The sequence below is a fragment of the Drosophila bipectinata genome, chromosome 2L, assembly GCF_030179905.1.
Source record: "Drosophila bipectinata strain 14024-0381.07 chromosome 2L, DbipHiC1v2, whole genome shotgun sequence".
Lineage (NCBI taxonomy): Eukaryota > Metazoa > Arthropoda > Insecta > Diptera > Drosophilidae > Drosophila > Drosophila bipectinata.
Genome location: NC_091736.1, coordinates 21044636 through 21305946, shown reverse-complemented (window position 1 = coordinate 21305946; position 261311 = coordinate 21044636). Strand labels below are relative to the sequence as shown.

The 261311-nt window shown below is 39.7% G+C and overlaps 26 protein-coding genes, 1 long non-coding RNA gene and 1 pseudogene across 58 annotated transcripts; 14 read left to right on the top strand and 14 right to left on the bottom strand.

The window, feature by feature from the left end:
• Positions 1-25799: 25799 nt before the first annotated feature.
• LOC108121126 (very long chain fatty acid elongase F-like) lies at positions 25800-26727 on the bottom strand. Its single transcript, XM_017235061.3, has 2 exons — positions 26462-26727; positions 25800-26402 (listed from the first exon to the last, which is right to left on the bottom strand). Exons 1-2 carry the CDS (start codon positions 26672-26674, stop codon positions 25815-25817), a joined length of 801 nt encoding a protein of 266 aa, XP_017090550.2. The 5' UTR covers positions 26675-26727; the 3' UTR covers positions 25800-25814.
• A 40282-nt stretch (positions 26728-67009) lies between these two features.
• LOC108121127 (CXXC-type zinc finger protein 1) lies at positions 67010-68978 on the top strand. 2 transcript variants are annotated; one of them, XM_070277519.1, is made up of 4 exons: positions 67010-67149; positions 67218-67303; positions 67375-68011; positions 68085-68978. In XM_070277519.1, exons 1-4 carry the CDS (start codon positions 67117-67119, stop codon positions 68895-68897), a joined length of 1569 nt encoding a protein of 522 aa, XP_070133620.1. In that variant the 5' UTR covers positions 67010-67116; the 3' UTR covers positions 68898-68978. The 2 variants fall into 2 exon arrangements, with proteins under 2 accessions (XP_070133620.1, XP_017090551.2); XM_017235062.3 differs by having other exon boundaries at positions 67011-67149; positions 68082-68977.
• Positions 68979-74768: 5790 nt separating this feature from the next.
• On the bottom strand, positions 74769-80244 carry OtopLb (Otopetrin-like b). Of its 2 annotated transcripts, XM_017235068.3 has the most exons (6): positions 78785-79011; positions 77556-77996; positions 76763-76915; positions 76477-76694; positions 75452-76417; positions 74769-75394 (listed from the first exon to the last, which is right to left on the bottom strand). In XM_017235068.3, exons 1-6 carry the CDS (start codon positions 78892-78894, stop codon positions 74877-74879), a joined length of 2406 nt encoding a protein of 801 aa, XP_017090557.2. In that variant the 5' UTR covers positions 78895-79011; the 3' UTR covers positions 74769-74876. The 2 variants fall into 2 exon arrangements, with proteins under 2 accessions (XP_017090557.2, XP_017090558.1); XM_017235069.3 differs by lacking the exons at positions 77556-77996; positions 78785-79011 and adding an exon at positions 80025-80244.
• A 6946-nt stretch (positions 80245-87190) lies between these two features.
• LOC108121125 (facilitated trehalose transporter Tret1-like) lies at positions 87191-90497 on the bottom strand. Of its 2 annotated transcripts, none has more exons than XM_070277492.1 (6): positions 90405-90497; positions 88570-88814; positions 88380-88510; positions 87991-88322; positions 87525-87937; positions 87191-87467 (listed from the first exon to the last, which is right to left on the bottom strand). In XM_070277492.1, exons 2-6 carry the CDS (start codon positions 88669-88671, stop codon positions 87267-87269), a joined length of 1179 nt encoding a protein of 392 aa, XP_070133593.1. In that variant the 5' UTR covers positions 88672-88814; positions 90405-90497; the 3' UTR covers positions 87191-87266. The 2 variants fall into 2 exon arrangements, with proteins under 2 accessions (XP_070133593.1, XP_017090549.2); XM_017235060.3 differs by lacking the exon at positions 90405-90497 and adding an exon at positions 88860-88951 and having other exon boundaries at positions 88570-88799.
• Positions 90498-98669: 8172 nt separating this feature from the next.
• Positions 98670-99251, bottom strand: LOC108127360 (C-type lectin 37Db-like). The gene has a single exon (XM_017244402.3). The coding sequence runs from the start codon at positions 99209-99211 to the stop codon at positions 98735-98737; it is 477 nt and encodes a 158-aa protein (XP_017099891.2). The 5' UTR covers positions 99212-99251; the 3' UTR covers positions 98670-98734.
• Positions 99252-99799: 548 nt separating this feature from the next.
• On the bottom strand, positions 99800-103508 carry LOC108127358 (ATP-binding cassette subfamily G member 4). Of its 2 annotated transcripts, none has more exons than XM_017244400.3 (7): positions 103400-103508; positions 101864-102486; positions 101595-101784; positions 101158-101542; positions 100978-101094; positions 100654-100787; positions 99800-100598 (listed from the first exon to the last, which is right to left on the bottom strand). In XM_017244400.3, the coding sequence occupies exons 2-7, from the start codon at positions 102088-102090 to the stop codon at positions 99819-99821; spliced, it is 1833 nt and encodes a 610-aa protein (XP_017099889.2). In that variant the 5' UTR covers positions 102091-102486; positions 103400-103508; the 3' UTR covers positions 99800-99818. The 2 variants fall into 2 exon arrangements, with proteins under 2 accessions (XP_017099889.2, XP_017099890.2); XM_017244401.3 differs by having other exon boundaries at positions 100654-100784.
• A 252-nt stretch (positions 103509-103760) lies between these two features.
• Positions 103761-113288, bottom strand: LOC108127383 (ATP-binding cassette subfamily G member 4). 3 transcript variants are annotated; one of them, XM_070277348.1, is made up of 8 exons: positions 113130-113288; positions 111218-111899; positions 106306-106423; positions 105912-106247; positions 105602-105840; positions 105398-105544; positions 104835-105335; positions 103761-104774 (listed from the first exon to the last, which is right to left on the bottom strand). In XM_070277348.1, the coding sequence occupies exons 2-8, from the start codon at positions 111726-111728 to the stop codon at positions 104173-104175; spliced, it is 2454 nt and encodes an 817-aa protein (XP_070133449.1). In that variant the 5' UTR covers positions 111729-111899; positions 113130-113288; the 3' UTR covers positions 103761-104172. The 3 variants fall into 3 exon arrangements, with proteins under 3 accessions (XP_070133449.1, XP_070133450.1, XP_017099925.3); XM_070277349.1 differs by having other exon boundaries at positions 113134-113288; XM_017244436.3 differs by having other exon boundaries at positions 113160-113288.
• A 782-nt stretch (positions 113289-114070) lies between these two features.
• On the top strand, positions 114071-130593 carry LOC108127320 (proto-oncogene tyrosine-protein kinase receptor Ret). Of its 5 annotated transcripts, none has more exons than XM_017244327.3 (15): positions 114071-114765; positions 125574-125884; positions 126425-126527; positions 126605-126841; positions 126904-127087; positions 127275-127507; positions 127568-127608; positions 127667-127821; positions 127901-127940; positions 128008-128173; positions 128236-128390; positions 128455-128677; positions 128734-128860; positions 128920-129025; positions 129801-130593. In XM_017244327.3, exons 2-15 carry the CDS (start codon positions 125615-125617, stop codon positions 130158-130160), a joined length of 2400 nt encoding a protein of 799 aa, XP_017099816.2. In that variant the 5' UTR covers positions 114071-114765; positions 125574-125614; the 3' UTR covers positions 130161-130593. The 5 variants fall into 5 exon arrangements, with proteins under 5 accessions (XP_017099816.2, XP_070133476.1, XP_070133478.1 ...); XM_070277375.1 differs by having other exon boundaries at positions 128005-128173; XM_070277376.1 differs by lacking the exon at positions 114071-114765 and adding an exon at positions 125040-125054 and having other exon boundaries at positions 128005-128173.
• Positions 119234-122397, top strand: LOC108127324 (facilitated trehalose transporter Tret1). Its single transcript, XM_017244335.3, has 5 exons — positions 119234-119557; positions 119808-120040; positions 120105-120235; positions 121325-121677; positions 121733-122397. Exons 1-5 carry the CDS (start codon positions 119485-119487, stop codon positions 122350-122352), a joined length of 1410 nt encoding a protein of 469 aa, XP_017099824.2. The 5' UTR covers positions 119234-119484; the 3' UTR covers positions 122353-122397.
• On the bottom strand, positions 130351-132728 carry Fign (Fidgetin). The gene is made up of 7 exons (XM_017244333.3): positions 132522-132728; positions 132025-132451; positions 131766-131911; positions 131598-131710; positions 131253-131542; positions 130777-131196; positions 130351-130709 (listed from the first exon to the last, which is right to left on the bottom strand). Exons 1-7 carry the CDS (start codon positions 132647-132649, stop codon positions 130590-130592), a joined length of 1644 nt encoding a protein of 547 aa, XP_017099822.2. The 5' UTR covers positions 132650-132728; the 3' UTR covers positions 130351-130589.
• A 390-nt stretch (positions 132729-133118) lies between these two features.
• Positions 133119-134399, top strand: LOC108127323 (uncharacterized). The gene is made up of 4 exons (XM_070277350.1): positions 133119-133573; positions 133784-133884; positions 133946-134011; positions 134075-134399. The coding sequence occupies exons 3-4, from the start codon at positions 134003-134005 to the stop codon at positions 134294-134296; spliced, it is 231 nt and encodes a 76-aa protein (XP_070133451.1). The 5' UTR covers positions 133119-133573; positions 133784-133884; positions 133946-134002; the 3' UTR covers positions 134297-134399.
• A 2751-nt stretch (positions 134400-137150) lies between these two features.
• On the top strand, positions 137151-140134 carry LOC108127325 (facilitated trehalose transporter Tret1-like). Its single transcript, XM_017244336.3, has 6 exons — positions 137151-137312; positions 137368-137600; positions 137662-137792; positions 137847-138202; positions 138268-138749; positions 138849-140134. Exons 1-6 carry the CDS (start codon positions 137264-137266, stop codon positions 138993-138995), a joined length of 1398 nt encoding a protein of 465 aa, XP_017099825.2. The 5' UTR covers positions 137151-137263; the 3' UTR covers positions 138996-140134.
• Positions 140135-147293: 7159 nt separating this feature from the next.
• On the top strand, positions 147294-149289 carry LOC108127259 (facilitated trehalose transporter Tret1). Its single transcript, XM_017244198.3, has 6 exons — positions 147294-147445; positions 147537-147769; positions 147827-147957; positions 148014-148381; positions 148548-149029; positions 149088-149289. Exons 1-6 carry the CDS (start codon positions 147397-147399, stop codon positions 149232-149234), a joined length of 1410 nt encoding a protein of 469 aa, XP_017099687.2. The 5' UTR covers positions 147294-147396; the 3' UTR covers positions 149235-149289.
• Positions 149290-152101: 2812 nt separating this feature from the next.
• LOC108127260 (facilitated trehalose transporter Tret1-like) lies at positions 152102-153777 on the top strand. Its single transcript, XM_017244199.2, has 6 exons — positions 152102-152175; positions 152236-152465; positions 152530-152660; positions 152717-153048; positions 153106-153518; positions 153577-153777. Exons 1-6 carry the CDS (start codon positions 152106-152108, stop codon positions 153775-153777), a joined length of 1377 nt encoding a protein of 458 aa, XP_017099688.2. The 5' UTR covers positions 152102-152105.
• Positions 153778-158528: 4751 nt separating this feature from the next.
• LOC108127272 (uncharacterized) lies at positions 158529-159200 on the bottom strand. Its single transcript, XM_017244212.3, has one exon. The coding sequence runs from the start codon at positions 159198-159200 to the stop codon at positions 158529-158531; it is 672 nt and encodes a 223-aa protein (XP_017099701.2).
• Positions 159201-167365: 8165 nt separating this feature from the next.
• Positions 167366-167894, bottom strand: LOC138925958 (uncharacterized). Its single transcript, XR_011442223.1, has 3 exons — positions 167647-167894; positions 167517-167590; positions 167366-167449 (listed from the first exon to the last, which is right to left on the bottom strand). It is a non-coding gene; the product is annotated as an uncharacterized lncRNA (long non-coding RNA).
• A 9908-nt stretch (positions 167895-177802) lies between these two features.
• LOC138925768 (zinc finger BED domain-containing protein 4-like) lies at positions 177803-178889 on the top strand. The gene is made up of 2 exons (XM_070277080.1): positions 177803-178110; positions 178286-178889. Exons 1-2 carry the CDS (start codon positions 177803-177805, stop codon positions 178887-178889), a joined length of 912 nt encoding a protein of 303 aa, XP_070133181.1.
• Positions 178890-183474: 4585 nt separating this feature from the next.
• On the top strand, positions 183475-185372 carry LOC108127333 (facilitated trehalose transporter Tret1). The gene is made up of 6 exons (XM_017244350.3): positions 183475-183625; positions 183684-183913; positions 183969-184099; positions 184162-184499; positions 184555-184967; positions 185026-185372. Exons 1-6 carry the CDS (start codon positions 183556-183558, stop codon positions 185224-185226), a joined length of 1383 nt encoding a protein of 460 aa, XP_017099839.2. The 5' UTR covers positions 183475-183555; the 3' UTR covers positions 185227-185372.
• A 780-nt stretch (positions 185373-186152) lies between these two features.
• LOC108127332 (facilitated trehalose transporter Tret1) lies at positions 186153-187863 on the top strand. Its single transcript, XM_017244349.3, has 6 exons — positions 186153-186254; positions 186311-186540; positions 186603-186733; positions 186805-187136; positions 187193-187605; positions 187663-187863. Exons 1-6 carry the CDS (start codon positions 186167-186169, stop codon positions 187861-187863), a joined length of 1395 nt encoding a protein of 464 aa, XP_017099838.2. The 5' UTR covers positions 186153-186166.
• Positions 187864-188033: 170 nt separating this feature from the next.
• On the top strand, positions 188034-191688 carry LOC108127331 (facilitated trehalose transporter Tret1). Of its 2 annotated transcripts, none has more exons than XM_017244348.3 (6): positions 188034-188155; positions 189922-190151; positions 190233-190363; positions 190569-190915; positions 190980-191392; positions 191447-191688. In XM_017244348.3, the coding sequence occupies exons 1-6, from the start codon at positions 188077-188079 to the stop codon at positions 191645-191647; spliced, it is 1401 nt and encodes a 466-aa protein (XP_017099837.1). In that variant the 5' UTR covers positions 188034-188076; the 3' UTR covers positions 191648-191688. The 2 variants fall into 2 exon arrangements, with proteins under 2 accessions (XP_017099837.1, XP_070132928.1); XM_070276827.1 differs by lacking the exon at positions 188034-188155 and adding an exon at positions 188474-188501.
• An 87-nt stretch (positions 191689-191775) lies between these two features.
• On the bottom strand, positions 191776-215293 carry E23 (Early gene at 23). 4 transcript variants are annotated; one of them, XM_017244345.3, is made up of 9 exons: positions 214960-215293; positions 212737-213978; positions 195895-196137; positions 195024-195435; positions 194712-194967; positions 193339-194019; positions 193123-193279; positions 192799-193065; positions 191776-192737 (listed from the first exon to the last, which is right to left on the bottom strand). In XM_017244345.3, exons 2-9 carry the CDS (start codon positions 213675-213677, stop codon positions 192542-192544), a joined length of 3153 nt encoding a protein of 1050 aa, XP_017099834.2. In that variant the 5' UTR covers positions 213678-213978; positions 214960-215293; the 3' UTR covers positions 191776-192541. The 4 variants fall into 4 exon arrangements, with proteins under 4 accessions (XP_017099834.2, XP_070132926.1, XP_017099836.2 ...); XM_070276825.1 differs by lacking the exon at positions 214960-215293 and adding an exon at positions 214534-214725; XM_017244347.3 differs by lacking the exons at positions 212737-213978; positions 214960-215293 and having other exon boundaries at positions 195912-196046.
• On the top strand, positions 194187-194688 carry LOC108127334 (cytochrome b-c1 complex subunit 7 pseudogene; annotated as a pseudogene).
• A 4028-nt stretch (positions 215294-219321) lies between the features above and the next one.
• Positions 219322-220350, top strand: LOC108127213 (uncharacterized). The gene has a single exon (XM_017244136.3). The coding sequence runs from the start codon at positions 219412-219414 to the stop codon at positions 220081-220083; it is 672 nt and encodes a 223-aa protein (XP_017099625.2). The 5' UTR covers positions 219322-219411; the 3' UTR covers positions 220084-220350.
• A 35-nt stretch (positions 220351-220385) lies between these two features.
• GramD1B (GRAM domain containing 1B) lies at positions 220386-235987 on the bottom strand. Of its 16 annotated transcripts, none has more exons than XR_001773414.3 (12): positions 235209-235986; positions 230654-230962; positions 229961-230462; positions 227213-227486; positions 225665-226763; positions 225347-225599; positions 225158-225288; positions 224830-225026; positions 224136-224507; positions 222756-223206; positions 221715-222505; positions 220386-221537 (listed from the first exon to the last, which is right to left on the bottom strand). XR_001773414.3 is itself a non-coding variant. In XM_043213682.2 (12 exons), the coding sequence occupies exons 1-12, from the start codon at positions 235508-235510 to the stop codon at positions 221502-221504; spliced, it is 4047 nt and encodes a 1348-aa protein (XP_043069617.1). In that variant the 5' UTR covers positions 235511-235987; the 3' UTR covers positions 220386-221501. The 16 variants fall into 16 exon arrangements, 15 of the variants coding, with proteins under 15 accessions (XP_043069617.1, XP_017099800.2, XP_017099804.2 ...); XM_043213682.2 differs by having other exon boundaries at positions 222385-222505; positions 235209-235987; XM_017244311.3 differs by having other exon boundaries at positions 220386-222505.
• A 146-nt stretch (positions 235988-236133) lies between these two features.
• Positions 236134-238329, bottom strand: LOC108127367 (uncharacterized). 3 transcript variants are annotated; one of them, XM_017244418.3, is made up of 5 exons: positions 237687-238329; positions 236717-237624; positions 236581-236662; positions 236399-236515; positions 236134-236278 (listed from the first exon to the last, which is right to left on the bottom strand). In XM_017244418.3, the coding sequence occupies exons 1-5, from the start codon at positions 238008-238010 to the stop codon at positions 236267-236269; spliced, it is 1443 nt and encodes a 480-aa protein (XP_017099907.2). In that variant the 5' UTR covers positions 238011-238329; the 3' UTR covers positions 236134-236266. The 3 variants fall into 3 exon arrangements, with proteins under 3 accessions (XP_017099907.2, XP_017099906.2, XP_017099905.2); XM_017244417.3 differs by having other exon boundaries at positions 236196-236278; positions 236369-236515; XM_017244416.3 differs by having other exon boundaries at positions 236210-236515.
• A 316-nt stretch (positions 238330-238645) lies between these two features.
• On the bottom strand, positions 238646-239389 carry LOC108127369 (putative oligosaccharyltransferase complex subunit CG9662). Its single transcript, XM_017244421.3, has 2 exons — positions 239142-239389; positions 238646-239087 (listed from the first exon to the last, which is right to left on the bottom strand). The coding sequence occupies exons 1-2, from the start codon at positions 239278-239280 to the stop codon at positions 238777-238779; spliced, it is 450 nt and encodes a 149-aa protein (XP_017099910.1). The 5' UTR covers positions 239281-239389; the 3' UTR covers positions 238646-238776.
• Positions 239390-239821: 432 nt separating this feature from the next.
• On the top strand, positions 239822-241477 carry Ptpa (Phosphotyrosyl phosphatase activator). The gene is made up of 4 exons (XM_017244420.3): positions 239822-240008; positions 240078-240701; positions 240757-240965; positions 241022-241477. The coding sequence occupies exons 1-4, from the start codon at positions 239981-239983 to the stop codon at positions 241388-241390; spliced, it is 1230 nt and encodes a 409-aa protein (XP_017099909.2). The 5' UTR covers positions 239822-239980; the 3' UTR covers positions 241391-241477.
• A 9402-nt stretch (positions 241478-250879) lies between these two features.
• LOC108127214 (UDP-glycosyltransferase UGT5-like) lies at positions 250880-252522 on the bottom strand. Its single transcript, XM_017244137.2, has 2 exons — positions 251852-252522; positions 250880-251804 (listed from the first exon to the last, which is right to left on the bottom strand). Exons 1-2 carry the CDS (start codon positions 252514-252516, stop codon positions 250880-250882), a joined length of 1590 nt encoding a protein of 529 aa, XP_017099626.2. The 5' UTR covers positions 252517-252522.
• Between the last annotated feature and the right edge of the window lie 8789 nt (positions 252523-261311).

Genomic DNA, 261311 nt, shown 5'->3' with positions numbered 1-261311 from the left:
TTCCCAGCCCGCTGGCGAAAAGTCCGCTGACAGCTCTGACACGCATTTCGCGCCTAAGAATGAAGAAGGCAAGTAGACAGGAGCCAGTAGACAGTGGCTGGGCTTTGTACACTCTTAAAATGTATATATGAATAAGTGAAGGCAGGGGAAACGGAAAACTTTCTGTGCAATTTCTCCAGGGCTTTTCTCAGGCGGCTGTCACTGCCGAGTGCCACGCAGACCATGAGGGCCAGAAGGACCAAAGGCCAGGGAGCGCCGAAAAATGGAGCCAATGATGAGGATCTTAAAAGTTTAGAATTCTTGGTGTGGGCAATTGAGTGGCTAAAACTGATTTGAAGTATTATTGTTTGCCGTGAAGGATATATAAATACGAGTTCACTGCACTGGCCGCATTATTGTGGCTGGAGCAAAGTCCGAATCCATAATTACGATTATTCATGACGAGTTCAAGGCACGCTGGCGACTTCTTTGCGCCGATGAAGAAAAAAACACAATGAACGAAACTAGGAAACGGCAAACTTTTCACCAACTTGAAGACTTTTTAATGTCTTCGAGCGAAGCATTTAAAAGAACCATAAAAAAGCGTTTTATTGTCTCGACTTCACCGCCATTTTCCCCCCACCCAAGGATTCGGTTTCCCCAGCAGCTTTTGTTTGGTTTGCCTTTGTGTTTTGGCTGTTCACTTCTTTTTGGGCAAAGCCAGCTAAAGAATAGCGAGAAAAAACAAAGGCGTGTTAATTAAATTAAGGGGAATTCACCTTGGGGCGCGGTGGCACATTACAGCGAAAATCTAATCATCGAAAGGCATCCCGGATCCCGAGATGGTGGGGCTTAGCCCTAAACGATGGCCAATAAATATTGGTGCTCACGCAAACTTAATTGCGGTTCCTTTATCTATTAGACATGACCCTCGAAGGGCTGAGAAATATTTTTATGGAATACTTCTTCTCTTAAGGATCTCCGGTTTTCTGCCAAAAAATCGCAGGGCCTTTTATTAATAATTATTCTCCTTAATATGGTAAACTCAAATAAAAATGTAATCCTCCCTTAATCTTTCAATATACATAGTATATTTTTTTATATTTAAATTTTAAAAGTATGATTTTCAATCCAATAGCCCAGTAGTTGATTTAACTCAACCTAATCTATGCCGAGATGATCAACGGACTATTAATATTATTTTTAACCTACAATTTTGGTTTATTAGTTTTTATTAGTTTTGAATTCAAAAACAGACATTTAAAAATATGTATGTCAGGTGAAGATAAAACCTAAACTTTTTATTCCTGAAATGGATACTTTGGTACTTTGAATGGTACTTGGTAAATGATACTTTGAATGTACTTTCATAGTACATTTTCTATCGTGCTCTTCGCTCTTCTAGGCTCATAGATAATTTTCCATTTTAACAACAAATAACCATTTTTGGGGCAAAGGAAATGAAACCTGGTAAAAGCAAAAATATGTAGTAGTTTTTATCGTGTTTAATACATTATACTCATTTATTATATTAGTAATGAAGGGCAAAATACCAGTACTAGTGTTTATTCAGACACTTTATATACATATTTGCCCATCATAACTAATTTAGCTTTGCCCCATCGCAAAATCTAATCCAGAATCCTAATCATCGCAGACATGCCCATAATGTTGTGATCCTTTCGTAAAATTGAGGTTTAAATAATATATTTTAAGCACATTTAATTTTCTGGCAACACACATTTATGTGTAACCCAGGCCATTTCTCCAGGCCCAAAAGGTTGGCCCATTGCCGGATAAATGTCCCAGCCCAAACCAGCTTGAACGCCATTTGTCCTGCCTAATTCGGAATGTGACCAAAGTCATTAGGCATTGACCTGGCTACGGGTAATGCCGATGGCATTGGGATCAATTCGTCGAGGACTCGAGGACCAGCCTTCCTCAGGGGGCTTAAGAAAGTGCCGAAGCCGGGCCGAGGCCGAGGCAATCTCACACATGTTTACATTTAATCCACTTTTATTGCGGACCCTCAGTTATTATGCTGATTGTGTTGACACACTCGCCGGCCAGTGTTTGCAGGGACATACACAATGAAGTGCGGTGCCCACCCACAACACACAATGTTTTGGGGCCCATGGCAACTTTTATGTTTGTGCTGAGCTTGTCACTAAATATTTTATAAGCGCTTACCTTGATGGGAGAGGGTGACTGGGTGTTCGCTCCCCTTTGGCCCAAAATAAATAAAAATTCAATTTTATTTTTATTCCCAGCCAGCTAAGAACCGGATTCTAAATCTGATTTTGGCTAGAGAACGTGCTGAGTCGAAAAGTCCTTGGTCAGTCGGGCCAGGCGACTTATGACAAATTGATTACCTTGAGAGAAAGTTTTCCGAAAGTTCGACTGACCCGTAACCCCGGACAGCTGTCAAGTGTTGGGTGTGTGGCTGTGATCCTTTAGGCAGTTTTCTTTTAATTTAATCAGTGGCCACACCCCAATGACAGTTTAAATCTTTCCCAACTGTTACGGTGCAGAAAGTACGATCCATTTTCGGGTCAAAAGTGAAAGTCATGCACATTTAACACAATACATTGGCTTTGTTCGAGATAACCCTTCGAACTAATGGCTCAGGGGACTGAAAAACTTTTGAATTTTGTCAAAATCCGAATAAGAGTCACTAAATGACAGAGTTCCTTGTGCGATATTGAATTTTTGTTGGATTTTAGTTCCTCATTCTGCCAAATAAATTGCTTTCTTCCATATCCCAGATATAATAATCTGCATTTCCGCTATCATTGAGTTGAGTGGAAACAAATTCTCTGTTGTCTGTTGTATGTTGTCTGGCAACAAATATGAACAATCAATCTGTCTGTTGCAGGAGCAACAATTCGGCGAGATATATGCGAATATTTCCTCTTTTCGACTGCTTTTGTTTTATTTTTTCCACTTGTTAGCTTCTGTTTCCGTTTGCAAAGCATATTTTCTGGGAGAAAAATGTTTGCACACGTTGCACTTGACTTTCCAATGGCAAGTGACATGCGAACTTGTCTGCCATTTCCTAGGCAAATACTTATTCGGAAAGTTACATTATATTCGTTGAGTTAACAAGTCACGGAAATTACAAAGACCATCATCGCATATTCAAACGCCTTGACTGCACATATGTTTGTATTTAAATTTAAGGCAGAGGAAGTCTTCCATCGGGTATAAACATATTTAATATTACGTATCCTTTTTTAATTCAATGCGCATTACAAACATGTTTATCTTGTTAATCTTAGTGATTTTTAAAACCTAAAGATCATCTTTACAGAATTAGAGAAAATCTTTCTGCTGATACATGTATCATACTAAGTTCACCCATAAGTATCCCACTCATGAATTCTGTAGATATTATTTGGTTTGTGATTTATGAGTTGCAGAAATGTGTCCTCTCTCCATTAATACATACTACTTTTTTTTTTTGTTACACAGCTTAGCAGCCAAAAAATTACGGGGAAATTACCGTAGAATAATTAAAAATCAATCACGCGTTTTTTAATGTACTCTTGTGGTTTACGGATGATGTAGATAGGAAAATAATATGTTCTATAGGAAATAATATTGGTGCCCATAGCATAGAAACCCTAATTAACTTTTTATTTAGTGAAATTCGATGCACAAGCTACAAGCTCCGCAGGCATAATGTTTTAATGGCCCTGATTTATGGCAGGCAGCCACCATACAAAGCTATATATCAAAAGTTTTTGTCAGATGTGAGGAGAAAAAAGCCATTTACTAATTGCAACTTTTAATTAAATATCGACCTTTAATGCAACTGGGGCACCCAAACGCCAGAACACCAGAACGGCAAACCGGCAAGGACAACGCAGAAAAGACGCCGAGTTACCGCATTTTGGGGCAAACCGCATTGAATTTCGACATCGTAGCAGATACAGATACGTTCATAGGGATTCGGAAGCCAAAGCAATGGCTATGGATGGGCTGGCGTTGGCGGTGGCTCTTCCGGTTCGTTTCTGGACGAGGCCAGTAAGCAAACGCTTCCGCTTTTGAAAAATTGCTCCCATTTTTTGGCTGAATGGCCAAGCAGCTCCACGCTCTGACCCAGTGGTAGTCGCAGACAACACGCCTCGGCCAGATGGAAAAAAACAGCTTCCTGCTGTTGTTGTTTGTTATTACACCCACAACCGACCGACTGCAGATAAGCAAACTGGCCAAAAAGACAACCGCACCACCCGACATTTTGTTGAACTATAAATAATAGTTACCATTTGTTTTGGCCTTTTTTCGGTCGTGTTTTTCCGCAAGATCAACAAAGTTAAAGTGAAAATGTTTCCATATGCAAGCGCCAAAAGTGACAAATCCAAAAAAACCCAACTGAGCTCTTACATGAAGGTTCAAGAATAGACGCCAAAAAGGACCCGCTTCTGTCTGAAAATTAATATAGCGGTGTGCTTAATGCTTTAATAGTTTTAATGTTTGGCTCAAATATCTGAATAAACTTCAATCAATCTTTAGGATGCCTTCGGTATTTTTACTTTAGCTCTTTATTGCTTAAATTTGTATCTCATTAACTTACCATACAAATTTATATTGAATTTAATGCAATAAAACGCCTCACCCTGACATTGATGTAATTAAAAAACATTTGCGGCCATTAAAATGCCATTTAGTGAGCTTCATATCATTACGCCGCAGGGCCATTAAACTCATTAAAATTTTGACTTTGGTCAGGACATGGGCGTGATGCGAAAGGAATCGCCGCTGAATTTTGCGGCCATTGTGCCAGCAATCGCGCCCAAAAAGATTTTGTGTTCATGTTCACGTTCAGTTTGGCTTTCAATTTATCCGAGTCGGCTTGGATGGCCGTTGTGATTAACGTTGCTCTTTGCGCTTTTGTCTTCATCTGAGAGCCGAGTCGGGGGCTGAGCTATGCGTTAATCAAATGTCAATTACGCTGCGGATTTCGTAATGGATGGTGTAACTCCAGGATCAGTGCTGACAGGCTCAGCTGCAAAGTTATCCAGCCGAATTGGGGTTCCAGCCGATTTTATGGACTATTTTACCAAGTTTATTAATAAAATTTAGGATATTAGTTATAGATGTTACCCCAAAGCGCTGCAAAGTTTTCCTTTTTTTTAAATGTGCTCGTGCAGAAGATCTTAATCGATATATTCTGATCGGTGGTTCGGGGTGATAATCAAGGTAACGATAAAAATTAACAATGATTAAGTCAATAACAATCAAATCTTTATTTGAGAAATGGTCGCATAAGAATAATTGTCTCTGTGGCTTTAAAACTTGAAAGATATATAAATTTTGTGATTTAAATGATACAAATAGAAGTTTGGTAATCAAACTCGAATTTATATTTTTTGTAATTCGATTCCTTTTAGTTGGTCAGTTTCCGTTTACCTTTCATTCAATTTAGCCATTTTTTCGGCAAATTGAAAATGCAGCAGCACTGAGCAGGACATGAAAGGAGAGACCTCTGAGCCTGGCTGACTGACGACTCCCCAATTGTAAAATGGGTGGCCGCTAAATCTTGGCGCTCGTTGGTTTTCAGCGTTTTTCCCGCTTCTCCTGCCAATTCACACAGATACCAGCCCGCGGACCCACACCCTTGCACTCACGCGCACACAGTCGTTCAAATACACTCACACATTGTGCCAATCATACTCGTGTAGAAAGACAGTCGTCCTTTTCTGCAGTTTGCTCCTGCTCCTTGGCGCCCCTTTCTTCGCCCCCACCACTGCCACTGCTCTTATCCTTTATGCAATTTGTCTTTATGTGCCCCCTTTTTGCTCCACTTTGCTCCGTGCTCTTGCAACTTTGAGTGGTTGGCGGTCATGAGATATGCCCGACTTTACTTACGTAGCCGGCATTTTAAGTTGCCACATCCCGACGCCTTGCTCCTCTTTTTGATGGTCTTTAAATATCCCCGAAACAGACAGCTTCATGCATAATAAACTGAATCGGAGGCATTGCAAAAAATGCGGCAAGGTATTTGGCGCTTAATAAAATAGTTTTACTGCAAAGGAGTTTCAAATTGTACACCATATAAATCACAAACCAGAAAACAAAAATTTAAACCAATCAACCAGCAAATCCACCCAGGCAGACCCAGGCAGTGCACGCCAAGACCTCTTCCGAATATTAAACCAACAGCTCTCAGTAATTTGGTGATTATAAATCGGAACATAACACTTTACTCATATGCGCTTGATTGCCCGGCTCCAGGGCCTGCCATATGAAGTGTAATCCCCACCTCAGCGTATCAAAGGATTACCCACTACTTGCAAGGATATTTCGTGAATGGCCTTAAGATGGGTATTAGTTTGTACGCAGATTGTACAAACTATGTTCACAGAATTAAGGTTGTTTTGACTTAGTCTAATATGGCTAGGAGACTTTTTATTTGTTCCACATAATTCGTTAAATACACAATGATGTACATCGCTCTACTATATTGAATTAACAAGGTTTGGCCAAAATTTCCTAGTCACTCGGTCGGCCTTAGTCATTGCTTATCCAATGGATAAACATTTTTTCGGGAAATCTCTTTCTTATTTCTCATTGGGAAACTTTTGTTTGCCATTTGTATATGAAGACAAATCGAAAATGGCAAAAAAGATGATTTATTACCCGCAAAGTAAATGAAATGCTGAATAGCACAAGGAAAAAATGTGATTTATACAGAGGCACGTACAAACGTGGCAGGAAGACTCAACTTTATTAAATACCGCTTAGTCCGAAAGCTTAAATTTTTATCTAAATATTTGCTCAGAATTTTCTTCCATTTAAGCCAAGTTCCCTTTAAGACCATGCCAGAAAAGTTTATGAAAGTCAACTGCCGAAGGGGCCAAAGAAATAACCCAAAAAAACAGGAAAGATAAATATTTTTTTAATGTAGTACTTGTTGAACTGCCCGCCAGCTATTTCGCAGTTCTGCTTTTATAAGAAGGGAATAAATATCCCAATGAGGAATAAAGAGCTCATTAAATTTATTCCATTAGGCCACTCGTTTTTAAGTACATCTAATTTGCAACAATTTCAGCGCCATCTAATGCTACACATGCATCGTGGGAAAAAGGGGAAACTCATAAAAATGTTTATGCTCTTTTTATGAGCACACAAGCTGCGGCATATCACACAGTTAAACAATTGCCCCGACTAGCCAGGACATTGTTTTGCTGTGTGTTTTGCTTTGTATAGCCTCGCCCTATCCCTTCCATGTCCTGGGACATTTACTTTTATTGTGTGACTGGTTCAAGGTTCGGGCATTTTGATTATGACGTTAGTTTAGCAACCACTATGTATGTACTTCCCCATTGCTGGCTGCAGGGCAGACTCGGGGATTGGCAGCAGGATGAGGGTCCTTGCCGCAGGAACTGTTGTCAGTGCTGCCGTATTAGCTGGTTGATTAGATGTTTGCATTACATATAAAAATATCAGCATACGCAATATACAAATTCATTGTTTATTGCAAAAAATAATAAAAACAGATAATAATGTAGCTTTTTCCTGAAAGAGTCATCTAGGCAGCACTGTTGACCACAGTTATGGCCAGGATTCGGCAACGGCGCTTGCCTCCATACTGGAAATTGCAGCCAAAAAGGAAATGTTAAAAGCGGCCCAAGGATGCACAAACGATACTCGTACACTTAGTCCTTTCCATGTTATCTTTATGCGGAAGTTGCCTGCTCGGAAGTGCCACAAATAACAAGAACTTCATGTAAGAAGTTCCCATCCAGACGACGTATTAATTCTGGGTTTTATTTGAATGCTTTAAACGTTTTATGTGTGAGCCAGTGTCAAGTGGCCAAGACGAAACTACTCGTGTTCCCAAAGTTTAGCAGCTTTTAGTGGCAGGCGGAAAGCGTTTGTTCCTTTGGCCGTCAGCTGTCAACGGTCCCAATCGTGTACGCCACCCCCCCACCGGGCGGAAAAGGCGGAATTCTTCAGTTGTCTCCGGCATTAGCGGACAGGAAGTCGGCTGTTGTTTTGTCCTGATGGCCATGGCATAAACTAAACAAAGGCACTCGCCAGCCCCTCCTCGCCAGGATGATGTCCTTTTTCCAAGCGAATTTCTGGGAAGCCCTAGTCTAACAAGCAAATTGTTTATGTTAAGGAAGTCACGTAAAGTGTCGTGTTCTTAGCGAAAATCCCGCAGGAGCCCGGACCTGGAAATCTGGAAGAAAAGAGGAAAACAAAACCAAAAGGACAGCCAGTCTGGCCCCAATCTTATCATATCTGCCATCTGATGATGAGCTGCTTCCCTTTAAGATGGCGGACCTGGCCAGATTTTCAAATCTCAATTTGAAATTTAAGCCCGGATTGGATCGTAAAACCCGGCCAAGGCCTTCATAGGAATTTCTAATTGTGTTTCCCTAATTAAAGTGCGGGCCTGCCTTCAACTCGCTCCCCGCTCCTCAGCATCCACAGCAACCGCAAAATATGCCGCCGCCACAAGACCAAGACTATTATAAGCACTTTCGGCCGAGAAGCCCGTAGCTCGGCATTGTTTTGGGGCTCCGTAGGTTATTAATCAAATGAGGAAAGTAATTTTTCAGGAGCTGGCATTAATTTGATTGGCGTGCTCAGGCCGCAGGGCAATGAACTGTTAAATAAAATATATCCTAGGCTAAGGTTAAGGCGGACAATAAATTTAAGATGATTTGCGAGGGATCTGAAGCCATAATCGAAGTGGTAAGTGTTGTGGTTTTTGGGATTAACGTGTGTCATCAGGGGAAGATATGAATTTTAAATTGTAAAGGGACAATGATAGTTGGAAAGTTACAAGTTTCTCTTCCTTATTTTGATTAATTAATTACAATTATTCATTTGTTATTATCTTTACCGCTTTATTTGTTTGTCGTAATCTAAAATATTTTTGTAGCACCATAGATATAGCAGTAACCTTTTAATTTTTAAACAAACACTTCGCTTAAAAAAATAAAAGAAAATATTTCTCTTTAAAGTCAAACATGTTCGATACTCTGTTACTTTACAGAGTTGCCGCTTCGAACATGTTACGTACGCATCTTGAAATTTAAATTAACATAGTGGGTCCCAGCAGTTGGGATTCCTGAGAGTAAACACAAATATTAAATATGCATAATGACAAATCTGGTAGTCATTAGGGCAAATGGCTTGGGGCTCGGATTTGTGCTCTTAAAGTCTTGACATTAATTGCGACGAGCTGACTTGCTAGTAGCTAACAAATATGGAGAACCCTTTTCCATGTGTCCCTTTGCCTTTTACGGGCTGTCCTTGGAGGGGAGCGCGTGGGATTGGGGCTGGTGTCCCATTAACGCATCGCCAAGCTGTTGGGGTTTGCATAATTAGAAAGCCCCAACGCCACTACGCACACACGCATAAACAGGAGTCCTTTCACACATAAATGGGCTCTCAAGGTAATACAATTACACACTCAGGGCCGAAAGAATCCGGCTGTCCTCTGGTCCTTTCCACAAACAACACCGCGCCCCGCCGTGACGGTAACTGATAGCCCTGTTTACTCAGACGGCGTCGAGTCCTTTCTGTTATCGGGCCCTCTTCGGAGACTCCACAAACAACTGGCTAAGTGGCAGTGTCCTTGAATCAGGTGTTAAGAGCCATGACTGCCACCGGCAGGCGGGATGCTCGGGTATCAAGTTTCGTAAATACCATCTTGCCCAGTAATTAGTGGGGCTTCAAGTGGTCGAGTAGGCGAGAAAGCTTTGGGATTATTTGAAATCAATTGACCGCGGAGTTCGCTGAACTGTGCTCAACTAACAATTATAGTTTACAACATTTTTTGGTCCTTCAATATTAATCATATATTAAAAAAAACCCTTGTTTAATTCCGTTTTAATACAATACATTGCACGTTTGTAGGCAAATGTTTGTGCATTTGAAATTCCATTAAACAATTCCACTTTTATTCGACTATTTTTTTCTATCGATTACAAATCCGTTTTTTCCCCGTTTTTATCTAAATTTAATGGCTATATCCCGCAGGCACAAAATTAGCGCAATCAATTTGTATATTTCTTTCGTTTTTTCGTTATTTTTCCACTCGTTGCTTGGCCTTGGGCAAGTTGATTTTGTTGCCATTATTACGAGAATTATTGTGGCCATAATTTGTTTGCAATTTGTTTGTCGAATTTATTTGTTCTAATTTGCATTTGCGGGAGTGTTTACATTGAGATGCTTCCATTACGAACAAATCGAATTAAATCGAGGCCCGTCTGGCCTGAAGTTGGTATCAGCCGTTGTTGGCCAGCTGTCTGCCTTCTGGCCGTCTGCGAGTGTGGACCAATATTTATGGAGCCTAAGCATGTGGGTGGTGAGAGGGCGTCTGATTCGATTTTCTTCTATCTGCCATCAGACAAAATCATAATATTTGCCCAGGACCCTTCTGGGCACGGATTTCGTTACAGATTTGCGATTTAATTCAAGCTTATTTTTATTTGCCGCCGCATTGACAAAAAAGCACTCACGAGTACCTTAAGCTTACCGTCATAATTGTAATGAAAACGTGTATTTTATGGAAATAAGTTTGCATTCTGTCCCTAGTTTGGAAAACATTTCCGACCATCCCAACCTAACGTTTGACAAGCAATTTTCAGCAGCGCCAAGATTGTGGCTGGGATTTTAATTAAAATTTATGTTTAATCCTGATTACGTGTCCTCACCCAATGCTCATATTAGAAGCACATGTACCCATAGCCTAACCCCTACCCATTCCCATACCCATGCGGGTGGGTATGCCGTATCCTGCGGTTGGGGCTTGAAAGTGGGTGAGTGTGTGCCAGGAAGTTGACAACTTTTTAGCTGGTCTCATTTCGTGTGACATGCTTGTTCTATTTTGGGTCACAATTTTTTATGCGCGCTTTTTGCGAGTAATTTTTGTAACTATTTGCGGTTGATAATAAGCGAGGTGGGCTGCCCAAATTTGTCCGCGGTGTAGAGAGGTATTCCCATTTCCCTTCTCATTTGAATAGTTTCCTTAGTTGCAACTCGGACTTAAAGTTAAGCGCCATGTTGGTGTTTTGTTGCTTATCTTTGCTAGGTCTTTGACTGGCATGTTTGTGAGTATTTCTCTGGATTTTCCTGGCAATTAAGTTTTGTGTTGCCTTCTAGTCGGACTTTCTTTCAGAGTTCTTTTCGAGTTTTTATCGAGTCAGGACTCAAAGAAGTTATTTGGGATGCAATCCAGTCCATTTCCTTTGCCATGCATAGCTTATAAAATGTTTCTAATGTTTATAATTGAGTTTAAAAGGTATCCCTTGAATCATGCCTTCTTTAATTACAAAAGATAAAAAAATGCGAAGCAGTTTAAATGTATACAAAGCTTACATCCTTGAAGCGAAGATCGATTTTTTCTTTTTTAATTGAGTTAAGGGAACAGATACCTCATGAAATTTAAGGTAGGATGACGCAACTTGAATGCATTCCAAACACGTCCGCCCTTTGCGTAGAAATTTATGCAAAAACGATTTCGCTTTCACTCTTTTTCCACATTAGGGAACAGTACTCTTCCACGAGGGCCTCACAGGGTTTCTTGATTGATTCCATTAGTAAACCTTTAAAGGTGTTTCTGCCAGGGCTGTCCGGCAAAGTGTTTTTTTATTTGGTCGGAAGGTGAAGTGCACCAATAATTTCTCACTTTTATTACAGCACTTATCCGGGCTCGCCTGCCACTCGCCTGGGCGTCATCGTTAGTCACTCTGTGACTTTATTGATGGACAGTCAGTGCGCCTCAATTATGATTTGATGGCTTTTTGCCGGACACTGTCACACGTTGCGTATGCGTTGTACTTGACACATGGGCTGCAATCGGTCATCTATCGCTTCAGGCCCAATCCTTGTCATGGGGTGCACTAAAAGCTTTCCCATATCCTTATACACCTCGGGATGCCCTCGACAGTGTGACTGTGTCTGTAACTTTGGGATGAAATAAGGTGCAAGAGTTGAGAACATTTTAATTTCCTTTATATGGAATGATATCTAACAGAAACCTGACTTATTTCGGGAGATTGTAAACTTGTTTTTTAAAATGTACATATATGTAAAGTAATGAATGGAATTTAAAGTAAAGGTAAAAAATATATCCTTAATTTCTCCGACATATGATCAAGAAACCTAGTATGCGCCACCTCTGATCACCTGCAATTTACTTTTATTGAACGGTTAACAGAAAAGTTTAAGAAACCTGTGTTCCAAGTTGCAATCAAGCGTATGGATGCAGAGTCATCACGTAAATTGAGATCATTGTGGCGCAAGTGCAGCTGTGTTGCAGATGCAGTTGCAGTGGCAGCTGTAGCCGCAGCCAAGAAGCAAACGTGCCTGTTGCGGCCTTATCCAGGCGGCATCTTGGCCACGTAGGAAGTTCCCGCCACACATGACCGACCATTTCAAAGTCATTAAGACAAGGCGGTAAAAGTTTTTATTTTTGGGAAAGAAACTGGGCATCGACAAGGAAGTTTCCTGGGACTGCGCCCGACAGCCGTATCAAAATGGCCACAAAATCATCATTCAATTGGAGGCGACTTTAATGCGATTTTGTCCTATTTCCTCAGGTGGCTGCGAGTAATTGAAATTCGAGTGCAACTGGCGTGCACGTCGTGCGTCATGGCGAAAGTTCAATTGCATTTTAATGAACAATTCGACTGGCGCTGACCGAGCAAAGTTCGAATGCTCAGATCTCAGTTGAGTTTCCGAGTTGCCAGAAGAAATAAATAAAAGCGAGCATGTCACTAACTTTGTCTGACTGCCGCACCGCCATCGTTCATCCCCGGAGGCCCTTCACCTCATTTCGCATGGAACTTGCCGGGTCCCCGACTTTCCCGAGTTTTCCGAATTTTCCGGCTTGTATCGGTATGGCAAACAAATGCACTTCGGGCTAAACAAGTGTTTATGCAAGCCCCAGTTAGGCCGTGTGTCGAAATGCTTGTGTGCCGGCTTTGTCTCGCCCCCCAGCAGCCGCCCTCGATTTCCGATGCTTTTTCCCAACTCTATAACTCTCTGACATTTTCATGGGAAATGGCAGAACAGGGGAAATGTGTGTGCTCCTTAAGCCGGCTGCTCTCGTGTCGGAGTCAAGATTTTCCATTATTTCGAAATGCCATTCAGGCAATCAATTTGTATCAAAGGCAATAAACACAATTTAGGCAAGACAACGTCGGCCGGCTGGAAGTCCTGGGCCCAGAGCCAAAATTAGTTCTTGCACTCTGATCAAACATCTCGGGTCGAGAAATATTCATAAATTTTTCACACCCCTGCAACTTGACAAAAACTATTGGCCACATGAATATTTATTCAGAGGGTATCGCATGGGAATAAATTCCTGTGAATCTCAGCAGCTTTAGTCTTAAGTAGAATTTATTCTTCTTCAAATCTTTCTCAAAAAACCATCTTCTTTTAACATATATGTTAAAGAGTCATCATACTTTAAAAAATATATTTTGTAAAAATAGAAAGTATCACTTGTCGATACATTGCGACTGCTGCCCGTGTTTATCTTTCGGTGGCCTAACTTTATCAATTCCCAAGTTAAAGTGAGAATGTTAGAGTGAAAATTGAATTTTAATTGCTCGTGTGCAGAGCTCCCACAGAAACCACAGCCAATTAAGACACGGATTTCCATAACAATCGGGCCTGTTGTAAACGAACTTGTATTTAATCAGAGTTGGCCCATAAGTCATATAATAATTGTGTGAGTTTTAGTGCAGACAATTCCTGAATTAAAATGCAGACAGTCACTGCGAAATTACTTTAATTTGGTGCTATTTATGGTTGTGAAGTTGAAACTGTTGGCATACAGATACAGATTCCACTGATTCCTGGCCAAATTTGTTCGTGTTTATATATCTATAAATTTCCCCCTCAATGAACCAATTCAGTGAATTGAAAATGTTGTTTGTCAAACAAAGGCTCCTAATTATATTCAGCGCTGCAATAATGCAGTCGAATTATAAAGTTCTGTGTGTTTTTGGATGGAGATGTTATCCGTTTTCCGCGGTGTTGGGGGTATGTGGGCTTCACTCGTCCTCGACAGCTTGACATATTTTGATAAATGATGATATACTCCATACAACAGAGAAACCCAACTGCTAAAGTGAGCTCTCAAACAACAGGGAGGATCATGGTAATCCATTTAATAAAAGTTGCCAGAAATTCCCTTTAATTTTTTATGGAAAACACAATGTTTCACCCTCCACATATCCCATGTGAAATCACTTTCGTTTATGAATACCAAACCCGAGGGTGGTAGGAATTTAAAAATATACCATATTTGTTGTTTGATCTTAGTCGAGACATCCATAATAATCGTAATGAACAAAAAATAATTCCACGACACATTTTTTCGCTTCTTTTTACGGCCGAGTTCTGCGTCGTGCTCCAATTACGAGTGTTATTCCACCATGTTAATCGAGCGTGTGAATTTTTCGCATTGTCAGACGCCACTGGTTTGCGAGCAAAAAATACAACACCCCCACCCTAGAGAAAAAACAATAAGGGGCATACCATAGTATCAATGCGAATGCGAGGACTCTGAATATAAATACGCTTGTGCGGTCCAGCATCTGTGCCTTCATAACCGACTTATTGGTGTAGAACCTCACGTTTGCCCCCAAATATGTACATTTCTGAAATATTCTATCGGTTTCCCTCTCTGCTGAACTCGTTTCGTGATTGCCAGTTTCTTGAGGAAATGTGTCAGCCCAAATTGACGCTCGAAATCACTCCTGCTCGGCATAAGACAAACAGACTTCTCGCCAAGGTACTGATAACTTATTTCATGTTTGTTTTTGATCCCATTAACGGAGATATATTTCCCGTTGAAAGGAATAAACAGATTCTCTCTGCTTATTGAAGCTCCCTGAATATGGCTCTCTCTAATATATATTTCAATTTAAAAATCTTACTGGCTTACTTAAACCACCCCTTTAAAATATTCTAAGGGAAATTTAACTGCCTTTCTGTTTCAGATTTGTTTTTTTTCAATCCATCCAGGTTCTGGAGCTTATCACCCGATGTAGACAGCGGTACCTGTGCTGTCGGGAAGTCAATGGTTCCGCTCAACCTCGACACTTGTCACTTCGGAGGGGGTTGTAGATTTTTCAAGGCACATCTCCGAAACACCTGTGCCAGGCAGACAACTGTGTCTGATACCAGAAAAAAATGATACCAGCCCGACGTGCATTGTCAGTGAAGTCAGCAGTTATGTGCTTAAATTACGCATACGCCCCGTGTGTCGCAGAGCAGGCATTGTATCGCCGCAACTTAATTTAATTCGCAAACAGCGTCACTTGACAATGGCGAGCAGGACCAAATGCATACAAATAACCAAATGTTTGTCCGCAGAAGATTACTCGTCCTCGTGAGAGTGCCTTGGAACTGAGTACATGGGCATACACTGGAGAAGTTGGAAAAGGGCTTCGGAAACCAGTTATATTACTATTATTTGTATAAAACCACAATCTATAGGCAATAAAATGAACAATAATATACCACATGGAAGCCAATAAGTTGAATAGAATTCAAGAAAAGCCGCCAGTTTTGTTCTCAGTGCACATCGCATAACTCGTGGCACGTGGCACGTGGCACGAGGCTCCAGGCTCCAAGCTCCTGCAACCTGTCAAGTGGCACTTATTAAAACGTCAATTACTCATTCGCATTTTGTTGCCCGTCTGGGTGGCGAGTGTGTGTGCTTAGTGTTGTTCGTGCGTGTGCCGGGAGTGTGTGCGTCAAAGGTTGACAATGGGCAGGTGTGCGTGTGTTGGGTAAACAGACGTTAACAGGTTTGTTAATTGCGTGGCCATAAACAGCGCTAATTGGTCCGATGCCCAGGTGCAAGGTGCAAGGACACAGTCCTTAATTGCCATCTAACATTCAAACCGAACTTATCTGCGGAAGTTTTTGACCAACCAGGGGGTAAAAAAACAAAGGATCCTGTGGAAAGTGAAGAGCCCGCCGCAAGAAGCAATTCATGGGCGCATTCAAATTGCATGCGTAGCTGTTGTCACATTGTCCTGGCGACAAATAGCCATGACAGCTGCCCCGCCCCTTTGCTGGCTATGCAAATATACGAAAACATATAGTCAGGACATAGAGGGACATAGAGGGACATCGACGGACACAGAAATCAAACGAACCCAAAGCGGCAGAGTGGCGAAGAGGCGCCGCTGTCGAGTCGGCAGTCCTGTTTTTTCGCTGAGCCACACAATTGCGAAATCGGATTTAGAGAATTTTTTGCACTTGCCGGGTTCTTGCGGGCTCTGCGCTCGACGGTTTTTTGGTTTGGCACTTGACTGGAGGCATCAAACTGGAAGAGAATTTGAAAACGCAAAAAGTTTGAAACTGAACGGTGGTTTCGTTTTAAACAGAGAATGTGTGGGGCGGGGCTTGAAACGCTTGAATTCAACAGCAATAGGGTCAACAATTGGAGTTTTACCTTGAACTCAAAAGAGAATAACTTAAAAAGGAAAAGTTTTAAGCAACCGCAGAAGCTACAATATAGTAATATTTTGCCTTAAAAGACTCGATAAACTGAACCCCAAAGTGACCCCACAGTGGCATAGAAAATTAAGACACCATTCACCAAACTGACGGCTTTGTTTCCCAGCATTAGGTTTAAGCCACACCAATATTGACAAGCAGCTACACTAAAGGTTAATGAAAAGAAACTGGAACGGCCAAAATGTGAGTCAAAATGTTGACAATAAAGGTAGCAGACACGACCCCGACCACTAATGAAACCACTCTGGACCGCAACAGCAACGGGAATGGCAGTGGCAGTGGCGGCGACAGTAAAACCAACAAAAATGATACAGTGGACACAACAAAAGGAGGACGGGCGACCAACTAATTGAGAATGCTGACCGACATGCGAATGAGGTCGGATGGCGAGTGGCCACAAAAAACCCCAATGGTTGAAAATTTCTGTTGGAGGAAATTCACTAAAATCCGGTGTACTATGGAACACATCAGCAAGCTTCCATGCGACCCGGCCCTCGACCTGTAGGCGGGCTGCTGGGGTGCAGGACAAAAGTTGTTTGCTGCGCTTAAAATCGTTTAGTTTTAATTAAAACTCTAAAAATATGCCATGTGATTTGTGGGCTCCTGTGTGCCCAGACAATATGTTTTTGTTTAGCTTTGGACAAATTGTCGTTGTTGGTACTAATTTGCATGATAGTCCGGCCTATTATCCAGCACTTTATGGACCATAATTTGCAACAATTGACTTTGATTTCGACCAGGTCGTGTAATGAAATAGTGTGTGATTGCGATTGCCATGTTTTATTTCCTGAAAAAAAGTATTTGAAAGAACTGAAAATTTAATCTATTAAATTGCATTGAGACCGATTCTTACAATTCTTATCCACGCCACTTTCCTTAAACGAAATACAATTTGTGGAAACATTTCGCTTACAGCCATCAGCAAACTAAGAGCGCACTTTTAACGGAAGACACACACATGACCATAGCAGAACCTTATGGCCCACAAGATGCCAATTTTGATAGGAAGCACCGAAAATATTTATATGAGAATATTCCGCCAATGCTCGCATAAAACACCAAAGTGCACTTAGCCAGCAGCCTGAGGCAATTTCAATTTAGTTACAGAGAAGAAATGATTCTGGCGAGGAGCACATCTCGGCGGGGTGGGATAATTTAAATCTGGGCTAACAATAGATTGCCTTGACGACACAGGGCCGGAACACGCATATTAAATATTATTGATTGGACCATGGAGGGGATATAGTCTTTTTCACTTCAGTTGTCAGATGAGGGCCCAGATTGATTTTTTTTTATTCCGAATTCCTCATTGGAATATCCACATTGGTACCATCGGTCGGGAAAAACTGGGGGAAGCGGCAAAAAACTCAAAAAAGGAAAAACCATAACAACGGCTATCCTTAAAAACAAGGCACTTTGCGGGGAATCAGGCGCCTAACGAACAGCAGGACACATTTCCACAGGAAGCCTTGTAATAATTATGAATTTTTACAGGGAGCTTTATTGAAATTCATTGATTTACCCTCGACATACACGAGTATGTCACTCGTAAAAGCTCACTATTGTGGTTGACAACGAAATTATTCTGTTTTATGTCTGCCATGGCAGGTTTTCATTTAAAACTCTTTGCAATAAGCAGCCAGTAAGCCTCATTATTACAAATTTTAATATTATATTTTTTTATTAATCAGTATCTGCAAGTTGTCAGTTTTCCCAATTTCTTTCCCCATAATTTCAAGAGGTTTCCATTTCTGTTCATTAAGCCCGAGCTGCACTTTCCGTGATTGCAGTCATCATTTTTCGGTTGGCGTCCAATCGAGATTTTCCCCATAATTGGTGTTTTAAAAACCAAATGAAAGGCTCTCTGGCCTCGTCTGCAGTCAAGGGTTCGATTTCCATTTTCTGATATTTGTCCTTGCATTGAAGACTTTCAAGATATCGTAATGAAAGTAAAAGAGAATTGGGAAAAGAAGGGCATATAAATGAAACAAAATACCTAAGGCAGGTTTTAATACAATGACTTTTTAAAATATACCCTTATATAGAGAATATACTCCTGCTCGCAAATGACGTAACGCCTTTTTCTATAAACTTTAAACTCTTTGCACCCAAAGTTACCCCACGAAGATAGCCCATGGTCTGGAGCACAGCAGGTGAATAATATTTTTCCCACAAGTGCACATAAAGTTAGAATAAACTGACCATACTTACAGCCTCATAAATTCTGGCTATCAACACTCGCATTTGGCGCTGCGGGGAGACAAGTGGCCTGGAGTCAGGGGGGCACTTGAACAGGTGAACAGGATAAGCAAACTGGGTCGCGACGATGGGAAAAACATAGAAGCTCACCGCCGTCTGCCTGGCACAAATATTATTGTAGGTCTCTCGTTTTTTGATGTCCGGCCCGAGGCGTAGTTTGTGAAATTGCATCGGGGAATTATGGCAGCGTTGAGTGGGAATGTTCATGGATATTTATGATGTTTCCGAGAGCAATGCATTTTAAAGCCGGCCTGCGTCATCATATAGTAAGACGCTTTGCCATATTAAAGTATTTGCCAAATCCTGGCCGTAAAAAGAAACGCGTCCCAATGCAAAATGGTAAACATTACCATCCGTGTGATCCGTAAATATATCTAAAAAAGAAAAAAATATGGCTGCCAAGCCAGGAGACAGTCGAGGCGATTAAGGCCAGGGCCATTGTCTTACCAAGACCTCCTCGGAGGGTGCACACCAAAATATACACATAGTACTCACAAAATACACCCCACTCACATGGCACACCCGCTGCGAGGCTTCCAGCACTCCGGGACTATTAGCATATTCCCGCTATGCGGCTGCCACTTAATGATGCAAAAATGTAACCCAACTCGGAATCTGGCCAAAATCCCGGCTAGCTGCTTTCAAGTCATTGATTATGCCGGCTCTGGCGTGGGATTTTGTAATGCCAACACTCGAAAAAAAGCTGCGACAGCTGTTTAAACATCTCTGGTATATTTTTAAATAATAGTTTTTAGTGAAACAATTTTAAGCTGAAAGTTTTATTTGCATTAACAATTGACTAGGCCACTCCTTGTTTAAATTCATATTTTCCCCGTGTGTTGCCTTTATTTTCATTTTGGCTTGAAGTATGCAATTTCGTGGGTGCGATTTTCGCTTGACGAATGAGCCCGGGCTTATTGATCCCCGGTTATATTTACCAATTTATTCATGTCAGAAACGTGAACAGAAACTACAAGCCCGACTGTGTAGTAGTTTGGCATTCTGGCTGAGTTGAGCAGAGCGAAATGAAGTTGAGTTGAGGGGCTGATGGGTTGGCTCTGGTTTTGGCTTTGGCTTTGGCTTTAGGTGTGCCGTGTGTTCAGTGTGTGTGCCATTGAACAGACATTCCTCATGTAGAGATTTTCATCTGTTTTGGTTCTGTTTTTGTTATGCTTTCATTACAATATTGCAGAACCCACTCCGCCCGAGATGCCGGAGTGTGCACATCAATTTGCCCATTCACTGCGCTCGCTCAGCCAGAAGGAGCAGGAGCACGAACAGCAGCAGGGAAAAAATATGGAGTTGGAGAAGGCGTCAAATAAACCGAAATTCGATGAGGTATTCCATTCAAACTCTGAAAGTTTCCCTGCCATTTCTGTGTCTGTGGTTTTCCAATTAAAATATAGCTCAGTGCCAGGCATTGAATGTGATTAATCAATCATGGGACCCGACTCCTCGTCTTATTAAGCGCTAATCAAAGTCAGCCTTGCTCTGCTTACGATTTTCTTTTCATTAGTTTTTCTGCATCCATCACCCCCTCTGGGCGAGTCACAAAGGATTAAATTAAATATTCTGCTAATCAGGCGAGAGAATTGTTTGAGCAATCTGCGACTAAACGGATTCCGATTTGGACGCGGATTCGTATTCGGATTCGGATTCCTCCACTGAATGCCCTCGAGATGTCGACAGTCAAATGATTACGAATTAAGTATGCAGATTGTCGCTCTGCCGCAAAGAAGGGGCGAAAATCGGCTATGCTCCAAAAGATGCTCGAGTCCTTGGTCCTGCCATACATTTTTTCCTCCTCCATTTCCATTCCCTCTCTGCCCTTTATCTAATTTCTAATTGAGGACACCACTTTGCACATTGAAATTTAATTAGAGTTGAGATTTTTCCTTGAGGCGGCGCACAGCGGCAGCTGCTCAAATTCACACAAAAGTTTTTCCTTATTAAAATAATAATCCCTTTGTTGCAGAAAATAAAAGTGCAAAAATACACAATCCGAGAGTAATTAAATCCCCTTTAAAGCCGGAGTACCCACGACAGATCCAAGGAGCGTTCGCGGCTACCAGTAGTTCAAGTTCTGGCCACAGAACTTTGGCAAACTTTGGCCGCAAAAAGTGTCGCAGCGTCCCGGGGGCTTGCTATTCCTCGACTACAAGACCCACATTTCGCTCCGGCTCCAATTGAGTTTAAGCGGCGCCCGCAAACAGGAGATGTTCCAGGTGCTTGGTTCTATCGATTCAGCGGCATAACTCTCATTATAATTTAACAAATGAGAAGGGCGGCTAAAAGGCTTAAACCGTTCCGGAAAGAAGCTGTAAATCGCAGCCGATCCGAGTCGGCAAGCTGTGTAATAAATGCCAGCATACGTTGGCCAGGTGAGAGCCCTCCCTGTTGGGCCCTGTAACGGATGCTACATGTGGCACGTGGTAACGGCTATGCTGATTTCTGCGGCTTTAAGCAGGAGCCGTAAAGTTGATAAGTCCAAAGCCGGCGCAGACACTCCGACCCGGGCACACGAGCTGGCTGCCTTGATTTATGCAAACAGCCAGCGTGATGTGAGTGAATTAACGCGTCTGCGAGTAAAACTCTGCTAATGGCAGTGCCAACAGCCCACGGCGCGGCCTTCCGGGAAGGGGGCTGCACACAACTTTGAAAACTTAAATTTTTCACATTAATGACGCTGGCTGGAGTGGCAGCCACAAACGAGTACGGCAGTGCATTAGAACGGGGTCCACATGGCGGATGAGCAATGCAGGGAAGAAATATGTTGAATGCACCAGCGCCCAGAAACCTATCTATGATTCCTGCATTGCTCATAACAGTTGTTTCATTAGGCAAAATTACCACTTACCCGATTGTTCTATCCGAAAAATTCGAGTTTCTGTTTGCCATACCTCTAATTTTCAAGGCTTGAACAGAAAGCGACAGAAATCTTTTTATCCTTGTTTTATATCAAAAATATATTATTACTTGGCGGTTTGCCAAATTAAAATAATTGAATTGTTTCAAAGAACCCTTCAAGAAAGCTTTTTTGGAATGTTTTGCAAATACCTTGCACAATTTTCGCATATAAAAAGTAAATCCTCAATTGATATATATCCTTTTAGACTTTTATGATCTAGAACTCCCGCTGACCATAACAATTTCTTATCCTGCCGTTCGAGCACTTTATGTTTGTTTGCTGGGACCGAAGTGTGTATGGGTCATGGTTAAGATAAATGTGGCGCAGAGAGTCATCAAATCCCCATACATCCCCGTATATGCCTATATGTATATTCGTGTCGAGCCTGCCGTAGTTGGAGTTGGAATGAAAGCTTTATGGCGATTGTAGGTAATTTATGTGCTTTTTTTCTGACTGTGTCGATTGAATATTGATCATGTACCGCATCACGTATACGGATGGGGCGTGAGCAAAATCGATTTCCCTGAAAGATGTGAGCCGTGTATTTCATATTTCATAGATATTAAATTGCCAGATCCAATGGGAAAGAGTTATACTTTAAAATATTTAGTGATGTTGCAGGCTTCAGTTACCTATCTACATTAATTCCGGCCTGCATAGTTAAGTGCATAAATTTTTAAATTGGTTCGGGAGATGAATCTGCCTCGTCTTTTGATTTCATCTTCAGTGCCAGCACTTGGACTATTCTGTTTGAGTTGACAAAGTATCCATCCATTTACATCAAAGTAAAGTAAATTGCCATCCGGCCCGAATCCAATAAAGCAATTTTGTATTGTCAATTTAATAAAGCCTTTTATCGAGTGAGGATAAACGGATTAGGCCTCTGGAACTGGGAGAATATTTATTAGAAAAGTTTTACGCTTCGCCCGGCACGAGAGCAGCTGGATGTGGACAAAGTTAATAATAAGAGTCTTCCAGGCTTTCCCGGAATTCATATTTATGGGATTATGTATCAATTAGCGGGCAAGACTTGTTATTAAGCTGCTTGTCGCCAGGACTCCTTCGAACTCTGCGGGAGTGGAGTGAGTAGTGAGTGGGTGTCACTTGGCAGAAACTCTTTTATTCCGTGACAGCTATGTCGCTCCATAATTTTGCCGTCAGTTGGGACAACAATTTTCGTCACGTCACGCCCAACAAAGGACTGTCTTGCTATTCATCACCGAATGAGAACAGAAGGCAGCCAGCCATAGTATTTGCAGTCAACTTGTCTGCAGTTGCCGTTGCAGTCGCCACGCCAGATGCTGCAATAGAAATGTTGACAATACAAAGGAAGTGACAAAGGACATCAAAGCCCGGCGTGACCGTTCTAGTTTCGAAACTCCTGCCGCCAACTCTTTGCACTCAGGTCGCCGCAATGGGGCCAATAGAAACGTGTGGTTATTTAGGCCACGAAACGCATGCTGCCCGTCAAGGTTAACAGCCAGAAGCAAAGGCCAATCACTTAAAAAAATATGTAGCGAATTTATAAATGTACTTATTTGATAAATCGTCATACATATAAAAATATTGCTAGAATGTTACGACAGCCCCAATTTACAAAAAGTTTGGTGTAGCAAAATATTTTGGGAAAAAGGCGCTGTTACACAGAACCTATTTTCAGAATGACATATATGCGATCTACCATAGATCCACCATATGACTTCCAGTAGTCATATTAAGATTTAAGATAAAATAAGGCAATAAAATATATTACGTTTGTGCTTTAAAGTAAACTCTATTGTTATTGTAAAATTATTATTTTTCGTTAAAATGGTACACCTTATTTCGGGCAAAAAACGCTTACGGGTTGCCTTGGCTTTGGTTAAAAGTTGGCCGGTGGCTGGTGGAGAGGGTCATAAAATGCCTGAATGCGCAATGAGTGAAATTCAAATACAAACCCTGTTTGAATGAATGCGTCGAGAAGTGGAACTTGGGGTGGAAGCTCCCTTCACGCCCCTGCCCAGTCCAAAAGAAATACGCCCCAGCCCTCCGGCAAAGTGAATGCCTGAACAGTTGACTGAGTAAATGAGTGCACAAGGCTGGCGAAAAGGGTTGGGGGATTGGACGAGGGGGGCTGCAGCGGGGTTGCAGTGGGCGTGGCAGGCAGCTGACTGCTGTTAGAGACGTCCTTGGCCTATGAGCAGTGGCAATTGATGGATGCATCGTCAGACGCGCGCCTTACCATGCAGCCCTGTTCGCAGTAATGTGAATGTAGGTCCCCCTCATTTGATTCACTTTGAATGGCAACTTCGGGGAAGACCCATGAAAACTTATAAAGCGTCTATCGACTGCCTCGCACGTGGTGGGACATCAAATTCTATGCTCTCATCGCATCAGACGTCGTCAATGCAATTGAATTACATGGTGGCAGTGGAAAGAAGCGGAAATGTGGTTGCGTCAAATTTTAGTTTTGCCAAAGTTGCAGAAAAGCACATTTGAATCGCAGCACTAAAATTTTAGGATAAAATTTAACAGGAGCTATTTTCTAGCTATCAGTTATCAACATTTTTATTACATTTTATATTCCTCTTACATTTAATCTCTAAAATGCTTGAAAAAAGGTAATGCAATGCTTTAAAATTTAAACTCTTCATGTCCTGGATTGCATTTAGGGCAAAAAATATTATGAGGCAAAAAGTTTAGCTTAGTCATAAATTGTATTAACTTTGGGTAAATAATAAATAACTCATACGCAGCGTGCGCCAGCGGCACTTGAGCATAATACGCGCGGCTAATGCAGCCAAGTGGAGCATAAAACATTTGTCTAAGCCATGACTTTTGGGATAATCCAGCGCACACACTCTTCCAGCGCACAATCTCCCTCAACCCTGTCCCTATTCAAGAGCATACTTACATATATGTATTGTATATGTTGCCTGTTAGCCCGGTTCAGTTGGCACTTCGCTGACACTTTCATTCGCTTCTGGGCTGGTGTTTTGGCTCAGATTCCGCCGTCTGACGGGGCAACCCATGTGACATGCCATTCTTTTGTCGGCGATGGGAAAATTATTCACTTTTACTGCGGAGCTCACCCTCGCGTGAATTTTCTCCAAAAATCGGCACGGCAGTCGCATTTGAATATACGGAATTTCAATGGCTTCAGTGAATTTCAATTTCAGAGACCTTCAGAAAGGGCGAAGATGCCACTCCAACTCCGGCTGCTCTTATACTTCTGCGAAATGATAATTAATATATGCCAGAGAGCTAGTTCTATTGAGAACCATAACTCAATGAATGACCTTTCCAGACAAGCACTGACCAACCAACAGCTGGTCGTTCTTTAAATACAATGTGCGGTTTCTGTTTTCTAAATGGGCAACGAAAACCACAACAAAGATCAATTGAAATTCAATTGAATTGGGGAGACTTTCCATATACAAATAGGCAATCCAGATATTGTTTACTCCGAACGATGCAGTCTTAGGAGCCATAGGTTTAAGCCATAGGTTTTCGCAAAGAAGAATATATGTATAGATTTATATATATGTACGTTATGGGGTCGGAGATATTTCTCTATTTTACATTAATTCACACGAATACAATATTTAAAAAACAAAAATGTCGTATGTTCAATAATATTCAATTTTCACAATTTACTACAAATTCAATTTACCACAAGCAGCTTTTTATTCAAAGAAAACTCGTGGCAATGGGATATATTCAATGGAATTGAAACTTAAGAACTCGCTTATAATAATATTTCAGGATTGTGACACATTAACATAGTTAATGAGCCCTTGGAAATTTAAATATCATTCACTGTGCACGGCAGTGCACATGGTGGCGAACCTTAGCGACGTAGCGTGCGCCTGAAAACACTATATATAGCATAAGACCTAAACAATTACATACCTTCTGTATGCAATCTAAATGAGTCATATATCAAACGAATTTTATTGCTCTTATTAGCTCATTTTTGCCAAAGGTATATCAGTTTGGGAGAAATTTTCGTTAATGTGAAGTGATCTTGATTCACTAAATTGGGAAAAATACAATACCCTCGCAGGGGTATAAAATGGAATGTAAAGAAAAAGTGTTTTGCTTAATATTTATTTTTTATGATACACCTTACCAACTAATTATTTTTTGGAAGAAAAGGGCTATAGGGTATAGTTCTTTTTCTTTAATTTTTGTTTTCGGTATTCTGGGGCTGCTTGGCATGCTTTTTGCCTGGCAGTATGTAGGACTTATAAAAGAAGTTTATGAACAAAATGGTAAATGAAGGTATTATGATCCCGACTAGATAGTTTGTGAAAGGTGGGGTCGAGCAGTTGGGGTCCATCATCATCCTGAGAAAAATCACCATGATGATCATAAACTGAAGCAGCTGGATGATAGTGATGTACTTCTTCCACCAGATACTTTTCTGAAGCGCCTCGTTCAAGGAGGACAGATAGTAGTAGGTGTACATAAAGCCATGGACCACTGCGTTTATCAGGCAAAATGGAAAGAGGATGCCGCCATGTCCGTTAAATGTAATTATGAAGTAGCACATCCCGGCCATGATGACATGGTGAAAGACATGAAGAAAGGATATCTGTTTGTACTTCTTTCGTAGCACAAACACTACCGTTTCGCTCAGGTCGATCATTTTGTTAATTGCATACAAGTTGGTCATCCAACGCTCATAGTCCTTGTGCCTGTGATCCAGGGGCAAGGGCTTTATGCATTTTAAGTCGTAAGTGTCCAAGTAGAACAAAAAATGGGCACCCTAAAATGTGTTTTAAAACAGTGTTATTTTCCGATGTTATATTAACAAGAACTACTTACGTAATAAATTATCGTCGCGTTGTATAAAACCTGACCGATGTTGTAGAATTTGATGAAAGTGCGAAGTTCGAAGGGCTTGCGTCCCTCCATTAGCTTGGGACCCAACTTGAAAACGAATACCAGGTACGAGGACATTATAAGCAAGGTGGGCCAGGGGCTGGCGTAAATGGCCAGCCGTACGGGATCCACCGGGGTAAGCATTTCGGCAAGCATATCGAACGTGACAGTGCAGCGGCCTGCTTCAAGAACAACTAATCGAGTCGCTAAAATTTCTTTAATCATAAGTGCTTTGAAAGAAATACGTCCGACTGGCGCTAATTAATTCATTTACATAAGCCATGGGACTGTCGTCGTGCATATCTAGTCTGGTTCAAAATACATATTTATTAGGCTGCAAATTGCATAGCTTGTGGCGACTGCAGGTAGGAACATTTGTGGAATGAAAATAAAAATTTAAAAAGGGAGGCACTGGCAGAAAAAAGACAAATAGTCTGTTTAATATTGCGAAAGCTAGGAAATGGTTTCTAAAAAGCGAAACAGCTTATTTCAATTTTCTTGCATTTTAAACAGCCATGCGCTGCCTTGCGTAATACGTTGCGTTTTGCAATAAAAAACAAATAGTGTTGACCGCAGCTGTAATACTTTTATAATGAATGGAAAACAGCTTCAGCTACCTGCAATTTCAGTTCTGAATAGGGAAAATGTGTTGATAGTTTTAATTATCTTTTCATATTGGGCCTTGTAGTTATTGCATCGCGTGGTTTCGACAAACCAAACTGATGTTTGAACTGAGTGGGTGGCTTGAATTCCATTCTGACATGGCTATTGTAAAATTGTACAGCGGTGGCCATGGGGCTTGGCCCTCCACTGGGACTCACGTCCTTTTCCCCGTATGGTCTGCCATAAATCTAAACACTGTAAAATATTCCGGCCGTGTCGAGTTCTGCGGAACTCGCACACGCATAAGCTAGAAAGTTTGCCGGATCCACGGTATTCATTAGCATGCAAATTTGAAAATTTATCAGTTTGCCGGTCGAAATCCTTTTTATTTTCTCCTCCCCCACAGCAAAGTGAACAAAGTTTGTCGCAGGGCGCGTAACTAAAGCTTTGGCTACTAACCATTTCATAAAGGTGATTTTTTATTTTTGGGTGTATTCTGTCTATCTTTTACAGAACAGTAAAATACAAAAAAGAAAATCTCTTCAGAGTGCAAAATATTTTTATTTTAGACAAGAAACTCGTGTTTAAAAACACTTTTTTTTATTAAATTTCTCTTTAAGATTAAACAGAAGCTTCAACATTAAAGTCTTTTGAGTGGAGACACTTGCATTTTGATTAATCGCATCATATTATACCGGATATGTCTCGCGGCTTATGAAATCAGGCAGCAAGTTGTTCAAGTTTCAGGATCAGTGCTCCGTACTGGCCGCTCTATTTGCATGCCCCGAGTGAGACATCAAAGGCGATTCAGCCGGCCGGATAGCTGCTGCAATCAACTGCTGTGAAATTGCCTCACCTGCCGGCGGCTCCCGCGCCGCTATGGCAGGTGGGACGGGCCCCGGCAGAAGATAAACTTTACGAGATTCACATATTTACACAGTGTGGCCAAATCCCATCGGCTAGAAGAAGGTAAATAAATGTGGCCACAATTGGGAGTTTCCACTGATGGGGGCGGAAACATGACCACAGGTTGACTCTGCTGCCTGTCGAAATGTAGCCTGTCGGCCACACTGTCACATCCTTCGTGCCACAAGGAGCCCTCCCGTTGGCAGCCCGTGGTGCAGGGCTCCCCAGATCAGCTTTAAAAATATTTCAGGCAAAAACCATTTATCCAGGCTTCAAGCACAGTCCTGGCCCTGTTTTTATTTTATTTCTTGCTTTTCCTTTGCTGACTCTATTGTCCTGGCGAGGGCGGTCCAATGAATTGGTGTAAACACTCGGGGCGGCATTCTGTTGCCATTGCCATGCTTTCTGCCGCTTTCTGCTGTTTCCTGACATTTTTGCCTGCAGTTCTTAGACAATGGTTAAACTGTCGCCCCTTGTCTGGTTGGCCCACACTATCGGAGTATTCATTTTTAATAGTCTGGCGTTTGTGGCGCTCTGGATTTTTTAATTCATCTGAGGGACTGGCACGCACTATTGCCGGGGGCCCACAGGATGCCGAACAGGATGCTGCGACGTTGGAGCAAATATTTCAAGCATTAGGTCCTACAATTACAAGCCCCATTTGTGGAACCTCCTCTTGCTGTACTAAGCCAAATTCAATCGGTTAACCTCCAGAGACCCCGGCCCTGCACCATTGAAATGTCATCTGCACACTTGCAAATTTTTTAAATGTAATTTCCCCAGCCTTTTCGGCTGCATATTTAATTGCTGGAGCTGGATAACAATTGATAGGACATTTAATGAAAATCCAAGGCACAACATGCACGGTGCTGGGAAATCCCATCCGGATGTCTTGCCAATGAAATTTAAATGAAATGCATAAAATTGTCACAAAGTGTCCAAATTTATGGCACTATGCTGGATTCATCTCTGTGTCGGCAAAATTGAATAAATTGCTCACTTAAATGAATAATATTTGCTTCTGGTTTTTTACTTATTGTCTTTAAAAGTATTTTCATGGAAATTTCTCACCTGCAAACCTTGCATTTGTTAGCCTAATACAATAATGGAATATTCTGTTTCAAGATTAAGCCTTGGACCTGAGAGATACCTCGCTAACTAATGGGGACCCTGCTGTTTAGACACAAACTTGTATGACTAATTTAATTATGTAATTCTGGGACAAACTGGCAGAACTTAGACCCATCTTGCCTCCGTCAACGACAACAAGTGGCCCCATGTGCTCGTCGTGAAGTGGTGGCGGCACACTAAATTGCTTTTAATTATGCTAAAAAAAGGCGAAGACAGCAATGAAAAAGAAAAAATAAAAATATGGGAATCGCAGTGGAAAGCTCCCGTTGTGCGCTTTATGGCTCCTGGCACACTTCACAACAATCCGCAGACAGGCGGGCGGTTGGCAGGACGAAGGACCGGGACCAGCTCCGAGGACCCATGGTACGGTGCCCCGAAGGAAATAGTCAAGTTTGGCTCTGGATTTCGGTCTGCAGTGGCAGTCACCGGAGCGGAAATGAATTGTTGAATCCGAAGTCTGGGAAACTTTTCTATGTTGGTTTATGAACAATCTGAGTCAAAGTTGGTTGTTTTATTGCCTTCATTATTTCATTTGTTTCAATTAGCGAAAGCTGTTTAGAAGGCGGGAGAATAGAGACGAGACTGAAGCTCAAATAAAAATCCAAATGGTGTCAAGGTGAACCAAGTGTTTTGATGAAAGCGCGAAGTACAAGTTTTTTTCGATGAGCTTAAGAATTTTTACTACAATTTATTTTATGTCACTAATACGTGCAAATTTCAAAACAATTTTTACGTTCTAGAAAAAAATTGTTTAGCTTTCTCTTTGTTCTTTATGTCAATTCCTTTCCCGAAGTTTATACCAGGTACTTGTGTAGGGTAAACTCGTGATATAACATAATTACCCAATTTTGATTCATTTTGTTTTTGGATATAATTTGGAGGTATTACTAAAATATATTTAGAGGTATTACTAAATTATATCCAAAAAACTAAATAACTCAAAATCGGCAAATAATAAAAGTTAAACACATTTCAAGTATGGTTTCCTAATGGAATGTTTTGCTGGCTGGTTCTGAAGAACCACAAAGTATGCAACAAAATTGTCTTTTACAATAATATTTAAATAAAGGAAGAAAAAGAACAATCGTATAGTCAAAAAAAAACTTAAAAATAAATATAAAATAAAATAAATAATTTAATAATAAATTATAATTTATTGTATACCAAATTCAAAGAAAATATTTCGCCTTATCTTACTATTATTAAATGTTATTAAATTTATTAAACCACCGCTTTTTAATATCTGACATTAAAAGGACAAAAAGGTAAGTCACTTTTTTGGCAAAAAAATCACATTCCGTGGCAATTGATATTTACATCATGCCACACGAATGAAAAGTATAAAGAACGTGGTCAGTCGGCAGCGAATGTAAAAATGCATAAAAACGGTTCCACATTTGTTCCAGCAACTGAAATACTGAAATGCAGATAGGAGCTCCCGGCAAAATTAAAGACATTGCGGAGTGGATTTAACGCAAAATGCAGCGGCTTTCGAGCAAATAATTCCCAACTTGTTTCGAAACAAAACAAACAGAGGCACATGCAGTTGAAGGGCCACAAGCGACTTCATTAACAATACAAACAGTAGTAGCATTTCCCATTTCAACAACAATTTATTTTCCCCAGACCGGACCCTTTCAAGTTGCTAACTTGCAGGTGAGGCGTTTGCAGCCGAGCCGGGCTTGGATTTATTCATGCGCGATCATGGCGCAAATATATTACATACGTATAAGCCTTATACCATGCAAACATAGTAGACTTAGGGCCGTACGTGGCCGAATTGGTCTTGGCCGGCTTTTGCATATTAGCCGGGAACAAGGTTGCCGCCAAGTTCCCAGTCGAGTCACGCGTCCGAGGACTTCTTCTTCCGTCTTGGCTCGCACTGTCAACAATGTGTAATTTTATAAACTCGTATGTGCTAACTAACTTCCGGCAGCATGATTGCGAAGACAGTAGTCTGGGAACTCATTCGAATCAGAAGTGAGTAGCGAAACCAAGCCGGTTCGAGAACAAGAAGCAGAGACTTTATAAATTTCTTTAAATAATAACATCAAACAAAAATTTTTGAAAATAGGGGGTACTCCTCCAACCGACAACAGACATCCTGGGATTCTTTATTTCTTCCAGTGTATTGGTTGCTGTGAAAATATCAATTTCCTTCTCTTTTCAATTCCCGACATGACTCGCCCATGTTTGCTTTAATTTCCCCACTAAAAAACATGACTGAAAATTGACAAACAACAACAGCAAATGCGGTCGGGTCAGAGGTCGTTCTTGGGTGCCGAATCGAAGAGCCAACTCCCACACCCCACCCGTCTGGCTGAGTGACAACCGGGAGTGTGGAATAGACAGACAGGCGGACGTTCTGGCACGTGCCTCCACATAAATACTTACTTCTGTATGTAAAGCAATTGCTGGAAATTAAATTGACTGAAATTTTATGCCCAAACTACGTGAAAGGCAGCCAAATGTTCGCATAATTTGCGAACAATTGACAAGCAAGAGATACACAAAAAGAGGGTTTAAATTCAAGCTTAGGAAGCAGGCGCCAGGGTGGTCTCATTCTTTAAGCTGGGGTTTCGGGGCTTGAATGCGGTGTTCCGATTGCAGCCATAAAACTCACTAACGATCTGCATTTCAGTGGCAGACAAAGGATACGCCGACAGTCAAACGGTTGTCCTGGTTGTCCTGGCTGTAAACTAACTGAAATTATCGTAAACGAATTTGTTATCTCTGGGTAACATGACAACCAGCTAAAATAATAAAATTTCATCTTCCGCTTCTGACTAAGGAGGGCCCACTGCCATTTGCGCGCCTTTGCTGCATTTCCTTTTATGTTCGAATTTCGAAATTCTTTCAGGAGCTGAAAGACTACGTAGGGCCGAGAGGGTCTTTTGGGTGGAAGGCAAACGGCAAAAGCCAAAAGTGTTTGACAGCGCCACCATACATAACCCAACGTACGCATGTACTTACATATGTACTTTTGCATGCGCCCAGTGGGCCGAGCACTTAGTTTTTCGCCGACTGGAATTATGTTCGCATCAGCAGATATTTATGCAGCCTAATGCATTTGGCTCAGTGGGACTTCTAGATTTATGGCTTTGTGGCCGCTCATTTGGGAAAGCCAGTTGGTCATGGATGTGGGTGAACCGCTCCTATCAGTGCGGAGGTAACCGATTCAACAAGAAACCGAAAGGGATGAGCCTTCTTAGCTGTTTGATTAAACAATTAAACGCAAGGGCCTATGGGGGATCAATTCATAGACAATGTTAGCATTATTAAAAATATTTCAAATTACCAAAAATAAAAATATTATTCCTTTATTAAAGTTTCAAGTCTCTAAGGTCTAGACTCTAGACTTTTGAAGGAGTAAGTCTAAGGAGCACTAGCTGGCAACAGGCAATCGTCTTAAATGTACAACAGAGAACCAATGGAGATGGAAAATGGTGCTCTTTATCATGATACTAACGCCCGATAGGAAATCTGTAGCATTATTTGGAGGAACTGAGACGTTGCCACCAAAAGGACCCACACTGACAAGAGTAAGGGGCGGCACAAGTTCCAGATGCGGGCTCTTATTGCAACAGGGATGGCTTGGCTATGTGGTCATAGGCTGGGAATACCCAGAGCTGTTTCCGGCCGGAACACAAGGACAATACAAACAGAGGCACTGCCACTTTCACAGCCTCTTCCATCAAAGCAACAGCACCAGCAAAGCTGCCCACTGACCCCTGACCCCTGTGATTGGTTTGTTATTCGTGTATTTGGCCGGCATTGTTGGCCAGGCACTTGGAGAACGTGAGATTTGTTTTGTTCCCGTCCAGAGGAGCTCCGGGTTAATCAATAGTGGGGGTCTGCTAAAAGGGAAATGCAATGTTTACCGCAGCATTGAGTATCCTCAAAAGTTTATGGGGTCAGGTCAGGTCTGACCGGAATAGGTGGTTCTTTTCTTTGGCCTTACCTGAAGAAAAAACTCGCTTTCCATTTGCGCACACTGAGAGAATTATAATGGGTGATTTCCAATTATTAACCGTATAATAGGGTATCACTGAATGTGAAATCGGTTTCATTGGCTTACATAACTTAATTTCTGATAGTTTATGAAACCAATGCTTGTACGTTACCTTTCTATTTAAAATTTTTTTGATTATCTAGGTTTCAAGTTTGAATACCGGATCACACTAAAACTCTTTTTAAATAAAATGCTGAATAAATGAAAGAATCCCTCAGTACATCACCCGTCAAGTCGTCTGGCTTACCCCGCCGCATCCGTGTGATCCCACTGACCGCGTTGCTTTTCCAGCCACGATGACTGATATTCGGTTCGTCAGAAGTTACATAAGCACATGTCACGTCCTGTATGTCCTGGCTGCCCTGAATGTCCTGGATGTGTGGGCATGTGCCTGGATGAGTGTGTGCGGAAAGGAGGAGTGGTTCCTCCCGGTGACAAGGTGTTGGCTTTCGTAGGTTTTAGTTACCTCGCCAAGCCGCAGCGGGCTCATCACATGTCACCTGGCCTGCCCCCCTCACGTGGCGCTGTGATTAGTCAGGTGGCACGTAGCGGAGGCCCTGGCACCCTGCCAGATGCTACTCCAATCAGATGTCAATTACGCTGAAGATTACTGGGGATTTGAGGCTCTTTTGTTCGGCGTTTTCCTTGAGCCGAGATTATGAGTGCTTTAAGACTATCTATAATCTTCAGGGGAAGCCATACAAAAAAAATGTAGAAAAAAAAAGTATAAGCGCCCGGCCATGTCAACAAGTCAATTGCTTATCATAAATTACTCATACGCCCATTCAGGGGACCGCCTGCTATCATTATTATTGTCCCTCGGGGACCACTTGGAGTCCTACACCCACCAGTGTAAGAATTCAAAGGCTGAGATAAATTAAAATACAGCCTCAGTGACCTTGAACACGGTTAAGGGTCCTTGCATTTTATATCAATAAAGTCTTGGAAAGCGGGATAGAAAAATTGCCAAGAAAAGATAAACTTTTAAAAGCATTTCTGGTTCTTGAATTAAAATAAAAAATCTTAAAGAAGTACTTAATCCCCTTACTAATAGGATTTTTAATCCTTTATTTGTAAAATGGTTTCGGAATAATAATATCAATGAAGGATTTTAATGGAAATCGGCACTAGGATTATTAGACACACAAAAAACAGGATTCCAGTTCCCACTTTAATATGCCGCTTAAAATGAGTCACGGGCTCATTTTCGTAAATGAAAATGGAAAGCCATTTAATATTCTGTTTAAGACACTATCGAAATATTTTATCCCTTAATGGAAATCGACAAAAGCGACAACAGCTTGCTATTTAAAAATCATCATCCGATGAAAATTTAATCGATATGCAAACGCGAATAAATTTCGCAGAATATGGCCAGCAACAGTTGGCTTTAATGGATCCGATCCGCAGGGGAAAGTTGCCTACTTTTTTATCGCTCACTTTTTCCAAGTCTGGCTGAGTCTTGTGCAGATAAAATATGTATGCTATACGGCGGGGATGGCAGGGTCGGGATGGTTATCAGCCTTATCCGCTGTGTAACCTATTTTTCGGAGGAGTGCCACCACCTGCCGGGTGGCAGATACAACCGGCAGCCAACAAATGTAAATAAGCATAAAATCCAATTTTCTGCTGGCTCCTTGCGTGTTTGCATGGCGTCTTTTGGCTTCCCTCCGATTTTTCGCAACTGCTCCTTCTTGGGCTGCTGCTCATGTCATGTCAGTTTTTACTCTTTCGAGTGCTGGTTGGGGGTGTGGGGGCTGTCAGACCCACTTGAAGATTCGCAATCAACGCCCCTAGCAGAAAGCAAGCAGGTGAACATCAATTGCTGCCATTCCCCTTTTGATCTGCTCAACGTTCATTGGCTCTGACAGCCGAAAAAGCTTACTGAAATTTACCCAATTTGGGTCACTTTTTTTTGGGAGTGCGTTGAAGAAGCCTATAACGGAGAGGCGTGTTGTGCAATAATTTATGATTACCTCATGTAGAAAGGAGGCAGCGCAAAAAGGATGCTGCCATCTGACGGCCGACTTTGTGGCTAATCTGAATAACATAATCTGATTTGTCAGGCAAAACAAAAACGTGGCAAAGAACTGGACGAAACTCGAATATGTTTCCACTTTAGCCGAGCCCATTTGGCAATGTCATTTGCATATTAGGCTTGATAAAAAGGGTTCTAAGCTACACGCAGTTGCTTGCTTGCTTTGTTTTTTATCCTTTCTCCAGGCTCTAAGCCTGAGCGAGAAGGCCTTTGAATTGTGATACATTCCACTAAAATTTTTATTGATTTAACAATACAGGCAATTAGCCGGCTTTGTATAATTCTAATGAATAAAGCTTTGAAAATTCCACATAATCTATTCCATGAAAGTTTCAAGGCCGTGATAATATTCACACATACTATGCTCACCGCATACACACATATAGGTGCAAAATCATTATATCAAATTCAAACCATAAACTGGATTACCCTGAACACACTTGCAGTCTTTGGAAAATATTAGTTGGAAATGGATATCCGAACTTTCGGGTATCCCGAACGAAATCTGTTATTTCATCTCATTTGCCTGCCAAACAGAAATAATTTTTTTACTCTAAACTAATTACTGGATTCCTGGTCTGGAATATGGAATTTGTTGACTTTGCCATCGGAGTGCACATACCTAAACATAACATACATATGTTTGAATTTAAATATTGAATGGATTATCTTAGAAATTTCACTTTTCTGATGAAGTTACCCGACTTAAAATTTGCATTGTTTAAAATTGGATAACTTTGACTTTGTATGGTACATATTTTTTGGAAATTTGAAACTTAAACCATTGCGTGAGCTGATGGAAGTGTCTTTTAATCGATTGGCATAAACTGATAATAGGCCAACAGCTTGGGCATAAACTTCGAATGACAAGAATTTCGACTCCGGCAAGTGCTGACAAAGAAAAGATCCGTGAGATACCGACAAGGCCAATACAGCAACAAAGACAGCTTTATTTAAGCACTTTTGACCCAAAAGTTGGCAGCCACCTTTCCGTCCTTTCCTGCCAGCCAGGACACTTTAGCCTGTCAAAGATTATCAGCTCCACTTTAAATTATTATGATGGTTGTGCCGCCGCCCCCGTTGTCAACACCCCAAGAGTCAACCCGGCAAATTAGGGCTCGTCCTTGAGCGGCAAAAGGAAAGCATACTCGAAGGAGGGGAAGCAAGAAAGAGAAAAAACAAAAGGACGCGTATATCAATTTGGTGTTTTCCTTTGCGTTCTCCGCTTATCTTTATTTTCCGGGCTCCGTCGGGTTTATGGTCAATTTTAGATTTTATATTTGAGCTTTTTTCACCGTTTTCTCATTGTTTTTTTGGCAGCCACGGCCTCCCTCATCGCCCCTTGACTCTGTGCAATTGTATTCAATCGCGTATTTGTTTTGAATATTTTTTGTTCTCGCTTCGATTTTATCGGTGTGCAAGCAACTTGTTTGCTTTCACTTTGCCTCACCACTGTTGCAATTTTATTGGCTGGATTTTACATCAATTTGCGATTTTATTATGTTGTAGAATTTGCTTTTGCTCGTATCAATTTGCTATTCGATTCTCGTGGCATTTTATTGTAAAATATAATCGAAAGAAAATGCTTCGTACCGATTTGATGCGCTTCCCAAGAATTTTATACAGTTATATTTGGATGCTTTCAAATAGTCTTTATGATGGTGGAAATTCAGAAGAGTGATAAATGAAATTTTTGGGATTTTAATAGATTCAAAGATAACCAGTCGTCCAAAACTTTATTTTTTCTAGTAATTTTTTCTTAGCTAATTTTACCTAATTTTAGGTAACTTTCATAAAGAACACTATCTAGTTAATTAAAAGAAACGAGCCTTGATTTTTTTGGCTATTGCTACTGTTACCGCTTTTGGCATTTATGACGGTCCGTTATAATTTATGCTCTTTCTTAAACACCTCATAACTAACTACAGATTTGCACAACCTTTCTCCCAAACGAATCAGCAATAATCTGTACTATTCACAATTCATTGAGTTTTACCATTTTCGTATAAAAATATATTTTTATTTTTATTACCCGTATATGTATATATATACAATATACAATGCATATATCTATTTATATATAATTAAACTGTTTCCTCCATTTTCGAAGAGATAAGTTTTAGCAATAATATATAAAACCTTTTGATAGAGGCAAAAACCGGCATAGCATATTCTTTAACATTATTTTGTTATACAATTAAGTATTGTACTATATTATAATATTTATATCCTCCCAAGCGCATTGTGGACCTCGTCACCTAAGTTCGTCACCTGCGAGAACGACTGACCATGACTCAAAACATGACTTAACATCGCACTGTTAGGGAACAGAATTTTATTGAAAAGGGAAATTTTTATTTTATGCGAAAATGTTCAACTAAACTTGGTTCTCAAACTTGGTTCGAGTTTGGAATTTTGGTTTGACGAGCGCCAGTGTTGAGAAATTTCGCGCAGAAATTCAATTTTTTTACGTTTTCCACCAAAAGGCTGCAAAAAAACGTTGCAAAAACGCGCGCGACTTCCTTTTGTTTTTTTTTTTTTTTTTTTTTTTTTTGACGTTGAAAACGTTAAAATTAAAAACATTATTCATTAACAAACCGTTTACTTCTCAAGAGGAAAATCTCGACATGAAGAAATTATGGCTTATGTTGAATATTGAGCCTCGTGAAGAGGTTAACGAAAATTGAAACTTAACTTTTGAGTGGCGTAAAAGTTTCTTTTCCTCGGACGCTACAATTAGCTACTACAATTAGAAATACTTTTTTTGAGGAATTGCCCATTCTTTAACAGGCTTTTGAACACGAATAGGTAATGTTTTTATACCCTTACAGAGGGTATTATAATTTTGTCCAAAAGTGTGCAACTCAGTGAAGGAGACATCTCCGACCCTATAAAGTATATATATTCTTGATCAGGATCACCTTCTGAGTTGATATGAGCATGTCCGTCTGTCCGTCTGTCTGTCTGTTTCTCTCAGTTTTAAAGCTATCGACTTGAAACTTTGCACACACCCTTTTTCCTTATAGTATATATAGTCTACGCAGTACGCAGTATATAAGTCGGAACGGCCCGGATCGGCCGACTATATCCTATAGCTGCCATATAACTGATTTACCTTCAACGAGATTTATCTTTCCCAAGACTTTTATGTTTCCCTTTTTTTTCGAAGCCACAGAAAAAAAAAGCGGAGAAAATTACGTCACCGTGAGCATGATAATCCCATTAATATCACTCTTGGTAGACAAAATGCGGGTCTTAAATGTAGCATCAACTGAAGGCAATTTAACTTAAGAACTTCTTTTCAAAGTATCTAAAGATCGTTTTAAATCATTACAATGCAACAAAATCTGGCCAAGTCATCTTTGTTAGACCCACGGTTCAAAAAACTATACCTCCCGCCTCTCATAGCTAGTGAAGTGGTCAGGGATATCGTTTCAGATAAGTAAAATTATGTTTTAAGCATGACTAATAAATATAAAATAATAAAAATTTATAAATATATATATTAATTATGTATATATCATTGCCTCTAACTAAATTCTAAATAAATTTTTTTTAATACAGGACTCACTGACGGAGGCTGCAAACCCTTTTGATGAAGAACATAAAGCTGAAGGATTTCAAGAAGCACATCAACGGTCCATAGCAATTCGTCGAACAATGAAGGAAGTTCCGGAAAATCAGGTGCTGATTTTATTCTTAAGGATGTGTAAGCAGCTGATCCCAAATCATCTGTTGGGCGATGTGACCATCCGTCTGGCACAGTGACCATCACCAGAAATACCAGGGCGAGACTAGTTACTGATCCAGCGAGTAAAGTTAGTTTTAAGCTAGAGGCGAAGAGAAAAAGTCGCATAAGTTAAGACTCAATCGAATAAATGTAAAACTATATCCAACATATCCACTCAAGAATAAACCTGCGAGACCACTCGAAACAGCCATCACTTTACAGTTCAGAAGTGGGATACTCTTGTGTTGGATATGCGAAAATCGGAGAGATAGTCGGAAAATTTGGAAAAACAAAAAAGCAGAATCGTCGGCGTGGAAAGTTGGTAATGGGAAGCAGTCCCAGAGATTACTCGTTACTTGTGCGTGGCAGACGGATTCAAAGTTAAGAAAAAACCAGACAGTATACATACAAAGGGATCGTGTGTATATGGGCGTCGTGGTGAAATTGGCAGTAACGAATAAAAAGTTTGAGAAGCAACACGGAAAATATGGTCAAGATAGCTGAACTCAAGGTAGACCAGTTGAGGTTTTTGTTGAGAGAACGAAATCTTGCAGCTGCGGGAACCACAGCAGAGTTAGTGCAGCGACTAGTGGAGTTTGAGGATTCGGAAGAGGTGGAGATACCATCCAGTGGAAACATGAGTCAACGAGAGGAATTGATGACGTCACAAGCGGCAGCCATTTCACAACTGCAAAATGAGATGACCGAGCTGAAGAATATGATGGCGCAGTTGGTGAGCATGCAGAGGCAGAATGCAGATGCAGATACTGGAGCTAGTAGCCAACAACGAGCAGAGGAAGTCAGTCGGAATGTCAGAGGTGAAAATATTCCTACTCTTCAAGCAGCAAACAACGTTCGACATGCGTCGGTAAAAGAAATTGCGGACACTTTGCCAGAATTTGATCCAGGAGACGAGAACGCCATATCGGTGCACCAGTTCATCGATCGTGTCGACAAAGTGGTTGGCGCGTATCGATGGGACGAGAAATTTTTATTACTAGCAATTTATACAAGGATCAAGGGACCAGCCAAGTTGTGGTTCGATTCATCGCCGGTAGTACATACAACATGGAGAGACTTCGCGCAAGCTATGAGGGACGAGTTTGGAACAAGTCCGGATGAAGCGGAAGTCCATTTCAACATGGCCAATGCAACCAGACGAGCCAAAGAGACAGTGAAGGAGTACTGTTTCCGAATGTCAGCCCTAGGAGTGCGGTACAATTTGAGCGAAGCAGCGGTTATTAGATATGTTCGCGCAGGTTTGCAGCACCGAGAGTTACAAAACAGCATTGCAGCTATACAATTTTCAACAATGAAGCAACTTAGAGAAGCAGCCGAATCTTATTTTGTAAACAGAGGCCGAGCACTAACAAACAAAAAGGAGTTCGTACCGAAATTCACCAATATAGAGACAGAGCAAGTGTGGCGAGTTGGGACACTTCGCCAATTCGTGCCCGAGTAAGGAGCAGAAGCCTCGCTGTAACAAATGCAATACTTTTCACGCAATCACAGAGAGTTGCCAAGCTGCAAGGGTGATGCGTTTAGGAGCATTAAATCAGGACAAGTTGTTCACCAGAATCGTACAAATCAATTCGAAAAACTATAACGCCTTTATTGATACTGGTAGCCAGGCTAGTATTGTGCGACAGTCAGTTGCCAAAGGATTAAATACAGATCGGCATAACTGCTGTATGAAGATAAGCGGCATATGTGGAGGATCATGTATTCTTACCGAAAAAATGGTTATACAGATGGACGTCGAAGGAAAAACTATTGAAGCGAATCTATACATAGCCGACGACAACCTTTTGCAAGAAGACCTTTTGTTGGGACAGGATGTCATTTTAAGCGCCCAGTTATCCCTTAAGTTTGGGCCAGGCGACGCCGAAGTCAAGCGAGCTGTACTACAACCAGAAACCATCAGAAGCGAAAGTGGTACCCTTAAGCTTTTCGCTAGTATGAGCAATGATCAGGAAAGAAACCAAATGCGTCTGCTGTTAAACAAGTTCGAGGATGTTTTCTCCACAAGACTGCAAGGATTAGGAAAAACAAACATCGTCCAAGCCAATATAGCTGTCGAGAGCAACCAGGTAGTTTCTCAACCACCTTACCGAATTCCCGAGCCGAAGAAGGAAGTTGTCGCCAAGATGTTGGATGAGTTGTTGCAGCAGGATATTATCCAGCCATCTACGTCGGAGTATGCCAGCCCGGTGGTACTCATCAAGAAGCCGAACGGTAGTGATCGACTGTGTGTTGATTACCGACGCCTCAATAAGCTGCTAAAGAAGGAGAATTTTCCTGTTCCTAATATCGAAGAACGCCTTCAGGAGGCAAAGCAATTTAAGTATTTTACCTCACTGGATTTAAATAGCGGCTATTACCAAATTGAAGTAGCCCCCGAGAGCAGAAAATTTACCGCCTTCATCACCACTGATGGACTGTACGAGTTTAAGCGACTCCCGTTTGGGTTGAAGAATGCCCCAGCCATTTTCAATCGTCTCATGGCAGAACTACAAATGCGTGTGCAGAAAGGAGACATGATCCACTACATGGATGACATTCTAATTGGTAGCAATTCTTTCGAGGAAATGTATGAAAAGCTTGAAAGAGTCCTTTCTGTATTGCGAGATTGCGGACTAACTCTAAATCTGGACAAATGTAAATTGTACGAGCAGTCTATTACGTTCTTAGGACATAAAATACACGCCGAAGGAATCAGCCCGGGAGAAGTAAAGATGCAAGCCATTTCCATGTTTCCAACACCAACTAATGTTACCGAAGTACGCCAATTTTTGGGACTCACTGGTTATTTCCGAAAATTTGTCGCCGGATATGCCATAATATCAGAGCCGTTACGTTTTCTATTGCGAAAAGCACAACCATTCCAATGGGAGCAGCGTCAAGAGGATGCATTCATCGAATTGAAGAGAAGTCTGACGTCGAGTCCGGTTATCACAAGCTATCGCCTAGATGCTGAACATGAGTTACACACGGATGCCAGTGCTGTTGGTTTGGCAGCGGTACTAATGCAAAATGAAGCGGGTCAATTAAAGCCAATCGCCTATTTCAGTCGAGCAACATCAAAGGCCGAAAAGAACTATCATAGTTACGAGCTGGAAGCTCTAGCTGTCGTTGAATCCTTGGAGCGGTTCAAGTACTACATTTATGGAAAGAATGTTCGAGTCGTTACCGATTGTACTGCCTTGAAATCATCAATGGATAAAAAGGAACTTATACCCCGAATTGCACGATGGTGGTTAAGAATTCAAGAATATGATATCGAGATTGTACATCGAGCTGGAATACTAATGTGCCACGCAGATGCTTTGAGTCGAGCACCTTATGAGAACGCCCACGACATTGAGACGGCATGTCTGAAGATTGCCAAAACCCTTATAGACGAAGCTGACTGGTTATTCGCAATACAATTACAAGATGAAAAGATTCGAAACATTGTAACTGAGATGAAAAGCGCGAAGAAAACTGAAAACGACGAGTATGTGATTGAGCAAGATCGCCTATTTCGAAAATATAGGCGAATGAAACATGAATGCCACGACAAGTCTGGACATATGAGCACAGAGAAAACAATAAAACGCATTCTAAATTTGTTTTGGTTTCCCCGAATGCGAAATTTCGTCAAGAGCTACATAAAGTCATGCATAGGATGCGTTTATAATAAAATACCAGGTGGATGCCAGGAAGGAGAATATCACTACGATGACATCAAACCCATCCCATTTTCTACAATACACATGGATCACCTAGGACCGTTTCCAAAAAGTTCTAAGAGGAATGAACATATTCTGGTCATCGTTGATGCCTTTACAAAGTTTAAAATCGTACGAGCAACAAAGAGTACTGCAACAAAGCATGTTATAGATATCCTGCAAGACGTCACGAGCTACTTAGGAATGCCGGGACGAATCATCACCGATCGAGGTACCGCCTTCACTTCGAAAGACTTCGAAAAATACTGCAAGGCAAACAATGTAAAGCATATCCTTAACGCTGTAAGGACACCGAGAGCAAACGGCCATGCAGAACGAACAAATAGGATTATTTTGTCCATGCTACTGCCTTCGAACAACAACGAAAAGCGATGGGACGAAATGCTGCGATCAATCCAGTGGAGCATTAATACCATGGTAAATAGCACAACAAAATGTTCCCCATTTCAGCTTCTTTTTGGATACGAGCCCCGAGATATCCTGAAGAATACGTTGACGAGCGTAATCCAGAGTCCAGTGCAGAGCCCGATGACTGATGTCGAAATGGAGAAGCTAAGAGCAGACGCTGCCACTAGGGTCAACAATCAAAGAGCTGCAGCCAAGAGACGTTATGATGCAAAACACGCGAAGCCAACACCCTATAAGCTGGAGATATTGTGTTGGTGGAGAACGAGCCGAGTAGCACGGGAACCTCCAGGAAGTTGGAACCTCGCTATAAAGGACCTTTTATTGTCAACAAGGTTTTGCCCAACGACAGATATCTAGTTGAAGATATCCCCCATGCTCAACGAAAGCAGCGCCACTACAAGTCAGTTTATGCATCCGATAAGATGAAGCGCTGGTGTGAACTTCCAGAGGACGACCAAGATGATGACGAGGACTGGAAGGACGACGCATTCTACGATTCTCGCGAGGACGCTGAGAATTTATCAGGAAAGGCCGAATGTAAGCAGCTGATCCCAAATCATCTGTTGGGCGATGTGACCATCCGTCTGGCACAGTGACCATCACCAGAAATACCAGGGCGAGACTAGTTACTGATCCAGCGAGTAAAGTTAGTTTTAAGCTAGAGGCGAAGAGAAAAAGTCGCATAAGTTAAGACTCAATCGAATAAATGTAAAACTATATCCAACATATCCACTCAAGAATAAACCTGCGAGACCACTCGAAACAGCCATCACTTTACAGATGTTTAGGAAAATCAGGAGCTAATTTTACTCTTAAGCCTCCCATTCCTGGGAGAGTGATCCAATAACATTTTGGACCTCCCAAAAGGACACGTTTCCATTGTTATCAGAGTTGGCAATGGGCTACTTGATAACGCTAGGTAGCTCTGTTGCATAAGAGAGGCTGGCTTCGGAAATTAAATGCGTGGTAGCTGACACGCGAAGCCGCATGACAGACATTTAGTTTTATTTAATAGGTTTTATAGGTTTATTAATTTTAGATTTTTTAGTTTTTATAAGAAACGAATCGGTAATTTTTTTGTTTTTTCTAACAAATATAAAAAGTGTTAAACATATGTATATCTGTATAAAAATTTATGAATTTTTAGTTTTTATAAGAAATTAATCGCTTACATTTTTTATTTTTCATAGTGAATGTTACCTATGAATTAAATAAAACGAAACAAACCTATTTTTGGGAGCTTAAAAAAAATCTATAATAAAAATATCAAAAATACCTATACATCGATATTTTTTCGTGAAAATTAAAAAGATCACAATGATATTTTTCAAAAGTGCAAATATGTATTACTGATACGATATTTTTTAAAAATCATGCAACCCTAAATGAGAAACAGAAAGCATTCAATGAGAATATGAGCGTAAGAAGAACGAACGATGAGCGTAAGAAAGAGAGTAAGATTTCGCTCTGGGGCCTGTCGCAAGAAATTTTTGCGTTCATTTTCGTTGTATGAAATGGATTTTCTATAATCTGTATGGTTAGTAATCGCATTTAGTATTTAAGTCAGTTATTCTTTAGCAGTTCACTTAAATAAACTATTTTGGGAAAAATCAACTACGCATTACATTTCTCATTTTCACGCAATCATACTTGCGACCATACTTCCAGTTCCTAAAGTCGTTCTTGGAAGACCGTAAATTTGCTGTTAGATGTGGCGAGGCCATCTCCGGTATTAGAGAAGCTCACGCTGGTGTACCCCAAGGCAGCGTTCTTGGCCCGTTGATGTACAATGCTTACACGGCCGACCTCCCTGTTCTTCAGAGGCCTGACCTGCTCGCAGCAACCTATGCAGACGACACCGCCTTCCTTACCACCGCCGATAGCGCATTGGGGGCAGCCGATACGATGCAATTGCAGCTTGACTTGCTCAGCGACTGGCAAAAGCGATGGAACATTGCCGTCAATAACGAGAAGTCCACTGCCTCCACATTTTCTCTCTGCAAAGGCAACTGCCCTCCAGTTAACCTTAACGGCTCTCCAATCCCACAGGTAGACAATCCCAGGTACCTGGGATTCACCCTAGATAGGAGGCTCACCTGGAAGCCCCATCTGATTAAGAAGAGGAAACAGGCTATTCAAAGACTTCGATCCTTCAACTGGCTTATGGGTAGGAGATCGAAGCTGAGAACTTCCACTAAACTCCTCATTTACAAGGCAATAATACGCCCTATCTGGACGTACGGCATACAGCTCTGGGGAACTGCGAGCAAGACGAATGTCCGAACTATGCAAGCTTTCGAAAATAGAGTCCTTCGAATCGCCACTGGGGCCCACGTCTATCATGACAATCGCACTATCCACGAGGTTCTCAATTTCCCTTGGGTCAAGGACGAGATACAAAGAAGCAGCGCACGTTACATGCAGAGGCTTCATAATCACCCGAACCGGTTGGCCAGCTCCCTGCTGGACAGCAGCGAGCAACCCAGAAGACTTAAAAGGACACACCCGCTGGACCTCCCCTTACTACTCTAATTTTTTTTTTTCTACCATATTAATATTTAAAAATATCTATACGTGAAGTTTACGTGATAAAATTTAATGGTTGTCCCTAATGGACAGTTTTAAATAAACATTACCCTGCTATTACAAAAAAAAAAAAAAAAAAAAAATTTTCACGCAATCACAGAGAGTTGCCAAGCTGCAAGGGTGATGCGTTTAGGAGCATTAAATCAGGACAAGTTGTTCACCAGAATCGTACAAATCAATTCGAAAAACTATAACGCCTTTATTGATACTGGTAGCCAGGCTAGTATTGTGCGACAGTCAGTTGCCAAAGGATTAAATACAGATCGGCATAACTGCTGTATGAAGATAATCAGCATATGTGGAGGATCATGTATTCTTACCGAAAAAATGGTTATACAGATGGACGTCGAAGGAAAAACTATTGAAGCGAATCTATACATAGCCGACGACAACCTTTTGCAAGAAGACCTTTTGTTGGGACAGGATGTCATTTTAAGCGCCCAGTTATCCTTTAAGTTTGGGCCAGGCGACGCCGAAGTCAAGCGAGCTGTACTACAACCAGAAACCATCAGAAGCGAAAGTGGTACCCTTAAGCTTCTCGCTAGTATGAGCAATGATCAGGAAAGAAACCAAATGCGTCTGCTGTTAAACAAGTTCGAGGATGTTTTCTCCACAGGACTGCAAGGATTAGGAAAAACAAACATCGTCCAAGCCAATATAGCTGTCGAGAGCAACCAGGTAGTTTCTCAACCACCTTACCGAATTCCCGAGCCGAAGAAGGAAGTTGTCGCCAAGATGTTGGATGAGTTGTTGCAGCAGGATATTATCCAGCCATCTACGTCGGAGTATGCCAGCCCGGTGGTACTCATCAAGAAGCCGAACGGTAGTGATCGACTGTGTGTTGATTACCGACGCCTCAATAAGCTGCTAAAGAAGGAGAATTTTCCTGTTCCTAATATCGAAGAACGCCTTCAGGAGGCAAAGCAATTTAAGTATTTTACCTCACTGGATTTAAATAGCGGCTATTACCAAATTGAAGTAGCCCCCGAGAGCAGAAAATTTACCGCCTTCATCACCACTGATGGACTGTACGAGTTTAAGCGACTCCCGTTTGGGTTGAAGAATGCCCCAGCCATTTTCAATCGTCTCATGGCAGAACTACAAATGCGTGTGCAGAAAGGAGACATGATCCACTACATGGATGACATCCTAATTGGTAGCAATTCTTTCGAGGAAATGTATGAAAAGCTTGAAAGAGTCCTTTCTGTATTGCGAGATTGCGGACTAACTCTAAATCTGGACAAATGTAAATTGTACGAGCAGTCTATTACGTTCTTAGGACATAAAATACACGCCGAAGGAATCAGCCCGGGAGAAGTAAAGATGCAAGCCATTTCCATGTTTCCAACACCAACTAATGTTACCGAAGTACGCCAATTTTTGGGACTCACTGGTTATTTCCGAAAATTTGTCGCCGGATATGCCATAATATCAGAGCCGTTACGTTTTCTATTGCGAAAAGCACAACCATTCCAATGGGAGCAGCGTCAAGAGGATGCATTCATCGAATTGAAGAGAAGTCTGACGTCGAGTCCAGTTATCACAAGCTATCGCCTAGATGCTGAACATGAGTTACACACGGATGCCAGTGCTGTTGGTTTGGCAGCGGTACTAATGCAAAATGAAGCGGGTCAATTAAAGCCAATCGCCTATTTCAGTCGAGCAACATCAAAGGCCGAAAAGAACTATCATAGTTACGAGCTGGAAGCTCTAGCTGTCGTTGAATCCTTGGAGCGGTTCAAGTACTACGTTTATGGAAAGAATGTTCGAGTCGTTACCGATTGTACTGCCTTGAAATCATCAATGGATAAAAAGGAACATATACCCCGAATTGCACGATGGTGGTTAAGAATTCAAGAATATGATATCGAGATTGTACATCGAGCTGGAATACTAATGTGCCACGAAGATGCTTTGAGTCGAGCACCTTATGAGAACGCCCACGACATTGAGACGGCATGTCTGAAGATTGCCAAAACCCTTATAGACGAAGCTGACTGGTTATTCGCAATACAATTACAAGATGAAAAGATTCGAAACATTGTAACTGAGATGAAAAGCGCGAAGAAAACTGAAAACGACGAGTATGGGATTGAGCAAGATCGCCTATTTCGAAAATATAGGCGAATGAAACATGAATGCCACGACAAGTCTGGACATATGAGCACAGAGAAAACAATAAAACGCATTCTAAATTTGTTTTGGTTTCCCCGAATGCGAAATTTCGTCAAGAGCTACATAAAGTCATGCATAGGATGCGTTTATAAAAAAATACCAGGTGGATGCCAGGAAGGAGAATATCACTACGATGACATCAAACCCATCCCATTTTCTACAATACACATGGATCACCTAGGACCGTTTCCAAAAAGTTCTAAGAGGAATGAACATATTCTGGTCATCGTTGATGCCTTTACAAAGTTTAAAATCGTACGAGCAACAAAGAGTACTGCAACAAAGCATGTTATAGATATCCTGCAAGACGTCACGAGCTACTTAGGAATGCCGGGACGAATCATCACCGATCGAGGTACCGCCTTCACTTCGAAAGACTTCGAAAAATACTGCAAGGCAAACAATGTAAAGCATATCCTTAACGCTGTAAGGACACCGAGAGCAAACGGCCATGCAGAACGAACAAATAGGATTATTTTGTCCATGCTACTGCCTTCGAACAACAACGAAAAGCGATGGGACGAAATGCTGCGATCAATCCAGTGGAGCATTAATACCATGGTAAATAGCACAACAAAATGTTCCCCATTTCAGCTTCTTTTTGGATACGAGCCCCGAGATATCCTGAAGAATACGTTGACGAGCGTAATCCAGAGTCCAGTGCAGAGCCCGATGACTGATGTCGAAATGGAGAAGCTAAGAGCAGACGCTGCCACTGGGGTCAACAATCAAAGAGCTGCAGCCAAGAGACGTTATGATGCAAAACACGCGAAGCCAACACCCTATAAGCTGGAGATATTGTGTTGGTGGAGAACGAGCCGAGTAGCACGGGAACCTCCAGGAAGTTGGAACCTCGCTATAAAGGACCTTTTATTGTCAACAAGGTTTTGCCCAACGACAGATATCTAGTTGAAGATATCCCCCATGCTCAACGAAAGCAGCGCCACTACAAGTCAGTTTATGCATCCGATAAGATGAAGCGCTGGTGTGAACTTCCAGAGGACGACCAAGATGATGACGAGGACTGGAAGGACGACGCATTCTACGATTCTCGCGAGGACGCTGAGAATTTATCAGGAAAGGCCGAATGTAAGCAGCTGATCCCAAATCATCTGTTGGGCGATGTGACCATCCGTCTGGCACAGTGACCATCACCAGAAATACCAGGGCGAGACTAGTTACTGATCCAGCGAGTAAAGTTAGTTTTAAGCTAGAGGCGAAGAGAAAAAGTCGCATAAGTTAAGACTCAATCGAATAAATGTAAAACTATATCCAACATATCCACTCAAGAATAAACCTGCGAGACCACTCGAAACAGCCATCACTTTACAGATGTTTAGGAAAATCAGGAGCTAATTTTACTCTTAAGCCTCCCATTCCTGGGAGAGTGATCCAATAACATTTTGGACCTCCCAAAAGGACACGTTTCCATTGTTATCAGAGTTGGCAATGGGCTACTTGATAACGCTAGGTAGCTCTGTTGCATAAGAGAGGCTGGCTTCGGAAATTAAATGCGTGGTAGCTGACACGCGAAGCCGCATGACAGACATTTAGTTTTATTTAATAGGTTTTATAGGTTTATTAATTTTAGATTTTTTAGTTTTTATAAGAAACGAATCGGTAATTTTTTTGTTTTTTCTAACAAATATAAAAAGTGTTAAACATATGTATATCTGTATAAAAATTTATGAATTTTTAGTTTTTATAAGAAATTAATCGCTTACATTTTTTATTTTTCATAGTGAATGTTACCTATGAATTAAATAAAACGAAACAAACCTATTTTTGGGAGCTTAAAAAAAATCTATAATAAAAATATCAAAAATACCTATACATCGATATTTTTTCGTGAAAATTAAAAAGATCACAATGATATTTTTCAAAAGTGCAAATATGTATTACTGATACGATATTTTTTAAAAATCATGCAACCCTAAATGAGAAACAGAAAGCATTCAATGAGAATATGAGCGTAAGAAGAACGAACGATGAGCGTAAGAAAGAGAGTAAGATTTCGCTCTGGGGCCTGTCGCAAGAAATTTTTGCGTTCATTTTCGTTGTATGAAATGGATTTTCTATAATCTGTATGGTTAGTAATCGCATTTAGTATTTAAGTCAGTTATTCTTTAGCAGTTCACTTAAATAAACTATTTTGGGAAAAATCAACTACGCATTACATTTCTCATTTTCACGCAATCACAGAGAGTTGCCAAGCTGCAAGGGTGATGCGTTTAGGAGCATTAAATCAGGACAAGTTGTTCACCAGAATCGTACAAATCAATTCGAAAAACTATAACGCCTTTATTGATACTGGTAGCCAGGCTAGTATTGTGCGACAGTCAGTTGCCAAAGGATTAAATACAGATCGGCATAACTGCTGTATGAAGATAAGCAGCATATGTGGAGGATCATGTATTCTTACCGAAAAAATGGTTATACAGATGGACGTCGAAGGAAAAACTATTGAAGCGAATCTATACATAGCCGACGACAACCTTTTGCAAGAAGACCTTTTGTTGGGACAGTATGTCATTTTAAGCGCCCAGTTATCCCTTAAGTTTGGGCCAGGCGACGCCGAAGTCAAGCGAGCTGTACTACAACCAGAAACCATTAGAAGCGAAAGTGGTACCCTTAAGCTTCTCGCTAGTATGAGCAATGATCAGGAAAGAAACCTGCTGTTAAACAAGTTCGAGGATGTTTTCTCCACAGGACTGCAAGGACTACAACCAGAAACCATTAGAAGCGAAAGTGGTACCCTTAAGCTTCTCGCTAGTATGAGCAATGATCAGGAAAGAAACCTGCTGTTAAACAAGTTCGAGGAGGTTTTCTCCACAGGACTGCAAGGATTAGGAAAAACAAACATCGTCCAAGCCAATATAGCTGTCGAGAGCAACCAGGTAGTTTCTCAACCACCTTACCGAATTCCCGAGCCGAAGAAGGAAGTTGTCGCCAAGATGTTGGATGAGTTGTTGCAGCAGGATATTATCCAGCCATCTACGTCGGAGTATGCCAGCCCGGTGGTACTCATCAAGAAGCCGAACGGTAGGGATCGACTGTGTGTTGATTACCGACGCCTCAATAAGCTGCTAAAGAAGGAGAATTTTCCTGTTCCTAATATCGAAGAACGCCTTCAGGAGGCAAAGCAATTTAAGTATTTTACCTCACTGGATTTAAATAGCGGCTATTACCAAATTGAAGTAGCCCCCGAGAGCAGAAAATTTACCGCCTTCATCACCACTGATGGACTGTACGAGTTTAAGCGACTCCCGTTTGGGTTGAAGAATGCCCCAGCCATTTTCAATCGTCTCATGGCAGAACTACAAATGCGTGTGCAGAAAGGAGACATGATCCACTACATGGATGACATCCTAATTGGTAGCAATTCTTTCGAGGAAATGTATGAAAAGCTTGAAAGAGTCCTTTCTGTATTGCGAGATTGCGGACTAACTCTAAATCTGGACAAATGTAAATTGTACGAGCAGTCTATTACGTTCTTAGGACATAAAATACACGCCGAAGGAATCAGCCCGGGAGAAGTAAAGATGCAAGCCATTTCCATGTTTCCAACACCAACTAATGTTACCGAAGTACGCCAATTTTTGGGACTCACTGGTTATTTCCGAAAATTTGTCGCCGGATATGCCATAATATCAGAGCCGTTACGTTTTCTATTGCGAAAAGCACAACCATTCCAATGGGAGCAGCGTCAAGAGGATGCATTCATCGAATTGAAGAGAAGTCTGACGTCGAGTCCAGTTATCACAAGCTATCGCCTAGATGCTGAACATGAGTTACACACGGATGCCAGTGCTGTTGGTTTGGCAGCGGTACTAATGCAAAATGAAGCGGGTCAATTAAAGCCAATCGCCTATTTCAGTCGAGCAACATCAAAGGCCGAAAAGAACTATCATAGTTACGAGCTGGAAGCTCTAGCTGTCGTTGAATCCTTGGAGCGGTTCAAGTACTACGTTTATGGAAAGAATGTTCGAGTCGTTACCGATTGTACTGCCTTGAAATCATCAATGGATAAAAAGGAACTTATACCCCGAATTGCACGATGGTGGTTAAGAATTCAAGAATATGATATCGAGATTGTACATCGAGCTGGAATACTAATGTGCCACGCAGATGCTTTGAGTCGAGCACCTTATGAGAACGCCCACGACATTGAGACGGCATGTCTGAAGATTGCCAAAACCCTTATAGACGAAGCTGACTGGTTATTCGCAATACAATTACAAGATGAAAAGATTCGAAACATTGTAACTGAGATGAAAAGCGCGAAGAAAACTGAAAACGACGAGTATGTGATTGAGCAAGATCGCCTATTTCGAAAATATAGGCGAATGAAACATGAATGCCACGACAAGTCTGGACATATGAGCACAGAGAAAACAATAAAACGCATTCTAAATTTGTTTTGGTTTCCCCGAATGCGAAATTTCGTCAAGAGCTACATAAAGTCATGCATAGGATGCGTTTATAATAAAATACCAGGTGGATGCCAGGAAGGAGAATATCACTACGATGACATCAAACCCATCCCATTTTCTACAATACACATGGATCACCTAGGACCGTTTCCAAAAAGTTCTAAGAGGAATGAACATATTCTGGTCATCGTTGATGCCTTTACAAAGTTTAAAATCGTACGAGCAACAAAGAGTACTGCAACAAAGCATGTTATAGATATCCTGCAAGACGTCACGAGCTACTTAGGAATGCCGGGACGAATCATCACCGATCGAGGTACCGCCTTCACTTCGAAAGACTTCGAAAAATACTGCAAGGCAAACAATGTAAAGCATATCCTTAACGCTGTAAGGACACCGAGAGCAAACGGCCATGCAGAACGAACAAATAGGATTATTTTGTCCATGCTACTGCCTTCGAACAACAACGAAAAGCGATGGGACGAAATGCTGCGATCAATCCAGTGGAGCATTAATACCATGGTAAATAGCACAACAAAATGTTCCCCATTTCAGCTTCTTTTTGGATACGAGCCCCGAGATATCCTGAAGAATACGTTGACGAGCGTAACCCAGAGTCCAGTGCAGAGCCCGATGACTGATGTCGAAATGGAGAAGCTAAGAGCAGACGCTGCCACTAGGGTCAACAATCAAAGAGCTGCAGCCAAGAGACGTTATGATGCAAAACACGCGAAGCCAACACCCTATAAGCTTGGAGATATTGTGTTGGTGGAGAACGAGCCGAGTAGCACGGGAACCTCCAGGAAGTTGGAACCTCGCTATAAAGGACCTTTTATTGTCAACAAGGTTTTGCCCAACGACAGATATCTAGTTGAATATATCCCCCATGCTCAACGAAAGCAGCGCCACTACAAGTCAGTTTATGCATCCGATAAGATGAAGCGCTGGTGTGAACTTCCAGAGGACGACCAAGATGATGACGAGGACTGGAAGGACGACGCATTCTACGATTCTCGCGAGGACGCTGAGAATTTATCAGGAAAGGCCGAATGTAAGCAGCTGATCCCAAATCATCTGTTGGGCGATGTGACCATCCGTCTGGCACAGTGACCATCACCAGAAATACCAGGGCGAGACTAGTTACTGATCCAGCGAGTAAAGTTAGTTTTAAGCTAGAGGCGAAGAGAAAAAGTCGCATAAGTTAAGACTCAATCGAATAAATGTAAAACTATATCCAACATATCCACTCAAGAATAAACCTGCGAGACCACTCGAAACAGCCATCACTTTACAGATGTTTAGGAAAATCAGGAGCTAATTTTACTCTTAAGCCTCCCATTCCTGGGAGAGTGATCCAATAACATTTTGGACCTCCCAAAAGGACACGTTTCCATTGTTATCAGAGTTGGCAATGGGCTACTTGATAACGCTAGGTAGCTCTGTTGCATAAGAGAGGCTGGCTTCGGAAATTAAATGCGTGGTAGCTGACACGCGAAGCCGCATGACAGACATTTAGTTTTATTTAATAGGTTTTATAGGTTTATTAATTTTAGATTTTTTAGTTTTTATAAGAAACGAATCGGTAATTTTTTTGTTTTTTCTAACAAATATAAAAAGTGTTAAACATATGTATATCTGTATAAAAATTTATGAATTTTTAGTTTTTATAAGAAATTAAACGCTTACATTTTTTATTTTTCATAGTGAATGTTACCTATGAATTAAATAAAACGAAACAAACCTATTTTTGGGAGCTTAAAAAAAATCTATAATAAAAATATCAAAAATACCTATACATCGATATTTTTTCGTGAAAATTAAAAAGATCACAATGATATTTTTCAAAAGTGCAAATATGTATTACTGATACGATATTTTTTAAAAATCATGCAACCCTAAATGAGAAACAGAAAGCATTCAATGAGAATATGAGCGTAAGAAGAACGAACGATGAGCGTAAGAAAGAGAGTAAGATTTCGCTCTGGGGCCTGTCGCAAGAAATTTTTGCGTTCATTTTCGTTGTATGAAATGGATTTTCTATAATCTGTATGGTTAGTAATCGCATTTAGTATTTAAGTCAGTTATTCTTTAGCAGTTCACTTAAATAAACTATTTTGGGAAAAATCAACTACGCATTACATTTCTCATCAACAATAATGATAATAAAAACAAAAAACCAACAAAATTAATTAAAGTCTTCATGGGAACATGCTGGGGATAAGGATAGGTGGGGAAGAGGAAGGAAGGGAAGGAGGGACGAGGAATTCGGAGCTCTTCCCACCCCATCCACAAGTTCTTCATTGTGGTGCCCGGGACATACTTCTCTTCAAACACACAATGCATTAAAAAGTTTGGGGTCATTTTGCTATATGGGCACCACGGCAATGGTACACCTTACTTTCTTTGAAGCACCCGGCAAAGTGACTCTCCAGGGCACTGAAGCTTCTGAATTTTTTAAAGCAATCGGGACATTCTCGTCCCGTTGTCGTCCAAATACCTCCTCTCTCATCTCTGTGCCAGGTGGGCACGGCGGCATTCCTTAAATTTAAACTGAGCTCCCGAGCGTAGCTGCTCCACGTCCATCTCCTCCACTCCACCTGAGATCTCTTCCCAGGTGAACGTCTCCTCATCCGCCATCCGCGGCAGCTCCACCACGTCCTCCTCGACCCTAATCAACTCCTCCCAGGTCAACGCCTTGGGCGGCGTATCCAGCGGCGTCTTCGGCGGCGTATCTAGCGGCAGTGGCGTCTCCGGCGTATCCGGCGACAGCGGCGCCTCCTCCTTATTATAAATAGTGACATTCTAGAAAAAAAAACAAATTAAGTGCAATAATTACAAAATAAACATGAAATACTTACACAGTTAATTATTTTAATCATATTTTTTTTTTTTATGATTAATGTAAATGAAGTTTTGAACTGTGCAAATTTTTCGATTTGCACTCGATAGCAAAAAAAAATAAAAATTTATTTATAAAATAAATATATGTATATTTGTATATTTTTAACAGAGTGCTCCTACTCAATTAAAAAACTGGAAGATCTTCCCCATAGCAGCATCGAACTTTAAGGCCCATTTGCAAATTACCTATTTTATTATCTATCTCTAGCAAATTATCTAGTGTTCGTATTACCACTAACCAGACAGCTAACATATGCTAAGTAATATGCTAAGTCCGAGGCTGCCAACTACAGAGGCATCTCTAAGTTGTCGGCAATTCCAAAGTTATTTGAAAAATTAATTACCCCTCATTTGCAACACCTTTGCTCTTCGATCATCACTCCTTGTCAGCATGGCTTTATTAAGCGTCGCTCCACCACCACAAACTTATTGGAGTTGACATCCTTTGTCATAGACGGCTTTTGTAAGGGATATCAAACCGATGTAATTTACACAGACTTCAGCAAAGCATTTGATTCAGTTAATCACTCACTTTTGTTGAGTAAACTGAATATGCTGGGTTTTCCTAAAGACCTCTTAACGTGGATCTCCAGCTACCTAGATGGAAGGACACAAAGAGTCTTATTTAAAAACATACAGTCCCGTCTGGTCCGTGCTACATCCGGCGTCCCTCAAGGAAGTCATCTTGGCCCGTTATTATTTACGCTTTTTATAAACGACTTGCCCCCTGCTTTAACGAACTCTCTAGTTCTTATGTATGCAGATGATGTAAAGCTTTGTCTTCAGTATAAATCCATCTCTGCCCAATGCAGTCTTCAGTCTGACCTTGATAACTTTCAAAAATGGTGTTTGGCTAATGATCTAATACTTAATGGATCAAAATGCAAGCATATGTCTTTTTATCGTTCTTGCCCTCTGCAAGCTACGTATTCCATTAATGGGATTGCCTTAGAAAAATTAACCCAGGTTAATGATCTCGGCATCCTATTAGACATAAAACTTAAATTTGCCGACCATATTTCCTTAATGGTTAATAAGGCTAAAGGAGTCCTTGGTTTTATTAAAAGGTGGTCAAAAGAATTTAATGACCCCTATATAACCAAAACTTTATTCATTTCTTTGGTCCGTCCGATACTAGAGTACGGTTCATGTGTCTGGAGTCCCCAATATGGAGTACATCAGGACCGCATAGAATCCGTACAAAAGAACTTTTTAATATTTGCACTTAGAGGTCTATACTGGGATGCAAATCTTCAGCTTCCATCCTACAGTAGCAGACTTTTACTTATTAACTTACCTAGCTTAACAAATCGTAGGACAATGCTCGGTGTAGTTTTTCTGCAAAACCTTATCAACGGGGATGTAGATAGCCAGCATTTACTAACACGCTTAAATTTCAACATTCCTAATAGAAGGACTCGAAACTTTAGTCCTCTGTTCCTTAGCCGTTGTAGTTCGACATATGCACTGCATGACCCTTTTAGGGTATTATGTTCGAACTACAATGGTCTCTACTCTATTACATCTCTTTCCTGTCCCTCTAATTTAAAATATAGAATTTTAAATTTCCTTACTAACTCCTCTTAGCTTAATAATTAACAAATAACTTAATATACTCTAACAAATCGTTTCTTGAGCGCCCCTCGGTCGTCTGGGCCTCTAAGCTTTATGATGAATACAGGAATGCTAGCTGATGCTCTTATTGATGCACAAGCCATTTCCAAATTCTGAAAGACCGCGAAAAAAAAAAAAAAAAAAAAAAAAAAAAAATATGCTAAGTAATAAACAATATTATTTATTATGTTTATGTAAATGAAATTCATTTGATTTTTATAGGCGTCAAAGGGTATTAAAAAGATGGGTTCTGCTGCTATTTTGCAGGGAATCCAATTGGCCCTAAAAAGCATAAGGAAAAGCCCCGAGCTGACCTCCAAATTAGCCGGAACTGTGGCAGGCAAATGCACCGCCAATATGGAGGCCATTCGATATCTGCAGCATAATGGGGTTCCAGTGCTGTATGACTTGAACCACTGCTGTGGAACAATGTCACGGCTGGACCGTATTGATGAGTTTGCCACCCATCTTTATGCGGTGCACACATTCTCCAAGAGGAGTTCGGCTCAAATCCTCTTGGATTTCAAAAGGCTGGTTGAGGAAAATGTACCCTCAGCCTTACATGACCGCTACAATGAGGAGGTAAGTTTATCAAAATTAATTAGTATAATAATATTATTCATTTGTTTCATTACTTCTAGAGGCTTAGCCTTGAGGCCCTTTTTTGGAATTTGTTTGACAAATTCCCAAATAGGACTTTCAGCATAAGGTGGCTAAACTCTAGCCACTTAGAAACAGTGGGTGCCAGGCTGGCCAACAAAGTCCACATCGGTGCCGTGGATGGATTTCATAAACATGCAGCCCTTGCCGATCCAAATGAGGCACTTGTGTTTATGAAAACGTTGACAACTGTCCTCAGTCAAATTATGCACATGGATTTAAGGGGACCCCCCCCCCCCCCCATTCTCGATTTTAAATTTTGACGATTTTCATAATGAACATAAATTATTTTTTAGGGTTGTAACTGTGCTTACATATATTAAGACACAAAAAGGAAGAAAATCATTTCACAGAATTTTTTTTTGTTTTGTTTTTGTTGTTGTTTTTTGTGATCAAGGAACATCTTTTCGGCGGCGCATGTGATTTCCGCTCACTGGAACATCTGAATCCAAAAATTCCAACGGGATTAGAAAAAGTACATGTTTGGCTCTCGTATGAACTAGGATTATTAACTTCGCTCAAAAAATAAATAAAAAAGGCGGACCTTTGAAATTTTTTTTTTTAAATTTCCATTTTTTTCAGCCACAAATCGAGTTGAAAAGTAAAGAAGATCTTCACCGATTTGATTTATCCTAGTTCATACGAGAGCTATATAAGTATAGAATAACGTGTTAAAATTTGGAACCGATTGGATTAATAGTTTTTGAGTGACCTCATGCGCCAGTCGTAAAAACACTGTTTCGAGAAAAACGCGTTTAAAGTTTTGAGACGTCTCTCGCCGTCGCCTGAGGCTTCCACCATAAATCGGCTATATCTTCAAGAGTTTTTGAAATTTTTACTTGAAATTTTCAGGGAACATTCTTGAATAGTTACAAGTTCGAATTAAATAAAAAAAAAAAATCGATTTTTTAAAACCGAGAATGGGACGAGAAGAGACCCCCCCTTAAGGGGATTGTAAGTTTTTATATATATGTATATTTTATTCCTTTAATATATATTTTACAAAAATGTTGTAAAATGTTTCAGGCGCATTGCATTGTCGGAGAGTCGGCTGCAGGTTCAACAGGACGAAGACAAGGCGCCTATGGACGGAGCATAGATTAATTATTGAATACAGCGACAAAAAACCGCAACATAAAGCGGGAGGATCAGAAGACCACGTTCGATTCCGATTCTCCCGCCCACCTTTCTTTATTTTTTTTTAGTATTCTCCTAGGCGACACACGCTCATCGCCTGTCATTCTCATGTTTTTGTTGCTTTCGTCTGTCAGTTTACGCATTGGGTGGAACTCACAGATTTTCTAAATGTGGAACATGCAACGACAACCTGTGGCTGAGTTAAGAATAATATTCCAATGGATGGATGAATGGAATGGATCGTTTACCAGCTAGCATTTCTTCATTCATCACAAAGCTTAGAGGCTCTGCCGACCGAGGAGCGCTCGGGAAACGAGCTATTAACTAAATAGAAAAGCTAGAAGGACTACGAGGAAGAATTACTTAGAAAATGTAAAATATATGTTTTCTCAATTTGAAGGAGAGGAAAGTGAGATGATAGGGTGGGCACCATTGTAGATTTAACATGGACCAAAGAAATGAATAAGCTCTTAGTAATGTAGGGGTCGTTAAATTTTTTTGACCACCTTATAATAAAACTAAGAAAACCTTTAGCCTTATTAACTGATGAAAAATGTAGTTGATTTTTTTCAAAATAGATTATTTAAGTGGACTGTATAGAAGCTGCGTGTTCTCGGATTCACTGCTAAAGAACAACCGTTCGCGGTCTCGGTCAAAAAGGGACTGACTTCTTTATTCTAAATCTGATCCGAAGAACCTCGGCCATCAGTTGTGTTTAGATTAGAGGCTTAAGATGAAAATGTCGCATATTATTGTGGAACTCGATTAAGCTGATCGATGCAATTTGGTGGGTACTTGAAACGCAAAAGGCATAATTGATTGGGCTTCGGAGGGAAGCTGATGTTTACTTTTGATTTTGATTTTTTTATGGGGAACCGAGATCGGACCTCAGAGCCAAAGACAAAGCCGAAAGCAAATGCAGAGTTTGAAAATATTGTTTATAAAATTCATAAATGGAAAGCCATAATTGGCCTGAATTTATGGGTTGGATAATTGAGCCAAAGACAAAGCCAAAGGCAAATGCGGATATTGAAAATATTTTTTATAAAAGCCATAAGTGGCCTGTATTTACGGGTTGGATAACTTGCGTCCGTTTAGTTGCGTTCATGACGAAGGATTTTTGGAACTCATGCAAGAAGCAGTCCCGCGCTACAAGTTGCGGAGCAGAACGTATTTTCCCGATGTGATGCTTCCAACGGAATATGATCAGCTAAGCCTTAAATTGCGTGCAGCTTTGGAGACCGTTAAGCATGTTGGGTTGACAACCGATCTTTGGACATCTGCAGCTAACGAAGGCTACATCACATTCACTTGTCATTTTATTACAGAAAACTTTAAATTGACGTCTGCACTGCTATCGACAGCACCATAGATGACCCCTACAAATCATAACGCCCAAAACATAGGAGACACAATAAGTTCAATGTTGGCTAAGTGGGGTCTTTTGTCGAAGGTTGTCACCGTTACGACGGACAATGATAGTACGATGAAAAAAGCGTGCGATATATTAACATTCAAGCATTTACCCTGTTTGGCTGGACAACAGCGAGCAGCCCAGAAGACTAAAAAGGACACACCCGCTGGACCTCCCCTTACTACTCTAATTTATTTCTACCATATGTAAAAGGACATATGTTCCGTAAAGGACAGTTTTCAATAAACGTTATCCTGCTATTACAAAAAAAAACCCTTTTCAGGAAGCGACTCTTTCGGTGTCGACTAACACAAAAGTTTCCCTGTCGCTAATCATTCCCGTCATTGCCGAGATTCGTCATAAAATGAATCAATTAAATGCAAAGTTACGAACACAGGAAGGAAAAGACATACATATGTATATGACCTTATTAAGAAACGCTTCGTCGAAATACTGGATTCTTTTGAAACTAGGGTTGTCAAATATTTTAAAAAATATCGTATCGATGATATTTTTTTTATCAAAAAATATGATGATAATATTTAAAATATCACTGGGAAATATCGATATATTAATATTTTGATATATTATCAACAACCCTATTTGAAACGCGCACATTTCCTCGCATCGCTACTCTCGTTGGTCCTCGCTTCAAAAAAGATGGCTTTCTCAGACCTTCAAATGCAGATCAAGCAGCCAAAGCATTGGAATTGCTCTCGTTTAAGTCCATAACTCCACGACGTCCATTACCACCACCAGAACCAACGGCAAACGAGCCAAAATTCACATTTCACGAGCCGATGCCATTATTACCACAAGGCAATTTATGGAAAAGGAAAACACTCCTGACACTTGCGACCCTTAAAAGATTAAACAGTAATGTCCCAAAATAAGTTCCTTAAGGAATTCAAGACGTGGCACGGACCAAGCGGGAATGTACATCTTTAACCTTTACCATGGCAATACCGTCGATTTTCCTGATTTTTTTTTGTTCGGTAGGTAAATGAAAATAAAAAATCAACTTCTTTTTATTTTTTTTTTTTGGATGGTGGTTTTTTTGAATTTTTTTTTACAAAAAGCAAAAAAAGCTATTTTTTTAAACTAAGTGAAATTGTTGATTTATTCGTATTATAATGCAACAAACACAAAAACTCAACAATAAAAAAAAATTGTTTATAAATATAAATTGAATCAATTATGCAATTTTTTTTGTGTTTTTATATTTTGAATGAGAAACTGCACAACCAATTCAGATTACCACATTCACCACATTGGCGGGAAAAGTAATCACCTGTTGAGTATTGGGCAGAATTCTGAGTGACCAACTGAAAAATAATTTAATTTAAACGGTATGATGCAGATACATATGCATCACCACCATGTAAAGGGTTAAATAAGACTCTTTGTGTTCTTCCATCGACGTAGCTGGAGATCCAGAAGATTCAGTTTACTCAACAGGAGTGAGTAATCGACTAAATCAAACTAAATTACTAAAGTCGATGAAGTCTATGTAAATAACATCAGTTTAAATAAAGTTGACCGCACCGCAATCTTGAGAGCTATAGATCTTCGGGCTTAACCAAGTATCTGAAAAGGCTATTATAAGTAAGATAAGTTTTTTGAAATTGTAGACGACGAAGAGGGTTGGTCAGTGGTTCTAGCATGTGGAAGTTTCGATGAAGGAATCAGCTGTAAGGTTTTTGGTGTCGCAGGTGCGATAAAATCTGTTTCGGTGGTCCCGACGGTTGTTTACACTGCTAGGTGACTATAACGGGGGATTCACTTAAAATTGATCGCTTCAAGTGATACTACAGAGAACATATCGGACAATTGATCATTTGCACTGAGAATTTCGGAAGGAAAATTATTCTTAGTTCCAGCCCTTGGGGTAGCCAGAGATATGAGCGAGCTGCGTTATTGTAAGCTGAGCAGGCTGAAGCGGATCACTAACAGCGGATTTCTTACACTTAAGGATTAGACTTTTTAGTCTGTCTCATGAACGACCTCATTTCGTCCTGCACGTCAATTATCGCATCAATAATGGAGACCAGACCTTCGGAAAATGGCATCTGAAAATAATATTGTAATGAGCAGTCATATTGTAACTTTAAATTGTAAATATCTGTTGAAATTCGCATCTTCAAATATGCAACAGTCGCATTATTAATTATGCACATCAAAATGTGTTCGTTGTTGTCTTGACATCTATCCCGCCTATCGTTGATCTCTTGACCTATCGATATTCACCTTCACTTCCTTTCTGGCATCGACAGCGTGTGGTACACTAAAAATCAAATTGGGCGTTATTATTTATTCATTGGTTGTCTGGTTAATACTTAATTGTATTACCTTTTTATTATTAAATTACAATAATATCATTTGGTATTTGGTAAAAATAACAACTTTGGTATTTTTGATGCTTATTTCGAGTGGTCTTGCAGGTTTATTCTATGTATGGTTATGATGGATATAGTGTTACATTATTGTATACATTTTTGTACGGCCTATATCCGATATTTGCGATTTATTTTCGGTCTTACCTGTAAGGGTATATCAACTTCGGCTCCGCCCGAAGTTAGCTTTCTTTTCATGTTATTGTATCATTTTATTGATTTTATATTAAGGAATGAATGGTGGATAATTATCCATTTATTATAAATTATAATTTATTAGCATTTTGGTAAATTTTTGACTCCAAAAATTTCGGAAATTTAATGAGTTGGTTAAGTAGTTCAGAACTACTAGTTCCAGACTCTAAAGGAATTAAAACTTCAAAAAAATGAAAATCATTAAGAAGCTAATTTCTAGAGGAATTCATGCAAAGAAATCTCAGGGATGGTCTCAAAGAGTTTTGGGTAGTTCTGGGTATAAACAGTTAACTATTACACTACATTTGCGCGGCGATACTGTTGGCTTTTATGTTGAGATCAATGCAGAACTACAATATTGTGATTATCTTCCTCTTCATCTTTACCGCAATTAAGTAATACGTGTCTCAAGTTTTTAATTGAAAACATGAAAGGACGACTATTGTCGAGTTTCCCGACTATACATATTATACCCGGTACTCACCTTTAAAGCTTATCAAAGCTTGATGCTTGAACAAAGCATTTTCCAAAAACCTTAATGAACTGGCGCTAACACCAGTTTTCTGTTTTGGGGCGGGAGTGGGCGTGACAAAATTTCGACACAAACTGGATCTCCGAGGATACCATACGAGTATAAGTTCCAAATCGGATAATTCAATCTATTATAGTCTTCGAAATCCTCGCGTTTTGCTAGTTAAATTTTAGCCCGTTTGTTTGGGAAAAGGTATATATGTATGGGTATATCTCCTCCAAAAATCGGCTGATTGCGATAAAATTAGTTTTTCAGATATATATTAACTTTCGAAATAGTTTGGCATCGAAAAAAGTTCCTGTATGGCGCTATAGTAATTCTTTATGTTACATTCAAAGACTACAATATACCCTTGAACTCTACGAGTACCGGGGATAAAGATGACCAAAATACATCAAGGACTAAATGTATAAGTGTGTTGATGGCTAAAATGTGACAAAGTTTATGTGGCTCGCTGACGAAGCGTTGATGAAACCAGCCGCATTTTCTAAGTGAAACTTTTTTATTGCCCTCGGTACTTCGAGGGCAGACGTGAAGACGTACTTCGGAGACAGGCACTGGAATTTATTAGTGCGGAATTTAGTCTGAGTGCGGCTTGAAAATCAAATGATAGTACAGTGGTATGAGGAAACGAGTGCGCCGCGGGGAAAAATATGGGAAATTAAAATTACTCCAACCGTCTTTATTGATACAGATGCCTACTGCATACTATTATTAGCCAAGTCTGAAGAATAAAATGTTTAATTTTCGTCCCTCAGGCATTGTCATATTTTATAATATTCGGCGGACTATATCCTATATAACTTATTGATCGGAAATACTATAACTTCTGTGTTTTAGAGTTAGAGAGTTCGGATTATGTATGAATGCTATTTTTTATTCCAAAATAATACGACGCGTCGTACCAAATTTCATCAGGATCGGCCGACCATATCTTATAGCTGCCACTAAACTATCATTTTTTGGTCAAATAAACCATCCTGTAGCTGCCATATAACTGAAAGATCGGAAATGATATTTGGTAAAAATACCAACTTTTGGTTTTTGATAAAAATACCAACTTTGGTATTTGGTAAAAATATTAACTTTGGTATTTGGTAAAAATACCAACTATTGTTTATTTTAAATCTTTATTTCCGGTTCTTAATTGTGTCGTTATTAAATAAATGTTAATATGCCAAAATTCTAAGAAAATCTTCATAGTAAAAAAACTTTACAGCCCTGAAGCAAAAATATCAGAAATCTTTCAAATTTTATACTAAAAAGTATGTAAGCTAAAAACAAAAATAGCTCTAACCACTTAATCTATTCTACTTATTTGAATTCCTTTATAACCACTTTATGGCAAATAGATTATTCAAAAACCCCTCAGATTTTATTTCCGGCCATTTCCTGTTGGAAACCTCCATTAGAAATTTATCGCTTCGGAAGCATTAATTTGAATTTTTATGATTTAATTTACCAAATGCATGGCAATCACAATAAAATAGCTAAGTTTTATGGCTTCCTGTTTGTGTTTTTATTGAAAAGGTTTGGCCAATCTTTTTATTCAACAAAATTTTACAAGTGAGGATTGTTTCTAATTTTGACCAATGAAGTATTTATATTATTAATATTTACATTAATACTAAAAGAAAACAAACTAAGAACCTAATCGAAGGGTAAAAATAATAAATCCACTTTATTAAAAAGCGATTCCTAAAGCCACATAATTCATTTCATTTCAATTCATTCACTTAAAGCACCGAAACCTATTCTATTCTTTACTGGGAAAAGTAAATTCAAAGTGCAAATTATTTAAAATTACATACTTTATTATTTCCCCATAACATGTAAACAGAAAGGCGCAGGAAGCGTGCTAGGCCCAGAGGTCCGAGGATAGAATCCAAATATTTTATTTAAGTCGGATCATTGAACCAATAAAAAATCACAGAAATTCTATAAAAGTCTAAAAGTAAGCTTGAAATCTCTAAAATCTTATTCAGTGCTTATTGGCCAGTAAATGCAAATTGTGGTAAAGGTACAAATCCTTAATCTGGACTATTCCACATTCACAAGCAGATTGAACACACATGTGAGCTTGCTTTTTTTATCCTTTGCTCGAAATCGATTCGATTTTCATGCGCTCTGTGTGACGCAAGTTATTTTATTACAGCCTTTTGGTTTCCAATAAAGGCAATTCCTTGACTTTCAAAACTCCTGTCGATTGCATTTCCCATTCGCTGGCAAACCGAAACTTTGCTTTTCAGAAACTGTTGGTAAAAATTCAAAAAGAAGGGTTGACGAGGAGAGTCCTTACATTTAAATAATAAAAAACACAAAAACTGTAAATTTTTAATCCAAGTTCCAAAACTTTAATTTAGAGGCCCAAGCCAAGTAAAAGCCAAATAAAAAACAGATGATTGTGTTATGTTTTAAAATTCAGGAGCACACAAACTCGAAGCTAACTATTTTTCAGCGTAAATCTGTTCCAGTTGTGGCTGTGAAAGAGCCATGTTTACACAAAATTGTCCGCTTTTTGTACGTAGACTTTGGTTTTGGGCCACCTGCCTGACTGTCATATGTTTTTGGGTCAGTTGTATGTCGTCCTGCGGTCAAGCTGCAATTGAATTCATCTGCTGGCCGGACTTCAGAGCTCCAAGAGGCGCTTGGCCTCTCGTTTTTTACGCGGCACGCCGTGTGTACACAATTAATCAAACAAGAGGCAGGACTCCGAACAAAAACCAGAAATATTCAATTATTCATACGCAATGTTAACCGGAGTGTGTGGCACATGACCACAAACAGGCGTCGCCGAACATAATGTTAATGTTAATAAGTGTAAACGCCATGTGTAAATGTTGTACATCGTACACGCCACGCCCACACGCGCTTGGTGGCGCCACAAAAAGTGGACCCAGCCAGAGGCGGCAAAAAAAGTGAGTGAGGGGCTGCTGTTTGCGAATTATTCTGGGGACGTGATGTCCGCAACGGCGACTAGGGAAACAACTTTATTGGATTCGCAGGACCCCAATTGAGGCGACAGGTGTCCAAGATTCTTTAAATGATGCGGAAATACCTGCTAAAGTGCCCTGTTTAAAGTAGTAAGTCCCCATAATAAAATTGTAATTCTAGTCATATTAAATTCTATTAAAAAGTGTCTTTCCCAAATGGAACAAGAGTTCGACTCTCTAAATTGCAAAACCTGACCCGGTACGGGAAAAACGTTAATGGCACCATAGGGATGTGGAGATAGATGCAAGCTGGTCGGATGGAGGAAATAGTTGCGAGTGGCACACTGTTGGGCATAAAAACGGCATTAGATGGAGGGCTCTCGGAAATTTGTTGGCCATGTGGGTAAACAAGAAAGTTAATTACTGGCACAAGTACCAAATGTGATAAGAGCAACGAGCTTTGTAAAGTAATTAAATTTAATACGGAAATGTGGAGTTCGCATTTAGTTTATGAAATAAAATATTATATTCTATGAAGTCGCTAAATCTTATTTTAATTTAAGCCACTTTCATACTCAGGTTTACCTTTTTATTAAATAATTTTAGTTGCCTTACAATGGCTAGTAAAATTATTTATTTACGACAAAATACCCAATAGAAATGTCAATTTAAAATGTACCATCTGACACTGATATCCCAATAAAAATCAACCATATACATACATACGTATGAGAAGTCATAAATAAATAATTCATGGCCAGGAGGGAAACAAACCAAAATGGAGTTGCAATGTCTGCAGAGCACTTCAAACTTGACTGAATTTTTACTACTCTGGTTTTTCGGAAAACAATATAACTGCCATAGCAGTTAACTGCTACAGCTATACCAAACTATAGTTTGTTGCACAATTGGTTGAAGTCAAAATGCAATTGGCAATTCGGAATACATTGGCAACTCGGCAGCTGAGCAGAGGCAAAGCAGGCTGGGCGTAACCCTTAGAAATGGAGATCCCTGGAATGGAAAAAATTATTTCCTCAGTAAACCGATGACATTTGGGTAGCCAGAAATGCCAGTAGTGCACAGGCGAATTAATGAGGTTGTGAGTAGAAGTATTCCAGCCCCAGGCTACAATTACTAGTCCGACTAATTGAGACATTTTCTTTTAAGGATATGCCCAAGAAGCAGGATCCTGTGGCAGCCTCTCCGGAGCGGTATTGCATTTGTCGGAGCAGTCGAGCGGATGGCTTTATGATGTAGGTATTCCTTTGGCCAGCTCTCTGGCAGGAATGAGCCTCGATAGTGAAACGTTTTCTTTCCCAACCAGCTGCTGTGACAAATGTAACGTGTGGTTTCACGGCGATTGCATCAGCCTGGAAGAGGACGTTGGTCTTCAGTACGATGTCTACTACTGTGACAAGTGCCGGCTGATGAATCGGCGACTAAAATGCACCTACAAGTCTCAGCCAACCACAAAGACCACGGAACCAGAACCAGCTGCTTCTAAGGCGGCCCAGCCGGATGCCTCTAAACCAAGTTCCTTGTTGACTCGGAGAAAGTCTCTCAGTGCTTTGAGGTGCGTTAGGGAAGGGGCGACCGGTGCGGCTGATCCGGTGAAGTTAAGGGCGGGGTTCCTGGATAATTCGCCAAAAGACCGTAAGAATGACGAAAAGGCAGCGCCCGTTCCCTCAAAGTCCGTCGAATCGAAGGCATCTCAGTGCAATTTGAACCCAAATCCAACGGAAAGAACTGCCGGCAATCCGAGTCTGCCGTCAAGCACTCGAAGCATGAAGCGGCGCATTTGTAGGACGAACCGCTGCGATGATACTGCTCGGCCGGACTCTAGGTACTGCTCAGATGAGTGCGGCAGTATCAACGCATGGTCCAGAATCTTCGCGGCGATGCCATTTATGTTTCCGACCTGGGGACTGAGCAGCGACAGGGCCAGAGCCGATGCCATGATGGTAGGACCTCTGATCCTCTTTTTCTCGCCCTATGTTTAATATATATTTATTTTGACATTTCAATAAAAAGCAGGCACTAGTTAAAGGCCAACCCTGTGGAGTGCTGGAACCCGAATCCGAAAATGAGGCAGAATCAGAAAAAAGTTCACAGCTAGCTGCGTCGGAAAAGAAAATCGTTAATGGAGCAACCAACAAAAATTTTGAAAGGGTGCTCGAAACCGAAGAAAACACTCCCAGTTCTCATAAAATCAACAAAAAATCGTCAGCAAAAGAACGTTACTTTAGATCAAGGTCTAGATCACCCCATTTATCTGAAAAAAGTGACAGGGATAAGGGTCCCTCCAGGCCGCACACACCTAAGAAGGTTTCATCTCTGACAAAGACCCAGACAAGGGATAAGAATTTCAAGACTCCTTGTTCCTCGCCAAAATCCGTGAGTACACCCCGTCGCGAATCGAAAGATCATGCGAATCAATCGGCTAGGATGGAAGTACAAAAGTGTGGAGCTCCTCCCAAAAACACCAGTCAGCAAAAAACTCAAGCTGAACCGAATACACTTGAAACTTCCGACACCAAAGCCGCCTTACCGAGGAAAGTAAATCCATCCAAAATGAAATCAAATTACGACACTCGAAACAAGAGAAACTTCATCGGTCGGTCCAATTTGTGCTTCAACAAAGAACTCATTAAAGATCCGATACTATGTGACCCAAAGGAGAGCAGACAAAACAAACTGAAGGCTTTGAGCCAAATAGTCTCCAAGCTGCTGCCTGAGCAGAAGGACTACCTGGTGAAGAGGAGAAAAGCCATGGAAGCCCAAAGAGTCTCAACAAAGGAGACTGTAAACGAGCAGCGAGCCTGCAAAGCAACGAGTTTGAAGGATTGATGCGCACCAACATTTCCATTGTATATATTTTGTACAAATAAAACTCCCCATTTCAACTAAAACTAAGTTAAAACTAACGACCATTTACCAAATAAATCTCGAAAACTGTCACATTTGTTGACCTGTCAAAGGCTCTGGGGAAACTTTCAATTCTCGCACGTCCACTGGGGAGTATTCGTGATGCGAGCCTTCCATCAAATGTCCATCAGTCAATGGCTTGGAACAATGACCGACAGAGGGGAAAAGCCAGCCCCCAGTCTAAGCGGACACTAAAATGTTTATTTGTGTCACCATTCGGCATTTGTTCGGGGTCTGTGAAATTTTATACATAAATATTTTATTGTTGTCCTCGCACATTCATCTTGCATGAGTCCTCGCGGAGAAAATATAAACATTTACGTAGGAAAATGAATTATTCGGTTGGGCTTTTTCAGGACTCGGTACCTGCGCTGCGATTTGATTTGTTTCCAGAGCTGTCGATTTGTGTGTCCTTTTGGGACCGTAAACTGATTTACGAATGAGCGTATGTGGGCGAGTATCTCTGATATTTTTTCGTCATTTGTTCTTTCTTTTAGTTCTGGAAGTTACCGCATTTGCAGCATTTGATGCCGTTTCATTATTTATATCTAGTCTGCCCGCTCCGCCAATCACTCTTCCGCCATGTGCTACGGCCAGCAGATAGAAAAATAATAAAACAAGGAGTCGTGACAATGATTGACAGTTTTGCGCACTCCACCATCGGCAATTGAATATTTTTTAAGGCTCCCGCTAGATCGAACTGGTTTTTATCAAAAGTGTCGTAAAATATTGATATAAAAATCACGGCAATAACTAGATATTGCCCCTAAAGTTTATACTGCAGTTCAATGTCGGCAAGTGCCAATCGCCACTGCAATTTCTGGGAACAGATTGTACGGGTCTGGGTCAGTTTTATACCCAATTGGGGAAAGGTTTGCTCTCTTTATTAATCCTTAATGATTGCCACTACTTAACGTTTTTTAAATATTCTTTTCTTTCCCCCAACTTTTAAGCCGATTGCTAAAACTTAGTCGTTTGCGAACGCTGAGCCTTGCAATGTATCTATGTATCAAGCTTCTCGTCACCAAGGTTATCTTCTCCTCTACAGTATACAGTCTTTTCCCGTACTTTATTGCTTATAATATATTACTTTTCCCCTAAGTATTTTTGTATCTTTTTTGAGGGGAAAACAGAACCTTGTGCTTGACTTCTGGCTTAAAATGCTGGGAGCCTCCACGCCGCCCTTGAAAACAAATTGAAAATGCCTCGAGCTTTTCCTTCTGTTTTATTAAAATGTTTTCATATCAGAATTATCAGAAAATATGTGGTAGAACAAAAAATTGTGTTTTTCAAAAGGTGAATAATTGAATTAACCTTGTTAAAAATTTTATTTATTAAAGATTAAAAATTCTTGTTTAGCTAAGGGACAGTAGTAGCACTTTGTCTTGCCTCCCTTTAAGCTGAAACCCACAAGCCACCGCAAACTGTTGACGTCCCTCTTTAAAAAGGTTAATTGTGTCGTTCTAATGTCTTTAGCCATCCATGTGCGTGGCTTACGTGTTTGGGCTGCCAAAGCAGACAGGACCCGAGAACCTGATCCTAAGCGAAGGAAGAGGGGGTCTCCGAAAGGATTTGCCACCAGAAACACGTTTTGTTTCAGTTTCTCTCCTCAAGACAAGAAAAATGCTTTCGATCTACGTGATACTCGTCCCTTCTCGGTTTCATCTAATGGGGAGTGAATGGCTTTATTTCTATTTACTCTACGTTGCAGGCTAAAATGCTTTTAGAGCAAAATGTTCGCTGCAGCATTTGTGTCCTTCAGCTCCAATTGTATCCTGCTTGCTATTTTGGTACAATAGTGTTTTTCTTTCAAAACTTTTATCGATGAAAAAATATCTGGCCAAAGCTTTTGACTTCTCATTAAGTTTTAAAAAGCATAACGATTCAAATCTTTAAGAGCATTTGAACATTTTATTCCCAAGGCCACGTTGAGACTTCCGGTAACTGTTATCAATAAAAAAGTCATATATATTGGTTTTATTAAAGGCTGTCGTACATATACTTTATCAACTATTTTAGAATGATAAGACTATGAATTTTTCAAATAACTTTTATGTTTTCATGTTGTTTAACGGACTAAAAGTGCTACCTTCATCCTGAATGAACTAAAGTTCATTAAGAATCAAAGGAATTGTTTCCTGCTCCTAGCTAACCAGTGTACTGTCCTTTGGCCGTTTCCTACCTTGATTAGCATTCATAAGTTGTTGGGCCATTTTCCTCGCCCATTTGCCCGGCCTTTAAATTTCCGTTTCCGTTGCCAGATGCCGCTAGACTGTGGCCTGGGTCCCCTCTCCATGACGATGTCATTTTCTTGGCGGAAAGGCGCCTAGGCCAAAGCAAACATCACTCCATCAGCTCCATTCCGAACCTCAAAACTCGTCATCGTCACCGTCATCGCCGACGTCCGTCATTGTCCTTGGCGCTTCCGCGTCATTTCCATTTGCGAGTACAGCTGCTCCTCGCTTCCCTTTTTCCTTTTTTACTCTTCCTGATTCTGTTTTCCGCCAGGGAGATGCAGGGTGCGGGCCACAGTTGACATCTGGCCCAGTCGGCCCGATGGCATGATGATGGCATCATAAAAAACGCCATCGACTGCACTTTTTTCCCAGCTGATTTATTAATGTAGACAATCGAGGAAGTTTGTTGGCAATTCATTGTAATGGAGCTGCTTCTTTAAGGATCTGCGTCCGGAATTCATTGCAAGGGCGAGGAAATCGAAATGTTAAATGGTTTGATTACATTTATAATTAGTTTCCCCATTAATAAAATGTCCCTTCTGATGTCTCATGATCTAATGGTCGGCTAGCCTTCTGGGCACATTATTAAGCAAAACTCTTGGTCCAATAATTATTGAAGTATTAATCAATTAAACACAGTTGCAGCTATGAATGGTTGACTAACCTTTTATTTATAGTTTATATGAATCTGAAATTCCTCACATAATCGACTCGAATGTTGTGTTAAAAATGCATTTATTTTAAAAACACAACTGTAAGCCACATAATGGATGCAATGAATGAAAGATGGAGTTTATTTTCGCTGAACGTGAGCCGAATTCAATTTGATAATTTCAATTGCAACTCTGGAGTATCATATCAAGCAAGAGCTAAGCTCATTGTGAATTCCCAACACGCACTTATCGGGTGGATATGATAAGCCATACATCAGTCCAATTGTTAACCCCAAATTGGGCGTTTATTAAAGTAAGGTATGCCACCTGCATACCAATGACCTAGTCCTTGGGTCTCCTTCTCCATAAATACATAATTTAAATGCGCCGATTCATCAACTTCATGGTTCAATGCCTTTTTATTCACCTTGATGTTTCTGTTAGGAGGTGCTTCCCTACCAAGACACACATCCCATTTTGGGCATATCAAATGTGTGCCCCCATGAGCCCTTCCTCCCTTCGATAACATCCTTTCGATGTCAATCCGCTCTTAGCCTCCGCACCTTGCCATTTTTCATCGGGACACGCAACAGGAACTGGATACGACGATTTGTCAATTGTTGGCCCCAGCCTCTGCCGGCTCAAGATTTATGTCTGCCACGATAAATTCGATACCCAAATACCTGATTTCGCTTTGGGGCACGCGAGTTTTATGGCCTGTTTACGGATCTAGGCAATTTGTTAGCAAATAAAAACCGTCTTGAAGCCAGTTCTTGAACTGGTTTCATTCACAAAATTCCAACCCAGCCATGTAGCCACGTGGCCAAAAGTTAGGCACTCGCAAATTGCTGGCATTGTCAAGTGTCAAGGTAAATGAGGAAACCAAAATAGTTGCGCAACCCATTGGCACTTCAGCACTTCCATTAGCGCTAACAGCAGAGACAATTAAGAGTAATTTCAAATATATCAGATTTGCTTATCACATTAACGAGATTCACATTTCATTTTATAACATTTGTCTATCTATTTTAATTTTGCCATGTAACGCAGCTTTAAGTTAAAAATTTAAACCTTTATACTATAATCTATGAAATGAAATACTTTATCGGCCAATCCCAATGAAATTTTGTAGGTCCTATTATTTTGCCAAGGAAAATCCCAACGGTCTACCTCTAACAAGAAAGGACGGCTGTAGCCGAGTTCCCCGACTATTTAATACCCGGTACTCATCTCTTCCATCCGCCTCTTTGAGTAACCTTTAAATTTTAATGGTATGAAGCAAAATATGAAGTTATAAGTACTAAAGAAAGTCGAGTTTCTCGACTACACAAAATTTCCTGTATATTACACCCGTCACTCATCTCTTTCAACCACAATTTAACTAACCCCTTAATGTTTAAGCTTTAACGGTATGGATTCTCAGCAACAAATTTTTGTTGCATACTTTTGGCCTGGGCAAAACAACAACAACAAACCTACGGCCATACTACCGATTCAGTAAGGAAGCAGACTAAAAAGTCTATAACTCCTCTAAAAATTATCCCATTTGGCTGCTTTCCAAAAATATAACCGACCTGGCGCTAACACCAGTTTTCTATTTCGGAAGCGGGAGTGGACGTTACAAAGTTTTGACACAAACTTGATCTTTTGACACAAACTTGATCTTGATCACCATACCAGTTTAAGTTCCAAATCGGATAGCTCTATAGTTTATAGTCTTCGAGATCCACACGTTCAATTTTATCACGTTTGTATAGGAAAGGGTATATATATGGGTATATCTTCTAAGAATGGGGATGATATTTGTTTTTAGACATATATTAAGTTAATATTATTAGCTTCTAACTTTTAAGTTTTTCAAAACTTGTGAGGGCGGGAGGGGGTGTTGCAAAATTTTGAAACCAAGTTGAACTGCATGGGTATTGTATAAGTCTTTTATAGTCTCTGAGATCCACGCGTTCTTACGGAAAGACGGACATTTCTATATCGACTCGGGTGTTGATGCTGATCAAGAATACGTTTTTTTTAAAAAAATTCTACCAAAAGCAACTTAAGCAACAGCGCTCTTCAAATGACGAAATTATGTCAAAAATAGTCAAGGGAAACCCCCCTAAAAAAATAATGCCCAAAGAATAAAATTTAGGGGAACACCAGCATAGTGATTGCACGATTTCCAAATTTTTTCAAGTGCGGCTTTTTTTGTGGCGCTGACCTTATATATGGTATACTTCATCGGGTCGAAGATGAATCCTTCTCTAGGTTACATACATTCACACAACTACCACATACCCTTGTACTGTACGAGTACCAGGTACAAAGATCTATGGCATCTCTAAAAACTATCTGATTTGGATGAATTTTGATTTATAGGTGTAGACTAGCCATTGATAAACATTAATGAACTGGCGCTACAAGGTGATTTCCGGCTTGAGAGCGGGATTGGGCGTGAAAAAAAGTTTAAATAAATGCCAAATCCTATCTCCAATAGACTTCAAAGTATACAAGTAATGGGCATAAAAACACCAAAGTTATGGCATTTCCGATCAGTCATCCCGCTCGTTCCGACTTACATATATATATATGTATATACGTATATTATATATACGTATATATACGTATATATGTATATTGTATATACTGCGTGCAAAGGAAAGGTGGGTGTTTGCGATGTTTAAGGTTTATAGCTTTTAAACAGAGAGTCTAGTATGCGCAGAAACAGACAGATAGACATGCTTACATCAACTCAGGAGGTGACCCTGATTAAGAATATATAATATTTGAGGTTAAAGATTTCAACTTCACTGCGTTTCACCAAAAGGGTATAATAACGGCTGCACTTGATATAGTAAATATATAATATATTTTTTTTGTTAGTTTAATAAATTAAATTTTTATTATACATTTAAGGAATTTTACAGTTTTGCGCTTATTCATAAATTAACTATTTTCTTCGAAAGTTTGCGTTAAAGGACAAGAGTTAGAGAAAACTTATCGAGAAGCTCGTTCGGCGGCTAGTGAGCCTTAGCCTTGTAGGTGATCTTCCAGACCTCGAACAGGCAGATCGTGGAATGGAATCGATAGAATATGGCCAAGGGCATGGAAATGTGGGTGATGATCGTCCACCCCCAGACGCCGAAGAACTCAAGGTGGCTCTCCCGGAACACGGCCCGCCCTTTAATGAGGGTGTTCACGAACCAAATGGCGATGTTGGCTACCAGCAGGAAGGTGATGATTTCCCTGCCCGGCTTCCTCCGCACCTGCTTGGCGCCCTTGCACCGGCGGTGGCTCGAGTGGAGGATGAACATCGTCTGCAGGGAGGTCTGCACCACCCCGAATACCTCGGCTATAATGCCTTCCACCCGGTCGGGGACAGTGTCCCACTTGGCGAAGTAGCTGCCCAGGATGCTGAACATGCCATACAGGTACACCCCAGTTTGGGCCACAATCAGGAGAAGGTTATCCAGGTCCATGGAGTGATGCTCGTCGCTGGTGTCCTTGATGTAGCGAAGATCCCGCATCAGGAACATGCCTTGGTTTATATTTTACATATATTATTTGACCCTAATTCAAGTTTAAATTCACTTACCCGTTATCACAGCCGAGGCACACATGAAGTACATAAAGGTCTCCCAGAGGGTGACCTCCTGGGTGGCAATAAGCTCGTAGCCAGGCTGGGTGTAGAGGACAAAGTACATAATCATAGAGATGATGGTCATCACAATGATCAAAATACCGAAGAAGAGGCCCTTGTGCGATTGCGAGCAGTCCACCGAGAAGTGGTGAGCCGGTTTCTGGGTCACCGGTTTAACGGAGTTCTTGCGGGACTTGTCGATGTCCGGAATGGACTTCACCGTCTTCCACATTTCAAAGAGAATAACAGCGCATATCAGCGAGTACTCGATGGTGCAGGGAAAGAGGAAGGGGGAGAGCTGCTGGACCAAGGAGCCCATAATCGTAGTACGGGAACAGCCACTAAACACAGTGGCTGCTGTGGGGGAGGGCGTCACAGTTATGTTTGCAATGATAGAGCTCACATTTGTGGCCAGAACGGTGTTGTTCAGAGGATCCCTGACCGTCAGGTGCGAGTGGCTGTGGTGGTGCAAGTGCAAGGACTCGTTGACCGCCGCCCAGTCGGTTCTATTATGATTGTGGACCACAAGATCGTGGGCCGGATCCACTTCGTGCTGACTGATGTGAAAAATCTCGTGCTTGGTCTCCTCCACCAGGACGTACAGCCACTCGCATAAGTTGGTGGCCACCATGTGCATCAGCCCAAACCGCGAGGTCACCTTGTGCCGGGCCATGTCCATGTAGGTGGTGTTCAGAAAGATGAACTGCACCTGGGCGATGCACAGCACCATGCGGCAAATGGGCGTGATTGCCACGAAGACGTCTCGGCAGCCAGGATGGCCATTGAGTTCAAAGAACTGACCGAACTCTAGGCCAGAGTAGACCATTGTGCCAATGGCAAAGGCTATGGCTCCTACCCTCAAGTAGAAGCTACCAAAGTGGGTCACTTTATGCTTCAAATGCACATTGCTGTTCTTCTCATCTGAAAGTTTGAAATATAAACTTAAAATGTACTTTTTCGATCAAATTAGCGGTTCTTACGGTACTCCTTTAGGGCATTGAAGAGCGATCTATGGCGAAAGGCACTAATGTAAAGAAATACCACAAACAGTATACTGCCGCAGTAGAGGTACACGTAGAATCCCTGGTAAACGTAGGTCGGTATCTGATCCGATATCACTTCAGTGATTGGCAGACACACGCCGAGCAGAACCAAAAGTTTGCAATAGGTGGCCGACAATGCCGAACTTATGGCGTCACTGATTAAATTCAAGACAATTGTCTATTAGCTTTGGAATAAATGCATGGATATTTTGTTTTGACTTACTTTCCGGTCCGCCGGTTCTTTTCCTTTTGTTGCTTAGCCTGAAAGCTCTTGGCTCCATTGTCGAAGAAGGCTGTCGATCCATTTCTGACGCTCGTCATTCCACTTTGTAAGTTTATGGTTGCGGTACTGCCGCTGGCGGTTTCTGGCAAGTTTCTAAGAAAAAAAAAGTAAATTTTGTATTATTTTGTTCATAAAGTTTATACCTTTTAACCCTTTCCTCATTGGATAGAAGGGTGTGTGAGGTTTTTTAAGTCTGTCGGATCTAATCCACTGTTGGCTCACAAACAGGCAGACAGGAGTCCGAATAAAATATTTCATAAATCTCATTAAAAATGACGTACGAATAATATTATACAAATTTAAAGTCATAAGCTTTTTTTTTAAGCTAAGACGTATAGATTTAAGAATAAATAATAAACAATCAAATGATAGCATTATATTATAATTTAACATTAAAAATTCTAATAAATAATAACATTAAATTTAAAAAAGAAAATTTATAAGTTATATTTTGGGTCGAATAAGATTCGCAAATATCGCGTACGCTTTGCCCCAAGTCCCATGCTTCTATCTGCAAGATCACGAATGTAATAAAATACACGATGTAATAGACTTTTACTCAGTCCTTCCTTTTCAAAATGGCAGAAACCTATAGATATTATTAAAAATATCTAAAAAGCCACCTATAGCACGAATTCAGATAGGATGAAAATTCTCCTTCACCCCGTTGCATATTTTTGAACAAAACTAAAATACACGTAAAAAAACTGAACATATTTTTTATGGAAAATACCCATTTCTGGCTATCCGTGGTGTGAGAAAAGCGTCCTTTCGGCCGTAGATCGGCGGTCGCTGTGTGAGAATTTCCTGGAGAAGGAGTGAGGGCCTCCGGGACACCTGAAGAGTGCAGGCAGAGTCCTCGCGATGGACTCCGATCGTCGGCAGGGGGAGCAGGGCCTGGCGCTGGCTGGCGTGCTCCACGAGGTCCAGATTTGTTTGGGACTTGGCCAGCGGGGAGATGGGGTGCGGTGACATGACCGGAATCTGGTGGTGTCCGCAGTGATCGCACGAGGTCCTGGCGTAGCGGACCACTTGGCTGGAGGTAGCAGCACCCAAGTGGGGTGGGGTCCCCGGGATAGACGGGGGCAGCGAGCTCGGGGGGGAGCGCGAAAACGAGGCTTTCTTTGGTACACTTAGGGTTATGTATTCACAGCCATCGGCGGTAGCTTGGTTGCTGTTGAGGGATCGGAACTTGTATTAGACTATCGCGAAGGATACCCGATTTTATGGCAGTGGCACGCATATAGTTCGACGGTTCCAAAGTTTTCCGATCAACTGACTTTACTTTGGGCACCCGATTGTGAAAAAAAGGCGATTTCTTCGGATGACCCTGGAAGAATCGCACACATTTGCAGAATTGTCCAGCTTTGATTGCTTTTTGATCGATTTCTGCCCATCACCCTGATAATATCACTAACATCACAGCGCGTGTTTTGAAGGAAGAACCTTTAATTTGTGTATAAGTGAGTTGATAAGTCAAGCCGTTGTCTCATCAATCAATGGACAGATAACTTGGTGCCCGGTTTCTACTGTTTGCATTCACATTAAGTGATCACGTTTTCTTTTGTGCCCCGCAATCGGTGTCTGGAATTTGAGCTGGGGCTTTGTTATGTTAAAAACTTGAAAAAAAGACAACAATTTACCAACAAAAATCATTTTATTTACTGACATTTTTTTGATTTTAAGGTAGTTGTCCGATTAGAAAGAATTCTTCAGCGAATAAAGGAACTACACTACATTTCGTTAATAAAAAAAGGAAAAATAATTTTAATTTCTTTGATACCTATAAGACATTACATAAATATAATATGTAACACAGTTCGAAAAAAAGAATATTTTTAATTGGGATTTAAACATTATAGAATATCTTTTAAGTTTATTATTTTTATTTTGTTGGTTGCGGAAACTCAATCGGGACTATATGCCGTGCCACTGCTTTGAAAATGTAAGACCGAAACGCACTTTTTTTCTCTGGACACCACATCGTGGTGGTAATGAACCCGCTGTTTGGTTTTCCACAGATTTATGGGTTGATCGTACAGGTCACTAGATTTAAGATTGACTAGGGACATTGTCGGGGCAATGAACAATTTTGTGGAAAGATGATCCGATCGAGAACCGAAGATCCCCGAGTAGACTTAATGCGCAAGTTTCCGGCCCTTACAGACCCGTGTCAGTGGGAAGACTGAGGTGTTTTTGAACCAGTTACTCCAATTGTCGGAGCTATCGGCCAGACGATATTTGACTAACTGATTAGCGTTGTTATTAGCCTGCTATTTTTGCCGTGCGGGTACGAGAGTGTGATCCGTGTGGGTAAATAAATCTATTGCAGCCGTACTGTTGCCTTAATTTATTAGCCTATTTGCACTTCATTATGTATGCTATATGTACTATATATAGCGCCTGCAATTCCCAGTATATAAACTCTATGTATTGAGACCTCCAAGATTCCACGAGTGAGGCGCGTCATCTCCAAACGACTTGTCAATATTGTTGATTATCGTGTACGGAGTGCTGTAAACGCCTCTGATTTCCCAGACGATGTTCCGCCTTATCTCTGCCATTATTCCAGTCTAGATTTCAGTGTTCTTGGCTTGTTTACTGGGTCAACAATGTTTGTCGATCTTAAGACGAGCCAATATTTACCCATACACATGACACATGACATGAGTTATACGATCTCCAAAATAATGTCAAAGACCCACGCTAATTTTAAAAATACCCCCTCGAGATGTGACGTCATCGGAGTATTTACTTTAGTAGATATATTTTTCGGTTTTTGGAAAATAATAGAAAAAGCTGTGAGGTGTCCGCTGATTCAGTATCAGCTGAAGAAACTGTTTACTGCGGTGAAAGTTACGTGGGCAAAGTGTCAATCATTTGCGAAATGATTATGAAACTCAAGTTGTCTGAAATCGATTTTAACAAAAGGCACAAAGGTGTCCTTCAGAATCAAATTATCGAGCCCCATTGACTTGATCAAAGTGTGAAAACACTAATAATTATAGATTTTGGACAAGCTATGATCAATTTTTGTTTGACATGCTCAAACGCTATTGGTTTTTTGGATCAATCACATTATTTCCATTTAGTCTCACTTATTTAAAGGGATATGGATCACCAAGTTTTTATAATCAAGTATCTTAAATATTCGATATGAATTTACGAAGAAAACATTTTATTTTTAAACCAAACACCTTACCTGAAGGTAACCGTCGGCATTCTTTCGTACTGAACTTCACTGTTTCGTTCCACCATGGATTACTGAACTGATTGTAAACCTTTGATTGATTTCACTTTAATTTTCGATTTTTAAAAGTTTTTTAAAGGTTTAAAAGTTTTTATGTTTCCATTTTTTGGAAAGATGTTAAATATATGATTATGTTAAATCATCCGCTATTAATTTTTGTGCATATGGTAGCGCAGTTCTTGGAACACTGAGCCCCAAACCTAAACTCGATTCTTATCTTCCGAGTCATCCTCCAGTTTTAAATGCCAACATACACAGTAGCGATATGGCAAACCTAAAATTGTTATTAGTTAATACCAAGATATTGCGAAGGGTTCCGCTACGCAGAGGACCGCAGTAGCGGACCAAAGGCAAATATATGGAGTGGGGCTATCTTTCGCGGGTCGCAATTCCGACCCTGCTTGTTTGCCACCCAACCAAGGAAAACCTTGTCTCTAAAATGGTATGGACTATAGCACACCATAAATCACTATCAGTTCTTAAAATCTGTTTAAAAATCAGACGCCGCTTTTGTTTACGCTTGTAATCAATTACTTGTGTCAACATTTGTTCATATACATACGCATTCTTGTTTTATCGATCCTAACTAATATTTTCCAGAACGATAAGAAAAACAACAATTTTAATATGAAAAAAAGGTGCTTCGGTCATTTAATGGTGAGTTTCAAATGGGTAACTTTTACTAAAATAGAAATGATTGTCATTAAAGAGTGTTTTTACCTCAATGTTTGGTTTTGGGTATTTTAAATGTATCGGATGAAAGTATTTATAATTCATTGAGTTTTTTTTCTTTGAATTTTCCACACATTTCAGAGCACCAAAAATTTTGGAAACCTTTCTGACCTCAATTCAACTGAGGTCATGTCGATAAATATTCACATGCCGGAGCATATGCTGTACCAACCGACCACGCCGTATATTGTTAACATACGTCAGGAGACTCTACTTTCCACCAGCCTCGACTACTGTCCTCTTCCATGTGTAATTTGTGCTCCAAAGTTTGTCATGCGAGCTGATGCAGTTAGTGGAGCTTCCACCGAACCATTTGCGGTCCTCGCGCCAAAAAAGGGCCAAAAGTGAGACAAAATTCTGCTCTTAGAAGCAGGACTAGGATCAAAAGCAAGACCTAGCCAGGAGCAACACCACAGGCGGTCAAAATACTTTAGGAAAAATTTTTACTTTTCATTAAATATTTGGTGAAAATATATTTTTGTGAGTTTTTTGAACCCAAGCAGCCACAATTCCACTTTCCACTTATTAAACCTCCTTACATTGCCATTTTGGCAATTTTTTTTAAGTGCAAGTACGGACTCCACCAACTGATAAATTTTCAAATTTGCATGCTAATGAATGGTCTGGCGTGGAACTGTTGCTGGAAAGTTTTAACTTATGCTTGTGCTTACTTGGATATGGAGAGTGTGGCGAGAGATTTATCTGGGAGCCCGACCATGAGGTTTTTGCCCACGGGCGAACAGAGGCACTCCACGAACGACATCAGTTGCGTGACAAAGTTTGGATGGCTTTCATCAGTAAACCAAGGGCCAGAGGGTTCAGAGATGGTAATGACGGAGGTGCGGAACTAAATGGATTTGCAAGCAGCTAATTAAGATTTTATTTATCTTCCATTGCTTGGAAAATTAAGCGGTATGAGAAATTCTGTAAAGCGAGGTAAACTTTCCAAACAATCTTCGGTGTCTGGCGGCGTCAAATTCCGGATGAAATTGGTGCAAGCCTGCTAATGAAAGTGTCAGCCATGTGTCAAAACGATGGTGCCAGGGAAATGCTCCCTACATGTCCGCCAACGCTGTGTATGAGTATAAAACGGAGTGCGAAGTGATCACAAAGCTTTTGGCGGGAAGCCCCATTACATAAGAAATTTCGATTAGTTTTCGTTGCCAAACTGACATTAACGTTGGCATAAAGTGTTCCTATTAATTCAAGCTCCGGCCCATTCGTTGAGGGTCTTAGCCACTTATTTAATCAGCCAACTGTTCACGCATTTACCTTTCACTCCAGAGTCGACCATTCAGCTATTTGAATTCTACTCGGAGGGCATTCATGCGTTTTGGTAGGAGGCTTTTAGCTAAAACTGAGCTGAAAATAAAGTGCTAACCTTTAAAGGCACCTGTAAAAAGTATAATTATGGATTAATCCTGCATGCGTTACAAAAGATGAAAAGGTAACATGCCTCAAATTCACAACATTTTTTATTCCTAGTGGGAAGGCCAACACCTGCCTTGCAACAAAAGCCATTGTAGTATAAGCACATTACATTTATCTCTGCTCCGTTAGCTTCTTTTCTTGACATGTTGGCTCAAAGAACATGAAAGTTCTTTGTACCTTTATGGCAAACAAATTTTCCGAAAATTGAATAGCTACTGAATATGTATGCGAAGAAAAGCCTATTTCAGAAGCATAATTAGATTTTCCCAGTAGGTGAGAAAATTGATACTTATATTGCAAATAACCAAAGCTGAATTTCGAATGGGTATTTTTGATTGAGTTTCAGATGCTTATTAGCCCTGGGGGAATTGGAAAAGGGAATTGCAATGTGGGATGTATTGGAGAGATTTTTGTCATGAATTAAATTTTACCTATTCGGTAACAAGGTTGAAATATTCGCTTGGCTCTTGACTGCTTTGAACCGGTTGGCCTGCGAAATACTTAGGCATCGCCCTGCCAAACAATTTAACATCAGACCCGAGGCTTCCTGCTGTTTTCTTTGCGAAGAAGTTTCGCCACTTTGCCGTCCGTCGAAAGTTGAAGCCAAAACTTTTGGCACTCAGCTGCATTCTCGAGCTAAGCCCTTCCTCGTTTGAAAGTCCTGGTAGGACTCTTTGGATTTTGACAGCGGACGAAAACAGAAGTTTTAAGACGAGCAGCGTATGCATTCCGCCACAAGGTGCAAAAACAACTTAGGAAAATTTCAAAAACCAATCTTGAATGTTTTGAGTCAACTGGAGGTACACTTTGGCCTAAAACCACCCTCATTGTTAAATAGAAAGCTCATGAGAGATTTTGAAAGTTCCAGATTCTTCTTTGTAGTTTATGTGTTTTATATATATTATATTGTCTTATTTCTGAGTAAGACAAGGATATAAAACTATTATTATTTTCATAATTATGTATCGCCTTGTACTCGAATGCACATACATATGTTTATGTACATAAAATTATGCGCACTTAAGCCACTCAAATCGAAGACTCCCAACCATGGTCTTGGCTTTTTTCACTGGTGCTCCTTTCTTTGGTGATAGTTTTTTGGCACGGTTATTTCGCAGTTTGGGTTTCTATTCACGTTTGGGAAATAAAATCGCGTACGTCATGCCGAGCCAGTTCGCAGAATAACAAAATCAGTATGCCGCAGCAGAAATGCCAATGACAATCCACAATCCTGGCGGACTGGGGGAGCTGGAGAAATGGGTTGGAAAGCCCTTACATCTTCGGGAGGTTGGCGGGGTCACGCTGTTGTTTTACATTTTTGCATCATTAAGCATCGGGGGAGTGGCTGGAAATATGCTAATAAATGTATGGACGTGTGCGACAGTCAGTGGGTTAGGGGGCCATAAAGCAAACAGCAGGAGAACTTAGAGTCCACATACACCCTGTTGGCCGGGAGTTGCAGGGACCGGCTCTAAGTGGATCAATCGCCTAGGATGCCAAGAGATTCTCTTGCAGGATAAGCGGATAAGACACTTGGCTTTCATGTTTGCTCAATGATAGCATCTTATCCCCTAAGTTTGTTCTGGTTATGTCTCGAACCCGGCCCTAAATTTTTAAGAGCTCATAATTTTGAAAACGAGAAAATATGCACAGCAGGATAGAGCCAGTTTTAAAATTTATTAAAATTTACAACCGCTATGCGGCAAAAAAAAAATTATAATAAATTTTTTATATTTCTTTGTATAGATATACATACATATAAGGTGTGGGGTGTGAGAAACTCCTTATAAAATTACACAAACAGCAAACGAAAAATATTCCTAAAATCATTACCTCGGCATATTTATATTGTATATCAATGAGAAGTATGGTGTACTTTCCGGCATATGAATGTACATGTACATATGTATGATGAGAGCAACGAATTTCTGTAAAACACACTGAAAAGATTCAGAAAATGATCATGAAATATTTGCACTGTTAGGTCGGAGACCACAACACGGGTACAAATATGAGAAAACGTAATCCAAGCCCTAATCACAATCCGATTTAGTGGCGAACGGTAACAGCTTGACCATATAATTTCTAGATTAACGGGTTGAGTCTGGCATACGGGTCGTATGAGCGATGCAATCGGAGTCTGCACGACGGACTAATTCGCGTTTCGGACCCGACTGTGTCAATTAGTTAGTGGATGCCGGTGGTGGTGGCGGGTACTCTTTCAATGTGGTTTCATTAGTGGCCAAGTTAATGGATTTTCCCGCCAGACTCTCTCTGCTTGGCGGTTGCCTTCGTTTTCAGCGGTTTACTTTTCGATGCTGTGTGGAAAAACTTTTTAGCTCCAATTTTCTCCTATAAAACTTTTAGTTTTTTGTGTAAGTTTCCCTGTTTTCTTCTTTCGTTCTTTGGTCCTTTCTACCCACATATATACTGGGACTATTTTCGCACAGTTCCTGTGTCTTTGTTTCGTATAAATTGCCGTCAATTAGTTTAATTGTTTTCCCAATGTGTTTTCTTTGCTCTTCTTCCACCCTGCACATTGCACTCCCTCCGCGGTGGCCATTGATGACCATCATTGATTAGTTGTGCAATTGTTTCGGAGCTGTCATTGCCTTTGTTTCAGTTTCTCTCCAGTTCGCTGCATTTAATGGCCCTCAAATACAAAGGCTGTTGAGTTATTATTGGCGACCATTGTTGGCTAAACTTAAAGACAGCAGAAAAAGCGGCTAAATATCCTCTAAAAAAGTTCAGCACAATAAGCAAAAATGCAACATTTAAAATGACAGAAAAAAATCTTCCGCTCTGGGACAAATTTTCCAGTTCACTCCCAAACTCAAAAGCACACATGCAGCGAAAACAAAGGAAGATTTTATTAAAATTGATGATGCTCCTCGGCGCTTGCTACACGACGCCTTCAAGTATGCCATAAATCTATGTCAACGAGAGCCAACAAAAATAAAATTGGGATTTTTTAAGAATGGCACATTGCAAACGATATTTTTTTTTAAACTAAAACAAAATTAAAGCATTTTATGAGCATGACTATTTGCTGAAAAATAAAAATAATAGAAGCTATAGAAGTGTCTCAGTTATGTTAAAATTGGTACAATATTTTTATTTAAGTATTATGGCAGCCCCATAATAGTTTAACAACAATACACTACTTGTTTGTCTCTCTTACTGATTTTTGGTGGTTAACTCAATGCCGTTTTCATGAAATCTATTTTAAACATAATACATTCATACTTTTTATACCCTTGTATTATAATTTTGTCCAAAAGTGTGCAACGCAGTGAAGGAGACATCTCCGACCCTATAAAGTATATATATTGATCAGGATCACTCTCTGAGTTGATATAAGCATGTCCGTCTGTCCGTCTGTCTATCCGTCTGTCTGTCTGTCCGTTTCTACGCGAACTAGTCTCTCAGTTTTGAAGCTATCGTCTTGAAACTTTGCACACACCCTTCTTTCCTTTGCACGCAGTATATAAGTCGGAACGGATCGGCCGACTATATCCTATAGCTGCCATATAACTGATTGATCGGAAATGGTATAACTTTGGTGTTTTTAGAGTTAGAGAGTTAATTTGACACGAGAGCTATTTTTGGCAAATCATTACTACATGCCAAATTTCATAAGGATCGGCCGACTATATCTTATAGCTGCCATATAAACTGAACGCTCGGAAATGACCCATTTTTTGTGTTTTTGAAGATAGAAAGCTGAAACTTAGTACATATTCTATTTTTGTTTGTCAGTTAATCCAACCTGCCAATCTTCATTAGAATCGGCCGACTATATCCTATAGCTGCCATATAACTGAACGATCGGAAATGACCCAACTTTCGTGTTTTTGAAGATAGAAAGCTGGAATTTAATGCAGATTCTATTTTTGGTCAGTTGACCCAACCTACCAAATTTCATTAGGATCGGCCGACTATATCCCATAGCTGCCATATAACTGAACGATCGGAAATGGTATTTGGTAGAAATATCAACTTTCGTATTTTTGAAGATAGAAGTTTGGGACATTTTTTAGATTTTGTATTGTAATAAATTGGATTATATTTTCCTATTCCCATAAGGATCGGCCAACTATATCCGATGTTTGCGATATATATCCGGTTTTAACTGCAAGGGTATATAAACTTCGGCTCCGCCCGAAGTTAGCTTTCCTTTCTTGTTTTTAGATTTTTTATTGTAGTTTATTGGTTTTATTATGGCCCCCGAAAAGGATATAAGGCTAAGGATAAGCATACGGCTTTAAATGTCAACTCTGGTTAATTTAAACCATTCGAAAATTAACATATATTTGAATATAATTTTCATCAAAGTTATCAGCTTACACTCTTTGCCTCCAGTGAGTTGTTTCTAAGAGAAGTTGTCAAAAGCTGTTTTACACGGCTTAACCATTTTAACAATTACATAAGTATTTACGCCTTTATTACCATTACTCACTGTCTACCTAACTCGAACTATATTTGAATTATTTTTCTACCATTACCTACCGCTACCACATTTTATGACTTCTAGAAGCGTATATTTAACACGGGCTGTCTGGATATGTGTTGATAATATGTCATCTCCATGAATTTCAATATTGCGGCAGACTGAATAAGATAGTAATTATCATGGCGAAAAATGATAATTATCATTTTTAATAGGGTTCTTAAATTACTTTATGTACAATTATAAATTTTTTTTATTTTTTCCGCGACACTAGGCACTAGGAAAGATAGCAGCACTTTTAAAGCTTGTTTAAATATAAAACATCTGGTCTAAGTAGCTATGACGCCCGCAAGCATTTCACAACCGGAGCACTCGATTGAGAATTGTATCATCTAGTCGGCTAATCATAAAAAAGGTTCCTTGCTGTCTAGTCTGCCTAGAAGTCTAGAAGACGAGCTATTATCTGAGTTATAGAAATAAGTGATAAGAATGTAGCAGCTACTGTTGGCGAGAGCACAAACTAGGCCTCAATATTTTATTAAATAAAGTTTCTATTACATTAAAATATATTTTAATTATATTTACTCTTCGATCATAGACTTTCCTTTGGTTTCAGACAGAAAGAATAGGAAATAAAAAAAAGTTACTAAACTAAACATGGCTGAGAACCACATGGTGTAGGGCATTCCCCAGAAGTGAAGTAACAATGGAAATAGCTTCAGCGTTACAAAGACAAGGATGCTCATCCAAGCTACCGAAATAGATGTGGCAACAGATCGAATCTGTAATATTTAGTAGAAAGTTATTTAATGTAATGCGACAATTCGTCAATAAGTTACCTTTGCTGGATGTACTTCTACAATCACAAGAAAGAAGAGTCCAATCAGACCCACATTAGCCACATAAATAATGAAAATCATCAGAACAAATGGAATCCAAGTATAGTCGTGAAGATCGTGGAGTTCTCCAAAATATGTAAAGCATCCAAATGCCATGCATCCAACTCCCACTCCCAAAGTGGAAATCAGCAGCAGCAACCTTCGTCCTACGATGTCCACAAATATGGTTGAGGTGTAAACTCCAATTACTTGGACAAGACCAATTATTATTGTACAGGTGTCGACATCCAGAAACGATCCAGACTTGGCGAATATATCCGACATATAGTTGATGAAGCTAAAGACATTACTGAATTCGAATCCGGTGCAAAGAACAAAAGCTGCTGCAAACCCTTTAAGAGCTGGTTTTGTAACTAAAATACCAAATATTAGTAGATTTCGAGTTAAAAAAATTTAAGAATCTTACTAAAGTCTTTTAATGTGAATCCAGCACGGTTGTTCATCTGCTGAGACAACACTGCTAGTTTTAGCTCTTGAAAAGAATCCATTGAATTCTGCTTCGCCCCTCGTTGATTTTTGTAGTACCGAAAGGACATTTCAGCTGCAGTGAGCTGGTTTTTTTTCAAGAGATAGGGAGCTGATTCTGGCAGCATCAGAGTAGCCAAAAAGTAGACAATTGGCAGGAATATGGCTACCAAGGGAACCACGTGATAGTCGAGGTAGGAGCTAGAAATATACCCAACTAATACTCCAAGATTCACCGATAGCATCAGGATTGAAGTCAGGGATCCTCGAATACTTCGAAGGAATGAATTAGATAGTTTCTTTTATTTTACCTTTAGTACAAGAACTTACCTAGTGTCCGCTATTTCACTGATGAAAATGGGTAAAACTACGTAGGACACTCCTCCAATAAATCCACCTAAAAACCGGGCGGCATACAGAAAGTACACATTGGATGCGCAGTAAATCAGAATCCAAAGGCACTTTAGGGAAAAAGCTATTGTTTTTATTGCTTTTTAATTTATTGAATTCTTCCACTCACCGCGTAGGGTGCAGCTAGCAGATATAGGAAAAACTTTCTACCTGCTCGCTCCAGTAAAAAGCCAATAACCAAATTTCCGCACAAACTTCCTAGTCCCAGCATCGATCCCAGCCAGGATATTTCATCGATATTTACGGCAAAGTCGAGCGGGGAGTCCGTCGTTTGGATTTTAGTCAAGGTCGGAGAAAGCCACCCCAATCCGATTCCATGAGCAAATGTTATGATATTCACTAAATAAAAAGGTCCTGTAATTGTAAGAGTCGAAAGGATCATGATGTATTTGTTCTCACCAATAATTGTTGCCAGAAATTGGTAACGCGTTTCCCGCTTCAGAAACCGGTTGTTTAAAAGATTTGCCATTTTTTGTAGTTAACGGACGGAGATTACAAAAGTTAAAGCTACTTCTCACTACTACCCCCACTTATATATAATGTGAAGAAATCTAAAAAGCTCGTGGGGAAAGCAAGCTCCTACTTTTGCACTGTCAGGGTTCATTCTTTGTGTATTTAAGAAAAAATCTCTATTATCACAGAGAAGGGAAATAATATAGTGAACTACTGAGCTTTTTCAATGTAGCAAAAGGGAACAAAAATAAAGTTATTACTTATTTGGTAATAAATTTATTTTTTGGTTTTATCTGAAAAGCATTAAAACTTTAAATATTAATATATAGTAGTGGCAATATTTTTGAATTTTTATGTCCTAAAATAGCTTAAGGAATTGTGTCTAATTTGTTGTTTTTTAATTAAATTTAAGACATGATTAAGTGCATACAAATTTTTGAGATAGCTCTTTGATCTTTGCTTCAAAAATTAAAAGTTTTTTCAAACTGAAATTATTAATCCTCACATAAAACCACAACTCATATTTTCTAATTCCTATACATATTTTGTAAGCCCATTAATTACATAAAGCATAGAACTTGTCCTATCTATGTAAAATTTGGTCAATATTACTTAAATATGTATGTATTCTGTTTTCTCCTCTACAAATTTAATGACAACACTGCAAGTACTTGTTTGTCCCACATACCGATTTCATATTGTTGTGGGAATTTTTGTGTTGCTTTTCAACCAAACTGCCAGAACACCAAATTGGATGTAATGCAAATTTCCAACGCCACAGGCTGACAGCGGTTTACTATTCTCGTTTCAGCAATTCTAAATTAAAACAGCACATACATATGCTGTGGAGCGGGGATTGCCTTGCATCTGGTTTACATTTATCAAGCTTTATCGATATATTTTTATTTAATTTCGTCTTAAAACAGTGCACTGGCTTAAATGAAAATTAATTTTCAATGTTACGGAAATTTGTCTAAGTGCAAAGAGACAAACGCCGCAATTAAAAAAAATGAATGTTTGACAATTTCCTGGATGGCTGGGAATGGCATCGAAAATACAAAATTAATTGTTGTGGGTCAAGCTAGGAGCTTCCTGTTTCCGCTCCTCTGAAAGGATGCATGATTAGCATCGAGTGTAGCGGACTGAATTCGTAATCACATACTCGTACTCTAAGGTCAAGAGACAATTCGAGCTCGACCCAACCACTTACTTCAATATGCATGAGGCTTCTGAGGGTCGCCTTCTGATAGCTGAATGCATTTAGAAAGCCACTTCAAAGACTTGATTAGCTTGGGAAAAGCTAATTGTGACTCGGACCGGAGACTGGCGAAGTTTTGAGCACTTCCAGGGGAAAGTTTAGCAGCAAGGCCAGTCTGGAGAGTTTATTGAAAGTGATACACAGCTCGGGTTAAGCCCCAATTTATATGCTTGATTAGAGGATGTTTTCGGGCCAATGCCTTCACGGCTTTAATTAGATTTTCTTGCACTCACAGTTTTCTCCACTTGTTCCGACAGCCGGGAGCAGCAGCTAATTATAAAAGTTTACTCGGCCAATGCCAAAACTAACACTTCAGATGGGCAGTCGTTGATTGATGTCGGAGCCGTTGAAATTTTGTAATTTAAATGATGGGTTCTGCGGTGGGAAGTGCACTGAAAGAATCTGCTCCCTGAAATGGAAAATTGCCAGGGTGTTCGCCAGGAAAATTACAAGGAAACAAGAAAATGGAAAATATAAACACTTGAGCATTAATAAATGGCTCAAAAAACTAGCTGGGAGACAATCAGACTGCTTTCAGAGCCGTTGGGAAAACTTTCCCATTTGGAGGATTACCACTCTCTTATGCATCTTTAGTTTTGGCCAAAAGTTCCACAAAGCATTTTCCTTTTGACTGCAGCCATTTGGACAAAACTGTTTTATACGCTCCCCCTGTCTTGCACTGCCCACTGTCCACTGGATACTGCCTCATGGCCAAATCCCTCAAAGACCTTGAACGAGTCGCATAATAAAAGTGAATGCCAAAAAGGCCAACGAGCAGCCTCCAGTGAGTCCAGCTGTGTGATATTTCGCAGCTTGTGCCGGCATAAAACGGGCATAAAGAGTTTTTATGGCCGTTTCGCCCTTTTTAGAAAAAGTAATCGAAACTAAGTACGCAGCACTGAGATGTAGTTATGGCAAATTAGACCTATTTTTGGGCCATAACGGCAGGGCAATCCCAAAGGAATAATAGTAGGAACTCCAGTTTGAACTCAACTAATCCTTTCTTTATTTTTCACCATATATTATATTCTTTGTTTTTGGCTCGACAAATGATTCGTGTCAGACCCAAATCAATTAAACATCCATTATGCAAATAAGTTAGAAGCATCCTCCTGGGGCCGCCGCCTTCATGCATATTTATGTGCCAGCCAACCGAGGAAACCGCACGTCTAACCAAAATAGAATTTTTTGGCAGCCACAATGCTCCAGAGTAAACAAGTGGGGGCAACCAAAATATTTCTGTGTTCTGATTGAGGATTTCCAATTTACTCGAGCACTGGACGAGATGGAGGAGAGATAGGACCGGGAAAGCCGGTAAAGAGCTAAAAATAAACCGGTAAAATTCCGAAATTTAATAAGGTTTAATGGCCAGTTACTGGTAACAACCGGTTGAAGATTGAGCTCACAATTGTGTTCGATTTCAGAGATTTCCATATCAAAGTCAGAAACTGTTGCGCATTTGTCGCGTTAATTATGAATGCGTTTTGGAATGTGAATTCGGTTTTTGGCCGGCGACAGGATGCAGTTTTGGGTCAAAGTCCTGCCACTGAACAAACAATGAAAGCCACACGAAGTCCGACTGAAAAGTGAGCCGGAAATTCATATCCGGAAATGTGATGTTTGGGTGTGTGCGGTGGGGCCGGAGAAACGGAAGTGCTCACTTCCCTAATACGCAGTTGCTTCTCGTAGGGATACTCCATAATGGTTAACACAAAAATTTATACAATAATAAACTAGATATATAAAATTATTTTCACGAAGCCCATTCAATTTAGTTCCCCAGTTATATGAAAACATAATTAATTTCAAAATCCCTCCGGGTCAAAAATATTGTAGTTGTAGAGAGGGGAGTGAGAGGAGCCACGAAATTAATAAATGTTTTGGTAATTCGAGCAAGCACTTTTTTTTAATTACATTTGTCACAGTGCCAATACAATTTTAGTTAAAGGATGGAACTAAATTATATAGTCCAACGAATGTGCATAATCCATTAATAAATCCGTGGTAGTGCTTAATGTTTTCCATTACATATTCCCTCATGCTAATGAACACAAACATAAGTGAGTAAAAAACATTATTAAATAAGTGATTTAAAAAAAAAAAAAAAAAAAAAAAAGAAAGGACTTTAGTAGATTTTCCAGACTATATTATTTAACTAAAATTTTAAGTTTAAACTTTAACGGCATAGATTCTCCGCAACAAATTTTTGCTGCATATTTTTGGGCTTGGGCAGACTAAAAAATCTAAAACTCCTCTAAAAATTACCGATTTTGTTGGTTTTTGATCATTAAAACAGTCGGGCATCAAAACATTTTTCAAAAACATTAACGAACTGGTGGTACAACCAGATTTCTGTTTTGGGGGCGGGGGTGTGCGTGGCAAATTTTTGACACCAACTTCATCTTATTTTTACGATTCCCTTGTAGAAGGCATTTTAATTTTTTCAATCGTATGCAACGTGTGAAGAGAGTCTCTTAATGTAAATAAAGTAGATACATTTTTAATCTTCTCAAAGTAGGACATTTTTATTGATTATGGCTGACTATGACAGCAATACAACTTTCATAAAACTGACAATCGACAAAACCTTGCAAAGGTTCCATTCTTGTTTTCTGAGATTTATTTTTTTTACCATTTTTATGCCAAATTGTTTTGAATAAGAGTCTCACAATCCAGCCTATTGTAACTAACAAGAAAGGAAACTAACTTATGGCGGAGCCATAACATCTAAGTCCGAATTCTTCCAAACTTCTTTCTTTAAAGAAACGAAAGTTAGATCATTTCCGATCAGTTATATGGCAGCTATTGCCGGAGTTAGACGTGGTCGTACCGACACAAACCACGCTAAACGCTCGGGTAGACCTGTGGAAGCCGTTACACCGGAAAGTGTGAGTGAAGTGAAAAAAATTATAATGAAAGACACAGATATCATACGGAAGTGTATTTACTATACTTCATAAAAAATTGAACATGAAAAAGGTTTTTTTCCATGTGAGTGCCGCGATTGCTTTCGATGGAACAAGAACAGCAACAGCAGTTTTCATTGTAAGTCTCGGGACTTATTGATTATGTATATGTATTAATCTTTCCATAACCATCTAAAATTTATTTAAAACAAGATTAACACTATAAGCATACGTAAATAATGTAATTGTTTTTGTTTTTCAGTTTTACTACATTCTCCCCAATTTTAGCATTTATGTCAAGTGCGTTTTTATTTGAAAACTATGAAAAAGTCTAACGCATTATTATTAAGAAACAAATTACTGAAAGTACTAACACGAAGGTGCGCAAGCAAATACTTAATTTAATAGCTCTTGGGCTCGGGGTTTAAGAATAGTGCCGAGTGCAACAAAGTGTTCAATAAATTATACCCTTGCCATTGTTTGTGCCACAAAAGAAGTGGCTGCAACGCCAACAGCCATCGATTTGTCTTAGCCGCTGCACACGTCCCACATGTCGTATGTGTAACAAGTGTAGCCCATAAATTGCCAAGGTTGCAGCGGCAAGGGCGGCAGCGATTGCAGTGGCCAAAGACGTGGCGTGCAACGTCTTGAGGCAGCCACAAAATAAATAACATAAAAGCAAAAGTGTTGCCCGGCAAAGTTTCGTGCACTTTTCTCGGATATGTTTGTTGTATTTGATTTATTCGAAAACATGGCAAGTTTGTGATGCCATTTATAAAGTTTCATAAAGCGATTTGTTTGTCTGCGATAAAGCATTTGTTGTTCCCGATTTACAGGTGCCTAGTCGCAGCCAAGTAATTATAAAAACACATATTTACATGATTTCCATATTACTTCGTGGTGGGGCGATATCAATCGTAGAGCTTTCAAGCTGAACTCTTACCAGCAGACCAGCGGGTCTAGAGCACTTACCGCAATTTCATCTGGCATCTGGCATCAATCCGATATTTCCCATCTGCACCCTCCAAACTTTTAGCTGCAAACAGTATTCTCTGTCTATTTGGGTCATTGGAGATGAAAACAAAGTTAGTGAGGGGCAGTTAAATTTAACCGGATGCTACGAATCTATATTTTTGGTTTCATGTTTCTTTAGTGTTATTCCTAAAGGTAAATACATACCTAATTTTGAATCGAAATTGATTTAACAGTTCTGTCCTGTATCCTGGTATGCAGCCCGCGGCAGATGTCCAGTTACAGGTAGCTTCTCATTATATATAATTATATTGTAGTCCTTTTGGCAACCCAAGAAAGCTAATTGATTCCACCGCACTCTCACACTCCCACTCCCTTACAACGCAAATCTGACGCAAGTTTAAAGCTCATAGGGATATTTTTGTAAACGAATTTTCTATCTATTTACAACACGACTGAGCGTAAAATAATGTAATTTCCTACTTCTCCCCGGCCCCGTGGCGAGTTCTTAGACGGCACGAATAGCTTGGCAAATGCATTTTTGGGCTTTGCGAAATTATCGAAAATGCAGAAAGGCCATGAAGACTCGCGACACAGTGCACTATGGGGCCAACGACCACTTTTTGTGGCCTTTAATAATACCAGTAAATCGAAAGAGATTTTTCACTGATTTTTGGCACTTTAAGACTTCATTCATTGAAAGTGGATAAAACATTCTATAACACAGTATAAAAATTAAGGTGAATCTTTTTTTGTTCCTCCTTTCAAAGTTTTGATTTACCTTAAATATTTATCCTTTAAAGGTGTACACCCAATAACAAAAACAAACCGATCAACGCCTTTAATGGACATACCCAAAAACCCTCTAAAAGTCCCACTGATTTGAGTGTTATAAAATATATCAAATTTAAATATATTTAGTTCAAAATTAAAGATATTAAAAAAGCCAATAATTTACTTGCCAAACCATGTGTTATTCTCTGGTAATATCAGTGACATTTAACAGCTTATATCTTAACAGTGGCTTAGTCTGTTTAATTTTTTTTGGTATGAACCATGGGTCCATGGGGGGGCTTAATGTTATCTTAAGGTAATGAGGTCATTAGATCCTTATTTTCAGGACTTTTTAAAAATTACATTTGGCCACGACCACATTCGTTGGACCCATAGTGCAGCGGCAGTAAGTCAGCCAAAATTCTGCCATGTGTTAGCTGCAATTAATGGCGTTTTAAGTCCTGAAATTCGAAACCCTCGCTATCACCGATCGGTTTACTCGCTCTGAAGCGTTAGCCTGTGGCGAATGCGCAGAGGTGAGTGTATGCCTAACCCCATATTGATGCATTAACTTCTGGAATGTGTGAGACCGAAATTGTGACCCGTTGTCCTATACGACAGTCTCGGGAGTTCTAAATAACACTCCCTCCAAATATGTTATTAGCGCTCTCGTTTTTTTTTTAATTTCGTTGGGTTTATAAACAAAATAAACCACAATTTGCATTTATTGGGTACCACACATTTCAAGATTTTTATAAAATATTATAAAGGTTAGTGCTCCAGGCGTACAATCTATAACGACGAAATTCGTACTTCAACTGTCCATTTGATCCGCACTAGCTTACCCCTTAAAACCATGTTTTGTAACTTTTACTGAATACAAATAAGTCAAAATTAAATATTCTGTTTAAAAACATTTTTTCCAACAAGCGAAAAGGTTTTGTCATAATGAAAAGTTCGCAATTTTGTTTCTGCTTCAAATCTCCTGCGAGTTAAACTTTTCCCGCCTATTTTCAAATCTAAATCAAGTGGCGCCAACGGGGCTTTTTGATTTTTCGATTGCACATACATAGTCAAAGCACAAACCTCACAATTCATTAAAATTTTTTCGAACATCGTTGCCAGAGACTCAAACCTATCTGAAAGATTGAAATTGTTTTAAAAAAAACAACACTCAAGGAAACTCGACAAAATTCGGAAATCATTTCGGATTCAAAAATAAATATGACGAAACAGTATAAAATTTAAACAAGGTGTCAGGTTTAGACGACAGGAAAGATTTTAATGCCAAAGGCTTTTTATGTTTATTTAACATGCCGAAAGCCTTAGATTGCGCATGAAGAAACTATAAAATATTGTGTAGCCGATTAACAAGTTTCTGTGTGCCTTTGATTTGAATCAATAGCAATCGAAAGTTATTGTTTTAATTAAATCAATTTTTGTCAAAACACTTTCCAAGGTAGAAAGTAAAGATATTTTGATTCACTATATTTAGAGTGGACATTCGAGTCTCCAGACAAAATATTTTCATAAAATACTGTATATGTTCTTTAAAAACATTATAATTTTTAATACCCGACTATTGACACCTCAATCAGCCCAATAATCCGTTCAAAAGTTATTAAAGAAATTCGATTTTTCTCATTCTTTTTCTAAAATTCTACCAATTTTCTGCATCCACCTGTGTAAGGCTGTGAAGCTTGGCGCTACCCAGCAGACCACCCAGCGAACGTTGGCGAAGAAATCTTTACACGATTTGCTTGCGGATCCGATCTTTACTACTTCTAGTGAATTCGAAATCGGACCCCAAATGATTCAAAAAGTGAACTTGTGCGATACTACGCTCAGTCTTCACTTGGTATTTGCTTGTAAATGTGGAAGCGAACCACAATACATAAAAAACACAGTGCGACAGTGATTTGGAACTTTTGAAGAGACCTAGTAGTCATTGTTCATTAGGTCGAGTATAGAATAAAACCATGTTTGAAATTTTTCATACACCCTCAAATCTTGATTTATTTCGAGAAAACGGTTTTTCGAAAGTGTTTTGCTCTTAAAAATTCCTGAACCCGTAATTTTAGGCCGATTTTCAATTTTTTTACATTTTTCAATAGTTAAATGTTGTAGCTTTTGAAATTGTTGAAATTATAACGCTTTTCCCAACAAACTCCACCTAATCCAGCCCGAATGGAATTATCGAATTCATTATTTCCGACTTTTTCTATCTGATTAACATTTTTGTCTACTCATTCCCTTCTTGTTGAAAGCTCAATATCAGGAGATTCCAAAAAAGCTATAACATCTCTGGGTAGCCATTTTTGATAATTCAATCTTTGGCGTTCCTTTAGATTTATAGTTGAAAGCAGAGGAATCCCATTCTCTATTGAACACGTCAGCGTTAATTATCGGATTTGTACCAGGATTGTACAGGATTTGTTAACACATTTAAAATTTTGACATCGATTTAAGTCAAATGTGCTTCATATTTCCTTATTATTATTTGCTTTTCGCAAGTGTAGGCTTAAGGCTTTTTATTTGCTCGTTCAAGTTGGTTTTTTTATTTTTTATAAGTTCAGTTGTTTCCCTAATAAATTATATTTTAATTCTTACAATTCTCAATATGACAGATTAAGGAGAAGAATTTATTATTAATCTATTAAATTCAAGGGAATTAATGTAGTTACAAACAGTGACTGATCTAATGCAACAGGCTTCTCCGTGTAAAATAGCTGCTTATATATACTTTTTCCTGTTGAGCCTTCAAATCGGTAGTTGACAATTAATTTGCAACGCGTTGCTTGCAAATGAGCAATCTTGTCATTCTGCATTTCAAATATACGGTCAGCAGAATGATTTTATAAATTCTGCAGCGATACTTCAACATTAGATTCAGAATAAGTCATTTTATCTCGTTCTGGTCTGCATTTCATTTTCATTTATGTAACTTCCGAAAAAGGGGGATAAATACCGCATCCATGGAACTTACTTGGTGCTTATTAATATATGTCGTTTTGTTAAATTGTTTTCAATAAAAAAGGCTAAATCATTTTGAGGACTTATTATTGTCATTTCTTTCTACTTAAATTGGTTCGTCATTTTCTCTAGTCAATTCTTTTGCAGTATAGGAGAAAAGTCGCCCGTTTTCAATTTTTTGGTCAATGTAGAAGTTGCATGCAACAACAGAGGCATGGAATCTTTAGTTTTATCGACAAGATCAGATGCCAATTTTCGCTTTAGCCTTGGTCTCTTAATTAATAACATTTTTGTTTATTTATACATATGTAATTAAACACTTTGAAGGTGTTGCGAAAAGCGATTGCTCTTTAGTAACTCGGTTTAATGTTGCTAAGATATATTTAAGATATATGAAGATATATTTATATTTATTATAAGGTTTTAAGATTAACCATATAAAGAATAAATGCTTAGCTTGATGGCGTCGTAGATCGAGCTTTCGAAGTTCTTCTTCTCTTTTTCTAGCAAAAGAGATATTGTACAACGTGTTTTCTGATTCTTGCGTCAACGCCAGGTGGCTTCTTCAATTGGGGCGCCACAGCTCGGCTACGCAACGCGCTACCAAGGAACCATGTTATACTGCACAGGCATTTCTTACTTCACGCAGTTCACGCAAGTAAGTTTTTGCTCTCGCCCCAGGGAGTCCGGAAATGTGTTCTCCGGTAACTGGGTTCTAGCATACGATACAGTGTGAAATAACTAAGATTTTAGTTAATAACACCTTTGTAGCATTACAAAACGTAATGCTATTTTTAGTTTTTCGCAGTGTAGATAATTTATTCTTTATCGATAAAATATTTAAATATTAGAAGTTTTTGTGAAAAACAAAAATTTTTGGTGTTTAAAGTTTATTTTAAAAAGATTTTAAATACATCCATTTTGTGAGCAATAAATTGCTAAATTCCATCACCTGCCTGGCAAATGAAATAGCGCTTGTCGCTGCAGTCGTCATCGTTCATCAGACCATCCCAAATATCGACGCAGTGCTCCTTGTTGTACAGGTTATTCGGTTCGCCTGCTTTCCACTTCAGATATGGTGAGGGGCTGCTGGTTGTCCAGGACACGAACTGCCCTTCTCTATCCAAGTCATTGACGTCAATCCAGTAGCCCTGGTTGCGTATGCGGAGCTCAGCATCCAAGTCGTAAAGTTCCTTCTCTGATTTCAAGGTCGCCAGATGAGCTCCCATTCGTCGGCAAGAGGATAGGGCTGTATACCAAGACTGCTGTTCTTGTTCCTCAATGTAGTAGAATCGCTCGCCGATCTTGGTGAAAGCCTTGGTGATGGATAGGGCATCAACCGAGTGCTCCACCGAAGAAGCGGCAAGAGTTAGGACGATTAATGGCCAAGAAAAAGTCATTGGGGTTCCTAACATTTTGGAAGAAAAAACCGAACTAACTTACTTCGACGCTGATAGGTACTGTAATATTGTAGATTTCAATTGAGGTTTTCTGTGTGTATGTCTCAAAAGTGTCTTATCAACAATATTGTTCAATACTTTATATTAAATATTATATTAGTAAATATTATCATTACAATGTATTTAAACAATAATTTTTAACTTGTAATATATTACATTAATTAATACATTACTTATGATTTTCAAGAATTATAACTTTCTTTTTTAAAAATGAAAGATATTTATTTTTATTAGCAGAAATAAAGAAACTCTTATCTATAAAGTATAACTCAAGATGAAATCTTTTAGTCAATGCGAATTCAAAGTTTAGTAATGAGTGATAACCACAGCCTCATTTTTAATACGAGTTCTATACCCCTATATATATACATAGGTTGACCTCCATTATATATACATTTGTTTTAAGCAAATAAGTAAAGAGAATGCTTTACCTTATTATGTATAATAACAACGGTTTAATTCAAGCTTATCAGCCGAACATCAAATGATGTAATATAGTATTGATTTACCTTACAAAATAAAACAATAAATAACAAAAATGTATCTAAAAAACAAAAATCTATTACCGTAGGGCTCGTCGAATTACTGCCTTCAGGGTGAAGAAAAAGGAAACTAGCAGGAATACCATAAACATCCCTAGAACCGCGAGGTCCCAACCAAATTCATCGCCCTGCATTTGGAAGTCTTTAAGGAACTGATCGGCTGACCTGTAGTAGCAGTATCCCAACGCGGCGTGGCACTCGAGCTCTCCCCGGCCATATCCGTAAATGGCCCTCAGGAGGCCCTCGAATATGTAGCGGAAGAAGGATACATTGCAGATGGGTCGCAGAAACCAGGAGAGCTCGTTCAGGCGGATAAAGAAGCCAGAAAAGAGTAGGAATGGAATGGTGGCACTCGGCACAAGAAATATAGCAAGAGGCATGGGAAAGAGGGACCCCGCGATCACACCAATAAAATGGGCTATAAAAGCAGTCATCACGCAGATGCCCCAGCACATGGCAAAACGTTGCCACTCGGCTGGTTGGCCACTCATGAAGTATCCTATACTGATGAAGAGCGTGGGACAGGCCAGTTGCAGAGGCAAGTCGGCCAAGACCTTGGAAATGTAGTAGGCTCTCAGGGAGTACCAGCCGTTATAATACTCTCTTATAAATACCGCTGAGTCCTGGATACAAAGCAGGATGGAGGGCATAGCGTTGCCGGCGAAGACGAAAAGGATTATAAAAAATATACAGGACACATTAGACACGATTTTTTCGGCATCGGCACCGATCTGCCAGTAGACCACGCCCAAGAGCAGGGCTATCACAACGTGCATTATCAGTCGCATCTGGACGGCCATCTGAAAATAAATCCAAGCTGAGTAAAGAGTTAGTTTTGCTGGTGATGGTTCATACCAAATCCCGGGACATTGAGCGCAAATGGCGGCAGAGAAGCACGCTTAGCTGGTACCAGAAGCCCACCTGCTCCTTGCCGCGCAGGTGACTCAAATTACAGGTGGACGCCTCGCGGTCAACGTTGATGAGTGCTGCTGAGAAAAAAGTAGTGCGGACAGAAGAAAATGCGACAGATAGAGCAAAGAAGGTTGAAGTGCAGTAAAGTAAAAATGTAAAAAGAAACAGAGTGCAATAGTAAGAAGGTCGATAGTACGAGTGTCAAGTTAACAAAACGTTACGGGTGAGAATCCTCTTTCAGAGAAACACTTCTAGCATGAAACTTACTCTCCTCATCCACCTGAAGTTTAACGATGTTGCTTTGGTTGCTGTGCTTCAATTTGTTCTGTCTTATAAGGGAATCGCATCTTTCTATGGAGGTCGAGTGGCTGCAGACCTCCAAAGCTGGAAAAGCAAGATGCATACTACTAAATCAATATTCGTAGACAGTTAAGATAGGAGTCGTACCAAAATCAGCCGGGTTATAGTACTGCGGGCAAATAAAGCCGGACTCAGCAAAGCTACTCAACATTGCGCGCTGCTCTCCGGCATAAATGACCTCTCCGTGGGCCAGGACAAGAACATCGTCGAACAGCTGGAAAAGTCTCGACCCGGGCTGATGGACCACGCAGACCACAATCCTGCCATCGTGGGCTAACCGCTGCAGATGGCAGATCACCTGGTAACTAGCCACGCAGTCCAAGCCGCTTGTGGGTTCGTCAAAAAACATAATAGGCGGATTCGTCACCAACTCAATGCCGATCGATAGGCGCTTGTGTTCGCCACCGGACAAATTTTTCACCAAAGTGTGTCGGCAGGATTGGAGCTGAAGAATTTCTATGATGTCATCTATCTGCAAATTATTAAATTGTTTAAATATTTTAAAAAGAGATTATCTAACTTACAGTTTTCTGTTTCTCGGCAAGAGTTGTGCCCCTAGGCATTTTTAGGTTAACGGAAACGCGTAACGTCTCTTCGGTAGTCAGAAAATTTAGCATTACAAAGTCTTGGGATATGTAGGCTGACATCTTGCGAAAACTCATCATATCCCTGGTTCGTCCGTTCAAAAGGAACTGCCCAGAAACACCTCTGAGCCTATATAAATTGAAAATAAATATTAGTGAATAATGTTTCTCATTTTCAAAAATAAAAAAATAGGTTCAAATGTACTTACTTGAAACCAGCCAATGCATTAAGCAGGGTGGACTTTCCCGCCCCCGAAGGCCCCAAAATGGCCGTCAGTCGACCGGACTTAAAGACGCCGCATGCCTCGTTAAGGATGGGGCTTGAACTCTTGGAAGATCCTTTTAAGCTGTAATTTGCTTGGCTAAAGTGCAACTCCAGGGCCTGCTGCTTTGGGACCAGTCCGTTTGGCTGCCCTGGTAACGCGTTATCAGTCATTGTTTATGATTGTGATACCCGTGCGGGCTGTTGTTTTTATATGATTTTTGTTTATGCGGACGACTCCTCTGAAAGACGTCGATCGGTCAGCAAACCAGCTCGCTCAACTGCCGACTGCCAAACTCCTCTCAGGCGGCTAACAAGTTTATTGGGCCGACGGAGAGTACATAACTGCTGCTTTCGCGATTTTGCGAAAATTTGGAGTCGAAGCCGTCGCCCGATTAAGGGGGGTTCGTGGGTGGATAATCTAATCAACTTTCGGACCAAGGTCAAGAGTTCCCGACAACGAACTTGTTGCAAGGCAACTTGCATGGGATCGAATGCACCTGAAGCTCCAGTAGCCAAACCAATCGCGTCTTGTCCAAGGTCAGGTGCACTAAACTAAAACGGGTTACCCTGATGGAAAAAGCAAAAACGGTTGGGATGAATATAACAATTAAAATGGATGAGCTAATCTTTTGATTATACTAGTTTCAAGGCTAATAAAACAATAGTGGAATTATATTTTTCGGTCTGAGTGACTATAAATTTTACTGACGGCTGAACAAAATTGTTATCTATTCAGTTCAATAATTTAAAATAAACAAGTAGCATAACTTCTTTTTATAATGTTAACAATAACACAACTTTCCAAACATTTCACTCTTTTAAAAATCGCCTAAAAGTGAGCCACTGTTTTTCATAGCATCGTAGAGAGTGAAATTAATAATTGACGTATGTTTGTATGTGCTTATATTCGGTAATTGATACACAGCCCCGAACAGCAAGAAACAATGACCGCTGATAGCTCTTACACAAAAGTCTTTATGGAAAGTAGCGTATCTACAGCTAACTGCGTTATACGATTGAAGTTGGGCGTTAGACTGGAATTCACAAAACGAGATTTGGCGCAGCTGCTGCTTATCAGCAATTTTCATTTAGAAGGAAAATGTGCACTTGCAGCTGTCAATGAACGTCTTTCAGATTGTTTATATTTTTACATATAATGTGCATATGAAGCACTTTGAAAACGGGTTTCAATAAGTAACTTTTAAACAATGATTTTAATGAGTGCCAGGTACCCGTAATGCAACAATTCATTTGGTGCATTTTTAAATGATTACTGATTTTGGCACGCGTTTATCGATTTTGTAACACAAAAAGTTCATTGAAATTCAGATCGCGATCGCGAATCGGCGGATGGGACGACGAGACAAGATCCACCCATCTTAATGAGAACACTTTCTTTAAATCTGAGTACGGATACCGGGTAAGGTTTGAAGTACGGTCGGTTAAATAGGAAATAACGGGTTCCTGTCCTCCAACTTACAAGACACCGACGGCCACTCTCTAGAATCTAGAGTCTAGATCAGTAACGCATTCACGAGCCTAGTATAGCCGATAATAATAACGTGAACTGGGACCAAACACTAATAATTTCAACTGTCGGTCACTGGTATTAATTGTAATTCAACTGAAACCAAATCAACCAACATGTCTGAGTTGCATTCGAGTATGATCCTCATGAATGAGGATCGTCAAAATTGCAGCATACTTTTAAGCAGCATCTTATTAATGTTATTAATTATTTTATTTTATTTAATTTCCAATAGTTTTAAGCAAGGGTTCCCTATGTTAGCCCAACCGTAATGAATTTTTACTATTTAATATCAAAACCAAATAAAAAAGCATTTTCAGTTTCATGGAAAAATAGTTTAATAATCTTTTCAAGGTCATCTCGCATCCAAGGCCTGAAATCAGACCTGTGATACAACTACTCAATAAATCATTTATTAATACAATACAAAAATACATTTGTTTATGTGCTACTCTAGTAAAAAATGTCCTATTTACAGTTATCGATCTCTATAACCGCTAAGTGTGTATATTTGCATGTATGTGTGTGTGTGTTTGGGTGTCTGGTGGGGGATTCTATTATCCTTTGTTTCAGTTATATATCACGATTTTCTTACGCTCTAAAGGCTCCTATAATCTTTGGCACAAAATTTCCCCTCCGATAAATGCTTAAATAAGAAACCATCGATATAAAACAATCTTCAAACAGTCAGCGGAATGTTGCCTGGCAGAATCCTGGTTCGCGTTTCATCTGAACAGTCTGAGACGGAAGGACATTATGTAGAAGGCAAGAATGCGTAGCAAGATGAAAATGCAGAACAGAAACACAAATGCCATTACGTAACTTCCATTTTCCATGTCCAGATATTTGAGAATGAACTTCGGCCTCGTGAGATGGCAGTACATATCATCGCAGTCCAAACGTTCGCGGTCATAGCCGAAAATCGCCATCATGGATCCCTCCAGACTGTATTTAAGAAACGAAATGTCGAACATCCAGCGCATGTAAACCGGAGCATCCTTTTCCATGAGAAAGAATCCACTAAACTGCAGGAAGGGACAGATGAAGAAGGGGCCCAGAATGGAGCCCAGTTTCAAACTAAGAGCGGCTCCCACTGCCAAACCGATGCTCTGTGAAACCAATGCCGTTATGAACACGATGAGGAAGAACAAGCTGAAGCGCCAAAGTTCTAGGGGCTGCTGGGTCATCAGATATGTGGGCACTATGAACAGGGCGCTGCAAATAATCTGGATCGGCAAGTCCGCCAAAGTGATGGCCACGTAGTAAGCCCTCAGAGAGTACCAGCGATTGAAGTGTTCCCGCGAAACGATCGGAAATTCCAATGGAACTATAGAAAAGGAATTCAATCAAATATCATAGATGTTACTCATGAATCAGCTTGTCTTACACTTTACGAGGATCCCCGAAAAGGCACAGTACATTATGAACATGATCGTGTAGAAGATGTACCGAAAAATGTTCAGTGTCTGGGCGCCATCATTTCCTATTCCAAAGTAGAGAGTTCCAATCAATAGGCCGGTAATGAGGTGAATGGCGAACCGCATTGTGGTCAGCGAACTGTCCCGCCAAATCAGCAGAAAGGTCCTTAACAGCAGGATACCCAACTGGCGATAAAAGGGCGTAGCGTATATGTTCTCCCGCTTACACAGATTAGATGGATCCAAGTCCAGAGCTGGCCTGGGCTTCTTTTTTTTTGGCTTGCAGCAGGATTGTCCACCCACATCGCCGCTTCCGATACCCCCCGCCTGACTGTCCCACAACCGAGAGGATAGCTCATTGATGGGCGTCAAGGGCTTGAATCCCCCGGATTGTAGAAAATGTGCAGGTATCGAGGTGGTCATTACGGGTGCAGTTACGGGTGTAATTAGGCCAGCAGCCATGAGTTGATCTTCAAGTAAAAGAAATGGTTCGATCACTCTGCAAACTTGTTTAAATAATAACTGAGCCTACCTATTTTTTTCATAGCTGCCAATTGTGCTACTCGGGCAGTCTTGTTCTGTCTGTAATCCTCATTGCGACCGTTGTCCATTAAAGCCACTAGTTTCTCCAACTGGTTCTCTTCGGGTGTATCATAATCATGGGTGGCTATCTCCATTACTACAAAAAACCAATCTTGTTATTAACCATTCATTCAAAACTAGGTTGGGGGCTCACAGTAATCCGCTGGATTGTAAGACTCAGGGCAGTGCATATTAAGGGCGGCCAGGAAGGGCAGCAGATTTTGAGAGCCACCCGCGTAAATGCATCGACCTTCTCCTATGGCGTACATGTGGTCGAACATGGCAAAGGTCAAGGCACTCGGCTGGTGAATTGTGCAAATAACTGTGCGGCCCTCTTCGGCGAGCTTCTTGAGAAGATTTATCAACTGGTTGGAAGTTGAACTGTCCAAGCCCCTGCGTTAAAGATATCAACAGTTCAATAAATTCAAGATTATACAAACGAAACCTTACGAAAGACAACTTACGTTGTGGGTTCATCCAAGATAAGCACAGGAGGATTGTTAACCAGTTCCAGGGCAATAGCCAAGCGCTTCTTCTGTCCCCCGCTGAGCTGCCCAGTCATAGTGTGCCGGTTCTCGTACATCCCGATGGCCTCCAGGATGCTTGTCACCCGTTCTCGCTTCTCGGGCAAAGTCATGTAAGTGCCTATCTTTAAATTCGCGGCAAAATGCATAGCCTCCTTAACGGTTAGTAAGGCCTGCAGGCTCGTATCCTGACGGATGAAGGCAACATTGGGCTTGAAGGCCTTTAAATCCCGGCGGTTTCCGTTGACGTGAAAGTCGCCGGTGTAGCCATAGGTCCTAAAAAAGATGTCGGATCAGTCTGGAAGAAAATAAGATTAGGCCTAAAGGTACTCACGTATATCCTGAAAGAATATTTAGCAGGGTGCTTTTTCCAGCACCCGAGGGTCCAACGATAGCGCTTAACTCTCCCGACTTGAAATAGCCAGTAAGGCCCTTGAGCACTTCTTTTGTTTCTATAAAACAGTAAAAATATTATTGAAAATATGAAAATTTGTTGCTTAAAGTACTCTTTTAGGTACTTTGATGAAGGAATTTAAAGACTTAAGACTAAAAATTTATACAAGATATTTAGGGGTGCCACAAAGAAATTAAGCATTATTTTCGAGTAAAATACCCGGTAACCCTTAAACCCTTAGGATCCTTAAAACATTAATACCGTAGACCTAATTAGTAAAATGAAAATTTTTATAAGTCATGCAAGATTGCAAGAAAATGCTATATTTTGCACAGCTCGACACAGCAATCCAGTTTAAAGCTGATTTTGATGTATAGTAATTATGATGATTTTTTTAGTGTATAGTGATTTTTGTGTCCCAATTCGAAGTTCAAGTTTTAAAAGCACTGTATTCGTCGAAGTTTGAAATTATTTTGAACAGATTTTTATACCCCTGCAGGTAAAAATCAAAAGTTCCTAAGTTTAACTGCGTTCAACGCAGTGAAGGACACATCTCCGATTATATAAAGTATATATATTCTTGATCAGGATTATTATATTATTATTTTTATAAGTCATGCAAGATTGCAAGAAAATGCTAGATTTTGCACAGCTCGACACAGCAATCCAGTTTAAAGCTGATTTTGATGTATAGTAATTATGATGATTTTTTTAGTGTATAGTGATTTTTGTGTCCCAATTCGAAGTTCAAGTTTTAAAAGCACTGTATTCGTCGAAGTTTGAAATTATTTTGAACAGATTTTTATACCCCTGCAGGTAAAAATCAAAAGTTCCTAAGTTTAACTGCGTTCAACGCAGTGAAGGACACATCTCCGATTATATAAAGTATATATATTCTTGATCAGGATAACTTCCTAAGTTGATATAAGTATGTCCGTCTGTCTGTTTCTACGCAAACTAGTCTCTCAGTTTTAAAGCTATCGACTTGAAACTTTGCGCACACCTTTCCTTTTCACGCAGATATTCTCTAGCTGCGACTATATCCTATAGCTGCCATATAACTGATTTTGAGAATAAAAAGTTTCAGATTTCGTACAGATTCAATTTTTGGTCAGTTAATCCGACCTACCAAATTTCAAACCGATCGGCCGACTATATCTTATGCCATATAACTAAACAATCGGAAATGGTATTTGTAAAAAATGGTATTTGGTAAAAACAGCAACTTTTGTATTTTTCAAGATAGAAGCTTGAGTCTTTTTTTTAAGATTCTGTGTTGTAATAAATTGGTCATATTATGATTTTCTCATAATGATCGGCCCACTACATCTTTTCATTCTTGTTTTTCTAGAAATCTGTGAAATGCGAAAATTGTTCAGTGGTTTTGACTTGTTACCAAATCACTAGAGCTTCCCTGACATCTCTGATTTATTTGAAAACGAAATTATCATAGGGATCGACTTATTTGTTTATATATCGACATATACATTTAACTTCAAGGGTATATAAGCTACTGATTCGACCGTAGTGAGTTTTCTCTTACGATCGTAGGGGGTTTTAAATAAATCTGATAGAAATAACAAGATAGCAATAAAAATAAAAAGATTTCCTATTAGGAATAAAATATTAAATAACATCCAAGATATCTTTCCAAAAAAAATCTGTGACTGCATGGAAGGAAAAGCCTTTTTGTATAGTTTCCGTCGACGGATTTTCAAGAGGTCACATTAGTTTTATTGACTCCGTGCCAGAGCTGATTAGTGACTTTGTTGATAAAGTTCGTTATTCAATTAAATGCCCGTGCGTTTTTCATACGAAATTCGACTAAACCCTATACTATTTAGCTGAATATTAGGAAGTGTAAATCATTCCTAAAACTGACGCCATTCAAATTCGGAGATTAGTTTATTGATAACGGGTAAACGATTAAAATAAACGCACACTATTGCGAGATGTTTATAAAGGCTTAACAATTTTAAATTTTAGATCAGTTTTTATGTCCGATTCATGAGAACATTAGTTATAAAAACTAAATATTTTCATAATTCCCATGCAAAGAAGATAGCTGGGCAAAAATACAATATGTCCTATATTCTTGGAACCACAAAGATAGGCTGTTTGAGTTCCCAGCGATTAGGGTTTCCAGTTCTTCTTGTTTCAATGTTCAGTTTCCGATAATGTCGTAAAGAGACTTTGGCTCACTGTATGTCGGTGAGGATCGGCTTCAAAAACTATCCATACATTGTAGACGCGCATGCCAAGTATAAAATGGCCATTTAATCTGCCGATTAGCCGTGGCTACCGGCCAATTTAGATTTCAGGGGTCTGTTCGCCCACTTATCAATCAGTCCATTGTTAAATCTTATCGCAACGTGCTTGTATGACTAAAATGTCATTAAAAAGGCGTCAAGGCAGCCATTTAAGTTCCTTGGCCAGATGTTGGAGTAAAGCCAAACGGAGCAACAGGTGTTCCCTGAGCCATTTTATTGCACTCCCATTACTGCGTTGGAGTTGGCCCCTTATCAGTGCTTTTAGCCTTGTACTTGGAGCTGCAATTTCTTCAGCGGGGGGACTATGAGCAAACAACCAGACTATTGAATGAGTATTGAAAGTGAACAGACACCTGCATTGGAAGGCTTATGTTCACCAACACTTCAAGTTCAATACCAATTTGAAGGTCAATTAATCATAGACAATTTTATTGCATACAGAAGGCACCACTCATTGGATCATTCGATATCTGATAACTTTGTCAATCCTCTGCCTGCCTGGCGGACATTCAATCCGGAAGTTCTAGTTGATTTTATCCAAAGCCAACAATTAATGATAGAGCATGCCAGCCACTTAATAGTACGAGTGTAAACAGGAAGCTTTCGCTTTCATATCCCTGACTCATCTCGAAAGCCGGGCTCAAAGTCGGTCTCTTTGTACATATATTTTCTGGTTGGGGGTCTTAAGGAAAAGGGGGGAGAGAGTTCACTTAACCTTACGACAACGAAAACACGCAATGACCAGGGGAAAATCAAATGAAACAAAGAACTGACATGTCACTTAATGGAGCTCAAGTGACATCAATTAAATCGTTTGCGCCTTTCTTCCACAACAAAAGGCTCTGCTTCATTATAACATCGCGTTTAATGTCTGTCTTAATATCTATTCAGAATATCTCATTATGTTTACGTCCTCGATGACCTAATAATATTGTAACAGCGCCAGCATGTACAATGCTATCATATTTGAGCAAAATTTTTGTAATAAGTAAACAACACGTTATATGAAAATCGATTGGATTCCCCGGTTCAAATTTCTATTAATTTAACAAGAAACAAAAAAATTCATGTTATTATCTTTGCCTATTGCGGTTGCGCGATAATGGTAGCTACAGATATGGAATATGGAACCCGAGTAACTGAAGCTAGGTTGAGCTATGCTTTGTTGACAATATTAGGGACCTTGGTTCGAGTTTTTCGTCAGTTTCGAGTTTCCGCAATTCAACAAACACATATGATTTTCTTGGCATGTCGTGACTGGAACACTGGAATTACCCCACAGGGTTCGTCTGTATCGGGTCTGCGATCGGCGTTTGGCACGTGCCATAATTCTAATCAGGATCATAATCAGATACTCAAATGACTCATGCTATGAATCAGCTTGAAAGCGTTACCTGCCACTCTCGCTTATTGCCAATATCCAATTGGTAATGCCCATCTATCAGAAGTGCTGCACTATGAGTCATTACACTCTGTTTCAAACTACCAAAGCACTTAATTATAATTCCTCGGCCCACCACAAGCGGGCACATTCAAAAAACTATCCAGTATCTGAGATTGTTTATTTATGCACGTAGAAAGCCGTATTATCATCTGTTGTAACTAGTAAGCAAACATAAAAGCAGGGACAGCCGACAATATGCAAATAGGTTGGCGTGCTATATTTAGATAACAACAAGTGACCCCTATTTTCTGGCTGTTTCGTGTAACTGTGTGTACTTCTTTCCCATATGCGTGTACATGTGCCCTGTTTGATTGAGTTTAAAAGGCTCTTTGACCCTGTGATTCGCTCAATCAGCTCGTCAATATTACAAATTGAAAAAGTGTCCGATGCTTGCATATATCTCGGTATTTTCTTTGTTTGTTTGCCGGACTTTAGCCAATATTTAAATCAGAAACTCGAGCGGTATCAGGGATCTGATAAGGTACTTATGTATGTATGAAGAGGCAACTAAAAAATATAAATGCCAATGCGGCATGCGGGAAAAGCCACTCTAGTTCTAAATGTCATTATCTGGAGATTGATGAACCGAGACTATACTAGATTTTGATTCATTCACTGACAATGATTCAGATAATTATAGCCCCATTTCAGTTTCGTTTTTTATTCATTAAAAACTCATTTTTATTTTACTTAGTGGAGTCGCTTGAAGCTGGCCGCCTTTAATTGAGTTGACTGGACACTGCCGTGTTCATACAAGTGTGTACTTAAACCGCCACCCTTAATTATAATTGTCGCCAATGCGTGACTGGGACGAAATGGGCAACGACATGACCCTGAGGGAGACACTTTGCCTCCAGTATTAACTTTTTTTTGTTTTAACAGGACAACGAGGCTGGTAAATAATTGGGTCTTTGTACATAAGGTGTTGAAATAAACTCACGTATTTTTTCATACAAAAATTCAAAACTCAAATAGATTCAACTAACAGACCTTACATCTAAATCGTTTACTGTTTTTATAATAAATTGAATATTAAAATAGTGTATTATATGGTAAACACTTCAAACTTATGTATTACAAGTAAATATAATATAAAACTTCAGTAAGAACCTTTAAGCAGTTCCAATCTCTAGCTCACCTCTCTTAAAAACTCCAAACTTGGTGGTGTAGCGTATGTTTTCGAATCCTATGTTGATTTTCTTGATGGTTTTGTACTGTTCGTGCGGGAAGATCGACCCACCACTGGTGGTGCTGTGGGAACTTTGCTGGCTTTTATGGCTACCTTGACTAGCCTGGCTGTTTTGGCTGGCTCTAGCAGGTGAGGTGGTAGCCGTAACAGAGGCTGGTGTAGCGCCCAGGGGAGTTTCGTAAATGGAGGAGCTGGCCGAGAGGACCGTGTTTTCGGTTTCCGCCAAGGGCGCTGTGTTGTATTGGGCTCTGCTGGCTCCGATGTTCAAGGTTAAGTGGGGGGGTCGCTTGGAGGAGAGTTTTCTTCCCGGAACTGGCGTCGTTGGGCGGGGCAATCCCGAGGCGGATCCCCTGGATGGAAGATTGGTTTCCGAGCTGGACTTGAGGGTGCTCAGCCGGATTACATCACTGTTACTTGTCAAGTTTGGCGACACGGCACTAGCCAAACTCCAACTCGACATGGTTGTTTGCGTGGGCTTGTTTTATTGTTTTTTTTTATCACTTTATTTTCTAGCACTTTTGATCTTTCGGGCTTGGGTCGGCTTCAAGCAGATTCGATTTCACTCCTTTAGGTTGTGTAGTGTATCATTTCAGTCCCATTCAATTAGCTTTTCCGCCCGTTCGTCTTAGGCCTGTTTTTGTTTAATTTTTAAGGCGCGTCAACAATTAGAATAAATTATATTTTCTTCGCGTTTGTGTGTCTGCGTGATAGCCGCTCATTTGAATTTGAATTTCGCTCTTTGCGGAGTGCCTGTGAGTGTCTGGTAGGTCATTCGCTTTTGGTTAGAGGGGCAGGGGACTTTAGGGGCGGGGCCCTACCGGCAACCCATTTAATAAAAAGCCGAACGGGGTTGCCTGTTGCTAATCGGACCATGCCACCAAAAACGAGAATAGCACACCAACACATGGTCGCCCATGTAAGACGCGGCTGTGCGAGAGACATAAACAATGTTTTGTTGTTATTTATTTATTTTTTTTTTTTTGTGGCCCCCTCTGAGAGCGAAATGAAACTGAAACTGAGAAGAGGGCAGACTGAGATGCACAGACATAATCTGCTGCTCTCCACCACACAAATGCTTGATGGGGCTGTGAGGGGAGAGCAGTCAAGTGCCCTACATTGAATATGAAAAGTATACTGGCTGGTTGGGTGTTTACTATGAGGACTTAACAAAAAGAAAAAAAAACTTTTTAACATTTTTTTTTATTTCCAAGGTAGATACCTTTTTATCACCCACTAAAAGAAATTATATCAATCTTTCCGTCTTTTATCAAAACTAATATGCCCTGCCAATTGCTTTTGAGTATCGCGTGCCAAATGCACTCAAAGCGTCTTTCCTCTGATGCAAATTCATGAGTATTTGTATACATCCCGCCATACGTTCCTCTCTTCTTTGTTTTGAAAACTTGAGACGCATTTTTAATCGTTCATAGTTCTGATTTTTGTAATGTCTCTTTGTGAGCTTTAATTCGTAGGCTAGCAGGTGTACACTGCTGCCGAGCAGCTGATATTTCTTTGTGAGTGTAAGTGTTGGCCTAGCCGTCTACTTATTGGCTCCTCTGCCATTCCACCAAGTTCGCGATTTTGTACTAGTCTCGCCTACTAAGTGTTTAGTAGGTAGTTCTCACTGAAAAGTATATCAAATTCTATGGCTTTTGCTGTTTTATTGCTATTATTGTTGTGCTGCGGCTTATCACCGCAGTTGAAAGGTAAAATGGGGGAGCAGGGGGACAACCAGGCCATGTAAACCACAAAATATTCTGTTCGAACGCACGAAAATTTGAAAAGTAACTGATTATCGCGGTGTCAAAGAGCCGTCTGATAAGAGGTGCATCACCCACACACACACAACACTCACACACACCCACACTCGTAATTAACTGTTGAGCATTACCGCGCGTAATTATATACATATATGCGTAAACGTATGTATATATATCTGGTTAATAATCGCCCGGGACCGAGAACTGAAGAGCCGCACGATCTGCCGCCTGGCATGGCACGAACCGAAATGAATTCGAAAAATATGAACCAAGCTGATTAGTCCGCCGTTCGGGAGAGACCCATCAGCTGTCTGTTATCACCCCCCCATGCAACGCCCCTGGCCGAGGCGGTTTGTTTATAATGCTTGTGACTTCTCTTGCCGGCAAAAGCGGGGGTGACTATTTCTCGCTGCTCTTTTTTATTTTTCTTAATCCGAGGGGTTGCAGTGTTCTTGGTCCAGACTTCTGTACCTTTGTCCCAGGTCAATGCGAAATTTAAAACAAAACAAAGCTAAACAGAAACAAGTCAAACCAGTTTTGTCCACAGGCTTCTTCTCAGGGTACCTTTTCTAAGCCGAAAAAAGGAGTTAATTATGTTAGTTTTAAAAATAAACATTCAAATTAAAAATATTTAATTTCAGGTCTTTTGATCTAATGTAAATTGAATTATAATATAATTTTACCAAAATGTTTAAGAACAAATAAAATACAAGTTTTTTTCACCATCTGGCAACGCAAAGCTTTGAACATAAGCGTTGCCAACATCATTTTTCAAGGATTTTTCAGGGATTTTTACTTTATTCCATTTTAGATTTTCTATTAAAGTATGAAGTGTTCTATAAGTTCAAAAATAATTATACCTTTTTAATATTTTAGGATAATTTCATGTGTAAAAAGTAAGTTTCATTATGGGAAAGCTTTTAATGTTACATCGAATTCGCCAACCCTAAGATTTCGTATGGTGAAGCTTTTAACAGCTTTCAAACAATATTTGGCAGTTCGCACCTTTAACAACTGTTATCATTCCGGTACAAACGCTTGTTGCTCAAACTTGTCCTGGGTCACCACGTCGGATACGTAATTTCAAGCGGGCTATCATTAAAATTATTTAATCGTCGGCCCTCGATAATGTTAAATTATTTTTATCAACAGAAGCTGCAAGCTTGTCTTGTGTGAATACAATAAATTCGAAAAATACTGCCCAGGCGATTAATTTGAAAAATAATCCTAGTTATTTTCAAAACCGTGTTGCTGTGTTTGTGAAAATAAAATATATTTCAATGAAGATTTAAAGTGCTTTTCAGTTCGATAGATTTCAAAAATAGATCTATAATAAATCAAATAAAAAATAAATCAAAAAATGGAATTGAGAAGAGGCATTCCAAAAGGCTATGCACGGTGAAAATAACACTTAGAATTTATCTGAATGAATGTGTAAACGGACAACGGAAATTTAATTAAATTGCGAGCCGTTCGAATAAGTATTGTGGTGCGGAAACAGATTCCGGCCCCGCATTCAGCCGTTTTTGTGCGTTTATTTTTTCCCATCCAATATAATAAGAGATCGAAGTGCGAATGTTTACAGTGGGAGGGGCGAGAAAACAAATAGGCCAAAAGTGTTGAACGCAAACAATAACTTGAAATGATTGCGGACAAAGTCATCACCTGAAAACAGTTCAACAGTTTTGAGAGCAATCCGACAGGCACTTGCGCCAACTGTGGAGGAATCCACACATGGTAAGTGTAATGGAAAAATATCCATCTTGATCGAGTTTTTGGCTTGAGCCCCGGTAACTAAAGGCGTTGAATTCACCGATAAGATAGCGAAGAAGCCCGCATATTTTGGGCGAAGATACAAGATACAATGAGTAGAATTTCTGAGAATTCCAAAATAATGTTTCTGCTCGAAGCATCATTTTATCGTTTGCTTGTCGCTTGAGTGAATTATGACCTGATCGACGATCATTTCAATTGGGGCACGCACTGCGCAGTTAATTTCCCAGTTGACTCAGGTCAATCAAGTTGGGGGTACGATTTTTCACCCAGGTAATTGGCCCGGAACACGCCCCCTTTTTCGGGTGCAAAGAGTGTATATTGAATTCTATATATAACAGGGTAACTCTTTCGGCGATGGTATTTAAGTTTTTATTAGATTGTGCCACGGCTATTTTTTTTCATTTGAGGCTTCTTTTTTTTTGTTTTTCTGCTCGACAGAGGCCACTTTAAGTGATAAGCAAAGTGTCGCCATTTACCGTTCGCGTGTGATTGTGGGTCCCATATACCGCTATATATTTTGTCAGTTTCGGTTACTCCACTAATTATCGAACTAAAAATTATCACCCTTTCAGGCCGGTCACCCTCTTGCCTCTTCTTCTGTTACAGCTTAAAAGCATATGATGTTGTTTATAATGGAGAGCATGGCCAAGAGGGCCCAATGCTTTCGAGGAATATCGAGCCAGAACAAAAGTATATACCCTGCACATGATTAAGTAGCCACACTTAATCTACTTAAACACTCGCTTAAATTAATAAATAATAGCCGACAATGAACAGAAGTTATAGTGGTTCCCCTCTCCAATCTAGCCCAAAAACAAATTACTCACATTTCGGCACATTTTCGTAGAGACCCAGGAGAAATATTACCCATTGGAACCTACATATGAGTTTTAATAGTTCTTAAATGTTTGGAAAACTTTTTCTTTCTTTTATGTTCATTGCAATATTTATAATCTTTTTTTTACGTAGCCGTACAAATACATAAAATCAACATGGAAGTTTTAAAGAAAAGTATTATTAAAATTTAAAATATTTTTAAAAATAATTAAAATAATAATAATTCATTATATTCAATCCCATTAAGAGTTATGTGGATATGACTGCATAGCTTTTGTAGTCAAGTGTTACATGAACCTCTTTAAGTTAAGATTTTTGATATTATATGTCACATAGGTGTCTAACAAATAAAAAATTTCAAAAATCAGACATATGTTTTCTGACGTCACAATTTTGTTACAGTTTTTCCGACAAGTTGTTTTGTTCCATTGGTTTTTTATTATCTACTCATACACACAAATGGGTATACATATCTAATGGCGGTCGTTGTAGTATCTCATCAATTATTTCGCAAATACTCTGCATTTGCTGGTCGGACACACTCGGAAGCTTTAAAGCGGGACACATTTTGGCTAACAAGCTCAGGGCAATTGCACCCAGATATTTAAAACTCTCAAGCCACAGGCTCGTAACAATTTGAAATTGAATAGCGGAATAGTCAGTAAATTCACTTGTAATTGAAATTGCTGTTGAAATATTCGGAGTTTAGCTGGAATGGCCCGTTTGCGGTTAGTTTGCCGCTCTGATGGTTGTCCAATCTGTGTTCTTAAATGATGGGATTGTAGCTGAAAGTCATGTCATTGGAAAACCAAGCTTCAAACCTCGGATTTATGGAGTCCTTGGACTGTGACACATTAGCTTCCTATTACTAGAATAATAGCATTTGAGCCTCAACTCATCACTGACCGTTGACCTCTAGAAAGATGAAAGTGGTGAAGATTATGGACGAGTTGCCGATAGACTTGGTAGATTGGGGGGATTTCCAGAAAACGGCCAGTTATAGACCAAACCAAATCGATAATTTCAGCACATTCATCGCCAGCGTAAAGTCCACGCGGGCACGAATCTAATGGACTTCTGTTGGCTGTTTCCTTATCGCCACAATAGTAAAGATGAGAAACAGAATTAGTAATCCTTTTTCTGGCAGAAACACTCTGAAGGTGAATACTTTTTGAACAGCCACAAATGCTTAATTTATCACTTTCACATGATTGGAGCATTTGGCCCGACAGCAGTCACAGCGTTCCATGTTGGCCCTCGGCCAGGCTCGTAACCGCCAAAGCTGTGTGTTCTTTTTCCCATCAGCAAACCAAAACAATTTGTTGAAGTTGGCGTGAAATGGAAAACAAATTGAACTTATCAATAAATCGAGTGCGCGATAACGATTAGAAAAGTGCTCGTACTATGACGCGTCCAAAATTCGGCCCAAGCGAACCAAATCGGGTAAGGCTACCGCCATTTCTACACCCAGGCCAGCAGGCCAAGATAAGAGCCAAAGTCGTTGCTCTTTTGGGCTCAACTTTTTAACCCTCTTCGTCTGGGCATATGCGATTATGTAGTCCATACCCTGTAAGCCCAATTTATTTTTATTTATTCTTTTATTAATAGGTTTGTCTCCATGCTCAAGTGCATGTACAGGGAGACACGACGGAAAGTTTTCGCACTTTTCGTAGAACTTCAGTCACCAGCACCTGACAAATTAACCAATTATTTAAAATAAAAGCATTTAATTTATGAGTATAGATTGCCAGGTGGGGCCTTCCCTAGCAGTCAGCCAGAATTGAAAGGCATTCGAACTAAAATCCACAGCTCCCACAGACCACTTAAGCTAACATTAAGCTTTATTAAGAGCGTTTTATGTTTTGAAGTTTAATTTTGGCCATTTTTCTTTTAATGATTGCAATGTTCTTTGAACCTATCACACGATTTCAAACAAAACCTTTCGCGGCCTTCTTTAAGAATTTCTTATCAAACGCGCGAATGCCACCTGGAAATAAACTTGACAAAACGCCCTAATCTAATGGGTATACTAGACAAATGGCTCCCCTAACTGGCCACCAAAGGAGCTTGGTAAGTCACTATAAAAGTGACCTCTATTTGAGTCATATTAAGGTCAAAATAAATTAACCATCTTTATACGTAGTGAGTAATGTTAATAAACCAAAAACTCTGATAAGAATATTATAATTCTACCTAATAAATGCATAAGACGCATGGGGAAACTATCAATCGAACCAGCTATAACCTTGTTTTTAATGAAATTCTTCGAAACCACATCAATACAACCATTACCATTATAACCATAATAGCATACATACATATAACTGAAAACTTAACTTAACTCTCTCAATCTGATATCTCAATCGGTTGTGAAAGAGAATCTTGGATCATTTTCTGGTACTCTACCAGAAATTATCATTATGTGTATACCCTATAACCCCTAAGTAACTTAAAAAATATAAAACGCCATAAAAAGGAGCTCTTTTTTCTGAGAATTAGTTCTGTTTTATAAAACATTGTTGGCTTAAATCAAAAATAATCAGGAGTGCTTGTCAAACCAAAGTCCGCACTGTATCATCACAATATCAGCAAAATAAAACACAACCCAGCCGATTGATTTTTATCTATTCAAACTGCAATCTACGTCTGTGATTATGGTTGTGTTTTTCCAAAGGTTATAAACAAAGCAAGGCTAATAAACATATATTTTAAGAACTAATTTTATAAAGGGATTCCTGAACTTAATATACTTTTCGATTTCTATTTAATTTTCCATCTTTTGCCTTGTTTCTGAAACAATATGCTTGTATGTTATTAATGTAACAAAATCACCGGATTTGTTTGTACCCCCTCGAGTGAATCATGCCGGTGTCGTAAATTAGTTCCCTCAATCAACTGTTTTGATTGCTATCTGTCCAAAGGGCAATCAACTAGGAGCTTATCTAAGTGCTGTCCTGCAAAGTGCCACCATATAGATACGAAATACACCCGCATATGGATGTTCGGGCGCAAGAAGACCTGGAAACCCTATAGTTTCCAAGCCTAAACCCAAGAAAAAGAAAAAAGAGCTGGGAAATATCACCCCATCCATTGGTTTATCAAAAATCTAGATTCAAGATTTTAAGCGGTGACAACAAACAACTTGGTTTGTTTTGGTTTCGCACGAGCCAGAGCTTTTTATTACATATTCAAACTACGCCAAAGGTGTTATGGTCGACCATAAATTCCCCTAGGTCGGGGAACCCGCTGCAGTGCCAGGAAAACAAACTTCAACCGTAAACCGACGTCACCAATGAAGCGAAACTTTTCCCACATCAACGTCCGTGATTTGACAACAAACTGAGACAAAAATAAACCAAAGCCATGCCGTGACGTGATGCCGCTCCAAAGACAGGAAGATTTACGAATTTGTGCTTAGTGTTACGGAGCTCTATCTGCTCCGGGCACCGCCCACTCGGTAGAGTGATGCGTTCGTAATCAGGAGATGCCACAATCTCCGTAATCGGTCGCAGATTCTTAGATGAAATAGGAGATGTTTACCCAAAAGATTTAGATACGGATTCGGGTATAAATACACCGCCAGCTACTATTTCACAAGCCATTTTCGGGACAGCTGTAGCAACCAGAGTATAGTTGGATTCTCCACGCCATAGCATGGAAAAAGGATACCAGACCCTGAAGTTTTCACGCAAGAGCTTTAAAAGAACCTAGGACCTCCTCGAAACCGAGGCCCCACCCCAACTGTGATATCCGAGATTCAAGGATCAACGTAATTTTAAACAATTATCCAAAGTACGCGTAGTTAATCGAAGTGAACAATCCAGCTAAATTAATATCCCGAAAATGCTTCTTAATATATTCAACTCGGGGATTTTCCAAAGGCAGTTTCGACGCCAGCTCCTGGTCTCGCTGAGTGGTATGTTTGCACAGATAATACGGATTTACAGCTCGGAGGGGTAATGGAAAGTTTTCCCGGCCATGGGCCTGGATGGTGTGCGGGCATAAATTAATTTCACGAATCCACCCACCAAGAATTTGACACAAAGTTGACGGATGAAAACTCAATTTCACGCGTGCCTATGCAAATGAGCCACTTGAGCTGTTGATTCTCCGTCCGAAAAGCTGTGGAGAGATGATGTCATGTTGATCTATTTAACCCATTTCAGCCACGCTGATAACCTTCTGTCATGGCATTGCCCTTGGATGGCTGTCCCCCATGCTGCCGAAGCTCCTCCTGCAGGAGTCGTCGCCGCTGCCCTTCCACATCAACGTGGACGAAGCCTCCTGGCTGGGCGCCGTCATCAGCATTGGCGGCATCACCGGGAACTTCTCCTTCTCCTACCTGATGAACCGCTTCGGGAGAAAGGTCTCCATTTACGCATTGGCCGTACCTCACACGGTGTGTTTATCTTGGATTTTTTGGTATCTGAAAGGGGTTTAATGTGTCACATTCCGATCCGCAGTGTATTTGGTTTCTCTTCTACTTCGCCGAGAGCATCGAGTGGCTATACGTGGCGCGGGTGTGCGCGGGACTTACGGGCGGGGGCATGTTTGTGGTGCTGCCCATTTTTATTGGAGAAATAGCCGACAATAGGTGAGTTGTGAAAAAGAACAGAATAAACTAAAGTGCGGTGTGAGGAACTACAGTGAAATCCGGCCATTCGGCTTTGAAAAGTATGCTATACTATTTTTTATACCCTTGCAGAGGGTATTATAATTTTGGTCAAAAGTGTGCAACGCAGTGAAGGAGACATCTCCGACCCTATAAAGTATATATATTCTTGATCAGGATCACCTCCTGAGTTGATATGAGCATGTCCGTCTGTCCGTCTGTCCGTCTGTCTGTCCGTCTGTCTGTTTCTACGCGAACTAGTCTCTCAGTTTTAAAGCTATCGTCTTGAAACTTTGCACACACCCTTCTTTCCTTTGCACGCAGTATATAAGTCGGAACGGCCCGGATCGGCCGACTATATCCTATAGCTGCCATATAACTGATTGATCGGAAATGGTATAACTTTGGTGTTTTTAGAGTTAGAGAGTTCAAATTTGACATGAGAGCTATTTTTGGAAAATTAATACGACATGCCAAATTTCAAAAGGATCGGCCGACTATATCCTATAGCTGCCATATAACTGAACGATCGGAAATGACCCAACTTTCGTGTTTTTGAAGATAGAAAGCTGGAACTTAGTACAGATTTAATTCTTGGTCAGTTGATCCAACCTACCAAATTTCATTAGGATCGGCCGACTATATCCCATAGCTGCCATATAACTGAACGATCGGAAATGGTATTTGGTAGAAATATCAACTTTCGTATTTTTGAAGATAGAAGTTTGGGACTTTTTTTTAGATTTTGTATTGTAATAAATTGGATTATATATTCATATTCCCATAAGGATCGGCCAACTATATCCGATGTTTGCGATATATATCCGGTTTTAAATGCAAGGGTATATAAACTTCGGCTCCGCCCGAAGTTAGCTTTCCTTTCTTGTTTTACCATGAGGTCGTACGCGTGATCACGTATACTGCATTGCAATAGTAGATTCAAGTTTTTGGATTTTTCAAATTTCAAGATTGTAGATTTTGAATTAAAATTTAAATATTAAATTGCAAATTTTATACTTGCTGTGCCCATCAGCCTTTAACCTTTGTGCTGAATTCCCTTCTTCACAATAGCATTCGCGGGCGATTGTGTTCGTTTTTCACACTAACCATGAACACGGGCATTCTGGTGGGATTTATTGTTTCCTCGCACATTGCCTATCACGTGATTCCCTGTGCCGTGGTGGGCCTGCCCATCCTGTACGTTCTGCTGGCCACTCGATACCCGGAACCTCCCCAGCAGTTGATCCGCTGGAACCGCGAAGAAGACGCCCAGCGCTCCCTGAGGTTTTATCGCTGTTGTGATGGCCCGAATGTGTCCAAGGAGGAGGAGCGAGCGTACCAGAAGGAGTTTGATGAGATGCGGGTAGCTATTCTTCAGCAGAACAAAGACTCGGATGACAAAGGCCTCTCGATGGGAGATTTCTGTGAGTGCAGCCGGATAAAGAGACAATCCATTTATTTATGGTCTCGTATTTCCAGGCAACAAGCAGGCCTTGAAGGCTCTGGCCACGGGCCTGGTGCTAATGGTGGCCAACATCTTCACGGGAACTTTCGCCTTCATCAACTACATGTCCAACATTTTTGACGCGGCGCAAACCAAGCTGGATCCCAACACGAATACCATTATAATCGGAGCTGTCCAGATCGTGGGCACGCTGGCTAGCATGTACCTGGTGGATCGCTATGGAAGAAAGGTCCTGCTGATAGTCTCCTGCTTTGGGAGTGGCATTGGTACAGCCGCCTTCGGGTTGTACGGCTTCTTTGTGCAGGAACTGGAAGCGGACATGTCGGCCTACTCCGCGTGGCTGCCCGTTTGCCTGATGTCCTTCATTATATTCATAGCCAACGTGGGAGTCATTTCGGTGACCATGGTGGTCCTGGTGGAGATCCTACCGCAGCGCATCCGATCAGTGGCCACCAGCTTCTGCCTGGGCTGCCTGAGCTTCTTTGCCTTCAGCTCTGTGAAGACCTTCCCGCTGATGATGGTCCACTTGGGTCTGGCCGCCACCATGTGGTTCTGCGCTGCCGTCAGTGCCATCTGCCTGTTCTACGTAGTGGTCTACGTAGAGGAGACCAAGGGTCGCTCAATGTATGACTAATTTCGTTCCTGTCCCCTGCGAATAAAGTTCAGCTACTTCACAGTTCCCACCCACCTTTTTTCTTGTTTTTGTTTTTTATCGCGCGGGGCGTTAAACCAAAACAAAACACATGCCGGAGTTGGAAACAGAAGTCGAGGGAGCCACCACCATAAAAGCGAGGTAGACAGGGCTTGATTTATGGCCTAGCCACTGGCTGCCGGTCCACCTGTCGCCACTGCTACTAATGTCGTGTCAACAATTATAGCTTTATAAGCACAATTCTAATACACATATATTAGCCCTAATCCCCGCCAGCGTCGGATCTGCGCTGGGCAACGCGTCGGGCACGTGCAACTGTTTTGAAATTGCTCGGCCAGCAATTTTTGCAGTCCATAACAGAGGGAGCCCCTCCAAATAATGAATATTTAAAAAAATAATAAGAAAGGAAAGCTAACTTTGTTGATATACTCTTGCAGTTATGATTGGATATAAATAGTTATGAGAATTTTATTAGACAACCAATGTATAATTGCAACACCTCCTGTTCAATCATTGAACACGATTGCAGATACAAATTCCAAAGATAGAGTTTCAAGGGATCGGAGGGATACGATTTTCATGTATCTTTCTTGTAAGATAATTGTACAAAATAAAAACAGTTTCAAAAAGGAACTCATTGGAGTAAAACCTATTTATTTGGGGCTCCTCTTAACACCTACTCAGACCTTTACTCTTGCATGGCTTCATTAAGCGTCACTCCACCACCACTAATTTACTGAAGTATTAAGTTTAGTAAACTTAATCTTCTGGGATTTCCTACAGACCAAAAGACAAAGAGTCTTTTTTTAAAATGAACATTCCCGCGTGGTCCGTGCTACATCTGGGGTCCCTCAAGGAAGTCATCTTGGCCCGGTACGGTTTACCCTTTTTATAAACGACTTGCCTCCCCTCCCCTGCTTTAAAGATCTTTCTAGTTCTCATGTAGGCAGAAGATGTTAAGCTTTGTCTTCAATACAAATCCGCTTCAGCTTCTATCTTCAAAAATACCAAAGTTGGTGTTTTTGCCAATTACTATTTTCGATCGTTCAGTTATATGACAGCTATACGATATAGGATCTTTAGGCAATTTGGTAGGTCGAAATAATTGGAAAAAAATAAAATTTGTAGAAAGTTCCAACCTTTTATTGAAAAACACGAATCTTAGGTCATTTCCGATATTTTAGTTATTGGCATAGAATTTATCTGAAGACTCTATCTCTAAACACACCAAAGTTATGGCATTTTCAATCAATCAGTTGAGTGGAAGCTATAGGATATTGGAAGGTTGATAGCTTTAAAACTGAGAGGATAGTTCGCGTAGAAACAGACAGACGGACATGCTTATATCAATTCAGGATGTGACGCTGTATTTACTTTATGGGGTCGGAGATTTCTTATTCACTGCGTTGCACATTTTTGACGAAATTATAATACCCTCTGCAAGGGTATACAAATTTATACAACTTTCTTATAGTCATGTCTATATTCGTTGAGGATCATTTAATAATACTAATTGAGAAAATAATAATAATAATTGTGGAAATATAGTTTTTAATTGAGTGTAGGAAATGAGTGTGTCTTGAGTGTCTAGCTACAAGTACGATACGATATCCGGTAATCTTTCCTTTCACTTAGGCTCTTTCCTAAAGCTCGAGCTCTTAAAATCTGTGAGATGCATGCGATCATTCGAACAGATGGACAAATTGTTGATGCTGATCAAGAATACATGAACATATAATCTCTATGGGATTGGAAAAGATTCCTTCTGCCTCGTACTAACAATGAACCCCTGAACTCTTCGTGTACCGGGTTTTAAGCAAAACAGCTTTAACAATCAAAAAATTCGGTTTATTTTTTTCCAAGGTCCCAATGCTGCACCAATTCCCCGAAATGATTGTGTGGACAATCAAAATGTGGACAAAAAATTCTTTTATTTCTTATAACTTACCAGCTTGAAAATTTTGAGGTTGTGTCGCGATGGCTTCGATAAAGTCTCAACATAAATTAAATAAGCAAGTTGCTGAATCAGCGCGATAGCGGCTCCAAATCCGATAGGGATTACTGATAGGCGTGGACTTCTACGTTACGTTATTTATGGCCCCAAAGGGGGTGGTGCCACTGACACATTGTTATGCAAGGGTGGGATCCCTAGATGGTGTTATTTCATTATTTATCATTATTTTTGCGAATTTTTTGTTTGCCAACATTTAAGATTAAATCATACAGTTGATAAAAAAATGTATATATGTGTTATCAGGGGGTGGCATCTTTCAAATCAATAGGAGTTTGGCGATTGTTTTTGTTTTTCCAAGGAATTATTCTATTTTTTTACAAACATCTCCCTTGTCTTTCCTTGTCGAGTTCCCTCACAGACAAAACTGACTTAAATTTGAAGGAATTAAGCCAATAAATGGCTCTTTATTTCCTATTTCCCATTGTTAAGAGTCGCTTAGCAAAATTGCCAATGAAATCAGCAAACAGTGTATTGTCTACTCAAAAGTTGATAATGACGGCGGCGATGATGATGTTCGAGTGATAATAAAGATAATGATAAGAGCATGTGTCGCGCAAAACTTGTGCTGGAATACCAGCAGACATTCAAGTATATAATTAATGTGCCATCAGCTGTTAAGTGTGTTTGTTGTCGTCGCTTTGTTTTTAGACCACTCATCCAACAACTGGCTGTAAGTGCAGTCAGCTTTTAAGGTTTTGTTTTTCTATTTCAAGTTTCTTTTTTCGCCAAAGTCTTGACTTTGAAAAGCTACAAAAGGCAGCCCCACGAGCAAATATTTGCGCCTTTAATTTGGCCAGATAGGCGGGGAGGGAGCCAGTGCTCGGGGCGCCTTGAAACCCACATTAATGTGTTTGGCTTCACATACCGGACCAGATCAATGGCCATTCGCAATATAAATTCCTATATTCCCGGGGGTATGCGTAATTTCCGTAATATTCGACACTAGGATGAGCTGTTAAAGCCGGTCAAGCCATCACTAATTAGTTTTATAATTCGAATGTGTGTACTTTTTCAGAGCCACCCGATGGCAAACATATGTGTGTTTACATTCCTATTAAATTTCCTCCGTTGGGGTATGAGCTCATTTTCCTAGAAAGCTTTAAGGATAGAAAAGGAAGCGGCGTATTTCTGCCTATTAATACAACTGAACATTGGATAAATATCTTTTAATAATGTCTTTCTTTTGCAGAAATTTAATCCCATTCATTATGAGGAAATCAATTTACCAGAATGCAGCCATTCGAAGATTTTGGCACTAGGATAGTTGGATTTTTGGCTGTATTCCTGCTGTTTCAGTCGTGCAACTGCCTAGACTCTCAGCTCCAGGGAAACAGCAGCACCACCACAACCACCAGTCCCACAGTGGTTACTCTGGGCCAGACTGCCCACCCAGAGCTAGAGCTTCAAATGCACCACTATGTGACCATGTTACCGAATCCTCCCTTGGCCAGTAATGTCAGTCTGAAAACCTACGAAACGTCTCACAAAATTCGTTCAAATGTGAGTATGTTTTTGAATCGACTTCCTAAAATAAAAAATAAAGAAAAAATTATAATAAAGAAAAAGTAAAATTATTTAATTTTGTAATTTAGAACCTAAGAATATAGTACCATAACTAAACAAAATATTTTCCCAATATTCATATTATAATGGGATAAAATAAATAACTAAACTTAACTTAAATAAACACATAAGTTTTTGAACATAATTTATAATAAGATATTGTTTGAAATATTATATTTTATAATGTAGTACATACCTCGAATCTATTTAAAATAAAACACAATTTGAAGACAATTAAATTTATTGATTTAATCAACAAAACAATTGATAAGATAATTAAATCCTATGATATAGTAGATTTCATCATATTCAGAGCTGGTTCACGATATGAATTGTAAATTATTTATTTTTGAAGCCGAATATTTTTTTTTAGTGTTATACCACTACTACATTAAATTGTACTACTCTCTGCAAGGGTATAAAAACATCACTTATTTCTTTTGAAATTTACTCATTTATTTACGCTATTTTTTTCAGCTCACACCCGATGGCGAAATCACTGACCTGAGTACAAACGTAACGCTTTACATGGAAAAGATTCCGCGACTGCTGGTTCGATGGCAGGATAATTTGCCAGAAGGTAAATTGAGTTTAAAATGCAATTACCTTCACTTTGAGTCGTTTAACTATGAATTAAATGAATCAATTCACACGCAGGAACTTCATACAATGTCCTTGTGAGTGCATTGAATAACAGTCGCTGTCCGGATGCGCCGTGCAGTGAGTACGGCATCAAACAGAAGCCGTCGGACTCCGGATACGTCTACCTGCCCATGAACCCCAACCTGAACGTGGAGTCCGTCGATTGCAACTACATGTTCGGGTGTCAGTACAAGGTTACAGTGGAGACCTCTAATGCACTGGTTCGGCGTTCTGCCAGGGTCTACATTCCACGTATGTTGAATCTGTTCAAAATCAGAACAAAATAGGCACTACAGAACTTTTCGTTTTCACAGAATGTGTGGCTGGCAAGTGCTCCTGCCAACTGACACCGACTCCCCCGAAGGTCCTGGCCGTGGGCAAAATGGTGGGCAATGACACCATCAGCATCAATCTCTCCATCCAGGCTAGTGATCCGTTCCGGAAGGAACAAGACACCCACCTGCACGAGACCCTCAGGACATACAAAATGCAATTAAAGTAAGTTTCGAAAGTTGTAACTATTTCCAAACATAATTTCATGAATAATAATAGAAGTGGAACATTAACAAATGACTAACTCCTTTCAAGTCCCATGTTTCGCTCAGAAAAGTGTGCAGAAAACTACAGCATAAATTAGCCATTGCGGTTTAAAACGAGCATTATTGAAAAATTATATCTCTTTCAGAATAAACGAAGAGACGAACCCCTCCCTGCCATGGGGTGGAGTTTTAAAACATCTCGTGACCAGGGAGTTCAACGTGAGCGAGTTGCACTTCCGACCCACTCCAAAGGGCTTCGATGGCAGCATCAAACTAGGACTGGGGACACAGCTCAAGGAAAAGGCCTCCATCAGTCTCCAGGCCGTCATTATTGATGCCCTAGGTTGCGAGGGGCCTCGCAGTGTTACCAAGGTTCCTGGTAAGAAAGTTATTTAATTAATTATCTGACTTATTTCCAAAAATATTTCCCTTTATTTAGTGCCTGCTAATCCTGTTTTAGTGACGGAGGGCGACAGCGTGGTAAGGCGAAACCAGAGTTATTCGTTCATCCATAATTATTGGTGCTATTTTTCCCCAGAGCAACTCCATAGTAATAATGAGTGGCATGCTCATCGCCATAATCCTGGCAGGCCTTATAATGTTTATCCTGCGACATAAAAGAGCAAAGACCAAGGCCAAGCTGAGGAAGCAAGAGGAGATATATTTTCAAACGTTTGCCACCTCGGCCATTGAGTAAGTTTCTGGAATAAATTATATATATTATATATACATGTATAGATATATATAAAAATATACAAATTAATCCTTTCAGGATGGAGGAGAACCTCAACTACGTGGACAAATACGTGGAGGTAAGCCTTTTCGAGTGTGCTTATGCTATGAATGTTATCCTATAATTGTCGGCATCCGTTTAAGCAGAAGTCCCAGGTCCTTGGTTTGGCAGACATCTTCGAGGTGCCCCACTCATCCATTCACATTGGACGTGTCCTGGGCGAAGGTGCCTTTGGACGCGTTCACGAGGCCACCGCCATAAATTTGCGCCGAATGAGGGGCACCACCATTGTGGCCGTGAAGCAGCTTAAGGGTAAGCGCTGACTGAAAGGATCAAATGGTGGATAACAAGCACAAATTTGTTTATTCTTACAGCCAATCCCACGGCAGATGAGGTGGCCGAATTCCTGGCCGAGATTGAAATGCTCAAAGGCGTAGGAACCCATCACAATGTGGTGTGCTTTCAGGGATGTTGCACTATAAAGCCGCCATATCTGATGATAATGGAATTTGTGGGACGAGGAAACTTGGTAAGCTAAATTCTACTCTATTTTTAGAGATAATTAGTTAACAAGTGTTTCTTTCTCCGAACAGTTGAGCTATTTGCGAACGGTGCGCCAGGAGGCTACTAAGCTGAAAAATCGAAATGCCAACTACACCAGTTGCCGGCCAATCAGCACATCGTCGCAAAAGACCCAGAGTGTAAACTACATCGAATTGAAGGCAGCCACACAGAGCATGGAGCTGGAGAACTCTGACAACCACAGCCTATTGAACGGACATGGTCCAAGGCAGCCGCATCCTTCGGTGGCTGAAAGTAAGTATTCATGCATATAATCGATTTACAGAAAATTAACTTGAACACTGATACAGCCACCTACACGATTGTGGAGGAAGACGAGCCGTTCGAGTACATCCTCGATAACAAGGAGCTGCACAACTTCGCCCTGCAGATTGCTAATGGAATGCGATTCCTAGAAGAGCAGGAAATCACACACAGGTATGATTGGGTCTGTTATTTACGGAAATTTTCTAAAATGTTCTCCATATTTTGTACAGAGACCTGGCGGCTAGGAACGTTTTAATTGACAGCAATAAGACTCTGAAAATATCAGATTTTGGGCTTTCGAGGCATGGAATATATACAAACACGAAAACTCGAAAGGTGAGTTTAACTATTACTTTAATATTTAGTTATCGCGGCAGCATCCACATAGATGTTCAAGCTTAAAATTAACAATTAAATTAGGGTATAACTTTTAAAGTTTGAAAATGTTTACATCAACCACTTTCAAATCCCATGTTCTCCCATAAGTAAGGACTTAGTATAAGATTTAAATAATAATAACAAGATGCGAGTTTCCCGAATATATAATACCCGGTACTATACTACCGTACTACCATACTACCGATTCTGTAGGGGTACAGACTAAAAAGTCTAGAACTCCTCTAAAAATTATCCCATTTCAGGTGTAGACTAGCCAATGGAACAGTTCGGACTCAAGAAATTTTCCAAAAAAATTAACAAGCTGGTGCAACATACAGATCTCTATTTTGGGGGCGGGAGTGGGTGTGACAAAATTTTGACACAAATCTGATTCCAAAATCTGATTATTTTATCTCTTTTTTCTCTATACTCGGTGTCTGCATGAATATACTAAATACATATGCTACTTACTACATAAATTTGAACATGTAGTCCTCTAATTTTCATACAATTTCTTAGAAGCTTCTGCATAAAATTTAATTTTAAATAGAATTAATATTTCTTGTACGAAGGAACACAGTAACAGTAAAAACAGCAGCACAGTAAAAATGTTTTAACATATTACAGCTTCTTGAAAAAAATTCCATGATCGAAACAAATGTTGAACGGAAGATAAATTTAAAGCAGTGGTGATGAATTTATGAAGACGTGTACAAATTTTCTATTCTTTCAGCTACCCCTGCGCTGGCTCTCGATTGAAGCGATTCGCGACAATGTTTACTCCAGCAAGAGCGATGTCTGGGCATACGGCGTGGTGCTTTGGGAGATTGGCACCTTGGGCGCCTCCCCCTACCCGACGATCAGCAACAGTGAGCTAATACCCTTCCTGATGGGAGGCAACCGGCTAGAGAGGCCGGATATCTGCACCCCTCAGGTGTACACCATCATGCTACAGTGCTGGCTGGAGGAGCCGGAAAAGCGACCCACCTTCGACGCCCTGTACAAGGTGCTGCGGCCAAAGACCACCTACGTGGATATCAACAGTCTGAGTGATGATTACGTATTCCCGCCGATTAGTGAGAATAGAGAATAGACTAAGATTAGTAATACTTTTATCTTGAAAGTGTATTTATGAAATATCTTAGTATTAATGTTAAGCTGTAAATAATAGTTATCTTACTATAAATCATCGTTGAAAACTTTATTCAATTGTAATTCGACGTACGCTTAAGGCATTTCCTTCTGTGAGTTCAAATCTTTTAGGAACAAAGTACAGACATAAGTTGAGGTTTATAATTAGTTCATAAGTTTAATTATGCCAGTTTGTTAAAATTGGCAATTAGTAATCGCCTGCCTTATGCACTGGCAGGCTAATTTTATCAGCTGTATACGAACGCAATTTTCATGTTAAAATGAAAATAATTAAATACTGTGAATGTATATTCTTGTAAATTTCCTTCTTTAGTGTTATTAGATGTGCATGCATACTCTGTAAAGTATTAATAAACCTTTCCTGACATGTTTAATGCTTCACGCCGTATATTTCGTTCCACGCCACAAACTGTTGGCAGTCTTCAGCTGACACGCTCTTCGATATGACCTTCAAAGCTTCTTTGAAGTCCCCTATCGTAACGGCAGGTAGCTGTGGGCAGAATGGCAACAATATTAAAGGGTATCAAGATGGTAACTCTGGTATAAGGTAAACTGACCTCATGCGGCTTGACGACTTCCATTTCAGCTGGACTTAAAGAGCGCAACGGGGCCATAGAGGCATAGCGGCACAAGGAGTCCACATCCGCCCCGGAGTAGCCGTCCATAAGCTCCGCCAGCAGCTCTATATCGGACAAATTTAGGCTGTGTTTCACCTGTCTGATGAGTTTCTCAATGATTTTCAGACGTGCCTCTTTATTTGGCAACGGAACGTAAAGGCGCCGCACGAACCGACGACGCACTGCCTCGTCGAGCTCTTGAGGCCGATTAGTGGCTCCAATTACCAGGATTCGCGTCTCTTCGCAGCTGGCTGCTCCATCCAAGTGAATAAGAAACTCATTTTTTAGGCGCAGAGTGCTCTCGTTCTCATTTCCAGATCTCTTAGACAACAGAGAGTCAACTTCATCGATGAAAATTATCTGTAGTTGAAAAAGCATTATAGAAGACCTTTTTAGAGTGAATACTAGGTACTCACCGCTGGCTGATGGGCGGCTGCCACGGCAAACAGTGTCTTTACCAATTTCTCTGCCTCGCCTACCCACTTGGAGGTAAGGGTGGACGGGTTGATGCTGAAGAACTTGGCTCTCGCCTGCGATGCAATGCTTTTGGCAATGAGAGTTTTTCCAGTGCCAGGTGGTCCAAACAGCAGAACTCCGCGAGGCGGGCAGCGCACACCAGTAAACAAATCCGGGCGACGAAGGGGCATAATGATCGCTTCCAGGAACGTAGACTTTGCCGACTCGAGGCCAGCAATATCTTCCCAAGCTGAAGGGCATTGCAAAGGAAGTGACAATTCGACAGAACACAGAATGGAACTTACCTACAGGCTTAAAGTTATGCATACTCTCACCAAGAATTTGCTCCACCATTTTGGCATTCAAATGGGCCAAAGTCGATGGAATGGTTGTTGCATTGTTGCTGCCTTCATTGGCCCTGAATTTAATGAATGTAAGTACAACTGTGGTAATATCTAAAACAAAAAATTTACCTGGAGGCTTCATTATTTTGTACCACGGGGGAGACGAAATTGGAGTTTACGGTCCGTCGCCCACCCAATGTTTTTTTCCGGAAATTCATCATTTCCGAAGGGGCAGTGTTGGCAGCTCTTCCTCCAGCAGCTTGCTGATTATTTTTCTGCGAATACAAATTGTGGATATACATACTTGAAAATTGAATTTAATTTTTTATTTTTTCTCCACTTTTCTGATACGACGGACAAGTACTTAGCCAACTACCCAAGCACCAACCTTTATATCGTCGAGGGCTTTTTGTTCTAAAGCTGTGCGGAATCCTAGCCAATTAGAATCGTCAGTTATTGAATCTCGACATGAGTTAGGGCTCTTCTCCCGACGTGGCTGTGGACTGGGAGCAGCAGGAGCCGATGATGACCTTTTGCCTGGATTAACATAGGTTTTGAAAAGGCTAAACCGTTGCAGGTCGAAGCTCGATACTTCATTCCCTTGGCAACTTTCATAGATGCCCCTACAAGGCGCTTCAAATTCACTGGCATCAGGCATTTTCAGATTCACAGATTTTTGCAAGGGCGTCCTGCGACAGTCATTGACTAATTTCTGGCATCTTTCCAGTCGTTCGAGAATTGCTTTCTCCTCCACCGTCTGCAGCTTGTCCTGGTGTTCCTTGAGCACGGCATAGTGAATATTATCATTCAGTTCTCTGCATTTTTAATGAAGGAGTAAAAGTCAAGTTTAATTTGTAATAAAACTCCTATTATTTATTAACTTACCGAGTTTTCTGGGCGAGCAGAAATTTTTGTGTACGCCAGGCGTTTTCTCTTCTGGTATTTGAAAATTCTGAACTACGAAATATTGCTTCGTTGGCTGAATACGTTTTATTCCACAGTTCTTCGTTCATTTTAATAATTTACAATTTAATAACAAATTCAAGGGACTTGATTAATTTCCCGGCTTAAATCAGCTGTTTGACAGTGTGACCCCTAGTTAAAAATTAGACACGATCGAAACATTTTGTATCGATAGGTTGATAACGATAGATCAGTTTAGTACTATTGGCGCAAACTTTAAAAACATTTTTTTTCATTTTCCATACTAAAACCATTTTTTCATATAAATAAGAAAATTTAGATTTACGTTTTGGATAAAGAAACCTTTAATTTTTTATATGAATACAATATTTTGTAATACAAGCAAAATAAAAAATAATACCAACAACAACAGCTCTCGCACGCGTCATTAAAATTGGTTCTTTCTTCAATTAATCCATAATTGTTTTTAATTGATTCGCTTGAAAGCAATCAAAAACACGGAATTGAACCACCCTGGCATAGTGATTTCACCGAAGATTTCTCCATCATCAGTAGAAGCAGAAGCCTAGGCAGACGTCCCCGGATCTTATCGCCGAATTGGTCTGTATGCTCACGTTGAGCAAATATATACCTGTGTACTGACTACCTCATCCCTCTGGCCAACTGAGCTGCCAACTATATGAATACAAGTCCGGACGCAGTCTCCGGTCGTGAGTGGGCCGTGGAGTTCAATTGGATGTCGCATCGTCCCGGCTCTTATCTCAGCGTAGAGGCAAGATAATAAGTCGGATTCCATGGGCATAAATAGGAAGTCATAGACATTAAGCGATTCTCAGTTCGGTATTAAGTGCAACCAGCTGCAGGCGTTTCCACCCGGAGCTACTCCTCCGACCTTTGGATATACGGGTCTTATTCTCTCCCACCTGGATTTAAGGGAAACTTCTTCGAGTTCAATATGTGCCTGCCAAAGCGAGTGACTGGCTCGGCCATTCAAAGTATTGCTACGGCAATAGGTGAGTTTTGCGTTTTCCCTAGGAAGTGAAATATAAAGTAAGCAATAACAAGAAAGGACGGCTGTAGTCGAGTTTCCCGACTATATTATACCCGGTACTCATCTCTTCCACCACACTTTAAGTAACCTTTAATGTTTAAACTTTAACGGTATGGATTCTCCGCAACAAATTTTTGTTGCATTCTTTTGAACTTGGGCAAAACAACAACAGATTTCTTTGTCTAGGACGGGAGTGGTCGTGGCAAAATTTCGGTTAGTTTCGGTCTGTACCCACTGGCAGCCGTGGTGAGCAGCGAGCTTCTGCCTACAAAGGTGCGTTATGAATGTCAACATAGAAATCTAGAAGCCTAATCCATTAATTTGCTGATTTCAGCTACACGACTTGCTGTACTCACTAGCCTCAAGCTTTGCCTGGCTCCTGCTTTTCGGAATGATAGAGGTAATTTTCACTATAGACCACATTGTCAATGTCTCAACCTAATCGGACTTCATTTCTCTTTAGGCATTCAACGCGATTAAGGCCACAATTGCACCCGGACTGGTTTTGTATCTGTGGGTTTTCGGCGGAGCCTCTATTTTCGTGGGACTGATTTCTCTGCCACTTTTGCCGGAGACGCGAAATCGCCGAGCTTCCGCAGTTCAACGGGAGCTAGGATACGTGGACGACGGAGGGGTTGCCAAGGTGTCTACGGCGACTAATGGTCACATTGCCACCCACATATAGGATAGTCGACTAGATTTATGTTTACCCTACGATATTAGCTGGATTTAGGTTAATTAAGCAGGCTTGTTAAAAATAAAGAAATTAAATATTCATATAAGAACAAGAGACCTCGGCGCTAAAATTCCAAACCCAAACCCTTAGAACTTTTAGATGGCTCTTAAAAGTATGCAAAGAAATCGGCGAATGTGGAATCTACAAAATTATATAGATTAGTCATCCGCCTGGCAACGCGTTGGATCCGGAAATCTTCAAACGTCACTTTAGCGTTGAGTACACTTATGCCTTATCGTTACCCCGAACTCAGCAAAACCTTATCTTAAAGTAAATCTGAAGTTTAATGCTAAAGATGTCGTCATAAAGATAAACCCCAGCCACAAAATAAGAGTTTCGGTAGTGGATTCATTTTAGTGTTTCAGTAAACCCTTTTGAGTGGTCTCATCTCTTAAAATACTTCAAACAGTAGAGAATGGGGAAAACACTCAGTTATCTTTTAATATACGTGCCTTAATTTTCGTCCACGTAGGTGACGAACTTCATTCCGTAAACAGGGAGAAGAGCCTATGCACTATAGGAAATTTGACCATTTTTTCTGGCCAAAAACCATTTTTTGAAAGTTAAAGGATTTAAATAATTTTAACTGCATATCATTCACAATAGATTAATTTTTAATGTTGCATACCAGAAATTTTCATAGATGGCGCCACTGCGAAGAAAACAGCTGTTAAAAACAGCTGTTGATGTTAACATTTACATGAGCTTAGAATTTACGATTTTTTGGTGCGATTTTAAAAACACGAATACTTAAAATTTTATGGACAAAATAAAAAGTTTTGAAATGAATACTTTTTTAAGTGGTTTGTATTGTGTGTTTGTGTATGTGAAGTGTCCAAAAAACTTGTGTTGTCCTTTTAATAAAGTGAAAATGTAAGCAGTCTAGCATAAGAAATTTTTAGAAATAAATCACATTTTTAAAAAGAGATTTAAACCAAGTCTGGCGGAGTCGGACAATGTAATTTAGTCCATGTTGTAGATTGTTTAATTTTCTTCAAATGAGTGAAATATGAATATGCATAAAAATGCACTTTCGAAGAAATTCATAATTTAAGGAGACAACCTCAACACCTTGAATGTGAATCTGTTAGCTGTGAGACTAGTGCAAAACCGAACAGTTAGAATGTTATTTTTAAATAGGGGGTGGTGCCACGCCCACAATTTTTTCATTTATGAGTTCTTTTGACCATATAAACTCAAATCAAAAATCAAAATTTAAATATCTTGCTTAGTTTTTGAGTTAGAATGTGTTTCTTAAAAAGTGGGCGGTGCCACGCCCACATTTTTTAAAAATATTGAATCTATTGACCATGTGAACTCAAATCAAAAATCAGAACTTAAATATCTTGTTTCGTTCTTGAGATATTATTTTTGGCCAGAAAAAGTGGTCATATTTCCTATAGTGCTATGGTACTCACATACATACATAAAGTGGTTGATTTTTAAAGTTATTAACCTAAGCTAAATGGAAAATTTACCTTAAATTGAAGAGGCCCATTAGACTTAAGTCAAAAGAAAAAATACATTTTATAAACCACTTTCTACTTTTGATTAAACGTCGATAGGTATCTGCTCAATAAATTGTTCAAGAAATACAACACCTTTGCCTGCTTTTACACCATTTTTCCTACTGATACAGTTCTCAAATGAAAAGATAGCAAATGTTTGCTTTTATTTCACCCACAAGTTTTGTTTAACAGCTTCATACTTAAATAATCGGTAAAAATCTAAAAATGGGAATACGTAGTAAAATCGAGTGCTTATAACTTTAGAAGCACTGAAGTTATTGAAACATATTTGTGCGTATATTTTATTTTGTTTAAAAGGTTTTTTCTATTAAACTATCCTTCATAGACTAAAATATAAATACAGTAAAGTTCAATAATACTAAGTAAAGTCTAATGGTAGAATATATATCTAAAATCCGGATATGGTTTCGTCCTCTTAACTGTGATGTCGTATAAATTCATGATCAGAAATGTCATAACTTTCGTGGTTCTGCAGATAGAAAATAGGATGGGCCTTTTTCCGAAATTCTTATTATATATTAAAGTTTTGTTATTCGGCACGTGCAAAAAAAGAACGATTGCCGCGTAAGAATAGTTTTTAATTTGACAGAAATAAATATCACATATTTTGGGCGTGGGTTGGGGATTTGTCACCTTTTTTTTTAACTTGTAAAGAGGTTTTTTTATTTGATCTTACAATATGAGGATCCATTAAATTTCGAGTATTTGGAAATTTCATTAAGGATATATTAATAATGTTATTAAAAACGAAAATTTTTAACATATTTAAAAAAAAAAATTAACACAGGTTGAATTTAAAACATTTTCTGAAATTGGTTTAAATGGGTCCATCCTCAACGATGAGTTTTCAAAAATTGCACACTGTCTTCCTTATATACAAGTTATCATAAAGGTAAATATTTGCTACTGTGATATACAAAAATTACAATTACTAAAATAATCTAACGCCTAGACGGATAATAACCACCTAATCTAAAGAGAGAATCCTCTCCTTTTTTAATCCGAGCCTGTGCCACAGAAAAAAGAAAAACCTATAAATAATTATAATCACACAGTAATTGCAAATTTGCATTAACACCCTAGAGCAATGGTTATCTATTTTTTTGTTGTTTTCAACTCTGCTCGTGGATCTACTTTGTTCTCAGAGCATAATGGGGCAGAGATAAGAGGAGTCTGTAATCTACATTCACGGTTGACAATCCAGGGGAGCTTACAGCCTCGAGCAATATATAAATATTATAATCACGCCGGGGTCTGGGTTAGTTAAAAGCGAACATCAACGGGTATTTGACGTACAAAAAACGGATAAAGTTGGTTCAATTTACTTAATGAGCTTTAAGGATTTTAAACACTTCAGTGGATTTGAGGCGTAATTGGTCGAAAAATCATGGACAATCCCAGTGAAACCAAATACCAGTATTTAGCTGCGTTAAGTGGTCAGTTAAAAAGTTAAAAAAAATGCATAGATAATATGGAAAAAATTTTGCACAGTCAATATTATCAGCATATCGTATGGAGCTTACTGCGGGTGGCCCTCGGCCAGTATCCTGGAGCTGGCATCGGATAAGAGCCCCCTTGAAACAGGTCCTTTGACCAAACACGAGCAGGGCTGGGTTGCATCAGCTGTGTGTTTGGGAGGATTGTTTGGAGCCATCTTTTTTGTCCGTCTGGCTGACAAAAGCGGAAGGAAAAAATCACTACTCTGGATGGCAATACCGAATTTGGTAAGGGACAAAAGTCAATAAACATTACCCACATTACCATAAGTGCCAATTTATTGAATAGCTAGGTTGGATTTTAATTCCTTATGCCCGAAATGCCAACCACTTGATCATAGCCAGGCTTATTGGAGGAGCTGCTGGGGGCGGTGTTTTTTCAGTGATTCCAATTTATGTAGTGGAACTGGCCTCTAATAGGTAAGAGCTCTTTTATATTCTTGTGTGAGTAAGTTTTCATTTTCGAAATTCTAGTGTCCGTGGAGTTTTGGGCACGTTTCTAGTTTTGGCCTGCAGTGGTGGCGTCTGTCTTGCTTTTGTTCTGGGCTACTACTTTGACTATGCCACAGTGTCCTGGATCATGGCGACCTTGACCCCAGCCTATTTTTTCTGCTTTTGGTTTATGCCAGAGACCCCTCAGTACTTGGCCAGCCGGAACAAGGTCAAAGAGGCCGAATACTCCTTGCGGTATTACCGGAATATTAGATCTTATTCAATCAAAGAACTCAGCGGTGATTTACAATACGAACTGCAAAAGCTCAAGGATACGGAGAAAACTGACAACGACGACACAAGTGACGATAGCAACGCAGTGACTTGGTCAGATTTTGGTAATTTGTTTTAGTAATCGCTTCTTTATTTAAATAATTAATTAATTTATGTTATTTGTTTTTAGCTGAACCGAAAACCCGAAAGGCTTTCCTTATTGGGTTTGGCCTTATAATATTCAATCAGTTGTGCGGATGCTTTACAATGCTGAATTACACGGCCGTGATTTTTGAACAAGCCGGAGCCAGCCTGCAGCCCACAGTGGCCGCTATAATTGTTGGGGCCATACAAATGCTTGGTAATTACGTATCCACGATGCTGGTGGAGCGTTTGGGCCGTAAGATACTCCTGTTAGTTTCGGCCATCGGAATCGGTATAAGCCAGAGTGTCATGGCATCTTATAGCTACTGCCAGGTGAAGGGCTACCAGGTGGAGTCCTTAAATTGGGTTCCTATTGCAGGATTTTCTTTCATGCTCTTTGTGGCCGCATTAGGGCTATTGTCACTGCCCTTCCTGGTGATATCAGAACTCATGCCTCAAAAAATAAGAAGCACTGCGAACATGATTCTGATGTCGGTTCTTTGGGTGATATCCACGTGCACAATAAAGGTAACGTATAGGTTCCGTTCCTAATTACGCACTTTAAATATAACAAAATACAAATTACAATATACAAATATATATATAACAAATTAAACGCTTTTTCAGCTGATGCCCATTTTTACTGAGTGGCTTGGCATGCACGGAACCGTCTTTATGTTTGCGAGTTTTTCCTTTGGAGCTGCTATTTTTATTTTCATTTTCCTGCCGGAAACAAAGGGCAAGACAGTGGAAGCCCTCTTGGCCAGTTTATAATCTTAGCAAGCTACATATATTTTATGAATCGGGTACTTAATTCTGTTAATTTCACAATAAGATATTTACTAATTATTTTATATAATTTAGTCGTAGAGTACAAATGTATATTTTATTCTTGCGATTATTTGTAACAGGGAAAGGAAATCAACAGTCCGTTGGTCTGTCTGTCGGTATAAAAGCGTAGATCTTAGAGACTATACGAGCTAGTAGTAAAAGGCTTAATATGTACACTCCTATAACACCCAAGTTTTGTTTCAAATGTTTCCCACTACCCAACTCAAAAAAAGGCATCCTTCTGTAGTACCAGCTAGAAATTTTTCTTTAAAAAGATCATTACATTTTTGTCGGGTCATGTAGCAACCAGCAGAATTAGTTTATTTATTATGCTTATATATGGAACTAAGGCCTAGTTAATCGCAAGTCGCGTCTTTCTCAGCCGCTCGACTTCAACGGGCCTATCCTAAGAGAGCTTTAGCTCCACAATGTCCAAGTCGGGCCGCCCTGTCTGTACATACATGGTCATACATGGTCAAAAAATGGTCTATTTTCGGATAATTTTGTTTTATCTAGATGCAGACAAAAATATTCTTATAGCGCGCTATAACGCTATAGCGTTTCAATAACTTAATTTTGGAAACATTAAAATTTTATTGCAAAATCTCAATGACCAAAACGTTATTTTTAACTACTTAAAAATGCATCAAAAAGTAGGTGTCCGGAAAACATACTTATCATACATATAGTACATATGTTGAAATATTCTTTAATTGCTACATAAGATTACATGCAACTTTATTTGCTTATTCTATGGCTGATCATTAAGACCCGGAAATTCCCGCACACGTTCCTCCTAAGAATACAATAGTGACATATTTTGTCCAACTTTATCTAATCTAGTTTATCTTTATTTTTCACAAATCTGTTTTTAAAAAATTTTTTCCGAGAACGATATATTTTTTTCATTTAGACTTTCAGAATCTAAAAAGAAAGGAAAGCTAACTACGGGCAGAGCCGAAGATGATATACCCTTGCAGTTATGATAAATAATCGTACTTAATGGTACCTGTATTTGTGGTCTAATGAGATAAGCAGTCAAATATTAATTATATAATAATAAAGAATATAATAATAAAGAATTATAATATAATAAAGTTGATTAATAAAAGAACCATTATTCTCAAAAAAAAACTCAATGACTCTGGTCACTGCCAAAAACACCCACGAACTGGCGATACAACCGCCATTTTGCGTGGCAAAATTTTGACACAAACTGCATTGCGTCTGAATGGAGTTTCTCCAGAAGCCCGGGAATTTTCCCAACGGTGGATCACAAGGACATTTCCGATGTAGAAGCTAGATCCGAGGAAAGGCCCGACTCGAAACCCCAACGGCGAAACCCCAACCAAAGTGAACGGTTCGAAAGTTTCGTTGGAATCCATGAAGCGTCAATATGAATGCCGCACGGTCTGAGCAATGTGGCTACACCAAATAACAACGAAGTTGCCCCACTGGATTTAGAAAACGTCGTCTCTGAGAATGCAAGATCATCATTTTCTAATAACAACACAGTGCGAAAGTGATTTGGAACTTTTGAAGAGACCTATTAGGAATTGTTCATTAGGTCCAATACAGTATAAAACCATGTTTAAAATTTTTCGAACACCCTCAAAATCTTGATTTATTTGGGAAAAACGGTTTTTCGGGACTTTTTGGGTCTAAAAAATTCCTAAACGCGTAATTTTAAACCGATTTTAAAATTTTTTACGTTTTCAATAGTTAAATGTTATAGCTTTAGAAAAAAAAATAGATCTTTAATTTATTTCAACAAAAAGAGTAACATTTTTACGCAAGAAACTGACATTTTTTAATTTTTGTCGTGTTTTTCGGACTTTGACGCCATTTTTTCGGTACAACTCCAAAAATATGTCCATACAAATTTACAAATGTTACAATAACAAATGTTTCTAATTGCTTAAAAATCTTATGATTTTGCTTATTGTTTGTAAGAGATTAAATAAAAAACAAGAAAGCAAAGCTAACTTCGGGCGGAGCCGAAGTTGACATACCCTTGCAGCTAAAACCGGATATATATCGCAAACATCGGATATAGTTGGCCGATCCTTATGATTACATCATAATAACACCAATTAATTACAATAAGAAATCTAAAAAAAAAGTCCCAAGCTTCTATCATCAAAAATACGAAAGTTGATATTTCTACCAAATACCATTTCCGATCGTTCAGTTATATGTCACCTATAAGATATAGTCAACCGATCGTTATGAAATTTGGTAGATCGGATTAACTGACCAAAAATAGAATGTGTACCAAGTGCCAGCTTTCTATCATCAAAAACACGAAAGTTGGGTCATTTCCGATCGTTCAGTTATACGGCAGCTATAGGATATAGTCGGCCGATCCTTATGAAATTTGGCATGTCGTAATGGTTTGCCAAAAATAGCTCTCGTGTCAAATTTGAACTCTGTAACTCTAAAAACACCAAAGTTATACCATTTCCGATCAATCAGTTATATGGCAGCTATAGGATATAGTCGGCCGATCCGAGCAGTTCCGACTTATATACTGCGTGCAAAGGAAAGAAGGGTGTGTGCAAAGTTTCAAGTCGATAGCTTTAAAACTGAGAGACTAGTTCGCGTAGAAACGGACAGACAGACGGACAGACGGACAGACGGACATGCTCATATCAACTCAGGAGGTGATCCTGATCAAGAATATATATACTTTATAGGGTCGGAGATGTCTCCTTCACTGCGTTGCACACTTTTGGACAAAATTATAATACCCTCTGCAAGGGTATAAAAAGCTTCTCCTGTAAAATTGGATTTTTCAACATACGATACTTTCGCGGAAATGCGTCGATATTCTTAGTGCGTATTTTTTCATTTACTTTCAGCATTTCTCCTTATTTTTTCTAATTTAATTATTTAAAAATAAAAATAAATAAGCAAGTTATTGTATATTTCACATGTTTTTGATATTTACATTTTATTTAGGGACCCATTTATTTCTTAGGGACTTTCTGCAGGATTTTTCCTAAAAATTCTAAAGAACATCCTAACCAATAACTCCCAAAAGAGTTCTTTAAAAAACATACCCAATACCTTCCAATACACAATACCAATACCAATTCTGCCTGTCCTCTGCTGCTAATGAATTTCGATGTCTTCACAGTTTTCTAGGGATTCAACATTTTTTTCGAGCAAAAGTTTTGTCTGTTTTTTGTCTACCTTTTGATCAAAAAAGTCGTTGGTTCAATTTCCAGTAGAAAAAGCTGTTTTATGAGTTAAATTTTGTTAACTTTTAGTAATTTTTAATAAAACTGCTCAATAGCTTAGAGGCATACATGTCCAGAAGCACGAAGGTTCGATTTCCACGGGAAGGTAATTCACTAAATATCTATAAACAAAAAAATGAAAGAAAAAAACTAAGAAGTTCTATTCCGCAAAAAGTGAAATTATCCTTTTATTTTTAAGATTCTGGGCGAAGAATTAGGCCATTTTAGCTCTTTTTTTATTACGAGTTCGGCCGTCTTTTTCAGGACGGTTTCACCTCTGCTTTCGAAAATATTTTTACTCCTGAATCGAATCCGAGCATTCAGAGCTGAGTCAGGCCTGAAAATGATTTTAGGGTAGAGCCCCTTGTTCTAGCAATCAGAGCCGATTCAGGGGCCATCGGGTCTCACCGTTGACCGTAGGGTCTAAAATTTTCAGGCGTGATTCAGGTTAAGTGGTACTGGCGGGGAGCTATTTGTTACCAATATTAATACTGTCTATTTTTTCGCCATTATTTGCTATTAGCCCCCTGGTTGACGCGGTCAAAATAATATTAATGCGAAAGAAAAGTTTGAAATAAATGAAATTTATTCTTATTTTATTTTTATTTTAATATTTATTCTTATTTTTTTCAAGCTTGAAAACAGTAGCATGGCGACTTAGAGAAAATATACACAGTGCAAAAGTTTTTGAGTTTAATAATACTTTAAGATGTTTTCCAACAGTATTTTTACTTTTAAGATTATTATTTATCATTTGGTCCTGGCAATATACATAGTACGTGCTTACAACTGGCCTGCTGAGAGTCAAAATGTGATTTAAAAGGAAGGGAGAACATAAGCCCAATTGCAATGAAAGACAAATATAAGCCAGCATAAAAAATGCGAGCTCCACTTAAGATATGTCTAGCGGGGCATGCAAAATGTCAGTTAATGATGTCTCCTATCGCTTTAAAACAAACTGCAAAATTGATTTAAGCTTGAAAACAGTAGGAAGGCGACTTAGAGAAAATATACACAGTGCAACAGTAATTTGGAACTTTTAAAGTGACATAGTAGAATTGTTTATCAGGTCGAATATGACACAAATCCGTGTTAAAAATATTTGTAACACGCTCAAAATCTTGACTTATTTAAATTAAACGTTTTTCGGGACTTCTTTGCTCTTAAAATTTCTAACCGCGTAGTTTAAATCGATTTTAAAAATTCCGCAATTTTTCAATATTTTAATGTTGTTTTTGGTTTTTAAAAAAAAAAAGGTCTTAAATTTTTTTTTTAACAGAAAGGATAACATTTTTACACAAGAAAGTGACATTTTTTGCATTTTTGTCGTGCGTCAAAGTCCGCCGTATGTTTGGTACTACTTACAAGAAAATTTGTCATTTTTGACACTTATCAACATTTTCTCATTAATTCTGGATAAAACGAGACCAATTTCATTTAGAAACTATGAAAATTGTTGAAGTTATAACGCTTTTCCAAAACAAGTCAGTGCAATCTTGCTAGCGCTCCGGAGTAACAGTGTGTAAAAGAAAGAAATAAGCGCAATGGAAGGTCTACTTGGGAATGACTCTGGACAGTCGTCTAACTTAGAGACCCCATCTGCTGCGCAAGCGGAAACAAATAGACAAAAAGCTGCGGCAGCTTTACTGGCTACTGGGGAAGCGCTCCAGATTAAAGCAGAGGGCTAAGCTGCTTATCTACAAAGCAATCGTCAAGCCAATTTGGACGTCTGGGATCCAGGTGAGAGAAACAGCTCGTCCAACTCGCGCAAAACTGGCCGCTCAGGATGCTGTCCATCCATACCACGAGAGCTCTGTCATCCACACCCATCTGAAAGTACCTTGGGTCAGCAGCGAAGTCCAACAGTTTGCCAACTGGTATGTGGGCAGATTGGGCCAGCATCCGAACCTTTTGGCCACCAACCTGCTGGACAACAGCAACACCACCAGATGATTAGAGCGCACGCACCCACTCAATCTCCGTATAGAGGATGGAGCTGTTTAGGTTCCTGTTTACCTAAATTCAATTTCCTGGCATGCTAAGATTTCATGATCTTATTTAATTACTGTCCACTCTCAACACGGACAGATATTTAATAAGAGTGGAATAAAAGAATAAAAATATAGACACATCGATGTATCGATATTTCTTATAAAGTACACTAAAAACTATTACCTTTTTTTTTAAATTTATTTTGCAAAATTTTTTGAAAATTTGTAACAAAATTTGTTTAACACGTTAAGATAATTGAACATCTATTAATGTTATTCAAAGCGATAAAACTTAAAATATTAGGCACTCAGTCAATTTTAAGCTTCATGTTACATTTTGAGTTTTCTCAAAATATTGTTACCAGTTGAAAGCTGCAAATCCTTTGATTTAAACCAGTGGTCGGCAGGGGCTTAGGAAATTTGTCTGCCCGAGCTCTGCCGCTCACCCACCGCCCATTTTGGTTTTTAATCATTTCTATAACACGCCACTCCTCAGTATGTAATTATCGGTGTACGTATCGCATATGTATTATTCTTCATCAGCATCAACAGCCGAGTGGATATAGCCATCTCCGTCTGTCCGTATGAACACGTGGATCTCGAAGAGTATAAGAGATGGAGCTATCCGATTTTGAACTTGGACTCGTATAGTATCCGTGGAGATCACGTTTGTGTCAAAATTTTCCTACGCCCACTCCCGCCACCAAAACAGAAATCTCATATTAGCGCCAGTTTCATTTCCAATGTCTAATCTACACTTACAAATCAGCCTAATCGGATAATTTTAGAGGAGTTATAGACTTTTTAGTCTGGTTTGTTGAGTCTGGCTTAAAGTTTAAACTTTAAATGTTAGTTAAATTGTGGGTGGAAGTACCGGGTATAATGTAGTCGGGAAACTCGACTATCCCCGTTATCTCTTGTCTCTTGCAGAGGGTATTATGATTATTCGACAATTGTTGACTTAAAATTTTGCGTACACCCTTCTTTCCTTTGAACGCAGAATACAAGTCAAAACAGCCGGGACAATGGTGCTTCTATATGTAGTTGATATATGTAGATCTGCATACAATTGAAAACGTATTGCAAAATCAGACCAACCGGCCTAGGCTATCGTACAGGATTCGCCGTATTGTGGTAACTGATTTTTTTTTTTTAAACAAAGAAAGGAAAACTTACTTTAGTGGGTACGATCGTTCATGTTATTTAAATTTGCTTCAGCACAATTTTTTTTGGCACTTTTTTAAAACAGTAGCTGGCAAGTGGCTATCGGCGGCTGCTCTGCACAAATCAGTCCGTTTTTTCGTAAATTTCCGAGGCAATACCGGTGATCTAGGTGGTCTGTCAAAATCGCCCTTATTTAAGATGAGACGATTCGAAAACATTTGCTTCAATAAGCTATTCCAGCTATCTTGCTGGAACCAATAATACTCCATAACATATTCATCCAGCTCAGGTGCTAATAATTCTCGAATCATTGCTTGATTACTTTGCTTGGTAAACGCGTTAAGCAATAGTAACTGAGGAATTGTTTTTGAAAAAAAATATCACAAATTCGGTTTTTTGTTTTGGCGTTTAATGCTCCATGGTACTGCTTTGTGGTTTTGAAAATGGCCGATCACTTATCAATCGCACATCAGGCAAGTAAGTTCTTCCATAAAAACTTCTGTTAAATATTGTACCCATGCAAATCCACAAAAACTACTTCAATGGTTTTTATTTGTTCTAAGATTTACATTGAGTATCAATTTTAAAGTTTAATTAGTTGTACAATTAAATATTAATAGTTTAAACCCTAACAAGAAAAGTTAAGTAATGTCGGATTTCGTAGGTACACGTACGTTTTTGGGAAAAGTCTATCTAATCTAAATGGCGATCTAAGAAAAACGTTTAGTCATTAAGTGTAACCCCCAAACAAAATAAAAGTAAGGGCAAGATAAAAGTTAAGGTGGGTTATTACCCACATGTTCACTAAACTAAGAAGTTTAAAACAAAGTGCTATGAAATATCTAATCTTTTTCACACACGTGTTATTTTGTGGCACAATGTGGTTTCAGGTATATCTTTATTTAAAATAATATCAAAAAACTATAATATTAATAAAATAACATTTTAATATTACTTCAGTGTTAACCCTACAATGTAAGGGTGTACAGTGTTAACCCTACACCCTACAATTTCACAAAAGCGTTCACGTTTAAAGAACATTAAAAAATTATTTAATTATCTAATTATAAGTACGTAACTTTTTCTTAACATCTTATATACTCTTCCATAAGTTTTGGTAACAGCCATAAGTTGACATGTCTCACCCTATCGTATGGCAAGAGTATTAAAGATGCGACTAAGCCAAAAACTAACTTTAATTTATATATGTACGTATGCACGATATTTTTTTCATTCATATGCGAGTGATAAAGAACTTTATTAACTTATGAATTATTCGTATACCGTGCCACGAGATACGCATCCGTCCTCAGATGTTTAAAATCACTCTTCTAGGCGCCAGCGCATTCTCGCATGGATACGAATCCGTCTAAGGTATTAATTCTAATTTACGCCTTTAGAAGGGGACTTACCTTTATAGTTGCCAAAAATGAAGAAGGCCTGCCTATTGTTTGACTCTCATATCGAAGCAAAGTAAATATTTGTCAACATTAGGCGAAATTTATAGCAGCAGCTCTAATCGCTCTTTTTGTTACCCTAGTTCTCTATGAGACCCTAGAAGATTACGAGAATTCCGTAGAGTGCAGTCCCATTGAGCAGCAATGGCATAGAATAATAGAGAGAAAAAGTTCGCCTATCAAATCAGGAAAAAACAAACAAATGTCGTATGGAGAATTACAACATATATGCAATAATAATCGGGGCAAAAGCTTACTATTTTGTATTTTTTTTGCCGTATTGACTGTGACACTGGATTTGCTCTGCTCTCATTTTGGTTAAGCATAATGGGCGGCGATAACGGTCTATAATCTACGGAGCAATATATAAATATTACCATCCAGCCACTGGTTTCGCTTAGTTGAGCGCGAGCTCTTAACGGTATTAGAGAGTCGGCAGCACGGGAAAACTAGCCAAGGATTCGATGATTTTCTAAAAAGTGGTAACAAAATGAGCAACACTGGAGGAACCAAGTACCAGTATCTGGCAGCCCTAAGCGGTTGGTAACAGAATCAATTAAAATAAATAAAAACTGTATCCTTTCCGACCCAAAACTTGATGCTAATCTAATTTGCACTTAAAATGTTTAGTAAATATTGTAACCATATCATATGGAGCATTTTGCGGTTGGCCCTCGGCCAGTTTTCTGGAATTGGCGTCGGACAAGAGCCCTTTGGAGACAGGTCCTTTGACCAAACAGGACCAAGGATGGGTTGCATCGATTATGTGCTTGGGAGGACTATTTGGTACCATTCTGTTCGCCTGGTTGGCAGATAAAATCGGCAGGAAGAAGTGCCTTTTATGGGTTGCCTTGCCAAACCTGGTAACTAGACACATTTCAACATTAAAAATGAAGTTCATTTTAAATATCCCCAATTAGTTAGGTTGGGTGATTATTCCCTATGCCCGCAATCCAACTCACCTGAACATTGCCAGATTTTTGGGAGGAGCTGCTGGAGGAGGCTGTTTTGCAGTTATCCCCATTTACATAGTGGAACTGGCATCGGAGAGGTGAGGTTATCCTTTTTTCAAGGCGTTTGAACTTCTAACTTATTCTTCTTATCCAGTGTCCGTGGTGTCTTGGGCACTTTTATAGTGCTAACATGCAACGGCGGCATCCTTCTAGCCTTCGTCCTGGGCTATTACTTTAATTATGCTGCCGTCTCCTGGATTATGTCCATTTTGTCCTTTGTGTTTATTGCCTGCTTTTGGTTTATGCCAGAAACACCTCAGTATTTGTTAAAATTGAAGAAGGTTGAGGAGGCTGAGCTCTCTCTGCGCTATTATCGAAATATTCGGAACAATCCTGCGAAAGAGCTCAGTGAGGACCTCCAGCAGGAACTGGAAAGACTAAAGGTCACAGACAAAGCTGATAATAATCCAGACGATGATGAATTAGATGACGATGCTAACGGAGTGACTTGGGCAGATTTCGGTAAGATATATATGACTACCTATGTATATATGTACCATTAAACATACTACTTGCTGAAAAAGTAGTTAGAAATAGTATTACATTCTAAGAAGTCTTTTCAGCTAAACCTATAGTGCGTATACGTAATTTATGCCAAAATGCTCATATATTTCATCCTTTCCATCAGCTGAGCCAAAAACCCGAAAGGCTTTCCTGATTGGCCTCGGCTTGATATCCTTCAACCAGTTGTGCGGATGCTTCGCCATGCTGAACTACACGGCTGTGATTTTCGAGCAGGCTGGAGCCAGCATGCCTCCTACAGTAGCAGCCATTATTGTAGGCGCCATCCAGCTCTTAGGAACATACGCCTCTACCGTGCTAGTCGAGCGATTGGGCCGGAAGCTGTTGCTCTTGGTGTCGGCCATCGGTATTGGTTTGGGCCAAAGCGCCATGGGAACCTACAGCTACTTCCAGATGCTGGGCTACCAGGTTGAGTCCTTCAGCTGGGTGCCCGTCGTAGGATTCTCCTTCATGCTTCTCCTGGCTGCCGTGGGACTATTGTCCTTGCCCTTTCTGGTCATTTCCGAGATATTGCCTCCAAAAATAAGGAGCACAGCGAGTATGATTCTCATGTCGGTACTTTGGCTTATCTCAACCTGTGTCATCAAGGTAAAACATATACATATTTCAATCAAGTCTTGAATTCTCTAAGATAATTCTGTTTCAGATGATGCCAATTCTCACAGTCTCGCTGGGAATGTATGGGACAGTCTATATGTTTGCCAGTTTGTCCTTTTTGGCCGCTCTTTTCATTGCCGTGTTTGTTCCCGAAACCAAAGGCAAGACAGTGGAAGCCCTCTTAGCCAGCCTATAGTATTAAAAATAATGTTAATAATTTGTTGTTGTTTTCAATAAAATCTGAAAAAAGATAGCACTTGAACTAATTTATTTCAAAAGCACAGTTGCCAAGTCTGTTTTAGAAAAAGTACGCCTAACAATCACCTGCTTGTTCTGATCTTTCTGACAATGAGTTCTTTCAGGAGAAAAGATTAATGTTGATAGGAGTGAAGAATATTTTAAATGTAATGATTAAAAACCACTTACCCATTTACACAAGGTGCTTATTGAAGTGACCCTATGTTAAGCGGACGACGCTTATTTATGCTTTTGCAGCATAAAAAATCTAGAATAATTTAATTTTTTTCATATAAAGATCATAAAGTAATATTTTTTTTGTGATTTTTATAATAAAAATCGATAATAACAGCTTTTTTCCAAAGTTTTTAAAACATATAGTTATTATTTGCAGTCCAGGATTTAAACATAAATAAAATAAATAATAGAATTTCATACCTTTTTTTTATGGCTGCAGGGGTTTCTTAATTATCTTGTAGCTTGGTACAAGCTTGATGTAAACTGAGGACACAGCAACTGCGTTGGCTTATAAATAGAAAGAGTAAATTGCCGCTTAGACGCAAAAGAGCGGTATATGCGCATTGTATCCTGCCAATTTGGCTTTATGGAATACAGACTTTGGGAATCGCAGCCAAATGAAATTATAAACGAATCCAGGTGTTGCAGAACCGGATACAAAGGAATATAACAAACTGCCCCTAGTATGTGCGCGGGAACACTCTTCATAAAGATTTGAAGCTACATACTGTAGAAGACCAGATTGCACAGTGGTCCGGCTTGTATGTATGGGGAGAGCGGCCAAAAATACTTCTAGTTGAGGTAGGGACTGGAAACTTGGCACAAAATATTTATATTTTTATTCTAAAATAATATGTTAAAATCAGCCAGATCGGGCACCTATATCATATATCTGTCATATAACTGATTGATCGAAAATGCTATAACTTTGGTGTTTTTACAGTTAGAAAGTTCAGTTTTTGTACGAGTACTATATTTGACAAAATAATACCAAATTTCACAAGGATCAGCCGACTATATCCTATAGCTGCCATATAAATGTTTGATCGGAAATGACCCAACTTTTGTGCTTTTTAAGATAGATAGAAACTTCGTACAGATTCTATTTTTGGTCAGTTGATTCAACCTACCAAATTTCATAGGGATCGGCCGACTATATCTTATAGCTGTCATATAACTGAATGATCGGAAATGGTTTTGGCAGAAATACCAACTTCGGTGTTTTTGAAGATAGAAGTTTAGGACTTTTTTTTATATTTTGTATTGTAATAGATTGGTTCAATAATGATAAGGATATCAATAATTTTCATAAGGATCGGCGAACTATATCTGATTCTTGCGACATATATCCGTTTTTTTCAAATTGAGGTTAGGTTACCTTTTTGTAATTTGTAAGCCGCACGGCACCTTACGGCACTTGAACTAAACTTTCTTATATTCTTAAAATGCTTAAGAATATTATACCAAAAGATTTGTGAATGCCAAAGTGTGCCATCACAACTAAAACTCTAACCAAACACAAAAAAAGACAAACTAAGAACGTTCACAATTATGTACTAAATACAACAATGATTTACACAAAACACAACAAATACTACATATACTTTTTATTGTAAAAAGAAAGTTGATACCTTTCTTTAAAATATTAATAACTTCCATGGCACAAACACTTGTTTTAAAAATGTTTAATAAGCTTTTTGCGGAGAGCTTCACTTGCACGTTGCTTACGCTGCAATACACAATGAATATCATGCTATCACTTTCGATGCTATTCTTGAAGCGGACAGACAGATTAAAACAAAAAGATGAATAAATTCAAATAGCTAGACCAATTATAAATAAGAATTAGTACATTTAAAGTCAAAATTTGGACTTTGGTTTTTTTATTTTTGGCCTACGGGCTGGACCACTGTGGATTGGTAGGCACACAATCCGATATAGTGAAAGACTTCTAAGACACCGTAGCCTACTTGCTAGAAACATACTTCCAGCTAGACCTTTGAGACGCCTTAAACGACAAGGCTTTGCCAAAACAATTAGGAGCCAATAAGGCTACCATACCCATGATGTAATCCTCATATTTGTATTGAGGTTTGATTAATTTTTTCATTTTCTATCCATGTGTTGTTCAGGTACATTTTATGCTGTACCGCTTCTTCACTTAATAAATAAAAAAAAAAAAAATTACCTTACCTTTTTTTTAATTTTTAATTTTGTTCTTGTTATTTCTCTTATTGTATGTACTCATTTTATTTACCGTTATAAGGAGCCCCATTGCTATCGCAAAGCTTAAAGTGGTTGCGGTATAATTTCTGACTCCAATTAGTTAGCCTACTTCTGGGATGAACTTTTAAATAACATATTTCACCATCTCGATATTTAAATAAACAGCACGCTAAACAGAGACTCCTTACTGTATTTTATAGGTTATTATACAAAAAAAAATTATTTTATTTTGAAATTCAAAGTTTAAAAAGCCAAAATACCATTATCTAATACTTTATTACCAACTCCCCTAAAATATAAAAGCAGCTCCTTTTCGTATCCTTTATGAATGAATCCTGTTCAAATATTTCAAATTTTATAAATCACAATCTTTAATAAATTTGTCTGTTGGAAAATCTCAGAATAATCACTACACTAATTCTTCTGTGTTGTGATAAAAGAGATTTGTTGTTAAACACACAAACACTGAACCCTGGCAGGTGTTTGCTTTCCCCGAGTTTTTAAGGTCTTGACTTTATATATAAGGAGGCAGTAGTCGTGAAAAGTAGCTTTAACTTCTGTAATCTCCTTGGGTAAACTACGAAAAATGGCAAGCATTTTGAAGAGTCGCTTTTTGAAGCCGCAAACTCGTTACCAATTTTTGGCCACAATTATTGGTGAGAACCAACCACACTTGATCCTTTATCCTTTAAAAAAATAAAAAACTCTTTATTAAGTGAATATAATAACTTTTGCTCATGGCATTGTGTTGGGATGGCTTTCGCCGACCTTGACTAAAATCCAAACACCGGACACCCCGCTTGACTTTGAAGTTAATATCGACGAAATATCCTGGCTGGGCTCCATGCTGGGGCTAGGAAGTTTGTCTGGCAACTTGGTGATTGTTTTCTTATTGGAAAGAGCTGGTAGGAAATTTTTCCTATACCTGCTAGCTGTACCTTACGCTGTAAGTATAAACATACATTTTTTTTTTAAACCAATAAAAATATGGTTGCTTTTTCCCCTAATAGTGCCTTTGGATTCTGATTTACTGTGCCTCCAATGTGTACTTCCTGTATGCTGCTCGATTTTTAGGTGGATTTACTGGAGGTGTGTCCTACGTAGTATTACCCATATTCATCAGTGAAATAGCCGATACTAGGTAAGTGTTTTCCCTGTTAAAAAATTTATAAAAAATCATTAACCAGTTCATTAAAGCATCCGAGGGGCTCTTACTTCAATACTGATGCTATCGGTGAACCTTGGGATATTAGTTGGCTATATTGCTAGCTCCTACCTCGACTACCACGTTGTTCCCCTAGTGGTCTCCTTCCTGCCTATTGTCTACTTTTTGGCAAATTTAATGCTGCCAGAATCAGCTCCATATCTTTTAAAGACAAACAAGCTCACTGCAGCTGAAAAATCCTTCAGGTACTACAAAAATCAAAGAGGTGACAAGCAGAGTTCAATGGAAACTTTTGAGGAATTGAGACTAGCAGTTCTCTCCCAAAAGATGAATGGTACTTCGGGAATCACATTTAAGGACTTTGGTAAGACTTTACACGAATTTTGGGGTTTGGAAAATTACTAATTAGTTGGTATCTCAGTTACAAAACCAGCTCTTAAAGGGTTCGCAGCCGCTTTTGTTCTTTGCACCGGATTCGAGTTCAGTAATGTCTTCAGCTTCATGAACTATATGTCGGATATATTCGCCAAGTCTGGATCGATTCTGGACGTTGACACCTGTACAATTATTATGGGCGTTGTACAAGTTATTGGAGTTTATACGTCTACCATATTTGTGGATATCGTAGGCCGAAGGTTGCTGTTGCTGATTTCCACTCTGGGAGTGGGAGTTGGTTGCATTGCCTTTGGATGCTTTACATACTTTGGAGAACTCTACGATCTTCACGACTTTAATTGGCTTCCATTCGTGCTGATGATTTTCATTATTTATGTGGGTAACGTCGGTATAATGGGACTTTTTTTTCTGGTCGTTTGTGAAGTCCACCCAGCTAAGGTAATTTTTTTATGAGCTTTTAAAATAAATTTAAATTAATTTCTTATAAAAATTTCAGATTCGATCTGTCGCCACATCCATTTCAATTGCTTTTATGGGTATCCTTGTCTTTGTTACGTTAAAGCTATTTCCTTTATTACTCCACTTTTGGGGCATTTCCGCCACAATGTGGTTCTCTGCCTTTTCTTGTTTGGTGACTTTTGTTTATATTTTATTTTTGCTCCCAGAAACCAAAGGAAAATCCATGGTTGAAGAATAAAAATATATGTAAAGAAAATGAAATAAATGCAATGAAACAAATTGTCTTTTCTTTTTATTGGTATCCTTGCAGAAGGTATTATAATTTTGGTCAAAAGTGAGCAAAGCAGTGAACCAGACATCTCCGATATTTTCCGAATAGTTTTCTTCCTTTTAACTATTTTATTTAACTGTTAACTCCTTAGTTCCATTTAGTGGATTACATAAAAAGATAAAAATGGAGGAATCGGCGCGGAGTCTGCAAAATATATGTATTTATACAATTTTGTTATAAAGATGTGCGGTAACTTGTAGAATTGAAAAACTTAATGCACTTAATTTGAATCCGCTTTTGAGTGACAAATTCAAGTACTGTCAAAACTTTTTAATTGCATTGGATGAGTCTTGCAATAATACGGACAAACATAAGTCAATTAATATTAGCTCCTAGAATGGTTAACCACAAGTTTCAAATTTTTTCAGATATTACAAATCATCTCAACAACTGGAACTACTTGCTGCCAAGTCAAAATAATGACATTTAAACTAATGTGTTCCATCGAGAGATTTAAAAAAAAAATTGATGTATTTTTATTTGACTTATGTACAACACTGAAAAAAGTTGTTGATAAATTTAATATCACTTCCTATGTTTTCACTAAATTTAAGACACATATTACTTTGTTAATGAAGAATTTTGAAAACAGTTACAATGACTTCGACGATATAGAAAAAAAGGAACATATTTTTCAATATGGACATTTTCAATATATTGGCACATATATGGCACATATTTTTAAAATATTTTTAAATGGACCAAGGTCCTGACTTCCAATTAGAGCTGTGTGACCTTTAATACGATTTTGAACCGAAGTCATCCAGTTCTGGAAATGGGAGGTGGCAAAAAAAAAACCAACACTCAGAAAAATATTCCAAGGATGTATTCCATGTTCGGCAGCACTTATACGAGTATTTGCTAGATGGCTTTTCAACGTTAAAGCGCACAAGAAAGGAAAGCTAACTTATGAGAATATTATAAAAAAAACAATATATTAGAATAAAAAATCTAAAAAAAAGCCCCAAGCTTTTATCTTCAAATATACTAAAGTTGGTATTTTAAGCAAATACCATTTCCGATCGTTTAGTTATATGGCAGCTACAAGATACATATAGTCGGCCGGACGGCCGTATATATACATATAGACGGACATACTTATATCAAATCAGGAGTTTGTTTACAAAATAACACTGTTAATAGTTACGACCGTTTATATAATTCGTTTAAATATTTAATTCGGAGTTTTTTCTCTCCGTTTAGCGAAAACTAGCGTGTCACCGTTAAAATTTACATACGTATTATGATAATATAATATGTCTGTAATACATAATATGTACAATATGTCTGTATGTTTGTATATTGGCAAATAAGAAAACTCCAAGGAAAAAAGTTCATACCAAATTTATTTTAAATACTTGAAGTGTTATGAGTTTGTTTTTCTCAGCACTACGCAAATATTATACCAAATAAAAGATTACCGCTTTTCAAACTTAAAAAAATAAAAAAAATTCAGACTAGGAAGCTCTGACGCCCGCAGACATTTCACCAGAGTGACATTCAATTGCGAGTGTTATCAACTCGGTTAATCATAAAAAGGGTTCCCTCTGTCTAGTCGGATTTAAAGAAGAGACAATTAATTACCTGACTAGTGATAAGAAAGAAAATGCTTCTGTCGCCGTCGGCGAACTAAGTCTTACAGGTGTAGAGTATGTCTAATGTTATAAATGTTTAAGCGTGTATAAAACAATTTATGCCATCACCAAATTATAGATTTATATGAATATATTATATAATTATTCTTTTCATTGTTAAAAAAAATAGTGATAAATGTTTGTTTCGAAATTAACGCAGCAAAATTCATATTTTCGGAATCATATTTTATTTGGAACACTGGAAAAATATTTACAGTTACATGAATAAATCTATTAAAACAATTTAATTTGAAAACTTTATAAAACGAAAATTAATAATTGTGAAAAATCAGAATTAGTAAAATATATAAATGAAATTAATAACACAACTTTTTTTGTTTAAGCTGTTGTTAATATTAGTAAGATATAGAATCTCCCTTTCGTTTTGCAACTAATTTTAATCGTCGAGGGATCAAATTTACTAGATTTTTAACCTTACCAATCTTATAAGGTAGTTAATCTTTTAGAAACGAATGTCCCGAAAATCCTCAATTAAAGAAAGGAGATGGTTCTGACTTATAGCTCCAGACTGACTGACCAGCCCAATAATGTAATAGCTTTTGCCCCCAGAAATGATTTTTTATACCTAGTAGCATCATATTATAATGCAACTCCTCTCGTCAAATCTGTTGTAGCAGCTGATTAGCTACTGCCAATTCCAATTGTGCCTTTATAAGCATCTAAAAGCTTTGTTAGTTGCTAGAGCACCAATATGTCGCTTCGTGCGTGCATCGACTCTTGGCGCCGCACCCTACCGATTATTTTGTGCTTATTCTTTAGGGAAATATATTGCGCAATATATAAAAATTTGGGAAATAAAGCATGGAAACACAATAGATTGAATTAAAAAAAAAAAATTTATCAATTCTCTCAAAATCTAAAAAAAGTCCCAAACTTCTATCTTCAAGAACACCAAAGTTGGTATTTTTACTAAACACCAAATACCATTTCCAATAGTTCAGTTATATGGCAGTTATAAAATACAGTCCACCGAATGTTATGAAATTTCGGATCAGGTCGGATCAACTGACTGTACGAACGTTCTGTACGAATCTGTACAAAGTTCCAAGTTTCTATCTTCAAAAATACGAAAGTTGGGTCATTTAAGATTGTTCAGTTATATGACAGCAATAGGATATAGTCGGCCGATCTTTATAAAATTCGGCATGTCGTTTTTTTTTGCTAAAAAATAATATGCAAAATTCAGTCACAAAATTCATGTACAAAATTCGAACACTTTAACTCTAAAAACACCTAACACCAAAGTTACAGCATTTCCGATCAATCAGTTATATGGTAGCTATATGATATAGTCGTCCGACTTATAAGTCGTATAGACTTATATACTGTGTGCAAAGGAAAGAAAGTGTGTGTTAAAAGTTTCAAGTCGATAGCTTTAAATATCTAGTAGAGACTAGTTTGCGTATGTCTGTATTTACGCAAACTAGTTTCTCGGACAGACAGACGGGTAGACGGACATGCTTATATCAACTCAGGAGTTTGTTTACAAAATAACACTGTTAATAGTTACGTTAATTACGTATATGTATATAATTCGCAGGAGTTTTTTAAAAGAATATAAAAACGTACATATGATAACAAACAAGAAAATTTCAAGGGAAAAAGTTCAAACTAAAGTTATATTAAATGCTTGAAGTGTTATGAGTTTGTTTTTCGCAGCACTACGCAAATATTATACCAAATAAAAGATTACCGCTTTCAAACTTAAAAAAATATAAAAAAATTCAGACTAGGTATGTAGCTCTGACGCCCGCAGACATTTCACCAGAGTGACATTCAATTGCGAGTGTTATCAACTCGGTTAATCATAAAAAGGGTTCCCTCTGTCTAGTCGGATGTAAAGATGAGAAAATGAATTTCCTGACTAGTGATAAGAAAGAAAATGCTTCTGTCGCCAACGGTGAATTAAATCTTGTAGATTTAGATCTTGTCTTGATGGTGTAGAGCTCCTGACTGACTGACCAACCCAATAATGTAATATCTTTTGCCTCCTGAAATGACTTTTTAAACCGTGTATAGCACCTTAGCATAATATTTTAAATGCAACTCCTATCGTCAAATCTGTTTATTTGACGAATCCGATTATTCTTGCGCAATACGTATCCGCAATAAGTATCTGGAAATTCTCATTTAAAATTTTTCCCAGGTTGGCACAACTGTCAGCCACTATTCTGTCAATTTGTATTGCTATGTGCCATTCAGTTTGGTCACGGCGTCATTAGGAACAAGTCAACCTTTTGTGTGCGTTGCGAATTAGTTTTGATGTCTTTAATGCTCTCAAAACGGTATCCACGAAGTGGTAATTTGAGTTTTGGAAACAGGAAAAAGTCACACGGAGCCAAATCTGGAGATTACGGTGGTTTTTCGATGATATTTGTTGAATTTTTGTTCAAAAACTCGTTCAGCAAACTTTGTGTGCTGGTGTATTAATGTGGTCGCGCTGCGACTTTCCGCATACCTAAAACATCAACCAAAATATAACGAGCGGTCTCATGAGACATGATCCTTTCTTGGGCTATCTCTCGCAAACTCTAATGACGATTTTCGAGCACCATTTCCTTTATTTTGTCGACTTGTAAACCGAACAGCTTGTAAGTCTACAACCTAGACTTGTAAGAAACCAAATGTTACGTCGCAGCAGAGAAAATTCTAATTTATTATAAAACCGAATAAAGAAAAACTGTGTTTGATTGACCTCTCTAGTTGCCATCTTTCTCCCCCAATTGGAACACTAAACACTAAACTAAATTTTATATTTATTTTGGAAGCAAAAGCAGTTGTAACTAATCGATTTTAAAATACGCTAGTTCTGAAATAAACGTACAATTTAAGAATGCTTAGTCCCACTTGAAAAGGACCCGGGTCAATGCCACGTGAAAGCGTGGGAAATGTTAAACGTAATGAAGTCTGGCCGTCTGGAAGGTATAGGAGCTTATTAGATCAAATCTAATTTTTGCTGCATTCTGGACTGGTTTCTCGTGCAATCCTAATCAACTGAGACTTTTAAATCCTCCAGCGACCGGTGGGGGGTGGTGAAAAAACTTGGACATTTGGGACACTGGATTCAAGAACCTGTTTAAGAGTGTTTTTGGGTGACGACTTTGGAGTCCTTAGAATTTTCCGAGGCGAGCCAGTGCCTTTTGTAGGTCTCTCCGCCTTCCGGGGAGACAACGGCAACCTTTTGGCCCCTTCCGGCATGACATTGCTTTTATTCTTCTTAATCTTGCGCCGGGAGCTGGCTTGCTGCTTCGACTTGGAACTGGTCTTCTTGACCATCCTTGGCGAAATACAAGATTGCGGGCTTCCCTGGGACATCCGCTCCACTAGTTGGGTTATCACCTCTCTCTTGCCCGGCTGCTGCACCTTGACGGACAGCTGCTTCTTGGTCAAATGGGAAGCGGTGATCGTGTTGGGCGGCAGCGTGATCCCCGATCTGGGGGTTTCACAGTAAGGCGACGAGACCTTCATCGGACCCAACTTGCCCTTGTCCACTTTCGGCATCCCTGGGAACTTCTTTGTCTCCGCCACGGCAGCCTTCTCTTCCATCATCTTACGCAACCCAAGAGCTCCGCGGTACATGGCCTTCTTTTGGTTCTCTCGGATCGCGGCCCGCTGGCGGTCCATCATCATGTCGTAGATGGACAATATGGGTGTATTTTTCAAAACTGATTCCATTTTTTGTGTATAAATATCAGAAACTGAGCAAAGCTTTTGAAATATGTGTGCTATCTATTGTGTTACCGAAATGAAAATGAAAACTACTCAGTAAAAATAAAATGTCAACGGTTTTGAATTTTTTTCACGCCTACTTCAATCTTTAACTGCCTGATATTCCTGAGTATTTTTCAACGATACTATGACTCTCTATGTACCATATCTATATCAGTGCACTATGGGGCTTTTGACCACTTTACGTGGCATTTAATCATTTTTTAAAAGTTCTCTGATTTAAATAAAATTTGTGGGATTAACAAATCATCAAACTGTTATGCCTCATAATCAAAATATTAATTATTATTATTATTATTATAAAAGATAGAAAAGTTTACAAAACTAGACTAACTTAATGGTATAGCGCTGGCTACTGTGGCCTTCGGCAATATGAGTTGATAGTGCTTAAGCCTAAGGGATGGTTGAATGTTGAGGGATATGTACATCTGTGTCTTATTAGTAACTGTTATTTATGTATGTATTCTGTACATTATTCTTCTTAAATTAGGGAACTAGCCTTACTAAATATTTATATTCATATTTTGTGGTATAATTGTGTTGTTTTTAGGAAATGTAGTATTTTTTTAATGTTTTCTGGGTTTAGATCATTGAGAAGATGTAGCGGGTTGGAGTTCTGGAAGATAGTTTGTTTTGTTTGCAAGAGAGGTGGACATGTGTTTAGTATGTGGTGTAAGGAGAGGTTGCCTTGACAGAAAGGGCAAGGTGGTGTTGGAATTTGGTTCAGATAGTGTTGGTGGGTCAGGTTGGTGTGTCCTAGACGTAGACGGGTAATTTTAGTTTTAGAATTCAGATTTAAGTTGTCTTTTTATATCTAGGATTTATATTGGATGTAAAGATTAGTGGGCTTTTGTTAGTCGACTTTGCTGCTTGATCTGCTAGTTCGTTTCCGGCAATGCCTGCATGGCCAGGAATCCAAATTAATTTGATTTTTGGGGCCAGCTGGGTTATTAGTGATCTTATTTTATTTGGATAAATATTATTATTGTTTGTATTTCTAATAGAGTCTATTGCTGCGAGGGAATCTGAACAGATTACATATTTGCCTTTTTTGTCTTTTATAATTTTGATAGCTTCAAGAATGGCGATGATTTCGGCTGTTAGAACAGAGGAATATGGTGGCAGGATTCCACATTTTAGGATGTTTGTTTCCGTTGTAATGGCGTATGTTATAATGTCGGTTATTTTTGATCCGTCAGTGAATATAAAGTTGTGTGAATTGAGGTTTGATTTTGTGTCTTCGTATATTTTCTGGTATGTTTCTTTGGGTGTGTTACTTTTTTTATGTAATCTTATGGATGTGTCTATAAGGTTGGGTAGGTCCCAGGGTGGCTTGAGTTTGCTTGGTGTTTGTGGTTCGAAGGGTAGATGAAATTGTTCACAGAGGTTTATTATACGGTCTATAATTGGTGGATATTTCCTTTTAAGTTTACTTTGTTTTACGAATTTGTGTATTGGTGTGTCTTTGGAATAAATAAGGTTTTTACTTAGTTTGGCTGTTTGCAGATCTCGTTTTAATTCTATTGGAGGGATATTGGCTTCTTGTAGGAGGTTATTTGTTGGGGTGGAACGAAAGGCTCCGAGCGCTAGGCGAATGGCAGAGTTTAGAGGCGGTTTTAATTTGTTTAGTGTTGTTTTGGGTGCGTGTCCGTATAGGAATAGGCCGTATTCTATTTTTGCAACAATAGTAGCTTTTACTACGTTGATTAATGTGTATGTACTGCAGTTAAACTTGAGACTGGATAGGCATTTAATTATATTTAGTTTTTTGTGAAGTGCAGGTATAAGTTTATCTGTGTGTGTGTTCCATTTGTATTTGCTGTCTATATTTATTCCTAAGATTTTTAACGAGCTAACTGTGGGGATTTGCATGCTATTGAATGTTACGACACAGGTGCAGTTGTGCTTTTTGCAAATGTGGAGGTGTTGGCATTTTGATAGGGATAGGGATGCCCCGGAGTATGAACCCCAGTTCTCTATGTCATTTAAAAGGTTACCTAGGTTAAAGCTAATATTTTTATTTTTATTAAAGTTAATTATTAGAAAATAGTCATCGGCGTATGCATTAAATTTGATTTCCTTGTGTAAGGATATTATATCGGACAATTTGTTAAAAGCTATAAGGAATAGTATGACGGAGATTGGGGAACCTTGAGGGATTCCATTGGATAAGGGTAGTGTGTTGGATCTGTGTTGACCGACACGGATTATTATTTTTCTGTTAAGCATAAAATTTCGGACGTAGTTTATTATTTTTGGCCCAGTTTTCCATTCCTGAAGTTGATCGATTATAGAATGCACACCTACTCGGTCAAAGGCTTTTGAAAAATCAAGAGTGACGAGTGAGCTGTGCTGGTGTGACTTCGATATGAGATAGTCTACGTAAAGTAGACTGTCCGAAGTCGATTTGCCCTTTTTAAATCCAAATTGGTTTTTATTAAGCAGATTGTTGTAAGTTACAAACCACCAAAGTCTTTTGGCTATGATTTTATCTAGTGTTTTTGCTAGGCAACAATTGAGGGAGATGGGTCTGTAAGAGGTAGTTTGGGTTTTGTCACTGTTTGGCTTCAGGATAGGAATTATAAGGCTGGTTTTGAAGGCTTGTGGTATGTGAGTGTCGAATATTTTGTTAAATAGGTCTGTTATTCTGTTTTTTGTAGTATTGGAGCTATTTTTGATCATTTGGTACGAGATTCTATTGAGTCCTGGGGCAGATCCTTTAACGGTTTGTAGTGCTGACGCTAGTTCGAGGTTTGAAATCTGTTTTTCTATGGTTTGAGCTGATGGGGAGGGGGTGTAGTCTACAGTGTTGTTTCTATATTTGTTGTTTTGAAATTGTTCTGGGAAGTTCATGTCGTCTGATAGATTTGAAAAATGTTTAGCAAAGATATTGGCAATTTCGTTATTAGTTGTAGTTACTTCGTTGTTGTCTGGGTTTGTTATGGCGTGGATTTGCTTGACTGGGTTAAGTCCGCAAAAACGTCTTATATTCGCCCATATTTTGGATGAAGGGGATGACGGATGGATTGATGAAGTGAAGGATCTAGAGGCTTCATTTTTACTATTTTTTAAGGTGTATCTAAATTTTGCATTTTTACGTCTGTAGTCTTTGATGTTTTCTAGTGTTATGTGGCGGTTGAGTGTATTCCACGCTTTTTGTTTTTCTTTTTGTAGCTGGTCGAGTATTTTGTTCCACCATGGAACCCTGTATGGATGGATATTTGGTGAAGTTTGTGGGATGGAAAGATTTGCGCTAGATAGAAGAATTCTGTTAATTTGGGCTGCTTCTTTGTTTACGTTTTGAGAGGTTGGGTATTTTACGTTTGATTGCTGGGTAAGAAGGTTGTATTTTTCCCAGTTGGCCTCTTTTAGCTTAAAGAAGGGTCTGTTGAATTTTTCTGTATTGGTTGATGGAAATAGGGTGATGATAATAGGAAAATGGTCGCTACCATGGAGGTCGTTCAGTATTTCCCACTTAGCGTGGGGGCCAAAATTGGAGAGCAGAATGTAAGGTCGATGTGTGTGTAAGTATTGTGGGTTGAAAAGTGAGTGGGGGATTTGTCGTTCAGTAGAATAAGGTGTGCATTGTCAACGAATCTTTGAGTTATTTTTCCTCGTGTGTTTGTTGTTGGTGAGCCCCAGGAAGGATGCCATCCATTGAAATATTAATTAATATCAGCATATGATAGCATAAAAACTGCAAAGTCAGCAGTTGCATCCAAAAGCACATGCGCTAAATTCATTTGTAAAACATCATTTGAAAAAAAAAATAGTAATGGACACCATGATACAATTATACAAGGTAGTCCATTCCATAATACAATTATACAAGGTCAGCACAATTTTTCATCAGTACGTGTTCGTTTTTTGACGTGAAAGGTTGCCCTTGTGCAAATAACTTTTTTTAATGTGTGCCGAAAACACGTAAATGGTGTAAAATTTGTGAAAGCGCCAAAGTGTTCGGAAAAAAGAAATCTATGGGAGGAATTGTTGGAGTGCAAACTAGGTGATCACTCCAAAATTTGCGAAACGCATTTTAGGGACGCACAGTGGAAGACGGCCACAAAAAGAGGCCACAGTTTTAAAAAAAGGCGGTTGAACGACGATGCTGTTCCACAGAGAGAGCCTGATCTCTGCATTACAAAATTAGGATTCGGTAATTCTAGCACTCAAACGGAGTAAGTTCAACGTGTTAAGTTAAAAAATTCAGATATAATATAATACATGAATGTATTTTTATTAAAGGAACAACATATTAGAGTCAACAATGCTTAAAGAAAATAAGAGCCTTAAGCAAAGGAACCATGAAATGGAGAAAGAAATTTTGTCTTTACGCCAGCAGCTGGAGGAATACAAGCAATTGGATGTGTCTCTTAGCAAAATTTTCACGGAGACCCAATTGAAAATATTAAAGAACGGAGGAAAGCGATCACAATTTAACTCCACAGACATTTCTGCTGCGATTTGTCTGCATACAGCAGGGCCACGTGCGTATAACCATGTATACAAAAAAGGTTATCCCTTGACGAGTCGAGCCACGCTGTATAGGTGGTTAGCAGAAGTCCCAATTAAAATGGGTACCCTGGATATTGTCATTGACCTTATGGAAAATGAAGAAATGCTTGACGTGGATAAGCTATGTGTTTTATCTTTCGACGAGATGAAAATTTGTGCTAATTTTGAGTATGATAGCTCAGCCGATGTGGTGTATAAGCCAAGTAAGTACGTACAAATGGCTATAGTTCGTGGGTTGAAGAAGTCATGGAAACAGCCAGTTTTCTTTGACTTTGAAACTCGGATGGATGCGGATACCTTGAATGACATTGTGAAGAAACTCCACAAAAGAGGTTATCGAGTAGTAGCCATCGTTTCTGATTTGGGACCTGGAAATCAAAAGTTATGGAGACAGCTGGGTATATCGGAAAGTGAGTTTTAAATAGTTTGAAGTACCAAGAGTTTGAAGTTGGTTAGAAACCACTACATCGATAATGGATTGTTTATCAATGGTAAACATTTAACAAAGATGACAGTTCAACAGGCAATAAGACACAGCGCTAAGTCTGATCTGTCCATCTTATTTAAGATCACCGACAATGTTGGCTCGCTTGGTAAACAAAAAGTGAAGCTGGCAACTCAATTGTTTTCGAACACAACAGCGAGTTTCATTAGGCGATGCTACGAGTTGGGCTTTGATATCGAAAACGCATGTGATACCGCAGATTTATTTAAGGACTTGAATGATTGGTTCGATGTTTTTAACTCTAAATTCTCCTCATCAAACTCCATCGAAACGACACAGCCATATGGGACACAGATAAACATCCAAAAGCAGTTTTGACTAGAGTAAGTGAAATGACGCGCAAGGATATTGTTGGCAAAGCACATATGCTGCCATTTCAAAAGGGAATTTTGGTCAACAATGCTTCGCTCGACGGTCTACTTTTATATTTGACAAACAAATACAATTTGGAATACATTCTTACAAGTCGCCTTAATCAAGACATTTTGGAAAATTTTTTTGGAGCCATGCGAGCACGAGGTGGACAGTTTGACCATCCAACTGCTCTTCAATTTAATTATAGGTTAAGAAAATACATAATAGGTATGACACTTAAAAAATAACTAATACTGTCTAATGTTTAGCTTTATGTTTTAGCAATGTGTTTGCCGTGATTGTTTTAGGTTTGTCTTGTCTTTTGTGTTGTCACATGTGTATCATGTTTTTATTTAATTAAGCAGCCATACAAATCGAGAAGAAATTTTGGCCCTTAATATGAGACCAAGCTCCTAAGGTATTTTCAGGATATTGATGAGTCTCTTACCAAGGGCCTAATTTTGTTTCTTTTTGTGTGGTTGTTTTATTATTGTTTATTAATATTTTTATTTCTTGATCAGCCAAGAATACTGAATTGTTGTCAGGAAATGGAAACGTACAGGAAATGGACAATACGGATAACTGGCTAAACATTGATTTTTCTAAGAAAAACGACACTGACAAAGAAAACGAACCTGAAGATTTTCTTAAAGATATTAGCAACAGGGAAGAAGAGTACAGCATGGACGAGCTCACAGAGGATGCGATGGAGTACACAGCGGGCTATATAATTAAAAAATTGAAGATTTCCAATGAGCTGGCGGAAAATGGAACATTCACTTATCTGGATGAAGTTTCTCGGGGAGGGCTCATCAAACCAATTCGACATCAAACTGTCGAATTTACTAAAAAACTAAAAGATCTTGAATATATATTTGTAAGTCACATTAAGAAACAATTTACGTTATCTAAAAATGTCAAGGAGACTTTATTATTAGCCGCAAAAAATTTAATATTAATTTAAATATAAAAGAATTTTATTTTAAGATTAGAATATACTTTAGAGTTAAGAATTTAAGCAAAAGATTATTTGTACAAAAACAAAAACAGCGCCTAATATGTAATTCAAATTAATTTATTAATTTAATTAAATGTAATTTAAATTATTAAAAATTAAATTATAACTCAAATCAAACTCTTTTTTTATAGCTGGAAACTTTAATTCCCTTGTATCGTGTAAGGGTTAATGGACACATTTATAGTCGTCTCGCTCACACTACCATGATTAAAGAGGGTGATATACCCTTTCACTCGCACTCATTGTTTTGATTATAGAGGGACTGATGTTGCTGACGAGACTACCTTGTATAATTGTATCATGAATTGTTTCATGGTCCATTCCACTGACATATAGTCGGGTTTGGTCCCTTTATTTCAAAGTGTCAAACTGAAAGGTGATTTTGTTTTCATAACTTTAACCCTTAAGTGGTCAAGCAAAAAATGACTTTTTGCTATTATTGTCGCAAGCAAGAAAGTTTGTGCATGTTCCAAAGTGTATTGAAAAAAGAGCTTTGTGGGAGCAGTCTTTGGGCTGTACCCTTATTGAGAGCTCTAAAATGGAAGTCGTTATCAGGCGCAGGACAGCCACTGAAAAGAAGACGACTTAATTCGACTGAAATTTCAAATCACTACAAATTTAAAACACATATTGTTAATCGCCGCTGAGCAGGTCGATATCGATATAAGTGTAAACATAAAAAAATTTTGTTTTAAGATACGCATACACATTAGAATTAAAAACTTCAACAAAAGAATTGCTGTCCAAAAACAAAAACAAAGAATAATGTCAAACTCTAAGCTTATTAAAATAAAATTATAAACACTACAACTCTTGTCATAACTAAGAAAAACTTTTAGCCCCATGCTCCGTGTAAGGGTAATCAAAGTACTGTATAGCCGTTTCACTCGCACTATTCAACGCTTACTATGTTAAAATTAAAATAAGGCACTTAAGTCAACGAATGGATTACCTTGTATAATTATATCATGATGGACACTCATTTCACAGGTTTGTACTACATGTTAAGTGTATTAACTGTTTAAATTGTGCGAGTCTATACAAAAATTTTGTCATTTTATAAATGCACCTTATGCTGAATTTTGGGAAACAAATTTTGGAAAACAGCAAAGGCTGTTATTCTTATTGTGCACTTTTCCCCACTATTGGTTCAATTTGAATTTTTCTTAGATAACCTCACTTTCTCCAACGCCGATTAGGTCGCTGCTTGGAACAGCGAAAAGGGACCGGCTGAGCAACAAATGGCTGTACAATGTTTTTTTGAACACCATGCAAATATAAATGTGGATAATGGAATTTTGAAAGAAAAAAGCCACCAATTTGTAATGGAAGTAATGGAAAATACGGGTCTTCCAGTCCGCTATTTTGGAGAAGAAGCGTCTGAGTCTCGAAACAAGCTGTAAAAATAAGACAGGCTTCACCACTGGCACAGCCGATTACATTCCTTCACTGATGTGTTCAACAGAGCTATGGATACATCAGATTCAATTATTTCGTCCCTTAATTTATCTAGACGCGTAAAAAAAAAGAGGGTTTCACTTCCAATTGAAGTAATTGAGATGCTTTCGTGCGAATACGTAAATAATTTTTGTCTCGAAGATTACGAATTTGACGATTCCAGGTTTTATTTTTTAGATAATATTGATATAGAAAACGAAATAAATGAATAATAAGATTAATACTACTTTATGAAGGAATTTTTCTTTTTCAACTTTTATAGGCATTTATATGAAAAACACTGAAATCCGGTATTTTAAAGTGATAGTTCCCAGGAAAAGCGTTATCCGATTTGGTTCAAAATTGCTATATCGTATTAAAAAAGCAACAAATAACAGCTCCTTAAATTTAATTAATTTATCTTCACTTTTACCCGATCGTTCCTATGGGAGCTATAGAATATAGTTTCCTGATCCGAACGATTTCCTGGTCCGATTTCATATGTGCCTGGGATCAAATAATAACGATTGGTAAAGTTTCACGTCAATATCTCAAAAACTGACCGAGTTATTAAATAATGCCACAAAAACACGTCAAAAAACCCATGGTGCAGTGGGGGGCCAACTCTCATTTTCCGTAGCACGCGTGCATAGGGTAGGAAATTCTGCTGCAGCGCTGCCGGCACACTGACAGTGTGAGGCATCTCAATTTTTTTAGAAGCTTTCTCATTTGCTTTATTTAACTAATTTGACAGCCCAAACTTAAAATGTTTCCATTGAGACAAATTTTCTCAAAAATTTGGGTTAGAAAAAGTTTGCTCCATAGAAAATATAGATAGAGAAGCGTAGTTTTTCATTTGTTAAAGAAATCTAAAATCTTATTTTAATATAAAATACGCACATAATAATATTGCCCAGTCCAACTTTTGAATTCACGAAAAACGACATAACAAAGTTTTTCGTTCAGTGAATGCCCTCTCTCTGGTTTTTTGCTGCTTAAATATTAAATATGTGGCCGTTTAGCCATAATTTATGTAAATTTAAAATAAATAAAAATAAAATAAAAAATATAAAATATGTATAATTTATATTATAACTTAGTAATCCAAGTCAAGTTTCGCCGAGGGAACCAAAAACACCGTTATACAACACTAGAGAGCTTTCCGATAGCCAGATTTCTGTTGCCGATAGCGTACAGGGTGGCTCATGTAAAAATCAAGTTTGATGACAGAAAACGAAAACGAGCATTCTCGGTCTTTCTGGTGACGATCGCCGACTGAAATGGACGTTCCTAGGGACAAGTAAAATAATAACTACCAGAATAATCATAGTCACCGGCACACAGACACTTAAAAATAAAACAAACAATATAAGAAATTGGTATAAAACAGAGGTCGGCACGGCCCAATCTCGGGGGCATAGGAAATTTCTCTGCCCGAGCTCTGCCACACACACACAGTATACATGTGTGAAACGTCATGCACACAGCCTACTTTCTGCTATTCGTTACTAACACTAATGCGGTAAAATCATATCAATGTATTGGGGTGCCGATCACTGGTATAAAATAATAAGTTTTATTAACAAAAAATATAAAACAAAAAGATATGATAAAAATAAAAAACTAAAACAGTAATATACTCTAAACAGTAATATAAAAACGAATATAAAATGAAATGATATCAAGATGATTCTGATCAAGAATAAATATACTTTATAGAGTCGTAGTTGTCTCTTTCACTGCACATTTCATTTTTATTCACCTTAGATTGAAACGGAATGTTGTAAAAATTTTTCTGATATTTTATAAAGACGAAAAATTACCCGATTCTTCCGATATCCCGATTAGCCAATAATAAATTGTTTTGTTGTTCCCTTTCAGAGTTAGGTTAAGTTTATTAAGAATTTCGGTGATGTCCATTGTTATCAATTTTTGTATTCAGTCGAAAAAAATAATTTATCTTGAAAATTAAACAGCCGCTTCAATTTATTCATTTTCTTTTTAATTTCTTAATAATTTAAATTGAAAGGTCCATAACATTAACCAAATTTATGTGCTTTGAAAAAACGGCCACGTGGTGTATACCCATAAACCCTTTCTTATTTCCTTTCATAACTTTTACTCCACCAATGCATACAGAATTTAATTTTTTTACAAAAAAAAAAAGAATTTTCATCGATCGCTTAAAATAGAATATCTCCTGTTACACTGTCATGCAATGAGACAACAGTGAAAAGCTCCTTAAAAGTACCAAATCATCATCAACCGTTTTGATGCAAAGAATGAGTTGGCAAATAACATTTATGTCAGTACTTTATTCAAGTGTCAAAGAAAAAAAATTTCAATTAGCCAATCTATTCTTTGCCCCGGAATGTATTATTTCTCTTATACTCAGTCCTGTGTGTTGTTGTAGACTGGGCCAAGGGAACACGTTTACAGTTTATGTACATTACATGTACTTAAAAAATATTTTATTTAAATCTAAACAAGAAAGGAAAGCTAACTTCGGGCGGAGCCGAAGTGTATATACCCTTGCAGTTAAAACCGGATATATATCGCAAACATCGGATATAGTTGGCCGCTCCTTATGGGAATATGAATATATAATCCAATTTATTACAATACAAAATCTAAAAAAAGTCGCAAACTTCTATCTTCAAACATACCAAAGTTGGTATTTCTACCAAATACCATTTCCGATCGTTCAGTTATATGGCAGCTATTAGATATAGTCGTCCGATCGTTATGAAATTTGGTAGGTCGGATAAACTGACTAAAAATATAATCTGTACCAAGTTCCAGCTTTCTATCTTCAAAAACACGAAAGTTGGGTCATTTCCGATCGTTCAGTTATATGGCAGCTATAGGATATAGTCGGCCGATCCTTACAAAATTTGGCATGTTGTATTATTTTGCCCAAAATAGCGCTCGTGTAAAATTTTAACTCTCTAACTCTAAAAACACCGAAGTTATACCATTTCCGATCAATCAGTTATATGGCAGCTATAGGATATAGTCGGCCGATCCGGGCCGTTCCGACTTATATACTGCGTGCAAAGGAAAGAAGGGTGTGTGCAAAGTTTCAAGTCGCTAGCTTTAAAACTGAGAGACTAGTTCGCGTAGAAACAGACAGACAGACGGACAGACGGACAGACGGACATGCTCATATCAACTCAGAAGGTGATCCTGATCAAGAATATATATACTTTATAGGGTCGGAGATGTCTCCTTCACTGCGTTGCACACTTTTGACCAAAATTATAATACCCTCTGCAAGGGTATAAAAACAGAAAATCTAAAAATATAACTCAATGTAATTTTTTGCAGAAAATTAAATTAATTCAAAGGTACTAATTTGTAAAATATATATTTTTTCGCATCTTATAAAATATGAAAGTCATAAGATTATATTTTTTTGTAAAATAAACATGAAAAATAACTTACATTTTTTAAATTAAAAACAAGATTTCTTTATTCTTTTTTACAGTCGCATTTAACATATGTACATAAGAGGGTGGTCCGATAAATACTTAGCCTACAAAAGAAAAACGAAAATTTTGGAAAAGTGCCAATTTATTTTTCAACATAGTCTCCTTTTAGGTTATACATTTAGTCCAGCGATGCTCCAACTTTTTTAACCCTTCTAAAAAATATGATTTTTCAAGGTCTGCAAAATAGGCCTCCGGGGCATTGATGACCTCTTCATTTAATCGAAATTTTTGCCCGGCGAGTGACTTTTTCATGTTAGGGAACAAAAAGTCCACTGTTTCGACTGTTCCTTGGTCTCTGGTGTATACTAGTGGATCCACGTTTCGTCAACGGTCACAAAACGGCGCAAAAACTCCTTCGGATTGCGTTTAAAGAGCGTCAAACCACTAACCATACAGCATATAGACAACCCATTTCATACAACGAAAATGGACGCAAAAATTTCTTGCGACAGGCCCCAGCAGGCCCCAGAGCGGATTTCTTACGCTCTCATACGCTCATGGTTCGTTCATCTTACGCTCATTCTCTCATTAAATGTTTTCTGTTTCTCAGTCTCTAAACGGAGCGCGATGAAGAAGGTTGGCCTGCGCTTGGTTGATCTTCGTATGTATGCGTGTCACACATTCACATACATGGGTGTATGTGTGCGTGCGATTTCGTTTCGAAGCCAGCGCACAAAATTTTGATTTTTCTTACTTTTCAGGCTTGCTACCCTAACAAAATTCGGGTATTCGTTATTTGATGAAATGACGAAAGAAATTATATTATTTTTTATATTCTATTTTTTATTATTTCAGCATACATTTTTAATTTATTTAGGAATAAGATTGAGTGTTAGTAGTAAAATGTTTTCTGTATATATATTTTTACGAATCATTAAAAATCAATATACTGAGAATATGTCAGAGTATATTTCGGTCGGAGTCACTTAAACAAATTCGAGCGGCGACTTTTTAAAGTTCCAAAATATATAAGGAAATTATTAAATTAACGACAATAATTTAATTAAATCTCACAATAACCCAAAATAATAACAAGTGCCTGAAAAATTGTAAACAAAAAAGGTAAACAAGTCCATGAGCTGTTTTCGGTTCTTCACCCTCCCCTAAAAATCATTCCATCGTTAGAGTAGGCATGCACAAGCCTCTTGCAAAACAACAAAAACTTAAAAGCAATCGGCGTTTTAAGTGACTCCGACTGAAATATACTCTGACACTTTCTCAGTATATTGATTTTAATGATTCGTAAAAATATATATACAGAAAATATTTTACTACTAACACTTAATCTTATTCGTAAATAAATTAAAAATGTATGCTGAAATAATAAAAAATATAATATAAAAAATAATATAATTTCTTTCGTCATTTCATCAAATAACGAATACCCGAATTTTGTTAGGGTAGCAAGCCTGAAAAGTAAGAAAAATCAAAATTTTGTGCGCTGGCTTCGAAACGAAATCGCACGAACACATACACCCATGTATGTGAATGTGTGACACGCATACATACGAAGATCAACCAAGCGCAGGCCAACCTTCTTCATCGCGCTCCGTTTAGAGACTGAGAAACAGAAAACATTTAATGAGAGAATGAGCGTAAGATGAACGAACCATGAGCGTATGAGAGCGTAAGAAATCCGCTCTGGGGCCTGCTGGGGCCTGTCGCAAGAAATTTTTGCGTCCATTTTCGTTGTATGAAATGGGTTGTCTATATGCTGTATGGTTAGTGGTCAAACACTGCTCTGAATTGGTCTCTCGGTTACTTTCTCATCCTTTTGAAATGCCTACCGTATCGGCTATCTCGCGCACCTTCAATCGGCGGTCTCCCAATACGAGGTCATGGATTTTGTTTATATTTTTCTCTGTACTAGCCGTTTTTGGGGCATGACTCATCAAATTTTTACAGTAGTCGTCCAAAAAAATATTCTAATCGATAGTAATATCGATAACCGATTTGGAATACCTCAATCGTTGTGGCTAAGTATTTATCGGACCATCCTCGTATGTATGTATGTATAATACACACATAGTGGAATTGGAATGGAATTCGAAATTGCATTCAACATCTTCGGTATGTCTTCGGTTACTCTAACGCATTTCTCTGAAAGTCAGAACATGTAAGTGCGAGTGAATTCACGAATATCATTTTAGAATATTAGTTAGAATATTTTTATTTTCAAGAAACCTTAATCTCAAATCTCGAAGCCTTCAATTGAAAGCAGGTACACATCAGAGAACTGCAACAATCGAGTACAAGCTATGGGCGAAGCAGGCTTCGATCAAATCGTTTGATTCATTTCGTTGAACTGTTGCTAAGTCAAAATTCAAGGCATTTTTACTCGAGTAAATTTGTTTGATTTTAATCATCTGTTGTTTACTCAATGTATTATAAAATTTATTTACATTTTGATTATTTGATTATTAAGTTTTTCTATTTATTATAACTTATACATTTTCCTATTTATTTTTATTTTAAAAAAGGAATATAAAAATATTACACTATCAACAGAGCTAGGTGCAAGTTAGAGGTCTGCATGAATAGCTAAAAAACGACATTCAAATGCACAACGTTGAAAATGAATTGAGTGAGATAGAATGCTGAGACGAAAATTAATGAATGAGTGAGTGCGACTGTGTAGGTCTCACTCGCACAACATTTGGGGGATGAAAACCGAATTGAATGAGTTAGAGTTACAGTTCGCATTCGAATTGTTTCGAATGCATTCTAGAATGTACGATACAACTATGCATATTTGCCTGTTTTTTTAGACGCTGATAATAAAATAATTCAAAAGTGGAAGTAAGTCATTGTTTTGTTTTCAAAAATATTCATTATTAAGCTGTATATTTTATGTTACATATTTTACTTATATAAATGTAAAAATATTTTCAATATTTGTTAATAAATAACTTTCCAGCACAATTTTTCCGTTAAAAAAATGTTGTAAAATAATTTAATTTGGAAAAACTTAAGAAAACTAAACAAAAAACACTAAGAAAATAATAATAACAGTTATAACCATAAGTAAAAAACACTTTCATCATAATTCACCTTTCGGTCATTATTAAAGAAGTATTAAAGAAGCGTTTTGCGCAACAGAAGAAAATAAATGAATGCATAGAGTGTGTTAAAAACCATTCGAGACATTCGGCTGCATTCCTCATTCCAAAAGCACTCTTTTTACTACCCACCCCAACTCACTCTGTTTCAAAGCTAAAGAATGCCCATGAGTTACAATGCTCTCTCACTCTCTCACTCCCTCTCACTCAATTCGTTGTGTCTCTTGCACTCATTCATTCTATTCCATTCGAATGTATTCTATGGCTGAGGCAATAAGAATGTATTCTTGCAGACCTCTAGTGCAAGTCTATCACGCTTCTCTGTTATTACGTTTCCAGCTAATGAAGAATACCTCTCTACTGCTGCACTACTGGCTGGTATGGAGTGTAATTTCATTGCAACCGTACATATATTCATATCACATCCTTGGAAATTTCAAATTGTTTAACATTTCAACAATTTTTCTTCGCTTGGTGTTTCTTCTGCCTTAAATGCTGATTTATTGATTAATTTTGAAAAGAAATAGGCATCGCTTGAGGTTTTTATTGACTGATTCAAAGAATCAATATTGGAACTGTAGGTACTACAGGTTTTGCTGTGTCCAAATCAGCTGTTTGCATTGATATAGCAGGAGAGTACAAAAAAATGAGAGTACAAACAAAGGCTTACCTTTCATACCTTATCAATGTTTTCTAAAATATTTTGTTTAATGATTGCTGTAATATCATTGGGATTTGGGCACAAATTTTCCTTAATTTTTTAAATTGACGGAATAACAAAGTCTGAAGTTTCTTAAGAATAACTTTAACATGTTCGCAAACTTCTACTAATGACTTTACTATGCCTTTATTGATGTTAAATAGGCGTAGGTAGACTTTCCTCATTACATGCCAAAAACGCCCAATTGTCATTAATAGGTTTTAGCATCCTATAATGTGAATTCCATCGAGTTGGGCATTGGTTTTTTAAGGACGTTGGCAAAAAGTGCTGCAAATTTGCCTTTTTAAAATATTTTGTTAGCTTCTTGCAAGCCCCTATTGTCTCCGATAATTCTTTCGTATCTGATATAGATTTTTCTAGCACTGCAGTTGATTCGAATATTATTTTGCAGAGCCTTCATTATATTGGAACCTCAACTGTCTAAGCTTCCAAAAAAATGCTATTAAGTTTTTTTTATAATATTGTCACTAGTTGACCTTTCGAAGTTCATAGACTTCATGCCTATTACAATATTAATTGTTATGTTGTCCATTGCACTACAATGAAACGCCTAAGAAATTTCGCTGGACATAGTTATCAGTCCACATGTCAATTATGGCTGATGGTCCGCCACTGCGTACAATTTCTGATATTTCTCCTCGGAGATATTTTTTTTCCTCGTCTGTTGCTTTTTGCACATTCCTTGATATTGGATCTGGAATGACGTCCTCCAAATCAACATTTGCACCATATAGTGCCCCGAGTTTTACAAAAAACTGCACCATTTTCATAAATCCAGTACCTTTAATATACATATATAAGTAATAATTGTAAAATAAAGAGTTGTCCTACTAATTTAAATCACCTTTCACGGCAGAAAATTTTCAACAATCCAGCCAGCACAAACTTTGGTTGCCTCCAATTTTGCTTCAGCAGATACTTGTTTTAGCACAATTTTTGTAATTATTTCCTTGCAATATTTGTGCCGGTGCAAGTTAGACGTTTGTCCGTTTTTGTAATTTAACACAACCGTTTCGGATATAATGTTCCAGAGAGAACTGCGTCCTTTATGTTGCTCAGAAAGACTATATTCACCGAAATTAATATTTTCCAACACAATTTTATTGTTTTCCTCCATTTTCCTCGAACGAAAACCGTGCTTCTCGACAGAAAACAGTAAAACTTTCTAGAAGTTCTTATGTGACACAATATGAAATAGAGCTGGAAAACCATCGATGGTACCATCGATAGTATCGATGGTATGGAGCCAGCTTGCACTATCGATGGCTTGAAAACTATCATGATAGTATCGCCGTCGCATTCCACCACTACTTTTCTTGTGTGTTCGCTGCTAAGGGGCAGAGGTGAAAAAATGTCTCCATACATCGATGTTTTTCGATGTTTTTTTTTTTTTTTAAATTAAAAAAATATTTTTTAAATAAGTTAAATAGATAAATAGACATATGGTTTTAATAAAATTAAAAAACAAATATTTATTTCTTTTGCCTTAAATTAATAACAACAAATTAGATCATTGGTTATTCAGATATTGGTGATTTTTGTTGATAAACATTAATTTATCAACAATATCTGGGTTAAGGCGGGTCCTGCGGTCGGAAATAATTTGTCCAGCTTTGCTAAAGGCTCTTTCAGACTCGCAGGACGTGGCAGGCACACACATACATGTTTTTACTACCTCTTTGAAGGCCGCCATACTGTTGGAAGACTCCTGAAAGTAGACTCCAAAATCTGCTCATTTACGTACCTCTTCTTTGCTTGTCCTCTTGATAGTGACGGCACAAAAACATCGATGGTCAAAAAAAAACATCAATGTTTTGGAAAATTCAAAAAACATCGATGCATCGATGTTTTTTGCATCTCTACTAAGCGGTAAGAAACAACTTCATAATTGTAATATTAGATTTATAATAAGCCTTTCTTTTTTTTAGAGTCTAAAGTTTAGACAGTAGACAGTGACTGGTGGTTCTACAGTGGTGCCCGTCTGGAACACTTTAAGCAGTAAGTAGGATGTTAAAAGTATATAAAAGCTTTTACTTATTATTATTATTTGTTCTGTTTCGTGTAAATCTCTGTTAAAAATGTTCGTATATGTAAAGTTTTAAGTATTTTCGCCCGGTTGCCCCCAAATGAAATTTATGTGCAATTTATGTGGAATTTATGTACATATCAAATGTTAACTTCAGCTGCACATTTGCCTATAAAAAATGCAACCTAACCTCTTTTTCCATCTCTATCTAGGAGGGAAGCACGTTTTTGTTCTGTGTCTGTTATGTTGTTGAAATATTAATATCGAACATTCTTTGCAACTTACCATTGTTGATGGTAAAGTTTGTAATGAATAAAGTGAAACAACATCCACAAAATTCTTCATAGCCAAGCCAACAGAAATGAACAACCTACAAGTTTTTTTTTTTTTTAATTTATGTTTACATAAAAAAAAACCCAAATATTTAAACTTTGATAAAATGACAAAATACCATGAAATCGGGCAAATTCCCCATATAAGACTGGAAAATTTATGAACTTCTGTTCATAACTGCCACTGTTCTGCGTATAATCGATTTTGTGAATATTTTCTTCACCTATCGTACAAATTGGACGAAAAAGTATGTCGAATTCGATCCTAAGAGGCTAAAGATAAGATTTCATTGAGAAAACAATTTATTCATAATGATTTCAGGGCTAAAATGGGTCTAGTAGTAGATCAACCTAGAACTGGAGGTTTTATCTCCCCCTATCGGTTCATAAAGTTTTACTTCATGCTCCTGATATTATAAAACATTCTTTATTATCGATTGGAGAGCTTTCTGAACAAGCCGCAGTTAATCAATCGGTTAATATACCGCAGTTAGTAGTTAATCAATCATTCCAATATTTTTTTATTTTAGTATTATATTTGTAAATAACTTACAGTAGAAATATTAGCCTGATCTGACCATTAGAAATGATTTTATGACTGCTCTCTCATGAAAGCGCCATCACTGATGCAATCGTCCAATGCAATATCCTATGGGAGCTATAGGATATAGTGGTACGATCTGGTAACTTTTTTTATCATATTTTTATATTTTTCTAGATTTTTGTAGAAAGTTTCATAGCGATAGCACATCCATAAGAATTTATGCGGTTCCATACAAGCTCGACCACTGTGCATTGCCATAGAACATACAAAACCAGTGGCAACACATCAAATCTGAGTGATCACTTCACGCGTGCGCATCCATCTTATCAGTCGTTGGAGAATGGGCCCACAAGCTCAATTTCCAAGTTTTTTAATGTTGACAGTAAGTCCGCTCGTAAGCAAAAATTAGACAAGGCACTGATGAAAATGATAGCCACGGACGTCCAACCACTCTCAATTGTAGAGGACTCGGGGTTTCGCCATTTTGTTAATCTGCTAGATCCTCGATACACCATTCCATGTCGGAATACATTAAAAAATGTCCACATGAAGAATATGTATGCCGATTTGACATCAAAGCTCCAACTCATACTGAGCGAAGTGGACCAATGTGCCATTACCATGGATGGTTGGACGTCGAGGGCCAACGATGGCTACCTCACAGTAACAGTACACTTCATTAATGAATCATTTGAGCTGAACGCCGCTGTTTTGTCAAGAGAAAAATTGATGGACCCATTTAACCACAATGCTGAAAATATAGCAGCATCGGTTCGAAATGTGCTCTCCAAATGGAACTTAGAGTCAAAAGTAATCGCCATAGTGACAGACAATGCCAGCGCAATGATTAAGTCGTGCGAAATTTTACAAAAGCGTCCCCTTCCATGCTTTGCTCACTGCCTCAACCTAGTGGTGCAAGATTGCTTGGAGGAAAATTCGATTAAGCATGTTTTGACCAAATGCAAAAAAAATTGTAAAATCTTTAAACGTAGCACTATAGCCTACGAAAAATTCATACAATGCATACAGTCTGATCCACGAAGTAAGCACCAGATGGAATAGTGCTTTTAAAATGGTGGAACGAATATTAGCCACAAAAGAGTTCCTATCGCCCGTCCTCAGCCTGTCAAGAGCACCTGATCCACTGACCGCAAACGATATTGAACTGTTGGAAGACATTCAAACCATTCTGGCACCATTCGACTACGTCACAACACAGTGCTCGTCCAGCTCAAAGGTGACTTGCTCCTTAAGTGTTCCTCTGACGAATGGCCTGGTTGAGGGCCTAAATGATCAGTTTGGCAGGCTAAAGACGGTGAATGGACAGCAAGCTTGCCGGTTCTTGCAGGATAAAGCACGGATAAGGATTTTTCCTTTTGAAGAAAGGTCCACAGCTAGACTGGCCACCATAATGGATCCACGATATAAAAAAGAAGGCTTTCGATCACCGTTTAATGCTGAACAAGCCGCCGTTTTGCTAGAGCGCTCCTTATCGACAAACATGATTGCTGGTGGTGATGCTGAGGAAGGGGATCCTCAGGAAACCGCTGTAGAACCACCAGTTACACCAAACGCTGCAGAGCCACTTCCTAAGTTTCTGTTCTCAAACATAGAGAAAAAAAAGGACCAATAAAGTGGACGTAATATTAGTTATGAGGCATTATTTCGAAGGAATAAACTCTGATATTTCCAGCAATCCACTAGAGCAGAGGTCGGCACGGCCCTATCTCGAGGGCATAGGAAATTTCTCTGCCCGAGCTCTGCCACACACACACAGTATACATGTGTGAAACGTCATGCTCACAGCCTACTTTCTGCTATTCGTTACTAACACTAATGCGGTAAAATCATATCAATGTATTGGGATGCCGATCACTGCACTAGAGTATTGGAGAGTAAGTAGCGATTTTTCTGCTTAATTTTTCTACTTTTCAAAAATTATGTTATGTTTTACAGAGCAATTAAAGTGACCAGCCAGCTTTGGCGAAGTTGGCCAAAAAAGCTTTGTGTGTCCCAGCAACTTCAACGGAGTCTGAGAGGATGTTTTCAAAAGCAGGCAAAATAATTTTCGAGCGCAGGTCATCACTAAAGTCAAACATAGTTGACCAGCTCCTGTTCATCAATAAAAATTGGTGGATTACGGAATCTAATATATAAGATAGATCTCAAGTCTAGCGGCTGGGCCGCTACTAATGAAGCTACGTTTTTTTGTTTTTGGATATTTTTTTTATTATACCCTTGCAGAGGGTATTATAATTTTGTCCAAAAGTGTGCAACGCAGTGAAGGAGACATCTCCGACCCTATAAAGTATATATATTCTTGATCAGGATCACCTCCTGAGTTGATATGAGCATGTCCGTCTGTCCGTCTGTCCGTCTGTCTGTCCGTTTCTGCGCGAACTAGTCTCTCAGTTTTGAAGCTATCGTCTTGAAACTTTGCACACACCCTTCTTTCCTTCTTTCTTGCACGCAGTATATAAGTCGGAACGGCCGGGATCGGCCGACTATATCCTATAGCTGCCATATAACTGATTGATCGGAAATGGTATAACTTCGGTGTTTTTAGAGTTAGAGAGTCAAATTTGACGCGAGAGCTATTTTTGGCAAAACATTACGACATGCCAAATTTCATAAGGATCGGCCGACTATATCCTTTAGCTGCCATATAACTGGACGATCGGAAATGACCCAACTTTCGTGTTTTTGAAGATAGAAAGCTGAAACTTAATCCACTGATCCAACCTACCAAATTTCATTAGGATCGGCCGACTATATCCTATAGCTGCCATATAACTGAACGATCGGAAATGGTACTTGGTAGAAATATCAACTTTCTTATTTTTGAAGATAGAAGTTTGGGACTTTTTTTAGATTTTTTATTTTAGTTAATTAGTTTTATTATGATGTAATCATAAGGATCGGCCAACTATATCCGATGTTCGCGATATATAACCGGTTTTAACTGCAAGGGTATATAAACTTCGGCTCCGCCCAAAGTTAGCTTTCCTTTCTTGTTTTTATTAAGTTTAAGTTTATATTAAGTTTGACAAATCAAGTGAATTAAATGAAAAAATAAATAACACCCAAAAAACTAAAATTCTAAATTTATTAAAATCGAATTTATAAGGAATACCCCGGCTGTTTTGGGGTTTCCATAAAGAATAAACTCTATATTTCAAAATTTGTTTAATTCGATATTATCGCGATAGTATCGATGGTTCCCGAAAAAACCTCGAAAACATCGATACGGTCCATATCGATGTTTTGCCAGATGTTTTGACTATGGATAAACTTCGGGTATTGGTTGTCATCGTTAAAAAATCACACATGGGCCCATTACTCGTGTTTGGAACTTGTTCCTCGACGAAAAGTTCAATATTTATGCAGATTATATCATGAGCAAAAATTTTGAACGTTCTTTTGCCAGTTAGTGCCAGCGAAAGGTACAACAAACAAATTTGAAAACAACAAAAATCGGACCATTAAAATAGTTGCAATAAAATAATAGTATTTTTTACTGCAATATACAATATTTTGAAATAATACGTTTTCAAATAAAGAACATTTTGTTGTGAACTTTAACCCTTTAAAAAACGGCAATCACTATTAAGGGTTTTATCCATCTAGTATAGTAATTTACACTTCGTGTGCCGTGGCATTTTTTGTATTCGAAAAATAATGAAATAGTATTCATAAATCAAATTATATTAATACTTTATGAATCGTTTTTTTATAGTAGCCGCCAAAATGGGGAAATACCTCGTAGCACAGTGGTCCGGCTTGTATGAAGGGAGCGGCCAAAAATACTTCTAGTTGAGGTAGGGACTGGAAACTTGGCACAAAATATTTATTATTTTTATTCTAAAATAATATATTAAAATCAGCCAGATCGGGCAACTATATCATATAGCTGCCATATAACTGATTGATCGAAAATGCTGTAACTTTGGTGTTTTTACAGTTAGAGAGTTCAGTTTTTGTACGAGTGCTATATTTGACAAAATAATACGACCTACCAAATTTTATAAGGATCAGCCGACTATATCCTATAGCTGCCATATAAATGTTTGATCGGAAATGGTTTTGGTGGAAATGCCAACTTCGGTGTTCTTGAAGATAGAAGTTTGGGACTTTTTTTTAGATTTTTTATTGTAATAGATTGGTTATATTATGATATTTTCATAAGGATCGGCGAACTATATCTGATTCTTGCGATATTAATCCGGTTTTTTCAAATTGAGGTTAGGTTACCTTTTTGTATTTTGCAAGCCGCACGGCACCTTACGGCACTTGAACTAAACTTTCTTATGTTCTTAAAATGCTTACCATGCTGGTAAGAATATTATACAAAAAGATTTGTGAATGCCAAAGAGTGCCATCACAACTAAAACTCTAACCAAACAAATAAAAGACAAACTAAGAACGTTTACAATTATGTACTAAATACAACAATGATTTACACAAAACACAACAAATACTACATATACTTTTTATTGTAAAAAGAAAGTTAATACCTTTCTTTAAAATATTAATAACTTCCATGGGACAAACACTTGTTTTAAAAATGTTTAATACATTTTTTGCGGAGAGCTTCACTTGCACGTTGCTTACGCTGCAATACACAATGAATATCATACTATCACTTTCGATGCTATTCTTGAAGCAGACAGACAGATTAAAACAAAAAGATGAATAAATTCAAATAGCTAGACCAATTATAAATAAGAATCGGTACATTTAAAGTCAAAATTTGGACTTTGGTTTTTTTATTTTTGACCTACGGGCTGGACCACTGCACTATAGGAAATTTGACCACTTTTTCTGGCCAACAACCATTTTTTGAAAGTTAAAAGATTAAAATAATTTTAACTGCATATCATTCAAAATAGATTAATTTTTAAGAAATTTTCAATATAGCATACCAGAAATTTTCAAAGATGGCGCCACTGCGAAGAAATCAGCTGTTAAAAACAGCTGTTGATGTTAACATTTACATGAGCTTAGAATTTACGATTTTTTGGTGCCATTTTAAAAACGCGAATACTGAAAATTTTATGGACAAAATCAAAAGTTTTGAAATGAATACTTTTCAAAGTGGTTTGTATTATGTGTTCGTATATGTGAAGTGTCCAAAAAACTTGTGTTGTCTTTTTAATAAAGTGAAAATAAAAGTAGTCTAGCAAAAGAAATTTTTAGAAAAAAATCACATTTTTAAAAAGAGATTTAAACCAAGTCTGGCCGAGTCGGACAATGTAATTTAGTCCATGTTGTAGATTGTTTAATTTTCTTCAAATGAGTGAAATATGAATATGCCCTTTTATGCACTTTCGAAGAAATTCATAATTTAAGGAGGCAACCTCAACACCTTGAATGTGAATCTGTTAGCTGTGAGACTAGTGCAAAACCGAACAGTTAGCATGTTATTTTTAAATAGGGGGCGGTGCCACGCCCACAATTTTTTCATTTCTGAGTTCTTTTGACCATATAAACTCAAATCAAAAATCAAAATTTAAATATCTTGCATAGTTTTTGAGTTAGAATGTGTTTCTTAAAAAGTGGGCGGTGCCACGCCCACATTTTTTTTAAATTTTAAATCTATTGACCATGTGAACTCAAATCAAAAATCAGAACTTAAATATTTTGTTTCGTTCTTGAGATATTATTTTTGGACAGAAAAAGTGGTCAAATTTCCTATAGTGCACTGTGCTGTGCAAGACTACACATACATAAGTGATGCAACACACATAAGTGAGAGTCTACTTTTGGGCATGAGTAATGTATTTAAAGTTTGAGGTGACAAGAGGCGTATAGCACGTGCATATAAAATTTGTTGAGGGTATCTGTCAAGTTTGGTACGAACCGTCACTAGACAAGCCTCTTTTTTTGTTGTTCACTGAACCCTCAGTACGATCGTTTTATCCCCAGCGTTTAGACGGACTTAATCTATTTTATCTTGCCGGCTGGAGATATATCTTAACTAAATATTTAATTAAATTATCAGATCTTATATTGTTTACCAAGTTTTAGGTGGAAAAGTTGTATGCCCAAATAGAGCTTACAGGTGTGCAAAAATATTTTCTCACAACCCAACAGTGTAATTTTCGACATTACTTCTTGGCAGACAAAGTAATAAACGGCAATTTGAGGGAATAGAACAATCTCTAAGATTGCAGATATAAAGTTTACGATGGAAATCACTCCGGAGCTTTTGCTGTTGGTCGGATTCCATAAATACGGCCTTTGCATTCGTGGCGAAATAACCAAGGTTGGCTGACATAGAGGACCTGTCGAGGTCGAAAATGTCGAGGATACTAAAAAACTCGTTGGTGCAGTCCAAAACGCGTTACCAGCTTTTGGCGACGGTGATCGGTAAGAAGAGTTGTGAAAATTGTGAGATTATACGCTGGATAACAATTTATCCATTCAGTGAACATTATCACCTTCGGCCACGGAGTGGGTGTGGGATGGCTGTCCCCGACCTTGACCAAAATAACACGTTCGGACAGCCCTCTGGATTTCCCCGTGGACATCGATGAAATATCTTGGCTGGGCTCCATGCTTGGTCTGGGCAGTTTGCTTGGCAACTTGACGATAGCTTTGTTGATCGAACGAACTGGGCGGAAGTTCTGCATTTACTTGCTGGCAGGTCCTTACGCTGTATGTATTGTTTACCAATAACAGGTGTAGTAATAGTGAATAATGTATTCTACAGTGCCTTTGGATTTTAATTTACTTCGCCTCAAATGTGTATTTTCTGTATGCTGCCCGATTTCTTTGCGGGTTTACGGGAGGAGCTGCTTATTTGGTAGTGCCCATTTTCATCAGCGAACTGGCCGATAGCAGGTGGACCATGACTCTGAAAAGTTTATAATGAGTAACTTTGACTCTTAACCCTCTCCCAATAGAATTCGGGGTGCCCTAACTTCCATGGTGATGCTATCTGTCGATCTCGGAATTCTAGCTGGCTACATACTGAGCACTTATCTGGCCTTCCACATCGTTCCCTTCTTAGCCATTATCTTACCCGTGGCCTACTTTATAGCCTCTTTAATATTGCCAGAAACAGCGCCTTACCTTCTAAAGCAAAGCAATGTCGTTGCGGCCGAAAAATCATTCAGATATTACAGAAATCACAGAAGCTCCATCTCCGAAGAAGCCTCCAAGGATAAGTTCGAGGAGCTGCGCACAGCTGTGGTGGCCCAGCAAACAAAAAACTCCACACCTCTCAGTTACAAAGATCTCAGTGAGCAGAAGCCGCATTTTATTGTTTAATTGTTTATAAAAAATTGTTTTTCTAGTAACGAAGCCAGCCCTGAAGGCTTTTGCGGCGTCTGTCGTCCTCAGCCTAGGCTACCAGTTCAGTGGAGTCTTTAGTTTCATCAACTACATGTCCGACATATTCAAGGCTTCCGGGTCCATTGTGGATGTCAATACGGGAACCATTATCATAGGCGTAGTGCAAATAATTGGGGTCTATACCTCCACAATCCTGGTAGACATCGTAGGAAGACGCCTCCTCATGTTGATTTCGACGTTGGGAGTGGGAATCGGATGCATTGCCTTTGGATGTTTCACCTTAATTGGCAAAAGCTATGATCTCAGTGACCTGAACTGGGTTCCTTTGGTTTTAATGATTTTTATTTGCTATGTGGCCAATATAGGTCTGATTGGAATCTTCTTCCTCGTGCTGGTGGAACTGTTTCCAGCGAAGGTAAAATTCAGTTACACCCTTTTTTTAAAGATATTTGTTAACTATTGATGTGTTTTAGATTCGTTCTGTTGGCACTTCCATATCGGTTCTGTTCTTGAGTGTTCTAGTTTTCAGCACTTTGAAGATATTTCCTCTGATGTTGCACTATTGGGGAATATCGTATACCATGTGGTTTTCAGGTGCTGCCGGACTGCTAACGTTTCTATATTTCTGGCTATTCCTTCAGGAAACCAAAGGAAAGTCCATGATTGAAGACTAAAAGAAAATTAATATGAATAAGACCAATTTTCCTTTAGAATTAAATATTTGTTTGGTTATATAGTTAACATTAAAAAAAAATGGAAAAATTCATAGTTTAATATTTTTTTGTTTAATACTCTAATAGTTTCATTTCATAGTTTAATACTCTAATTTCATATGACTGCATAATATCTGGTATCTTAATCCATAAAAAGATTCTGGAATGATTTAAATAATCTATTTTTTACAGACCAAATAAATTTATAAAACCCAAATATAGTAAAAAGCTTACTTCGAATCTTAAACAGATAAGCATTTAATTAGAGGTAAGTTCAGGAACTAAACAAATCTCTGATGGTATTCACATTTGACAAAAATAATTATATTGAAGTTACTTACTTTCTTGGAATGGCACAAGCTGGGTATTTGGTAATGTGGTAGGATTTACATATTTAAACACCACAGAATAAACTGGTACAGGATGTGGTACTCTGACATTGGGTGCAAAACAATCCTGAGCTTGTGACAAATTCCATCCAGGTTAATACATTTTTGAAAATTACACCACAAACTTGAAAATATTTTTTGAAGCTCTTCTCTAGAATCTAGTGCCTTGGTTATGGATCCAAAGGCTAGCGTTTACACGATGGGAACCCACTACCCTGAAAGAAGTTTCCTAATTGGACAAATTACTGAGTATTTGAATCGCCTTTGTAGAAAGACTGTCTTTTGATTAATCGAATGGCAATCGAATAAACAAAAAAAGAGAAAAGACCAAGCAAAACAAAAGCATTTTTTATTAAAATCTATAATGGAAAGCGAAAGTTTTTTTTGCGAGTGCATTGCCATATGTTGACAAGAAGCTGGGGGCTAGCTATCTGGTTTAGATAACCGGTATATTTAGGGGGAAGCTCAGGCGCTGGTAGAAATTTAGTTAGTCTGGAGATACCATAGAAGACATGACGGTGAAACTGACTGCGCTCTTCGAGCATCCCAACTGCCTGCTGAGTCGCAGGAACCGACATCAGTTCCTGGTCACTTTGTTAGGTGAGATCTGAACGAAAGATTTGAATTGGATTGGATATAATTTTTCTTCTTCGTAGTGAATATTGCAACATTTTCGCATGGCTTGGGCGTGGGATGGATGTCTCCCGTGATGAGGGATCTCCAAACGGATCAATCACCTTTGGAATTTCCTTTGTTGGTGGAGCAAGTATCCTGGATAGGATCTCTAGTGGGCATTGGCAGTGTGATTGGCAATCTGTTGGCTGGCACTTTAATGGATCGAATTGGCCGGAAGCTGGTCATGTTCGGCATTGCTATTCCCTACATGGTACGTTGAGTGACAGAGCATTCCATTCTACGATTAATTGTTAATTGCGGAACCACTTGCAGACTTTTTGGTCCCTCATCTACTTTGTGCAGAGTGTTGAGTTCCTCTACATAGGTCGCCTAATGGCCGGAATGACCGGAGGGGCCTGTTACGTCGTCCTTCCGACCTTCATCAGCGAAATCGCGGACACTAAGTACGTACAGTGCCGAGAGGGCATGACTGGACAAAAATGTATATACTCACTTAATTGTAAATCACCTCCAGCGTACGCGGCCGACTGGGCTCCATAATCTTGCTGTCAGTTAACACGGGCGTACTCGTCGGATACATCATCTCCACGAGTGTGAATTACTTTACATCACCGCCGTTTATTATCGCACTACCCGTGTGCTACTTTATCTGTAACTTCCTTTTTCCGGAAACCCCCCATCATCTGATTCGCAAGGGAAAGTTTGAGGCTGCCAAGGAATCTTTTCGGTTCTACAAGGGCATTCAGAAGGATGATATCAAGGCGGAAAGCGAGTTTGAGGACCTGATGTTTCATCTGACAAAGGACCAGTCGGCCAACAGCAGGGCTCTTAGCTACAAGGATTTTGGTTAGTCATTACCCGCTTCAGTCTGTCATTATCCCACCCTCTAATCCTCGTTTTAGTTACCAGACCTGCTCTCAAGGCCATTGGCTCGGCAGGTGTCCTGCTGATCTGCAACCAGTTTAGTGCCAGTTTTTGCATCACCACCTACTTGTCGGATGTGTTCGCTGCTTCGCACACCACTCTCAACCTGAGCATGTGCACCATTGTCATTGGAGTTCTGCAGATCGTGGGTAACTACGTTACCACACTGCTGTGCGACAAATACGGACGCCGGATCCTGATGCTGACCTCCACTTCCGGGGCTGCTGTATGCCTCCTGGCGTTCGGCTTCTTCACCTATTATGCCCCGATTTATGACCTTTCAGTCGTTGGCTGGCTGCCGCTGGCCATTTTGTCGATCTACGTCTTCATGTGCAACATTGGCATGGTGGGGTGCCTGTTTGTGGTCCTCGTGGAGGTGTTCCCCGCCAAGGTGAGTGGGTGTCTCCGCCAAACGACTTTATAAGTTATAACCCTTGCTCTGTTTCAGATCCGATCTGTGAGTGTCTCCACATTCGTAGTCATCCTGAGCAGCACCGTCTTCCTCACCCTGAAAATATTCCCCATATGTATGGCCGTCTGGGGCATCTCTACGACCATGTGGTGCTGCAGTGGCATTACGTTCTCCTCCTTTCTATACTTCTGCTTCTTTTTGGAGGAGACCAAAGGCAAATCACTGTTGGAGGCTTAGCATGTTTGCCCAGAAGATAGCGGAGCTGATTAACTTAAGTCGGGTGCTATCTTTACAGTTCTGAGGACTCCAACGAGATACTTAAGCCAATTGCTCGGTAGCACTTCCACTCAGTGATCAGATTTTCACGCCCATTAGAAGACTGAATAAGAGTACACGCTTTTCTGTTTAATAAAAAAAAGTGACGAAGTAGTTGAATTTTGTGGGAGCAGAATGTTAATGAAACTATTTAATCGGCCTAATTGTTTGCTTAACCGCAGGAATCGGTACCAACTTTTAACTACCCTTTTGAGTAAGTTCGATTCTCAAGGAATTTCACAAAAGTGCTGAGTTCCTAAAGTTTTTTGAGGAATTCTAAACCAAAAAATTAATAGAGTAGCGTATATTTTTTATTTTTGCTACTACTCTTTAGGTGATTAGAATTGCTAAGATACCGACAACTTTATGAGGAATGTGTTGAGGAATTTTCTGAAGGTATGACGAAATCCGTGAAAAGTTGAATTAGCTGGATTTATAGATCAGAAACTAAAAAGAAAATAACTATATTGAAAAATTAGCCCTTAGACATTTTTAATCTTCAAGATTTAAAATAAAGTTTACCATTGGAAAGACGGAAAGAAAAGTGGGTTTAGAATCATGTAGGAAATTAAAAGATCTTATATTATTTTACAGCTATTTTTCCTTGGGTACAATGTTTAAACAACTTAAAAATAATAATAAAGCGATAATAATTAAAATAATAATGAAATAATTTACAAGTAACTTTAGTAATGCAATTTTGGATTAATTTTTATACACCTGTGTTATAATTTTTGTCAATAGTGTTCGACGCAGTATCCCGACCATGATACAATTATACAATTATTATAATTGTAATGATAATGCAATTATTATAATTGTATCATGATAATTATTATAATTATTAATTATTATAATTGTATCATGATAATTATTATAATTATTAATTATTATAATTGTATCATGATCCCGACAATTTAAATTTATATTTTCTGGATCAGGATTTATCCATCTGTCCATGTAAAATCGATACTTTTTAAACCCTTGTAGAGGGTATTAAGATTTTGTCCAAAAGTGTGAAACGCAGTGAAGGAGACATCTCCGACCCTATAAAATATATATATATTCTTGATCAGGATCACCTCCTGAGTTGATATGAGCATGTCCGTCTGTCCATCTGTCTGTCTGTTTCTACGCGAACTAGTCTCTCAGTTTTAAAGCTATCGACTTTGAAACTTTGCACGCAGTATGTAAGTCGGAACGGCCGGGATCGGCCGACTATATCCTATAGCTGCCTTATAACTGATTGGTCGGAAATGGTATAACTTCGGTGATCTAGCTACTAGCTACTTTTGGCAAAATAATAGGACATGCCAAGAGCTACTTTTGGCAAAATAATAGAACATGCCAAATTTTATAAGGATCGGCCGACTATATCCTATAGCTGCCATATAACTGAACGATCGGAATTGACCCAACTTTTGTGTTTTTGAAGATAGAAAGCTGGAACTTGGTACAGATTCTATTTTTGGTCAGTTCATCCAACCTACCAAATTTCATAAGGATCGGCCAACTATATCCGATGTTTGCGATATATATCCGGTTTTAACTGCAAGGGTATATAAACTTCGGCTCCGCCCGAAGTTAGCTTTCCTTTCTTGTTTTTAGATATTTTATTGTAATTATTTGGTTTTATTAAGATATTCTCATAAGGATCGGCCAACTATATCCGATGTTTGCAATATGTATCCGGTTTTAACTGCAAGGGTATATCAACTTCGGCTCCGCCCGAAGTTAGCTTTTCTTTCTTGTTTGAGAATAAAATTCAAAATTTTAGACGTGATAGTGATAGGTAAAATCCTCAAATTATTTTATTTATTTTTAAAACCTATCAATATTTGTTTTCATACACTTTTTTAGGCCAGGTGTAGAAAATATATCTGTTCAAGTGTACAACTTTATAAAAAACAAAAAGATAGGAATACAATATTCTTGAACAAATATTGTTATTATATTTTTTTTCTTGATTTAAACCCACAGTCAATGTGATATCAATTTCGCATGGAATTGGAATCGGATGGCTGTCACCCACCTTGCGGAAGCTGCAGCTAGACTCTTCCGTGGGATTCCAGATAACCTCGGAATTTGAGATCTCCTGGGTGGGCTCTATGCTGGGAATGGGGTCGGTGACTGGCAACATCCTGGTGGGGGCTCTGCTGAGCCGTCTTGGCAGCAAAAGGTGTTTGCTATTCATTGCCATCCCGCACTCGGTAATTCAATAAACGACATGGGAACAATGAGTTCACCAGGGTGTAACTAATAATCCAATTGTGCTTTCTTCTCGGTTTAAGTGCCTATGGATCCTGGTCTACTTCGCCCAGAGCGTGGAATACCTGTACGCGGGAAGGCTCTTGGCCGGAATCTGTGGCGGCGGCATGTACATTGTTCATCCGATTTTCCTCAGTGAAATCGCAGATGCCAAGTAAGTGCCAAAGATTTATGATGTGTAAGCACCGCCGACTCTAAGATAGCCGCAAACTGCGACGTCACTAAACCCGGCAGCTGGCGACAATCAAAATACAATTAGTTGCGGTGATTTCGGAGAATCGTCACCGCTGCTTATTTCACAATTTCTAAGAGCTCATTCCAGTAACCTGCTACCCTAATCGACTTAATCCATTTTATAGCATCCGTGGCACCTTCTCGGCCATGGTCATGTTATCGGTCAATGTCGGCATTCTATTGGGCTACATAATGGGCACCCACCTGTCGTACTTCACCATCCCCTGGATAGTGCTGGTCCTGCCCGTCGCCTACTTTGTTTCGGTGTTGCTTTTTATCAAGGAGTCACCCATGCATCTGATACGAACCGGAAAATACACAGAGGCCGAGAGGTCCTTCCGCTACTACAAGAACATCAAGGACACTGACAACATCAACGACCAACATCGGGCCATGGAGGAATTCGATAACATGAAGGTTGTGCTGACCAAAGGCGACCAGCTGAAGGACTCTATTACAATAAAGGACTTTTGTAAGTATTAAATAAATATAATGTTAAATTGTCAAAACAACTGAATTTCGTTTCTTCTTTGTAGGCACCCGACCGGCTTTGAAAGCCTATGGCCCCGCACTGGTACTACTCATCGCCAATCAGTTCAGTGGGCTGTTCTCCATGGTCAACTACATGTCGGACATTTTCGCCCAGTCGCACAGTACGATGGACCCCAACACCTGCACCATCATCATTGGTGCAGTTCAGATTCTGGGCACCTACGTCACCACCCTGCTCTGCGACATCTGCGGCCGGAAGCTCCTCATGCTGGTGTCCACGGCGGGGGTGGCCGTTAGCCTGACCGGCTTTGGATTCTTCACCCAGTATGCCAAGGATCACGACGTTACCGAGTACAGTTGGGTGCCCCTGCTCTTGATGTCGATGGATATCTTCCTGGGAAATATCGGACTAGTCGGCTGCTTCTTCGTCAGCCTGGTCGAAATATTCCCCGTTAAGGTAGGGTCATCATTCCCCAGCAATCAGCTTCCAACTAACTTTGATTATTTGCAGATTCGCGCCAAGGCCGCTTCCATGGCCATTGTGATCTGCAGCTGCTTCGTCTTCGTAATGCTGAACATCCTTCCCATTTGCATGAAGCAGTGGGGCATCTCGGCCACAATGTGGTCCTGTGCCGGCGTAAGCGCGTTCAGCTTTGCCTACTTTTCAGTTTTCCTCAAGGAGACCAAGGGGAAATCCATGTTAGACGATTAGAGCTGAAAACTCAAGTGAATTATACGCTTTTTTGTTGGAGGGAAAAAAAGAAACTCATATTTTTATATTACATTTACATGTATATTTAAATAAGTTTAATTAAATACAATTGATAATATAAACAAATACAATTTATTCCATAATATTTAACATGTTTGTGGAGCTCTTCAAAGCTTCATTTCCTTTACAAATATCCTTTAGACTGCTCCCGACATGCACAATTCACTAATGCAGTCCACTTAAAACTAATTAAAAAACTAGCATACTAAATCACAGTGTTTTTTCCAAGCGAAAAAAATTTGCAATATTCTAGAAAGTTACTACCTCTTCACTACAGACATACAATATTATAGGAGTTACTTGCTTACGAAGGGTGTTGGACACGGGGTTCAGGGCGGACAGCTTTAATATTTTTCCTGGCGGGGCATTAAAACATAAATTAAAACAAAAAGTTTTCTTTCCTCCTGCTCTCTCTCTCTTTCCCTCTCTACCTGTCTCGCTTGCTCTTATGTTTCAGCGGCAAAATAGCCAACAATGGTATGTATAAACGGCTAACAATTAAAAGGCATAAAACAAAACAAAATTTACGCTTACGAATGCAACACAAACAATTTCGCGCACTGCCCTACCGCAAACCTTGATTAACACTTCTAGCTACAATAATAATAATAATAATAGATGTAGTTGGTAGTAATTATAATAGTAATAATATTAGGTAATATAGATGATGTGGCTTGAAAGTAAGTTGAATCACAAAATTGGCGCAAAGTTAGCTGTTTGATCTGTTGCAACGGAGTAGCAATATATTTTAGCATTAACAAATAACGTATCACTGGTTCGATGTCTGCTCAGTTGGATATATGTACATTTCAAGTACTTGTATATCCCGGGATATCACGTCTTTTTGGGGCATCGCAGATAGCGCAGCACCGCGTATCCTAGACAGCGGAACACCAGAAAGAACATCATCAGTATCAGTGTATTCAGCCAGAGAGGTGATGTGGAGTTTTGGGCTTTGAGTATTTCCTCGTATGGAATGAATTCGGTTGACTGTTGTTTACAAATCTCATAGCTGCTGGGTGAGCCGCACCTGCAAGATTAAGCATTGAATGATGAAATGTAAGACAATAAAATGTAAAAGGTTTGCCTACCGTATGGCTGGGCCCTCTCGGAACTCGAGTATCTGCATATTCTGGTAGGCGTAGTGAATCATCGAGGTATAGCGAATCCAGCTGAGGCCCTCCGGAATGCGGGACGACAGGTAGCCCCCGAAGAGCTGCGTAGCCAGGGTGTACAGGGCACTCAGGGTGATGCTCACGTTCATGTCCATGCAGCAGGCTCCAATGAAGAAGCCGACACTTTGGGCCACGATCGTGTTGATCAGCAAGAATATGAGCATCAGGAAAAACAGCTTCATGCTGGAACATTTTAATTTCAGTCATTAAGTCGCCAGTTTTGGAGCGATGAATACTTACCTAGTGCACCCCAGCATGGGATAACTTATCATGAGGTACACCGTGGGCAAGGTAATCACCAGAGGCAGCTCGGCGCACATCTTGGCCAGGTAGTAGGCGGAAAGTCGATAAGCTCCGGAACGACGCTCCTTGCTGATCACCTCGCGCTCCGCGGGGACTGTTAAAAAGGACAATTAATACAGATTCTTCCAGATGTGAGTTATCTCCAAAACATACATGAATTGAGAGCTCCGAATAGGGCGAATAGCATCCAGTAGGTCTGCGAGAAAAACATCCAGCCCTGCAGGTCATGCAGGAACTCTTCTGTGCGGGGCAGCTGAAACCAAATGGCGCCGGCCATCAGGCCCAGGCCGATCGTCTGGAACCAGTTAAGCTTGGAGAGCATTCGCGGCTTGGCCTCCTTGAAGTTGCGGCTGGACAGGACACAGAACTGGGTGTTGAAGCTGGTGGGGTACGAGAGCCAGTCATCATCCGCGGCATGGCCTGATCCGGATCCACTGCCCGCGCTGTAGGAATGGCAGTCGCTGGAGGCGCAGGAGCTGAAGTTGGACTGCGAGTCCGCCGCACACCAGACTAGGTGCTGAGCCGCCTCCTCGTCCTCCTCCACCTGGCAGCCTCCCCCCACCGAGTGGTTCAGGTTCTCGTACTGGTGGTGGTGGTGGTGATGGTGCAGGTTGTGGTGGCGAGTGGGCTTGTGGTGGTGCTGGTTGTAATAGTTGTTGATGATGTCGTCGATCAGGATGGTGTCCGACTCTTTCTTGACCTTCGCCTCTGACCCGGTGCCCTCCTGGTGGGACTTGTGGCTGATGCAGTTGCGGTTCAGATAGTTTCCGTGCGACTCCTTAGCGGCAATGAAGAGCTTCTCCCGGATATCTGGATGGGATTTAAGCTGCTCCACTGCAAAAAATGATTAAGTGGGTTATTGCCCATTGCAAATATAGATGTGACCCTTTCTCATCCCAATAGTATTTTTAACATGGTATTTTTATTTAGAAAATACTGCATAACCCCAAGCCTAACATCAAGCATGCCATGGAACTTTTTTACAAGCTTCTGTCACCTTAACAAAATCATTCTGAACCAAATCGGAGACTGAACGGACCACCTGATTATACAAATTCCCAGCAATCATCATGTCGAAGTATCTTCCCAGAAAGGGCCCTGCTGTTTTCTCAAAACTTGGCAGGTGGGCCTACAATATGTCCGGGTTTAACCAATACGGCCTTCATCGCGACGACTGCCTGTACGAGAACGAGGATGTTCAAGAAGCCATCCGCCGGCTGCCTCGCAAGGTTTACGACGAGCGCAACTACCGCATCATGCGCGCACTCCATCTCTCGATGACCAAGACCATCCTGCCCAAGGAGCAGTGGACCAAGTACGAGGAGGACGTCAAGTACTTGGAGCCCTATCTGAACGAGGTCATCAAGGAGCGGGAGGAGCGCCAAAATTGGGAAAGAAACCAGTAACTTAACAAACGGTTCATAGTTAAAGGCCCCTTCCATTCATAAATGTACTTAATCGATTGTATCATAAATTGAAGCCACACGTAGGCTACCATAAGATGAAAAAATTGTCTTTTCACTTACACACAAAGTCGGCAGGGTTGTAGTGCGGCTTGATGGTGACCCCGATGTCTTCAAAGTGCCGGTAGATGTTGTGCACATCCCCGAAGTAGGCTGTGCGCCCTTGGTGCAAGAGGAGCAGCTTGTCGAACATGTGGAACATCTGTGACGATGGCTGGTGGACACTGATCACAATGGTTTTCTGCTCTAGCTGGGCGTAGCGCTTCAGCACCTTCATCAGCGAGATGGCCGAGTGGCTATCCAAGCCAGAAGTGGGTTCCTGAAAGGACCAAAAATTTAAGAGGATTTACCTAACGGGAAATAAGGAAAACTCACATCCAAAAGCATGAGAAGCGGGTTGGTGAGCAGCTCGCAAGCTATATTGGCCCGCTTCTTCTCTCCACCGGAGAGTCCTCGGTTGAGGTAGTCTCCGAACTTGGTCTGCTGACAGCAGTTCAGTTCCAGAGCCTCCAAGATGTGGTCCACCTGCCGCATCTTCTCCGCCCGCGGCATAGACTCCGGGAGGCGCAACAGTGCCGTGTAAACCACTGTTTCCCGAAGCGTCAGTTGCGGGAAGAATATTTCCTCTTGCAGGACATAGCCGATCCGGCGGCGCCACTTCTTGGAAAGGGGCTCGCGGTTCAGAAAGACACTTCCACTGTCAATATGCCGCTGACCACTCAGACAGTCGAGCAGTGTGGTCTTGCCACTTCCCGAGGGTCCCATGACGGCCAGAACCTCGCAGGGGCTGCAACGCATAAATTTAAAAGAGCTTTAGTTAGGGCTTTATTTCTTTGATTTTTTTCATTTAATTTATTAATATATATTTTTTTATATTTTATTCTATGAAGGGCTAGTTTCCATGTCTGTATATGTCGGTATATGATACCCGGTACTTTTTTCCCCCCTTCCTAAATAACTTTTTATACAGCTTATCTTAAGAAAAACAAGCTATAAATTGTTGCATACTTTTGTGCGTTTTGAAACAAGGACTGAAACATTTTAGTAGGGAATAAAAAAAAGGCTATACCGCCCCTGAAAATATTTCGATATAGCTGAGTCTTTTTTTTCAGATAAAAACTATACATCGAAAATTGTTGGTACATCTTGAAATGGAGCTAACGAAGTATCCCATTGTCTTCAACCAAGTCTTCATGGAGTTTAATATATTTTGATTAATTAATTATGTACTGGCTGATCTTGTTACCTGACGAATCCACTCACATCGGATAGAATTTGACGCTCGTTGTGCGAAACAGTCAGGTTCTGAAAAGACAGTTGCAGCGAGTGCTGCTGCTGATGATGATGCGCTTGTTGTTGTTGCAACTGATTCTGGGGGTGGTGATGGTTGCTCATGTTGATGTTGTTGTGATGCTGTTGTTGAGGATTGTGATGATTCTGCATTGGCGACGCCTTTTCGTAGTGGTAGGATAAAGATGCGGGGCACCCACTAAAAATAAATTAAAAGAGTACAAGTAAGTATCTTTATAACAACTACATTATTATAGGAAGCGTCTGTATAAATATTTCTTAAGCTGCTAGACAATATGCAGTTCTCGCTTAAAATCCAGTAGTTCAATATTCTAGTTAATGTCGTGTATCGCACAAGTCTTTGTTGATTTAAAAGCAAAACAAAACAAAAATAAAAGTCAATGCACTTCGAAGAGCGGGGAAAGGTAACATCAGTGCGACAAACTTTTCACGACTCTCTTAAATCGCCGCGCTCACATTTCTCCAAGAGAAGGGAGCCCTGCTACTGTTATCGCCGCTATCACAAGCATTCAGAGTGCGGCGGTCGCATTATCACTCTTTGCACACAGAGGAATTTGTGTGTGTGTGTTTACATCGAAAAGAGAGCGGGATTTTCGAAGGGAACTGAGAACTGTGGGCTTTCACAGATGATACCAATTAGTTCTTAAATCCAAGGGATACACAGTTTTTTATAGATCTATTCAGACTAATAATAAACTAAAACAACTTAAATATAGATTCTATAATAGATTTTATAATTTGTATGCTATTATTAAAGTCTAAACGTTAATAGAATTACATGGATTTTAAAAATCTATTAATATATAAAATGGATTAAACGATAGTTAATCAGTTGACTGTATTCTACAGGCCTAAAATGATTTATAACTTAGATGTAGATACCGGGTACACGCCAGTCGAAAACCCTATAGACTTTCCTCTCGGGAGTCTCGGTCAATGTTTCGACTTTACTCCTACTACTCCGACACTAATACAAACAAACAACGCATACTCTGGCAGAGACGCGAGCTGTGACGCCGGCTGCGGGCAGAGGGAGTCGGGAGTCAATAGCCTCTTGGATTCAGATTCCCTCGGCGATTCTTTTCTCCGGTGACTGCTTGTGTACCTATCAAAATTATTTAAATATTCCCCCCTAGAGCAGGGGGAAGTGGGCCTTGGACCCTAGAAGATGGACCACAGATAACGCCGTTATGGTTATAGCATCTAGCACCGAATTCTGGACCAGCGCCGCGGCAGACACTAGTCAGCCAGCCTCAAGTTATTCCAAAGCCAAGCAATTTAATTTACAAATTATACAGAAATGTAAATTTCTTTTGATCGACTCCGGTAGGCGCCGAAAGTAAATAGAGAGTCCGAGTCGAGTGCATTGAACCGCAGTGTGCGTGAGTGCGACAAGAACGTTGGACAAGGGGTGGGGGGCGGGTGGCGGGGGTTCGGAGCGAGAAGAGCAGAGACGGGGGCACCAAGTGGGGGTCAATGCAGTCGGCAGCAGAGGCGGCGGCAGCGGTAACGTCAGCGGAGAGCAGACAACGCCGAACAAAGCAGCGCACACAGATACTCGCTCACGCACACACTCACGCACAGTCTGCATGCAAAGTATCTGATGAATAAAATTTATTTTTACATGTTTTTTTTTTTATTTTTCTGCCTGCCGATCAGTAGTCCCCGTTCCCGGTTTATTACAATAGCCAATGTCCGGGTCTGATAGCCAAGGCGAGGAATATTCTGCAACAGCTTTTGTAGTAAAAGATTTCAGGAGGGATTTCTACTGAAGGATTATACATCTTAAAAAACCTTTAACCAAAATTTATAATACCAGGGAGAAATCAATTTGATTTTATTACAAAGTCTTTTCGGGGCTTTTGGCTTTTTATTTCTAGTTACTCCAAAGTCGGATACTTTCGCTCGTGAATGCTCGATTGACGTAGTCGCGGATCGAAAACATCGCATTTCGACGTCCAACTAACTTTCCAAACCAAAATGTGCACCCATCTTGGCCAGAAGAAGCCAGCAAGGAGTGTTCTTTCCCCTTTTCAGGAGGAGAACCGAAGACACTGGGGCTCGAGAATCACTGTCGAAACACTGACCCAATTCTGGACTTGCTTTTCGCATGACACGGTTCCCAATTAAATTCTGCAAACAGCAACGAATTCTGGGGCTCAGCTGGCGAGACACGTGACATCACTCGACGGGGTCACTTCGCACGAACTCTGCGGGTTCAGACTGAGGCTTTGTGGGGGAGAAATTGTTGGCAGCTCAAAAAGTGTCTTGGGAAAAGTATTTTGGTTTCGTTGCCCCCCGCTTTCAGCCACTACTTGGCATTCTTTCAATTCGTAAACTACTTTTGAGCCAAGCCGGGGGACTGGTTGTGTGCCAAAGATCACGTAGGCAAACATTTAAGACTTTACTCTTTGAGTTTGGTTTACTACACCCATATCCCCAAGGATTAAAAGGCAAGTACTGATACAACAAACTTGTAAACTTTGCTCTATTTTAGGACTTAACCCTCCCCGGATTATACTTTGAGTAATTACTTGAAAAGTTTCCTGCAGATTGAATTAATTAGTGAGTGTGTTTGTCTCCCAGGCCATTAGGCGTCAGAGCTTCCCCCGAGCTTGGTACTTTACGTAAGTGACCCACTGTGACCCCTTCTTCTCTGGGCCAAGAAACCCACGTAGCTTACTGACCAAGTAACCAGCTAACAATTCGCCTAACCCACTGATGCCATGCATGATGCCATTTTTCTTTTTGCGGCTCTTGATTAAGGCCATCATCCGATACAACAGCAACGACAACAGCAAGAAAGGCATTCGAGCCAAGCTGAAAAAAACTAAATCTGAATTTGGCTGGTTCGGTGGTGGGGCTTAGTGGTGGTGGCCTGGCTGCGCCGGGTCGCTTTCTTGGGACTCTCCTCGAGGAACTGGAACTGGCTTCTTGAATACGCGAAAAGGTTATTGACTTTTACACACAACAAGCAAAACAGACGCCGAAATAATATAATTCACACACACGCAGGCGGTGGAGAAGGAGGGGGTGTTGCTGGGTGAGTAGAAGGGGGGGAGGGGGAAGCAAAACAACGCAGAAATTACGTGAAAGTTTGGCATTGCATACTGAGACCTAATGTGTGTGTGTGTATGACACGCAATCAAAAATGAAAAAAAATAACACAAAAAATGTTGAAATTCTTATCTCGTTTTTGTATTATAATTTTGTTTTGTTTTTGATTTTGATTCGTTTTCTGCTACTTTTATGCTGGCCATTGTGTTTGTGAATACATTGACCGATATTAAACAAGTTGCCAAATAAAACAGATGATCGTATGGTGTTTCGAACCCATCCACTCGCCCATATCGTACCGTAGCGATATCTTAAGGGCCTGCAGAGTTCGTTGACTGGCTGCTTTTGTTTGTTTTTGACTTTGTTGCTTGTTTTGTGTGTTTTTTTTTCTGAATTCATAATCTCAATATAAATAGATGAATAGAAAACAAAATGATTTAGAAGAATTGGGTCACCGAATTCGCGCAATTTATTTGATGTTTTGCTTTTAATTAAATTCCGCATTTTGGTCTGCTTCTGCGCTTTCATTTGACTTCCTAAAGCATTTGACAAAAAAGTTCCAAACTCAAAAATTGTTTTTTGATTGCCGCGTCATTGCGACGGTTTCCTTTTGTCTTTGAAGCTCCGACCCGCTCAATTGACTTTGTTTTTGCGTGCTTTTGTGCCTATGTGTGTTTTCGCTTCTCTGTCTTTGCGCCTGCTGCTGCTCCCGCCCCTCCCTCCTCCTCCACGACCGAGTTCGACTCGTTTTTTGGCGTGTTACTGACCCAATTCTTGGCTTCTTGGTTCTTGGCTCGGGCGTGTTTGATTCTTTTCGTGGTCATTTCTTTTTGATTTGTTATTTGTTATTTATTGCCGCCTTAATTCGTGGCCTTCTGCCCCCGAGGGGCACTATTCAAATGCGCGGAGCATTTTGGTGGTGTTTCGCCTCGCCTCGACAAATGTGCCAGGGCTTTTTGGCTCGCAAGTTCCCGAACTGGTCGCCGGCTGGTTTTCGTCCCAAGCCGCGCCGAGAATCGCCAAGGAAATGCAGGTCAGGCCAAAGAAAGTGGAGGGGGGCGCGCAGAACAACATGTCGTATACGTAATTTATGCATGCATATCATGCATATTTATATCAAGTGTCGGGAAGACCAGTTCCAGAACTTCTCCACCACTTCTCCCTCTCTGGCCGTCCGCAGTGCTGTGTGGGTGTTGCGCCTTCTTGGTTATTTATTAATTTCTGGCCCGTCTAATTGAATTGGAAAGGTGAGAGGGAGATGCTACTGGGATGCGGGCAGGGGGGGCGAGGATCAGGAAGCAGAGATAGAAAGCAGAACTCCAACCAAGCCAAACTACTTTCAGAGTTGGCCAACTTATTGGGGGCTCTGGCCAACAAGCCGTCCTGAGTCGCTGCACCGACACGTACCACCCACCTCCCAAGGATGGCAGCTGGCTCCCGAAAAGTATGCTTCAGTTACTTCTGATTCTGCTCCATTTGAACTCGATAGGTTATTACAACTCAGAATCCTTTCTCTCAGAATTTAATTTATTTTCAATATATTTATGTATATATATTGTATCATTTGTATTTCAATAAGAATACAAATATATTTTGTTACGAAAATCAGCAAAAACTTGGCATTAAAGTCTCAATTACGATTAGAAGTAAGATACGATACTTTGCGGAAGCGCGTCGAAAGGTTCTTTATAAGGACTCTTAACAATTTGTTATTTATATGTTCTCTATAGGTCTGAAGAAGTCGTAAGAAATCTTAATTATTTTCTCAATTTTATGGGCATATACAAAACTTAAGGAAAAAGCCTTTACTTATAACACCCATCTACTTGAAATTGGTAACTCTAAGCCAGCCACCACCGCGGGCCACCTGCAATGGCCTTCCCAGTGACCCGGGAGCGGCGTTATGCAACTTGGCGAGCAGCGTAATTGAAATGTGGGGTCAAAACCATTCCGAGGCGGCCAACAAGAAAGAAACAATAACAACAAAAAGAGAAAATAAAAGAAAGGCTTGGGGAGGGGTGAGGCGGTGGCTGGGGGAGGTGAGTGAACAACGAAGCCAAGCCGAGTCAAGTGGCACTTGTTGCTTTGCACTCGAGTTGGAGGGTGTGCGAGCGATGTGCGATGGGGTGCGGTGGGGTGGACAGTGTATCTGATGCCACTTTGGGGCAGGAAGCAAATATCGCGCATACGACATGTGTTCGTCTGGTCGTTTGTTCGCAAGTTGCCACTTGCCAGTTGCCAGTTCGAGCGTCGCAGTCAGTTGGTTCAAGTTGCAATAAAGATTTAAAACGCAGATGAAATTGTTGCTGCTCTGCTGTTTGTGTCGTGACTCTTCAAGCGAGATATATTGCAAATGAAACAAGAAAGTGCTTTCTTCTTTCTTTCGGCCTGGGCTTGGGCTTTGGCTTTGGCTTTGGCGTTTGGCGTTGGTCCCGACTATAGCAGCTTCATCTATAGCAGCTCCATCTGTGACTGCGGTTTCACGAACTTTCACGTCATTGTGTGGTAATTAGCTGAGCTGGGAATTATGCTTCCTAGTTAGCAATTGATTGGCATCCATCTGGGGCGTCTCCCCACTCCCCACTCGCCAATCCACAGAGTCCATACCCCCTTTCACCCTCCGACGTCGTGTATAATTTAGCATATTAATTGACACAGTTTCTGGTGTATCTTTCCTGCTCTTCTGCAGCTAATTCGCCGCCCCTCTCGCTCTCCATCACGCACTTTCTCCAGACGCCTCAAGAAACTTTATGAACTATGTAAAAATTATAAAAATGCTGTTAAAATTGCAGTGCGAGAAGAAATGTCACAAGAAAGCAGTCGCAAGTGAAAGAAATACTAAGTGCAATTTGTTAGCTGAAAGTGTCACTGCAATTGGGTCACCGCAATCACCTGAGAATGCCGATCCATGCACCTGCCTCCGAGTCAGAGTCAGGCCAGTGTTTGGCTTCGTATTTCCAGGCTAGTCGTGGCCTGCAAGTTGCATCACCTCGTTCAACCCGGCAGTGGAGGAAACTCGAACTTGGAACCCTTGGTGCGAATTAGTTGCGCAAATATTAAAGCTGAGTTGGTGGGAAGTAAACAATCTACGGTTATAAGGGCTAATGCTATTTTATAAGAAACTAAATATTAAATAAAGTGTGATATTTCGCCCACTCAGAACTCTAACTCGAATGCATATGAGCGGGTATTTCCAGATGCAACCTACACCGCAGGCGCACCAGAGAAGGGGTTTTTTGGGTAAGGAGAAAAGACGACATTGGGAAAGCAAAACAGAGTGAAAACTGAGAAAAAGTCGACACAAAAATGTCTTTGGCTGCGGAAAATGAGGCAGCGAAATGTCGTAAACAATGCAACCGGCGAAAGGCGGAGAAAAGTCTTAAGTATCCGCAACCTAGTACCCACGGGCGTACGTATCTGCATGTACCCCGACGCTTCTTCCCCCAAAACGAATGACGAGTCTTCTGTGCGTTTTCCTGCATGGCCTTGCAGCTGTCAAAAAAGTATCTCTCGGCTAGAAAGATAGAAACGTATTTGCATCTGGCAGATGGGCCAGACATATAATTATGTGAGCATTGAACTCGGCTGTTTGGCATTTGCTCTCGCCCATTTTCTTTTTTGAAAACTTTCATTCACAAAATTTTTTTTTTTGTAGTTTAGTTTTGAGTTTGTATTCCTAATCAAGTATACGCCATGTATGGCCAGCAATCATAGCCATTGGCTAATCAAAGCTTCCCGTTTTAAAATAAAACAAAATTCAAACTAAAAATGCATTTAAATTTCCCTCGAAATTGGCAAGCTTTTTAAAATATTCAGTTTCCTATTAGAAGTTGTGTGGGTGGGCGTGTTTTTTACGTTCCAAATATGATTTTAATTCGTATAATTATAGTCGCCGAGCTCGTTTTGTTCGCCGTTCGAATCGCCCATTTACGGTAAATAGCCTAATTACAGGGTAGTACCCCACTTGGCCCCCCACCATCCCCCTCGTTTTTGGGCGTAGTTGTCAAAATTACATGGTAACAAACGTCTTAATGACTTTACCCAGTAATCTGGGTGAAATATTACTCTTTGACGGAAGTGTGCGGGCAAATTACCGTTGTTGGGATATGGGGAAATAATTTTGGCCATATAAGTAATTTATGATAATTCGGCATGGGTAATGTGTAATATAACCATCGCGATCTAAACATGAACAAGAAAATGATGGGTTTTCTCTACTTTTAAAAGATTCAAAGTTGTTAGGATGGTCAGTCAATACAGAGTGATTCAAAAACTGAATTTTGTTATAAAACTTTCTTAAAGTATGCACTTTTTTATACATAATCTGCAAGTTAAGTCAATTTAAGAGTTATAGTGATCTAATAGGCTTTTATTAAATAATGGTTTAATTAAAGCTCCTATAACTTGTTGACATTATATAGATTTAAAGGAAGCCATTGGTCTGATACTTTTGTATTCCATTCCTCTCCTAATGGAATATTTCAATATTATATATCTTTTGATTCTATTTTTTTTTTTTGTTAATTACCCTCTATTATTAAAAGCTTTAACCTAAAATTAGGAAAATAAAATTCCATTATAAAAACCAATCTTAAATCATACAACAGAATACTGAACCATGACTCTACAGAGCCTCTTTCTTATTCCATTTGCATCCATACTCCATATGAGTGTACCCTCTGGCATTCCGCGTTGCCCCATGCCGATAAAAATACAAGAATAATGGAAAATAACCTGGCCAACTGATCGGCCGAGAAGAGGGCGGCCGATGAACAAGCACCCAAAACAAAGGGGAGCGACAATGAAATAGAATGAAACGATATGGAATAAAAATGCAGCAAAGTAAACACAAAACCACAAATTGCAAGGCAAAGCGAAGGCGAAAAACAAACAAACAAACAAACAAGCAAATACACAAATGACGATGACGAGACGACGCTATGAACGCAAAACAACAACAAAGTCGTGGAAGAAGCGGCTAAAAAACAAAAACGAAAAAACTAAAAAAACGTGCGAATGGCGCTCAACGCCGACGCTGACAGAGGCAGCGATGGAGATGCCGGCCATTGAACCTGCAAGTGGAGCTCAGAATTGGCGAAAGTGAAGACCCACTGCCGCAGGCGGAAGAGAGACAGGCCGTCAGAGGCCGAGAGCGGGTGCGAGTAGAACAGACTACGCACGATCTTCACAGCTTTGGGGCTGGCATTACTGTTGTAGCTGTTGTTGTTATGACGTAGTAGCCAGAAAGACTCGCCAGAAACAATAACAATAAAGAAGACCAACTTTGGATAATGATGGCTAAAACACACTTACCAAAACAAGGCATAAACTTTCATAAAAACAGTCTGTAGAAGTAACTCAGGGGAGTAACTTTCTTGAAGACCTTGGGAATAAGTTGACCAATACTTGAGCTAGAGGTGCAGAAACATCGATTTTTTACTCCATCGATGTTTTCAAAAAAATAATATTATAGTTGTTTTGTCCTTTATTTTTCCATTCTTACCAATTAACGTAGTCATGTAGCTTTGAAATTCTTTTAACCATAAAAAACGTATTGTTCGTCCTGCTTGCAATTTTTTGAATCACAGGGGCTTCAAAATCAAGGAAAACTTCGATTGTTTGAAAACATCGATAAAATCGATGTGTAACTCGATTTTTTTGCACCTTTAACTTGAACTAAGAAATACAATTTCTTATAAAGAATCTTAATAATTCTATTAATTTTTAATTTTATCATGCATAGATAGATACGAATACTTTCAGTATTAAAGGATATTTCCTTCTATAGTACATGTACTTTTAAAAAAAAAGGGTATCTGAAAGAATACACCAACACAATACTGATGATGCTGCAAAAACAAGAAAATGCTATTAGAAAAAGTGGTTGGCAATGGAGTATGGTGGCGCAAGATGACTCTCCAGAAGAATGCGGGCGCAACAAAGACAGAACCACTGGGGAAAAAAAAACACACTGACTGAATGACTGACTAACTGACTTACTGACTGACTGACTGACTGACTGACTGACTGACTGACTGACTCTTGGCTCTTGGATCTCCTGCTTCATCATCATTAAGTTGATTATCATTGCGCGTCTTGGCCGGCTGCTGGCTTTAATGCAATTAATGTTCTTCTTCTCGGAAGAACCGTCTTGGAAGAACCCAGCCACCGAAAATAAAAGAAAGACTTTAACGGCTAAAAAGCGAAAGAACCCGAGAAATTCTTGATCGCATCGCGGACACGCAACGAGCGGGCCCCAGAGACGGTCAATGAGGGGGCAATTTGTTTAAAATGTAGGTCTATGGGTTTCACGAAATTCTCTATGGACGGGGCCCCCATGGCAACAGATCGCAGATGGGAGATGGAAACCCGAAAGAACGGTGGAGGCACAGCAACGGAGTGCGAGAGAGTGCGGGCTTGGAGTGCCTTTTTGCTTTCCTTCCACAATTTGGCCAAATGTTCTTGCCACATTCAATGCCAAGCACGCAATCGCATCGCTGGGGGAAATTGGCCAACACAACTTGGCTGACTATTCGAAAACTTATTTAAAAAAAGATTTTTTAAAAATTCTATTTGAAAAGCTGAAAAAACAAACCCGAACTGCAACTCATAAACTCAAAATAGGGGCTCAGTTTCCTTATGATTTAGCCGCTTTTGTTTGTTTTGGCCTAATGTCATTAGACGAAAAGCCGAATCCAAAGCGAGACTGCGAAAAAGTGAACCGAAGCAATTTGCTTTATGGCCTGGCGGCTGGCTAATGCATTTTCGCGTTTTATTGCTGTGGCGGATTTTTATTTGAGACTTTTTAATGATTTAATGTTGGTCAGCTGGCCCAGAAGGATGGCTGGACGAAATGGTTTATGTGCGTGTTGCGCAACAGTTTGTATTTTTCAAGCCCGGTTAGTGGGGCAATTAGCAAGCGTCGGGAGACATCGAATTGGGTTAATAGGAAGTAAGGTGATGGCATTGCAATATCCGACTAGCTATTGATTTGGTTCTATCAGTGGATAACATCATCCATCAGATCTTGGTGGGTTGAAGAACGTTCGTTCGGCATGAACTTGAAAAGGCCATTCGCAATAGAAGTGAATGCACTCGAGGGGCTTGAAAGCCGGCAGTAACGACAATACATCTGAAAATGGAAAAAAGGGACTTGAGCTGACAGCTGCCTGGCTGCCTGCTGATTCCTACCGCTGCAACCGCAATTTAAACTAATAACTTGCAACAACAAAATCACAACAGCAGCTACAACAGTCGGCAACAATGGCAATGACAATAATTTATTTTTGAATTAATTTTCATTCGTTCGCCAAGCAAAAACAGGAACAGCAACAACAATAGACGCATGCAACTTCCAACCACAGACACTGTCATCCGCACAGTGGGACCAACTATCGAAAATGTGGAATAATATTAAAATATTGTTTCCTGCTAATGCGTTCTAAGCTAACTAGATACTTCTCACAGTTTCGGCCAAAGCCTATAATTTCAGAGCAAGACCCACTCGAGACTTGCAACCAAGGTGCACTGCAGTCGCCGCAGTTGCAGTGACTGTGACTGTGACAGTGACAGTTGTCAAAGAGCGACGCCGACGTTGGCCTCCATTGCAACGGCTGCTGACTCGTCAGCTCTCTCGCCACCCCCCAGGGCTGCTCCTCCGGTTCCGTCCCCTCTCCGTGCCCCAGCCCACTCCCACTCCCACTGCCTATTCCCATTCTCAGTCCGATTCCCAGTGCAATTCCCGCGCCCGGACCAGCTCCCCACAGCTCGTCACTCATCAACGCCCGCGCACACGTGTCTGCGCCCCTGCACCTGGACCTTGTCCCATCTCATCTGGGGCCTATCCCCGTCCCGTTCCCGCGCCGTGTTATTGACACTCCACGCCTAACGGTAGATAAAACCCAAACAGGGCACACAGCTCACAATGTATGCAGCCGAACTGTGGAGAACCCGGCCCGGCCCGGCCGCCAGCTCCGCGACTCTATTTAATTTTCTATTCTAGATTAAATTATAATAAATTGCAATTTTTTGCCTTATTTGCTCTGGATCTCTTTAGTACATTTTTTATTTTTCTTTGCATTGCATTGCGCAATGCGCTTTCCTGTTTCTGGGATGTCTCGTTGGGGATTTTCTAGATCACAGCTCTTCGGACGCCCACGTGGAATAAAGTTCGAGATCCAGATCTAATAAATCTAATCCATGATTTTATTGGGAACTTCCAAAACGTAGAACCCGTTCAAAACTTGCATTTATAGGTTATTATTTTTATTTAAGAGTGTTGCATAACCTAATAAGTAACCTTCGGCTTATTTGGTATTTTTGTTTTGGCCAAAATTAGGCAAAGTTTGGCAATGCATCCCTATTTTGAGACTGTCAACACGAGGGCAAGAAGAAAGCTAGAAGCAGAAGAAAAGTAAATTTTTGTGCTGAATCATCGAGGAAAAATGGGAAGCCTGAGAAATGCCACGTTCGAGAGGTACATTTGCCGAGTGTGCTTTGAGGCCAGTCAGAACGTCATTCTCATCCACGGATCACGAGGGCAACGGGAACAAATCTACCACAAGATGACCAGATGCCGTTTATCAACGCTGACCAGGGGCCACCCCGAGGACGGCCTGCCCCAGACCATCTGTTTGAGCTGTGTCGAGTGGCTCGACGTGGCGTACCATTCAATCGAGTCATTGGAGGAAGATTCAAAGACTACATAGATCCTGCTCTGGTAAATGAGGCTAATAAGGAATTTAAGAAAGCTACTCAGATCCTGCTGCTGGAAGATGATGCAATGAAGGAGGAACGCTTCGGAGATCCTCCTATTGATGATGTATTGATACACTGATGTATTGATAAGATATATTGAAAGACTGGTCTTGCAAAGAGAAAATGCCATTGAACTGCCAATTAAGGATTTATTATTATTAAAAATATTGTAGTCCCAAAACCGTTTTTGGCTTTATAGAAAATAATTTTTATAGTAAATTTAGAACTACATATATTCTAAATACGAAAGAGAAGTGTTTTCTTTCAAACTTTTCAGGTCCTTAGAATTCTCTAAACATTTAATAATAAATGTCTAAAACAAAGGCCTTTCGTATGCAAATTTCTATTAAAAAAATCGAATAATAAGAACTGAAATTTGAGTCTCAAAGAGGGGACACGGGGTTCAGGGACCTCCCGAAAACTCCCCAAGCTTTCGGATAAGCTCCTCGGAAACCTATTTTTTACAGCCAGCTGCGCCTTTTTACCTGACTATTCACATCTATTTCCTGGTCTGTCCCTCAATCCTGCTGGCTACCTAGAGACTAGAGACCTAGAGCTGAAATTCGATTCGCCTTCTAACGTTCTATCAAGCCAAATCAAACCCAACCCAAATTAAGAAATGCGCCATTTCGGGCCGGCTCTGTTTGGCGCACCTTTGGATTTCTCTCTAGATTTTCGTGTGTGTGTGTGTTATCATTTCAAAACTTGACCTACATACAAGTTCAAATACCGGTTATCCGCTGCTCCCAGCTTAGAAGTTGCAATAAATTTTGTCCTGAAAAAATTCGCTATTTACGCACGAAGAGTGTTTTTTCAACAAACATAGTCTCATAAATATGTGTATATATCAAAGGGGACTGAAAGGTATTTGGTCCTTTAAACATTTATTTTTTTTTAATTTTGAATGCCAGGCAGCATAAATTGATTTAAGAGCCATAATGGTATAAAATTGTTTGTTTTTTTTTAAAGACTGCATAACTTTGCTTTTTAAAACACTTAAAAAAAGTTTCCAGATTAAAACAAAAGCAAAATAAATAGTTGGAAGAAAAAAGGAACAAAATCGATTGTTTATGTTTCGATTGCCCCTCGCCTCTTTTAATTTCCCACAAAATGAAAAGTTCAATAAACCCTAATCGGGCATTACCCACTTAAAAATGGGGTCCGCATCACTTGGTTGGGATTCTGTTTTGAAGCTTAATGAAACAGAAAATGTTTACAACTCTTGGAATTTTATTTAACGTTTTGTAAACAATGCATAGTTTTTTAGCCAATCCACAGATGGTTCGTCGGAAAGCCGCAAACACTTCTGTTTAGAACCAAAGACATTTGTTTGGAACAAGCTCTTTTTTAGTGGAATTTAAATGGGAAGACGAAAATGGTCGAATAAGCGTGGAAAACAAGCAGTTTTATGAACCATTTGATGTGTTCTTAAGGGGTTATATACAGTTGTGATATATGAAAAAATCGATTTTTTTTTTATTGCATATTCTTTAAGTATATTCTATTGGGAATACTCTCACAAAAATTCATAACGATCGGAGCATTGGAACAGAAGCTGTAGCTATTTATAGCGCACTATCTGCATATAAAACTTGAACAAACTTGAAACTTTAAACGCGATTATCTCAGAATCTTTTTTTTGGGAAATTGCTTTTGCGGTGGACACGATTACTAAAAAACTACTAATCCGATCAACACCAAATTTTGACCACTTATTTATTATGATATTAGCTAGTCCGTGAACGAGGGATTTTCAATTTTTTTGAAAACTCCTTTTTTAAAGCACAAAAAACGAAAATCTTATACGTTGAAAAAGTACATTTTTTGTTAAAAACGTCGCCATTTTTTTTTTAATCAAAATTTTTAAAAATCCCTCGTTCATGGACTAGACAATACAATATACTAACTAAACTTTTTTGAATTTTGGATTTCGGATGAACCGTTTTCGAGAAATCATGTCCACCGCAAGACACCATCGAAAACAGATGATTCGGGAATTCGGCTATAACATTTTTGTTATGTAATATTTTATTATGAAAAAATTTAATTAAGTACCCAGAAACATGTACTAAACAACGTGGGTAAAACATTTTTCATAAATATTTTCTATGGTGTCAAAAAAAAATCGATAAAAATCCATATTTTTGCGCGGTACAACTGTATATAACCCCTTAAGTGTGCTCTCAAGTTACGTTTAGGTTCTCGGAATACCAGACCATGGAAACCCACAGTCGCCGACAAAAGTATGTTTCCTTTGTTTTCGGTTGGGCGCTGCAATTAACTTTGAATCCGTTGCACAATTGTGAATGTTGCTTGCCCTTTGGAGGGTTCAATTAGAGTTTGGCGATAATGCAAATACGCTGTGAAAAATCAAGAAATAACATAATCATTGCCATTTGTCAGAGCCCTGGGATCTGTTGCAATTCTTGAAGAAAAAATCGAAAAAATCGAAAAATACCATCGAAGCGGGTGGTAGCCTTCCTGGCTCTGACTCAAGTTGGCCAGCGATTTCAATTATTTATTTTAATTCGTTTGTCACTCTGGCTGACAGACCGACTGCTTGGCAGACTTTGGGTTAGTCCCGAGCGGCCGAAGAGTTCGCACAAGCCTCAATTATGTGTTGGCAAATTAAGTAAATTAAATTACAATGAGAACATTGTTGGGTCGGTCGATGGCTGTCGAGTGCAGGCTTCATTATGTACATTTAAGATACATTTTTCAATTATTATGCGATTCAGAGTGCACTCTGAACACTGCCGTCTTGCCTTTTTCCTGGCTCTCACTGGGTGCTGCACTGTGTGGTAGCACTGTGCAAGAATCCAAATCCGAGTTCTGGCTTTATTTTTCCTTTTTTCGCCGCTGCCTTCATTAAGCCGAAGAGCAATTTAAATGCATTTTATTTTCTGCATTTTTATTTCGTTTCTTTTTTTGTGTTTGCCTTTATCTTGGGGCACGTTTTATTTTCGCTGCCGCTCTTGTGATTATTACTGTTTGTTTGCAGTTGCTGTAGCTGTTGCCCCGTTGCCGCTCGTCTGTTGTCGCAATTTTGCCTGAAAATTGGTTCACAGTAGACCCAGTTTTGGTTGCAGCAGCAAAAGTAACAGCAACATCAGCATCGGCATCGGCAACGGTGGAGGTTGGAATTGATGCTCAATTTGGCAGCTGGCAGCCAACGAAAAAAGATCAACAAAAAAGGCAGCAGCCGATACTGCATACTGCATCCAGATTGCATGCAACATGTTGCACGGCCAGAGTTGCTGAAAGGAATATCACTTAGAACAATCTTCCCGGCGAAATTTATTTACCCAAAATGTGAACCGCCAAAGGAGCATAAATACTTTTAATAAATCTTTTCAATAATCAGTAACAACAGCAGAATGAGTTTAATTACCTATTACCATTAATTTAGTTTCAGGTAATATAAACCTAATTGATTTGCTATTCCTGTTATGGAAGAGAAAGTTTCAATGGATAACAATATGTTTTGCAAGAAAATAATTTAGAATACTAATGTCTGTACATCATCTATACATCATTCATATCGCGATACGTAAAATTATCGCATGAAGTTTTTTATCGAAATAGTGATTTTCAATGCAAATGTGTTCTAAAAAAAAATGTTATACCTCAAATAGCTATAGTTTCGCTAAAATTAATGATTCAATTATATTTATGCCATTACATTTGTTCACTACGGTAGGTATGTATGTATATAAATAAAACTACTACCGTGAAGTTACAATATTAAACATACGAACATACATGTCCTTATCGGTACACCCGATATGCAAAATTATCGCATATAGCTTTTTATCGAAATATAAATTTCAATGCCAAATTTTGTAAGCCATGAGTATATCACAATAATACATAATTTTACATTTAAATTTAATGCCTTATTTTTATTTTACCAGCATCTTACCAGCTTGAAATAAAAATACCGCAGTTAATTAATTTGTTCAACAAATGCACTATAGTTTTGCGATATTTAATGTGAAAAAAAGCATAAAAAAAAAGTTTTTATAAAAAAAAGTTGTAAAAGCCCATATACATATGTATGTATGTCCATATATTGTTTCTAAATTAATTTTTATCTTTATTATTAGGCGTATAAAAAAAAAAACAAAAGAATCACAGAAACAAAATCGGGTAAGGACGTTACAAAACCTGCTCTTCGAAAAGTATGTTTTCTTTCTGGGGAGAGAACACTGCTCCACTGCTCATGTTGCAGAATGAAAGTCAGCTTTTGGGGAAACGTTTCAGCTTTGACCCGTTTTTATTCTGATGCAGCCTCCTTCTGGTGCAAGGGATGCTAACTCGAGTATGCGGGATCGAAGGAGCCAGATGTTGGAAATGCATTCCAGGTGATATCCCTTTAAACCCGATTTATAGCCTAGGACAGTTTCAGGGCCAGAATACCTGCCGAACAAGTTTCCATATGGAGGTGCTTTGGTGGAATCTGGACACATCGTCAGGGATATATATTTTTGGTTTAAGTTTTACATTTAATGTTTAAAGGTATTTTATCAGTTTGTAGAGGGGTTTTCCAGTTGATTAAACAAGGCCACCCATCTGAAAACCATCTCTATTAGTGTAGGAGCCATTATTGAGCTCAGCCTGACTTTATTGAGCCTTAACTCACTATCAGTCGAGTGCAACCGGTAACATTAAGACCCCCACGGCAAGAGATAAACTCTACAAAGTTGCAATCTCGTTTGCACAGAGAACCTGGTACTAGCACAGCCCGATCTATCCTTGGACTGCTGCAGCCACTTTCCCCTCCTTTTTTAGCCAAACTCTGTATGCAATCGGCACAACACCAAAAATTACACAAAAAAAGGAAGCAGTTGGGAAAACCACGTTGGATTTATGTTGGATGTACCTACATGCATACATATGTACATATGTGGCCACTCGTGCGAGTAGTCAGAGAAAATTGGGTCACCGCTGATTGAAAACTTACCTTTTGGCATCAACTAAAATGGTTTTGCCCATATTGGCCATCCCATCGGATGACGTTAGATTATCCGTACTTGGTATTGTCGTTTGTGATGTATGCGTAAATTCTGAGGATGTGCAGCTGGAAGTCGACGACGATGACGACGAGGATGAGGATGAGGATGAAGACGGTGGGGCAGAGCAGTCGCTGCCGGCTTCGATTTCTGCGGTAGAGGCTGTTGCAACTCCTGCATCTGTACCGGCCGAAGTGGTTGGCGCTGGTGCTGGTGCAGGTTCTTTTTCGATTTGCAGACGACAATCGGCGGACACTATTTTGGCCAGGTTGCGTCTGCTGGCACTCACCAACGGTACCTGCTCCGTGGATTCCGTGTCGTTCTCATTGTCCGAGGAGGCCATGTCCACCGCCTCAACACTTTCCACTATCATCAAATTCATTGGCATTTTTTCGTAATGAGTAGATGTCGCGGATTCACACTTTGCCTTTTTCTTGGCTTTCAATTCCTCGGGTTCCTTGGGAATTTTTTGAATTTTTGCCAGCTTGCTGGGAAGGGATGAGGCGGAGGTGGAGCTGGTGCTGCTGCTGGTGGGGGAGCTGGAGGAGAGAGGGGCTGCTGCAACTGTTTCCTGTTTGGCTGCCAGTTGTGGTACTACAGTTGCTGTATCTGCTGCTGCTGCTGCTTTTAATGACTCCTCTACAACTTGTTCAGCTGCTCCTGCTGACGAAGCCGTTGACGACGCCGTCGAGTTTATTACCAACGAAGCTGCCGCAGTCGAACCCGATGTTGTTGTTTTATTTATAATTGCCGGCTGTTGTTGCTGCTGCTGCTGTTGTTGTTGTTGTTGTTGTTGTTGTTGTTGCGTTGCTAGCGGTCCGGCTCCACCTTCTGGTATGATTGTTGCAAAAATTTGTTCGCCAAATATGAAAAGATCCTTGGAAATAATCATTATCACCTTTTTGTGAACGTTTTGCTCGTTTCTGGTGTTATTGGTGCCGCCACAGTTTAAATATATGTATGTATGAGAGTGTGTTTACGTATTGGAGTTTTAAATGTAAATCTTTTTTAAATATGGGTATTCGTGTGTAGTGCCTGCACTCGTTTTGAACACGTTTCCTCTGCGCTTACTTTGCTGCATTAAACATATTGTGGGGGCTTTTTTCTGATTTTTTGGGGATTTCTTTAAAGTTTCATAATTCTCTGGCTTTGCTGGGATCCCTTTTATTTTACTTTGCCGGCCTTATAATAGCCTGTAACGTGGACAGAAATGGATATGTAATTAATATGCTTCAGATAACAGATCTCGGATAAAGTTAAATAAGCTACGATCCAGTTTAAATAAACCGGAAATGGAAGTTGCTTAATATTTCGAATAATATTATCCCTTCCATGGCATGACCAAAGATTTTAATTTTTTTTTGAGATTTTTACTTTTATTTTGTAGAAAATATACAATTTTTATTTTTTTTTTTTTGTTATTATTAAATTTTTGAATTTTAAAATTAAATATTGGCAAAAATGTGGTTGACTTTGAGCATTTTAGGGTGAAAAACTCCTTTTATATTATAAAGGGAAGATTTATGAACAGCATTAAAAAAAATGTTGGCAACTTTTGAGATCTATTTAAAAATTAGAAAGTACTGTATCGCGACCATATAAAGGTTTATAGCTTATTTACGCCAAACATAGACTTCATTTGAAAAAGGTTCCAAACTTTTCCAGAAAAATCTTTTTCACTATAAAATCTTAACAAATATAATTTATCGAAAACCTTTCTCAACTTTAGCACAGTAAGTAACTTGCACCTCAAATAACTTAGTTTTTGTAGCCAATAGGCAGTGGCACCAAACTTCAATTTAATATTCCAGAAATTCAGCTTTTAACAACTTCAATTGGGAAATTTCTAGCTTTTAAAAAATATTTGTTTAGTCGTCGCGGCGTCTGCGCACTATGTTTTTGGCTTGTCACTCCTTCGTTGGCGACTTCTTTATTTTAACAGTAACAGTAACAGAAATAAGGGACGCAGAAGCGAAGATGAACAGGTGAAGAGACGCATCTTGTTGCGCCCTCCCTTTGGGGCTAAAATTTGTTGTATTTGCCAATAAGCCCGCGCGAAACAAAGCTCCACAACAAAATGTCAGTTTTTATTCTGTGCATCTCGAGTGTGTGTGAATAAAATATATAAATGTGTACAATGTACTTGCACAATAAAACATAACAAAACAACGCACCCAAAAAACGGCCAGGCAATGACGACGAGAAGACGACTTTGAAAACGTACTAAAATTATTTTTGATATTAAAAATCGTCAGCACATTTTTTCTGTTAACTTTCTTGTTTTTATTCATTGAGCATTTGTAAGTTTTTTGTAAACATTGTTGGAAACACGCGAACTTTTGAAACACACAGGACGAAAGGCGATCGATCGGTCGAAGGAAAACAAGAACCAGCACAAAAACGCGACGAAACAACAACGATTGGGCTGTGAATATACGCATATATATATTCCGCTATTCTTTTCCACGCGACTTCGGCGCGCAAAACACCCAGCGTCGACCGATTTTGAATTCGTTGTGAATTCTTTTTTGTAGTGCCACTGTTGAATGCCCAACAGAGCGATGGCTCTCGCCCCAGCCCGGTTCTCAATTGAGGGAGAGAGAGCGAGCGATCGAAGACCGTTAAGCGCTCCACGATCGCTTCCAGCGCACCATGGGGCCGACAAGATCTATTTTTTTGGACAAAAAACTTATTTTTGTTGTATATATTGTACTTTTCAATAAATCCTGTGATATAGAAACTTTCTTCTCTCATTTTTATTGAATATACTATATTTTATATTTTTGTTAAAGGCCTGTGCTTTTAATTTTGGACGATAAATGGGGTTGTCCGCCCCACAGTGTACCGGCCCCATGACTGACTCTCTAAATTGGCTCTAAATTTCTCTCTTATGCTCTGACGTGCGTGGGGCTCTCTGTCCCCAGCTTCTCTCGAGCGTGTCTCTCTTTTGTCTGTGTAAAGATCACTTGCATTTTATTATTTACAATTGATAAAAGCCTTTGATAAATAAAAAAAAAAATATTCTAACTGAAAGTCGAACTTGTGGAACTAAGTTACTACTTCCAAGGGGGAAAATAATAGTACTTTTAAATAGTAATCTTAGTTTTAAAATTAGTTTTCCAAAATATTAGTATTAATTTTTAAAAAAGTATCAACGTCTTTCCATTACAAGACCTAATCTTACCTTTAAACCTGTTGAGGCCGGGCTTTATAAAAACAATTTTGTTTGATTTTGGCAGAGCAGTCTCGATTTGTGACTTGGCAATAGAAATTTAAGGTCTTGATTGGCAACCAAAGCCGTCACTCAACAAGTTTCGAGACGAAGTCGGTGGTAAACTGCTTTGAAACGAAGTGGTCCGAAACCTTTGCGAATTTCTAATATGTGTCTTCTGTTTTCTATGCAAATTCAATTCTGATTCAAGATGAGTTAAGGTCTTCCGTTAATAAAATTATAAGTCATCCTCCAGAAACATCTCTTAAAACATATAATAATATATAAGTTTATTAAGAAACTTAAATACCTCACTAAATTTTTTACAATATTTGCGAAAAGATCGGCTCTTATATACTCACGTCTTCGCAACTCGATCCCAGTCCTCTAGGCGAATTTGAGCTTTCGAATCTTATCAGTCATTAAACTCACAGTGGGCAACCGCTGCGTATACGCAATTTCACTAACTGTGTGGAATTAGGCACACTGGTGTGGGTGGGCCAGATCAGCAGGAAGAGAAAAACACTTGGAACTATACGATCCGATAGTAAAATGTGTCAGCTGTTGGGTTGACCAAATTATGTGGAAAATAACGCACAGCTGCATATTAGGCCCAAATAATGATGATTTCTCAGTTTTAGGCCGGGCCGTGCCGTTCTCCTTTTGCCCAAGAGCCCAGTGAAATTATTAAGTTTATTATGTTGCCATAAAAAAGTCGCCAGGCGGCCACAGTTCTTTCCCGTTAACTTTGTTGTTGCAGTCTTGGCTCTTTTTTAATTTTCAGTGCGTAGCTCGGCCTCTCCATAAAAAATTATTTTTTTTCTGTTGCTGTCTTGGTGCTTTTGTTGTTTTTATTTATACGCACTATGTGCAAAATGTGCGAGACTCACTCACACATGGGGAAAAAAACCTCACGCACACGCACTTGCTCTTAACCTTGAAAAATAACATAGTGTTGTTTCACGCCAGCTTTCTTTTTGTTTTTGCCTTAACTGAGTTTTAGGTGTTTACTGTACTTTGTTTTTGGTTTTTTTTCTGCTGATAAGATTCTTATTTTCTTTCTTTCTTTCTTTTTGTTGTTCACTCCTCATGTTTTTGGCGGTGCGTGCGCCGAGTGCGTAGTTTTTTTCGGTGTATGCGTGCACAACAAATATTGAGTTTCTAGAAAAATTTTATTAAGCAAATTGCCGAGAATGTGAATAATTTGTTGCGATGCCAATTTTCGTACTTTTTCATTTTTTACGTTTCTGACATTTTATTATATTTAGTTTTATTTTCAAAACGAGCAAGCAGTTTATATATATTTTTAAGCAAATTAAAAGAATTTTATTTCAGAATAGAGGAATAATCTAATTGTGAAATACATACCTTTATCCCAATTTTATTATTTTGACTCCTAAAATCCTCGTTAAAATACGCTTTATATGAGTCCCGTTTCGTTATACTTTTTATCCTCATTCAGGTGACTCTGAATGTAAGTATTCACGAAATTGTTCCTGATTTTTATTAGGTTTAATGAACTTGAACTCTTATCAGGCAGTCAGGTTTGCATTTGTTGATACAGTCCAAGTGGAGGGGACTGTAATGCAACAAAAGAAGCGACACAAAAGTCGGGTCGGGGATCGTAGTCACTTTGACGCGAATTTCTTTTGGGCTTTTGAACTTGGACGAGTTGGGAAATAAAGCAAGGCAATAAGAATTGCTTTTCAGTTTTATTTCGATAAGAATTCAAACAAAAAAAGTAATAATCCAATGTTTATGCCAATAAAATTAAAACCTATTTTTATAAATTTAATATATCTTTTTTATAACTCCAAATAACTATGATAATATTAAAAGTTTTCACTGTAAAATTGATTAGCCGAAAACTTTTTTTGCACCCGCCGGAAAGTATGCCCTACATTTAACGTTATTGGTGTCTCTTTGGTATTTTACATTAAAATTTTATAGAAACACAGTTTAAATTGTGCAAAAGGTACTGTTTTTAGTAATAGGAAATTCAACATAAATCACAATAGAAAAGATTTAAGAAGACTAACTTTAAAGAAGAATAAAGTCAAAGAATAGTAGTCCTGACATAAGAATATTATTGGGAGCCTTAACTTAACAGAGCGAAGGTTCCAGACTTTTTTATATTCGGAATAACTTACAACAAATTCTTCTTGATCGGATTCAAATGCAAATCTTATATTTAGGTTCATATTGCAAAATGTTCTATTATGTGCTTGCTGGTACTAGCTTTTGTCAAAGATATAATTTTTGCCTACCAAATACCATTCTATTCTAGGAGTGGGCAAAGCCGGGGGCCGATATCTTTACTGTGAGAATTCAAAAACAGGCAGAATGATGAAAATATTTTCTTCACAATATGCGAAATTTTTGGCAGATTTTCCAACGCTCAAGGTTTTTGAATAAACAAATACAGTGGGAAGAAAAATGAAGTACCAGTTAAATGCCCTAAAGTTTAGGGCCTAAACCAACAAACGCAAGAGTGAATGGTAACATCCTGATTGTCCAAGATTATGTATTCAATTTGTAACAAAACTGCATAACTGTTTTTAATTCTAAAAGTTGTAACTTATACAATATAATTTGATCACTATCAAAAAACAAAGAGTCAGTTTATAAAATCTTGCAGATCCATCTCAAGAATGTTTAAATAGTGTTATTTACACATTATGTCATTTATATTAATTAATTTTACTACTTTTCACCTGTTACAACACCCCCAAAGCATTCAATATAATTTATTAAGTTTTTACATTTCATTTATAAAGTCTTTCTTCTGGTCTGCGCCATCCCTTACCATTAGTCTTTTCCGTCCGGGTGAATTTGGATTCGAAGAAGCGAATCAAGAGTTTCCGCTCATCTATGCTCGAGTTTTAATTCTCTCGTGCAAACTTGAGTCGAGCCCTAGCATTTTTATTTAAAATGGATCGTTTCTTCTTTATAGAAAAAGAATGGCTTTGTAGCTAATTTTTTAAAGAGCCCTTATAGCTGTTCATCGACTCAAAATTTGTTTCATTTTTTTTTTGTGAAGGGTAGTGTTCAGCAACACACGCGTTGAGAATCCTTGATTAGTCATAGTAACAATTTATCTGCCGATGGTTTTCTTCATTTTCCAGCAAGCCAAAAAGATAATTTTTAATCATGTATGAAAACTTATGAGTCATGACTTATAAAACTTATTATTAAAACAGCGTTTGAGTTTTGAGCATATACATAGAGAGTCATAGTATCGTTGAAAAGTACTGAGGAATATCAGGCAGTTAAAGATTGAAGTAGGCGTGAAAAAAATTCAAAACCGTTGACATTTTATTTTTACTGAGTAGTTTTCATTTTCATTTCGGTAACACAATAGATAGCACATATATTTCAAAAGCTTTGCTAAGTTTCTGATATTTATTCACAAAAAATGGAATCAGTTTTGAAAAATACACCCATATTGTCCATCTACGACATGATGATGGACCGCCAGCGGGCCGCGATCCGAGAGAACCAAAAGAAGGCCATGTACCGCGGAGCTCTTGGGTTGCGTAAGATGATGGAAGAGAAGGCTGCCGTGGCGGAGGCAAAGAAGTTCCCAGGGATGCCGAAAGTGACCAAGGGCAAGTTGGGTCCGATGAAGGTCTCGTCGCCTTACTGTGAAACCCCCAGATCGGGGATCACGCTGCCGCCCAACACGATCACCGCTTCCCATTTGACCAAGAAGCAGCTGTCCGTCAAGGTGCAGCAGCCGGGCAAGAGAGAGGTGATAACCCAACTAGTGGAGCGGATGTCCCAGGGAAGCCCGCAATCTTGTATTTCGCCAAGGATGGTCAAGAAGACCAGTTCCAAGTCGAAGCAGCAGGCCAGCTCCCGGCGCAAGAATAAGAAGAATAAAAGCAATGTCATGCCGGACGGGGCCAAAAGGTTGCCCTTGTCTCCCCGGAAGGCGGAGAGACCTACAAAAGGCACTAGCTCGCCTCGGAAAATTCTAAGGACTCCAAAGTCGTCACCCAAAAACACTCTTAAACAGGTTCTTGAATCCAGTGTCCCAAATGTCCAAGTTTTTTCACCACCCCCCACCGGTCGCTGGAGGATTTAAAAGTCTCAGTTGATTAGGATTGCACGAGAAACCAGTCCAGAATTCAGCAAAAATTAGATTTGATCTAATAAGCTCCTATACCTTCCAGACGGCCAGACTTCATTACGTTTAACATTTCCAACGCTTTCACGTGGCATTGACCCGGGTCCTTTTCAAGTGGGACTAAGCATTCTTAAATTGTACGTTTATTTCAGAACTAGCGTATTTTAAAATCGATTAGTTACAACTGCTTTTGCTTCCAAAATAAATATAAAATACCACCGTTTGTTCCAACTGGGGGAGAAAGATGGCAACTAGAGAGGTCAATTAAACACAGTTTTTCTTTATTCGGTTTTATAATAAATTAGAATTTTCTTTGCTGCGACGTAACATTCGGTTTCTTACAAGTCTAGGTTGTGACACAAATTGCAAGCCCACTCATTGCGGCTCAAATTTGACTGTTTCTGGGTTAGCCAACATGCAGGACCTTAACTACTTGCCTAAATATTCCTTTTAATACGCTTCACATTCGAAACTTGCACGAGTTGCTGCTTTAAATAGCTTTAATTTCGTTTCTTTTATGGGTTTAAAATGCAACTACTACCGACTAACAATACTTGGCTATATATATGGGTATATTGCAACATATATATAGTGTATACAGAGTTTGCAATTATTGGTTTTCATCTGGCCCGGAAGCTTAAATGTTTAAATCGTTTTGTGTCGACTGTATAGGGGCGCCAAGATAGGGTTGGGAGTAGACTTAGAAGGAGGTTCACAAAAGAACAAAAACATTGCTCACAAGTGTTTCGGCTGGTTTACAAAAATATCGTACACAATAAACAGTTTGTATAAACGGCTTTATCAAATTCTCTCTGGCCAAACAGTGGCCACTACAGGTTACATTATAATATTTATTGGGCTTCGGTTGGCCAGCTTTGCGCTCACTCGACTCTCGACGTGTAGATGAATTTTCTAAAACAAAAATTCAGGGCGCTCGCTCCTTGATTCGCTACGATTTTTGGTATGCTGTGAGATATGAAATACTTGAGGAATTCGTAGAAACTTGAGTCTAAATCAAAGTCAAGCAAACGGGTGCTACACGTACATAAATGCCGCGACTAAAAACATACAATTGCTCTAATCTAACTAAAATGCAGCTACCTACGAGCTAAATTACACTTGCTTCTCTTAAACTACAACGTAATCGTAAATGTTTCAAAATGACAGTTGGTTTCTTTCCTTAACTTCTTCTTACACAGTAGGTTGTGACTAAATTTTAGTTGAATTTTAAATTCAATTTCAGATTTTCTTGGTATTTTTGGTGGCTTTGCACGTCGCCAAGGGCTGTGCTCTGCGTATTTCGCGTGCTTGTGTCGAAGACAATTGGATTGGATTAATGCTAGTTGCATAATTTAGAACTCAATTTAATTAGTTGCTTAGCGTACAATCATTTCAGCCAAAGTTCTTTCAGTCTGAAAAAACAAAAGGTGTTTGGGTGAGTCTATGCAACACAGAATCAATTCATAAAACATAGAGTTTAACAGGCAAATCCAATACCTCTTGGTTAGATCGGAAATAAGAGGGGTTAGTCACGTCAAGTGCGATTGGGAAGATATACAGAGTATCTTAGAATATAAAAGTTTACTTACAAAAATTAGGGATTGTGACTGTGAGTTTGTGTGGGGCCTCAAAGTTTTGTTTCTCTTTCCACTATCTGAACTTTTGAATTTAGCTTGAACATCAATACAGTTCTTGTTTTAATTTTTAGTATACATCGAAATGAGTTTTTGCATTGAACTTATGGCTAAAGAAATGATTTCTCCGGTTGGGATAGGTCCTTCTTGGTTTCAAACACGATTCAATTCTGATCAGCGGAGAAATCATTTCTTGAACAGAGGAAGAAGAACATGCAACAGTTTCGGGCTTGTGTATTGCTAACTAAGAGATCAGTAACAAATGTCCGCTAGAACACTGCATTTCCTGGCTTTAGGGCATTTTGAAGTACAGACATTCCTGAAAAGCTTTCCTTTTTAATAAACAAACTATTGTGTCGATTAGCTGCCGCAGAAAACTGCAAGTGTACTTCAAAATGCCTTACATTTTTGAAACGCACTGCAAGTATACATGAGTGTATGGTTATGAGTGTAAAGTTGCAATTAGCTGTCGCTGGCTGATTTCTGTTGCTAGTGTGTGTGTTGCACTGGTGTTATTCACGGCCTAATGAGACGCTTAGAATTCACTGTGCGCCGGCATAGACATCGACTCGATCCGCTGACGCAGCTTGCCGTCGTTGTAGATCTTTTCGCACACATTGCTCACCTTTTTCAGCAACTCAATGGCAGTCTGGAGCACCTGCTGCCACTTATCTAGCTCGGCTTCGTGTGCGATTTCCTGATCGCGCAGCAGCTCCAGCCATTCCTGGTTTGTGTTAGGTAGGTCCCTAAAAAATAATGATCATTAATGAACCAAATTCGATATAAAGCGAAATAAATGAGGAGCACTATCGTCTGCTCTAATCAATCAACTATTGGTTGCGTAGTCAGCCCATATCTACACGACCATGTGGTGCGCCCTAGAACAAAGCACCAATCCTTTATTTGAGGAATAGCGTTTAGGTCTCACCACTCCCAGGGCTCTAAGCAGAGACCTTATTGTTAAGACTAGGGCTAGGAAAACGTTTTTCAACTCACTTTAAGGCCGCCAAGTTGGGCAGTCGCGCCCGCCGACTGAGATCCACGTCAATCCGTTCCTCCAGCTTCCAGAGCTTAAGTAATAATATCACATTTAATGCCAGCATCAAGCACAGCAACAGAATAACCAACAACGACAAGCCCCTGTGTCTGAAACCGAGTCTGTGACCCTGCCCGTGACCCATCGCCAGCGGCTGGCCGTCGTCGCCGCCCGGGTGCAACTGCTGCTGCTGCTTGTGGTGCTGCTGTAGGTGGAGGTGTTGGTGCGACTGCTGCTGGTGGAGATGGGGCTGCTTGCCGCCCTCGAGCAGCAGCGGGTGACCGGGAGCGGCGCCGACTGCAGCCCCGGCGACAAGCGGCTGGGTGTCTAGGGTGTCGCCGGGCAAGCCGGCGATGCCCGGCTGTGCCGTGCCGCCTGCTTCCTCCAGGGGGCGTATTTGTGTGGCGGTTCCTGCGAAAATACGGGGACGAGCGTCGAGGAGGAGAGAGTGGCAATGGCACGGTTAGAAATCAAATTACTCGAACGGAAAAATCAAATCAAACATAAGCGAGAGTCGGAGGTGCTGGCAACATAATCACAACATTAAGAGTACAACAAAAAATCGATAGCTACGAAATAACTTAAACTGCAATAACAAAGCAAACTGTTCATGTTTTATGAGGGTAAGAATTGCCACAAGGGGTCGAACTTGGAAGGAAAATAAACGGAATCTTATCGAAGCTTGATTAGGCGGAAAAAGTAAGCATTACAAGTTGGAAAAGTTCGTAGAATAAAAAAAGAAGTGGGACATATCAAAAATATATGAGTTCGGGAGGAAGAGCTAGTTAATTGTGACTTATGCCAAAGTTGTCAGTCTTTAATGAGGTTTAGAAAATGAATCTCTTTTAAATATTAAATACTTTGTCTATAAGCTCTTCTCTCTAATTCACTATAAAAGAATTAGCTTATTTGTGCCTCAAATGAACTACTTATTCCTTGACCCAAAATCGGATTGGGTCTTGGTTTCATAAACCATTTAAACAAAGGCTGAACCGACTATGTAGTATATTTTGTTAAACAATATCCCTCAAAATAAAATAAATATGTGGAACCCAGCGCGTGCTTGATAAGAAGCCAACTAACCTACCACCTCAATCCATTAACTGATAAGTTGGCACCGCTTACAAAGTCTCTCTGCCAAATTTTAACAAAGTTTTCTCAATTTAAATATTTTACAAAAACTGAAAACACTTTTCTGATTGAATTTGTATGAAAACTACAACAAACCCCATAGGTCTATCTCTAATACATAAGGCTAAGTCTATAGGGTTAATACAAAGCTGATTCTACCCCATCTACTGTGGCAATTTCTGGGTTACACAATCTGTTCAAAGCTGTACCTCGGCTCGAATGAGTTATTGTCTTACGATGATGCCAATGGGGATGCTGATGATGAGGGTAATGGTGATTGGAAAGCGGTTGATGATGATGGGAGGGCCTGGCATCGAAGTGGCCGTGCTGTTGATGATGATGGTGATGATGCTGCTGGCCACCGTGGTGATGGTGGTGGTGGTGATGCATGTGCAGGTGCTGGTGCTGGTGCTGCTGGTGGGGCTGGGTGAACAGCAGACTGGGTGACAGATGATGTGGCGCCTCGTGAATGCTGTCATTGTCCGTACTCGTCGTGGTGGCCACAGCTGCAGTGGTGGTGGTCGTGGCAGTGGCTGTTTTCGCCGATGAGGATGTTGATGTCGCAGAAGGGGGATTCATGCCTGTGATGTATGTTGGTTGTAGCAGGTTGTGGCTTGGTTGTTAGCATATTCAATGGTATCGACTGATGTTGTTGATGTTGATGTTGATGTGGTCATGCGTGCGTTTGTGTGGTTAGAAGAAGCAATGGCAATTGGCATTGGCAGTGTTGAATCGAATTCGCATTCAGATCAAATTTAGTATCGAATATGGAAATTTCATTACAAAATTACGGAAGAATTGCTTTGCATTGTTGCTGTAGTATTGGTTGTGATTGTTGTTCTTGTTGTTGTGGTTGTTGCACTGTTGTCAGTTGGTTGTTGTGGCCTAAAACTAAATGCTTACCCCTCCGCGGACGCCGTCCCTTGCCCTTGGCGGGCGGAATGCACGTTTCGCTCTGGAGCGCGTGCAGCTGGGAGCCGAAGAAGTCCTCCAGACCCGCCCAAGTGTTCTTCTCGATGAATCCCTTGACAACGCCCCAAATCGACTTCTTGTACTTGATCTGGGTGTGTACCGACAGCATCGTGTGATCATCGACCGTCCTACCACGAAAACGACAATGTAATGATTAGATTTTAGAGTCATTCAACTATTGCATCACCGCCGATAAGTGGGTATAGTTTCCGCATGGACTCGTCCATGGTTTCCCCCCAATACGAGCTGAATGACTCACCTGGCGAGGCAGAAGTGGATGAGTACGCTGAAACTGTCCGCATATGGAATGCCTGCGTTTACACTATTTACGTCTATGGAATACAGTTCCCCGGGCTTGCTGCACTCCCGCATGGTCTGGTACTCAGTCACCTATGGAGGGAATCAATGAGCAACTCGCACATGACACATTATTGGGTGTCGCTATTACCTTTGAGGACTTGGGACCCACGGAGGCGGCCAACTGCACGGTGACGTTTACGGTTCGTACGTTCAGGCCTTCCTCATTCCTGGACCACTCGCCCATTATAAGGTCTGTGGACTTGCGCGAGGCGTGGAAGTCCGTCAGGAATTTGGATTTACTGAAGAGCATGTTAAACAGAGTGTCCACGTTGATGGGCAGGATGGTGTGCACAATCTGGCGACCCTCGTGCGTGGAAGTGCATTCTGTGGTGGGCACAAATCTAGGTGGGGATACGGCAACTCATTAGGAGGTGAACCTTTCAAGTATTAAGTTGGGAAGACTTACGGCACATTGTTCGCTTCGGAGTCGGACGAGTCGGACACATCTGTGGGCACGGCCTCGTCGGCGGTCTTGTGATTCTTGCTCAGCTTGCGTTTGGTCTCCAGCTTAGACTCCGTCGCAGGACAACCTGAGGTGCCATCCGAAGCCGCCACGGCCGCTGCTGCAGCTGCTGCGCCTGAACTAGAAGCCGTGCTGATTTTCTTCTCAGCGCTCTTCTTATCGGTGCCGCTTGGAGCTACTGGGCCAGAACCTGATCCTGAACCAGTCAAGGTCCCGGAACCGGAATGGTTGGCGACTGTGGAGGAGGTGGATGTGTTCGTAGTGGAGCCGGCAGTGCTGCTGCTGCTGGCTACGGGCACCTGGGTCATGGTAACACTGACCGATTGCTCCGCCGGCTTCACGGAGCTGAGCGTCAACTCTTTGGCGTTCTGCTTCATCTTCTTGTTGAGTTTGCGCGAACTCTCCCTGGTCTTGTTGTTGTCCGAACCGCTGGCCGAGGCGTTGGCCGAGGACTTGGACGAGTTGAAGAAGTATTTCGTCTTTGACTTGCGGGGGGCTGAGGCCCGGCTGGCACCGCCGCCGCTGCTGGCGCTGCTGTTGCCGCTCTGGGGCAGCTGGGGATTGGACTGGTTGGACTGGTTCGACTGTTGCGACTGGCGCTGCGACTGACTGTCGTCGTCGATGGCCGTCTGGAAGTCAAAGTCCGTCTCGTTGCCGTTGTCCAGCGTGGGATCGATGTAGTCCTCGTCGTCGGTGGTTAGGCCCAGCTCCTCGCCGTAGGAGCTATGCACGTACTTCCAAATCTCCTGTGGCGAGAACTGCTTGTTCATCAGCGTGTTCTGCCAGACACGGAAGAGCATCAAGAAGCTCTTGTCGCGCGACGTGAACGTGGCAAAGAAGTACTTGTCCTTGCCGCTGGCTATCGAAATGGCATTGGGTATCACCAAGGCCGTCTTCTCCTTGGTAATGGCCGTTACATCCTTCCACTTGATGCTCAGGAAGGTCTCCCAGGAGAAGATGTTGGCGTGGAAGCAGACGTAGTTCTGTGATACGTACAATCGTCCCTGAACTAGAATATCACGCTGCAGGGCACACGAATAATCTAAAAAGAAATGTTTTAATTAATAATATTGTATAATTATTTAATGTGAATTCTTTTAGGAATAGAATACGTGATCCATAAAAGTGAACACTTTAATGAGCCCACACTTCTTAAAAGACTCGGTATTTTTTTATAAAACCATTCATAGCTATACTCGCTTTAATGTGTTGCTCATTAATGCTCGGGTCTTGACTGAATTCTTAAATGGCATTCCCATTTATCATAACTCGGGATATGAATAAACGTTTCCTATCAAATGTTGCATAACAAGGCATTAGGGTCTTGAATTAATGAAGTCTAGATATTGAAACCAAATCATTTTTTTTTTTAAATAAGACTTATCTAATGGGAAGCTTATGAAAGAGCTACTAAACCAAAACAATCACTCGAATTAGTCAGTACCAAGCCAAGTCCGTTCTTCTAATCATGGTTGATGCCCGCAGACTCACCCACAATCAGACGCTCATCGTTGGGCACGTCCTTGAAGAGCTTCTTAAAGTCCTCGGCACGCGACTTGTAGTTGGGGTAGATGACGTTGTACCAGGACTTCTTCTTGGCCCGCTCCGAGAGCCGGGAGGGCTTGGCCGGCTTCTCGTTGGAGGTGGAGCTGCTGCTGGTCACCTGCTGCTCCCTGTCCACGCGGAGAAGGCTCAGCTCGTGCGGGGTGAGGTCGCTCAGCCGGTGCTGGGAGATGTCCTGCTGGGAGACAAGCGAGAGGGAGAGCTGATCAAACACCATGAGGATATCCATCGATAGCAGACTGTGGTGGCGTGAACAAACATTTTAGCAACTAACGTTGATATCTTCTGCTTTTTGGCCACCTGCTCGCAACAGCGCCCAGCAATTTGTTAACTCTTCTGATCAGGGTGATTCACGGAGCTTCGTAGGAAACTACTCTTCGGCCAGGTGTTTGGCCTTAACTTCTTATCACACCACTCGCCTGCCGCTGTTTACGACCCCCAATTATTTACACACAATTCGCTGCAACGCTCGGAATTAATATTTTTCTGTTTCTTTTTTTTGCTGCTTGCTCTTTGAGACGCTCCGTCGCTTATTGAATTCTAATTCTCTATTGCCAGCACTACCAACGTCAACGGAGCGTTATCAATGAGCGGGAAAAGCTCAGGTCCCCGAAAAAAAACAATCGTGTCGATTCAGGGCGAGCTTTGCAAGTTTGTTGCGGCCACTGATAAGGGCACCACCGCCGGAGGGTACTCCTAATCAGCTGGCCCAAGGGGCACTCTCAGCATATGCTCCTTATCGCCCCGCGCAGCGATTAGATTTGGCAAATGGTCAATGGGTGGTTATTAATCTCCATACCGCACGTCTGTCTGCCAAACTGAGTATCTATCTGTCTATATATCTATCTATCCATAAATCTCTCTATCCGTTGCGGTCTGCCCCATCGTCTGATCGACCGATCGCCCGCCCGTCCGGGTTTATTTATTTTCTTTCGAAGACTGCCTCGGCTGCTTCACACCTTTTTTGGGCGTGTGTTTGTGTTAATGGTTACCTCCATCAAAATCATGGAAGCTTTCAAGCTTTGGATACATTTTTAAAATAATAAACACGAATAGTCTATGGACTAGCCCTGTTTCTGGGAATATCAACATTATGCGATATGCTGGGTTTCATGTTTCATATACATATGTACATACTATATACATATTTACTTTTCTACATACGCCCTAAAAAATGAATTCTTCCATAATTAAACCGTTGAATATTGAGACTGTAATGTAAGCATATGTTTCTATATTTAAAAACAACTTGGGTTTGGCATTTTGATAACAAAAATGGCCCAATTGTAGGCAAGAGTATATACTACATACATACATAGGTACATATATATTCTTCTATATACCTATTAACACTACAAGTATAAAGTCATTCTTATTAGCAGAATTCGTCTCTAATTTCTTTAACCCATTACAGGCCGCTTTACTTAACAGGGAAAATTGATGTAATATTTGGAAAATTAAAAAAAAGAATTATGATATTCGAAAAAGGGTATTAAAAATTATACACCAAAAGATAGAATCCGGCAGTGTATATCCTGCTGTACATAAAGCTTTAAACGCGTTTTTCTCGAAACCCCATTTTTTGGGAAATTGTGTTTCTATAAATCGAGCAAATTTTAAGGGGGGACATCTGAGTACCATATAAAAAAAATTGAAAAATCCCTTTTCTCTTAAAAATTGCTTTAAGGTCTTAAAAATAACATACCATAAGATACGGTCCGGCAAAATTTGTAGAAGGATTTATAAAGATAAAAAAAGTACACTTTTTAAAAAAGCTACTGCACGAAATTTAAAAAATAAAAAAAGTAAAGAGATTTACGACAGACTTCCGAACTTTATTGGAAAGAAAATGATTTCTTTTTAGCGCTTATTGAATTGGACCTTAAATATAAAAGAAATCATTTTCTTTCAATCTTCCATATTCTTGACATTGTCTGATCCCCATTTTTAGGATTGCTTGTTTGGTACTTTAAGTTTAAAGTCTAATATTAATGGGTGGTTAATGTTGGTGATGTAGTCATATTTCTTCCTATAATATAATTTTTTCTATGATTTTTTGCATATTATTTCTTCACATATTTAGCTACTTTTTGATGTTTAAATTTGAAATATTTGAATAATACTTTGGATAAATTAAAAACAAGGCTTCAAACAGATAAAAATATAAAATGTAAGCTCCGATGTCCGATCCCAGATATCTGTTATTGTAAATACATTGGTTAGATTAGAAATCCATTTGAAGTTTAAAGAATATCAATTGTATCTGAAGCTCAGTGATGTTGTCTAAGCAAGTTGTAGATAAACTCCTAATAGGTTGAAGTAAAGATACAAATTTGTGTTTAAAGTGTATAAAGTAATAGTACCCAGTGGCAACGAAATTCGATCAGAGTTTGTCATTTCTAAACCTAGAAGCCTAGAAGATAAAACCCAGAAGCCTCCAGTCATTCCCGTTTGCAAATTCTTTCTGTTTACCTTTTTATTTCACAACTGCCACTAAAATTATGTTGGATGAGCAAATTCCAATTCGATTTTTATTTATAAGTTGGCTTCCTTCAATTCTGTTTATTCACGGATACTAGTGATTTTTGCTAAATGCGTAACAGAGACCTCCACTTTGTCTGATAACTCGACATCATAAACAGCTTGGCCGGGCAATAAACCAGCAACCCCACTCACCTCATCACGTCCGCTGCTGGAGGTGGACAACTTGGGCTGGCTCGCCTTCCCCTTGGAGCTGGTGGAGCTCTTGCGGCTGCAGGGGCTGTCCGTGAGGCTTCCGACCGGGGCGGTGAACCCGTTCGAGTCTACGCTCTGCGATTGGAGGGGCTGATCCCGGCTCGAGTCGCTGGACACGATATTTATGCTGGGCGTGGCGCCCTGGGAGGAGCCGTTCAGGGGACTGGAAGTGGCGCAGGGACTCGTGGAGGTGGCAGCCTGCCCTAGGCCAGGACTGCTTCCGCAGGAGTCATGCCGCGGCTTTGGCGAGAGACGAGCACTGCTGGGCGGCGATCCACCTGTTGGGGCTGTCGTGGAAGCGATCTGTTTGGAGGACGACGATTTGGAGAGGCTGCTCTGCTCGAGGCTGCCGGCGGCCTCCTGGATGGTCAGTAGCTTGGTGCTCAGAGTACTGGTGGTGGTGGTGGTCGTAATCGTGATCTCCTCAGTGATGGAGTCGCGCCTGCAAAGACACACGGGCATTAGCAATTAGTGGACGACCTGGGGTGCTCTGGGCTACGACTACGTGGGTTATATTGGAAGAACTCTTGAACTAGGCATGCAAATTTGGAAACTGTAATGGATTCTCTTACGGAATTCCGCCAAGGCCTGGCTTGAGAGTTTCCGGAGCAGTGTTCACCTTCTTCCACCTACCTGTCGCCAGCACTGCTCTCATCGGACTTGGCGTCCGCCTGCTGCTCCTTCTCCTCCGGCTGCGATTGCTGCTGGGGATTCGGCGCAGTTTCCAGCGGGTTGTCCTGGAGCTGTGACTGTGTCTGGGATTGCGGCTGTGGCTGCGACTGTGACTGTGACTGGGTCTGTGACTGGAGCTGATCGGGCTGGGTGGTCTCGGGTATCATGTTGGCATTGGCGGGGGGCTTACTGCCGCTCGGACTTTCGGCCGTCGCAGCGGTTAGGATAACACTTGATGTTGTTGGGTCGGGTTTATCAATATCTTTAATCCTACAATAAAATGCATATATAAACAAATCAAAAGTACAAATGCTAAATGAAAATGCATGCCCAAGACGACAAAGCAAACAAATAGAATGGGGGGGACAGATGGGAGGATTGAAAGGGTATATCCTACTTTTAATTAAAACCATTTAATTTTCGAATCATACTCTGGGCTGTATAATACCCTGCACTTCTTCTGATGAGCCTTGGAACTTGTACTCTGCGATTAAAAACGTATATCTTTATGGTAGGAAGTGCTTCCTGCGCGGTGCAGGGCTATTCTCAAAGTGAATTCTAGGGAAAATGCTAACAACGAGCTTCAATAGCCAATTTAGACAATTTACTTGCGACAACTCTTTGCCAACCTACACCAATTTATTAGGAAATTAGTTGCGACTAATTCAGATAAGACTGTTCCATCAGGTGGCTCCACTTGAAGTCTGTACACCTCGCAATCAGCCAAACAATTAATTACTTCTGGCCGATAACCCAAGATTTCTGGAAAAGTGTACAAAACACAAATCCCCATTTCCAACAGCACTCACAACCATAAACGATTAATCAGATTTTCAACTTTGAACCCAAAGCTAGGCTTAGAACTCTATGGTGGGTGGGACGCCTCCGTAGAGAACCATCCACGGCACCTGAGTCACCACTCTTGATAAGGCGGCCCACCAGGTGGCCTATCGACACTGTCGAGGGGCCTATTAACTAGACACGGTTGCCCTAATTGGTGTTTGTTTTTTTTGAGGGAGTTTCGCTGAGAAGTAATTTCCGGCGAGTGTCTTCCCGACGACAGGCACTGTTCGCGACAACCGGATCGGATGGGTTTGGGGAGACTGGGAGTGGGGCATGCTTGCCATACCAGAGCACCCGGTGCTTCCGAGATTTCCGCAACGTTCTTCGCAACATTTGATTCGCGGACTCGGTGTCGCAGTGAATATAATATAATAATGATTTCAATTAGACGTGCTCTTTCCTCGGTGGACTGCGACGGAATGGTGTACCAATTGCCATTAAACGATTGTAATCAATTCTATTGTGCACTACTCTCCGCCACCGAGTGGGCGTGTGTGTGTTGTGACACACAACTGTCGTTCCTCTACTCCAACATACCACACATGTACGAGTTCGCGAGCGGGTTCGTGCTCTGGAGGGGACTCGGTTTAGCGCTGATAACGCCGATAAGATACTCCCGCCTCAGGCTCCGATAAAGCCAGCCGCCCGGTCGAGTTTGCACAAACAGCGGGCCGGCTAAGCCTAATCACCTAACCCACATCCCAGTAGCCAGATGATGCAAGCAAGCTCCGAAATATTTGCAGCGAAACATCTGTTTTCCGGCGCTTTGCCCAAACATGTTTATTAAGGGACGCCTGCACCCACTGCCCGGCGGACCTAAGCAATGCCCATAAAGCCTCAGATGACACATTTAGTTTTAACGATTTTTTAAGCATTTTCAGTGCGCCAGCACCCCGCCCTCGAACTAAGCTGTTTCTAGTTTCCCAATAACTCGGAAACTTTCCACTGTTTACTCGCGCAGAGATCTCGGAGAGGAATGCGATTTCCGCTCATCCCAGGCAGCGATCTATGGGGTATCGACCCCCAGGCGGCCCATCAACAAATTCAAGTTCACGAAAAAGTACACCCTGGGATGGGAGTCCATTGAGCGATGATTCCCTCCCATTAGGTGACATTGCCTTTAATTGCAACTCTGGGCTCGAGTGCGCGGAAGATCGGAGATAACCCGCCGGTGTGGGCTATACTATGTTCGTGGAATTTATGTCATGTGTTAGGGGTTGTGTCAGTGATCCGCGATAAGGCTTTTCCCCCTTTATTGCTTGTTTTCAGCTCTCGGAAGAGATTAAAAAACGCTCATTTGAATGAATAAACTATATACTCTAAAAAAAATACTTGTAGTACATAATCGAGGCGATAAGAGGCAGAAATATTGTTTCAAAACTCGACTCCATGTGTTTGGAAACCCTTCCGGCGATAACAGTGCTCGGATAATACGTGATGCGGCCTTTGTTTGGGAGAACTTTTCCGAGAAAAGTGGGCCAGATACAATCACATTCTATTAATAGGCCTCGAAACCTGTGGGAGAATTTCGATTCAACACTGCATGACTAACCCCGATGATGCAAATTTTGGCATTGTGACAGCAAGGGCTATCTGTGGGCAGTGTTCGAGTTATAGGCCCGCAATTAGTGTCCCGTCCATTACTGTTTCCAGCGAGTGCAAGCTGTCGTTGCACCGACTGGAGGAATAATAGATGGATATGTACGTATTGTTCCCGGGAGGGGCGCAGGCCCCACCGCCCAATTGAACTCTGGCCTTTGAGGTCGTCGGGTTTTCCATTAGTTAGTCATGGAAACCGGATACAGAATGCATTCGCCACCGGGCATATAAAGGCCACTGGCCATTAAAACTAACTACTGCATTAGTGTAGGCACTATGTACATTCGAACTTCTGGCAGGGCTTTGGACCACTCGGCCCGGAGAAAAATCAATAGTGTGGACTGGCAAGGGTGTATTACATTTTTTTGCGTTTGACTTTCTTTGGTTCCACCACGCCTGTTGTTTTCCGCGGCGGCCTTCTCGCCTCCTCCTTCGGCATTGGTAGCTGCTTCTCTTCTGATGGTTATTGTTGGTCCGAAATGTATGTCATCTGGCCACTGGCCACTAGGAGAGCTGGCCAGAACCGAAATTCGCCAGCCAGCAATCGCTCGAATTGATGACGAAACGTAAACACGTATTCTATATTTTTAGCCCGACTCGGCTAAATGTCATTAATTTATGAACTATCCACACACACACACACTGCTCGGCTGTTAATTATTTAATTAATTTTCCCTGTTTTGTGTCGCAGTTATGGCAGCTTATGGCGTTTTGTTCTTTCTGCCGATTGTCATTTGTTGTTTGTTTGTTTATTTGGTTTCTGTTAAAGGCACGCGATGGCGAAGAAAAATGCGAATTTGAGGCGCGGGAGCTCGTGCCGGGCACGTCATCCCAGCTCGACGTTCCGATTTGCACTCAAGAGCAGCCGCCGGCCGAGAGCGTGCCAGTGGCAGTGGCAGCGCCAGTCCCCACGTTCGGGGTTGGGAAATCCGACCAAGAGATAGGGGACCCTCTGGTCGACCTGTGCATACGCTTGATCAATTTTTATTGGGGTATTTGCCAAGAAGCGAGAGGCAAGAGTGTAATTAAGTGGGATTACCCCAGACACCCAAGACTGGATGCCTACTGGTTCAAGGTTGATGCCTGCCAGGTACTTGGCCCACAAACACAGTGCCTGCCTGGGCAGGAATAGCTGCGGAAATCTCTTAATCTTTATTCTCCAAAATAAAGCTAATTATCGCGGGCCAGGCGCATAGATTACCACTAGTGGCTGTTTGTTTATTTTGTCATTTGGGAAGTTCGTTAAACTAGCCAGTGCCCTGCGATGACCCGGGAGTGTGAAACCCATAACAATTAGCCGAGGAATGCCTCACTTTAATGAATATTGTTATCTCCTCCTCCAAGGCAGACAGCACTGCTCCCAGTATAGGTGATAAAATCCCTTTGAATCTCCAAAAAGTGAATTAATTCGCTATCTGGCCATTCGACTTCATTCAATAAGGCGATAGGACTGGGCGCTGATATCACCACCTAGTTGGAGGCCTAGACAAAGTCAAGAACTCTATTGTTTGTTTACCTTCACAGTTCCTTAGGGCCGAGGAAATCGATATTCTAAAGGACACTTGGAAGCCTGTAGCAACTGTTGCGCAATAGACGCCTACCGAGCGGGGCTAGCAGAGTGCAGGAAGCGTGGGAGGTGCTATCACTCCAGTTGGACGGGGAGCGGAGCGGAGGGACTGGGTCGCAAGCAGGTAGATAAGACAAAGCTGAAAGGAACAAAGGGGAGCGTGAACGACATGCAATGGATACAACATGCAAACCAGCGGGCAAACCCATACCACAACTTAACTCGATAAACTATTAGGTTAATAGATTACACGGGGATATATATTTTACATATTCCAAAGAAACTTGATCTTTTTTTAAAGAAACAAAGGCCCTACTATTAAGAAATATCTTATTATTAAACATTCAAGAATAAAATTAGAATTAAACATCAAAACAAACTCTTAATTTTCTCTTTTAAAAATCTTATTGGAAAAAAAATCAAATTATTTTTATCCGTGCACACTTTTACGATTTTGGGTTTTGGATTAAGTTACTAGGTGGGCGAAAAAGGGGCGTGTCAACTCACATGGGCGCCGCATTCAAGCTGGCAGTGCGTTTGTGTTTACTTTGCGCCGAAGGACGAAGGAACAGGCTCTGGGCGGTGGCCAAGGACTTGGGCAGGGCACCCTGGCTGGCGGACTTTCGGAGGGCCACGAACCGCGACGACCCTGCTCCCGAGCCCGATCCAGATCCCGATCCCGATCCCGATCCGGAGCAAGAGGAGATGGAAGAAGAGGAGGCGGAGGCCAGCGAGGAGCTCGACGAGGGGTTGGACTTCTGCGGCTGGTGGTGCTGATTTTGTGCCCGCTGCTGTGTGACAAAATGCATGACAACGGCACACGTTGCCGCCCACAAATATCACTCTACCCGTGCTAATATTTATTCTTTAATTTCATTTTATTTCATCTGAATCTGCCCCGCGTTTATTTATTCTCTTTTCTTATTGGCTCGCTACGTTGCTGACGTCTGCGGAAGTTTTCTTTTTATTTTTTGCGTGCTTTCATCGTCGAAAAATCACTGCCACGTTGCGTTTTATGCTAGCTTCAGGTGCGATCACCTTAAAATGCTATTTTCGGTTAACTTCAAAATGAGATTCATGGATAAATTCAAGGGTTTCCGTCTGCGTTTTCCTCCGATTCTTCACTTTTTGCGCATAAAAGGTATACGTCGTGGCCAGGGTTGTGGAGCGGCCGAAACCCTAGACGCCGACTCTAAATTGCCAATGATTTGAGTCAATGTCTTTCGTCAAATTAAATCAAAAATATTCACTACATTCCCCATTGATTAGTTTCCGTACTAGTGCCGATTTTCAGTGAATAATTTGTGTGTATATTAATTGTCGGCGAGTTGCGGCACCATGGCAACTCCCGTCCCCAGCTGTGCGGAAATGCCAACTCGTTATGCGGAAAAACGAGTGGCAGCTCCACTTTTAGCTGCCTATGGTCACACAAAAATGTTTAAAATTTAAATTTAATTTTTATTTTTATATCACAATAAAATTAGAATACAAAAACTTGTTGTTTGTTTAATTTTACAAAAACGTTTGCTCTTGTTGTTGTTGAGTGTGGGAAGATAGCATCAAGGCTACTGAAGGCGCTAGAAAGAAAAAAAGAAAAAAAATTATTGGAATAAATAATTAGGAGATTGGGAAATTGTTTTGGCTTAAATTAAATTGTATAGAAATACTCAAGCGAGAAAACCGTTTGGTGTCAGTACAATGCTCGAATTGCCGCTTTTTAAAAGTCCCCGAATTAGCGCCAAGTCGTCGGGCGTTAGGGACCATCCAGTTAGTTGTCCCACCGACTGCAACTCCGGGCAACTGTCCATCAGAAGCTAAAAATATGTTCATTTTTATACATATATTCATTTAAAAGCTTAATTACAATAGAGTTAAGTACCTCCACAGCCTGCACTGTGAGCTCCGGTGCCAAAGTAAACCAAATATCCTCCAAAACTTTAAAATCGTGCTGAACAAACATGCTGAAAAAAGAGAAATGCCAATTTTAAGCCCTGACTGGAAAAGGGGAACCTTACCTCATAATATCTTCATCTGTAAACTCCACCGTATCCACTGCCAGACGCTTCAGATCTGTGGAATTGCAAAGGAAGGCCTTCAGGGAACTGGTCATGATGGCGCTGCTGAGGATCTCGAGGCCCTCCAGCTGCTGAAACTTGGCGTGGGCCTGCCCATAAGACAGGCTGTCGATCATATAGCAGTCTAGATCGATCAGCGACGGGCAGAGCCTGGCCAGCTTGCCCAGTTCCAGGTTACCAGTTCCCTTTATCATGGTCAGATGCCTGAGATTTCTGCCGATGGGTCGCTCCAGGAGGGGAAGTAGCTCGGCCACCACAAACTTGTAGATCTTCAGCTTTCGCAGGGTTCTGGTGTGCAGGGCCCTCAAGCAGCCCGTTTTGGGGGTGTCCAGGTAAAGGGTCTCCAGTCGCGGACATGTCTGCATAATCACGTGGAGACCAGTCTCGTCCGTTCCTGTGTCGTGGACATATTTCAGCCGGCACTTGAACCGATCGTCCACGTTATCGTAAATAAACTTCAGGGCGGCGCCCACGAAGGAGTATGTCGAAAGGGTTTCCACTTGGGGACAGTGTTCCAGTATTAGGGCAATGTCGGAATGACAGATATTCTCCTCGCCCGGCATACCCACATCCACCATAGTCAGCGATTGACAGCACACGCCCTTGGCCAAGACATCGATGCCTATCTCGGTGATATCCGTCTCCCCGGAGATGTCAAGTATCTGCAGGCGTGTCGACCACTTGCCAATCTCCTCCAGCAGCTGATCGTTGGCTATGTAGGGCACGTACAGCTTGACCAACTGCTTGCACCGCCGCACGATCTCATACATGTAGTGCATGTGCTCCTCCTTCACCCAGATTCCCTTGATGTTGAGCACCCGCAGTCCTGCTCCTTGGGCAGCTATCACCTGGAATGAAGTACAACTTTTTAGTTTCCTTTCCTGAAAGGATATCAAGCATTTCGATTCACCTGCAAAATCTTCTCGTAGTAGCTGAACGGAAACACCTCGGTGACCAGGAAGGTGACTCCGCAATTGAGCAACATCTGGAGGCAGGTGAACCGCATGTTGGCGTCCAGATAGTCCGAGCTGAGAATGACCCGCAGCAGATCCTGGTAGATGTTCGAAGTGGCGCCAGACTGGGCCAGGTACTCGTTCAGTTCGACCATCACAATGTTGATGTCCAAGTGGACGTCCGGGGCGTACTGCACGTAGCTGATGGTGGACACCAGGAGGTTGGCCAGCTCGGCCAGAGCACTGTCGCTCAGAGATCGCACACTGCACTTCTTCGACATGCCTCTGTTTTGGTTTCCCTCGGAAAGTAAACAAAATGCGACGCAGAATAGGTTTGGCAAAAAGAGAGCAGGTGAGGATAGGATGGGGTTCCTTTTGGTTACATCACTTGTGGGTCACAAAACTTCCTGTTTGGCTCCTTCGGCCTTAGCTACTTAGTCCCAGTGTTAACTACTTTTAAAGCTAGTAATATTTCTGTGGGCCCTCCTATATGTGTGGGCCTTATATTTATAAACAGAAATAGATTCTAATTATATAGGCGATGGAAATTGTTTTTGCACGCTGCCGAAGATCGAACCAAAGCGAAGCAGACGTTCCAACGGCGCGAGTCGAACTGAGGACGCCAAACAATAGTGTGCCATTTATTTCCCTCTCTTGGGGTTTCATCTCTCGAGAATGATCTTTCGAAAACCGAACATCTGACCAGAGAATGCGGATTCTTATGCTCCTTCAGAGAAGTAACTAACAATTACTCATTCTTGATTAAACTTTACTCTAATGATTAAAAAAATATTTACATTCGTGTGCATTTAATTGATTTTAAGATTATTAATTCTTTGACAAATATTTGAAGCTAGGGAATGTTCAAACGACTTTTATTGAAGGCTGTCTGGGCTTATATTTGTCTATAAATAGAAATGGCTGTAATTGGTAGATGGTTGGAGTTACAACTCTCAACTATTCGAAAGGATTATTTGATCGTTTCGGTGTCAAGTTTATGCTTTCTCTGTTTCTAAGGGCGACTCTGAACCTGATTTAGTAGATGTTCTAGGGCTGCAGGTAGCTGGGCAGCTTCATGCGCATAAACAGCCAGGTCGTGAAGAACGAGACCAGGATGAAAATGAATCCCATAGCGGTAAGCAGCAAGCGATTCAGGTTTGTCTTTCCAGGGGCATGGGTCTGGTCCATGATGATGAATCCCAAGCCGCCAATTGTGAAGAGGAAACTACTGGCCAGTCCTTCCATGATGTACTGCCCATTCACCCTGTACGGCATAAAGGCTACAGGCCGTGAGTGCCCGTGCTCGTCCACAGTAGCTCCTACGCTGGGCGGCTCCACAATCACGTCGTAAATAATGCCTATTAGGAGATTATGTCTGTAATACCATTGCTAAAACTCGTTTCTTAACTCACCTCCCGTTACCAAGAAGTAGGAGAGTAAAATCACACTGAAAACGGCCATGGGCGAGGGCATGGGAATGCTGAATTTGCGCACTTTGATGTTTGGCGGCACCAGAATGTGGAAGGGCAAGCTGTATAGAGTCTCAATCATGGTGGTACAGGTTTTTCCTAATTAAAGCAGAATAAATATTTCCAAACTTTTATTTGGAGGAATTTGCCGGCGTAGGCGTCGTTGGCTAGAGATGATTGTTGTTGTTGAGGAGAATCATCGATAAGCTTTCTCCGGGCACTTAGTTTTCTTGCTCTCTGGTCACACTACAAAAGTTTATTCATATTTTTTTAAATTTGTTTTAGAAATTATTTTTGAGTTAGATTTTATTTTTATTTCCTGTAGGTTAATTTTTATTTCAAAAATCTTATTTTTTTTATCGTACAAAATATAAATAGTTGAAATAAGCGAAAAATATGCAATATTTCATATCCAGTCAGAGCGGTCAAATTTAAAATGCCCACTCCGGGTTTCCACATCCTCTTTGGCTTTAATATATTAAAAGTATAATTAAATAATTAAATAATATTTAAATAATTAATAATTAAATTAAACAAGTCTGGTAGCATTGCAAAACAATTCGAATGAAGAATTGGTACGTTGTTTATCACTGCTATCAGATCAGCGTTGCCGGAGTTTTGTACTCCCAAGAGCTGGTAAACGCAGAAAGTGGCGAAATGTTGGAAAACGAGAAATGCGCAGAATGAAGGAGAAGTAGCAAAAACAGAAAACAAATAACACAAATCGCAACTCCAGAGAAAAATAAATTGAGTAACCGGTTGAACTAAATAAAGGAACAGGCATGGCCGCTGCCAATGTTCCGCCAGCAGGTGGGTAGTAGAACGATAAGCTAAAATAAACAAAATTAAACTTTTTTCCCATTTAATTAAACTTTAAAGGTAAACTGCCGGCAACTGCGAAGCGAGTACAAAACATTGGTGACCTGGCTCTGTGGCAAAGATCGCGGGCCTACCATGACCTGATTGGATACATCAATGGAACCAGTTCGGCGATCCAGGGAATCAAAACGACCGACGAAATGTACGAGTCAGAAATGCTCAAGAAGCTCTTGGGTCTCTTCGAATCCTTGGAGTCGTTGGTCGAGCAAAATCCGCCCCTGGAACAGCCGCAACGTTTTGGAAACAAGGCCTATCGGGACTTTGCCCAGGCGATGAGGGAGCAGGTCCCAGCCTGGCTGGACCAGCTACTGACTCCCGGAAAACAGCGGTATCACAGCGAACTGGTGCAGTACCTGCTGGAGTCGTTTGGAAATGCCACCCGCATAGACTATGGCACTGGGCACGAGCTCTCCTTCATGTTTTTCCTCTGCTCCCTCTTCAAGGCGGAGATTCTGCAGGAACAGGACATTGTCAGTGCCGCCCTGAGGCTCTTCAATCGGTACTTGGACTTTGCCAGGCAGCTGCAGCGAACATACAACATGGAACCAGCCGGAAGCCAAGGAGTTTGGTCACTGGACGACTTTCAGTTTGTGCCCTTTATTTGGGGCAGTGCGCAGCTAGCTGGCAAGTTTAGGTCCCAGCTCAAAAAATGTCCTTTTCTATTTTCGATCCTCTGCAGTTAACAGCCCCTTCGATCCTTCCAAATTCGTGGACGAGCAAGTCATCAGCGACTACAAGGATCAATTCATGTTCATTGGCTGCATCGACTACATTTGCAAGGTAAAGACGGGACACTTTGGCGAGCACTCCAACCAGCTGTGGAGCATCACCGACGTGCCGTCCTGGGTGAAGATCAATGCGGGTCTGGTCAAAATGTACCAGAAGGAGGTAAGGTCTTAGGTTGTTTATTAAAAAACATTGACTTAGAGACTTTTCCTTTATAGATCCTGTCCAAGTTTCCAGTCATCCAGCACGTTTACTTCGGTGAGCTAATGTCCTTCGAGACTGTTTCCCCGGGCACAACCATTTCGAATGTCCGGCTGGGGCAATTGGCGCCACCGCCCTCGAAGCGCATCTGTATCGGAGCACCTGGCTTGCTGCCGCCCGTTCCGGCCACCGTTACTGCTCCTCCGCCCGCTGAAGCTCTGATCAGTGACCTCAACGTGGGCGACTCCAGCAGTGAGAGCAGCGACAGCAGCGTTGTCCTGCGGGCCTCAACCTCGTCGGCCTCTCTGGTGGCAGAGGGGTCGGGGGACAAGTCGCACAAGCCAGCGGCTGCAGGAGAAGCCGCAAAGGATCAGGCGGCTGAATAGTTTTGGCGATGGCGTCGATTACCTGTGTTACAAATTTCCTAATAATAGCGTTGACACTCAGTCCAGTAAAAGTGGTTTGCATAAGAATGGATGCGTGTTTCAATTTATTAATTTTAAAGGGGGAATGTTATATATTTAAGTAGGAAAGTAACGTCCCGATAAGTAATCGGAAAATGATGCAAACAAATGTCTATTAGCCACCCCATTTCCCTCCACAAAACCGTCAAAAGTCCGAAATAACAAAACAACTGAAGGGAAAACAAAATCAATAGGCAAATGAGGCATGCGAATAGATGAACTTGTGTTACATCAACTTTGAGGATGTTCTCGAAATAAAAGAAACCCCAAACCATCACAAAAAATTGCAAAGTATCAGAATCTAAAACAAAAACTTTTGCGGGAAGTCCTCTGAAAGCATAATCATTTATTTTCGACACATCATTTATCAAATTGTGCGGCTGGAAACATCTTGCCACGCCCTTCCGCTCCTGCGCTCCACCGCTCCTCAATCCGTACTTTAAAAACTTCCTCCGGTATAGTTTATTTTCCTTTTATTTTTAAAAGCAGCACATGCATTAAAAGTTTGCCGACGCATTTTGATTGAAGACTTTGAAAAACACGAAAATGGAGCTTTTCTTATTCGGCGCTCGTTGTTCGGCCGGGAACAGGCCAACCTCGGTCATGTTCATCCATTTGGCCCCGTCTCACCTTTAAAAAACCCACAATGAGCTGTCCAGGGAAAGGGGCTCCGGGGCTTCGGTCTTGTGTTTTTGCAAATTGAATGAAATTTGTGGGCGGACTGTCGACAGCCGTTCGAACAAGGTCCAAACATGATTGAAAGGTCGATTCGGGGGCGATGGAGGGGGCGGGAGCGGTGGCTGATTGATGGCTGTTTAGGTAGACTATTAACTTGGCCCTCTGCTAAATGTAACTCATCCAGCCTCATTAAAACTGAGATTTTCTTGTTGTTGACCTTTGCCTGTTCGTGTGCAGGTTTTCGAAAATTTTACATTTTCGAAATATTACATAGGTTTTGACGGGCGCCAAAAAAAAAAAATACATTTTCCATACTATTTTTTTAGTTCCGACTTATTACTGTTGTAAGGACATACATTTAAACTTTAAATCTGAACTTTGGCGCGCAGGATAATTGAACATTTTAAGCTAAGAATGCCAAAGTTCTCCTGAACTATTTTGCAAATGGAAAATATTAGGGAAGGTTTGTAAAATTGAATTGTTTAATGGAATATTTTTTTTAATGTGATGTGTCTTTGTTTATACATGCCTGTATGTGCTTTTGTATAATTTTTCATTGTGCATTTTCAGGTTGCATTGTGCAGGATTGTAAAAACTATTATCGAATTTTTGTGTTGTTATTTACAATGTTATTACAATATAATACAATTAATTAATTTTACAAAAAACAAAAAAGGAAAGCCAACTTGCAGCTAAGATCGAATATATGTCTTTTGTTTAGATCTTTATGAGAATTTCATTATAAAACCCATTTGTTAGAATAAAAAATTAGGAAAAAGTCGCAAGCTCTTATATTTAAAAATACATTGGATGGGATATTTCCGATTGTTCAGTTGTAAGGCAGCTATAGAATATTTTCAGTCGATCATTATGAAATTTGATAAGTCGTATTATTTTGTTAATAATAGGATCCGTAAAAAATCCCAACTCTTAAAACACCAAAATTATAGCATTTATGGCATATGGCAGCATAGGATATAGTTGGCCGTTCCGTGTAACCTACTACGTGCAAAGGAATTTTTACCTAATTATTTATAATGTATAATTTAATATTTATAATTTTACGAAATTTTGCGCGTTAGCTAATAAAGTATCTAATAAAATCATTAAAATTAAGAATTAATGTTGAGTTTGGTAAATAAATGATAACATATAGGAGATTAAGATATGTACAACTCGTAATTGGAAGGGGAAAAAATACGAAAACGAGTTTTTTGTTTAGCAGGTGAAAGTTCTTAGTAAAATAAAAACATCCTTCGTTAAGTTACTTGTGAGCTGCATCTGAAAGACTGCGCTGAAATTTCATCAGTATATTACTTCGAGAAAACGTCAGAACCGATTCGCAAAATAATATTTTGAAAAATACACGTTTAAAGTTTTGATAGAATTACACTTCGAAAGAATTACTTGGACCAACGTACAATTTTTGAAAAGTTTTCCTGAGATCCCTTAGAACCTAATAAAAGAAAATAAAGTGAAACTATTTTATTTTTGGAATGGAATCCATGAAACCACTTAAGAAGAGACTAAAGAACCTATATAAAGGTGCATAAAGCTATTAAAATATTATTAAAAAAGTTTGTATTTATTCACTAAAATTCTTGTTAAGGTTGCAACAACAGTTAAGATTATTACATTGTGGTAGTTCTCAGCTTTCTGGGCCCAACCCAAACTAATTACGTATACGCCCCATCCACAGCCTGACTTTGTATAAAGAATGTGCAATTGGCAAAAGTTTAAGATTTGCCAAGGAAGTCAAGAAGTGGCAGTGGCCACCACCACACACGATGGGGGATGGAGGAGGGTCGGAATGAAAATCCAGGAGGCAGGACACGGAAGGAGCCTGCGAAGTGGCTCTCAAACTGGAGTCAATACACATAACTGGCACAAAGTTGACGTAAAAAGTTCGAGGAGCTCGAACGGAACTAAAAGCGGAGTTGCAGCAACTTTTGACGTGTGCCTGGCGAAAATTAGTTATTGTCTATGGAGGAGGGAGCAGCATACACTTGGACAATGTATCAGAGATATTTGGAATCATTTATAAATGTATATAATTTTAATTAAATTTTAATCAAATTTAACAATGAAATATAGTAGCTTTTGTAACAAATTTTAAAAAACTTCATCAAACTATTGTAACAAAAATTTTTTTTTGTGTAATAGACTGGGGCGGGGCGGAAAGAATTCTTTGTTGCACCACCTCGATGAGGTAAAGTTGTGGATCAAGTTTCGTGTTTTCTTGGCCAGAAGTCGGGGGACCGTATCGGGGCGGAGTTCAACTTGGCAACTTTGTGTGCGACACTGACCAGAGTCCTTTGCTCCTGGAAACTTGCCCACTCCCAAATTAACTTGAGCCAAAATATACGTCTGGCTTTTGGGCTTCTCGGCCAGTTGTGCTGGCTGTTCTTGCCGTTCGGGTTGCACAATGTTTTCCTTCTGTTTTGTGACTCCATTCACCATTTCTGTGTGTTTAGCCAGCTGACGCCAAAACCTTTTCCATTACTCCCCGACAAGGACACGCACCAAATGGAACACGAGCCCAAAATAATGAATACCAACCAGTTCGGTTGGGGTTTTAGGTTCCATTCAACGTCCTAATACCTACCATTTTGGAAAGTTTCATATCTTAAGAATTGATTTTTAAGCAAAACCATTAAATTCATTCAATATTACTCATTGATTGTTAGGATATAATACGTTATATTCAAAACAAATTTTATACTGCTTTTCTAAGATGAAAATGTTGGCTATTGTATACATCTTTAGGAAATCTTAACAATTCAAGAACCCAGACACCTTCAAAGAACATGGGTACCCTTTTGTGCTCACACAGCTCACCAAAGAGTTAAGCGTATTGTACTGAGCCGAACGTATTGTTGGTCCAGAAGTGACCAGTTAGGACTCCAAGCTAGGAGCTTGGTCCCATGTGCCTCCCAACAATCGGGCAGGAAAATTCGATGCGGGCCCAGGCATAAGGACAACCCAGTCCTCCATTAAAACCCTACATCGCCACAAGGCGATTGAAAATCTGATCTGTGAATTATGCTCTGGCAATCTTGTTTTTCTGAAAAATGGATAATTTAGAATTTCGGGATTTTATACCAGAAAATTTATGGTTATAAAAAGATTATATATGTATTTCCCAGGTTGGAATTAAATAGTAATAATACAATACCAAAAGTATTCAATCGAACAAAGTGAAATAATCGATAGTCCCATTTAAAAAAAAAAGATTTGAGGACATACATAAACTTAATTATAATTAAGCAGATTGTTTGACTTTTCTGTAATAGATTACAAATCTCAGAACATAAAGGATTTACATCCTTTTTTGCATAAATACTACCAAGTCAGTATCAAGTACTACCAAGTACTACTCCGGTGCAAAGTCTCCAATCAATATCTTTAAAACTGAGAAACAGACAGACATGCTTATGTATATCAACTCAGGAGGTGATCCTGTTCAAGAATAAATATACTTCATAGGGTCGGACATGCCTCCTTCTGCGTTGCACACTTTTGACCAAAATTAGCAAATGGGTTCAATTCTGACTACAATATTTAAATTTAAATAAAATAAGGGTTTACAAATGAGACTTAAGTTAGCTTTCATCTCGAAGCATTATGTAAGTGTTATATATCGTATACACATACATATGTGTATGCTGTTCGTCACCTACGTGAACTGCCGTATTCAGTGATGTAGTCAAATACATTTATTCACTATAATCATTATAATAATTATAGTATAATGAGTTAATAAAAGCAGACTATTCCAAAACGTATAAACTGGCAAACTACACTTTAAACCGTCTCTCATTAGAAAAAAGAAACTGAATAAATCGACTTTCCCAACCTCAACTGTTCTCTATATTTATTTGCCAAATAAAGGCACATGAGATGTAGTATAATTAAAACATTTAAAGACGCCAAGGAAAAAAAAGAGGAGAGTTGAAATGCCGGAAATTGGCTACTCCTCTACTTCAGCTGAGATTTTCCCCTTTTCGTGGCCACTTGGGAGCAGTCCTTAATACTGTTAGAATTACAAAGATTAGCGCTAATTTCCCACTACCCAATGCGGCATCTGAGGCTGCAACTTTTCCCAGCATCCAGCTCCGAGCTCGCTTAACCCGCCAAGTCATCAAAGGCTACAAATCACTGGGAGCTGGAAGCTGGGAGCTTGAACCAACTTAAAATATTAGCCCAAATGGTTTGAGGAAAACTTCGTCATGCAAACATGACTTGGCAGGCTGTGGGCATTCCAGGGGCGGTGGGGAAGGATTTTCGGAGGGAAGGGGGCGACTAGGTGCCGTGGGAGATTCCAGACCAACGGATGCGAGTGCATCTCAAATGCGCGCAGCAATCGCAGCTTCTTCTTCCACCTCGGGGCCTTTTATTTCAAATGCTTTTCCTGTTTGGAACTAGACAGGCAAGCACATGATGCAAGACATGGACGTAGTCAGGTGGTTATAAGAATTAAGAGGATTTTATGTAAATCATTTTCAAAATAATAGATAATAAAAGTTTTCAAAACTGAAATGGTTTTTTGAGAGAAGAAAAAGGATTATAAAATATATAGAAAATATTAATATTCTTTTTTTATTTTATTGTAAGATAAATATGAAAAGAGTTTAAAATGTTGAAATAATAAATATAGCAATATAACAAAAGATTAATAGATGTATAGGAATAAAAAACGGAAAGATCCTTTAAATTATATTAAGGCTACGCCCATGGGCCTGCCACATTCCCATTCCTAAACAGAGCTCTTAACCCTTGTCAATCTGCAAACTCCTCCAACGGCTTTCAGAGATTACATCCCATCGATGTGTACTCTGGCCGCTGGCCAAAAAGTGTGCAAGCCTTGCGAGTCCTGCGTCCTGCATCCTGCGTCCTTCGTTTTATTCTCCTCTAAATGGCCAGCCATAAAAAGGGCGCGTGTGCGTAGTTTTTTCTCGTCGAGCTTTCTCCTTGCCAGTGTTTGTTTTTAATAACTTTCGCATTTTCTTTATGTGCCTTACGTGCATGTCCCCGGGGCCTCGTCCTTTGACCTGGTCAGGTGCCTGGATTATTAATTAGGCAACACAAAAACTCTTAAAATTAGCCCAACCACGAATTGAAACAACGGGTGGCTATGTCGCTGGATAAGATCTAAAAACGATTATAGATTACTCGGGCTGGCTTTCTGAAGAGTTAATAGACCCTATAAAGATCCTTAATTTCATAACCCAGTTATCCCTGGAAGTTTCGGTTTCACGAAACAAGGCCAGCCATTTTGAGCTCACGAACTCATGGAATTCCGAAATGTCGGAGGTCTCCTTAGTGGATCTGGATGTGTTGACATTTTTATGTGTTTCGGGTTTCTTGTGTGTCTTTTGTTTGCTGTAGTTTTGCTTTCGAACTTTCCTTTTCTCTTTTTTTTTTTGGTGGAATGCCAAACAGCATCCCACGGCGAAATATGCTGTCTTGCACGAGCCCCGAACGGCATTCAAAAGCACAATTGTTGTCGCCTCAACGACGGTCGGATTCCCTTCTGCCCTTCCGCCCTTCTGCACTTTTTCACCCCCATTTCCGCCTCCCCTCTGTGCCACCACGTTGGGTGTGCACTTGTTGTCGTCGCTTTTTGGTGATTGCGGGAAACACCAACGTGCTGCACCAGGAGAAACCCGACGCCCTTATACCAGAAAAGAAAAATGCATTTATATTGATACCCTCTATTAAAAAACAGCAAATCTAATTTTGTATTTAATCAATTGAATTTTCTGCAAATGCGGTCTAAAAGTTTTATATTTTAGAATAATATTTTAAAGCGCTGTGTGTGGGGGAAAATATAAGTAACTTAATATGTATGTATAATACCTTACCATTAAAATTTGTTTATATTTTAGATATCTGGCTCATTGGAAGGAGGTCCAGACTGAAGCAAAGAGTCAAGCTCCTTATATATAAGGCCATTGTAAAGCCAGTCTGGACCTATGGTATCCAGCTATGGGGGACGGCGTGTCTAAGCAACCGAAGGATCATCCAGATCGCCCAAAACAAGGCCCTAAGAACTTTAACTGGAGCTCATCCGTTCCACGACAATGCGATAATCCACGCCCAACTGAGAGTCCCATATGTGAGCGAAGAAGTTCAGCGATTCGCCAATAGGTACGTGGAAAGGCTGGACCGACATCCTAACCCTGAGGCCATCAATCTTTTGGACAACAGCTACACCACAAGGAGGCTGAAACGGACCCACCCATTGGACCTCTGCCACTCGGGCGAAATAACTTAAATTCTATCGCTAAGGTTTACTGTTAAAATTAGTTTCCTAGGATAAGCAAACATTGTACTACTCAATATTTCATTAAGTTAAGGTCCCATTATAAAATTTAATTATTGTCCATATCTCCGGACAGATTTTAAATATAACTATTGATTGATTGATAATAAAAAAAAAAAAAAAATATTTTAGATATCTATTTATATAAATACCTTCCCGTCAGGTAACTTTCAATAATTTGATTAAACATTAGTGCAAGATTTCATAGAACGATTTCAAAAGAAAGATTTTATAGAAAAGGTACATAAAAGATCTGTGTTTGTAAATGTTTCTTCAATAGTGGAATAAAATCTTTCTTTAATCTCTTAAATGAAATCTTTTAGAAATGTTTTCAAAGCAATCTATCTTTATTCATGTATATGAACTCTTCCACAAATGGTACCAATGAAATCTTTTTGTTCATTTACAGAAATATCTAAAAAATGTTACCCTTGCACCTGTTACCTTCTTTCTGTAATAATTCAGCAGAGTAAAGATTTTATTAAAATAATGTTTCTTTATTATTTCTGATATTATGAATGATTTTAGTTGAAAGATGTCGGGAAAGGTTTTGCAAGAATATTTGCTGTGTGAGAGGATATAAATATATATACACCCAAATAACACAAATAATAAGATTGAAAAATAAACGGGTGCATTTTCGTTTTTTTATGTTTGTTTATTGAAATGTAAAAATATTACGCATACGTACCGTTGACTTTTGAAAATGAGTTTGATAAACTCTAATGCGTACTTTTTGCTGATTATCATATTATTATCTCAAATTGTTTTTTCTGTTCTAATAATATTTAAATAACAAGAACTAAAAGTAATAGTTAAGTTGTAAGTCAAATAGATCAACTTTAGTTAAGCAATAATGCTTAGTTTTCCCCAAGTGTATGCTAAACATCCGGTGGATGCTTTTGATTCCGTAGTGGCGGCTCTCTCCTTCTGCTGAGCTGCTGTCGCTGCTTTTTTGGGCTTGCTGCTGTCGCTCAACTTCCGCTCGAATAGAGTGAAAAATAGCATTTTAGTGGGCACAATACGCCCGGGGCCAACCTGCTCCTATATCCTTCCGCATGCCTTTCCCTTCCCCCGAGTCCCTGTCCCTCGGCGCTCTTCCAGCTTGACAATGCAAAACAAGAAATGACGGTCATAGTCGAGTTGTCCGACTATATAATACCCGGTACTCATCTGTTCCAACTACACTTTACCTAATATTTAAACTTTTGCGCGTGGTAAAACATTCAGTAGGAAAGCAAAAAAAAAGTCGAATTTTTATTTTTCATTGGAATAACTCTAGGTGTAGATTAGCCATTGGTATTAAAACATTTCCCTTAAACATTAATGTACTAGCGCTACAACGAGATTTCCGTTTTGGGGAGGGAGTGGATAAATTGGGAGTTTTGACACAAACTTGATCAGCGAGGATAACATACAAGTAAATTCATTCACACAACTACCATACAATATACCCTTGTACTTTACGAGTACCGGGTATAAAAAGACAGTGAAGAGCAGAGCTCTCCGAGAGGCCATCTTGATCTGGGCTGTCAGCTGTTTAAGGCTAGCATTATGCCGTCCCGTTCTAACCAAATTAAACAGTACAATTTACGTGTGTTTGTGTCTTCCTGAGTGAGTGAGTGTGTGTGAGTTTAGTAATTGCGAAAGTTTCCGGCGAAGTTAGTTCAGTTATAAAGGGAATTCGCACATACACACGCCAATGCATTACACTGAAGAAAGTAATTTTAAAAACAAAATATAAAATATAATCAAAAGAAGGCATAAAATGAAATTTCACTTTGAATTTATATTATTCTTATTATTTTATTAAGTGTTTTCCTATCATACCATTTTTATGAATTTGCATAGTACATTATTACTGTGCATGGAAACTGCATTTCTGTGTTATTTTTTATGCGTTGACTGTGCAAAGAAAAGTAAAGCAGAAATTGCAAACGACTTAAATAAGCAAACAGAACCCAAAAGCACACACCCCCGCACACTATCTGGAAACACACACATATGCAAATACCCACATAAAATGCGAGTGCAGATGGGCGGGAGAGGCGGCAGCACATCGCGATGCTTTACGACCTATCCTCTTAAAAAAACACATTTTTCGCGCTGTGCTACTTAAATAAACTACTTTTTACTACTGACTGGCTTTTACAGCCATTGTTGTTGTTTCGTTCTTAAGTTTTACTGTTACTTTTATGTGTCGGCATAAATTGGTAGAAATGTTTTCTATTTTTTTCACACTTTTGCCATCAGGTTGTATATCTCTTAGCCACAAACATTGTTGTTTAAGCCTAAGAGACCAATACCAATTTCAAAATTAGACTTTAGCTCAAGCAATCAATTACTTATTGTTCAAAGCTTATGATAAATTAAAAATTTTATTAAATATTTTATATTATTATTTTTGTCTAATTGGTTTTTATTTTAGGCTTTTTTGATTTCATCGGTTTCATTGACTTGCTTCTGAGTTTACGGATTATACCACTGACCACAATTTTGAATATAATCCAGATCACAAAATTAATCCCTAAAATTATGGCATACACATCCAAATTGTGGACAGCTATAAGGCTCATATGGACCACCGGAGACTGCAAGTGCTTAGCTCCACGGTGTCGTATCACGTAGTCCACCCAGTATATCAGAGTGTCCGGTGCGCTCAGTGGTCGATCGCGGTAGATACTGGAAAATGACTTTACGGCCTGGGCATACTTCGGATTGTCCAAGACTTCACGAATGCCCTCGGCGAAGGAGTGCTCGTCTAGGGTGAGTAGGCTCTGAGTTATCCCGAAGCCCTTCTGCTCCATGGCTTTTGCATTCTGAGGCTGGTCAAAAAACACTGGAAGTGCCAGCATGGGTTTTCCGTGATACTGAGCCTCCGTAATTCCTCCTTTCCCCGCGTGGGTGATGAACAACTTGATTTTAGGCTGAGCCAGGATGTCGCCTTGGGGGAGCCAGTGGGCGTAGAGAATGTTTTCCGACTCGCCCGGCAAGTTGTCGAGGTCATCCCACTTCCAAATCACCTTTTGCTTCAGTTGAGAGAGGACATTGAACATGGCCTGCACTGTTTCTTGGTTCAAATGTGAGCGCTTAATGTTGGTGCCCAGGCTGAGCAGAATGGCTCCATCCGTGGCGTTCTTGAGAAAGTGTTCCAAGTTCTGAGGCAGTGGATCAGGGGTCTCCTTAATCTGGATCCCACCGATTTCAATGACAGTGGGGAGGTTGGGGCGGATAGGTCGCTCACTTACTCCATGGGATGCAAAGAAGATAAGGGAAATGTTTTTATCCAAGTCGCCGTATCTCGGAAGATCAGGGTCATCACCGTATGTCTGCCTAAAGAACACACGCTTTTGTTAAAGAAATGTAAACTTATCACTCACCTGTAGATTATTTCGTTCCAATATTCCAATGAATACCAAAATATCTTCTCTGCCAAGAAATAAAATAGGTTTAGAAAACGGCTTCTAATCCCATCCACATCAACCATGTAGGTGCATGGCACATAGGATACCTCCGCGGGGTTTCCGAGCTTGTGACTAATATAGCTGGGTGGGTTGGATATGGCCAATACTTGGGGCACCTTCAGCTTATGGGCCAATGCCATTTGAAAGCTGTTTATAAAGTATCCTAAAATAACCAGATCGAATTTGTTACTCTGGTTCTCATACAAGTCCTTATACAGAGGATGCTTGACGACGCTACTCAGCTTAGAGGAAAGTTGGGTGGATGCACTGAAAATTCCACTTAAAAATCCAACGACGTTGCTGTTGTCCTTCTTGGCAATCTCTCCAATAAGTGCGCTGAACCCCTGAAGTTCTTCCTTTCCGAGTGGAACCAGGACGTAGTTGATTTCCTTGTGTCTGAAAGGCGGCTCCAGAACGGTCACTACTGTCATATTATGTCCTCGCTCTGCTAAGATCCGAGCCATCGACAGTTGGATTATTAAATGGGATGGACTCAGACCAGTGAACAATCCGAGAATATTAGCTCCATTGACGGTGGCGATTAGAGCCAAAAACCAGGCCGAGAAACGAAACACAGCCATCTGATCGCGACGGTTGCCCATCTAAAATAAGCCAGTTCATTGTCGTCTGGGGTACTCCAACATTATTTCATATCATGCTGATAAAAATTGTCACTGATAAGAACCCTTTAGCTTTATAGCCTTAATCAAGTTTATTTTTGGTTCTTTATGTTGAAGGTGGTGGCATTAAACTATGTATATCAGTTATGATGTGTATTTTTTTTATAGCTTTCTCATATTATTTAAATATAAAAGCTAACTTATTGGCCCGAACTTAATTATTTTATTCGTTCTTTTCAGCAAAGATTTGAACAGATTTTTTTATTGGTTTTTTTTTAGTTTTATCGATTATTGTTTCTTTAATTAAATAACCTCTTAAGGTATAATTCTTCCTAAACGTTGTAACACTAATCAACCAATGCAAGTAGCCCCGGCAAATAGGAATATTCATATTGTAGACAAACATAAAGCTCATTGGACCGCAGGAGACTGCAAGTTCTTAGCTCCACGGTGTCGTATAACCAAGATCGCAGAAAGCGATCCAAAATTCTGAGGCAGATCAGAGTTCTCTTGATCTGGATTCCCCCGACTTTAATCAATGTGGGAAGGTTAGGTTGTTCACTAATTCCATGGGATGCGAAAAAGGTAAGGGACATGTTTTTATCCAAGTCACTACCTCGAATAGTCGGGGTCACCTCCGAATATCTGCCTAAGAGTTTAGATTAATTTTCGTGTAAAGTACAATACTTAATATATGTATATGTTGTAAATATTTTGTAAATTCACTCGAAGGCAGCATTATTCCAGTACTCCCAATACTAGAAGAGTTTTCCAACCAAAAAAAAAAATTATATTGTAGGAGCGCTTTCCATATTTTGATCAATAGTGATGTGCAGCTGTTAAAAAACAATCCCACTATGAACAAGTCGAATTGATTGCGCTTGTTCTTATATACTTAAATCTCTCTAGAGTGCCGGGTTCTCGTGCCGGGTCTGATGCGGATGAACCATTGGCAGTTGGGTAATAAAATGCGACGGGCTTATCCTCAGAAAAGCCCCGAGATATCAGCCCCACTGGCTGAGGCGACCATTGACAAAGAAGTCCCGTAAAATAACACGCTGCCATCTGATCACGTCGGGTTCTCAATTAAAATACACAAAATTCTGGCAATCAAGATGTTGGAAGCATGGGATAATGTTGATAAGAGGGCACTGTTTGAGAAGCTCAATAAAAAATTTATTTGAGGCACATTCATAAGCTGAATGTATGTAGACTTGGCAGATAAAAAATAAGACAACATTGGCGACCTTAAACTGCACTGCCGAACTCATTAAAGAGGTTATACGCAGTTGCCACCCAAAAAAGCATCAGTTTTAAAGTTTTTTTTACAAAGAGAACTTAAACAGTTTCAAGATAATAATTATTCACATAAGAAGTTATAACGAATTGTAAATTGTAAACAATTTTTGAAAATGAATTCCTTTTTTCATAATCTGAAAAAAGATATAAGATATATTCAAGAAAGATTGTGAAAATATTTCCCACCGATCACCTTTAGACTTTAGAAACGATGTTTTGGGAAAAACGCGTTCAAAGTTGTTGTGGCACTCCAAAAATATTTTACGGATTGAGTTCAAATTTTAAAAGAACATGTATGTACATTTTATATACCAATTAGAAACAAAATACAAATTGTAAGTGGTTGATAATGAAAAACTTTAAACAAGAAAACTACAATTCATTCATTTATTTATTTAACATTGTACCCCAAAGATTATAAAAACATAACCAGAAAAAAAAATTTAATTTTTAAGATTCTAAAATTTTTTATTAATCTTAATTTTTTATTTTTTCACTAGTTTACTTGTTTCTACTATCGTACATACCATATAATCTATTGATTGGAATTAAAACAAGTGCCACAAAAACTAGCTGGTTACAATAACATTCGGCTCTGATTCCTAGAACAGTATAAAGTGCACTTGAATAGATTTTTCTTTCTGGTTTTTTTTGTGATTTAAAACGGTCGATTGGTATCGGGGAAAGTTTAAAGCTGAAACTGTCCCCCTTGGCGGACGTCTAATCAGTCAAATAGTTGGACCAACTTTGCTCCGGCTTGCATTTGTAACTTTTGTGCCCGGAGTTGTAGCCGATTGCGTAACTTTACAACTCTGGTTGAAGGATAAAAAAATTGGAACCAAAAAAAAACTTCTGGCGGCCTTCCAGCTCAGCAACCGTCCAGCAAGTGCGTTTGACAGCCGTTCGAGAAGGCTGAAAGCCAAAAGCCGGCAAAACAATTTTCACATTTGTCTCGGACAAAGGGCCGAATGGCGGTTTCAACTCTGAGGTCAACGTAAATGGCGTTTCTGCCAAAGGATATGTATGTGAAGTTGTAAAATAGCGAGTAATGTATTTATATTCGTTGTATCCAAAAATTTATAAAATAGTCGCGTTTCTTATGGGTTTGTTTTAGGGTTTTTTTATTACATCTAGAGACTTCCAAACTTATCTTAGCTCTTAAATACCTGACTTTATTAACCCAAAACTTAAGTTTAACATTTTCCGTGTTATTTTAACAAAAATAAATAAATAAAACAGTATTATAACAGGGTATTTGAAAGTGTTGTATCCTTAGAGCTCGAAGGACGAAAGCGATTAAAGTACTTGCGATGGAACTGGCCGCACTTTCATTGCTGCGGAAATCGGAAACCTCAAAAGCGTAAGCGACACTTGCGGGCGGCCCATTAAGCGCAGACACCGGGAGGGGGTGGCCCAAAGTGAAAATTAGTGGGGGAGAAAGCTTTTACTGTTGCCGGAATGCAGTTAATTGGAATGCACTTGAAGAGCCCTCTGCTCCCCAGCGGAGAGCCTGAAACAGAGTCGTGCAGAAGCTTCTGCCCTGATTTTATTTCGAACTCCCCGAGAGCCAATTACCAAGGATCAGAATTACCATAATTCCACTTTTCGGTCAGTGGGCGGAAGACAGGACAAAGTCAAACCAAACTACTCGCCGTAATCCTTTTCAATCAACTATTGCAAATCAGAGAGTCTCGAGTGGAGCATCGAATTCGATTTGATTTCGTATTTATATTCAATTTATTCTAGATACTTGCAGCTCCACGCAGCGTTTTCCATTCCGTGTTTCTCCGCTCCAGCTCTGAGCTGCTCTTTTTTATTTTTTTGCCGAGGGAGGAGGAAATCAGGGAAAACTTGTCTATTTTTTGTTTGTAAAAAATTGAATTTGGACTCGACTTGGTAAACTGCAAAAGAAAATGCTGAATTTCACCGAGAAGATATGTATGTCTTCTATTGGATTTTTTTTTCTCAATTTCCAGTTTCGTTTGGAGGCCGCTCTAATGTAATGTAACACAAGAAATTGCCGCAGCCTGATCCCATAATTTATGGTGCGGCTCGAAGTGCTGTGGCTTAACCAGGCCGTGGCCGTTTTAAAAATCGCTTAACGTTTTTGGCACAAATGAAACATCAAAGATTTACGAGCCATGATTAAAGCATTCTGCGGCGTCCTTACAACAAAGGCGGCCAAAAACAAAGGGGCCGGAAAATTCGCCCTTCCCGAGCAGGCTTCAGTATCGCTTTAGCAACTGAAAGGAGTGTAAGTGTTTCTGGAACAAGTGTTGAGCTGAAAGTGAAATTGCCCTTTTTATTTATTGAATGCGCTAAACAGGGGTGCGAGGACTTGGGCTTTGTTGTTTTTTGGAGGAAGATGAATCCTTTGCGCTGTCAGTTAAGGAAAGTACACCACAATGCAAACGTTGGTTGGAATTTGTGGTTCCTAGTTGGGTACTTAGACAGTTTGGACAGTTTCATCAAATATTTGGACGTCGGTATGGATAGAAACGGTCGGAATAGCACAACTCTGCTAGGAGTATAGTCGAAATGGGTCATTTTATATCGTATGGCAGATCGATAATTTAAGGGTGAATAATATTAAAAAAAATCTCCTTTTTTAGGCAATATGGTTAAATAAACTTATTTATGAATTCACCCTGTTTTAAGCATGTCGTACCCAAAAAGTGGCATGCAAAAACAATCTTTCTTGGTATTGAACTTTATTCGCAAATAAAAAGTAAAATTTCTCATAAAAAAAAATTCGTTTATTAAATCCAACTCATTTGAGAGAGGTTTGACGGAGGTTTGCATGATTTTAATATAATTCAATCCGAATGCATACAAATGCGTCTTATTGTGAGCTTGGAACTCACTCAATTAAATTCAAATCCATTCATTCCTGCACATGTTTTGACTAGAGTCCTGTTGTGTCCTTATACATACAGTGTACCACTTGTATTATACCATGTACATATGTTCAATTACATTATCCATTTATCCTTATAACATCCCCCCATTGATTAAGTCACTCTGATGATTAAAAAATCGGTGCTACCTTAATTACTGGAAAGAAGTCAAAGTCATTTGCGATTTGGCGACGTCTCGTCTTGCTTCGGGTGAATATGAGGTCCCCATTGTTCCCATACGAAAGAGGGAATTATGTTTTAATTATCATGAGCTTTGTGTTTTCGATTCCTCGCCCCGAGCCCTACTCAAGCCCAGCACCGTTTTTCTCGGTTTTTCCTAAATTAATTCGGGACACAGACTTTTTCGTGTTGGAATGGCTTTGCCACCCACGATCCACCACAGCCTTTGCACATCCTGAGTCCGACTAAGCTTCAGTTATTTCGAGGAACACCAAATCCGATCCCTGAGCTGATAACGGAAAATTTGTGTGGCCATCTCCGGGGAAGGAGTGGCGGCGTCCCTGTTAACTTCTGCCAGATTTCCATTTTTGGTTTATTTGCGGCGCAAGTCCCTTCAAGGCTTATAGTTTTGTAATTGTTTCGGGCGAAATCTCGGTGGCGACCGTTGTTTTTTGTTATTGTTTGCTATTTCAGAACGGATTCTTTTGCGTTTTCCCAGCGCGCAGCTTTTAAAATTACCTCGGTCCCGATTTTTTGCACTCCGTTGTTTATTCGGTGTTGTTCTTGGCTGGCGCGATTTGCATTTTGGGAAATCGCCGGGAAATTGTGTGCTACGAGGCGCGTGAATAATGTGTGAGCTTACCGGGCTTACTTGCAGCGGAATCCGGATGCTGTCATTTGGGTGCCGTTCCAGCATGATTTGTGGGCATTTTAATCTAATTAATGTTTTCGCGTTTCGCGTTGGAAGCTTCAGAATGGCGACAGTTTCCACTAGACTACGTCGAATGCAAATAATATTTTGGATGCATGGTAGCTGCGTACGAATATATGGGTGCTGGGAGAGCAACGGAAACTGATCAGATCTTCCATTACAAATTTTAAAATTTTCAAAAAAGGTTTTTAAATTAAGTAGTTTAAAAACTTAGAATCTTATTAGATCTATAAGATTCATAGTTTCTCTTCTTTGCTAATTGGCCAGATAGATGTATTCTCCATTTCGCTTTCCACTTCTCCAAAACTCCCACACCAAACCTCCCAAACATTCCCTTTCTTTTTCCCTGAATACTCGTTTCTCTCCAGCCATTACGCGCACTTGTCGTCGGGTTGTCATTATGCTTTCATGGCTTTAGTTTGGCCCGAAGGAGAGTTTTCTAAAAAAGCGAAATATGAATACACAAATGGCTGAAAGTGGCGAGGATGCGTCGAAGGAGGAGCTAGGTTGTTGATGTTCTAACGGCTCGCAAGGAAATAGCAAAAGTTTGGGGGAACTCTTTGAAACTCTTCTCTGTGAATAACCAAACAGACTGAGGTGTACTTGAGAAACAAATTCAAAAACATGTACATTATTTGTTGTGTATAATGTACAATCAACCAAATTCCCAAGGAAGAAAAAGAAAACCATTCCCAAACTCATTTTTCACTTCCTTTTTTGTTAAACGGAATCCAAGATAATTCCATGTGGATTGCCTTACCTTTAGATTGAAAACGAGCATTTGATACGCAATTTCAATAAACAGATGATAACAACACTTAACCTCCGGCGGCCCCGGACGCCTCCTGCCACCAGCCGCCCATCTTAACCCTCGACAACCAGGTGATTGTCTTTTTCGAGTCCCTTGGCATTATTGCGAAAAGCTTTGTGCAAATTTTCTCATATTTCCCTGGCAAGCTGGCCTCGAGGAGGACCCAAAATGAGGGCAAATGGCATAAAGCAAATATGAAAGTCCTGAAAGGGGAACGGCGGCGGAGATAAAATATCGAAAGATGAATATAAATTCTTATTTGTTTTTATGTATTTTTTGCTCGTTGGCATTGTGTCTGGTTGTGCCGTCACGAAACCGTAATTGTTATTTGATACACACAAAGACCTAAAAGTTGTGTTTTTGCGCCGCTGGCATATTTGCAAAGGATTCAAATTCCACTAAAGTAACAAATAAGTCGCAAAAATATGTATAAATAGAAGGACGATACAAATGTCTGTGAATGGCTTCTTCCCTGGCCGGGGCTGGGAAATAGTCGAAATTCAATTAAAAACTGATGCCCAAAAAGATTCGAAACAGTTTCCAACTGCAATTAGAAAAGAGTGGGAAACTTGCTTGCCACAAACAAATGCACATAGAGGAATAGATACCGGAAATCCAATATATGTATGTACAGGGATAAATGTTTGCAACTGAGTTACAAAAACTTTGCAATTGCAAACTTTCAGCTATTACATAACAAAACGCCATTAATGCCGCTTGTGGTGTTTTGCCAACTTTAGGAAAAACAAGAAAGGACGGCTATGGTTGAGATCCCCGACCATATTATACCCGGTACTCATCTCTTCCACCCACAGTTTAACAAACCTTTAAAGTTTAAACTTGAAGGGTTTGGATTCTCAGGAACATATTTTTGTTAGATACTTTTGCGCTTTTCTGTTTGGGGAGCGAGAGTAGGCGTGGCTAGATTTTGAATCTCAATTTAAAATCGGATAGTTTTATCTCTTTTTTATAGTCTTCGAGATCCACGGGTTCAAAATGTTATCTGTTTGTACGGGAAAAGGTGCATACATTTCGTAAATAGGTATATCTCCTCCGGCCGATTTGGATGAATTTTTTTTTTCAGATATCAACTATAGAAATAGTTTGCCATCACTTTACTTTATGGGGTCGGAGATGATTCCTTCTCATATATATGTACGTTCATACGATTACAATATACCCTTGTAATCTAAGAGTACCGTGTAAAATAACTGGTACTCCACAGAAAGGTTATTGGATGTAATTTAAATTTTTGTAAATAAGTCTTAAATTAATAATACTATAATTATTAAAATTGTTAAACGCATTCAAAACAGACCAGTCTTCAATCCAGAGGTTATCAATCAATTATTCAAGTTATCAATATGTGTAGATTTAAGTTTAGTAATTTTATTTCGAAAACCTGTGGAGTTTCAGTCTTTAAACAAATTATATTTATTCTCAGAAAAGATATTCTAGTATATCTTTCAATAAGAACAATAAGTGAACTGTAGCTTTAATGGGTAAAAACTTATCATTTGTATGGTCTCCTAAAATAGTAAAATTGTAAGTATCCTATCAAAATAATTTTTGTTGTTACCTAAAACAAGTAAATATGCAAAAAATTTTATTTTATATTCTAAATACTCAGTAAGTTCAAAGCCAATTTAAACGTGGCTATAAATTTTTAACAAGACCAATTTATTAGTCATTATAATGCCATAACACTTTGAGTTGTCCATGTTAAATCCCGCCAAATAGCCCTCGCAACCTATTAAAAAATATTTTTATTATTTATTAATGGAGGGCGTGCATTAAAAAATGATTCGATTTGTCTGTCAAGCTGTTGCCACTTGACCTCCCACTGAATCACCGATTTAAATTGCGTTTCCTATGTATGTGAGTATGATTTCAACTGTGGTTAGCTGGCTATCGGTGGTTTCAGAAATATAAATAGGCATTGGCAACTTTAAAGAGCTTTAAACTCACGCAACGAACCTCCGGTTTATTTATTCCCCGGTTCGATTTGTTTCCTTTTCAGCTCTTAATTTTGTCGTTTGTTATATGTGCCACATCGAATTTATGTTGCCGCTGTCAAGGGCTTCGTTATTATTTGTTTTCCGAGCCCATTTCTGGGCCGACTCATTCGCAACTTTGCAGCATTTGGCATTTGCATTTTTATGGCAACACTTTCGGGCCCGCAATTATTTCCCCATCTCGGGTCCTGCGAACCGAAAATTTTATTGCTCCTGCATCCGTATTCTCCATGTGTGTGTGTGTTTGAGGGGTGAGAGGACGTTTTATCTCTGTGCTTTTGCCCAGGGCTGGGGTGGTAGAAGAAACGAAGGAAACAGAGGCATCAACCGTCATTTGGCAAATATATTGCAGTCACAACATCGCACATAACACATCAATATCCGGCGGGAGTCAACCCCTCCCAGCCAGCTTCTCCCTACGATTTACACATAAATAGAAGGACATGGACGTCGAAGGACGAAAGCAAATTGAAAACGACATAGCAAAACAGGAGTGTGAAAACAAAAATCTACAGTTTGTGGAGAACAAAATGGTTTACAGCTTTTTGGCAGGGGAACCCCTGTATAGATGTATAGATTTTTGAAAAAATATTTGATATTTATTTAAATTTTAAAACATAGAAGACTTTTTTATTTTACGTATTTTTTGATATATATTTTTTTTTGTACTCCAATTTTTACCCCTTTTCAGAAAATCCCTATACAACTTTGTAGCAACTTTTCAATGAAAACTCACAGCAAGAAAAAATATTTGTTGCACCGGATATCCGCTTTTTCAGCATGTGACGGAAGTGTCCTTTCCCCGCCCCTCTTGCTGCTCTCCCTGTCCCTTGGCTTTCCAC

Coding starts and splice junctions, on each gene's coding strand:
- LOC108121126 (XM_017235061.3), bottom strand. CDS start 26,674: ATGCTTGCCGAAATGCTTACCCCGGTGGATCCCGTACGGCTGGCCATT. Junction 26,403..26,461: donor ACGCGACGATAATTTATTAC/GTAAGTAGTTCT, acceptor AACACATTTTAG/GGTGCCCATTTTTTGTTCTA.
- LOC108121127 (XM_017235062.3), top strand. CDS start 67,117: ATGCCAGTAGTGCACAGGCGAATTAATGAGGTT. Junction 67,304..67,374: donor CGAGCGGATGGCTTTATGAT/GTAGGTATTCCT, acceptor TTTCCCAACCAG/CTGCTGTGACAAATGTAACG. Junction 68,012..68,081: donor CCAGAGCCGATGCCATGATG/GTAGGACCTCTG, acceptor TTCAATAAAAAG/CAGGCACTAGTTAAAGGCCA.
- OtopLb (XM_017235068.3), bottom strand. CDS start 78,894: ATGTCCCTAGTCAATCTTAAATCTAGTGACCTGTACGATCAACCCATA. Junction 76,695..76,762: donor AAGAACCGGCGGACCGGAAA/GTAAGTCAAAAC, acceptor GAATTTAATCAG/TGACGCCATAAGTTCGGCAT. Junction 75,395..75,451: donor TGCCTCGGCTGTGATAACGG/GTAAGTGAATTT, acceptor ATATAAACCAAG/GCATGTTCCTGATGCGGGAT.
- LOC108121125 (XM_017235060.3), bottom strand. CDS start 88,929: ATGGCAAATCTTTTAAACAACCGGTTTCTGAAGCGGGAAACGCGTTAC. Junction 88,323..88,379: donor AGTGAAATAGCGGACACTAG/GTAAGTTCTTGT, acceptor ATTCCTTCGAAG/TATTCGAGGATCCCTGACTT. Junction 87,468..87,524: donor TAGAAGTACATCCAGCAAAG/GTAACTTATTGA, acceptor TAAATATTACAG/ATTCGATCTGTTGCCACATC.
- LOC108127360 (XM_017244402.3), bottom strand. CDS start 99,211: ATGTTAGGAACCCCAATGACTTTTTCTTGGCCATTAATCGTCCTAACT.
- LOC108127358 (XM_017244400.3), bottom strand. CDS start 102,090: ATGACTGATAACGCGTTACCAGGGCAGCCAAACGGACTGGTCCCAAAG. Junction 101,543..101,594: donor TTGCCGAGAAACAGAAAACT/GTAAGTTAGATA, acceptor AATAATTTGCAG/ATAGATGACATCATAGAAAT. Junction 101,095..101,157: donor CTATAACCCGGCTGATTTTG/GTACGACTCCTA, acceptor TTGCTTTTCCAG/CTTTGGAGGTCTGCAGCCAC.
- LOC108127383 (XM_070277348.1), bottom strand. CDS start 111,728: ATGTCGAGTTGGAGTTTGGCTAGTGCCGTGTCGCCAAACTTGACAAGT. Junction 105,545..105,601: donor TTACAATCCAGCGGATTACT/GTGAGCCCCCAA, acceptor GGTTTTTTGTAG/TAATGGAGATAGCCACCCAT. Junction 105,336..105,397: donor GGCAGCTATGAAAAAAATAG/GTAGGCTCAGTT, acceptor TTTTACTTGAAG/ATCAACTCATGGCTGCTGGC.
- LOC108127324 (XM_017244335.3), top strand. CDS start 119,485: ATGCTTCTTAATATATTCAACTCGGGGATTTTCCAAAGGCAGTTTCGA. Junction 120,041..120,104: donor CATTGGCCGTACCTCACACG/GTGTGTTTATCT, acceptor TCCGATCCGCAG/TGTATTTGGTTTCTCTTCTA. Junction 121,678..121,732: donor CCTCTCGATGGGAGATTTCT/GTGAGTGCAGCC, acceptor TCGTATTTCCAG/GCAACAAGCAGGCCTTGAAG.
- LOC108127320 (XM_070277375.1), top strand. CDS start 125,615: ATGCAGCCATTCGAAGATTTTGGCACTAGGATAGTTGGATTTTTGGCT. Junction 126,842..126,903: donor TGCCAGGGTCTACATTCCAC/GTATGTTGAATC, acceptor TCGTTTTCACAG/AATGTGTGGCTGGCAAGTGC. Junction 129,026..129,800: donor CAAACACGAAAACTCGAAAG/GTGAGTTTAACT, acceptor CTATTCTTTCAG/CTACCCCTGCGCTGGCTCTC.
- Fign (XM_017244333.3), bottom strand. CDS start 132,649: ATGAACGAAGAACTGTGGAATAAAACGTATTCAGCCAACGAAGCAATA. Junction 131,912..132,024: donor AAGCCCTCGACGATATAAAG/GTTGGTGCTTGG, acceptor TTGTATTCGCAG/AAAAATAATCAGCAAGCTGC. Junction 131,197..131,252: donor CAGCCGCCCATCAGCCAGCG/GTGAGTACCTAG, acceptor TTTCAACTACAG/ATAATTTTCATCGATGAAGT.
- LOC108127325 (XM_017244336.3), top strand. CDS start 137,264: ATGGACAATCCCAGTGAAACCAAATACCAGTATTTAGCTGCGTTAAGT. Junction 137,793..137,846: donor GTGGAACTGGCCTCTAATAG/GTAAGAGCTCTT, acceptor TCGAAATTCTAG/TGTCCGTGGAGTTTTGGGCA. Junction 138,750..138,848: donor TATCCACGTGCACAATAAAG/GTAACGTATAGG, acceptor ACGCTTTTTCAG/CTGATGCCCATTTTTACTGA.
- LOC108127259 (XM_017244198.3), top strand. CDS start 147,397: ATGAGCAACACTGGAGGAACCAAGTACCAGTATCTGGCAGCCCTAAGC. Junction 147,958..148,013: donor GTGGAACTGGCATCGGAGAG/GTGAGGTTATCC, acceptor CTTCTTATCCAG/TGTCCGTGGTGTCTTGGGCA. Junction 149,030..149,087: donor TCTCAACCTGTGTCATCAAG/GTAAAACATATA, acceptor ATTCTGTTTCAG/ATGATGCCAATTCTCACAGT.
- LOC108127260 (XM_017244199.2), top strand. CDS start 152,106: ATGGCAAGCATTTTGAAGAGTCGCTTTTTGAAGCCGCAAACTCGTTAC. Junction 153,049..153,105: donor AATCACATTTAAGGACTTTG/GTAAGACTTTAC, acceptor TTGGTATCTCAG/TTACAAAACCAGCTCTTAAA. Junction 153,519..153,576: donor GTGAAGTCCACCCAGCTAAG/GTAATTTTTTTA, acceptor TAAAAATTTCAG/ATTCGATCTGTCGCCACATC.
- LOC108127272 (XM_017244212.3), bottom strand. CDS start 159,200: ATGGAATCAGTTTTGAAAAATACACCCATATTGTCCATCTACGACATG.
- LOC138925768 (XM_070277080.1), top strand. CDS start 177,803: ATGAAGAATATGTATGCCGATTTGACATCAAAGCTCCAACTCATACTG. Junction 178,111..178,285: donor GCCAGCGCAATGATTAAGTC/GTGCGAAATTTT, acceptor CAATGCATACAG/TCTGATCCACGAAGTAAGCA.
- LOC108127333 (XM_017244350.3), top strand. CDS start 183,556: ATGTCGAGGATACTAAAAAACTCGTTGGTGCAGTCCAAAACGCGTTAC. Junction 184,100..184,161: donor AGCGAACTGGCCGATAGCAG/GTGGACCATGAC, acceptor CTCTCCCAATAG/AATTCGGGGTGCCCTAACTT. Junction 184,968..185,025: donor TGGAACTGTTTCCAGCGAAG/GTAAAATTCAGT, acceptor GATGTGTTTTAG/ATTCGTTCTGTTGGCACTTC.
- LOC108127332 (XM_017244349.3), top strand. CDS start 186,167: ATGACGGTGAAACTGACTGCGCTCTTCGAGCATCCCAACTGCCTGCTG. Junction 186,255..186,310: donor GTTCCTGGTCACTTTGTTAG/GTGAGATCTGAA, acceptor TCTTCTTCGTAG/TGAATATTGCAACATTTTCG. Junction 187,606..187,662: donor TGGAGGTGTTCCCCGCCAAG/GTGAGTGGGTGT, acceptor GCTCTGTTTCAG/ATCCGATCTGTGAGTGTCTC.
- LOC108127331 (XM_017244348.3), top strand. CDS start 188,077: ATGTTAATGAAACTATTTAATCGGCCTAATTGTTTGCTTAACCGCAGG. Junction 188,156..189,921: donor ACTTTTAACTACCCTTTTGA/GTAAGTTCGATT, acceptor TTAAACCCACAG/TCAATGTGATATCAATTTCG. Junction 190,364..190,568: donor AGTGAAATCGCAGATGCCAA/GTAAGTGCCAAA, acceptor TCCATTTTATAG/CATCCGTGGCACCTTCTCGG.
- E23 (XM_017244345.3), bottom strand. CDS start 213,677: ATGATTATTTCCAAGGATCTTTTCATATTTGGCGAACAAATTTTTGCA. Junction 195,436..195,894: donor GATGTGAGTGGATTCGTCAG/GTAACAAGATCA, acceptor TATGCGTTGCAG/CCCCTGCGAGGTTCTGGCCG. Junction 194,020..194,711: donor CAACCCTGCCGACTTTGTGT/GTAAGTGAAAAG, acceptor CATTTTTTGCAG/TGGAGCAGCTTAAATCCCAT.
- LOC108127213 (XM_017244136.3), top strand. CDS start 219,412: ATGGAATCAGTTTTGAAAAATACACCCATATTGTCCATCTACGACATG.
- GramD1B (XM_017244311.3), bottom strand. CDS start 235,510: ATGCATTTTGTCACACAGCAGCGGGCACAAAATCAGCACCACCAGCCG. Junction 230,463..230,653: donor GAGAGCAGTGCTGGCGACAG/GTAGGTGGAAGA, acceptor GTGTCTTTGCAG/GCGCGACTCCATCACTGAGG. Junction 222,506..222,755: donor CCCAACTTGGCGGCCTTAAA/GTGAGTTGAAAA, acceptor ATTATTTTTTAG/GGACCTACCTAACACAAACC.
- LOC108127367 (XM_017244417.3), bottom strand. CDS start 238,010: ATGTCGAAGAAGTGCAGTGTGCGATCTCTGAGCGACAGTGCTCTGGCC. Junction 237,625..237,686: donor ACTACGAGAAGATTTTGCAG/GTGAATCGAAAT, acceptor ACTTCATTCCAG/GTGATAGCTGCCCAAGGAGC. Junction 236,516..236,580: donor TCACAGTGCAGGCTGTGGAG/GTACTTAACTCT, acceptor ACATATTTTTAG/CTTCTGATGGACAGTTGCCC.
- LOC108127369 (XM_017244421.3), bottom strand. CDS start 239,280: ATGATTGAGACTCTATACAGCTTGCCCTTCCACATTCTGGTGCCGCCA. Junction 239,088..239,141: donor CTACTTCTTGGTAACGGGAG/GTGAGTTAAGAA, acceptor ATCTCCTAATAG/GCATTATTTACGACGTGATT.
- Ptpa (XM_017244420.3), top strand. CDS start 239,981: ATGGCCGCTGCCAATGTTCCGCCAGCAG. Junction 240,009..240,077: donor TGCCAATGTTCCGCCAGCAG/GTGGGTAGTAGA, acceptor TAAACTTTAAAG/GTAAACTGCCGGCAACTGCG. Junction 240,702..240,756: donor GGGCAGTGCGCAGCTAGCTG/GCAAGTTTAGGT, acceptor GATCCTCTGCAG/TTAACAGCCCCTTCGATCCT.
- LOC108127214 (XM_017244137.2), bottom strand. CDS start 252,516: ATGGCTGTGTTTCGTTTCTCGGCCTGGTTTTTGGCTCTAATCGCCACC. Junction 251,805..251,851: donor TGGAACGAAATAATCTACAG/GTGAGTGATAAG, acceptor TGTGTTCTTTAG/GCAGACATACGGTGATGACC.